Source organism: Histomonas meleagridis, assembly GCF_020186115.1.
Source record: "Histomonas meleagridis strain 2922-C6/04-10x chromosome Unknown scaffold_143, whole genome shotgun sequence".
NCBI lineage: Eukaryota > Parabasalia > Tritrichomonadida > Dientamoebidae > Histomonas > Histomonas meleagridis.
This window is the reverse complement of record NW_027150929.1, coordinates 1-288358: the sequence shown is the minus strand read 5'-3', so window position 1 is coordinate 288358 and position 288358 is coordinate 1. Positions and strand designations below refer to the sequence as shown.

Sequence of the window (288358 nt, the reverse complement as noted above, 5' to 3'; positions counted from 1 at the left end):
GCTTGCTGAATCAAATATACCCCGAGAACCCTGTGTATGTTACGTATTAAATAAACAATGTTTGTACAAACATTATACAACCATGCATGGTTGGTATATTAGAGATCAAATTTTCCAAGTTCGAAAAGAAATTAATTATGTGAACAAAGAATTATTCCCTGGTCGAAGTGGCCACTTTGCCTGGCCACACTCCCGGTTTATTGGGATTAGTACTTCATCTAGATAATACATTTCCATCAGATGCAAAAATGTACCACAAAGACTACGAAGGATGCATGGATTGGTTATATGATAACTTAAACTTTGAAAAAAAAAAAGTTCAAAGATGGAGAATTTGCCAAATAAAGCAAAGATGTTTTTCATCTGATCCGATTTAACTTTAAACAATGAAAAGCCCATTATATAAGTAAAATATTTAAATAAAATAATTTCATTTTTACATGTTATTTCAATTAATAATAGAACCATACTTTAACCAATCATTTACTATACTTCATGAAATAATAAATGACAATTTTTTTTGAAATAAAATCAAATACTTTCTTCTTAAATTTAATATAAAGATTTTGTTTACATATATTAGATGCTTATGTTTAGAAACCAAGTATTAAAAAAAATAATATGAATTTAATTTTTTTTATACATATATTTGATAAGCCCTAAGGAATTTTGTGATTTTCCAAGGTTGGTGAGAATGACATATTAAAGCCAATAGCTTGCTTTTTTTGAATCTTTAGAGTAATCAAACTGAAAACAAACATATTCTGGTGAATTTTTTGATTTTTATTAGATCTTTATCATCACATGAATAAAAGTATGCTTTCAAATTGAGGGGAAAATAATCAGATCAAAATGAAAATTTTTAAATCAATTTTTTCAAAATAAGTATTATTTGAGACCAATCTTAATTATTTTTGATGTATATTTTATTTTTAAAATGGTAATTCTTGAAATTTAAAGGATAATTTTTTTCATTTTTTTCTCACTTTTTTTTGAATTCTATATTAAAAAGTTTTATGAAGGGGCAGTGGCCATTTTTTCTAGCTATAATATAAAAATAAACTAAATTTTTAAAAAAAACATATTATTTTTTATAATTTTAATTCTTTATTGAGATATTTATATTTTTATGGTCAGAAAAGTGCTCAAAAATTGTTCTTTTGATATTATTGTGTGCAAGAAATTTCGTATCAATTAATTTATCAAAAAATAAATACTGCGATTTTTGAATTTCGTCTCTTTTTTGAGGCCTTCAATAATAGCATATAATTTTATTAACCTAAGTTGTAATGATTTATTATTAAGCGGAATGTATATTTTTAATAAATTTGATAAAATTAGGGTAATACTGTAATAACAACCTTTTCTCTACAGAATATTTTCCATAAAAAAAAAGTAGTCTCCTAAATGCCATCCTAAAACACTTCTCTTAATGACATCGAATTTAAAAAATAACGGAGAAGGTTGATCGGCGTACGAAAGTGGAAAATGGTTGAATATTCCAAACTAATTACGAGATAAATTCATATGGTATGATAAACAAATAAAATTATATGTATATTTGACGATTTCATATTTGAAAAGCTTTAAATTATTTTCGACGCATTTATCAAAAACTTCATTAGGTGCTTAATAATCATTGAGAATAAATATTTTTTTGGTGGGCCGGAACTTCGGCACCGCGTACTTCATAAATCACGAAAGCAAAACTTAAAATGTAAATAAAAACATAAAATTATTTATTGTTTATTTCGAGTTAAATATTTATATTGATTCAATAAACAATAAGATCAAAATCATTATCATCCCTTAATGACTCCAATCGGCACTAACCTTGCGACCTTTGAAGACACGCCTACTATTTGGCATGCCTCGACCACCTGCTCTATATCTTTATAATTTTCCGGCGCCTCTTCGATCACTGTCTTATTGTTTGCTGCTCTGACCTCTATTCCCTTTTCCTTGAGCTCTCCCTTTATCTTTTGGGAAGTAATCTCTCGCAATGCCTTCGACCTTGACATCGTCCTTCCAGCGCCATGGCAAGTCGACCCGAATGACTTATTCTTGTCAGCGTCGGTACCCAACAATATGTAAGAAGCTGTGCCGAGTGACCCGCCAACTAGAACTGGCTGTCCAATCGCGCGGTACTTTTCGGGGATTTCTTCTCGGCCCGGGCCGAATGCTCTTGTTGCGCCTTTTCGGTGCACAACAAATTCCTTTTCGACTCCATCGACGACATGTTTCTCGATTTTTGCGATGTTATGTGCAACGTCATAAATCAAATGCATTTCTAAGTCATCCCGTTTCATGACGCGCTTAAATGAATCGCGAACAAAATGCATAATGACTTGGCGATTACACCACGCAAAGTTAGCTGCAGCGCCCATAGAGTGCAAATAACGTTGCCCAAGCTCACTGTTAAGTGGCGCACTACATAATTGGCGATCGGGTAAATCGTCTTTATAGTTCTTTTCCATTTCCTTGATGAACTCATCGGCAACTTGGTAACCCAAGCCGCGAGAACCAGTGTGAATCATTACAACAACTTGCCCTTTGAATAAGCCCATGACATTTGCGGCTTCTTCGTTGAAGATTTCGTCGACAACTTGGACTTCAACATAGTGATTTCCAGAACCTAATGTACCAACTTGGTCCATGCCACGGAGAATGGCTCGTTCGGATATTAAACTTGCATCTGCATATGAAACACATCCCCCTTCTTCGCAATTGGCTAAATCTTCGGGAACACCATAACCATGATCAACAGCCCATTTGGCACCATTTGTAAGAATATCTGGAATGTCTGATTTGGTAATAAACTTCTTGCGCTTTCCTCCAACACCAGTAGGAATGTTACGATTAATGGAATCAATAAGTTGCTTTCGGACAGGCTCAATCTCAGGAAGAGTAAGATTGGTTGTAAGACAACGAACACCACAATTGATATCATAACCAACACCACCAGGTGAGATAATGCTATTGGGATCACTGGTATCAAAGGCAGCAACACCTCCAATTGAAAAGCCATATCCTGAATGCATATCAGGCATACCAATGGAGGCTTGGGAAATGCCTGGAAGTGTAGCAACATAAGCAATTTGAATAATAGATGGAAGGCCAGTATTAGGGTTATCAATCCAATTTTGGAGCTCGCTAAATGCTAATTCTGCCATATCAGGTGTTGCATAGAATTTTCCTGGTACGCGCATGTTTGGAACAAAACCAATTGGTATTTCATAGACGCATGGCTCAACCATGCGAATCAAACTAGGATCAACCTTAGGATGCTTCGACATAATAAATAATGAAATTTCATACCAGAAAAATTCAAAGGGTATTTCGCCACATATAAACCTTTAAAAAAATTGAATTTAAATTATCGTTTACGATTATTTTCCATCGAAACATTCATTATGACAATCGTTTACAACTGTCGGTTTTTTGTGTTTTCAATAAATAACCGTTGTGATGCTAAAATTTTAGCTTCAAAAATACTGTAATCCTTCTAACACTAAATAAGCCAGCACTTTGATGAGAAATTAAAAATATTCATTGGCACATAGTATAATTTATTTAGTTCATTGGTTCATAAGTTTGAGATCCAACAACATATTCTTCTTGCGAAACCGGACTTCCACTATCAATTTTCATTTGCATTGCTAACGTAGAAGCATCATCTAGTGCTTTTCCCATTAATCCTTCTGACTTGTATATCTTTATAAGTTTTATAAACGTATACACCATTCCTGCTGCTTCCGCTATCCCAAGCAAACAAAAAAATAGCCCAAAAATTGCAGCAGCTTTCGTTTTACTTCCGAACAAATTGACCATTTGAATAAATCCGACAGAACCTCCACCATCTAATCCAATTAAATTTATCACCAAAACAGCAAACCATATGAAGTATGTAACCATGAACCAGAAGAATCGAAGCCCTTTACCAGATATGAGAGAATCATATAAGACAAAGTAGGAACACTCGAATGACAAAGGAACAAAGACAAAGAGGTAAATAATGGAAAGAACCAATTTGGTGGCAGGAGATGTTGTGTGTTTTGAAGTATCTGAATCAAAACATGAAATTGCACCAATTAAGTTGATAAGATAAACAACGCCACAGATGCAGTAGATAATAAATATTTGTTTGGCAATTTTTACCTTACTGGATGGAAGATCATCATCTGGATAATATGACCATAATGGGAAAAAAGGTGGAATATTTTTAGGTCGGCTGCTTATGGTACCATCTCGGAGTTGCTGTTCTAATTTTTCAATTTCTTGTTCTCGCCTTGCAAGTTCCGCTTCTCGATTTGAAAGATCTTCTTCTGAAATCGGAATTCCTGTAATTGGATCAACAAATTGTAAGTCATTATTTCGTGCACTAGCATTGCTCAGCTGAGAATTATTTTCGGTTGTTGGCTCTTGGTAAGAATTATCTGATTCAATTGAATGTTGTGAGTTTTCTTGTGTACTTGTTTCAGAAGGTTCATGATTGTCTGGTGGTATAATGTCGTTTTCCATGATTTGTTTTCACACCATGAATTTCAGTTAGAGAGACCGTTAGATGAATCTGGCACTTTTTCGAATTCAACACAATCAAAAAGACGATAGGATCTAATTGCAACATGTTTTTTATGGGAAATGCATTTAAAAAAAAATCATATCATCTTAATCACATATTTCACATAGGGTTTATGTACAATTTTATTTTCTTTATTGTATCAAATCTAACATTATTCCAAGTGGTACAGGGTGCCCCTTCTAACCGGAACTGGATTGAATGGAAATGACGGCTATTTCCTTTTCAGGAAAATCTTGATGAAGAAAATTTATACTAAGTGAATGGGAACTACTTGTATCCATTAAGCACATAGTTTTTAGCTTCGGTAAAGAAAATTTTACTAAATCAAGTATTATATTGAAAAAAAATTCGAAAATTTATCCATTATCTTTTAATACAATTATCAGCCAAATGGCGCACACATTATTTGTTACAAAAATTAATGATTTTGATACGTTTTTTCATTTTTTAAAGGAATTCGATACATTTGATGATAAAAATAAAAGTAAAATAAATTTTTTTGATGTATTTTCTCGTCTTCTTCTTGACATGAAAACACAAGAATCAAATTATCTTCTTGAAAATATGATTAAACACAAAATGCTAGAATCAAAAAAACTTAAAATACGTCATAATTTATATTTTGTGCATTATTTACCTGAAGAAAAAATCAAAAAATTAATTGCAGATGGATATATGATCATACCAGAAGAGAACTATGAAGAACTTTCATCAAACGATTGGGAACTTCATAAGCAATAAATTGAAGAAGGAGTTAATCCTAAATGATGAAATAGAAAAACTTCAAAAAATATCATCACAAAATGATTTTGATTTTAATCAAACAATTGAACCATCACTTTATGAAAGATGTGAATTTATTAATCAAGAAAAAGTTACATTAATTGATTATACAGCATTTTTTGGATCAGTTAAATGCTTTAAATATTTACTTATGAATGGTGCAAAAGTAGAAAACACAGGTAAATATGCAGTTGGAAATATATTTCTTGGAAAACATTTTCTTATAAATTATAAAATCCCAAAAAGTATTTTAGTTTTCTCATCAGAATCGTGAAACATTGTACTTGTTAAATACATAATAGGAAAAGAAGGAATTGATATTAGTGCTAAAGGTATTTGATTGTTTTATATAAAATTTATCTTAATAATTTTATGTTTCAAAATAATATTTGGAAATTATTTAAATTATTTCAAACAGCATTTATGAGTGCATCTGAAAATGGTCATACTGAAATAGTTGAATTGATTCGTGAACGAGAAGAATTAATAGCAAGCAAAGCTAAAGTTTACCAAAATAATTAGATATTTCAAATTAACTTTTGAATAAACTTTTATTATTTAAAATAGAAGCTAAATAGATCATTAAATAAACAAAATTTCAAAATTATATTATTTATCTTCTGTTTCTTACTTGCTAATTTATTACAAATTTATTTTATAGAAACATATGGAAATCGAATCCCAATTTAACGTTATGAATAAACATTTGTTTTATTAAATTTTTATAGAAACATGCAAATGGTTACACAACATTCATGAATAAAATTGATTTGAATATATGGATCTTGGTCTTATTATTATTGTTGTTGGTTGAACCAAATGTATACTTTCATTAAATGAAAGACTCATTAAGTCTTGATATTTAACGAAAATATTCATGTTTTTCTTTTTCCCCTATTTAAAAAACGATTTTCAATTGAAAAAATAAATTTAAATTGGTATTAATCGTCCAAAACGATTAAATTTCTTTCAAAACACAGCATTAAATCTTTTAAAAAAGTGTAAAAATATTCTGTTCAAAGGCTTTGCTGGTGCTTTAATTCATAATTTTTGGGGTCAGAAGCTTCCCCATTTTTAAATCCCTAGTCAAGAATTCTTTGTAAGAAACATAACTTTATTTTTAGTTATAAATTCACATTTTAATTAAGTTCAACGTATACATTTTACGCATCGTTATATTGATCACAATCATTAAGTTCCGGAGACTTTTTAGGTGTTACGAATGCCATCAGTGCATCATACATGTCATCTCTTAAATGTATGAATGACATAGCATCGCCAATATCAATAGAGAACAGCGGTGGCGGATCGATCATTTGCGAACCCAAGAACATCAAAATTTCTCTTTTCTGCTTAATGTAACAAGCAGAAAACGAATGATAACATGGCACCATAAATAGCCCATGACTATTTAAATATCCATCTTGGAACGAAAGTGTTATTCCATCTGGTTCTATATGAAATACAAACCACCATTGCTTCTTGATGTCATAGGTGTAAACAAAAGTGTATTGGGCACCCCGTTTCCCGCCGATGAAAAAAACGTAATTTTCAACAAGAACCATGGCCGCATTCATTGTAGTGATGGGCGGACATGGACCACGAGTTTCAAGCATGTCGCATTTGTTCGTCTCTAGGTCAAGAGAAAAAACTCCTCCAATCTGTGATCCTCCATATGAGAATAACTGACTTTGATAAATAACAGAAGGAGCCGCTGTACGTGCTGAAATGCCGGAATCAATTGTTGTCCATGTGAAAGACAAAAGATCCAGTATGTTGATGTTCCTATCGCATGTATGATAGAAACCACTCAAAACGTAAAGCTTGTTGTTGTAGATCCCCATAATTGGGGTCGAGCGTGGGGGTGGAATGAAGCCTCGACAAACTGGGAATAAAACTTCATTTGTATTTGTATCAATGACATGAAGATCACCATAGTATTCAGGATCTTTAAACCCTCCAAAAATATAAATTTTCCCATCTGAATATACGGCTCGTGACCCACAACGAGGTGTTGCAATGTTTCCAGTGAGATTGAGTTGCGTCCATTCGAAAGTGGATAAATTGAATTTCCATACATCATTAAGTAATTCGCTTTTTGATGAAACTCCATAACCAATATAAACAAAATTATTATCTTCATCAACAGCAGTGAAATGACCAATGCGTGGAAGGGGACAAAGCTTGGATGGAGAATCCTTCATCGACCATATTCCAGCAAAAGCAGATTTAATTAATAACTTACCACCAACAAATAGATTATTATGTTCTGCATCATCTTGAATTTGGTATGGGTTGTCTTCAGAGGAACGCAACCCTAAAATTTGAGGACGAGGGGCTACGTTTGTTGTGCCCCTGCTTTGGTTTGTCCCCATTTTTCTTGGATTTCTTAGATGAGTTTTCAATGAAAACCGTTTATTTTAAATAAAGAAAAAAACTCAAAAAATTTACTTGAAAAGTGAGTTTGTGAAAATGAATGAATATTCATTGGACAAATCATTCATTTTTCATTTCATTTTAAATAATCACTTAATTAACACCAGAAAAATAAACTCTGTTAAAGCACCATCATATGATTTTTGCTGATAAAATAACACCTGTAACACAGCATTTTTGCAATGTCAAAAATATTTTTATCAAAATCCGATTATAAAAATAGCAAAAAATCAATTTAAAATCAATATCTTCTATCATTTGATCTCCATAAAAAATCGTTAACGATTTCTATCTGATTCCATGAAACTGCAATCCTATATGCTGTATAAAATATTTTCAATGATTTCCAAATATTATTTTGAAATATAAAATTATTAATATTTATATAAAGTGCAAATATTTTGGGTGCAAAATTTTTTTGTTTTAATAGAGACTATAACACCCATTCAGTAAAGAAAGGCATTCGTCTTTGTTTATTGGTTTTCATCAAAATTACAAATAATATTACATCAAGGAGGAAACAACATATAGATAACAAATAACAAATTGTTTCAAGAGATCATATATTTTAATCAAGTAAAAAATTACTTCTTAGATGGAATTATAATTTAAGTAAATTCTACCTTAATTCCTTATAAAAACATACAGCAAAAAAACTAGAATAATTTTAATTATAATCTACATAATGCCTTAATGGATTTATTTTTTCTATATTTAGAACTTAATATCGTTTTCTTTCTGTGCTTAATTCAGCGCCTTACTAAGTATTATATTTTAATTCTCCTCATGATAAATATATTATACATTACATATTGTATGTATATAATATTATTTTGTAAAATGACAGGAATACTTGAAGGCACTTCGAGCGTTCACCCCTCATTAAAGCTTCATTCAGGCGGTTGGAACACTTTTGAATGCTTTTGAGTTCAATTTGAAAAAGCAAACGGGGTTTTGAACTGAGTGTACAAAGTTAAGCAAATTGAGCTCAATGTATGCATACATACAAATTGAAAAAGTGCGATACTTGGTCAAGCGGTTTGATATTCATGATGAAAATCAGATTAATATTATCTAAAAATGAATCATTCCACAAAAAGTGTTGTAATTCCATCGTTGTGCATAGAAAAAAAGATGGCTTTTCAATAATTTAACGGCCAACTGTTGTAAAAAAGCCGCACAAGCATGCCCGGTTTGTCCGCAATTTTTTGTATGAGTCACGTCACCTTAGCCATCACTTCATATTTATCCTAATGGCTGAAGACGAAGTTCAAACATTAGTTATCGATAATGGTTCCGGTATGTGCAAGGCTGGGTTCGCTGGTGATGAAGCACCACGCTCAGTTTTCCCATCCATTGTTGGTCGTCCAAAGTATGTCCAAACAATCGCAGGTGGTCAAAACAAGGATACATATGTTGGTGATGAAGCATGCGCTAAGGCAGGTATCCTTATCCTTAAGTACCCAATTGAACACGGTATCGTTACCAACTGGGACGATATGGAAAAGATCTGGCACCACACATTCTACAACGAATTACGTGTTGACCCAGCTGAACACCCAGTTCTTCTTACAGAAGCCCCAATGAACCCAAAGGCCAACCGTGAAAAGATGATCCAACTCCAATTCGAAACATTCAACGTTCCAGCATTCTATGTTGGTATCCAAGCCGTTCTTTCCCTTTACTCATCAGGTCGTACAACCGGTATCGTTTTCGATGCAGGGTGATGGTGTTTCCCACACAGTTCCAATCTACGAAGGCTACTCCCTTCCACACGCCATCATGCGTATCAACCTCGCCGGTCGTGATCTCACAGCCTACCTCCAAAAGATCCTTAACGAACGTGGTTACACCTTCACAACATCCGCCGAAAAGGAAATTGTTCGTGATATCAAGGAGAAGCACGCATATGTTGCACTTGATTTCGACGAAGAAATGAACAAGGCCGCCACAACATCCGAATGCGACATCTCATACACACTTCCAGATGGCAACGTCATCACCATCGCCAACGAGCGCTTCAGGTGCCCAGAACTTCTTTTCAAACCACACTTCAATGGCTTCGAATTCGAAGGTATCGACCAAACCCTCTTCAACTCCATCATGGCATGCGATATCGATGTCCGTAAGGATCTCTACGCTAACATTGTTCTCTCTGGTGGTACCACAATGTTCGAAGGTCTCCCAGAACGTATGGAGAAGGAAATGGTCCGCCTCGCACCACCAACAATGAAGATCAAAGTCGTCGCCCCACCAGAACGTAAGTACGCAGTTTGGATCGGTGGCTCCATCCTTGCCTCCCTTGCCACATTCCCACAAATGGTTATCACACGTGACGAATACAACGAAGCCGGTCCAGGAATTGTCCACCGCAAGTGCTTCTAAATTAAACGTAATCATGATTAAAAGTTGACTCAACTTAATAAGAATTTTTAATTTATCTTATCGAATTTGTGTTGCATTTAATATGCTATTAATTATTTATATATTCATGTAAAAAAATCATTTACTTGTTCTGTGTGTTGTTTGTTTTGTTTGATTAACAGCACTTATGCATCTGATTAAGGATATAGCATTGAGGTTCAATAAGCTAAAATTCTGTTTTTAATTCTTTATGAAGGAGTCCTCAACTGTACTAGGAAACACACTCATTATCAACTCAAAGATCACATAAATCTTTAAATATTATTGATTTTTAGAACAACCCACCCAAAATATTAGTAATATTCATATAAAATTGTTAAGTTGCTTGAAGCCATTGAATGTATATCAACAAAATACAAAAAAAGTCGTAATTTATGTATTGCACGATAATTCGTTCATTCTGTTTAGGGCGGGTGGTTGTAATTTTATCAAAAAAGTCACGCTCAATACAAATTTCAATTCTTACACAATTAGATAAAAAACGATGCATCACGATTCTGAAAAAGTTATATTGTGATGTCAAAACTATTTTTGAATAGTTTAATCTTTCATCGTCCTAGAGCAACAAAATGAACTCTCTCGAAACCCAGGATATGAACATGTCATTAATCTCTGTTGAAAAAGACCTTAAACCAGCTGAAGGTTTTATGTATAATTTCAGGAAATGGCTTGCAGTTGTTATTGCTGCAATTTCATATGTTTTTGTTTATTTTCATCGTTTTACAACAGCCGTTCTTGCAGACGACATGGCAAAAGATCTTGGTGTTCCAAAGACATCACTTGGTATTCTTTCATCAATGTATTTTTGGCCTTATGGTTTAATGCAACCATTTATCGGATCATTTTCTGATATTCTAGAGCCTGGTATGATGATTGGGCTATCAAATATATTATCTGCTGGTGGCTCACTTCTTTGCGGTCTTTCATCAAATCTTGGTCTTGCCTGTGTTGGACGTTTTATTGTAGGTTTTGGGTGTTCCGGTATCTTTGTGCCCACTACTAAAATTGCCTCCAACTGGTTTTCAGCCAAAGCCTTCCGTATATTTTCAGGTTCATTAATTGCAATTGGTGGATGTGGTTCTATTCTCTCTCAAGCCCCACTTTCAATGCTTGGTCATGCCATAGGATGGCGTTGGTGTCTTAATGGCGTTGCGATCATCAGTGTTGTTGTTGGGACGTTATCATTTATTTTTGTCCGAGGACATCCACGTAAGCTTGGTTATTATTCACCTATTCCACTCCAAGAGAAGACTCCATTTAAGACCACAGTTATCCAACTTTTCCGTAATCTCAAAGAAGTTGTTATCAATATTGATTTCTGGATTCTCCAAATCTTTATGTTCCTTGGACCAGGCGTCTTCACAGATGCATCAGCCATGTGGGGCATTCCATATCTTCAAGATGTTCACGGCATTAGCGCAGATGCTGCATCGTTCATCGCTATGACACTTTCCGCGTCAATCATTGTCGGATCTCCGACCCTTCCCATGTTAGGCGAGAAATTTGGCCGCAAACGTGTGATCACAATTGCTGCCATCTTGTCATTAGTGTGTACTCTTGTTCTCACATTTGCAAAGAAATTACACGTTGTCCTTATTATTATCTTATTCTTCTTCTTTGGAGTCGGAGCGACCGCTTCACAAGGAGTTATTTTGGCTATCTTTAAGGAATATTGTGATTTGAGTTTGTCCGGAACATTCGTCGGATGTGGTAACTGCGGCCCTTTCGTTGGCGGCGCTGTCTACCAAATGATAAGCTCCGGAATAATCGGAACTTACGGAAGCTACAAACATTACCCATTCGAGGCTTATCAGGTGGGAATGTGGGGGCTATCCGCAGTATCAATGGTGGTTGGAATATTGGCACTGATATTGTCGAGAGAGCCAACAGCAAATTGAAATTGTTCAAATATTATATTTCATTTGAATAAAAAATAATCTTTTTACTATATTAAAATATTTTTTTTTTGATGATTTAATTGTAAAATTAAAGTATTGATATATATTCAAAATGGATGTTTTTATGAATGATTGGAATGCGTAAACATAAAATATGAAGGAAATATCTATTTTTACTTGTATAAATAAAATATAACTCGAGTAAAAGTTTTTCGTAAAATCAAACAGACATAGTCAATTTTAGCTTTTTTTTAATAAACCCGCCAAAACTCCATGGGGGAAACAGCAGAAAATGAAAGTTTAAATGAGCTTATACAAAGATTACCAAGGTTAAATTTCACACATCAAGATTTATGTAAGTGCTATTCAATTTATATGAAAAATGAATATCAATTAAATAAGAATGAACCGGTAATACACGTGATAGAACAAAAAAACAGACAAATAGTTGACGGTAAAAGGGTTCCAATTCGTTGGTCATCTGTTGAAATCGAAGCACTAAAAGCAGGTGTCGAAAAATATGGAAAAGGAAAATGGGCTCAAATTCTTGGAAGTTTTCATACAGTTTTTGGTCCTACTGGAAGAACAGGAAGAGATTTAAAAAAGAAATGGCTTTCAATAGAAAGTAAAAATTATTCAATCAAAAATTTCGTGAAACAGAACGATATTATGCTATCATTTGTAGATACACAACAACAAGTAACACAACCTGAGGAAACTAAGATTCATGAATAAAAGAAAAATTTAATAATTATCAAAGAGTTACTTAACAATTAAATCATCAAACTACTAAAAAAAATTCGAGCTTAAATACCTTCTAACATTAGTTAAGCCAAGATTTTATTCATTTTGTCCAACTTTTCCTTCAAAAATATAAACAAAAGTGATTTTAGATAAACGGTCGCATTCCAAAATTTAATGAAGCAAAACCAAATTAATATCACTGTTCAAAGGCCTGTTCGAGGACTTCATTTCGGACCTCCAAACACAAACCCAAGGAGTCCACAAGAGCAACCTAAAAATTATTCAATAACAAATCCTCAAAGTCCATCAAATTTAATTACTCCACGTCAACCACTCGTTCATGTTTTTGTATGCGACTTTGGGAACGCAAAAGTGAAAGCACTAACTGACCAATTTATTACAACCCTTTGTAGTAATGGTATTAATGTTTACATAGAAAAATACCTCACTCATCAGCCAGGCTTCCAAGTCCGTGCTGCTTCTATAAGTAGTCAGGCTGATTTCTTTTATCAAATTCATTCAAAAACAGCAGGCTCTGGTGATGTCAGATTATATGTTAATGGACAACCAAAGCGTATGAACATTTCTCAAGCCATCGGAAGCGTTTGGTCATGGTGGCGTTTGAGGTCTGGTTGTTTGACAAAAGAAGAATCGAATGTTCTTTCTAGGGAAAAGATACTTTATTTATTAAGGACATATGGGGACTTAGATCCTGCGAATTTAGACATTGAAGATCTTCAAAAGCAAGCACGTGAAGCTATTGATCAAGGTCTTAACACCATAAGCCTTATTAACAAAATCCGTTCATTTGATATGCAACTTAACGAAGCCAAAAACAACATTCTTCGTTACAAGAACATGTCTACGGAATGGCCAAAAGAGAAAGGAAATGTTATTGCTCGTTTTCCACAAACTGATACAACTCGTGGATTATCGCAGCCACTCAAAGATATTCTCCTTTCCATAATATCGCAGACACTAAAGAAGACCGCATCGATTGCGACGATTCTCGGAAGATACTCTGTTACTGAGCCTCAGGTATCTGAAGATGATCAACAAGAGATACAAATCGAAACGGCAGACAAACCAACTGTCGGAGATGGTAGCTCATGGAAATACATGCTCGAAAGTGTTGATGAGGATCATCCTGGAAGCTCAATGTTTATGCACATTGCATCTTTTGGTGAAGGAACAAGTCAACAACAATCAATAGACCGCTATCAGAACTTCATGCTCGAAGATTTTTAGTCGCGAAAAAATTAAAGAATACAATGTATAAATCTTTTAATCAATTTGGTTGCTTTCAGCAACGGGGCACCCTAGTTTCGGGGTACTCCGTTTACGGGGTGCTCTGTTTATGGGGTGCCTTTGGAGTTGCTCTTGTAATCATAGAAATTCTTTTTGTTTCCCCCGCGGTATCCTTTGTGGTAATTATCGTGGTTGCGCATGTTACTTTGGCTACCTTTTTGTGGAGACATGTTAAAGGCATTAAATGGTTTATTGGGAGTTTGTTTCTCCGAATTTGAGTTTTCTTTTGGAGGTTCTGCTTGCTGATGGGATGGAGAGTGTGATGGTTGTTCATGTTGGGACTTTTGGCCCTGTCTGTTTCTGTTCATTTGATTGTATTGATTATTTCGTCCACGCTGTCCTGATTGTGATGAAGTATTCATTTGTTGTGAACGTTCTGAAGGTAATGACTTTGGCGTTGTGCTTTGGGTTTGTTTATTTGATTGATTGTCTGTGTGATCTTCAAGGAGTTCTGGTTTAAATTCGAACTCAGGAGTAGGATCATGTTTAGGTTGGATTGGTGATGGCATTGAAGTTTGTGATCGATCATCCTTCGCTGGCTCATAATAGAAAGGATTTCTTTTGGAAGGCATATGACCCACAGAATGTGACTTTGGTATGTTCCCTACCCTAGGGCTAGTTGAGCGTTGTCTTCTATTTTGTTTAAATTTATCGTATTCATTTATTAGTCCTTCATCATAAGAACCTCTGCCGCGGCTAGAGTCAAAGTCGGGGAACTGGTTGTCTTGGTACTCTTTTTTATAGTTATTATTTGAATTGTCTTTCCTGTTCATTTCTTGTCCTTGAAAAAAGTGACGAAAACGGTAGGTTAATTTGAGTTCGGGGCACCCCCATTTTCCCCAGAATCTCAAATAAAACGATAAGTGTACAAATTCAAATATGAATGGATAAATGGCCTTAACTTATGCACATCAAAATAATATTTTTGAAAGTGTTACATATCGTTTGGGAAAGAAATCTAATTTGTTAATTATATTAAGTATTTGTGGTGATTTTTTGCCGGAAAAGAATATATAATTTGCAAATTATTTTAATTGGAAAATTATTTTTTGAAATTTATTGATGAATAGAAACATAGATTTATGTTTGATCAAATAACATTCGAAATGATGCATGATAATCATTTGATAAAAAGTCATTTTTGATGAAGTAGTATGTTTGAGTGTTGTTTATTAAATTGTAACATGTACATCAGAAAATGATTTGTGTGATTTATTCTATTACTTGCAGTAAAGTGCATATTCACGTTTGAAACATGCATGTTTTTTGCTTTATGATGTGAATATCTTATCTATGTTAGTAAATAAAATTTTCATCTCATGTAACGAATTCCTTTAATCCCAATGTTAAAGGCTTTTTGCTAAACACTTTCAACAGGCAGGAATTGTTTTAACACCAATGTTGAGATATTAATAAATTTAATTTAATTTGTTTCGAAAACACAACAACAGTGAAAAAACTAAGTTAGATTCTATCGTTTGTTTTTGACTAAGTTTGTTGTCAATTTTGATTGATTAGTTTACAAACATCATATCGTCTGTCCAACATTCAAAAAAAAATATTCTTTTGAAAAAGTAGCTATGACGTTCTGAACGTCCAGTTTTTTGTTCCAAAATAGATTTATATTGCTATATTCAGATTATTTAATCATTGTGATTTATATTTACTTGAAATATATATAAGTGATTAATATTATATGGTTTATAGTTTAAAAAATTCATCATATGTTATACAAATCATATTTGATTATTTGTGTTGGCATGTTTTACAACAGGTTTTTGGATCTTTCAAAAATTGAATAACCGATACGGCTTTTTCTGCAATTATGAAAAGTCGCTGGTAAGTCAACTGATAGCTTCATTAATATTTTATGCTTTCTCTTTTACTTGTACAAGGCATTGCTAATAATGCAGTAAAGATAGACTTGGAAGTCACTGTAAATGCTTCATATGCATCAGGAAAAGGTGGTACATATTTAAGTTGGTCATCAATTACTGGTCAAGACATTTATTATAAGGTTTTCCAAAAAACTAAAAATACTAATGGGGAATGGGATGCATCTTGGAAACAAATAAGTACATATAAAGCTGGCACACGTGTTGATGTTTTAAATATATATCCAAGTCAAATAGATGGAAACAATGGTCAAAGATCTAAATATAATAATCTTAATTATCAAACTAAAGTAGTCGAATTTAAATTTGCAGGTGAAGATGATAATAAACCTTGGCATCGGTTATCTAAGTCAGCAGCCTTAAAAGTTTGGATGGAAGGTGGAAAAATTCGAGAAGGAACCAAAGTAACCAATTTCACAGCTTTTGGTATCGACCAAATTGGAAAACAATTAATTTTTGTTACACCAATCTCAATTAATGATTTTGAATCTAACATAACAGCAAATAGTTCATTCATTTATGATTATCAAGTAATTGTTTTCGGAACTTGGGATGCTAGTTCTCATTATGGAATTAAGACAACCACTGCTGAAAAACATATAAAACCATACATTGATAAAGGTTACGGTTTCTTGGCTGGACATGATTCAATTGCGCATGATTTTTATGTTGGTAATCAAGCAACAAGCTTACTTAAAATTCGAGATTCATTCGGCATTAAATCTTTATACACAGATCAAACATATGAAGGCAAATCAATGACTTATAACTTTATCCAAAAAGACAAAGTTACGATTGTTCGTAAAGGTTTATTAACTAATTATCCATATGAAATTGGAGATGTTGGTACAGTTTTATCCATTCCAACTACACATACAAATTCTCATGCAACACTTGGTGATGTATGGATGACATTAGGTGATACAAATAATGATTTTAATCCTACAAAGAAGGATACAAATGGACTCCAACATAACTTTTACTTATCAACAAAGAACAACACGGCTGTAATTCAAACAGGTCATAGTAATTGTGATTCAACAGTTGATGAAAGGAAAGTCATTGCAAATACAATTTATTATTTAAATCAAAGAACCTATGAAACATTTACTGAAGACCATTCATCACAAGATTATGAAGCACCTAAAGTTAGACTTAATTATTTACCTGATGCTTATGGAGTTGATATTCTTGGTGAGGATCATGGATCATCATACAAATTTAAAGTCGAAGCACATGAAAGATCAAATGATAAACTCTATGCTGAATCTCCAGTAGTTGAAACAGAAGTTACTACTGGAATTGATCATTATAAATATATAATTACTTCAAAACCTGAAGTACGATTAAGTGAATTAGTTAATACCACAAAAGATAATTTCATTCCACTTACATCAGAACAAATAACAAATGGTATGCGTGTATATGTTGCAGCTGTTGATGGTGCTGGTAATGTTGGCACGATGCAAAAAGTATTAATTCCAATTCCTGATCCAACACCTTCTCAATCTCCTTCGCCTTCTCGTTCACCTTCCGAAAGTATTTCTGCGTCACGTTCAATATCAGCATCAGCATCTCCGTCAAAATCAATTTCTGCTTCACAATCACCTTCTGCTTCATTTATTAATGGAATTCCACCTCAGGATGAAGGACAAGGAAGAGGTAATGGCGAAGAAAATAGCAATCTTAAATATTATATAATTGCCGGTTCTGCTGCTGGGGTTGCTGCAATTGTGGCTGCTGCTGTTGCTATTTTCAAGAAATTCGGTTCTTCTGCTGGCGCTTCAGCTATAGGAGAAGCACTGAATGGTAGCATTGAAAAGGATGCCACTATAATTTACGAGAACCCACTTTATAATGCAACAAAAGATGATCCTTTTGATGATGATTTCGAAGATAACTAATGAATGTTCACTTAAATTCGAGATTATTTTATTTTATATTTTCTTTGGGTATTAGGTTCATAATATTTTTCATTTTCTTATTTTTTGTTGAGTTTGCGTAATTGTATGAGTTATTGTGTATTTTATATTATTTCCAAGAATTTTAATACTTTTTGATAATTAATGAAATATAAAATAGTAAAATTCATTAAAATGTAATTGTATATCACAAATATGTTATAATTTTTTAAAATATTCGCTTACGTCTTGCAAGAATAGTAATAAAATATCAATGATCGAAGCATTGTAAAGTGGTTGCAGAAAGGTTTCCCAACGATAGAATCGAATGAATGAAAAATCATCGGATTTATATTCAAAAACTGAAGTGTTTGGGAAACCACTTTATATGTTTCAAAGTTTATCTATGGAACATTTTGAAATGACAATATTAGATAATTAAATGTATTAAAAGAGTAAACTCCATTACATGAGGTAAAATTGAAAGTTTAACATAAGTTCAAATAATACACAACAATAAAAACTTATATAACAATTGAAACCATTTTCATTTTATTTTCTATTAAAATTACTATTTCATAAAACCAAAAATAAACAAGTCAAAAATCCATAATAATATTTCTTTTATTTAAAACGAATCACTTGATACCATTCTAAACCTTTCAAGTGAGAAATCTTTTAATGTGTTGATAGCCGATGTCAGAATCAGCTTTGCGAATGAGAACGGTATTGCCATGTCGATTCCGTACATCGCCGTGAAGAACCATCCGATTCTTAGTGAGTTTGGCGGCGGGTTCACCGCGAAGATTGCCAAGAACAAAGGGAAGAAATCGTCAAACGACATTTCCGATTGAACTTTCGATTTCTTCTTTTTCTCATCATATGTATTATCATGAACAAACATCTCACAACATTTTAAACTACTAAAAACACAATTAAGGATATCCGGGGGATTAACATAAAAATTTAACAATTTTAAGTTTTCAGTCGCTTCCTTCAGGTGTGAATTAGTTTCGGTTAGTTCGATGATCGTTTTGTCAAGCATTTCAATCGAAAATAATCGTTCATTCAGACACAAATCTTTTGGAGTTGATTTGATGACAGTGTTACAACTGTTAGAAAACGAGATAGGGTCAAGATCAAAAAGTAAATTCGGCGATATAATATGAAGTTGTGAAAAACAAATTCGTAATAAGGAATTACGTATGATATAATATTCTTCTTCATTCTTTGGTTGTAACTCATTAATGACTTCTTTAATGAAGATTTCAAGTTTCGTGAAGTTTAATAGTTTGGGTTTTTGTGATTTAAGAATATCATGAAGTATCTCATCAATATCTTCAATACGTGGATATATATATTGGTTAATAAGAACATCAACTTCCGATTCAGGAGAGTAAAGCGTCTTTTGATCAATGAAATGAATACTTTTGGCTAGTTGAATTTGTAATAATTGAAAATCATATTCAGGATAGATGGTTTCGTTTTGTTTAATATAGTCTTCGATCTTTGCGATCTTGGAACGGAGTTTAATTTGTGTTTTATTTTTGGTATATTCTTTTTGAACATATCTTTTAAGACTTTTTATATGACACTTGGCTGGAAGATTACTTTCTTGGCATTGCATCATAAATGTAACTATTTGAGAGACTATAACAGAGTAATATGAAAAAAAGCTTCCTTTAAATTTCTGAAATTTATTCTGAAGATGCTTTAAATATAATTTTGCATTTTCAACATTTCCATTTGGGTCTTTTATTGGAAGTTTATATGTTAATTTTTTTTTCGTGTCAACATGGTAACAAATTTGATCAAAGTATTTTTGTAGTATGTTAATATTTCTTCCCATTGAACCAATAACAGATCCCCCTTCTTTCGAGTCAGGTGGAATTAAGTCTACGAATTCTGAGCTTAGGTTTACATGGGATGGTGGAATGTACATTCCATTAACTTAAACGGTCACCAGAATATTTGAATTCAAAAAGTTAATTTTCAAAGGTTTGGAATAATCAGTCAATTGAAAAAATCAAAAGGGTATCGATTTCATTTGTCAAGTAAACCATTTAAAACAATACACAGACCGTTTAAAAAAAATTACCCAACAATGATTTAATTCTAGGTTTATATAACAATTAAATAGACAAAATGACTATACTTGTGATGAATCATTTGCTTCGGCTTGGAGATTCACAAATTCTTCATAAGAAATACAACCAAACCTCAGAACAGGATCACGCATCACGTTCACTGATCCATAAATAGCAAGTTCTCTTTCATGTAATTCTTCGGTTTTCTCAAGAACTGAGTATATTGAATTAACAGTCCGAATAGAAATTGTTTCATATTGATCATTAAAATTGATCATATTTGCAAGAAGCAAAGCTGTGAAAACATCGCCAGGCCCATCAAAGCTACGTGAAAATGAAGGGGTTTCAACAGCAATTTGATATTCACCCTTATTCCATGAGAAATATGTGAATCTACGGCTCCATTCTGTGCTTGTTATAATAATATTACGAGGGCCTAAGTTGTGAAGGGATGAAACAACTTCAACTAATTCGTGTGGATTATTCATTGACTCATATCCGGTAAGCCACATAGCTTCATATGAATTAGGTGTGACAGTATCTGCCACTGGTATAAGTTCTTTTTTCATAACATCTAATTGTGTTTGAAAATTACGGCCACTATAGAAATGACCATTATCACCAAGAACAGGATCACAAATATATGTAACATTATTCATCATTTTGTGAATTGTATAAACTTGATGAGCAATAGAAGCATCTGCTAAATAGCCTGTTAAAAGATGAGTATAATTTTGAAAAATGTTATTAGCTATAAGTCCATCTATTGTGTCATCTAATTGCCTTGTTGAAAGGACTTGTCCATTGAAACGTGGATATGCTGAATGTGCTGAAAAATGACATGTATTTAATGGATCGACAAAAATTCCATTAACTTCAAGTGGGAATACAGCAGCTCGATTTCCACTTCGACCGTGTACCATATGGCTTTGAATTGAAAGCACGCAAGGAATGTTTTTATTCATAAAATTTTACTTGACCAATGTTCATAAGCGGCCCCGTGAGGTGAATTTTTATCGTCTGGACTAAGGGCCCCCTGAAACGAGGCACCCCAAAATTGTACAAAAGCACGTTTAAAAAATGAGCTAAGGTCGGCCGTTATGAACGATAGGATAAAACCGTTATAACGGTTATGGTCTTCCTTTTGTTCAATGTCTGAAGCTCCAAAGCAGCAAGGCGAACAACGCCGTGGCGGAATGCGTGGCCGCCAACAGCGCGAGCGCCCGCAACGCAATGCTCAAAACAGAGGTGGAAAAGATAAATGGCAACCAAAGACCAAGTTAGGTCGTTTAGTTGCTTCTGGCCGTATCACATCTATCGAACAAATCTATCTTCATGCTATGCCAATTAAAGAACCAGAAATTATTGATGCACTCTTAGGTGATAACTTAAAGGATGAAGTCATGAAGATTATGCCAGTTCAGAAACAAACACGTGCAGGTCAACGTACTCGTTTTAAGGCTGTTGTTGCTGTTGGTGACTATGACGGACATGTTGGTCTTGGTATTAAGACTTCTGCTGAAGTTGCAAATGCCATTAAAGGTGCTTTGATCTATGCAAAGCTTTCAATTCTTCCAGTTCGTCGTGGTTACTGGGGTAACAAGATTGGCCAACCACATACTGTTCCAAATACAGTAACAGGAAAATGCGGATCAGTTCGCGTTAGACTTATTCCAGCACCACGTGGATCAGGCATTGTTGCAGGTTCAGTTGCCAAGAAACTTTTAGCCATGGCTGGCTTCGAAGATCTTTTCACATCATCAATTGGTAATACTAAGACATCAGCTAACTTCCTTGTTGCCACATACAAAGCCATCGAAGCCACCTATTCCTTCTTAACCCCAGATCAATGGGAACAGAAGGAACCTGAAGCACATCCATTTGTGCAATATAGCGATATCCTTGCAAAGGATAATGAATTCAAAGTTACAAAGGTTAACATCAACTTGGAGTAAACCCGAAAAACTTTTATCAAAATGACATATTTTCTTTTGTTTATTTCGATTTACTGAAAAGGATAACGTCCTCCGCCGATAGACAAAACGGTTGTTTGAATTTTTTGATGCATTCCAAAGGAGCGCTTTGAAATTTTCCTGTGTTAATTAGTTGTTTAAGGTATTTTACGTATGGCTCTGTTTCATCGCAAGATGTGTTTTGAATGTTTGTTGTTGTTTCATTGTTTTCTTGTTCTTCTGAATCTTCATTAATTTCCTCAGTATTATTTCCAACAACAACAAAACAATCATCATCATTTTCAAAGAATATGTCATCATACTCATAATCATCTTCCTCTTCTTCTTCATATTCGAGATAATTGCTTTCAAACTTCAGGTTGCCCCGTAAAAGTCCCTCGTTTCGGGTGCCCCATTCCTTCAGCGATGTTTCGTTGAACTCATTCCATTCATCACTTGGGTTAGCTAAATGTTGACCGATTAACGATGATGTTTCAAGGAAATATGCTACACATGCAGCATTTTCTCGCCATTTTTCTTTTCTTCCAACTTCCATTGCAATTGGCAAAAATTTTTCCTCCAAAATATCCAATAACTCTGGTACATCAACAGCAGATCTAACGAAGTCACAAAAAGCTTTTGCATGGAATGTATTATTTTTATCATTTATGAATCTATCAATTATATCTGGAACGATGTTCTCTAATGACTTATCAGCTATTTTACTCAAAAGCTTTAAAGAAAGTACAGAATCTTCATCATAAGGAACAGGTTTTTTGACAAGATCAATAGCAATTTCTTTCATTCCAGGTGCACTTGGAATAAGTGTTGCGAGTTCAATTATTATATTTCGAACTTTTATGCCGTTATGTTGTGTATAAATTCCATTTAAAACATCGTTGAGAGAATTGAGGAAATTTGGTTCTTTACCTGTGTTAAGTGTATGAAGAATAAGAAGCGCCATTTTAGAATAATGTGAATTTGTGAAATTGTATTCGGAAAGTTGATCGAAAACTGAATCGATTTTATTGGAATAACTGCTAAGATAAGATGGTATAGGAATATTTGAGCCTGGTGGGGAAATAAGTTTAAGACAAACAAATGGGAGCCATTTCATATTAGGTTTTATGGAATTATTGTAAGATTCAATGAGACTAAAAATTGAAGATGTATGAATGCATTTGAGGAGACTTACAATAATTGGAACAGAGTTTGAGAATAAGCTTATTATTCCATCAAGACGAAGATCAAACGCATATGAATATATTCGAGATAAATATCCAATACGAACATCATCACCACATTCAATATTTTGGATAAATGACTCTGAGAATGAATGGTGTGTAATTAGGTAGTTTAACAAAGGTGATGAATAAGAAGTTGACATTTGCATGATTTTTTGTGATATCTTGACGTTTTCATTTGAAAATAGCTGCTGAAGGATATACCGAGCATTGGTTTCGTTTTGCAAGAATGAAGTAAAAATTTTATTTCCTGAACTAAATAATGGAATCAAATCTGAATCTTCGAGAATAGCTTCATAATCTGGTGGATTAGTTTGTACTAAGTTCAGAAGTTCGGTATATGATGGTTGTGCTTTTCCCCAATACATTTGTTGTTTTTTTTTTTTCTTATTCCAATAAGAGTACGTTATACCATATTCAAAATTGACAAAAAATTGCTGCAAAAGAAAAACCGAATAAAAAAACGTTAAAACTCAGTGTCATTTAATAATAGAGAATAAGGAGATTCAGAACTGAATAAGGTTTCCACAATAACATGTTATTTGATAAACTAACCAGTTTAGGCTGACTAATTGTGAGTTGCAACTGTATTACTTAATGCGTATTGAAAGAAGTGCCGAAAAAACATCAAAAAATGAAAAATGATGACGACGAAAATGATGAACATCTTTCATAAAGTGATGGTTCAATTGCTTGATTTATATCAAAGTTTTCTTGTGATGATAATTCTTGAAGTCTTTTGATATCATCATTTCGTATTCTTTTCGCAATTTCATTTGGATTAGCCCTTCTTTAATTAATTTTTTATGAAGTTCCCAATTATTATTTGATACTTCATCATAATGTTCTGATATGAAATCCTTAAAACCTTAATACCATAAATCATTTTCATCATTTACATATACAAAATATGGTAAATATTTGAATCTGAGTTTGTCTGTACAAATCATTTTCAACTATTTTCTCAAGAAGATAACTTGATTCTTGAGTTATTTTGTAAATGAGAAGAAGATCTATAAAAATATCAATATCTGATTTATTGTTTGGATCAATGATAATTTCTATTTTTGTTGAACTATTTTTAAAAATACAAAACATAATTTATAATTATCTTTTGATACAAAATATGAATATAAAAATCTGCAAACAGATAATTTAAATGAATAAAAAAATTCTTGTGAAAAAATATTCATCAAAGAATCTATAGATTCATTAATATTTTCTTCATTTAGACCAAAAATAATTTGTTCAATAGACTGTAATGTTTCGGTTTGTTTCTTGTTTTTTATATATTTAAATTATTTATGATCTGAAAAATTATTTATTTTAGAACTTATTATAAAATATAGACAAAATAATATTTTGATTTTTATTTATGGTGATTTTTTTATAAAACAGACTTAGTCAAATCATGCGGTCTTCGAAGAAAATTAGATTATTCCCTCTATATTATTGATCCTATTTGCCAAAATATTGTTTTTTATACTACATTTTGTGCATCACAAATTTATGGATTTGGGAGAAAAAAGAAAAAATTTGAGATTTAAAAACAAACAGATTTTTTTTTAACGTCCTCAAAAATCCTCCTAAAAATGATTTTCTTTTTTCTTTTCATAATTAATATCATTAAAGTTCAAACACATCTACTTGGGAACTGGCCTGATACAAATTTTGATGATGAAAAACAACAATTCACTGATTCCTTATTTATGTTTGATTCCAATTCTAAAAATATTTTAACCCAACTTTTAAATCTATCTCTTGCGTTTAAGGTATTTAACCCAAAGGCATCTATTTTAAAAAATGTATCATCAAAAATTTCATTTCCAAAAATACGAGGATTTTCAGCAACAAAAACTATCAATCCTGAACCGCAACTTACGCCAAACATACAGTGGAAATATATTACATATTTGTATCAAGAAAATCTCTCAAATTTAGATAAATTAAATTTTATGAAAGAAATGGCGCTAAACTTTTCTTCCATCTGCGATTACATCAACAACATTGAAGTTAACGTTTCACTAATTCAATCTTTTATTAATCATAATAAACAATATCAAAAATGTATGGCAGTAATTAATGGAAGAATTGTACCTCCTCTTATACATTCTGTTATAGAAACTTTAATTCAAGAGTACAATAATATACAAATTGCTGAATTTCTGAATTTTACAAATTCACAAATTGATCATCTTCATCATTCCAAAATATTTTCAGATCCACACGTATATATACCGGTTCCAGATTATCATTTTGGGTTGAATATTATGGACATTGAAGCCAATTCCCAGCTTTTTCTTCAAACAACCATTGATCCTAAAGACCCCACATTAAACGTTCGGAAACGATTAATTCGCTTTGATTTTTTTGTAAAATTCAATGATAAACGTTCTCTTCCCCTATTGAAAGCCTTTTATGAAGACATTTCAGTTCCACATTATATTTCTGCAGCTATTTATCCAATTTTTAATAGCGGTAATGAAACCGAACGAAAGATTGCATTTGCTTTTTATCACATTTTATTAAAAGGAACAGATCGGGAAGCATTAAATTTTCTGATTGAAGGTCTTTATCAAGGGTATGAAAAAGCATATCAAAGCTCCAAAATGTATTTAAAGTGGGAACTTCTTGAAATGTTAATGAATCCATCAACATCAGAATTTCAATTTTCAGAATATGTTTCCAAATATGCAACAAAAAATTACATAACTGAAACGACGTTACTTGTTAATGGCCAAATTACTCCATTTAAAGGTATTAATCCCAAAATATTATTTCAAAGGATTGGTGAAATTTGGGCCAAAATATATCATAAAATTATACCGAAGTATAATATATCAATTGATTCAAATCTTGATGAAATATTTCGTAAAAACTTTGTTGTAATGAATCGAATTTACGTTGAAATACCGAATAAATTTACACATTTTCTCGAACTTAATTATAAATCACAAATTGAAATCACAAAAATTTTAAGTAAACTTCCAATTATATTAACAAATGGAAATGAGAATCAAATTCCGGTTTTTGTTACAACAAAAAAAATTATAGAAAAATATAAAAATTTATTTAATGATAACATAAAGTTTAATGTTTCGTTTATATATATTTCACCCGAAAATTTTAATGAATTATTAAAATTCGGTTTTAATTTTAATTATAATCAAACGAAAATGTTAATTGGATGTCATATCATTGAAGACGTTCCTTCTATTGAAGATTTTACCTTTTTACTTCAATATTTATATAAATGTTATGGAAAAGATTTAAAAGATTTCAATCACATGCAAATGATATATATTTACTTATGGAGGACTTCACAATATGCAAATGGAATAAAAAGAATTAAACATTTAAAATATGATAATAACTTTTTAGTAAGTCTTAACAACAATAATTCATTAAAATGTGAATTTGTTGTTGATCCATTTGATGAATCATTTCCTGATTTAATGTCAATTATATATCATTTATACAAACATAATTTTTCGATAAACATATTACATTCAATAAACTATAATAAAATTATGAATTTACCTGATCACCTTAAAAAATATCATTTCTATGCTTTCGATAATGACTTTATTGAAACAGATGAAACTTATGAATTAAAATTTCCTTCGAATTTTGAAGTGATAAAAATTAAAAACGATTTCTACATTCAAAAAGTTGTTATAACAGGAATTATTTCAGATGTTTACACCATCGAAATTGGGAATCAAATAAAAGCCCCAACAAAAGATGAAGGATTTTTTATGATGAAATTACCAATAGGAAAACATAAGACAAAAGGAATTTATGATAAATTAGTAAATGTTGATAAACTTTCACCAATTTTTCTTAGGCTTTTACCGAAAAAAGAAAAAATTCATTTCAAAAAAGATAATTCATTAAATGTTTTAACTTATATCGAAAATTCAACAACCGAATTACAAACAATTAATATGATGAAATCATTCCAAAAAAATAATAAAAATAAAAACATAAAATTTTGGGTTATTGGAACATTTCAACATTTTAAACCTAATTTTAATGTTGAACAACTTCCAATTCTATTTTCGCCGAACATTGATATCCCAAATAATTATAATGATAAACTTCGATTAATAAAACTATTAAATCTTGATATATATTTTCCGCCGACAATTCGAAAGTTATTATTTTGTGATCCAAAAATTATTTGGATTCGAAATGTAACAAATTTATTTTCATTAAATATGAAGAACTCAATTATCGCAATTCCGGAAATATCGAATATTAATAAAAAAAATTGTTATTTTATGTCATTGGAAATGCTCGAAAAAAGACAAAAAAGACCATTCCATAACACTGTTTTGTTTTTTGTTGATTTGAAGAAATGGTTTAAAGAAAATTGTGGTGAATATATAAGAGATTTATATCAAAGGAAAAACGTAAACGAAATATTTAATGAAATAGATAACGAAATTATGAACATAGCGCAGTTGGGAATACAAACATTAACATTACCGCCTGAAACTGCATTTTGTGATCTGTATACAGACAAAAATAAAGTGAAAAATGCACTTTCGGTATTATTGTGTTCGGAAGAATCATATAAATATATCGATGAATATAGAGAAAACGAAAATAATGAATTGTAAATGTTTTGTTGTTTAATAAATATAAATTTCATAATTTAAGTTTTGCAGAAAAAAAATCTTTTAATTTTAATATAATTTTTTCATGTTACAACAAATCAATTTTTTAAATCATTAAATTATAATAAGTAATTAAAATTGATTCAAGATAATATTTACTAAATAACAAAAATGTGCGCACCAAATTCATAAAACAGGAAATTGTGACACTGGAACATTTACCAATGCGGAACAAAGCGGTGTCACTGAGTCTGGTGATATTGCAATCACTTTTACGAAATCAGATTTACCACTTTTCGACTTTGCCTTGACCACAAATTTTGCGGTATATTTATATCCACCGACCAACAGCGGCAAAGTTACGCAGTCGGGTTCAATGGAAAATATTTCTTTATTAAACATAGGAATAATTTTCATCATAGTCAGTGCCTCTTTGCCACTGTTGACGCAGCTCACGTTCATTATGTATTCGGGGCCCATTCCGAAGATTTTTGTGTTGAATGAAACATCTTCAATAGGAGATGCAACTGAATCTTCACAAATTTTAGCATATGTCTTTGCTGCAAGTAACCTTAAATAACGAATGGAGTTGCACCACTCATTGTATTCTTCAGCCGAGTTGTTGCGTTCATTTTCGCAATTGCTTAAAAATAATTTCGATTTCTTAGGAATAGGTATTGGCTGAATTTGTTCTGGTTCATTGGCTTTGGCAGAGCTTGGAGTTTGCATACGTGAAAATGTGCGTAAGTAAAGGCCGCCATGTTTTGACATTGTTAATAAATTATATGGCTCACGCCCAACTTTCCCAAAATACATTGCTGAGATGCCTTCTTCAAACCTTTGCGTCGAAATACGTTCTTCTTTGTTTAAAAATGTGATTTCGCCTGAAGATGTTGAAACACAACAACATGGAAATTGATATGTTTCGATGTCTATTGATGAAAGTGATACTATATGTTCATCAAATGCTACTGTTCCAATATGTTTGCCGATTGAATCAAAAATTTTTACTAGTTTGGACATAAGTGCGACATAAATATAACCTGAGCAGATGGCTATGTCAATAGGAAATGATTCACAACTAATAGATGTAGGATGTTCAGATAAATTTGTGATAAGTCTTAGAATTCTGTCTCGAGAAATTACAGCAACAAGAGAGGTGCCCGTTAAATAACCACTGGTTCTGATAACCGAAGGGGGTGCCCCAAGATCCCATCGTCTTTCAACTTTTCTATCGGTGGAATCCAACATCAAAATAGAACGTGATTCAGTTCCAACTAAAAGACGTGTAGAATTATCATCATTGATAGCATTACATTTGATTGTAGATAATGCAGTTACACAGTCACTTGTTGTAACTTCTTTAAGAGAATTTAGTTGATGTTCTATTGAAGAAGGTGTTGATAAATCTGCTTGAAGAAGAGAAATAGAAGCTCGACATAATTTAGAACCTTTTTCTTTGGCTGTAAGAATTTCTTGTCTCATCTCACCTATTGTAAGATTTCCATCAATAAATTTTTGATAAATTTGCATTTCTTCATCACTTTTAAATGGAGGCGGAAGTGTAAATTTTGAATATTCACGCATATTTAAAAAGAATAAAACACTATTACCACATCCAACCGCAACTAATGGAATTAATGTGTTCGTTGATTTACCACTATGATGAACACATATACTACTAGGTAATTCTGGAAGCGTTTTTTCATGAGTAATTCGTGGACCTTCAAAACATAATATTTTTTGATCGAGTGTAGCAATTAAAATTCTGTTATCACCATCACCAAAAACATTGCCAGCAGTTAAACATTGAGGTATAGCAGCTATACCTGTTGTTTTATCAGAGAAAGCAATTCTCCAAAACAATTCATTCGTTTTCATCCAATACTTTTTCTGCCATTTTATATTGAATAAAATCAAAAATGCCACATTGGGTGTTTCAAGAAAGTTATAAACCTTCATTTAATCATTTTTCTCATAAACATCTGTTTATAAAAATTATTAAGTACCTTGTGCTCTCATTATATTGTAAAAAGTTCAATAAGTCAAATTAAAATATGCAATATAATTTTCTTCGAAGTTGGTAAGTTCTGTTTTTTCCTTAATATTTTCATTCAACAATAGAAAACGCAAAAGTTCCAATGTTTCTGCTGGAAATAACATTAAAAATTTAACATAAGAAAAAACACGTTAAGTTGACACTTTTTACATAATTTTTCACTACACATTTCATGGTAACATCATTTGATCATTTGAAAACAGCACTTCCTCTCTTCATGAAGAAGCTATCGCCTTTCTTCTTTTTTTCTGATATGTTATCTTCTTCTGTCAAGATAGAGAAGTCATTTTTTATAGATTTTTTCGAAGCTTTTGGTAATTTGCTCACATTGTTTTCTGTTTTGTTCTGTTCTTTCATTAGCAAATCATCATCCTGTTGAATTACAGTACTTTCGACCATTAATTCCTCGATGATTGAATTATCGGGTTTTTGTATCAAGTTAAACATATCTCTGATTTTTTCTAATTTATCAATTAAATCATCTTTCGAAATTGTGTTAATTTCCTTAATTAGCTGCTCTGTTTCATTCGAAATCGGATCGTATAGTGCATGTTTTCGTATTTCAGGTTCATTCGAAGGCGCCATTTTTCTTAATGCATCATAAATTATCGCATTCGGATTCGGCGTTTTAAGATGATACACTATGTTTAATATGTCCGTTTCGGACTCTGCGGCCAAAATATCGGATTTTATGCTGAGCAAAACACTTAATGCAATATAATATATCAAATTTAAATCAGGAAAATGTGCAAAAATTATGCTCCAAATAGGGATGCAATCTTGTATGCCAAACATTCGGACAAATAATAAGCGAATCCATGATAGCATTGATGCTGATGGATTGACTGATTGAAGAATTCGAGACTCCTCCTGTGAATAACGCGAAAGCATGACGTTTTGGATCTCAAGGCATTTGCGCATCGAGTAGGAGTCATCAGAACTAATCGATGGAGGACGATATAAAATTTCGAGATTTTGGATAAGACTTGAATAAACCCAAAAGGTATCTGCTTCAACATAATTAGAATCAAACATAAAGTTGAAGAATTTGTCACATGGATCTTTGGTATTTTCTGTGACTCGCATTTCATTTTTGAATACATAATAAATCATACCACATAACTCATGATAACCTTGATAATATTCAAGGGTGGGATTGTTACGAAGATGGAAAAATATGATGTCAAGTATAATATCTTGATTTTCTTTTTCGCAAAAAAAAGGGATTTCTTGGAATAAACGATTAATATCTTTCATAATTAATGCACGAAGATTGTTGTCTTCAAAATATTGATTCCAACCTGAACCAACTGTTGCGCCTAAAGGACCATCTTCATCTTTTTCATTATCAGGTTGAATTGAAAATTTTTCTTTGATTTTGATGTACTCTTCACGCTTTTTTTGAAGGATATTCATCCACTCACCTGGATGTATAGAAACTGAATTAGAAGATGGAAAAATAAGAAGATAGAATTTCCAAACAGCAGAATGAATTTTAATGGTATTGAAACGGCCACTAAGAATTTGGTCATCCAATGTAGGCTTGAAAGCAGTGCCATTCCTGAAAAGAGTGGAAAAAGCTAATTTTTGCTTTTTCATTTGTTTGAACGTTAGCCGAAAACCGTATATTATTCAAAAAGTTGTATCACAAATAACAGGCACTTAATATTAAAAGTGACAAAATATCACTTTTTTTGTAAAGAAATTTTTAGATGACAGAAGAAAAAAAAGATTTATTCGAAAATTTCTTGGGCAGACAGTGGCTATGTTGGTAAAACAAAGAAGGATATAATGCTAGCACATCTTTTCTGAAAAAAAATTTGAAATCTAAGGTAAATATGTTGATACAATGCTTGTGGATGCATGATTCAAAAAGAATAATTTTCCTCTACTATATTACAAATAGAGCGCTCTATTTGAAGAACTTTCATAATGATGATCATTATTATTAGACTAGATGATGAAATTATTATTATACTTATTAGATCAAATGTGATCTTGGTGCCAAACGAGTAGTTTCATCAATTGATGAAAGAGCTGAATTGAGCAAAGTAATTTTCTATGAAGTATCATCACTTAAATATATTGATGTTTATGAACACACATCCAAAATGGAAACCAACATTAGCAACAGCGGTGTTAACACCAAGGAGTAGTAATCATAAGTGTATTTTTTCATGAGTAAGTTATTATTAAAATTTGTGTCATTATAAAGACACTATAAATGAAAACATTTTCGATTTCATAGTTTTTTTGTTTTTAAGTAAATTTTTTTCAGTTGTCACAATTAATTGAATTAATTAAAATCTGATAAATTATACATTGGTGAATTTAATAATAAAAGATGGAAGATACAATTCTTTAATAATTGTATATTTTTCGACATAAAGGATGATTGAGTTATAAAAGTTTTTTATTGAATGACCATTTATTTGTTTTTTATGTTTGTTATTATTAATTATGCTTCTTTTTATTTTGATATTAAAACAAGTTCAATCATTTGAAGTGAATTTTTCTAAAATAGAAATCATCACTTCGCATATTACTCAACGTTATTTACTTGCAGACAAACTAATTTTTTGGAATGATGTAATTATAATTGGGGCAAATTCATTCGATTCAATGAAAGGGTTAAAAGAAGTTTTTATTTGGAAACATACAATGGCAATAGACGATGGAGCTTTTAGAAATTGTGCAAATTTAAAAGTAGTAACATTTGGAGAAAAAATTGCCAAAATTGGAGATCTTGCATTCGCTAATTGTATATCTTTGGAGAATCTTCATTTTCCAAATTCATTAATTGAGATAGGAAAATTTGCTTTTGGTTCATGTAGACAATTAAAAGCAATTATTTTTGGAGATGGGCCATCATTATTTAAAATTGCGGATATGGCATTCTGTTATTGTGAATTAATTGAACAAATTATCATTCCAAATTCAGTAAGAACAATTGGAATATCAGCATTTAAAAAATGTAGAAATTTGAAATTTTTTGTTTTTGGAACAAAAGTATCATCAGTCGAAAATAATACATTTAGTGGATGTATCAATTTGTTAGAAATAGAAATCCCTCATCGTGCTATATCAATTGGATATCATTCATTTTTTAAATGTAGAAATTTAAGTAGGATATCTATTGGGAAATCTGTAAAAAATATTGATCCACTTGCTTTCATTAATTGTTATTCGTTAGAAATAATATTCGTTAATGAAAAAAACATTTATTACTCAAATTACAATGATGATGGCATTTTATATAACAAAAAAACATCAAAAATAATTAGGTTTCCAGAAGGAAAAAGAAGAGAAATATTTATATTCCATCGGAATGTAATATCTGTTGAGAGAAATGCATTTAAAAATTGCGTTCATCTCAATTACATTCAAATGAGTTTAAAAGTTGAAAGAATTAAAGCATATGCATTTCATGGATGTAAAGGTATAAAAGGATTCACTCTTCCTAAATCTGTAATTTTAGTTGACGTCGGTGCTTTCCAAGGGTGCACAAGCATGAACTTATTATTCATTGGAAGCGGAGTTGAAGAAATTCGTGAACATGCTTTTTCTGAATGTATTTCTCTCAAATGTGTTTATTATTTTGGAGATAATGAGCCATTTGTGAATTATAATGCATTTGTTGGAGTTAATATTTTAGTGATTGTAAAAAACGAATATCAAAGTAATAAATTTGGAAATCTTAATGTGTTCAGAGGTTCAGAATATGATGATTGTATTGCAATAATGACATATATATCCATATATAAAAAACCATCACAAAGTGATTGGGAACTAGAGAGCAGTTCAAGAAAATCACAATAAATTTTAAGCTTAATATTGTTTTTGTTTTAGAAATAAGAAAATGAAATCAAATATAAAAGCATTTTTAATATAATTTTAATAAGGCTGAAATCCTAATATTTCCATTGGATAGTTACGTACTGCTCCATACAGAGCTCCAGCAACACCACCAAACAAAGTAGGTTTAATTTTATGATTTCCAAATATATATCCACATGATGCTCCTGCAATTGAAGATGAAGTGATAGATATCAAACGTGTCGGATTAACTTTTCCTGTAAATTTTGTCAACGTGTAATTAACACCAAAGTCAATTCCGCCAAAAGTTGTTAAAATTGGAAGAGCTATCTTAACATCATTATTAGCAATTGATGGCTTACGAAACACAAATAGTGAAGAAGCCCATGTTAATGAACTACCTATTGCTGTTGTTAATCCAATTGATTTAATTGCACGTATGGGAAAATCTTTAGCAACTTCTTTAATTGGTCGAATTTCCATGTTTTTGTCATATAAAAGTTGCATCTTAATTAATTCATCAATGTCTTTTTTGGTTAATCTTTGCTTTGCTTCCATCCAAGTAAACGTTCAATTTATATTGATAATAATTAACTCCATCGTCATTGCCAAAATATTTTCTTTCAATTTATAAATTGTCAATTACTCACATACTAATGGCTGTCTTTTTCCAAGATGTTGCTAATTCATTCAATCAGCATTATTTTGAACTTCTGCTAAAAGACCCAGAGTTAGTTGCACCATTTTATGTATCTTTTTTTTCTAATTCATAGTCTGAAGAATCTATTTTAAAAATTGATTCAGAAATCATCAAAGGCACACAAAATATCATCGCAAAAATTAAAACGTTTGAGTCTATAACACTTCAAACTCGCCAAGATCACCAAAATTTTTATGCTCAGCCATTATCTCAAGGAAATGAGATAATTATTTCTCATGTCTTAGGTACAAAAATTGGAAAATATGTAACAACTTTTGTTCTGAAAAATATAAGTGAAGATAACCAATATTCAATAATCTCGCAACTAATGCACAAAGTAAACGAATAAAATTATTTTAAATATCACTTTTATTAAATATGTTTATGCTATTGTAATACATCGTAAATTTATAAATTTTGTAATTTATATATTTTGTATTCATATTAAAATATTTTCTAAGAATTTAAATAATGTACTTTCATACTTCAACAGATAATGATATTTTATTTATTAATTATCAATTATACAAAAGGTTTTGGAGAAATTCAAAATTCTTCTCAAGTCTGACATGTGACGTGAAACAGATTTTCATTGATTGGGTGCACTCGACCACAAGAAAATGGAAGAGCAAACAAATAAACCCCATCAAGCTCCACACAAAAGACAAAAGACAATAGACCTTCATAACATTCGTGCATTTGGTTATACCAAAGGAGAAAGAGCTCGCAAAGCCATTGCTCATCAACTTAATATTGAACAAATTCGTTTATTTCAGCCTGAAACTAAACAATATAAAGTGGAAGATCCACCAATAGTTATAGCAGTACAAGGTCCACCAGGTTGTGGCAAGTCACTTTTAATTCGATGTCTTGTCAAACGGTATACTGGGCAAAATGTTATGACAGTTCGAGGACCCATCACTGTAATAGCCAACAGAGCTCAACGCATTACGTTTATTGAAGTTCCTAATGATATTAATGCAATGACAGATGCCGCCAAAATTGCCGATATAGTGTTACTTATGGTTAATGCCAGTCATAACTTTGAAATGGAAACGTTCGAGTTTCTTAATCTTCTCTCATCACATGGCTTTCCAAAAATCATCAGCGTAATATCACATCTTGATCTTTGCGATAAAAGTGCTGCCAGTGCCATTAAAGCGCGTTTCCGCAAGGAGTTAAGTACTACAGTCAAAGTATACAAACTTGAAAAACTTATTCATGGAAAATATGAAAAGAAAAGTATTATGGGCCTCTCACGTCTTCTTAACCAATCCAAAATCCGTGTTTTAAGCTTCCGTAAAGGTCGTGGATATCTTATAGCTGATCGAGTTGAATCTGGGAAAAATGGTGAAACACTTCTATTTGGTTATTGTAGAGGTGATGGACTTAATAACAAACAACGGATACATATTCCTGGCGCAGGGGACTACACAATTGATAATATACAAATACTTGATGATCCATGTCCACTTTCTAATCCAAAAGAAACATCACAACGACAAATCCAACAAAAGACACAACGAATTCATGCTCCGATGTCTGATATTGGTGGTCTCAAAATTGATGATGATGCAATCTATGTTGATATCCCACGAAATCAGCTCGATTTCACAAAGCTCACATCACCAAGCGTAAATCTTACAGAAGAAGAAATTAAAGCTCTTGAAAGTGAAGCTGTAGAAACGCGTGGTGTCAAAATGGTACGTGAGTTACAAGAAAAGCCAACTGTTGTTCCAAACGAAAGACAGAAAATCGCATTATTTGATGGTGTTTATGTATCAGATAATGAAGATGAAGAAGAAGCTAACGAACAACCACCAGAGCCAAAAGAAAAAGTGCTCGAGGAGGACGTTAACGAGTACGATGAAGAAGAGAACGTTAACGAGGCAGAAGAAGACGTTAACGAAAATGATGGGGAAGATCCGATTTATGAAGATGGAGAAGAGAGAGTACAACCACAAGGGGAAGTTCCACCAGGAAAATATATTAGAGTTTCTTTCGTAGATATTCCACCAGCATTTGTAGAAAGATTTGATCCAAAGAACCCAGTCGTTATTGGTGGTCTTTTCCCAGAGGAATATGAAAAAGAGTCTGTACAACAATGGGTTAAAATTAAGCGTCATCGTTTTTATGCACGCAAACCTAAATCATCAGATCCTATGATTGTTTCTATTGGTTGGCGTAGATACCAAGCAATTCCAATCTATTTCAACGAGGAAAGAGATGGAAAACTTAAGTTCCTTAAATACATGCCAGATTTCCTTACATGTTATGCAACATTTTTTGGACCTAATTCAGCAATTAATGTTGGTGTCACTGCATTTCAACACATTAAGGAGAAACTTGATTCATTTAGGATATCAGCCACTGGAGTAACAATAAAGGAAATGGGCGACGGTTACGTGGTCAAAAAGTTGCGTGTCAAGGGGCACCCCAAAGAGATTTTTAAACGTACGGCGATGATTGAGAACATGTTCACAAGTGATGTAGAAGCTACGCCGTTTGTTGGTGCATTGATTAGGACAGTTTCTGGTATTAGAGGTGTTATTAAGAAAGTTGAAAAGAATGGAGTTGTTCGATGTACATTTGAAGACAAGATCAAAAAGAGTGATATAGTCTTTTTAAATACGTGGGTCAAAGTACATCCGACAGAGTTCTTCCAACCTGTTAATTCACTTCTTAGTGATAGTTGGGGTTTAGTTCGAACTACAGCGGAACTTCGATCATATCTTAATCTTCGTCCAGAATATAACGAAGATTCAGTATACAGAGATGTTGACCGACCAGAGATAAAGAAGCCGAGTATGCGGATACCGAAGAGTATTAATGAGCAACTTCCATATAAGATCAAAAAACAGAATGAAAAGAAAGAAACTAAGAAAGCGTCGGTTATGAACGAGGACGAAGCGGACCTATTAGCGATGATTAGCAAGACAACAAAGCTATATGAAGCGAAGAAAGCCCAAAGAGAAAAAGCCAAACAAGAAGAAGAGCAATTGTTGAAGAAACAAGCAGAAGCAGAAGAGGCAGAGAAGATGCACAAGCGAACACTCAGGAAGAAGGAGTTCTTTAAGAGGAACCCACGAATGGCACATAGATAAAGATAAAATTCATTGTAATTTTTATAAGAAAATAAAATTTCTACAAATATTTTATGTTTTATAATGCATAAGTGATGATAACACGAGAAGACGGTAACAATTTATATCGACAATTATCACCCCACTCAATTTTTAAATGGAATTTCAATCAAACCGTATCTCAACTATTCAAAATCAAAAAACCGATATATTGGGTCCAACTGAAAAAAATAACCGCCCATTCAAAACATAATTATAACAAAACCTCTTCTCCATTTACTTCACTTTATAATGAACAAAGAACTTCCAAAGACAATGAAAGGCTTCGCCATGCTCAGCATCGGTAAGACAGGTTGGATCACTAAAGAAGTACCCAAATGCGGACCATTAGATGCAATCGTTCGTCCACTTGCATTAGCCCCATGTTCATCAGATGTTCACACAGTTTGGGCTGGCGCACTTGGCGACCGTCATGATATGATTCTTGGTCACGAAGCCGTCGGCCAAGTCGTTAAAGTTGGTGAACTTGTTAAAGATTTCAAACCAGGCGACAAAGTTATTGTTCCAGCAATCACACCAGATTGGGGCAGCAAGGCCGCGCAAGAAGGATTTCCAATGCACTCAGGCTGTATGCTTGGCGGATGGAAGTTCTCGAACTTCAAAGACGGAGTATTCGCCGAATATTTCCATGTTAACGAAGCGGACAGCAATCTCGCATTAATCCCAGAAGGAATCACACCAGTGCAAGCAGTCATGCTTTGCGATATGGTTACAACCGGATTCCATGGCGCGGAACTCGCAGACATCAAATTCGGTGATATTGTATGTGTTATTGGCATTGGCCCTGTTGGCTTAATGTCGGTTGCAGGCGCTAACATGATGGGCGCATCAAGGATTTTTGCTGTCGGATCACGTAAGCACTGCTGCGACGTCGCACTTCAATATGGCGCAACTGATATCATTAACTATAAGAATGGTCCAATCGTTGAACAAGTTCTTAAGCTTACAAATGGTAAAGGAGTTGATAAGGTTATCATTGCTGGCGGTGACTGCGATCAATTCGCTGACGCTGTGAAAATGGTTAAAGCTGGAGGAGTAATTGGATCTGTAAATTACCTTGGTGAAGGTGACAATGTTAAGATTCCACGTATTGAATGGGGCGTCGGAATGAGCCACAAGCACATCCATGGTGGTTTGACTCCTGGTGGTAGAGTGAGAATGGAGAAGTTGGCATCTTTAATTAAGTACGGAAAACTCGACCCAACAAAACTTATCACTCACCGCTTCAAAGGACTCGAAAAGGTCGAAGACGCTTTGATGCTTATGAAGAACAAACCGGCCGAATTAATTAAGCCAGTAGTTGAAATTACTTACGATGACTAGAAATAAAAAAGAGTTAAGTTAACACTGTTTTGGATTTTCAAATCTGAGAACAAATCATATAATGGTCATTGGTTGCAAAATATTAATTTCAAAAAATTAATTTTAATTCACTAAGATATTTGTAATGATAAGTTGAATTATTATTTTAGCTTTGAAGCTGCATCATAAATTTACGTGAATGGCAACCAAACGTTTGGTTCAAAAAAAGAAATTTTTTGCATTTTTGGGTTTTATAAGAGCACGTTAAAAAGAAATGTTAAGTGAATAATCATTTAATGAAAAATACGATTTTTGTATGCGGACTTCCAAACACAATAAATGAAAATGTGGTTACAAACATATTTAAGAAAGTTGGTGAAGTTCAATCAGTTAAATTACAAAAAGCAAATGATAATGATCCAGAATCAACTTTGATTGGCATAGTATCTTTTACAACAGAAAGTAGTGCACAAGAAGCCGTGAAACAATTTGATGGGTGCCAAGTCAATAATATGCCAATTAATGTTTATGTTGTTTCATTAGGTACTTTTCAACAACCACCAGCTCCAGGTATAAATAATCAAAATTATCAGCAGCCAATGCCACCACCACACGAAATGCAGGTGCAAGGTTCGTTTCCAAAGCAAGATTATGGTCAAGCTGTTCCAACATTTCCCACAAATATGCAATATCCAAATTATAACGCCAACCAACCCAACTTAAGGTTTCAAGATTTCATTCAATCTGCACCTCCAGCTTCTCACATTCAATTTCCTGGTGCAACAAACATTCATAATCAAAACATTTCCAATATGCCTATGTCATCTATCCCTCAACCTCCAGTTGTATTCCAATCAAAGCAAGAAACTGTTTCTGATACATCTCCATATGATGAAATTATTCATCTCCTCCGACTATATCGCGAAGATTTAATTTTGAGAGCAAATAGACTCATCAATAACTGATGATGTTCACAACACTTCTGTTTTATTAAATATTAATATTGATTATGTTATTGTTTTTTTAATCCAATGTGACTTTCGAGCCATCGATCATCCAATCATCCAAAAGCTATTTCATGGTATTGAAAATAGACATTATTTGCTCCACTGTGATCTATCTTCACGGTGGTGGCTATGTTCATAATCCTCTAATTTTTCATTAACAAACTTACACAGCGAACGGACAGTAATGTAATTATGCCAATTTATCCTCTTGCTCCATTTGGTACATATTCTTATTGCTATGATAAGTTATTTGAATTATATAAAACATTTCAAAATCCATCAGACCTCATTATCATGGGTGATTCATCTGGTGGTGGTCTTGCCATAGGATTTGCGCTCTTCCTAAAAGAAAATAATCTACCATTACCCAAGAAGCTTGTTCTTTTTGCTCCATGGGTAGATCTTACTATGACAAACCCAGATATTCCCAAATATGAACGAGTTGACCCACGTAATTCTCGAGAGCTTGCTAGAGTATGGGGGTGCTGCGTGGGCTGGTGGAGAGGATCTTAAGAATTAAAAGATAAGTCCAATATATGGTGACTTAAATGGCTTACCACCCATTGTACAATATGTAGGAACACGCGATTTGTTATATCCTGATTGTATATTGTTTCATGAGAAACTCAAAAAACAATGTTGACTCGACGTTAATCACTGGAAATGGACTAAATCATGTTTATCCAGTATATCCAATACCAGAAGCACGTGTGGCACTTGAACAGATTGCAAAGGATATTACAAATTAATGTACGATAATATTATTAAATATCATGAATCTCTTCTTTTGTTCGAAAATAATATCTTGTTGTATTTGATTCCAGATATTTTGTTTATGTGATTTGTGTAGAGGAATTTTGGCAAAAAAATTTCAGTGAACGATAGAGAATTTTTCATAATTATATGACGGTTTGATTTCAAAATAGAATTTTTGTTCTGAATTATTGATTGTAATATCTGTGCGATGATGGCAGACAAATCGAATGATCATTGATTTGTTAAGAAATAAAATCGCTGAAATTTACATTAAAGCGTGATTTGTTATTATTTCAAATAATTATATGAAATCTTGATTTTCTTGAAATTAATTTATTTACTAATTTAATAAGAAAATAAATGATATGAATATTTTCGTGATACCTCAATGATGTACTTATATAACCTGATTAATAATTATTATCAATAAAATAGTTTCTGTGTAAGTACATATAGAAATTATTTATTGTCCTTTATATAATGGAAAAGATATAATATATTTGGCATTGATTTTGATTATTCTTCCTGCAATAAGTAATTTAGCTATGACTGTGACCTATTTCAGAAGTTATCAAATGTTCTGTCATTGCTTATTATGAAAATTTCCAAATATTAAATTTTAAGAATTAATTTAAGTACTATTGTACTCCTGGGATACTTGTTTTGCGATCTATCTTTGTATTTAAATCTTAAAGGAATTAAAAAAAACATTCAACTTTGAAAAATGTATTTTTTAGTGCAAAAAGTATATAAATTTTGATAAATTATAGCTTAGCATTTTTTTTTAATAAGGAGGTAAATGTAATTAAATTAATTATGTCAGTATATTTCTTATTGGTTGCAATTGAGAGTGCTGTTTCAAATAATTTAAATAAACGCCAAATATTACTTTGAATTGCTAAATTATTATTATAAAGATTAAATAAATAAAATAAATACTTTTTACATCGATATCAATTCCTTTTTTATCAAGAAGGAATTTAACTATTTCTTTATAGTTAAGTGAAGATGCCCAAATAAGTGCAGTCCAAAATCATTTGAACAATTTCCAAATATTATTTTGAGATATAAAATTATATAAGTAAAAATAATATAAAACAAATAAACATCTTTAACATTAATCTCAATCCCTTCTTGTTCAAGTAGTAATTTAACGATTTCTTTGCAACCTTTGATAGATGCCCATATAAGTGCTGTTCGAAATAATTTGTATAAGTTCCAAATATTATTTTGAGATACTAATATATTAAAACAATTATTAAAAAACAACAAATAAAAAATCTTTAAGATTAATATCAATTCCATTTTTTGAAAGAAGTAATTTAACTATTCCTAAGTGACCTCCTTGAGATGCAATTATAAGTGCTGTATAATATGTTTAAAATAATTTCCAAATATTACGTTGAAATATCAAATGATTGAAAAATTTGTTCCTTTGAGTATTGATATCAATTCCTTTTTTGTTCAAGGAGTAATTGAACAATTTCTATGTAATTTTGTGTTGATGAAATTATAAGTGCTGTATTAAATAAAACAAATATTTCCCAATTATAATTTTGAATCATCAATTTATTAATATAATTTTCATTTTGTGCATTGATATCAATTCCTTCTTGTTCAAGAATATATTTCACAAGTTCAATGTTCCCTGATTCTGTTGATGATACCAAAATATCGAATGGAAGTGAATTTTCTTTCTGAAAATGTTGAACAAGATATAAATTACCATTTCTTGCTGCTTCATTAATAATATTTTCATCAATTTTCATTCCTTTCCCTTTGTAAATATGTAAAGATGTCATAATTCATATTCTTAACACATAAACATCCCAAATAATTAATATTACAGCTGTTTTTCTTCTAAGTTATTTTCATAAATATATTCAAAAAATCTCATTTTTATGTAATTTAATCGCTGCTTCATATGAACCTTCAAATGATGAATGATATTGTTCACATAAATGAATGATTTCAAGATTTCCACCTGCAACTGCATATTTACCTGTGCATTCGAGATCAGATCCATTCATAAGTAATTATTTAAAACATTGAATTGATCCAAAGAATGCTGCATAATCAATTAATGTAACTTTCTTATGATTAATGAATGAATTTCGTTCATAAAGTGATTTTGGAATTCTTTGATTATAATCAAATCCTTCTTTTGATGATATTTCTTGAAGTTTTTCTATTTCATCTTTTCGAATTATCTTCGCTATTTTGTTTGGATTAATTCCTTCAGTAATTAATTCCTTATGAAGTTCCCATTTATTTTTTGATAATTCTGAATAATTTTCCATGATTTGTTTTAATGAATAATTGTTCTTTTGCTTGTTAATTTCTTCTTGACTCATATAATGAACAAAATATGGATTTACTTTATATATTAATGCGTTAGGTTTAAGAAAGTTTCGTTCAAACATCTTTGAAAGTGGATAATTATTTTCTTGACATTTTGAAAATAAAAGTTGATGTGAAAAAAACATCAAATATTTTGGATTGAATTTGTTTAGTTTCTTCAAATAGTTCAATTTCATTAAGAAAACTTAAATAAATATCAAAATCTTTCATTGGATCAAAAAGAAAGAAATATTTAAATTGAATAATAACTTGATTAAATGAAAATGGTTATTTATAATCAAAAATGGATAGAATTGATTGTGCAGATTGAGAAACATTTTCTTTATTTAAATTAAATATTATTTGTTGGATTAATTTAATCATTTCCATTTTGTTCATTTTTGGATTTTAATTTTTTATTGTTTACATAAAAGTGGCAAATGAATTATAATTTGACATAACAAACATAGTTAAAATATGAAAAATCAAATTATTAAAAAAAATTGTTTTGTTTTGTTTTGATTTTTTTTTTATTTATGAAAATATTAATTTAAATTGAATATATATTTTTTATTCCGAAACATTTATTGTATTATGTATCATATCAATTTTACATTTATATAAATTATTTTCATATACTTGAATTAAAAAAAAATTTAATTCATTTTCATTATTAATCCATTTAATAATTCCTAATATTTTATCGATTTTCATATTGGTTTTAGTGTCATTATGAATTATTGATTGTAATATCGGCGTGATGTAAGACCAAACCTCCAAATCCTTTCAATCAATTTTTAAATAGTAAATTTAGAACAATAGAAAACGATCCCACTTTTTTTAAAAAATTATCATTCTTTCAATTTGATTTTCAATAAAAATATAAATGACATATATTTTGAATGAAAATATAAAACGAACAACGGTTTGGCAGAATACAGTCCGATTAAAAAATATTAAAAAAGTGATGTATGTCACAATAATTTATTGAATACTTTATGAATGTGTAAAAAATTATTTGATCAAAGGATTTCGAAAAAAAAACTGTATTACGTTATTTGAATTATATATGTGTACATATTTTTTAATGCTACCATATGCACTGTTTTACATGTTCAGATATAATTCCAAATGTTTATGTGAAATATCAAATTTTTTATAAATTCTCTAAATAAAACAAAGTAATATTTCTAATATTAATATCGATTTTTTCGCGTTCAAGAAGTAAGCTAACTATTCCTACTAACTTACGTTGTAAGACTCTTCCCTTATTGCGTGAATAATAAGATTCACTAACAGGTCCAATACGATGTGGATCAAACATAAAAATAAAAGTGGGACATAATTTATTATTAATAAGTAACTGCATAATTTAATTGAACACCTAAGAACTTCTGATTAATAACAGTACCTTGTATTGCCAATCGAAGAACCAAAGCAATACTATGACCAGAATTCAAATTACGTGCTAACCTAGTACGAAATACTTGAGTTTGTGCAGCATTAGGGGTAACGTACCCTGACAAGATAACATTTTGATTGGGTTCATATAATGAAACAGGGGCAGCATGGGTACCCAAACTAATGTTTTTTATTACAGTACCATCAGGTACATATACCAAGGCCCAAAGGACTGGAATTGAAATATCTGTAATCATTTTCAAAGTAAAATTCTTCACTTTACGCATACCTTGAGATGCAGCACTAATCAAGGTAGCTGATACTTGATCACCAACTGCTTGCTCACCTTCACCTACATTAAAACTAATAGGACCGGAACTATTATATGTCTCATTGGGGTACTTTACAGTCTTCAGTGGATGTCCACGTGAATAACTACGTCTACGTAACCTACGAGGCATTGCAATAAAAAATTTAATGTTGTGGGAGATTTATTAATTGTGGGTGAATTAGATAGGAGGGAACATCCTTACGGCGACGATCGTATCGTATGGCACCAATAGATACAATGGGAAGTACAATGACTCAATTCTCAATCAAATAGTAAATGATTTCTTCATGTCAACATATGTAACTAATGTTATGACATATGACAAATATCCAGGAACTTCGTTTTATGGAGTTGATGTAGGCAAAGGAGATGAAGCTGCTGAAGGTTGTGAACCATTGCAGACTCCCACACTCTTAAATGCATTTACACCATCGAATATTTTTTCTCAAAATTACACTTTTACGAAAAGTAATGTATTTACAAGAAGTAATACATGTACAAATAGTAATACATTTACAAAGAGTAACACATTTACGAAAAGTATTACATATACGAAAATTATTACATTTACGAAAAGTAATACATTTTCCAAAAGTAACACATTTTCATCAAGTGCGACATTCTAATACATTTACAAGGAGTAAAACATTTTATAAAAGTAGCATATTCACAGAGAGCAATGCATTCTCATCAAGTGATACATTTTCTCATACTTTTACAATGTCTGATTCATTTTCTGCATCAAATGCATTTACTCATTCAAATACTTTTTCTGAATCGTTTATATTTGATGCTACACTCAGTCATTCGATAGTTTTAACTTATTTATTATCAACTTCAAAATCATTTTCTTTATTAAACTCATTCATAACAATCAGTTATACTCCTTCAAATCAACTAATTCAATAGAAAATGTTCCAGAAGATCCATTTGCAAATGATTTCGATGAAGAAATCTCCTATGTTTAAAATGATAAAATATGTATTTGTTATCAAAAATAAAATAAGAAAACACATAAAATTTTTAATACATTTATATTAATTTTCAAACAAAAAACTTCATAGAAAGAGATTCCTCATGGTATTTTAATTAAAATTTATATTTAATTTTTCATTTATAATAAATTTTTAACTTTCCAAAAATTGTTTTATTTTTTCAATGTTTTAATTTAAAATTCCATAGAAGTCATACATAACATTATATTAATAGATAATTGAGAAATAATATGAATAAAAATTATATTTTTTTAAAATTTTTAAATATTTTGTTAGAGATAAATCTTTTATTTCATGCCATAATATTTAGATTTCATTGCCAAAATTGGCTTGACTCTTGAAACTTGTTTTATAGTTCTTCTCGAAATATTCTTTCGAATCTTTTAGGTTTGGGTTTATTGCATCTTTTCCTTCTTCCCATTGTGCTGGACATACCTTTTTATGTTTTTCTGAGAATTGAAAAGCTTTTACAAGTCGTAATACTTCATTGACATTTCTTCCTACATTAGGATGAGTCATTGAAACATGCTTAATAATTCCTTCAGGATCAATGATAACAGTTCCTCTCATATTATGTCCAAGATTCTCATCATAAAAATTATATTTCTTAGAAATCTTAGCTCCAAGATCTCCGATTAATTTGATATTAATTTTCCCAAGACCTCCTTTGTTTTTTGGTTTTTCCATCCATTCAAGATGAGAATAAACAGAATCAGTTGAAATACCAATAACTTCACAATTTATTTTTTTGAATTCTTCATAAACATTACTAAAAGCTATAATCTCAGTTGGGCAAACGTAAGTAAAGTCTAGTGGATATGAAAAAAGAACAACCCATTTCCCTTTAAAATGATCAAGAGAAACTTCTTCAAATTCAAGACTTGTGTTTACTGCAGTACCTACAAACTGAGGTGCTTTGGAACCAATAACAGCAATATCTTTATTTTTAAGTGAAGATGTTTCTTTAATGATATGGAATATTAATGCACAAATCATTAATGATTAAATAAAATTTGTCTAATGTATTATTAGTTTTTCTTTATATTTTTCAAAGCATTTCAATAAGAAAAAAATGTTAATCATCAAATTTAGTAGTGATTTTTATTTTCTATGAATTATATAATGAAAAGTAGAATTTTATGCAAGTATTTTTAAAAAACTAAAACATTTTGCTATAACTTTGTTTCAATGAAAATAATTCAAAAAGAAGTGAAAAATTTTAACTTTAATAATTTTATTCAAACCTCTGGAATCTTCTTTAGAGATAGTTGTTTCATATGCATAAAATAAAGAAAATCGGAATGAATATAAAAAGTAAATGATAGAGTGATTGACACATTAAATGTAATAATATAGTTTATAGTATCTCATGGATGATTAATAGTTTTTCAATGCTTAATTTTGTATCACAAAAAGTTTTAAAACTCATGTGCATTTTTCACATATTAATATAATCAAAATGCACAGACAAATGATTACATGAATATATGTTTTTTGAGAAGATCAAATTTTGAAAATGAAAACAAATAAAATATTTTGGGAATATTTATATGAAAAAAGATTCGCCTAAAAAAATAATACAAATAATTTTTTTACAAAATCGCATGTAAGCATATTAGCAAATTAAATATTTTTGAACAATCCAAAAATAAACCATTGGTGAAAACAGTATAACATGTACCAAAGTGAACACAGTCCAAAATATTCCTATAGTTCGAATGAAAACCAAAAAGATGAAAGATAATAAAATGTCTGAAATTTTTGCATTTTCTTTTGTAACCAAAATTATAGGTGAAAAAACAAAATTTAAAACTTGTGATAAAAAACATGAAATCTGTTGATTTGAAAAATATTGATTTTTTGATTGGTCGATTTCACTTGGAATAAATTTCAAAAAATGAATTCCAAAAAACATCAAAGCGTATACAAAGATAAGCAATAATACTACGCTTGCGAAAAATCCGCATTTTGATTTATAAACAAATCTAAAATAAAGTTCTATCAATAATATTAACAATAACATTAAGAATGGTCTTCTAAATAAAAGGATATCTTGAATATCGAGAACAATGTTTTCATATTCTCTGATAACACCCAACAACGAATCGGGTGTCAAGAAGGAATTCACTTTTATAATGGTGTGCCCCATTTGAGACCGTTATACAAGTCATCATTTTTGATGTGTGACTTCTACAAAGTCATTACTCCTTCTTTCAATAAGGCAAGCTTTTTAGATGAGATAGGTGAAAGGATTGAAATCCCAAAGGAAAAAACAATTGATGATATTTTTGGAGTTCCAAATGTTCTGCAAAATATATTTGAAACATGTAAATCAATTGTGGAAAACATCGGTACTAATCAGTATTTAGTTAGTGAGCAAATTTCTCATTTAACCACTTTTTTTATTCAAAATTCAATGATATTTATTAATCATCAAGCTCCAGTAAATCCTTTTATTAAAATAATGGATAACACCGGCCTAATTACGGCAATAGCTTCTTGCTTAAATTATGAAGAAGATCCTGGAATTTCAGAATTATATTGTAATGCTGTTCGTTTTATTTCAACATTCACATATTGCGACCCACGTTTTGAAGAAGTATTTCGACATGTTAATTGTGTTGAACCAATTATTTATTCCATATCACAACAATGTGATATAAATGGTCTCAAGGATTCATTTAATGCTATTAACAATCTTCTTGAATCTTTTTCGTCAATTGATGAAAAATATAATGTCTTTCTTAACCACTTTTATGATCTTTTCGTTAAATATTGTCAAGCAGATTTACCACCAGCAAAGTTTACAGTTTTTTGTTATGTCATCACGAAGTATGGGAAAGACATTGAGGAATCGTATCCACTATTTCTTGAACTTTACACTGAAAAAATCGCCATAAATTCGTTTTCTTATATCTTATATTCGCTTCAGTTTATGCTTCGGAAATCTGACGTTATAATCCATCAAATTTTCAAAAGCAGCATCATTCAAAAACTCGTTGAATTCTATATAGAAAATCAAGAAGAAGACGATGTCTATCGTTGTCTATCGTTTTTGGTCTTAACGATCGCCGAGGCACTTTCCAAAACAAATAAAGTTGAAGATGAAGAATTAAAAAGCATTATGAGAAGGTCATTTATCACCCCAGTTGACTTTAAAATAATATCAGAGATGATAGAAAGTCCGGACACACAATTATCAAAGGCTGGATTGAAATTTATAATTCAATCACTTCCTGATTCTTTAGAATTGGTTGCCGTTCCATTCTTAACACATGACAAACTCACAGAAACGTTGTTTGATATAATGGATACAGGTTCAATTGAACTTAAGGAAATCGCAATTGAAGCATTATTAAAATTAACAAAATGTTCACATGAGGTCCAAGAAAAGTTCTTGAAGTATAATATAAGCGACGAAATCATAGATTATTGCGAGTCTGATATTCCATGCCTTCAAATGCCAATGCTCGAGTTGATTCTTGTTTTAATTAACGAACTATCCAAAGGTGGAAAAGGAAAGAAGTTAATGCGCAAGCTGGCGTCGTCCGGAATAGTTAAAACAGTATTTTCCGTCGAATCTGAAAATGAAAATGTAAGAGATATGGCAATGTACCTTCAACGAAGGATACAAATGGAGAGCACAGAGCCAATTATTGCTTAGATGTGTCGTAATTTTGATAGTTATCCAGCGAAATAATAATAAAAAATTGTTGCTTTTTTTAACTCGAGAGTAATTCTAACGAACCCTTGAATCACGTGTGCCTGTTGTTTCTATTTGGCTTCAGAGAAAACTTTTGAGATCACCAGAAATGGAATTCGATTAGAAATATTTGATTGTTTTACAAAAAGTGTAAAATGAACTTGTGGCTTTTTTTGGAAAAAGTGCCTGAATTCACATACAATTTTATTAAACTATTCAAAAAACATTTATAATAAATGGAATTAGTTTGTAAACATGAAACCAATTTTCAGAGGGAATATGCTTAATGTTTATTTAAAAAAAGATGTAAGAGTAAAGGTCGAAGCAGTGATCGAATTATCAATAATACAACTTCAATTTACAAATTAGCTATGAATACAGGAATATCTGAATCAAGTCTCAAGTTTTGGAAAAAATGCTTGCTGGTAGATAAAGATTGCCGACCATGGAAAAATAACCATGGAAGTGGTCACCTGATCTTTACTGATGTTGTTTGCAGTGGAAGCTGAAGTGAAATTCATATTTCTGACTTTCTAATTGAATTTATTGATAATTTATAACGTAAAAGATTGAGGCAAAAAAAATGAATTTTTGGCAGAAACTTTTAACATTCAATATCCCAATAAAATTAAAAGCACGAAAATCTAGCTTGTAATCTTGCAGGAAGAATCGTAATTTTCTGCAATTTTTCATTTTTTTTTCTATCTGAACATTCTTATAACACAGCATTATTATTTCTTTATGATTACATTGGAAAGCTAAGTGGGCAATAATAAGGTGAGATATTTCTTCGAATTATGTACTTTCAATTTAACATCACTTTTTGAATTGAGGAATTGTTTTAGTGAAAATTTTGATTGCCCTTTGAATACACTTGTTCATTATTTATCATTGAAAAGTGCTCATCAAGAAAAACAGTTATATTCCGACTTATTTCATTCAAAATGATTTTATGTAGTGTTGGCACTTGGTAACCGGCTACCTTTTTCCCGAGATGGGCAAAATATTATCAGACTGCAAAAGGACATATGATTTAAGCATCAATGATATATTGGATCGAAAATATTCTGGCACCTTATGTTATGACAATACGAAACCGCATTGAAAAAGACAAAATGTGTTATATTATAACGGATGGACGCACAGCTGTGTATCCGATGATAAGCCATTCTTTTCATTTACTCCAAAATAAATAGAATTAGCTTTGCTGAGCGCATTTGGTTTTGAAAAATTAAAATATGAGTTTCTAGTGTGATATTGAAATTATTACATTAATGAAGGAATATGTTTTACATGAATCAGAAAAAATATTTTTGTTAGTCAACCCAAATACCCATAAAAGCCAATTTTGTCTATCAAATAAATTACACTTGATATTTCAATCGATTTAAAAGCCAAAGAATTCAAACAAGCAAATTAGAAACATATTAAAGGAAGGAAGATCACAACTTGGAATTGATAATAACAAATTATTTACAACATTTTTGGGATATAAATTGTCTTTTTTTTATGAGGTTAAAAGTCGATCATTGCATTCAATAAGTCAGATTTATCGAATTACTATTTTGAATCCCATAAAAATGAAGAAAGGTGATCACTCGAATTTGTTGTACAATATTGGGATCAAACTCTTGAAGTAATGGCAAGATATTGTATTTCCGAAACTGAACGTTTTCCGCATATAAAACAAAAACCCCGCGGAAATTAATCGGTAAAAGCTGTAATTAAAATTTTAAGTGTATACATATCAATATCCATTTACTAGTATCTACTATAATTTGAACAATTATACTAATATAACCAATAATACTTCTAATCTAAACAATTCAATAAAAATTAGGATTATAATGTCAGCAATATAATTTTGGTCATTCAAATTAATATTCATATTATTTAATTTAAATTCCTATTGATTGTATTTTATTATGATTATAATTATTTCATAATGTTTTTATTAAAATTTGATAAAATTTAATTCGAAAACTTTTATTGATATACTATAGAGAAGATCTCATTCAGAAAAAGCTATAATTTCTGAATTTAAATGGACATGCTGGAGCATAATGATCTTTTTTATGGCAATTACTACAATGAGATAATCTTCTCCTACAAAAGTGCTGACCAACATTCAGATTGTACTGTTGGTTGTGCGCCAGGTCATTAGTACATCTCTTGCCATCGGGTCTATTGTTTTTTCAATTTTTGTTCATAAATAAAGAACTCTTTGATAAGGTCTCTTGCTGGTTCTGAACATTAAGCAACATCAGATCAATATTTCAATTTTTTCATTGTCGGATTCTAGTACGACATTTCTTTTTTATTATCTTCGATAATATTTATTTCAGGAGGTGTTTCATTTAAATTATTGAAAAATAAATATCTGATATTTCATCTCCATAAATTATAGGGTTAATTCAGATGTCCCCAGGGGACAGTCCCCGGTGACATGTCCCCGGGTGTTCAATTTTTTAACAGTCATTGTGAAAATTTATGGATTTCAGCAGTGGATTTTTTTTCGAAGTTGGAGAAAACCGAATAAATTGAGTTTATCGGTAATACAAAAAGTTAAAAAGACGATTAAACTCATGTCAAAAATGTATATTGTGTGTTTCAATTCAATGTCGTCGTTTTTAATTCAATGTTATTACATTCAAATGTAATTTGGATATATAAAAATTTCCATGGTATCAACAGGTATTGATCGTATAATAATTTTGCATCAAATTTTTTCCCAAAACATTTGGCAAAAAATGACTTTTTTGTTTCAGAATGAATCGCGTTGGAGAAAGCGTTGAAGCAATTGGGAAACACGTATTTGCTTCATGTACTTCATTGATAAATATCACAATCCCGAGTGCGGTCACATCGATTGGGAATTATGCATTTGAATCATGTTCGCATTGGAGACATTTTCTTTTGGAGAAAGAGTGAAAATATATGTGGATTGTGCATTTTATTCATGTTCATCATTTAAAACCTTACAATTCCAAGTATTGCATTATTTTTGGGACGAAACATCGCCAACAGTGCCTTTTCTAAAGTACCAATATCATTTATTAGACGTTGGTAACATATCAAAGCGAGACATTTGGAGATTTGAAAGCATCCAAAGGAACGACAATTGAAGGATGACTCCTGATGCCAACGCTCACATTCACAGAATCAAACGCATTCACAATTAGAGGCAGTGACCATTGTGTGGTGCTAATAAACATTTTTAGACGATTTTTCAATAAATAAAACATTAGAATTGTCTTTTGTTCAACCTCATGGGTAGGGTATCAGTGCGTTTTTTTTAAAAGCAATTTAATCGTCTTTTTAACTTCTTGTATTACCGATAAACTCAATTTATTCGGTTTTCTCCAACTTCGAAAAAAAATCCACTGCTGAAATCCATAAATTTTCACAATGACTGTTAAAAAATTGAACACCCGGGGACATGTCACCGGGGACTGTCCCCTGGGGACATCTGAATTAACCCTAAATTATATTTCCGAATTCAGATTCATATGAAGAATTAATTAATCTATCAAAAATTATATGGATGCAAGTTAAATCAATTTTGACATAATTACAATAATTTAATTTATTTATTGCATTTGAGATTCCTTAATTTTTATGTTCATATGCAACAATTAAATCTTTACATTTTCGAATTTTTTTTTGAATTTTTTTTACAGCATACATACCAAGTTTTCTACCATTGTATATATGCTCACGAATTGTTTCCCAAAATTGGACCAAAGATTAAACAAACTGAAGAACTACAAAATAGGGTGATTTTAGAAGTATAGATTTGATTGGACAAAAAATTCCCAATTTTATTTGGCAACAGGATGGAGCAGGTTCTCATCAGCCATGTCATGAAATTCTTGAACAAATTTTGCATGGAAGAATTGTTAAGTGGCCATCTTTTTCGCCAGATTTATCACCCATAAAGCAATTATGGGCAAAAATCAAAGAAAAACTTCGAGGTAGGAGTTTTCGAAACAAAGATGAATTATACTTAGCAATTAAATAAGAATGGGAGTGAATTCCACAAGAAACTATCATTAATTTGTATGATTCAGCATATTACAGGTGTATTGCATGCAAACAACTTAATGGTGTATGCCTAAATCAATACTGGAATCAAGTTTTTATTATTTTCCCACGATTTCGTCACTTTTATGTGAATTTTGAATTGTTTTACCGGTTGCCGAACATTATTTGACAAAGGTTATATACATATTAATAAACTATTTATTCACTATAAAGTAGTAAAAGAAAACAAAAAATTTCATTAAAAGGCTTAATTGATGAAATTTTTTATAAAAATTATTTAGAGCTATCAGAATGATTGGGAACTTCATAAGAAACATGTTAAAGATGTAGTTAATCCAAATGAAATATTAAAAATAATTCGAAATGATGAAATAGAAAAATTTTAAGAAACATCATCACAACAAAATTTTGTTTTGACTAAAAAATCAAATCACTTTCTGTCAGATACTCATTTATTAATAAAGAAAATGTATGCATCAAAAAGTTACATAAAAATATCTAAATTATTATTACTTCTTTAATATTAAAGATATTTGTCTGTTTAATTTAGAATCAATTTTATTAATTTCATGTTTCAAATTAATGATTGGGAAATGATTAAATTAATTAATATACTGCATCTTCAAGAAATAACAACAAAATAGTTCAATCTTGGTTTTCTTTCATGCTTAATGAGTACTTTTGTAAAACTTTCATATAAACATTAAAAGATGAATATTATATCTTTAAATTTCATAAAAATCTACAATATTTTTTATGTTTTTAAATAAATAAAAAAATAAAAACACATTTATTTTTATAAATTTCTATTATCACCTTGAGTCAAGTTTTTTCCGATTTTGTTCAGAATGTCTTTGAATAATTTCTTGTATTTCGGTCATTCCTTCATTAAGTGACATAGGTGTTTCACCTGCGTCATCTATCACATCTGGATTTGCATGATTATCAAGTAACAACTTAATAACATCTTTTGCAATAGCACGAGCAGCATAATGCATTGGTGTTCTTTAAGACATAAACAAATCATATATTTATCTTGTGCATTTACATTTGCCCCTTTTTCAAGTAATAATTGACAAATATTAATATTACCTGAAAAGCAAGCAAGATGAAAAGGAGTCACACCATAAACATTAAAAAAAACTTCGAAATTATTAAATAAACATCCAAAAATTCAAATTAATATCTACTATATCTGAAATATTATCATTCATCTTACGTAATAATTTATGTATAACTTTTTCATGTCCATAATAGCATGCCCAATGAAGTGGTGTTCTAAATAATTTGAAAAATTTCCAGATAAATCACTAATTAAAGGATTTGCACCATATTTAAGTAGAATCGAAACAGTAGAAATACGTCCGACTTGTTTTGACTCTTCATCAGTTGCACAACATGCTTCAAACAAAGGTGTTCTACCATCCATTGTTTGTGCATTAATATTAGCACCAAGTGAAACTAAATAATCAATGATTTGATTATTACCCATTCGTGCTGCACAATGAATTGGTTCACGAAATATTAAAAATGATACAAGAAAAATTAAAAGAAAACACATTAAAAAAGAAAAGAAACAAAATATATTATAAATAAATATTATGTGCTGTTGGATTAGCCCCGTTTTGTATTAGAAGTTCTAAACATGGTCTTTGATTATGTAATGCTGCTAAATGAATTGGCGCAAAATAAAAATGATTTAAATTCCATTGTAATCATTAAGAAAAATATCAGCTCCTGCATCAATAAGAATTTTAAGAATTTGTTTAAACCCATTTATACATGCTAAACAAGCAGCTGTTTGAAAAAAATATAAAAAACACCAAAAATTTTTATGGATCATTTCGAAATGAAAAATATTAATGTCACGTAAATTTAAGTTAATTCCGAGATCAATTAGAAGTTGAACCATTTTTGCTTTTTGGTGCATAGTTGCAGCATGTAAAAATGATGGATATTCAAGATTTATGTGGTTAATTTCAATCAGTAAAAAAGATATAAACATTTTGTATTTGACAATTTATTGGAACTTGTGATGGTACAATTGGATTAAATAATTCTTCATTCCCTTGGCAGCATAACTTAAAAGCTTTCTTTTCGATGGAAGACATCAGGAAAAAACGTTAGTTGGTGACCGTTTAATAAGACCGTTTATCAAATTTCGGTTTTATCGGTTTGTCTGTGGTCATACCATTTTTGGAGAATGTCCAAATTTGCACAACGTAACTATACATTCCGTGGTAAAACACTCGATGACCTCAAGGCCATGGAACTTCCAGAATTTGTCAAACTTCTTTCAGCACCACGCAGGCGTTATATCTCACGTTGTTTCGGAGTTAAACATCTTCACCTTATCACTAAACTTAAAAAGGCTCGTGAAGCTGTTAAGGGCCCAGGAGAAAAGCCACCTGTTGTCAAAACACACTTAAGATCAATGGTTGTTCTTCCAGAATTTGTTGATAACATAATCGGTATCTATAACGGCAAAGAATTTGTCGAAGTTCAAATCAAACCAGAAATGATTGGCCATGTTCTTGCTGATTTCGCAATGAGCAAGAAGATTGTTAAACACAGCAAAGCTGGTGTTGGTGCAACTCGTAGCTCATCTGCAACATCTTTGAAGTAAAAGCCAATTTGATTTAGTTACGTGATATAATTTTCCAAATTAAATCAAAATAATTAATATGTTCAAAATTGATTTCAAATCTTTTTCTTAATTTTCTGTTTACAACTCGAAATAATGATAATAAATATTTGTAAATATTTGTAAATTAAAATTTAAACAAAGAATTCAATTTTATAGTAACATTCCTGATAACACATTTTTTTACTCTAAAATAAACAATTTTTTGTTGACGAATTTGATTTTTCTCTGATAAATTTTTAATAAGGTATTATCACAGATAAAAGCAGTACGATTCAAGGCGAACATATTCCACTTATTTTAAATTAAATATCTTTTGATTTTTGAAAAAAAATGCATTTTTACCATAATAACTCAAAATATAAAATGTTACTTATAAAATCTATATATCTTAAGAGATCCAAATTTGATGATAATTGACTTAAAGAGAAGCATGAATTTTTAAAAAAAAATAATTCATACATGTTAAAATATAAAATTTTGTAATGTTTATATATACTCAGTCTACAGATTCTTAAAGAAATATTGTCAAATGATATAACTTTACATAAATAATGTTTATATAAGTTATGACTTTTTAATTTGATGTAAGGAATTGGAATAAATTTTGGAATATTAAAAAAAAAATTTGGTATAATGTAATAGAACTTAAGTTAAGTCATAAAATTGAGTCAATGATTGAAAGCAACTACAATTCTGACAAAGAAGCAAAATGATTGAAGAGTCAATTTTTTTATAATAAATCTCAGAAAAACAAAAAGTTCAAAATGGAGGTTTTTACGTATAAAAAAACGTTATATAAATATTCTGACATTTTTCTATGAATATTCTGAATGGAAGAAAAATTTGAATCAATAACCGCTTACGTTAGGATTTTTTGGTGAGGGCTTTTGACGGTAGCTGAAAAAGATGCTCCAAATGTGGCATTTATTCCTGAAAAAACAAGATGTATCTCATCTTTTATGTCCTCCAAGAACTTGCTTCCAATAATTTTAATATCTATTTAAATTTTTTACAAAGTTTTTTTTAAAGTTTTTATAAAAAAATCATTTTTTGATATCACTTTCCAAGTGGTTCGGCATTTTTTATACAAAATGAAAAGGACACAAAACCCAAATAACCAAAATCAAACAACAGGAAGTCAGCACTCTCAAAGAGTGCCCGGAGGGTATCGCTTAGTTATGAATGCAGAAAATTTAAAAAGATCAGAAATTCCAGAAATACTATTCAATCAAATTTCATTTAAAACTATTGAACCTTTACCTAAAATAGAAGTACCACCAGATTTACCACTTGCGCAAAAAATATTTTTTAAAGAAGATGATTTTCAGCAAACAATCGGGAAAATGAAGCAATGTAATAGCAAAGGCTTGTGTATGAAATGCAAAAAGGAAGAAGCAACGAACATATGCGTGCCTTGTGGACATAGAATATTTTGTGCAAAATGTTCCGAGAAAATTCCAAAAAACAGATCAGAAACTTGCCCACTTTGTAATGTTCACATCTCTGCAGCCGTACGTGTGTTCCCTGAATCAAAGTGTGTCGTTTGTTGTGAAAATGATTGTTCGGCCATATTTATTCCTTGCGGTCATCAATGTTGTTGTTACAGTTGTGCAAGTGAAATATGGAAAGAAAAAAACCCTTGTCCAATTTGTCGTAAACAACTGATCAGAATTTCAATGGAATTTCCGATTTTTGATGATGATGATAATTACAATGATATAACATCATAAGATATCATTGTTAAAAATTTTACAGAAGTTATTGACCTTATAAGCTTAACAGCTTCATTGGGCTCACGGTTTTAACAACAGAAAGCATAAAGAGAAAAGTGAACTCATTCAACAGAAAAAGTGGTGGTATTTCATTGAATATTCTAATCGGTTAAATTTGTAAACTGCGGAGAAAAATTTTGATTTTTTTTTTTTTAAGCAATTGTTCATTGTGAATAAATGTTTTGTTAAATACCTTTTTGTCTTTGCAAGGTTTTTAATATAAAATTACAATTTTTGAATCAACACTATACGAAAATGTTAATGTAAAATTAACAATTTGGATGTAAACTAAATTATTTTATTACATTACTGTAATTAACTATTGCATCATTCTTTGGCTATTTTCTTTTTCTTTTATAGAGAGGTTATTTTATATTCAATTTTCAAAGTGTTTCTGAAATATTTTAACATTTACCTTTTTTCATTTCGAAGTTCAACAATTTCTGGATGACTATAACGAGTTGCAAAAATAAGTGCTGACCAAAACACTGTGAATAAATTCCAAAATTTTTTTTTAAATGAAAAATAATTATAATCAAAATTAATTAACCTAAAAAATCATCTTTCGCATCAAAATCAATTCCTTTCTGTTTAAGAAGTAATTTGACGATTTCTAAATTCCCTTTTTCAGCAGCACCCATAAGCGCTGTTCTAAAACACATAAATAAATTCCGAAAAATTATTTGAAATGTTAAATAAATTGTATAAATATTATATCAATCAAAAAATCATCTTTAGCATTAAAATCAATTCCTTTCTGTTCAAGAAGTAATTTAACTATTTCTAAATAACCTCCAACAGATGCTTTCATAAGTGTTGTCCTAAATATTTAATGTTAACTCCACAAATTATATTGAAACATCAAATTATCATAATCAATTTTATCTTTCGCATTAAAATCGATTCCTTCTTGTTCAAGAAGCATTTTGACAATTCCAATATAACCATTTGCAGCTGCTCTCATAAGAGCAGTTTGAAACTTTATAAATATATTCCAAAAATCATTAAAAAACAAAAAATAATTAAAATAATTATTAATCAACAAAAATAAACATCATCTCTAGCATTAACATCAATTCCTTTTAGTTTAAGAAGTGCTTTGACTACTTTTGTGTGTCCTTTTAAAGATGCTATTATAAGAGCTGTCAAAAAAAATCGGGATTAATACCAAATAATCACTTGAAATATAAAATTGCTGATATAAAGTTCATGAAAACTTTTAAAATATTTTTTTCATTGATATCAATTTCTTCATGTTTAAGAAGTAATTTAATAATTTTTGGAAGGCCTTGTCTAGTTGCACTTAAAAACAATGACATAAATAAATTAAATTAATATTAAATATTATTTAGAAACAAAAAATTGCCAAAATAATTTGTATCTTTGACTTTGATGTCAATTCCTTTTTGATTAAGAAGCATTTTAAATATTTGTGAGTTTCCATTTCTAATTGCAAAAATAATAGCTGTTTCAAATTTCTCAAATAAATATTAAATTCTCTAAATAATTATCAAAAATCGTTCAAAAATATTAAATAAAACAAATAAAATTATTAAAATAAATTTTAAATAAAGCAAATAAATATCTTTAGCATTAACATCAATTCCTTTATGTTCAAGAAGTAATCTAACTATTTCTGTGGAACCACTTTGAGAGGCCTTCATAAGTGCTGTTAAAAATATTTTAAATAATTTCCAAATATTATTTTGAAATATCAAATTATTTATATAAATTCTGTCTTTCATATTTATATCAATTTCTTCATTTTTAAGAAGTAATTTAACAATTTCTACATTACCTTTAATAGTTTCTAACATAAGCGCAGTTCTAAATACTTCAATTAAAATCCAAAAAAATCAATCGCATTAATATAAAATCCTTTTTGATTAATCAGAATATATTTCGACAATTCTATGTTTCCTGATTCTATAGCAAAAAGAAGTATATTTATAGGAATATTGTTGTCTTTTAATATATATTGAATGAGATATAAATTCCCATCTGCTGCAATTTCGTTTGCAATAATATTATAAGTTTCATTAAAAGTCATTTCGTTTTCTTCAAGGAGAAATTTGAAGATTTCATAGTTGTTATATAAAACACATTCTATCCATAAATTTTTTAGCTGATATTTTAAATTTTCAATTTTTTCTAATTTATTTTCATATATATATTTAAAGATATCATTTCGATGAAATTCAATTGCTGCTTTATATGCACCTTCAAATGATGAATGATTTTGTTCACACAAATGAATGATTTCTTCATTTCCACTTGCAACTGCATATTTACCTGTATATTTGATATTTGCACCATTTACAAGCAAATATTTAAAACATTTAACTGAAGAAAAAAATGCTGCATAATCAATTAATTTAACATTTCTTTCATTAATAAATGAACATCTTTCATAAAGTGATGGTTTAATTGTTTGATTAAAATCAAAATTTGCTTGTGATGATATTTCTTGAAGTTTTTCTATATCATCATTTCGAATTATTTTCGATATTTCACTTGGATTAACTCCTTCTTTCATTAATTTCTTATGAAGTTCAAAATCATTCTTAGATAGTTCTTCATAATTTATTTTAGCTTCATAACGAAATGTATTCTCTATTTCCCATGAACTAACAAATTCGTCAGGTATATATGTTGGATAAAACAATATATTATTATAATGCATAAAATATATCGAACGTTTTCTTTTAAGAAATTTATAAGAAATCATTTTTCGTTCATCCATTTGTTCATAAACAAAATTAGCACCATTTTTGATGTAAAAATGATTTAAAGTTGTTACAAAAATTTTGTTAACATTTATATTAAATTTCTTATAAAATTTTTTATGAAGCGTACTTAAAAATTGTAATAATAAATTTATATTATAGCCATGGGAGCAATAAAAAGAAAATAAAATTTTACAAGTTATTAAACAAAAGGAATATGAATAATTTTGGTCAAAACATTCCAAGACTTTTTGAACTGTTAAAGTAACATTATCTTCTTTTAATTCAAATATGATATTTTTTAGAGATAAGAGAAAATCCATTAGATGAAGAAGAGGAACTTTTGTATGATTTTTGAGGTCAAAAAGTGACTTTTCGATAGGACTGCGGCCATTTAAATATTTAAATATATTATTAATTCCGAACTTTAAATTAATATTTGAAATTATTTCGAATATCTAAAACAACATTAGTGTTAGCATCTCCTAAGAAGATGATAAAATATTTTGCATATTTATTTTATATATATTTCAAACTTCAAAATAATATTTGGAAATTATTGCAAATATTTAAAACAACGCTTATGTTAGTATCTGAAGGAAAACAGAAACAGTAAAATTTATTAAACAATAAGAATTTCAAAACAATTTTTAATCATAACAACTCTTAAAAAATCAAACAAAATATGAAAAAATAAAACATGTTAAATAAATGCTATGATCACATATCAGCAACATTGCCCATGTCTGATCAGCTACGCTTTTCATATCTTTGGCAACTTTAGTGAAGTTTTCATTACAATTTTGGTAAATTATGATTTATCATTGAAGAAAATTATTCCAAAAATAAAACAACGCCAAAAAATTTTATTATTGCTACAATTCAAACAAAATATTTCTGTCGACAATTTCATTCAATTGAATTGTATTTCTGATTTCTTTCCAATTACTATTTCCTTCTTCGCTATAATAAAACACCAAAATCGACCGACAATCTTTGGTTGTATTAACTACTTGCGTCTGTGTCCTTCCCACAGATACGTTACCATTTACATCATATTTGTTCACAAAAACAGTGCCACTGAACTGCCACCACTTGCGTAGCCTATTTGTGGCAGTTACGCCGCCTCTAAACCGCGTATCCATTTTCATTGTGATTAAATAATTTTTTGGATATTCCATATCTATGAAGGGAACTATTCTGTTTTTGACTTCCTCATCAATGTCACACTTGTACTTGGTCTCATTGTCGTATAAAAAGACAGGAACGCAAACATTATCACTTCGAAATTCTAAATATCCATTGTAGTCATCAGAATTTGGATAAATTGTTTCGTTCTGTGTCTTATAGTACCCAGCGTATAGTGTAATGTCTTCATCTAAGACGATCATATGATCAAATTCTTTTGTAATATCTTTGTCATAAAAATAGTTGGCAAAAACATAGCCTCTATGCGATGGTGGATCGATTTGTTGAATTGGTTCTTCGTTATCTTGTGTAACTTTCCCGATTAATTTTCCATCAATATCAATAAATGTGACAGAAAATGATTGTCTCCACTTTGCATAAAGCTTAATACTGTTTGTTATATGAGTATTTTCGAAATCAAAAGGTTCACTTAGTTCTTCATCTTTGTACCACCCCAAAAATACGAAACCGTTTTTGGTCGGCGTTATCGGCCTCAGAAATCTTCGGTTTGCGATGAAATCCGATTGAATTTCCTCACCGCCATTTGTAACGTATACAATTTTATGGTATGTCACTTTTTCATTCAGACCGTTTGGGTCATATGGGGGCGAAAGTTTGTAAAAACCATAACAAGAACTCCCTAACAATACTTCACCGTTGGTGTAATTAATTCTAATGGTGTATACTTGATGTCCATAGGAACCTAATAAATTTTGATCGTTTTCAGAATTGGTATTTATAACTTCCCATGTTTTGCCTCTATCTAAGCTTCTTAAAACGCTTTTATCATTTAGGAAGTAATCTCCTGAGCCACCGATATAAATTAGATCAGTATAATGTGGATCTACTACACATGTATCAATTCTTCTTGATCCTCTATAATCAGTTGGGATATTATCGGTCAAAAATGTAACATTGCCACTATCAACGTCGATACAAACCATATCTTTTGAATCATATTTACCCTTTGTATAATATATGACATAAAGTAATCTATTAACTTGATCAAAACTCATATCAAATACTTTAAAAGTACACTCAGACCCCCATTTATCAGGGAAAGGATTGTTTTCGTTAACTTTTTTCCAAGTAATTCCTTCGTCATAAGATACAATAACATAAGGATCACCAATTTTCTGTCCATAAATTTCATGAGGCTCTATTAAGTTCATACAAAACACTTGATCACATTCATTCATTATTTCGAACGTTTTTCCATTATCAATAGATTTATATTGTCCCACGAAAATTGTCTCAGGGTTTTTAAATGATTGAATCGTTTGTATGCTTCTTCTTTCTTGTGCGCTTTTCACATATTTTCCTGTTAAATTTGAAGTTTTTCCAGCATCAAATGATAATGTTAATTCTGGTATAGACCCATCACTCCACGACTTTAGAGATGTGCCGATGACTGTCTTCTCATCGGGCATGAATAGCCCGTACTGGTTACCCGGCATGTTAAAGAATGGAATCCAATATAATCCTCCGTTCAATGTATAAGCGCCGTGATAATCTTGCGCGCCAAACGATAACAGCGTCGTGTCATAGTAATTAAACGTTAATTTCGCACCTAACATTATGTTTGAGATTTGTCCGGGCGAATGCCATCGAATTCCTCCGTCAGTTGACATCAACAAATTGTCAACGCCAAACGTGAGGAGCTTGTCTTGGTTAATCGGATTCCATATGATAACTTTCTCGCGAGCATCGCAATTGGAATCACCAAAATGAAAAAATGATGTTCGGTCATAAGTCCATTTGTTCCATGTTTTGCCGGAATCATGTGAGTAATATAAAAAGGTTTGATAGTAAACAGTTTCAACATTTCGTGCTGTGATGGCCATGCGCGATATGTTGATAGGACAAACTTTTAGTGCTTGCGCCATTTTGGATGTTGGGTAGTTACTACCTAATGTGATTTCAGTAAATGTGCTGCCATAATCTGTGGAAAGCCATATTCCATTAAAGGTTTGGACATATAAGTTGTTATCAACTAAGTCAATTCCTGAAATCTCATCATCTTGGAAATGCGATAATTTTTGAAGGCTTTTGCCATGGTCATTTGAATAATATACACCTTTTTGAGTTCCGATAAATAAATAATTACCATCTTTGCTAACCCGGATAATACCATCAGGGGCTAAAGTAGTCTGTTGAACAAATGTTTCACCACCATCAGTGCTGATATAAAAGCCTGAAGTTGTTTCATTGAACAAATTATTGGCACTTTTTACAGGATTTAAGTTTTCGCCATTGCGAATGTCACAATCTAATTGATATGGCGTAGAAAAATAAACACGCATGCAAATGCCTTTTTCAGAATCATATGATGATGGATCAAATGCTAAGCTGTCACGAAGATAACGTGATCCATAAATTCCTGAAAATTTTTGCTTACGATTCCATGTTTGTCCTTGGTCATACGAGTACTCAATTCCAGATTCAAACTTACCCCCATTGCCAACTGTAACTACATGATTCTTATTCTTGGGATCAATGGCTATACTACCTACTCCGCAACTTTTGTGCCCATTGTTGGATTGAAACCAGGTAATTCCCCCATCAAGAGATTTCCAAAACCCTGAAACATCGGTTCCATATAGAATAAAATTTCCGTCATCAGAATCACAGGCAAGACTTGTTGGCCACTGACATCCCTCTCCACCAGCATTACCATTTTCATATTGTTCCTGGTTGACTAGACGCATCTTTGTCCATTTTTGAAGATTTGTATTAATCTTTGAAGCTGGTAACTGCTCAAATGTAGATGGCTTAAAAGAGGTATCTTCAGTATCATCAACATCACCAATATCTGATTGCTTTTTAACAACAACAGCAATAACAATAATAATGATCAATATTAAAACAATTACGACACTTCCAATAATGATTAACTTCATGTGCTTTTTAATAAAATTTTTACTTTTGGAATCATTATTTGAATTATCGCTTGAATTGCTCATGAGCCAAAAAAATCGTTTTTTAGTGCAATTTCACTTTTTGAAGTGACTGTAAATTTTGAACACTTGATATTGCCACTTTTAACTGAATTAGATTCCTATCGTAGTTTACACGGATAATCGAAAAGTTTTTTTGGTTTCCAACTCTAGAATTCTACACGAGTACAGATTTCTTAGTATCATCTTCTAAAGAAAGCATACTTTTTACATTACTGATACAAAATAAAATTATTTAATTGATACCATTGAGATCAAAGTACTGTTTAAATGATTAGCATGTTACAGAAAGCCATGTATTTAAATCTAATTCTTTTTAATTCATTAAAAATATTATGCATAATGGATGACTTCACTTTATAACATTTTTGAACTTTAAAGATTTATTGAGGCAAAGGATTAAAAAAAACTATTCACATTTTTAAGAAAATTTATCGGAGCACCCCAAAGACACTTTTGTTGATAAAAACGGTTTGGTTAACCTATAAACATATGTCGTCCGGGTTTTTATTTGACATCTCTCCTTACAATTTTGCCGGAGAAGGCATTGGCCTATGCGTTGGCCTAGCAGCCATCGGGGCAGCATGGGGTATTTGGACATGTGGCACAGCAATGTCTGGAACAGCAGTTGTATCAGGAACAATTTCAATGAGAGATATTATGAACTTAATTCTTTGCGAAGTTATCGCCATTTACGGGTTAATTATGGCACTTGTTTTAAATGGCAGAATTGAATACCATGGGTTACCATTTGATAGACAACATTATCATGCCGGTTATGCCATTTTCTTTAGTGGTATTGTACAAGGAGCTTGTAGCTTATCTGCAGGTTTAGCCATTGGTCTTGTTGGTTCCTCAATATCACTTGTTTGTCATCGAGATGCAGAAATGTTCTTCAAATTACTTATTGTCCAAATTTTCTCAGAACTTATTGGTATCATGGGTCTTTTAGTTTGTCTCTTGACGTCAATGCGTGCCAGATTCCAAACATCATAAAATATTTAACATTAACATAAATCTCTTTTTATTCCGACACTCTAAACTCTCACTCGTCATCGATGTAAAACGGATAGACGGGACAGCCAAACAAAAACTGTAACTGTTTGCAGATTTCTTTGACAATCTTTTGATTTGTATATTTGTGACCAAAATGAAATGCGGCTCTGTGGTTAAAAGATACTGTCTCGAGAAACACTACCCGACGCTCAATGTTCATCCGTTCGATGATTAAATTCAGCAAAATTAACGCTTTCTTATCTCGATCAATCAAATTAGGTACAAGGATTCGATCTTCATCAATGAACCGAACAATAGATCGATCTGATGACATGTATGGAAGACGCTTTTCGTCTTTTTCGTTTTTATTAACATCTGAATGAACTGCAACACCATAACGAAGAATAGGTCCGTCACTATATATTATGCAATCCTTTGGCACTAGTTGTCTGTGGACACCAGTATGAACTGGTGTTAGTCCATGGGGACTCGAAACTAAAAAATTAAATCTGATTAAAGAGGAACTTTTTTGTCTTGATTTCGGAAATTCAATTGAAATGGGCGGAGTAAGCGTGGATCTGGTACGAACTTTCTCACTATAATAATTATTATTTATAGGTTGAAGATCTTTTTGGGCCTGAGCAGGTCTTTTTGCTTGAAAACCAATATCCTCAAGAAGCTCAGCTGGAAGCATTTGGAGGTCTTGGCTCGAAAATTCCCCCTGTGCTTCCTCGCCAGACATCATTGTGTTCATTTGGTTTCCTGTTTTTCAAGCCTTATTACGGCTAAAAATGACAAACAAAGTGAATATTGAACTCATTTTAATCGTCCTAAAATTTTGTAAATTTCTCTATATAGAAAATATTGGGAAATTTAATGCTTTTTATTTGGGAATATCATCTTATTTTTTATGCCTTTAAGAGTGGCATTCATACTTCATGAAAAGATAAAAAAAAATAAATTATTTCATGTTTGGAATTTAATCAAATTTATTCAGATGCAAAAAGGAAGTCTGTATTTCGCTTTCCATTACCAAGATAAACTGTTCCCCAATGAGGGCCCTTCGAAATGAAGCACAATCCTGGCCATAACTTTGATGTGATTTTTGTCACATTGCTGTATTTCTCTGATGAAATTGACCATCCGCGTGAAGGAAGGTCATCTGAGAGCAAAGGCATCGATTCCACTATAGCATTTGGTCGAATGCCTTCTCTTGAGGCCGATTTTTGTAGTCTGCAAAAATCATCAAGCGTTGCATCTGATGAAACACCTTTGAAAAGAGGATTAAAAGCGACAGAATTTGCAGATTTCCATATCAAAGAGTCTTGTGGGAAAATGAGACCATTTTTGTCAATGAGGTGAACAAGACAAGCAATTCTTTGATCTTCACTTATTTGTATTTCCTCGAATTCAAGAAGATCTTCTTCTTCTTGATCCTCCTCTTCTTCTGTGGCTTTCTCTTCAACTTGTTCTTCTTCCTCTTCTTCTTCATTTCGAGGTTTGGGCGGAATTAATGGAGTTATATCCTTGAATGGAATAGGACGTCTTGGATGATAAACAAGTTCTTTGCTTAGTGGGTTTCCTGTAATTGGCTTTCTTATGTGTGATGTGTGAAATAATAATTCTTTTGTGACTAATGGAAGACCAAACCAGGAAACAGCATCGAGCGATGCATAATATGTTTTTTCACCTAGAAGACCTCCTGTGTAACAAACAATAATTAAATAACTTCGAGATGTACCTGTGATTTTTCCCCAAAAATGATACAAATCATGATTTTGTTTTTCTGCTAAAATAGGAACAGAAGATTTCATTGCGATAATTTCTTGTGGTAAAGGAGCTCTCCCAATTCCGAAGAATTCCTTTGATAAATCATTAATCCAAGAAAACTCCATCTAGTTCCAACGAATAAAACCGCCAATTAAGGCACCCCAAAAATAGTAAAAGATTTTTTAAATAATCATTATTTATTGTATTAATATAATTAATCCTATGTTTTTTATTATAAAGTTTTTTTTTGCAAAAAATTCTTTCCAATTTTTATCAAAAAAACCAATAAAAAAATAGTAAGCAGTTTTTGTGAAAACATTTATCCACAATTTAGGAGATACTAACTTTTAAATGTTTAAATATAATAGCATGCAAATGAAAAAATTATGTTAAAAATCAAAAGGAATTTGCCATATAATATTTATAGATTTTACAACCAAAAATAATCAATTAAATCTACGAAAATTTCCAAATATTATAAATGATGAAAGCACCTTATTAAAAAAATTCTCAACAATATTTACTCTGTGGAAGAAGGTGTGAAACCTAGAAAATGTTCGCCAATTTTCTTGAATTACTTAAGTAAAAAATTTCGTATTGTATGTTTCTCTAACTTGCAAATAAATTTCTAGAACGATTTGTTTGCCGACAATTTAGCATTTTGCAGTTTTAAAAATATAGAGAGATCGAAAATCAAATCATTTTATAATGGAAAACATTAGACATAAAAATATTCATAAAAACAGAAGAAAAGTTAAAGCTGCTGTAGCTTGAAAAGATTAAATGCAATTTCAATAAATTGATGAGTAATGATACCAAGAACAAATAGAAACCACAACAAGAATATTGCTCGGGCCTCTTTTATTAAAAAATAAGGATGAGTAAAAATGATTCAGTTGTTTTTGCAAAAATTTTTTCTGAGGGAAAAAAGCAACAACTTTGTTCTTAAATAACCGTCTGAACACACAACCAGATATCATTTTGTGTTGTTTACATTTTAAGTGACTCAAACGGTTGGTAATTTCAATAGACAGAAAATTATGACAGTTGTTGTTGGGTTTTGTTCTCAATCACAGTGCCTTTGTTGATTAAAATACACTATATCAAAGAATTGATTCCCGGACATGAAATTAATCAATCACAACATAACTTTTAATTTGTGAAATATTTTTATTATTGCGTGAAATTGTTGAATCTTTTAAGGAACTCAAAAACCCCAGAAATTACAACGTTAAAAACTTGTCTTCAATGTGACATTGTTAACCTCGAATTTGAGAATGATAATTTCAACGAACAGAAAATCGAAAGGGTCAATAGGTTATTTTTTGGATTTGATATTGTTTGGGTTCAACAGCCAGCAATTTCTCACAATTATTTCACAGTGACATGTTCGACTATGTAAGAATTGAATTTATGTGTTTATACGTATCACTTTACATAAATGATGTATAATGATTTTATCCAATTTCAATTAATTGAATACAAATAAATTTGTAATAAAAAATCGTCACATAAATTCACGCCAGATGAATACAAGAAATTACTTGAATAGGTTGGAATGAGAAATACCCAAATTGGCATGAAATTTCAAAATTAATGCCTGGTAAAAGTAACCGCCAATGCAGAGAGTGATATCATCATTATTTAGCTCCCGGCTTATCTCGTGGACCTTGGACAGAAGAAGAAGATCAATCTATTATTTCATTGTATAAAAAATATGGGCCAAATTGGGCACTCATAGCTGAACATTTCCAATGTAAAAGAACTAATAACTCTATAAAAAACAGGTTTAACAACCATTTCAAAAAGAAAATTAACGCATGCCCAATTGTTTACAATGATACAGAACTTCAAGATCCATTGGCCATCTACACCTTATTTGATTGTAGAAAAATCCTTGATGAGTTATACGATTTTTGAAGAAGTTTCTTATTATATATAAAAGCGGAGTTTAATCTAAATATCAAAAAAGTTTTTTTCTTGTTTAATAACATTAAAAATATATATTAAAAAAAGTTTACTTTATTTCTATTATATTTTCTGTATTACAATTTTATTTTTAATCTAATTCTATATTTTTTCTGTCAGCTTTAAAAACATTTCTGCATCTTCTTTTATGTCAGAATCGATTTCCAAATGTTTTTGTGCAATTGGAATCAAACAATTAAATTCTTCCAGATATTTGAATTTTGCGATTTTTCCAATTATTTCATAAGCGAACTTATAATACTTCATCTTATTCAATTTAATCACTTCTTCTAAATAAAATTTTATAAATTCGGAATCTTTAATTTCATTAATTAGAATTTCATCAATTTCAATTCTCTGTAAAATTTCGTTAATTATTTTCAATGGCTTCCGATCGTTCGTAACGTTTTCCTTTATATAATTCAGTAAAACCGCAAAAGTACATTTAATTTTTGTGAATTCCTTTCGAAAACTGGAATTTGAGAGCAGCAAAATCAAAATTTGAATTTTAAAATTTACGTTGAATTCGTGTGATAAAACTTCGTTAAAATGTTCGACGAAATTTTCATCGAATTTGCATTTTTCGCATAATTTCAAGTATGCCAATTCTGACCATTTTGTATCATCATATTTAAAAAGTATTTTTTCCATTAATTCTACATTAATATCATTTATCACATCTGTAATCGCAATGTACTTCAACGCCAAAATTGCGTTTTTTTCATCGCTCAAATGTCTCGACAACAATTTCGAACATAATTCGATCGACATTGAGTTCTTATAAAGAGTGAATATTATCGAATAAGTATAATCAATGATATTATTATCATCTGAGCTTAAGCAAAGTTCGAATATTCGTTTGCATTCATTAATTTTATCTTCGAAGAAGTCGAAGTTATTCAGAATTAATCTAAATATCGTTTGCAAAACAATTTTCTCGGCTCCGTTCATTATGAACTTTTCCGATTCATTCAATAACAATTCGGTTACAAATTTTTTCATTTCGTTATTAACATTCGAATCATTATTAATTATTATCGAAAACAAACGACAAATTTTAATTGAGTTAAATTGTATTAAACTCTTTAAAGTGTATATAAGTTCAAGTGATATCGAATTCGGATATTTCTCGAATATCGGAATGAGTATTGATAACGATATCTCTTTAAGCTCATTCCGATTAAACGGAAGCTTAATAAAGTCATCGATTTCGACGTATTGTAAAAGACATTTCTCATTTTCAGTAATAATATATAAAAGTCCATATAACGCAGGCAACAAAATCGTTGTCGCTTCTTCGCTTTCGATCATTTCTAAAATGACCGAATAAAAAGTGCGACAATTGTTTTCGTTTAACCCTTCGATGTATTGAAGGATCTCTTTCGAGTCTTGCTTAAGAAAGATTTGCTTGACATGTTCAACGGAATTGTTTCGCGTTTCTTTTAACGTGATGTCAATTGTTCGTTTCCAGTTTTCAAGTTTCTCTTGTATGAAATGTATCGATGAGTCTGTGGCCCCTTCGAAATATACCTTTTTGTGAAGGAACTTGTCTAAAATGGCCGAAAATGTGGGACGCTTGTCTGGATTAGGATGCCAGCAAAGGCGAATAAGCTTCTTGAGGCTAATTGGAGCGGTGGTAGGGATTGGAGGTCGTTCTTGATTGACGACCATCTCTGGGATTTGTTCGCTTTTGACGCCTTTAAAAGGAACTTGACAGGTCTCTAGCTCCCATAGAAGCACTGCAAATGAATAAACATCAACTTTGTTGGAAAATGTGCTGTTCGTAAATAACTCTGGAGCCATCCATGCAAGTGTACCAACACGATTGGTTGGGGATGTGGGCTCATCTGAATCAATGTCTAAAAGTTTTGATGCACCAAAATCACAAATTACTGGTAAATAATCATTATCTAATAGAACATTAAGAGATTTTAGATCTCGATGAATAATGTTTTGATCATGTAAAGCTGCCATGCCAGCAGCAATTCCGATGGCAATTTTGTTTTTTTGATCACCTGTTAATGGTTCAATGGAATAGTGAAGTGCATTCCAAAGTGATCCATTAGGAATATGTTCGGTGATGATTGTGTATGGAAATCGATTAGTAAATCCGATAAATTTTAATAAGAAAGGATGATTATAACATTTGGATAAAACTTGTATTTCATTGCAATATAATGTTAATTGTCGTTCGTTTAATGCTTGGTACTTGCTTTCTTTGATTGCTACTAATTGATTTGTTTTACTTGAAGTTGCAAGATAAACAATACCAGTTGCCCCTTTTCCAATTTCTTCTTTAATCACAAAGTCGCTAAGGTTAACTAGCTTGTCATGAAGTTCCTCTTGGAGTTTTTCGAATAGCTCAACAATTTCTTCCATCGAAGATTCTCTTTGCTTCAAGAGCAAGCTCCAACTGACGCTTACTTTTTGAATTGAATTCTATGTTTTATATCCATCCTCCACCCTCTGAAATTTGAATATAGTTCAAAATTTTCCAATATAATAATCGGTTATTTTCAAAGAAATTTCTTTTACTTTTCAATGTTATTCTTGTATTTTTTGGACTGAACTAAGAGTCTTTCGGCACATTGGGCAGAACTTTAATTTATCCTTATTATCTTGATAACACTTTGAACAAAGAGAAACATGTTGACAAGGCAAAAATACATATTCTGCATTTTCACTTTGACAAAATACACAAATTCCTGCATTTGATGAACTTATTTCAATCCCACGCGATTTGTTCATCAAATTGTTTATGACGAAATCTGTTAATTCTTTACGTAATGTTGGAGGTGCTGCATCAACACCAGTAATTCCTTCGTTATTTGTAATCGTATGATCACAACCAGAACTAATTAAGTATTGACATATTTCGCCGTAATTATTTGCAGCTGCCAAATGAAGTGGAGTTCGTTAAAAAATTAATTAACACCAAAACGAATAATCAAATTTGTTGGTCTTGTGCATCAATAAAAGCACCTTTTGAAAGAAGATATTCGATCATTTCAAACCTTCCGTATTGAGCTGCAAGATGTAAAGGCGTTGTATTGTAAACGTGATAGAAAAATTAAAAAAATGATTTAAACCCAATTTTGCGCATTAACATCGCACCCTTTATCAATAAGAGCAGTAGCAATTTCTATGTTTCCGCGTTCAGCTGCATCATGAAGAGGTGTTCGTTATAAATTAAATAAATTTTGTCATTACATGTAACATTTGCTTCACTACCATTTTCAAGTAGGAAATGAACTAATTCTTTATTATTGTTATCAACAGCATAAAAAATTGGTGTCTTTGGTTAAACATAAAGAAATTTGAATAATAGAAAAGAAACATGAAATTAAATTAATTAATACTATCTCTAAGATTACAGTCACCGCCTTTTTCGAAAAGCAACTTAAATAATTCTGTGTTTTCTGTAGCTAAGTGTAATGGTGCAATACCAATTAAAACAAAAAAACATTTGCATAATTAATTAAAGAACATTTAATTGATTAGGATTAGGATTTTTTTCAAGAATGATTTTAACAATTGGTATTGATTTTTTTTCTGTGGCAAGATAAAGGAGTGATTTCGATTCAAAAAAAAGAAATATTCAATAAAACAAATATACTCCAAAAAACAAAGAAAAACTGCATTAATATCATTAATCTGTTCTAGTGCATTTTTGAATGCATCTTCATCTTCGTCATTAATTGCTTTTATAGCAGCTTTCATTCGGAAATACGTTAAAATACGTTATTCCCAAATTAAATTACTCTGTCAAAGATAGATCAAAAAACAAAGAATTCATCAAAGTATAGACAACTTTTAGGATATTATAATGCTATTAATGAATGTTATCACTTCAATTAATAAAATTCATAATAAAAAAACCAAAAGATGTATATGAATAATTAATTTTCGGTGAAAACAAAATCAGTAATAGTCATTGACCAGTTATAGAACCGTTAGGTGATTCAAATTTGTGTTGAGCTCATTTCAAAAATTACGACTTTTTGATAAAGTGACACAAAAAGTTTTCAGTGATTTGCCAAAAGAGACAAACCACGTTGAAAGTAGCACAATGAGTAGTTCTATAAAATCCCGCAAAAAAATACGAATACAAAGGTGCTCAAATTTTGAGTCACCTCAAGAAGCACCAAATTATGATACCTATATTGATGCATTTTTTAATAAATCAAATTTCTCACTTAGATCTTTTGCAATGGGATTACCATATTTTGAAACATCATCTCAATACAATTCAAGCTCACAAGCAATAGTTAACGATATTATAGCTGGAAGGTTAACACCATTAGTTCTTCAATTATTTGAAGGTGTTGATCCGAATACGATTGGAGATTCTATTCCGTGCTTTGTAACTGACAGTAGACAGAGTATATTAATCAAGTACAGTATAACTCTTGACAAAGATCAAGTTCCAGAAAGAAAATCTCAAAATGAGTCGTCAATCAAATCTTTCCATGCATATAAATTATCCGATAGCAATTTTAATATATTTCCAGACGAAAAAGAAATAGATACACAAAGGCCTATATCCGAAGATTCATGAAATGTATAATAAATTATAAACATTTTATAAATTTTTATTTATCAGAACGCATCAAATTCGTTTTAATTTTGACATATTTCATCAAACAAAAATATATTGTTCGAAAACAAATAATATATTTTTAGATAGAAATTAGTATTGTGAACACACAAATTAGAAATCGGTTTCATCTGAGGATGAGTCTGTATCAAAGGTAGTCATAGGAAGCTTAACAATCGAATTTCGTGATCTTTCTGATTTCCGAGATTTCGGTTTAACCGAAGGAGTACGAGACCGTACAACTCGACGTACCTCTGTCTCCAACGATTTGGATGATACAATTAAGCTTAGAAGTTGATCACTTTCATCTTGAGAAAATTTATTATCTTCTTTATCCCAAACTCGTGGAGGCCAAAACGTTGGTACCTTTTGAGGATATACCTTACATTCATAATTTTGATATTTTTCGATTTCAAATGGTAATAAATTTAAATCTTCTGATTCGTCAGCAGCATCAATACAATAAGCAGGATGTCCATATTTCTTATCAATGCCATTAATTATTCTGTATTCGCAAACTTCTAACCGATGATGTTCTTTCACAATATCAAAATGAAAATCTGATCTTGGAGATGGAATTTCAGGATGATCGTCATGTTCGTAAACAGTCCAATCTGGTGTCTGAATTCTTCTTATTTCTGAAGGATTAATGATAATTCTTTGTCTTTTTTCGTATATTGATTTTTTTGGAGGTTCTTTAATTTTTAAAGGTTTTTGAACTTTCGTTTTTGCGCGCTGCTGTTCATTATTTGATTTTTTTTGTTTTGTTCTTTGTTTGTTTTGTTTTGATTTTTTTTGAGTATTTGATGAAGTTGGTGAAGCATTATTTTGTTGTCCTATCGCAGATATTGATCTAGCCAATGTTGATAACGCTTTTGGGTTTTTAAAGTTTTTCAAAAATGTCGATAAAATGTTTTGCCAAGCTTCATCACCCTCCTTTCCACTCACAGATGATGAGTAATGGGCTGCCACGGCATCAGTATCGCAGGTAGGGGGCGTTGGCTGAAGATTGATTTTCTCTGACGCCTGCATTTGCATTTGACGAATCCTCTGAAATTTTCTGATTATTCGATAAAAGCCTTTGAAAAAGCTGTAATCCAACCAAACAAGTTGGACGGATTTCTGCCCATAATTTTATCCTGACCAAAACCATTGGTATTTGTTTCCTACCATCAATTTGTTTTTCTTTTTTGGTAAAAATGTAACATGATTAATTTATTTGATCAATGATAATCATTATCTCCTTAAAATCTAAGTGTTTTTAGCTTATTAATTGTTCCTCAAACTTATATTTCGAGTGTATCATTCATCAATTTGTGGAAATTGATATAAATTTCAAATTGATGAAATTGAATAAAAATAGCCAAAGTATTCGTCGTATCTATAGCTCCCGTCAACCCTACGGCCGAATGGCATTTGTTCCCCTCTATAGCTCAGGAAAAAACGCAATTTCAAATCGAAAAATAATAATATTTCGGTTTTATTGAAAAAATGCCGGCTAAAAGTGACGCACATCAAAGATGAATAAAACTTTTGATTTATTAATTGGCTTTTAGACAGCACTGTCACCAAACATTGCACTTGCGCGTGCAATCGATGGGCCAACCTCATCGTATTGTTGTTTGGTATGACATTTCCTTAAGAATGCTTCGCCTGTTTGTGCAAGCATAGCACCACCATACCAAACTGCATATTGTTGACGTCGATGTTCAACAATCCTAACGGGGACTTTACCGGCCTCAATCTTACGATTAATTCTCTTGGATTCACGCTCTGCATTCTCTCTAAGTCTTTCATCAACAAGAACTTGAACATCGGCTTGAAGTCGACCGGCCAATCCTTTGAATGTTGTCGAACCACCGGAAAGAACAATGTTATTATACAATTGCATACGGTTGGTGATTGGTGATAATTGGATCGCGCGGTCAATAAGAACGGAAATTGGTGTTGTGTATTCATTACTGACAAGTTCTGGTGAGAACCAAACTTCTGGTGCAAGGAATCGTTCGTAACCAACTTCACATTCGAATGGTTTGCCTGTCTTTGAAGATACTCCTTGATACTTTGTGATGTATTTGGATCTATTCTTATCGAACATGGCAAATGTTGGACTTGGATGCTTGGCGACCTTGCAGAAACGCTCCTTAATCTCACGAGCTGCTGTGAAACGATCTTCTGGAGGAACTTGAGGTTCACGATCTTTCAAGAGATCGGCGATGAAAAGAGTCATTTCACGACCTGCGACAGGTACGTGTTGAATTGCGTTAGAGATTGGGTAACCTTCGACAACAGGGATAACATGAGTAACACCATCACCAGAATCAACAACACAACCAGTTAATGATTTTTGACCTTCTTTGGACCATGAAGCAGCAATTGCAAGCATAGCTTGCATACCGATGTAAAGGTAAGGAACGTTGAAAGTTTCGAACATAATTTCGGCTGTGAATTCACGGTTATCTGGGGAGTTTAATGGTGGCTCAGTTAAAAGAACTGGGTGATCTTCTGGCTCACAACGGAGGTATTTGAAGAGACATTGTTCCCACATTTGTTCGATTTTATCCCAATCTTCGATTTGACCGTGCTTCATTATGTTGTGGTTTGGGTAAAGGGTTTGATTTTGGATCGCTTCGTAACCGATGTAAAAATCAAGATCCTCTGTTCCTGTCATTTGAGCCTGGGAGACATTTTTAAGATCTCTGTTTCCAATTAATGTAGGAATGATGTAATCGGGGCGATTGTTCGTGGAATAGCCCAATTTGGTATAACCGGTACCAACATCAATGATAACTGGGGTATTGATGTTCGCCATGAATGTGAAATACCGTTTTATTCAAAATTTCTGAAAAACCGCTCATTGGTGGACAAATCAAAATGGCAGGTGCACCCCAAAAATAGTCTATCGTAAAAAGTGACTTTCTCTTTTTTCTTGGACCAAATCGTTAACCGAATTTTAATTTAATGTCGGAAGTTCAATCCCAACAAGCAAATCAACAAAAGAAAACTCAAAGGAGACAAACAAAGGATAACAATGTGCAGCGTAAACAGCAAAATCAAAAACAACAAAGAAATCAACAACAAAATCAACAGCAAAGAAATCAAGCTCAACAAAAACAACAAGCTCAAAATAATCAATCCCAACAAAATGGTGATGCCCCTGAAAAACAAATTTCCGAAATTTCCGTACTATTCCCTCATATTCCAGTGATTCACCGTTGGACTACAGAGGAATTATTATCTCGTATGAAGCCTGCAGACAGAGATCTTGTTCACCCTGCCCTTCTTGAATTTGCTCTTCAAACTGCACAAGACGTTTCAATTGATGAAGACGAACGTACAAAAATCTTTCTAAAAATGATGATGGCTCAAATCAGAGATGAGCCTGTTGATGATCGTGGTCAAATTATTCAAAATCTCTTTTCTTTAATCAAGCGTACAATGAATTTAATTTCAATAATTCGTCTCACACCAACTACTATAGGTATTGGTAATGCTGTACGTTACATAAAGAACCAAATCATCACTGAAAATCCTCCACCTCCAGAAGTTCAACGATCTGATCTTCTTGATGCTATTCAAAGTTTTATTGATGATAAAATTAACGAAGTCAGTAACTTCCTTTCTAAGACTACAGCCGATACCATTGTTGATGATGATGTCATTCTTACTTATGGTTGGTCACCATTAATATGTAAAGCATTTCGTATTGCTGCATCACAAGGTAAAAAGTTCCGTGTAATTGTTGTTGACTCACGTCCTAATTTCCAATCACGACGTCTTGTTGAAGAGATCTCTGATCTTGATGTCAAATATGTTTTAATTAGCGGACTTAGCTATGTTATGCCTGAAGTTAAGAAAGTTCTCATTGAACCCTGTGGTATATTATCAAATAATGCTGCACAAACTCCAGCTGGAACAGCAATGATTTCAATGGTTGCGTCTGATTGTAATGTCCCAGTCTTCTTCGTTTGTGGCTCCTATAGGTTCGTCAGCGATGTTCGAATCGACGCATTAGCAAAGAACGAAATCATTGGAAAAGAGTTTATCGAAAAAGTGCCAAGCGATGAAACAAAAACCGATCAAGAGTACTTAGCGTTAAATTATGATATAACGCCCGGAGAATACGTGGATTTGGTGATTTGCGAGTTGGGCAACATACCATTGAATTCAATCTCAACAAATATTAAATATATCCAGGAATCATATACAATGTTCTCAAGAACAAAAGCTAAAACAAAGAGTCAAACAAAGTAAATCATCATGTGAATAATGAAAACCATTTTTTAATAGAGTCCAAACATTAATAAACATTTATTTCTCAATGTTGAAGATTTTATTACACAAATACAAACGTTTTATGAAAATAGTTTTCAAAGCGGAACTATTGGAACAATTTATTTACAAGAAGCAACAGCTATAAATGGCGATATAGACTTCGTACCAGTGAAAAGTTTGAAGATATGACGAACGTTTAAAATATTTACTCAAAAACGTAAACTGTAAAATAAAGTACTCAAAATCAGAAAGTAAATTCACGTTGAAGGATTACAATAAATTGGTTTTAAAAAAACTTTGGCGATTTTTAATCACAAATTCGATTTGCTATAATATATGTTATTTTGTGATATGATAATCATTTGATTTTTTTTGATTTATAAATTAAAAAACGATTTTATTATAACTCAGAAACTTTTTTCATGTAAAGTACAGCGTGTACTGTTGGCTGCTTTTGGTTTATGGTGAGTTAAATATGTAACCAATGATTACTTATTTTTTGAAAATATTTGAGGAATTTTTTGTTAATTACCATTAATTTATTGTAAAAACTAATTCAGTTGTATGATAAATTAATGGTCTTTTTGAATTTTTTAGTAATGATAATTTTAAAAATTAGAAATTATAACATTGTATGAAAATAAATTGCATACAATTGCTATGTTTGACTGAGGAAGAGCATATATTGCTTCCAAATTGTTTAATTAGCTGTATTTTTTGTTATTTTTGAAGATTTATCATGATGATCATCAGCACATTCAATTCCAAAAGATTTCAATAGTCGTTGGATTAATTCGTTCAATTTTCTTGTTTTTGAATACCTAAAAATCGAGCTTTTTAAGTACTCTGAATTTGCATATTACACTTTGAAATTTGAAATAAAAGTGTACACAAATCTTTCAATCCAATTCAGATGGGTTGAAGGCGCCCCTATTGCTTTGATCGTTTTGTATTGATGTACTTTATTTTCTTCTACTTTTTGATAAAAGAAACAGAGTGTTTATTTGTTTACAAATTAAGAAGAAGGGGGATTAAATTTCGCGTTTAATGCCAAAAGAAGCAGAAATTCAAAAAGATCAAAATATCTTTATATCTATATTAAAGCTTTTCCCGATGTTTTTTCTCATTTTATACGTATATTACAAAACTTATTCTTTTCACGAATTATCGGGCATTCATACCGTTTTTAGAATTGTCTCACATAAATGTTTTGATCTTCAATACAAACTTTGGGAAGATTTCATCAAAAATAATCTGACCAAAGATGAAATCGAAAATATTTTGTCCTCATATTATCCTTATGACACAATGCATCAAAAAGTCTTTTTCTTCGACCCCAAACGTGACAAGCCATTAAAGCATGATGAGCACGGATTATATGGCACAGATGAAATACAAAAAATAATTTATGAAAACCAATTCCCGAAGGACTGCAGCGAAAGGGATTTCCTTTTAATTCCCGGCGGCTGGTATACTGGAATTGGTGCTTATGTTCATGTCATTGGTAGTTATATTGCGCGCGGCATTGAACTTAATCGTACAGTTGTTTATGACACCAAAGATAATCACAGGTTTTTAAATTGTCCACAATGTTCAGGTAGTAATGGTTTTGATTGTTATTTCCAACCCGTATCATCGTGTAAATTTACGAAAGAAGAAATCAATTATTCTGATCCTAAGTTCATGCGAATCATCGAACATCCTCAAGCAGCGTTACCTGAATCAGTCCGATCTGTAATGCAACGAATAGCCATTCCACCAGAATTACATTCTTTTTATTGGCGGGTACAATCAGCGTATTTCATAACGCGTTTTAGTGACAACTTAACAAAATGGGTCAAAGAGTTTCGAAACAAAGCGTTAGTTAATCCTAAAGATCATTATGATGTCTCAATGCACATTCGTAAAGGCGACAAATATCTCGAGATGAAACTCATTGATACATCGAAATATTTATATCCATTGGAAGTGTTAAACAAATTGATTCGAAAGGATAAAATTTCGGTGTTCATAAGTAGCGATGACCAACAGCCGATCGATTACTTCTTGAAGTTTAGGGACCGATTCGATATATCATATTACAACTTCAGTAGAAGAAAAGGAGGATTCGACCTTTGGAAAATTAATGACTTCTTCGATATGTCGTTGAGCTCCTTCGCGAATTTGGAAGAAGCGGTAAACGCCGATTACGTAATAGGAACGTTGAGTAGTAATTGGAACAGACTCATATTGGAGCTGAACATGCAGTATTACCCAAACGCAACAAAATTCCCGTACCTTGAAGTGGGCGATGTACAGTGTCTAACGCCTTATCAATGCGAAGTCTGTAATAAAACTTTGAACTTTGGATGGTGATATATAAATAAAATATAAATTTCTTTCGAAAAAATTTTGTTTTAAAATAAATAATATAAAGTAAATAATTTGAAGAAGTAATAATGTGAAGAAGTAAATAATTTGATGAAGTAAATTATTTGAAGAAGTAAATAATTTAAAAGTAAATAATTTGAAGAAGTAAATAATTTAAAAGTAAATAATTTGAAGAAGTAAATAATTTGAAAGTAAATAATTTGAAGAAGTAAATAATTTGAAGAAGTAAATAATTTAAAAGTAAATAATTTGAAGAAGTAAATAATTTGAAGAAGTAAATAATTTGATGAAGTAAATTATTTGAAGAAGTAAATAATTTGAAGAAGTAAATAATTTGAAGAAGTAAATAATTTGATGAAGTAAATTATTTGAAGAATATAAAATTCGATTACGTAAAAAAAAATAAAAGTATTTATGATGTGAAGAAAAGAATTCATGCGTATCGAGACAATAACAAAAGATAGTTAAGAGTTTGGTGCTGTAAATTTTTTATTTATCTTCGAATACGGTTTTTTGATAATTATGTGATTTTTGGAAATTAATAGTATGTCGCAATTTTTACATTTATTGAATCAACTATACTTCCTTATATAATAATTTTGTGTATTTCGTTATTTGCTTTTTAGTATTCCTTAAATTTGAAAATGTTTTGAATACCTTGTCACTTTTCAAGTTTCTTTTGCTTCATAAGAGAATGAAGAAATGAGTAACTTTAATGCTTTTCTTATAGCGCGTCAAACAAAAAAAGGATAAAAGTGTATGGAATACAACATTTTTTTCCTACATAATATCAATTTTAAAACATAAGAAAAACAAAAGAAATATATTTCCGACTAATAAATTAATAAATTTATCCAATACATAAACCATAAAAAAGCATATAAACATAGACGAATTTTTTTAGAAAATTTGCTCCTTGATTTAAAATTTGAATAAACGGCTTCTTGATGGTCGTTCGCAAAATCTCAAATGCGTCCATTACGGAATGAAGAGGCAAGAATTTTCTTCGAAAAACTAAACCAATTCATTGGAAACAACGCAGAACTTTTGCTTAAACGTGATGGTCAAGATTGGACTTTTAGGGTTCATAAAGATCGTGTATATTATTTACGAAAACAATTAGCTGATTTATGCCCACCATTTCAATCTAAACTCCTTCTTTCAGCAGGGATTTGCATGGGAAAGTTTACTCACAAAGGCAGATTTTTCCTTCATGTTACATCACTTTCAGTTATTGCACCAATTGCTCAAGCTAAAGTTTGGATCAAGCCATCCGCTGAAATTGGTTTTCTTTATGGTCAACATATTTTAGCAGAAGGTGTTCAAAATATTGATGAAGGTGTAAAAAGAAATGATGGTGTTGTTGTTTACAATGCAAACAATCTTCCCATTGGCCTTGGCGTTGCTCTTCAATCTAGTGTTGCGTTACGTAAGGCCTTACCTACGATTCATGCTGTTGCACGTATTGGTGATCTTGGAGAATACCTTCGTGACGAAAGCACAATCACATAATTGGTTATAAAAATATAATTTTAGAGTTTTTTAACTTATTCTTTTTTCTAATAGCCGATCTTCTCTTCAATGAAGAATGTCTCTTTTTATATTTATGTTTTAAAGAATTTTTTACACGATCACCAATTTATGGTAATTATAATTTAAAAGAAAAATAGATCGATCTATCATTAATGATACCCAAATTGAAACATCTTAGATTAAAAATGAAATACTTTGAAAAATTTACTTCTTGCGTTCAACACCAACTGCAACACCACGACGACCAGTTGACTTTGTGCATTGGCCACGAACCTTAAGACCAAGGCTATGACGGATACCACGCTTCATTCTCATCTTCTTCATACGTTCGATTTCGTTACGGTGGTTAGATGAAAGGTCAGTTGAGGCCCATTGAAGGTTCTTGCCGGATGCACGGTCATTTCTACGGTTGAGCATCCAAACTGGAATTCCATTTTCAACTGGATTTTGGATAATAGCAACAATACGTTCTTCTTCTTGTGATGTAAGTGTACCAGCACGTTTGAGTGGATCAAGACCAGCACGACGAGCAACAGCATGGGCAAATCTGCGTCCGAGACCAGCGATAGCAGTAAGTGCTAAGTAGAGTGGCTTACGTCCATCTACGTTTGTTGAAAGCATACGAACCATATCGCGGAATGCTGAAGGGTCAGTAACTTCTAGGGGCATTCTATTGAAAGGAGAAACCAAGTTGCCATAATTATTTATTCAGAAAAAAACGTGACAAAATAATTCTCCAGATAGACCCTACTGAAAACAAGTTTTGTCTGGTTTATTGGCTATTCAATAGTTTATTCGCGTGCAAAATCTGTTTTTCAAAAAGCAATCGATTGCTTTTAAATGAAAAATAAAAATGTCTGAAAAATTTTGAGCGTATTAAAATCTCTATTAAGAAATTTGTGTAAATTATTGATTTAACTTTTTCACTATATAACCGGTGACGTTAAATGGTTTTCTAATAATTCAATTTTTTGCCACATAATAAACCGTTCACGCAAAATTTCCACAAAAGAAAAAAATGTTCGCATAAGATCTAATTTATAAATTCTCAAATTCATTTCTTTCCTACACTTGCATGGGTGGGATATGGTCAATATTAATTTTCAAATTAATTTTTGATTTCCGTGATTTCGTTGAATTTTTCTCTCCTACGGATAAATATTTCTTCATTCCTCATCTGGATTGGATGATTTAACAATAGTTCCAACCCTGTTAATGGGACTGGTGAAATATTAATTTTGATTAATGCTGGCTGTAAAGTTTTTTCTATTAGTCCTATCACTTCCAATGAGTTCGAAATAGTGTAAAGTTTCCTTAACATTGTTTTCCTTTTCACGGTTCCATCAATGAACAAAACAGATACCCTTCTTATATCCAATGCTTCTGTTCCTAAATAATAAAACAGTTCTAAAAGCTTAACTGTAACGTTTTTAAGTTTATCATTATCATTGCAATTAAACATTTTAAAGTCAATATGAGAAAATGTTGATATTTCATCTTTGATGTTTTTTATAAAAACAGGATAAACTTTGATTCCTTTCCAAATAAAATTTTCATTTGATATTTTTTCAACAACTTTAATAGCAGTCATAACAGTAATAAAATCGTATAAGACTCTTCTTGTAATCAAATATGAATTACATAATTCTGATATTTCATATACTTTGTCTTTTGATACTTCGAACTTATGTAAGATATCTTTAATTTTTGAACATTCGTTATTGTATTCTTTTGTTGATGGAGAATTACGTGTTATTGGTGTACGTTCTAATGCCATTGTTTTTTCATCTGATGTGCTATCATTTTCACTTGAATTTTTGGGTTGAGCGGGCTCCATTGTACACCAAACTAATTCCCGAACAAAATATATAAGTTTTCTGTAGGTTATTGAATTTTTCTGTCAAGTAATTTTGATCTCTTAGAATTATTTTTAAAAATTCAATCGCATATTCAGAATAACCGCCTGAATTAAAATCTTCAACAGAAACAAAATCCACAAATTTCTCGATGCATTTTCCTTGGCGTTACGAAGAAATAAGCACCAAAATAAGCCTATATATTTAAAGGCGATCATTTCAACTGATTTGCCTCAATATTTAACAAGAGTAACAAATAATTTAAAATTATTTGATGATATTCGATAATACATTATATATATACATATGATAATAAAGAAAATCCAGTGGCTTAAAACTTTTCTGGGTGATAAATTAATATATATTGAAAGATTTAATGTAAATCAATTATATTCTTATTTTCACCCATTTATTTTGAATGTAATTGGTCGCTTTACCTCGAAGATTCATCAATCAATATAAAATATTATTAAATGTTGATATTATTTTCCATATAGAACACTTCCATCAAAGAATTTACATTGTTTTCCATATTAAATGCATTCACTATTCAATAAATAGTTTTCGTATTAATTTTTTACCATAATATTGTTTAAATGAATGTTTCTTGGTTTACACATCATTTTTATACAAAATGAAAATTGTTTTTACGTGTAAATAATGTTTTTTTTAAATCATTTATAGTAACATTTTTAATTGTCAAACCTTTTTGTGGAAAAAATCATATTTTTCTTCATGAAAGATCAATTCTTTTTTATTCATAATATGCAAAGAATCGAATTGGAAATATTATTATTATGCAAAAACTTATTAAATGTATTAAATATCTGATTAAAATGATTATGCATAAACATTCCCAAAATTCATTATTATATGTAGTATAAGATGACAATAATATTCTAACAAAATCTCTTTATGTAGAATTATTAAACAACATTAACATCATGATGTATAAGATGAATATTTAATGAAAACATATATAAAACATATCCTTAACACAGGCAATACGACTCAAATAAATTTTTCTTCATTCGTCATAAGACTTTTTTAAAGAAAAACTTCATCTCAAATTGATCCAATGCATCACTTACATTATACGCCCTCTTGTCAAGATATATCTTGACAAAGATATATGTAAAAGGAAACAAATAAAAATATATAAGAAAATTTAAATTACTTTCGCCACGAATTCTTTGTGCAAGTTGACTATTAACAAGTGGTGTTCAACTTGCAAAGGTTTGTATCTTCAAAGAGACCAAGGCAAGCTTCTGAGGCTTATTGAAGAGCTGCAATTGCTGATGATTGGAAATGAAGATCACAACCATGATGCAATTTCGTGAACATGATGTTGGAATGGAAGCTTACGAATTAAAAGATCTGTACTCTTTTGATATTTACGAATTTCACGAAGAGCAACTATAGGTGTTGGGTCTGAAACGATGTTGTTTCTTTGTTCCTTGTGAATCAACAAAAGGTGTTTACTTACGAACTGTTTGTTTTGTGTGCCTTGATGAAAAAAAAAATTTCCGCCTTTTCCACAAACAGTGTATATTAAAAATGCAAAATTTACCAACTAAAGTCGGACATTATCATATACAAAGTACTATTGGCGAAGATGAACGTTCAATAATAAAAGAATGTGTTCATCAGGAAAGTAATCAAAAATATATCTGCAAAATTATGCCAAAAAAAAAATTGATTAAAAAGACTATGAGAAACGTATCGAACTACAAAAAGAGGTCAATCAGCAACTTCACCATCCAGGCATTGTGGAAATGATTGATTTTCTTTCTGATGAAAATTATTGTTACTTTATTTTTTCATATTGTTCGAATTTTTAATGAATAAAGACCATCTTGATGAAAGTGAAGCAAAACCAATTTTCAGACAGATTCTCGAAGCTGTCCAATACATTCATTTCAATAGAATTACACATCGTGACCTCAGACTAGAAAATATTTTAAAATCACAGATTTTGAACTTGCTAATTTTGACGATAGAAATAACTTAGTTAAGACACCATGTGGAGCTCCATGCTATTCATCTCCCGAATGTATTAGTGGGCAGCCTTACAATGGGTTCACCAGTGATGTATGGAGTTGTGGTGTCATATTATACGTCATGTTAACTGAAAATAGGTTCAGGTTAATGATCCATGGCTATCATCGTGCTAAAATTAAATAATAATAATAAAATTTATAAAGTTAATTGAAGATTTCGCAGTCTTCAAAACAATAGTAATATCATTTAGGGTTGTGTATTCATGCTAAAATTACATAATATTGTTTTATATATAATGAAGTGAGTAAAGTGCAAAACAAAGAACATGCGATTTTTCTATTGCTTCTTATATAGTCCCAGTAAAAACCCTTGGTACACCAATTTTTTTCATTTAAACAATATATAAGGTGTCCCACTATGGAACATCAATGAATAAAGAAAGTTTTTATAACCGGGTAAAAAGAAAATTTTCTTTCGTTTGCAAAACTTTGAATCACTTTTTGCAAGAAGATCTTCTTATTGAAAAAAAAAATGATTTTTCATTAAGTAACTTGGGTTATTAAGCATTTTTTTTCGTGAAACGTTTAATCAATTATTTAAAGTTAATAAAAAAAGAAGAAGAAATATGTACACACAAAAAACTCATTAATAATTATCATATGATTCACATCAAATCTATTATTTATTACAACACTTATGAAAGCATCTGAATTCTGTCGACAGAATGTGGGAGTAGTCAAAATACTTTTGGTTGTGCTAAAGAGAATGTAATCATGATTAAGGTCCGTATAACTGAAAATGATTCATGTATGTCTTTTTATTATCTCCCCAGTTCTGCACTACATCAAGATGCATAGAATTGAAGAGAATGTCTGTTTCAAAATCAAATGCAATTGGTTCTGAATATTCTTTTGGAAGATCATAAGTATGCGTCGTGAAAGCCAACTCATTTCCTAAGTAAAAGGAAATCCTAAATTGGCGAATTGTTGATGATACATGAACAGAAATTGGAGAAAAAATTATATGTCGGGCTAAGCATAAAGTAATGGATCTAAATTTGAAAACTGGTGAGCCCTGCTTGGCTATAAAAGATGGAGCAATATTTGATGGAAGTTTTTCTTTTTTTCTAAATATTTGAAATGGCATTAGAAAATTAGAATATTGTTTCGTCCTTGATGAATTAATACCAACAAGAGATAATGGTATAATGCTTTCTTCTCTTGTTTTTAAAGTCTTTGAACTTGATTGATTTATTAATTCATTTAATTTTTCACGAGCTAATGTTAAATTTGACAATTCCCAAAACACCTTCACTATCTCTGGTGTTTCTTCTTTTATCGTGTTTTCTATTTCTTTAAATAAAGAAGATGTACATAATAAGATGAAGATCATTTCAAAATAGAAATGTGTATCCTAAAGTCATCATCCTCAAAAAGCTTAACTCTCTTTTACAGGCAAATCCTAAAAATATTATAATTTTACAAAAATTTTTTGAAATTATTCAATAAAAGATTTTACAGATATTTTATTATATAATCTATAAATTTAGTACCATTCTTGCTACGGCGTCTTCAGTTGTTTGGTTATAAGGTACTCCTATCATTTCTCTTATTGCTTTATCAGCTTTTTCATATTTATTCATTTGTTCTTTTACCGCATTTACAATTTCTTTAAATGTTTTATCATCTATTTGTTGATTTGGGTCAAACAAATCACTAAAAGTATTAATTATGAATGTATAAATTTTCTTTTTCTGTTCTGTTAATTTCATTTCATATTCTCTAATTTTTTCATTACATTTACTTTCTGTTGTAACTTTCTGTATATGAAACGATGTTTCCATTAATTTTGTTTTTCTTTCGATGTTTTCTTTTTCGTTTTTTAATTCATTTTCCAATTTATTTTTTTCTTTTCTTAATTTATATATTGTTTCTTTCGAAGAAGTTTTTGTGCTCATTAATTCACTTTGTAATTTTTCTTGTAATTTTCGTGACTTTTCACATTGTTCTTTTAAGTTAGAAATTACATTTTCATAATTATTTGTTAAGTTTTCTGTTTTATTCCTCAAGTTTTCTTCCGCTCTTTTCTTTTCTTCTTGATTTTGTTTAAGTAATTCATTATATTCATTATCTATTTTTTCTTTAGATGTTGTTAATGTATGAATATAATTCGAAAGTTGAGAAATTTCTTTTTCATATTTATTACATTTATTTTGTAATTCTTTATATCTCTCTTTTTCTTGTTGTAATGTTTTTTCATAATTTTTGGTATCACGTGTTAATGTTGCTAAATCATTTTCGAATTTTTGTGTTTCATTATTTGCATTTTCTTTTTCTGTTTTTAATTTCTGTGAAATTTTTTGCGTTTCTTCTTGTTGCTTTTGAAGTTCTTTTAATAGTTTTTCGATTTTTTTATTTAATGAATTATTTTCGTTTTTAAGATTTAATATAACTTTATCATTTTCTTGATTACTTTCTTCAAATTTTTCTTTTTGACTAATTTGAATTTTATTAATTTTATTTCGTAATTCTTTAATTTTGTTTTTAAGGAAAATAATTTTTTTCTTTTGTTCATCAAATAATGATTTAATATCATCTGAAAAGTTATTTTCTTTTTGAGGTATATTAAATAATTTCTTTAAATGTTCAATTACTTCTAATTGTTTTCCATTTGAATATTTAAGTTGATCGTTTTCTTGTCGTATTTTTTGTATATAATTAATAATTTCTTCTTCTTTTGAGTCATTAATAAATTCATTTAAAGTAATTGCACGATCAAAAAGAATAATTGTTATATTAATCAAAAATTCATTAAATTTATTTTGTAATGTTTTATTCCTTTCATTTATATCATCAAAACTTTTGTTTCGTTTCGATATTTCTTTTTCATAATAATTTTGTACTGCTTTAAGACATGTTTGAATCTTTGAAAACATTTGAAGTGATTTATTTTTTGCGATGCCTTCCAAAACATTTTTAAGTTTTAGATCAGAATTTGGTAGAGAAAATGCATCTAATGGAATCTCATTAAATTTATTTTTGTTTTCATTTTGAGCTTTTTCCATCATTTGTTTCGTTAAATCAAGTTCTATTTCAATACTTTGAATTTCTTCTTTAAGTTTCTCAATTTCTTCTTTTTGTGATATAATTTGTTTGTTTTGTTTTTCGATGAATTCGTTTTGTTGCTTTTCTTTTTGCTGAAGAGAATTAATGATATGTTTATCATCATTCATTAATTTTATCTTTTGCCGAAGATTATTAATAACTTCTTTTAACTCATCTGTTTCTTTCTTGTCGTCATTTTTTTCTTGTAATTTTAACATATTTCGAAGACTTTCAACTTGTGCTTCTGTTTCATTATATATTACTTTAAGTGATGAAAGTTCATTTTCATATTTATTATTATCAATTTCAAGTTTATGATTTAAAACTTCGAAAGATTGAAGTTTTTCATTCAGAATGGACAACTTTTTTTGTAAATCATTGTTTTGTTGGGAAAGTTCGGTTATTCTCTGAAAAAGTTTGCGGTGAAGTGATTTTTGATATGTATCGTTTGTTGTTTCTTTTGTGGTGTTTGTTTCCTTTGAAGGAAGAGTTTGATCTGATTTTAATTGTTGGATAGATTGTTCAAGTTCTCGATTTTTTTCTTGTAGCAACTTTAAAGAAGATGTAGATTCAGATAGTTGGTCTTTAAGTTTTTGATTCTTTTCTTTTAAAGAGGAAATAATTCGAACATTTTCTTTGTGTTTAGTTTCTGAATCACTAAGTATTTCGTTTTTATCTTCTTCAGATTTTTGTTGTAATGATAAAATTTCAGAGTTCTTTTGCTTTAAATTTTGTACTTCATCAAATAGTTGTGAATTCTTGATGCATAAAAGTTTGAATTTCTTTTTAAGTCGTTTGAAAGCTATAGCTTTTTGTCTTAAATCAATTAATTCGTTATTATTTTTGTCTTCTTCAATTTTAGGTTGTTCTTTATTTTTGTTGGGTTTGTCAAAAGATTTCATAAGATCATCAAATGAGTTAATCGGCTTATCAAAATATCTTTGAGCTAAATCAAATAATTTGTCGAGCTTAGAATTAATAAGCTTTCGATCAATTTCCATTTGTTGGCTTTCTTTTTGCAATTCTTCGATTTTTGATAAAAGTTTATCAATTTGTACTTGATGAAGATTCTGTAATTCATTGATTTTGGCATTCATTTTCATTTTGGATTTTTCATGCTGTTGTGTTTGACTTTCTTTTTCTTTATTGATTTTTTCGGATAATTCATTATTTAATTTTAAAGAACGTTCTAAACGATTAGAAAGATCGTTGTTTTGTGACTTCAAGTTTCCACACTCTTTAGAAAGATTTAATATTTGTTGGTGAAGTTTTTCAATATTATTAGTTACTTTAAGCGCATCATCTAATTGTGATTTCAAGACATCATTTTCATACTCCAGATTTTTACACCTTTCTGTAAGATTTTCAGAAAGAGAATCTTCTGATATTTCCTGGATTTCTTCTTTTTCCATTTTTATTGTAAACGGCCTACCTAATTTGAATTAGAAATTAGTTTCAAGTTTTTTTTGTCTTTGTATTAGTTAATCTTAATTAAAATATAACTATGATTAAGAAACGTTTTGTGTTTAAGTTTGTGACGTATTTAAATTTAAACATGTCATAAATTTAAAATTGTTAGAACATTGATTAATACTGATTAAGAAACATATTTAAAACCTTGCAACTATCTCAATATGTGATAGTGATAGCAACATCTTAAAGGTGATTTATGAATTACATTCTTAATCAGAGTTTTCATTTTGATTTTTTTTAAACGTACATTCAAATGAGGAAAATTCCCAAAGTCAGCACAATCAAAAGGTATACAGAAATCAATTTATTAGATTCTATTAATGAAGAAATAGAAATGGTTTCAATGAATTTTGAGCAATCTAAGGCCATAATATTAAACAATGATATACAAAATTTTGGGCAAGCTCTTCCATTTTTCTATGGAAATATTGGTTTATATGATCACATGACTGATAATTTAATAATCCGAAACATAGCGCCTGTTATTTTGAATGTTGAAAATCAATTTAATATCTTTCTTGTAATAACAGCAATCAAGATAGCTTTGATTCTTTGTTGGGGTTCCCCTGGGAATGAAATGCTTATTAGTAATAACATTAATTATGATTATATTATATCGTTAATTCATCAACCTTTTGATGATGACAAAATAGTTGTGCTACTTGTTGGATATCTCACATTTTCTAATCAAGCAATGTGTATCGCTGGGTCTAAGGGTATTTTACAACTTCTTTTAGACAAACCTTTTAATCCGAATGAACCACATCAAGTAGATTTACATATTCGTTTACTTTCCGCCATTGCCAGACGTTACAAGCAAACGACATTATTTAACGAAACCGATACATATCTCTATAAGTTATTCCTTAAAGTTGAGGGAACATTACAATTTCTTCATCCACTCTTTTATGAGCAAGCAGTGAATTTTTTCATCAGCATTACCACACTATGCGATAGCGTCAACCCAAATAATGTTGCTTCTCAATTTGTCCAAAAAGATTTTTATTTGATATTTGAATTTCTTGTTAAAAATAATCTTCCTTATATTGGATGTTTTTTAGATTTACTAAAAACGCTTTCATCATTAAATAATGTTCATATAACTGATTTCCTTGGAAATAAAGAATTTGTAACATTCCTTTTATCTCTTTTTGAACAAGAGAACGAAGGAATTTTCTCTTATCTTTGGCCATTTGTTTATAACATTGCATTTAAATCAAAAGAAGATGCAATAAAATTGTTCTCACTTGGAATTGCAGAAAAAGCTTTGTTCTATTCAGAAGAAGGTAAGTTCACAACTAAATGTCATGCATTAGTTTTCCTTTCTGCTTTGTTGGACTACGCTTATTTTGATCAAAATATTTTTGAGTTTTTATATAGATATAACGTTATAGAAAGATTGATATATTCACTTTGTACTCTCGATGTGGATACTGTTTATACAGTCATAAAGAATATTTTCGATTTCTTGGCTGACTTGGAAAACTTTAAAATGGAAGAATTATATGATCAGATATCGGATCCTTTGCTATTCCAAGAATTCACTGACTTAGCTGAAGATCTCGACAGTAAATGCTCTGAGTTGGAAAACGATGAAAGTGCAAAAAAACAATATAAGAAGGCTAAGAAAGCACTTGGAATAACATGCGAAATTATGAAAAAACTCGATGATGGGGTAACAGATGAACAGGATTTTCATCCAGAAATTGAACAAGAAAATATGCAGGAATTAGATTTATAATGTTAAACAAATAAAGGAAACAATAAAAAATAATTTTAATATATACTTTATTACATTTTACTTACAAAGTTATTGGAAGAAAATTATGTTTTCTTTACTTATTATATTTTAAACAAGAATTTTGTGAGATTTACTTAGTTAGAGAGTCATTTAATTCAAATCGTTAAATAAAACAAAATAATATTCTTTTTAACAACATCAATTCCTTCTTGCTTAAGAAGTAGTTTAACTATATCTTCATTACCTTCATCAATAGCTATCATCAATGCTGTCCAAAATGTGTTAAATAATTTCCAAATATTATTTTTAAACATCAAATTATTAAAATAAATTTCAAATAAAACATATAAATATTTTTAGCATTAATATCAATTCTTTTTTGTGTAAGAAGTGACTGAACTATTTCAATATGATTTCTCCCAACTGAAATAATAAGTGATGTATTCTAAGTTTTGAATAAATCCCAAGTATGATTGTGAAAAATTAATTGATTAAAATAAATATTAAATAAAACAAATAAATATCTTTAGCATTAATATCAATTCCTTCTTGTTCAAGAAGTAATTTAACTATTTCTGTACGACCTTTCCAAGATGCTAAAATAAGTGCTGTTCTAAATAGTTTAAATAATTTCCAAATATTATTTTGAAACATGAAATTATTAAAATAAATATTAAATAAAACAAATAAATATCTTTAGCATTAATATCAATTCCTTTTTGTTCAAGAAGTAATTTGACTATTTCTGTATTACCATTTTTAGATGCCCATATAAGTGCTGTATTAAATAATTTAAATAATTTCCAAATATTATTTTGAAATATAAAATTATAAAAATAAATTATAAATAAAACAAATAAATATCTTTAGCATTAATATCAATTCCTTCTTGTTCAAGAAGTAATTTAACTATTTCAGTGTGACCTTTTTCAGATGTACATATAAGTGCTGTTTTGAATATTTGAAATAATTTCCAAACATTGTTTTAAAATATTAAATTATTAAAAATAATATCAAATAAAACATATGAATATCTTTAGCATTGATATCAATTCCTTTTTGATCAAGAAGTAATTTAACTATTTCTGAATAACCATTTAAAGATGCCTTCATAAGTGCTGTTTTAAACAAATTAAATAATTTCCAAATATTATTTTGAAACATGAAATTATTAAATTTAATATCAAATAAAACATATAAATATCTTTAGAATTAATTTCAATTCCTTCTTGTTCAAGAAGTAATTTAACGATTTCTGAATAACCATTTAAAGATGACCATATAAGTGCTGTTCTAAATAGTTTAAATAATTTCCAAATATTATTTTGAAACATGAAATTATTAAAATAAATATTAAATAAAACAAATAAATATCTTTAGCATTAATATCAATTCCTTCTTGTTCAAGAAGTAATTTGACTATTTCTGTATGACCATTTTGAGATGCTAAAATAAGTGCTGTATCAAATAATTTAAATAATTTCCAAATATTATTTTGAAATATAAAATTATTAAATTTAATATCAAATAAAACATATAGATATCTTTATCATTAATTTCAATTCCTTTTTGATCAAGAAGTAATTTAACTATTTTTTTATGATTACAAAGAGATGCTCCTCTAAGTGCTGCTGTAAATAATTGAAATAATTTCCAAATTCTATTTTGAAATATAAAATTATCAAAATTAATATCATCTTTAGCATTAATATCAATTCCCTTTTGTTCAAGAAGTAATTTCACAATTTTTGTATAACCAAATTCAGAAGCAAGTACAAGTGCTGTGCTAAATATCTTAAATAATTTCCAAATATAAAATATGTATTTCAAATTAATGGAATCAATATCATTTTTAGTGTTAATATCATTTATTTTTTGTTCTAAAATATATTTTACAAGTTCAATGTTTCCTGACTCTGCTGAGTAAACTAAAATATCTTTTGGAAGTTGGCAACTTTCATGAAAATGTTTAATGAGAAATATATTTCCATCAATTGCTGCTTCATTTATAATATCATCATTTATTTTCATACCTTCTTGAAGTAAAAAAAAAAAATTTCATAATTATCACATATAATACATACCTTTCCTAATTGTTCTAAGTTATTAATTTCTTCAATTTTATTTTCATAAAGATATTTAAAGATATTATTTAAATGAAACATAATTGCAGTTTCATATGCATTTTCAAATGTTGAATGATTTTGTTCGCATAAATGAATAATTTCTTTGTTTTCACCTGCAACTGCATATTTACCTGTGTTATTTACATTTGCACCATTCATAAGCAAAAATTTAAAACATTTGATTGATCCAAAAAATGCTGCATAATCAATTAATGTGACATTATATTGATTAATGAATGAACATCTTTCATAAACTGATGGATCAATTGTTTGATTAAAATTAAAATTTGTTTGTGACGATATTTCTTGAAGTTTTTCTATTTCATCATTTCGAATTATTTTCGCAATTTCATTCGGATTATGTCCTTCTCTAATTAATTTTTTGTGAATCGCAAAATTGTTCTTTGAAAGCTCTTCAGTATTGGCGAAGATACTGGTAATGTCTTCAAGAAAACCATATTTTTTTATATCTTCTTTTTTCATATAATGTACAAAATATGGATTTCTAATGTTTTGAACAATTTTAGGATTAAACAAATTATGTTCAATCATATTATTGATTATATAATCTGCTTCTTGTGATTTTATAGTTAAAATATAATTAAGCAAAATTTTAAAGATTTTCGATGAACTTTCATTTATTTCCGCTTCTTTTGATTGAATCAATTTTAAATATTCTTCATAGATATCAAATTTATTTCTTTGAGAAAAAAATGATGAATAAACTATATGACAAATGATAAAGTTTAATAAACATGATGGAGTTGTGTCAAATAATTGAGTTGTTTGTTGAACTGATGATTCAAGATTTTCTTGTTTTAAATGATAAATAATTTGCTGAATAGAATTTAGTATTTTCAATATTTGTTTGAGAGATGAAGGTTCGCTGCTCCCACTGATACATTCATTCATTTACAGTGAGCACAATAGCCTTATATAAAATTTGACAGAGTGATTAATTGTGTTTTTAACGGTCTTAGGAATTGGTACGGTTGTATGGAAATATCTCTTTCAGAATTCAATGCACTTTATTCAGAATTCAATGCACTTTGTTAATTGTGTTGGAACAAACTTTTTGTACGTTCATCATTCAAAAATCTGTTCTTTGATGCTAAACGATATCATCTTCTTTCTTTCATTTTTGTGGCTGTTTCCATGATTGAAACAAGGTGATTTTCTGTCACTTTTCATAAAATCATTGTGTTGTAGCTTTATAAACATCTTCCGATTGCAAAAACAATAAAACGCATATTCGTTAAAGTTGAGCCAACGAAACTACGAAAAGGCGAAGCGGTTGAAGCTCTCTGTATCGTTTTTGGCTGATTTATTAACAAGTTCCCAAGTTTTCTCACAAATGTGTTTTTTCTTCTTGGCTTTCCCCATGTATTTCTTTTGCTTATTACAAGCCTCTCCACAAAATTCAGGTTCAAAGATTTTTCGTGATCAATTATCTATTTTCCAAACTCTCAAACAATCGTCTTGTCTTACTTTAGAATCCAAAATGGATATCCACTTTATTTTCTCATGCCATAACAAAGAAAATGTGTCCAACAAAGTCACAAACTTTGTTATGCTAAAAGATAATGAACCGAATCCATTTAACAGCACAAGAAAACATCAGTTTCATTTCTCTTTATTAGGATTACCGATCTCATATGTTAAACATTATTTCAGATTCTTTTCTTTAGTATTTAATCATTTTTCATTAAATGCTCATATACCAATTTCACTGAATAATTGTTTCATGAAGAAAATGTTCAAATTCAGTGAAACTGTTCAAGTTCTGATGTATAACTTTTTTATTTTGGGATTTTTTTTACTTTATGAAGTTAAATATTTAATTAACAAATTGAAAACAAGCGAAAAGAAAAAACATAAAAATGTTTTAATTTTTGTTATGTTTTTCATGAAATCTTTTCAATTATTTTATGATAATTCAACATTAACAATACTAAATTCAAATGATTTTAATGTAATTAATCAATATAAAAACGATACAAAATTTATAATTATTAGTGAAGGAATTTATTCAATTCCAAGCAGTTCATTTTCAGGATGGTCATCAGTTGTTTCAGTTGATTTTGGGAAATCAGTATCAGATATTGGAGGTTCTGTTTTTTCGTCATGCTTAAGTTTCGAAATAATTATTTTTGGAGAAAATGTCACAACAATTGGTGATTCAGCATTTTCATTATGTTCATCAATCAAAAACATTACAATTCCAAATTCAGTCACAGCAATTGGTAGTTCATCATTTTCAACATGTACTAATTTAAGAATATTAACACTTGGATATGGAATTAAAGAAATTGGAAATTCAGCATTTGGTAATTGTTACAATCTTCAATGCATTTATTATTATGGAGCAACTGAACCAAATATTGGAGAATCTGCATTTTATAATGTTGCAGCAACAGTTATAACATATCCAACATATGCAAATGAAAAATTTGGGAGTTTAGAAGTTGTTCAAAGTGTAGAAGGAAATTGCAATGCAATTTCAACGATTTCATTTTCAGCATCACACGCATTCAGTCGAAGTGATACATATTCTGTTTCAAACACATTTTCTCTTTCTAATACATTTACTGGATCATTTCAAAACGATATAACATTTTCATATTCATATACATTAACATATACATTGACAATTGCGTATTCAATTTCTTATTTTGAAACGCAAACAAAATCATTTTCATTATCCTTATATAATTCAACATTTTCTTATTTAGAAACCGAATTTGTTTATTATGATTACACAGTTATTATGTATTCGACACATTTTAATTATTTTTCAAACTTCATTACAATGTTTCGCACAAACATTTCACAATCAAATGGACTTACAACTAATGCTTTAATTGGAATTATTTGCGGATCAATTGCATTTGTATTAATAATTGTTGGAATTGTTATATTCTTAATAAAAAGTAGTAATCAAAAAGAAAAATCGACTTCAAAATTACAATTTAAGAATTCGACGACATCAAGTACAAAACAAATGGAGGACGTAAATACTTTAGTTGAAGATATTGTTAAAGAAGATGAAGACAATTGGCTATGATTTAATTGTAAAATAAAAATATATTTTTAATTGATATATTTTTATATATTTAAAAAGTATGAAATGATTCGCAATGAGAAATATTAATCGATTTTCAATTTGTTATGATTAGCAATGAAAACATTATATATTATCGATAATATACAATGAACATCGTTTCGACGTAACATTCTAAAGAACAAATAGAAGAAAAAAATTTTTAATTAACAAAAAAGTTTATAATGATAAATTCTTACCTTTCTAAGTTATTGAATGATAATTGTTAAGTTACATTTCTGTAGAAAATCATTACAACAGAAATAAATCATTGAAATTAAAACATTGGAATCTTGTAACATTATATTTAAAGTTAATTAAACTTACTTTATAAAATCAAACTATTTAGATGAATCATCATTGATGTTGGATATCCATTGAGATATATTTATATTTAAGGAAATGTTTAATTCAAAGAATTTATATCAAAATTACACAGATCTCTTAAAAATCATAAAATTGAATACTTTAAAAAACGTTTACCAACAACAAAGGATATCATTTTAATCAACAGATTCAACTCTATCACATTCGTTCATTAAATTATTTAAAAGTGTCTTTAAAATCATTTAATTCATTATCTTTTGTAGATGTATTTAAATATTGAAGCAAAAAAATTTAGGTTAAATTGAAAAACTTCAATTCAACAACAAATTTTTTGCATGTTAACCGTATGATTTTTAACTTTTGTATTGGCCGATGTGTATTTGGTTAAGGCCTTCAACTATATTAGATCTGGAAAGATGAAAACCCTGCAAATGCTGTTCATTTCGAACATAATAAAGCAATATATAACCGATACAAGACCAGGAATTCCATTTTTTACCACTATAAAAATATCAAATATGAAAACGAACCAAAACAAAGAAAGGCTAACGCATATACACAACGCAGAAGTTCCAATCTCTGCAATTAAGGATGAAAATTTTGATATATTTAACAATAATTCTAATTTCTTTAAAACCAGTTTATTTTCAAATTTCATGACTGGCAGTATGTGTACATCAATAATACGTCAATTCTTTTGTGACAAAATAAAATTCCCAGATTCATATTTTATAATTAATCAAAATAAATCTTTTGCAATCAGTATTCTTATTGATAACAATCTACCAAAACAAACTTTGAATCGATATCATGGGAATATATCTTTGATCCAGCGTAAATTTCTTTTTTTTCCATTGATGCAAAACGATAAAGCAGACCGACCATTTAAATTCAATGCCATTGTTCGTTTAACCGCCGTTTTTTCAATGATATCGGCAGTTTATGTCAATTTTTATCAGAAAAAATCTGTAACCGCACAGAAATTGTTTTTGACCAAATATGCATTGAAAACAAGCGAAAAGAAAAAACATAAAAATGTTTTAATTTTTGTTATGTTTTTCATGAAATCTTTTCAATTATTTTATGATAATTCAACATTAACAATACTAAATTCAAATGATTTTAATGTAATTAATCAATATAAAAACGATACAAAATTTATAATTATTAGTGAAGGAATTTATTCAATTCCAAGCAGTTCATTTTCAGGATGGTCATCAGTTGTTTCAGTTGATTTTGGGAAATCAGTATCAGATATTGGAGGTTCTGTTTTTTCGTCATGCTTAAGTTTCGAAATAATTATTTTTGGAGAAAATGTCACAACAATTGGTGATTCAGCATTTTCATTATGTTCATCAATCAAAAACATTACAATTCCAAATTCAGTCACAGCAATTGGTAGTTCATCATTTTCAACATGTACTAATTTAAGAATATTAACACTTGGATATGGAATTAAAGAAATTGGAAATTCAGCATTTGGTAATTGTTACAATCTTCAATGCATTTATTATTATGGAGCAACTGAACCAAATATTGGAGAATCTGCATTTTATAATGTTGCAGCAACAGTTATAACATATCCAACATATGCAAATGAAAAATTTGGGAGTTTAGAAGTTGTTCAAAGTGTAGAAGGAAATTGCAATGCAATTTCAACGATTTCATTTTCAGCATCACACACATTCAGTCGAAGTGATACATATTCTGTTTCAAACACATTTTCTAAATCAAATACATATTCAGCACCACATACATTTATCCAAAGTAATACATTTTCAAAGTCATTTGCATTTACTGAATCACTTCAAAATGATTTAACGAAAACTTTTTCATATTTATTAACTTTTACTTTATCAATTACGCATTCGTTTACTTATTATGAAATACAAACAAAAACAATTTCGTTAATTACGATTAATTCGTCATATATTTATATCGAAACGGAATTTATTTATTATGATTACACAGTTATTATTTATTCGACATATTACAATTACTATTCGAATTTCTTTACATTTACTTATAGAAATGAAATTCAGACAAATGATAACAAAACAAAAATTATCGTAATAATCGTTTGCGTTATTATTGTTGTGATTATTATAATTTCATTACTTATTGTGTTATTGATTCGAATTAAAAATAAAAAAGAAGAAATTGATGAAAATGAAATATCAGAACAACAAAGTGACAACCAAACTGCAAACACATTCACAACAGGAATATCTATATCAAATATTGAAGAAGATCCTTTTGCAGATGATTTTAAAGAAGAGAAATTCATTGAACAAATGTAATTGAGATAAATATTTAATAAAATATAGTATATACTAAATGAAATCTTTTTTTTAAGTATAATATTTTTAAATTATTAAAAAATTAATTATGTTGTTTCAGTTTGTTTAAGTAATTGTTGGCGATTCTTGTAACATATAATATGAATTTGTTTGTGATATCACACGTATTTACATAAGAAAATGTTTTTTAAAACGTTTATCATTCATAGATCCACATAATAATTATTATTCATGTCTTAATACCACACATTTTTTATGTCAAAATTTTTCTTAGAAATTAATTATGTCAAAGTGAATGAAACCGTTAAAAGCCGATGACACATCAAAGTTTGATGCAATAATTAAATGCAGTACAAAAGGTAAGCACAAGCAAAAAGGAAAAGTAAAATCCTGATGTGGCTTCCTTCATATGCTAGGAGTGATGACAGTAATCAAAACAATTTTGATCAAGCAATTGAAATGCTTTTTTCGGAAAATGAAAGAATAATTTGTGAAGCTATAGCTTATATATCTAATAAGTTGTGGGAAGAAGGCACGCTATTAATAAAAAAGGCTGAAAAAGGTATTGAACAAGTTCGAAGTTCCCAAATTCAGTTGCATATATTAATATGTTTTTAGGTGTTTCATTATTTTGAAGAAAATGCTTAACAAGGTATATATTACCTGTTCTTGCTGCTTCATTAATAATATTATTACCAACTGTGTTTAAGCTTCCTCAAGAAATGAAAGAATTTCATAGTTCCCATGTTTAACACATAAAATTGCTAAACTATAAATATTATTTGGTGAATTACGTCGATAATTATTTTCTAATGTATCTAAATAATTATCAAATATATAACGAAAGATATCATTTTTATGAAATTTAATTGCTGCTTCAAATGCGCCATTAAATGATGAATGATTTTGTTCGCATAAATGAATAATTTCAATGTTACCACCTGCAATTGCATAAGTAGTTGATTTATTTATATTACAACCTTTCATCATAAGGTATTTAAAGCATTTAATTGATCCAAAAAATGCTGCATAATCAATCATTCTTATATTACCTTGATTAATATATGAACATCTTTCATAAAGTGATGATTCAATTCTTTGATTAAAATCAAAATTTGTTTGTGACATTATTTCTTTAAGTCTTTCTATTTCATCATTTCGTATTATTTTTGCGATTTCATTTGGATTATGTCCTTCTTTAATATATTTCTTATGAAGTTCCCAATCATTCTTTGAAAGTTCTTCATAGTTCCTTAAAAAAGCCATTTCATATGGTCCACCATTATTTCTCTTTTTGTTTTGCATTTCTGTTTTATAATGTGCGAAATATTTCGAATTATTATTCTCAATTACATTTTGATTCATTAAATTATGTTCAATCATTTCGTTAATCAAATAATATGCTGCATTCTCTTTAATATCAGATATATAATTACCAAACATTTCGATGATATTATCATCGCATTTTAATTCTTTTTCTTTCTCTTCAATATTTTGTAAGTATTTAAAATATAAATTAATTTCATTCCTTTGAGAAGAAAATGCCGAATAAACTAAAAAGCATATCACAAAATTAAATGAATAACTGTAATTGATATCAAATAAATTTATCATTTTTTGAACAGATAATTCGAGATTTTCTTCATTTAAATCATATATTATTTGTTCTAGTGAATGTGGTATTTGCAAGTCGTCAAATTGACCATCAGATGAATACATTAAATCATGGCCAGTTTCATCCATCCAAAATGAAGTCAAAAAGCTAAAAAGAAAAGCTTATTGAACCCATGAAATGGCAAACTAATAAAACAATTTTAATTATATAAATATTATTAAACGAAAAAAATTGCCAACATATGATTATTTCTCTTATTTGATTGTTTAAATATAATGATTATTCTGTTTTACTTGATTTAATTTAATTATTAAAATATAATCTTATCTTATTATTATAAAATAAATTATGAAACTATATTATTTCATTATATTTACAATATTGATGATAATTGATATAAATGTTTTTAATATTGACAATATATCGAATAGCTTTATGCTTGCACAAACACAGATCGCAACAGGGTACCCCGAGGACGTTAATTTATGAAATAAAAATGTTTAAATTTCGCTCAATTGAAGAGAGACAATGTTTAATTGAAGAAATTTATAATGACTTAGAAGCACTATTAGGCATTTCAGATAAAATAAAAAACATTGAAGAAAAATCTCGTTCATCAATCCCAGATGAAAAAATAGATCATTCAGAAGAATCAGCAGATGGAAAACTCACACTTACCAAATTAAGCAAAGTTCAAGAAATGAATGACAACGAAAAGAATATTTTCATTCAAAAGTTGATTTCTGAATTGGAAGAAAAAAAACAGATTTTGGAAAATTCTAGAATTACTCTGGGAGACCTTATTTCTGCGAATTCAAAATAGTTTGACTTTTATTTTAATTGTTAATTTTTTCAAATTCATTTAAATGAAATAAGATTCTAATGATTTCAAGCAATATATATTTCATATTCTTTAAATCGATGTTCGAATTTAAATTTGCAATTGTTTAATTAAGCCACAATCAATCCTTTCTTTTAAGCCTAAGAAACAAAAGATCTTGTGGTAAAATATATTAATTGATAGAAACAAGAAGAACTTCAACCGAAAGTGTTTGAACACATCTTCAAAATGCTCTGGGAAAAAAATTCAAGAAAAATAACACCGATATGTTCAATTCAACTTTTCGGATAATATGTTCTCAATAAAAATATTCCATGATACAAGTTATTTCTTTAAAGAAAATTATTTCATTTAAATTTATCTGCTTATCTCATTGCTTTCATAAATTTTAATTACATAATTTTGATGATTCCTAATTTTCATGTAAAAGATACATCTAATGCAAAAAAAAATTCTTAGAAAATTTTATGTATTATAGTATACTGATTCATTTGTGTGGTCATAATGAGGAAACATCACGTTCGTCGATATCTAAATATTTTCTTTAGAACCTTTCTCGTAAAGTAATTTAACTATTTCTATATAACCATATTCAGATGCTTTCATAAGTGCTGTCCAAAATAATTTAAATAATTTCCAAATGTTATTTTATGATATCAAACTATCAACACAAATATTAAATAAAACAAAAAAATATCTTCGGCGTCAACATCAATTCCTTCTTGTTCAAGAAGTAATTTAACGATTTCTGTGTTACCACTTTCAGATTCAGAGATAAGTGCTGTATTGAATAATTTAAATAATTTTCAAATATTATTTTGAAATATCAAATCATGAAAATAAAAAACAAATAAAACAAATAAATATCTTTTGCATTAATATCAATTCCTTCTTGTTCAAGAAGTAATTGAACTATTCCTTTATTACCTTTTGAAGATGCAAGTATAAGTGCTGTATAAAATAATTTAAATAATTTTCAAATATTACTTTGAAATATTGAGAAAAAATTGTAATAAATATTAAATAAAACAAATAAATATCTTTTGCATTAATATCAATTCCTTCTTGTTCAAGAAGTAATCTAACTATTTCTATATAAACATATTCAGATGCTTTCATAAGTGCTGTATAAAATAATTTAAATAATTTCCAAAAATTATTTTGAATTATTAAATTATTAAAATTTATATTAAATAAAAAAAAATGAATATTTTTTGCATTAATATCAATTCCTTTTTGTTGAAGAAGCAATTTGATAATATCATAAAAATACAAATGCTTGCTTTCTTTTATTGTTTGGTAATGTGCAAAATATTTGGTTTTTATTTTTAATGGAATACTTGTATCAATTAAATTTTGTTCAATCATTTTCTCAAGAAGATAAAATGATTCTTCTGTGGGATTATATGAAAGAAGTTGACTAAAAAGTTCAAAATTTTTTGGTTTAATGTTTATACCAATTTCATCTTCTTTTTCTTGTATTAATTTTAAGTATTCTATATAAGTGTCTGCATCTCCTCTTAAAGAATAAAATGCTAAACGAATAAGATAACAATTAGAAACACTAAAAGAATATGGAAAATTATGATCAAATATTTTCATTGTTTGTTTAGCTGATAACTTAACATTTTCTTTATTTATGGCAAAAACTATATTCTCCAGTTCTCGGATTCCACCCCATGATATGTCACTTTTGGCTTTACAGAGCAGACCTTAAATCATCAAAAACATTATCATTAGTTTCACAAAAAAAATTTTATAATCATGAAATATATCTAAAATATACATTATTTAAGATATTTATTTCAATAATTGTTTAATTTTAGTTGAGATATTTTTATTCAAAAATCGATCTTATTTGGTCGGACCTACCATAGGCGCATTCAATTCTCAAAGTTGTTACACTTTTCAATACATAAAGTTCAATGACGATATAAAAAAGTCTTTCAAAAGTTTATCGTTATATTGAATTTCTTTTATCGGGATGACAAAGTATTTTGTCTCAAAATTAATTGCCAAAAAATTACGTTGAAATTTCCCAATGCTTGGAGGCAATTTCCAGTACCAAATCCAACCACAATTTCCTCCATCATATAATAACGAAAACAGAAAAAGCATAACTTGGGGAAATAATAATTTAATTGCGTATGCAACAGGTTCATGTATTCATATATCCAACTTTCAAGAAAACAAACTTATTCATACAGGATCAATCGAGGTTCCACCAAACCCAATCACTTGCCTAAGTTTTCACCCTTATTTGCGATCGCTGATTGCAATAGGGGATGATCATTGTCGACTTTTTATTTTAGATATAGAGAAAAAATGCTTTAATGCATCAGCAAAGCCATTACGAAACAAACATGAAAAAGTAATTTCTATTCAATGGATTAATGAAATATTACTTGTTCTTTTAAATTCCAAAAGATTGATTGCTGTTAAATACTCGAATGGAGCGAAAAATGATAACTTGACAAATTTCATAATGCTTTGGGAAACAGATCTTCGCTTTGATGCTGTTAATTTTTCAATTGATCCCTTATACAAAAATAGAATTTTATTTTTCGATAATGATAAAACATTTACCATCAGCTTTCTCGAAGACGAGGGAAAGTCGCCTCCAAACCCAATATTAGATAAAGTAATGATTGATACTGATTCAACAATTATTGATGCACAATGGTCTCTCCACATGCCAAACTACATTTTTGTTATGCTTGAAAAAGAATTATGTTATTTTAATGTTGAATTAGAGCTTTTAATCCCTTTAATCGATAGTGGTATCGTTCCATCAATCTTTGATTTACTTCTTCAATTCCCTAACGATGCCACAAAACTAATGATTACACATAGAAATGGAATGATTTCTTGCTACGAAATGAATGAGGATTATAATTTCTTTCCATCAAAAGATGTTCAGCCAATAACATCAACCGGATGTATAACTGGTATAGCAACTTGTCCAAAGGATAATGAATATGTTGCGTTTATACATTCTACAATTGGAATTGCTTTAATTTCGACCAAGACATTTAAAATAACATCAATTGATCCTATATTTCCATCTGACATCACTGCATATGATAGCGATGGCACCAAGTATTCAACAGGATCTCGAGATGGTTATGTTATGATTGGAAATCTTTATGATACAACAGACACAAAACGTTACAAGGTGTCATCAGAGACCGTTAAATTCGTATCGTTCGATTTAACGTCCTCCAAAATCTATTGGCAAACAGAATCAAATATAGGATTTGTTGATTCTTCATCTCAATGTGTATTCACATATAAATCATATGGAAAGACTACAAAACATTTTGGTTCACATAAAGGTGCATTAATTGTTCAACGAGATAAGCAAGTTCTTGGAGTTTTTATTGATGGCAAAGAACATGTTCTTATCCTTTCTCATCCTGTCATTGATGTGGCTGTTGATGAAAAGACATCAACTCAATCTAATGGCAAATTTTATGTTCTATTGAAAAACCATATTATAAAACTTTATACCTATTCCAACAAGAGTGACATTACACCAGGGTATAGTATCAAGCCACGAACTTATGATGGCGATTCATTGTGTTTGGCATATTCAGATTCCAAATTTGCCACCGGTTATTCCAATGGCATACTTAGTCTTTATGATGAATCCATTCCTTCATCACGCCGTATTCAAACTGCTGGTCGTAATTTACGCTCTTTACAATTTGATCATAATTCCACTACAGTATTTGGTCTTTGTAATGATAGCACATTATTCCGCACTGATTTCACACGGATTGTTTTTTGTCCTTGTAATGTCCTTAATTATCGAGTAATTAATGAGTCATTATTATTAATCATGTCAAACAACGGCGTCATTAAATTCATAAATATTAATGACTGGACGCCACTTGGGTATGTAACCAATCATTTACCACCTCCTACCGAAGATGAAAATTTGCGCCAATTTATTGAACATCGTCAAACCTCCGAATTTTACGATTCCTTTTTTCATTCTTTTTATCCGTTTGACTTCCAACGAAATTTACGCTTAAACTCCATCTATGGTATTGGGGATATTTTAAATTTTGATGAAATCGAATTACGATATATTTCACGAACTAAAATCAAAAGCGAAAACTCGAAACATAAGAAATTACTTTCTTTAATATTCTTAAATGAGTTTGATAAAGCGTCAGAGCTTTTGATTAATGAAGATTCGACCACCAAAAGTTATTTTAGTGATTCCATTTTATCGACTTTTATATTATTATCTTCATCGAACGACAAATTAAATGATAAAACGCAAAAACTGATAAAGAATTTAGCATTAGAATTATTTGGTAATGGGAAATATAACAAAGCCGCATTGTTATTTAAGATAGCAAAAATGGATATCGACGGATTTAAATACTTTTTGGAATGCGAACAATTCGAAATAGCTGTGAAATTCATTCGAAATATTAATGATAATGAATTAAAGAAAAAGTTTTTGTTTGAGTTGGGATGTAAGTTGTTTGAGTTGAATAAGTTACAAGACTGTGTATGTGTGTTCGCTGCCGCAAATGAGTTTCATCCTGTGCTGTATATCCTGTTTTCAATGGGGTTAATCACAGACGCATACTTCTTGATGAGGGATTTGTTGCAATGTAATATGCTGAAGCAATTGGAGAGAAAGAATTCGAGTTTAAGTGACATCGCTTGTTTGGATGATGTCTGTAATATGATAAAGAATCAGTTCGAAAAGAATTTGATAAGATTAGAATTGAAGTAAATGTTAGAGTAAAAAAAAATTGTCTAAAATCTTCTTTATATAAAATGGAAAAACCATTTTTATTAAAGATTTCTCATTTATTACAATAAATGTAAAGTAACATAACGTTTTGCAAAATTATAATTTTCTATGGTTTATATGGAAATTTGAATTGTATCGGTTTTAATTTTTGAATACGAAAGATGTTCGAACATCTTTTGTAATGCATTTTGCTTTTTTTGTTTTTTCACTCTTATTTTCTCGAATTCTAAATTTATTTCAGAAAATATATTATTATAATATTATTTAATAGAATTTAGCATATTAATTTCAAAATAGAATTTTTGCTTTTATGATGATTTGTTCATCATTTTTCCTAATTTTCTTCAATTTTTTTTCTCGAAACCATATATAAGGAAAATTTATTAAAATGTAATAGAACGATTTTTTCATCTTATTTTAATATAAAATTTTATTATCTGTCATATTTTATCAAAAATCTTAATATGTCAATAAATAATAATAAGTACATCATTAGGTAGAAATATTGTATATTTTTAATCGTTAGTATTACATTCAAACACCGAGATTTCTTGAAAGATAATAATTTATATAAATGTAAAATTGATATGATATATAATACAATAAATGTTTTGGAATAAATAATATATTTTTAATTTTAATTAATATTTTCATAAATAAAAAAAATCAAAACAAAACAAAACAATTTTTTTTAATAATTTGATTTTTCATATTTTAACTATGTTTGTTATGTCAAATTATAATTCATTTGCCACTTTTATGTAAACAATAAAAAATTAAAATCCAAAAATGAACAAAATGGAAATGATTAAATTAATCCAACAAATAATATTTAATTTAAATAAAGAAAATGTTTCTCAATCTGCACAATCAATTCTATCCATTTTTGATTATAAATAACCATTTTCATTTAATCAAGTTATTATTCAATTTAAATATTTCTTTCTTTTTGATCCAATGAAAGATTTTGATATTTATTTAAGTTTTCTTAATGAAATTGAACTATTTGAAGAAACTAAACAAATTCAATCCAAAATATTTGATGTTTTTTCACATCAACTTTTATTTTCAAAATGTCAAGAAAATAATTATCCACTTTCAAAGATGTTTGAACGAAACTTTCTTAAACCTAACGCATTAATATATAAAGTAAATCCATATTTTGTTCATTATATGAGTCAAGAAGAAATTAACAAGCAAAAGAACAATTATTCATTAAAACAAATCATGGAAAATTATTCAGAATTATCAAAAAATAAATGGGAACTTCATAAGGAATTAATTACTGAAGGAATTAATCCAAACAAAATAGCGAAGATAATTCGAAAAGATGAAATAGAAAAACTTCAAGAAATATCATCAAAAGAAGGATTTGATTATAATCAAAGAATTCCAAAATCACTTTATGAACGAAATTCATTCATTAATCATAAGAAAGTTACATTAATTGATTATGCAGCATTCTTTGGATCAATTCAATGTTTTAAATAATTACTTATGAATGGATCTGATCTCGAATGCACAGGTAAATATGCAGTTGCAGGTGGAAATCTTGAAATCATTCATTTATGTGAACAATATCATTCATCATTTGAAGGTTCATATGAAGCAGCGATTAAATTACATAAAAATGAGATTTTTGAATATATTTATGAAAATAACTTAGAAGAAAACAGCTGTAATATTAATTATTTGGGATGTTTATGTGTTAAGAATATGAATTATGACATCTTTACATATTTACAAGGGAAAGGAATGAAAATTGATGAAAATATTATTAATGAAGCAGCAAGAAATGGTAATTTATATCTTGTTCAACATTTTCAGAAAGAAAATTCACTTCCATTCGATATTTTGGTATCATCAACAGAATCAGGGAACATTGAACTTGTGAAATATATTCTTGAACAAGAAGGAATTGATATCAATGCACAAAATGAAAATTATATTAATAAATTGATGATTCAAAATTATAATTGGGAAATATTTGTTTTATTTAATACAGCACTTATAATTTCATCAACACAAAATTACATAGAAATTGTTCAATTACTCCTTGAACAAAAAGGAATTGATATCAATACTCAAAGGAACAAATTTTTCAATCATTTGATATTTCAACGTAATATTTGGAAATTATTTTAAACATATTATACAGCACTTATAATTGCATCTCAAGGAGGTCACTTAGGAATAGTTAAATTACTTCTTTCAAAAAATGGAATTGATATTAATCTTAAAGATTTTTATTTGTTGTTTTTAATAATTGTTTTAATATATTAGTATCTCAAAATAATATTTGGAACTTATACAAATTATTTCGAACAGCACTTATATGGGCATCTATCAAAGGTTGCAAAGAAATCGTTAAATTACTACTTGAACAAGAAGGGATTGAGATTAATGTTAAAGATGTTTATTTGTTTTATATTATTTTTACTTATATAATTTTATATCTCAAAATAATATTTGGAAATTGTTCAAATGATTTTGGACTGCACTTATTTGGGCATCTTCACTTAACTATAAAGAAATAGTTAAATTCCTTCTTGATAAAAAAGGAATTGATATCGATGTAAAAAGTATTTATTTTATTTATTTAATCTTTATAATAATAATTTAGCAATTCAAAGTAATATTTGGCGTTTATTTAAATTATTTGAAACAGCACTCTCAATTGCAACCAATAAGAAATATACTGACATAATTAATTTAATTACATTTACCTCCTTATTAAAAAAAAATGCTAAGCTATAATTTATCAAAATTTATATACTTTTTGCACTAAAAAATACATTTTTCAAAGTTGAATGTTTTTTTTTAATTCCTTTAAGATTTAAATACAAAGATAGATCGCAAAACAAGTATCCCAGGAGTACAATAGTACTTAAATTAATTCTTAAAATTTAATATTTGGAAATTTTCATAATAAGCAATGACAGAACATTTGATAACTTCTGAAATAGGTCACAGTCATAGCTAAATTACTTATTGCAGGAAGAATAATCAAAATCAATGCCAAATATATTATATCTTTTCCATTATATAAAGGACAATAAATAATTTCTATATGTACTTACACAGAAACTATTTTATTGATAATAATTATTAATCAGGTTATATAAGTACATCATTGAGGTATCACGAAAATATTCATATCATTTATTTTCTTATTAAATTAGTAAATAAATTAATTTCAAGAAAATCAAGATTTCATATAATTATTTGAAATAATAACAAATCACGCTTTAATGTAAATTTCAGCGATTTTATTTCTTAACAAATCAATAATCATTCGATTTGTCTGCCATCATCGCACAGATATTACAATCAATAATTCATAACAAAAATTCTATTTTGAAATCAAACCGTCATATAATTATGAAAAATTCTCTATCGTTCACTGAAATTTTTTTGCCAAAATTCCTCTACACAAATCACATAAACAAAATATCTGGAATCAAATACAACAAGATATTATTTTCGAACAAAAGAAGAGATTCATGATATTTAATAATATTATCGTACATTAATTTGTAATATCCTTTGCAATCTGTTCAAGTGCCACACGTGCTTCTGGTATTGGATATACTGGATAAACATGATTTAGTCCATTTCCAGTGATTAACGTCGAGTCAACATTGTTTTTGAGTTTCTCATGAAACAATACACAATCAGGATATAACAAATCGCGTGTTCCTACATATTGTACAATGGGTGGTAAGCCATTTAAGTCACCATATATTGGACTTATCTTTTAATTCTTAAGATCCTCTCCACCAGCCCACGCAGCACCCCATACTCTAGCAAGCTCTCGAGAATTACGTGGGTCAACTCGTTCATATTTGGGAATATCTGGGTTTGTCATAGTAAGATCTACCCATGGAGCAAAAAGAACAAGCTTCTTGGGTAATGGTAGATTATTTTCTTTTAGGAAGAGCGCAAATCCTATGGCAAGACCACCACCAGATGAATCACCCATGATAATGAGGTCTGATGGATTTTGAAATGTTTTATATAATTCAAATAACTTATCATAGCAATAATAATATGTACCAAATGGAGCAAGAGGATAAATTGGCATAATTACATTACTGTCCGTTCGCTGTGTAAGTTTGTTAATGAAAAATTAGAGGATTATGAACATAGCCACCACCGTGAAGATAGATCACAGTGGGACATTTTCCTTTGGGATTGAAACTAAAAATTTGTAGACCACAACTTTCATATTCAATTGATCCTTTTTTCAGTTTAATCAATGAAGGTAGAGCGTAAGGTTTTTTGCCTTGCTTTTTGATTTTTTCAAGCTCTTCTCTTGCTTCTTTTTCTCCATAATGTTTGCGCACGATCTTCATGTAAAATTCAGCTAAAGAAGCCATGAAAGATCTTCCATAAATAAGGTGGGGTACAGCAACAATAATAGATATTATTATGACTGCAGTGACTGTAATTCCCAGAATCTCCACTGAAATCATTGTTCGTGATGTGATGTTTTCTGTGTTGATCGCATGTTCAGAATATTTAAGGTTGTGTAATTGATCCCCACGTTTTTGATATTTAGCTTTCATGTATTTTTTTATTATCCTTTTATTTCTCCTTGAGTTATTATAAACAACCTCAAGTACTATTGTGGAAAAATGAACAATTTCAATTCTTAACGTTTTTTAGGGAAAAGAACCGAGTTATGTTCCGTCACTTTTTTTCAAGTCTTGGTCAAATTACAGAAAAAATGCTAAAAGTGTGATAAAACGGTAATTTTACCAATTTGCATTTCACCAATTTGCATGAAGGCTTTTATTTATTAATTTAAATTTAAAGTTTATCGAGGTAGTGGTCGAGTGATGGGATGCTTTCAGAGAGACCCTTCCTCTTACGGACAGCCTTAATCGTGGCGCTGAGTTGGTTTTCATCTTCGAATGCGTCACCTTGGAGATTCTCCCAGTGGTCGAAGATCGTTTGTGAATGCCTGACCTGATGTGGCTGATCTGAGATCTTTATCGAAGCCGAATGATTCCATAACAGGAAGATAAGCCTTGATAACCATCAATGGTGTACCCTCACGTTGTTGTTGATCGAATGCCTTTCCACTACGCTTGGACAAAACGTCGTGAACACCACCGCATACGGTCAATGGTGCTGTGATTTCTGCTAAGTAGACTGACTCGATCAATGTTGGCTTGGCTGTGTACTCTGTGATGCATCAGAGTGTATATATATACTTCGTAGAAGTTGAAGCGGACACCATATAATGGCTCTTTGCAAAGGACACCGATTCTTGTAGCGTTTTGGAAGGCTGAGACAAGGTGCTCCTTAATTTCATGTAAGTATTCGGGGTATTTGGTGGTATCGACGAGCATGTTTGGACCTGTTGTGCCTGGGGCGAATGACCAAACACGACCTGCGCCTATTTGCTTCCATCCGTACTTGTTGACGAGTTCCTTGGCGCGTGTCTTGTATTCTAAAAAATTACAATATTCTAAAATCTATTACTGAACTGATTTCAATATCGGAGAATTATGAATGAAATTAGTTAAAAGCGGATATACAATAATAAAATTTGTCGGGCTGTTTCTGAATAGTGTTGAAAATTGCTATTTCAATTACAATATATGTAAAATATATGATTTTGTGAGTGGTAAAATCTTTTATCCGAAATCTATTTTTATAATGAATACTCAACAAATATGATTAGACAAATTTATTTCCATATATTAAAATAACTACTTATATATAAATAAGTGTGATTTTAATATCATAAGTAATAGATTTGAGGGTATAGTATTTTCATTTTGTCAAAAATGCGAAAAGATAAACGTACTTGTCGTCGAATAATGTGTTATTAATAATTGTTTCGACCTTGCCAGAATGACATTATAATGTATGACATTATAGTCACAGATTTCATATCGACTTGCAGACATCTTAGTTAATGCTAACAGTAATTTTGATTCGAAAAAATCGATCTGAATTAATATTAGTCGTTCAAGACGATTAACAAAGGGGTTAAGCCCATCTCAAAGTGACAGAAAAATTTTGAATGAAACTGTACGTTTTTTGCGGTTATTTCAGTCATTTTTCAAAACCTCGTAAATTTTTATTGAGTGCCAGAACAATACGTTCGATATTCAAAAAGTCGTGATAAAACACTGTGCACCATAAGCATTGATGCGTGTCCGAAAGATACGCCATATCGCTTTTTTATTGATTGGCGGATATACCTTGATTCGAGGAATAATTCGTTCGATATGTATAAACATAAACAATGCTAAAAACAATGATTATTTTGAATACAATAACGAGATCAAATCGAAAATTCGAAATAAATTGACCCCTCATATAATATGTAATTTCGATAACGAAGAAATGAAACAGTCTGGTATTGTAGATTTTAATCGACTGATATATTTGACATTTTCATATAATTTATTCAATATACATAACATCTGGGATATAAATTCATATCCTGTTTTATTTATTTTATCATTATTAATTATGTTCAACATCATCATTAGTAATTTATCATTCAAAAATAGTTCTAAAGATTCAAAACGATATATTAAACAACTTTCTATATTTACCGTAATATTTCTTTCACATTCATTTCAACTGGAATATGATTCTACAACATCAACACTAACTATTTCAGCATCCACTGATTTTGAAGATGCATCTTATAAGGAATATAAATCTACTACAAAGAGTGTTATTATAGATAGCGGAATAACCGAAATTCCAGGATACGCTTTTCAGAATTGGTATTCATTAGTTAGTGCAAGTATTGGTGATACAGTTGAAACAATCGCACAATATTCATTTTATGGGACTTCATTACAAGAAATTACAATTCCAAGTTCAGTTACATCAATATTAATACAGGCATTTACGAACTGTAAATATTTACAATCCATTAAAGTAAGTGAAGAAAATTTATATTATTCCGATGTCGATGGAGTCCTTTGTGATAAAGACGTAACTAATATCATATGTTGTCCAGGAGGATACAAAAGTACAACATATGAAACTCCAGAAACAGTAACATCAATTACAAGTTCTGGATTTTATTCATGCAATTATATAGTCACTATTATCATTAGTGAAGGTGTAACTGAAATTCAATCAGCAGCATTTTATCAATGCATGTCATTAAAATCATTCACATTTCCGAGTACTATAACTACAATTGGAAGTTCTTTATTTGATCAATGTTATTATTTAGAAACAGTTACTATTGATATAAATGCTCCTCTTCAGACTATTAGTTCATCAGCATTTCAACAATGCGCATTAAAAAGTTTCACAATCCCAAATTCAGTGACAACTATTTCTTCATCTGCATTTCAATCTTGCGGTGATTTAGAAGTAATAATAATCGGTGAAAAAGTTGAAGTTATTAAAAGTAAAGCATTTTATTACTGTGATTCATTAAAATGTATATATTTTTATGGTAACACAATGCCAGAAATAGATGATACTGCTTTCGATCAAGTGTCAGTTGAAGCTGTGATGACATTGGACTCATATCAAAGCACTACCTTTGGTGATTTTAGTGTGTTAAGAACTTCAGTACTTGATGGATGTCCGGCGTGGCCAACTGCGACGACAAATACATTCACTAAATCAAATGCATTCACACAATCTAATACATTCACCAAATCAAATGCATTCACACAATCGAATACGTATACTAAATCAAATGCATTCACACAGTCGAATACGTATACGAAATCGAATACATTTACACAATCGAATACGTATACTAAATCAAATACATTTACTGCACCACACATAGATATAAGTATAACTTCCGATTCGACTCCATTTACAGAGCAAAGCTTGTTTACAAAATCGCAAATTCATACTGACACAAACACATTTATTCATTCACATAATAACGATGCAACATTAACGAATACTATCATAATGACATATTCATTAACATTCACTCAAACGATTTCTGTTCTAGATATAATTCGATCGAAATATAGTACAGTTTCGATTTCTGGTGATATGAGTACTTATGTACAGAAAGAAATCATACGTTACGAATATACAGTCGTTGTGTATTCGTTTATTGTTTCGAGTTACACAAACTTCTTTTATATATATGATATGAATGAAGCACCAACAAATGATAGTAACAATACAACAACTGTAGTCATTGTGTGCGTAATTGTTGCTGTTGTCGTTGTTGCTGTAGTTATAGGTTTAGTGATTTTCATTAGGATTAGAAATAGGAAACAAATTAGCGAAGAAGATAAAAGCAGTTTCGAACAAAGTAATTTCGGTACAACAGATACATTCGATGTCGGTCTGGCGAATCCAAACATCGAAGAAGATCCATTTGCAAACGACTTCAAAGAAGAGAAATTTAACCAAATTTGAATTTCATTATAAATAAACATTTTCATGTATCAATAGATTACGTTTATTATATTGGAATAAAAATAGTTTTATATAATCTGAGAACAAATTTTATTTTCATAAGGTTAACTGTCCTTCAAATTAAATTGATACATCATTTAGATCAAATGAAAATTACAAAATGAATCCTTGAATTGATGTATAATTCATTATTATATCATTATAAAGAAACACATAATGGATAATGAAAATTAAGTTGAAATGAAGTGTAATTAATTTATTGATGTAATATTAATATTATTTATATGTGAAACACAAGAAAAATGAAATTAACTCTGTAAATGACACTCAACAAAAATATAATATAACAAGTTTTAACAATAATTATATTACAGAAATGTATTTATTTTTACAATAAAGAATCGATATTTAAAATATATATATATATATATATATATATATATTTCATTTTTATTCTAATAATTTTACATTAAACAAAACACAATTTTCATTCTATATTTCTGTATAATTTTATCAGTTTCTGCTGGTTTGTCGTTAGTTCTTTTACATATTTTTCAATTTTGTTTTTATGTTTCACATAAAGATCCACGTAACAGTACACAGCACTTCTTCTAATATCAGGATTTTCATTATTAATCAATTTCTTTAACAACTTTGCAATATCGTCAATTTCTGCTTCAACATCTTCACTTTCATCATTTTTCAGCAAAATTCCGATTGCAAACAATGAATTCCGAATTAATTCCGGATCATTACCATTTGCAACGCATAAAATACTTTTTATTAATGAAGAAATTTGAATATTTTCCTTTAAATATTCAAACAACAACTTCACATTTGTTGATTTCCTTTCTTTTATATGTACCAACATCGGAGGAATTATCATTTCATATAAATCTGTTCCTTTAAATTTCATTATATCTAAAGTTAATCCAAATATTATATTATATTCATTAGTTTCTTCAAGTGCTTCAGTAATTTCTTCATAAACAAAAAGATTATAATAATTCCATTGATTATTTTTAATGTTTTTGATATAATTCATAATATCATTACACCATTTTAATACATTTCGTGGATTAAATTTAGGAATATCATTATTTCGATCTTCGATATCCGAAAGTATCGAAATTAATATTTCTTTATTATAAACATTTCGAATTATTTCTTTCCTAATAATTAATGGGTTCTGATGTCCAATACAATATAAAATTTTTCGTATTTTCGATGTATCTTCTTGATATTGAAATACAATATCAATAATAAATGAACATAAATTGGAATCTGTTAAATTCGTATCTTTTTGCATGCAAAGACTTGATACAAATCTCATTAAAGGTTTCGAATATGCTTGTTTCGATGCAATAGAAAGTAATATATTCGGATCATATATAGATTCGATTTCTTTTAAAATTGACGGTATTAAATATTCTGATTCACTTGTTTCACATGTTAATTGATTAAATAATATCTCTAAAAGTGAAACTAATGAAGACTCGAATTCGTTTCTAAATATTGGTATTGAGTCAAGTATTAAACGTAATGATTGCGATGATATTTTAGTGTTTTCATGAACTGAACATACGATTAATCCAGGAATTATTTGTTTGATGGAATTATTTAAATCTTTTTGTCGCCCACTGTTAATGTAATTACTAATTTGATTAAGAAATGTGATTTCTTCGCCTTCTTCAAGTTTAATTCGAAATGATGACTTAGTATCAAGAGAAGAGCGAATTTTGGTTTTATATGGAGATGAGTCATCATATTTCTTGTTTGTATACGCATTACTTAAACTACGATTAAATTTGGGCGGAGGAATAAAATTAGTTTTATGTGAATGACTTCGAATTTCGGGAATTTGTGAACGATGCGGTGACTTGGAGCGCTTAAGATTTGTAACTCGATGTTCTACTTCATTCTCTTTAATGTTATGTTTTTCGTTATTATTATCTTTAATTTTTTGTTTGCTATTTAATTTAGATTTTTGCGTTTTTTCCATTTTAATATTTTGTTGTTCATCTTTAATTTCGGGTATGCTTTGTTTTTGCTTTATTTCGGATTTTTGCGATTTTTCGATATTAATATTTTGTTGTTCATCTTTAATTTCAGGTATGCTTTGTTTTTGCTTTATTTCAGATTTTTGCGATTTTTCAAATTTAATATTTTGCTGTTCTTCTTCATTTTCAGCTACGTTTTGCTTTTGCTTTATTTCAATGCTTTGCTGCTCTTCTTCATTTTTATGCATATTTTGTTTTATTTCAGGTTTTTGCGTTTTAGTGATTTCAATATTTTGATTTTCGATTTCATCTTCTTTAATATTTAGTGTTCCGTTAGTTTCAGATTCATATTTATTTTCAATTTCATTATTATTTTGTTCTTCATTATTTTCATTAGCACTTTTGACTTGTTTTTGCTCTTCGCCCTCTTCTTTCGATTTTATGATTTCGACTGTTTGAAAATCTTTTTGCTCTTCATTTTGTGATTCAACTTCTTGATCTGAAATAATTAATATTTTTGGTTCTTCTTCTTCTTGATTTTCACTTATATTATTTTCGTCTTTTGTTTCGTTATTTTCTTCGAGCTTCTCTTCTTTTACATTTTCTTCTATTTCTAATTTGCTTAAATCTTCTTTGGACTTACTTTGCAATTCATTATCAATATTGTTTTCTTCTTTTGAATCCAATTCTTCAATAATATTTTCATTCACTTTTTCATCGTCATTAGTTATTTCTATTTTTTCATTACTTGTATCATCAATTATATTTTCTTTGCTTTGTTTCTCTTCATCCTTATTTTGTTCTTCTGTAATGTCAACTTCAATTTCTTCGATTTTCTCTTCTTTTGAATATATTTCTTTATTTTTATCTGTTTTTTGCTCTTTCACTTCTTTTTCATCTAAATTTGAATCACTTTCGATTTCATTATTATCTGATTTTGTATTTTCCTCATTTTGGTTTATCACTTCAACAGTCGTAAAATCATTTTCTTTCTCATTACTATCTTCTTCATCAATTGGAGTTTCATTTTCGTCTTCTTCTTCATGTTCTATTCGTATTGAGGAAGATTCACTTTCACTATTGTTATGCGTTTCACTTTCATCTTCTTCTTGATTTAAAGAAGATTCAGATTTGTCACTAATTTGAGATTCATCTGAATTTTCTTGTGAAGTTGTTTCAGTACTTTCGTTATTTGATTTTACTTCTTGTTCTTTATCACTTGTTTCAGTTTCATCACTTTTATCACTATCAACTTCTTTTTGTTTCAGAGAAAATTCTTCATCGGATTTAATTTGATTATTATTATCTTCAAATAACATTTGAAATTCGTCATCAAACGAAAGTATATTTTCATCATTGAAATTCTTCTGTACATTTATATCATTTGGTGTGAAAACTTCAATTTCAGGTGTTTTCATAATTGTTTTACTTATTTGTTTATTTGCATTTTTTGGTGTTCTCTTTTGGTTTGGTTTTAATGTAACTGAAATTTTTGGCGATTCGATTATATTCTCTTTATTTTGGTTTGATTTCCCTTTTTTATTTGATAAACTTTTTGCTTTTAATACAATTTGTTGTTGTTTAGATTTTGGCGTTTTACGTTTCTGATTTTGTGATTTTGAAGATTGCGGAGATTCAAACTTTGCATTTTTATTGTTTATTTTCGGTGTTTCATATCTTTCAATCTGTACACTTTGTGATTTACTTGTTGAACTTGGAGTTTCTTCAATTTTCTTCTTTTTATTTTCGTTTGTTGTTTTGTATTTTGGTGTTTCAGTGTTTTTGTTTTCATTTTCCTTTTGACAAAGTGCTTCGATTTGTTTGATATTTCGGGAATCAATCCCATCCAAATATTCGTCTTTCTTTTGAGGAAATGCTTTAATGATAAGTGATGATGCTTTTCTTGCAAAATTTCTTGTTTCTGGATTTGAATCAGTTATTAATTTTTTCGTTACTTCACATATTCTAGCGTAATTATTTTCAATAATGTTCTTATTCCAATTATTTAAGACATTGCAAATGCATTCCGCTGATATACATCGATTATTAACTGATTTTGACTTTGATAATTCAAGAATTGATCCGAGAGTTCGCTTTGTTTGGCAATACATTCCGATACTTAAAATTGCATATTTACAACTTTCAGCAATTATTTGAGTTCCATGAGAAGTTTGAGATGATAATGGAAAAATCATTTCTCCCATTATTTCAAACTTGTTTTTCAATTCACGACTTAGTTGTGCAATTAAAAGGCATGACTTTTTTACCAATGTGCTTCTTAAATTATTGGATGCATCAATTAATCCAGTATTAATTTTAACAAGTTCTTTAACAAATTGCTCGTTTTTTAGAGCACCTGCATTTATTAACCCCATTAACTTGTTTATTGCATTTGTTTGATCAGACCAGTCTTTTCTTTCATCAATATTTGCAGCAATTGTATCAAATTCTTGAAGGAGTTGTGCTTGATTTTTAAAAGGAATCGGAGGTATATCGCTACCAGCATTTTGAAATAATTCGCGTGTTTGTGCTGATAAATCAGATGATGTGGGGATGGTTTTGCTGCTTTTCATTTGTGCCGAACGTTTATAATTTCAGGAAATTCAAAAAAATAAAATCTTAACAGCCAAAAAAGCTTATTACTTTCAACACAGTGATATCCACGCTTTCTCGCTTAACCCATTATCATTAATTCTAGACGAAAGGAATCAATCATCAAAAAACATATTTATCATATAATTAAACTATTTTGGGTGTTATTAACTTGCTTAAAGACAACAGTTCAAGATTTTAATTTTTTAATTACATTCCAAAACACAAACCACCTTTTTTATTTTATAAAAAAATGTTGAAATATTTTTTAGTTATCCAATTGGATTTTAATTTCATTTAAGAAGCCGTTCGGTGTAACTCCTGGAGCAAATCCATGGAAAATGGTATGACTCATTTCTGATTCGAATGCACTTCTTCCCAGTAATTCCATTGCTTTGTATCTCAACAATGGAACCTGTAAAATCTCATTAATTGTTGGCCTTTTTTCAGGCTGTTTCTGTAACATTAAAGTAACAAGTTGACGCAATTCGTTTGAGTAAATATGCGGAATGCTTGCTGGCGCACATCTCAAAATCGATCGCACAATATCAGGAAAAGTGTTTCCATAAAAAGGGAATTTTAATGTGCACATAATAAAAAGAACACATCCAAGCCCCCAAATATCGGATGGCGCTGAGTATGGAATCCCGGAACATACTTCAGGAGAAAGATAATAAGGTGATCCAACTGTTGACTTAGTTTTATCGATTGTGGATCGAAGGCATTTTGCAAATCCAAAGTCTCCAAGTTTAATTAAACCATTCTTAAACATGAAAATGTTATCAAGTTTAATGTCACGATGAATTATCTTCCGATCATGTAGATATTTGACGGCAAGACAGATTTGTGTGAATATTTCTACGACTTCGGATTCGGGAAGTGGTGTTGTACGTTTGGAAACATAATCAAACAGATCATTATTGTCTGCATACTCCATAAGAATTTCGATCTTCCCATTACATTTGGTAAGGCTAAATATTTTGATGATATTATCATGATTGCATAACCGAATAATTTCAATTTCTTGAATGATTCTTTCTTTTTCTTGAATCTCCAGTGAATCATATTCCATTTCTTTAATAGCACAAAGGTTCCCATTTCCTAATGATTTTACAAGATAAACAATACCTGAACTGCCACTACCAAGTTTCTTGATAACTTTAAAGTTATCCATTCACAAATTTGATTTATCCGAGTTCAAAAAGTCGATTTTCAATACTTAATTCACTTCACAAAATTTTATAAAAATATCAAACTTAGAACTCCAAACGAATTTTAATGAAACAGCATTTGGAAATCAACTTTAAGGCAACAATAAATAAAATCTTTTTATTGATAATTTGATGAAAATTTTATTAATTTGATTTCAATTTGATCACTTTTTTTTATTAATATTACTTTTTTGTTGAAGCATTGAGACTATTATAATTTAAAATATATAATATTTAATTTATATTTAATTCTAAATGAATTTACTGTTATTTATTAAATGAAATTTTTAAGATAAATTATTACGGCGGTTAATTGATTTATTAAGTATTCAATTTGATGAAATGTTATTTAAAACTATACGTTTAAAAAAGCAGCTGGTCACTTATGTTATCGCTTCGTCCTGAAGTTGCCAAGCGACTTATGACTGAGATGAAGAAACTCAGTAAGGCCGAGTTAGGTGGCATTAATGTTCGTATAAATAATGATTGTCTCACAGAATTCCAAGCAGTTATTCAAGGTCCAGAAAACACACCATTTGAAGGAGGAGAGTTCTTAATCAAACTTGAAATTGGAGAAGACTTTCCACAGAAGCCACCAAAAGGTTATTTTCTGACAAAAATATTTCATCCTAATGTTCATCCTGAAACAGGTGCGATATGTTTAAGCACGCTAAGCAGTGATTGGACTGAAGATATGGGTCTTGACCATTTACTACTCACTATTAGATGCTTATTAATAGAACCAAATGCTGAAAGTGCGCTTAATGAAGAAGCAGGTCGCCTCCTTCTTGAGAACTATGAAGACTACTGTGCACGAGCTAAGCTTATGACTCAAGTTCATGCAATGAAATCTTCTAGTGGTGCCACATCTCAAAAAACAGCGGCAAATAAAGCAAGGAAACGGCTCAAGCGATTATAAAACAAAAAAATTTAAAGGGTAATTCAGGAATTTCTCGAATAATAAACATTTTTCGACAATAATGAAATTAATGATTCCTATCAAACATCTTGTTAAGTTACATTATGGACATTAAATTTGAGTCATATTTTCTTTTTCTTATTTTTGAGCTAAAAAAGACTTAATTTCCTTTTTATAAAATTTATAGAATGGCGGCAAAAGGGATAAATAACCGCCATTTTTCCCACTTTATTTGTTTGGAATTGACAGCATCACAATCTAACCGCAAAATGAATTGAATTGGATTTCACCAAAAAGATGGAATTAGCTTCTTGCCACACAAGTGAACCATCATCATCTAAAATATCAGCAGCTCTCTCCCCTCAATGCAACACACAAAGAAGAGTTTGTAATGGTTGCTTAAATTCAGAACCATCCGAAATTGCAAATCGAATAAAAAGACCAAAGGCACCTTTCATAAAAAGAAAATTTAACTGGGTCATACACAACAAACAAATCCAAGGTAATCGAAATTATAATGACAAATCATTGCAAAATAATTATTTTCCACCGGATTTGATTCAAAAATAGGCACATATGTGCTTTAAACATGTTTCTAAACTTACACTATTCATTATCATTAGTTCGCTTTGCTTGTTCTTTTTTCTGATTGTAAATTTTAGATTTCCATTGTTTTCGTTTTTTTAATTTTTGAAAAACGCAAACAGAAGCTTAGTGTAACCATGAAATACATATACGCATTTTAATTTATCTTTCATATAATTATTTTCTTTAATTATTTTTTTTTAATTTCATTAAATTTTGATCAAAATTTTAATTTTTCTCCTTGAAAATCAACTTTTATATCTAAGTGTTATTGACAAAAGAAATTGGAATAGATATTTATTTAAAGATGGTAGTGATGCAAATTTTATCATTTGTTTTGAATAGTTTATTCATGATGGGGTACCCCATGTGACAATGCCTCCAAAGAAAAAATCTCAAAACTCCAAGGAGAGAAAAAATAGGGTGGAAAACTCTTCTCCCCCTTCAACTGACTTTGAGTTTCTCCGAAATTTAGAACACATTATTTCTGAGTTACATATTGATAATATCGATGAAAAAGCTGCATTAGTAATGAAACGTTATGAAGATGAAATTCAATATTCTTTTAATATTATTCTTTGTCATTTAGTTTACTCATATTTTGTAGCGAATTCCAAAGAAACTGATACGTATATTCAATTTCTTCAAGCTGTTGAATCTAAAGAACAATCAATCAAACAAAACAAAAGTAATATTTTCAAGGCATTTACACAAATTCTTCTTCAACGTGAATCACAAGAATCAAATTATCTTCTAGAAAAGTTACTTGAGCTAAACATTATTGATAAGAATGATGTAATATCCAAAAACACATATTATTTTGGACATTTACGAACGCAAGAAGCAAATGGATTAATACGATATTTATGTGATTTTGGAAAATTCTTTTATGATGAACAAGATAAAATCTCGAAAAATGATTGGGAATTTCATAAGAAATGTGTTAAAGAAGGAGTTAATCCGAATGAACTTTTCCGAATAATACGAAATGATGAAATCGAGAAACTTCAAGATATAGCATCACAAAACGATTTTGATTTCAACCAAACAATTCAGCGATCACTTTATGAAAGATGTTCATTTATTAACAAAAAGCAATTGGATAATTCTAATAAGAAAGATATGGGAAATTCATTAATTAATATTGCTGCATATTTCGGATCAATTAAATGTTTTAAATTTTTATTAATGAATAATGCTTGTATTAAAACTACGGGAGAATTTGCTGTTGCTGGAGGAAATTTAGAAATTATTCATTTATGTGAACAAAATCATTCCGTCTTTTCGAATAAATCTCTTGAAGTTGCAATTGAATTTCATCGAAATGAAGTTTTCCAATATTTATATGAGAAATTTACAAGTTCGAAACATCAAAAATATAATTTTCCAGATTCTACTCTATTAAATTATTGTATAACTTATTATAATTTTGAAATTTTGAATTTTTTCTTGGAAAACGGAAAAATGATTTGTGATCGGAATGTGAAAATTAATGATATTATAAATCAAATAGCAAAAGATGGGAATTTGTTTCTTATTAGATATTTAAATAGTATGAAAACAGATTTCCCTTCTGATGTTTTAATAAATTCAATTGATTTAAAGAATATTGAACTTGTTAAATATATAATTGATAATATTAAAATTGATGTTAATTATGAAAATATTTTTTTGTTTTCTTTGAAGTTTATTTCATGAATATAAAATTTTAATAATATTTTTGGCGTTTTTTTTATGTATTTTATACTGCATTATTATATGCTTGTGCAAAAGGTTCTGAAGATATTATTAAATTATTTCTTCAACAAAAAGATTTTGATTTTTCACGAAAAAATATTTTTTCATTTTGCTTAAAGTATAATTTAATATATTTTCTGTTTTAATGAATAATTCGGAGTTAATTTTCATATATATTTAACACCTCTTTATTTAGCATGTGCTTATAATAACTTCGAAGTCGCTCGATTTTTCATTGAAGAAAAAGGAGTTGATATATCTGTTCAAACTGTTTTTTAAAATGATTTAATGAATCAAAAGTTTTTTTGTTTTTTAAGAAACTGTTATTGCTATTCCATGTAAAAATGGTTATCTTGATATTATTAAGTTACTTGTTGAACATGGTTTTGATTTAAGTACTAAAAATGCTATTTATTTTTATATATTTTATGTTCCAAAATAAAATTTGGTATTTATTTGAATGATAAGATTCAGCAATATTTCATGCATATTATTTTGGGCAAATGGATATTATAAAATACATTCTTGATCAAAATATTGATGTAAATATTCAAGATATTTAATCATTTTTCTTTCTGTTTATTTTAATGATTTTTAGGAATTTATTTAAAATGTTTTGTACATTACTAATGTTAGCTTCATTAAATAATAATTTAGAACTTGTTAAATTGTTACTTGAAAAAAATAAAATTAATGTAAATGCGAATATTATTTATTTGTATTGTTTAGTATTTGTTTTATTATTATAATATTTGATAATAAAATTTGGAAATTATTTATATTGTTTTGGACATCACTTCTATGGGCTTCTGAAAAAGGGAATACAAAAATAGTTAAATTACTTCTTGAACAAAAAGGAATTAATATAAATGCAAAACATTTTTATTTGTTTTATATGAAATTTATTTTAATGATTTTCTATTTCTAAATAATATTTGGAAATAATTTAATTTATTTAAAACAGCTCTTATTTTTGCAGCTGAAAATGGTCATACAGAAATAGTTAAATTACTTCTTAAACAAAAGAAAATCGATTTTAAAGCTAAAGATAATTTTTCTTATAATAACTTGAAATTTCATCAAAATTTTTGGTAATTATTTAAATTATTTGGAACAGCGCTTTATTATGCATCACTAAACGGTTATAAAAAAATTATTAATTTATTAAAAAATAAGAGATAAATAATTTACTAAGGATCTCCTCCCCAAAGAAATTTAAAAATCGGTCAGGAAACTATCATGAAACCCAAAAAAACATGTGATTTTGGAAACTATCATGAAACACGAAGTATTAAGCTTAAAGCGTTTGGGACACTTTTGAATGCTTTGAGGAAATCAATCAAACATGGGAATGCCGATCAAATTACATAGAATTAATCCAAACGTGCGCTCTCAAATTTTTTTTGCTTTTTAACGTGTTGCTAGTAAAATCTTTAAATTTTTTTTATTCATTTTAAAATTCCCGGGAAGAAAAATTAAAGTTCGGAGGGAAATTTGGCTATTAGTTATTTTCGGGAAGAGATCCCTATAATTTACATATTTATATATTATTAAGTAAACGAAGTAATTTATTTATATTTTTAATCAAACATTTAATCTGAATCATAATCTGATTCTGATTGATAATTAATTTTTGGAATATTTCCATCGACAAATGGCCAACTTTTTTGCAAGTTATTTTGATCATTTCGATTCGGTAACCAATATAAAAATTCGGACAACAAAAACATCGGCTTCATTTTCCACATTTCGACCAAAGCTCTTTTTGATGAAATATGTTCTCTTCTTAAAGAAGAAACAATTTGTAATAATCGCGGCGGCAAATTTCTTCCAACAATTAATAATTCTTCAGCTCGCGCCGTCAATTTATTACTATAATATTTTAGTTCGGGAATTACTTCTCCTTCTAATAACGCGACAGCAAATGCTCGATAAGGATCAGAATACGGTACAGAAGTTTCTGGTAATTTCCAATTCGAATTACCGAAAGTACTTTCGACACGAATAACTACAACATCATCTTCCTTTCGGTAATAAGGTTCACCGACTTCTTTTTGTGTTAGATAAAGTTTAGAACCTATTAATGGTATCCATGACGAACTTATTTTCGTAGGATTTAATAACTTATTTCGATCATTTGTATTATCGAAATCAGTATAACAAATATATAATGGCTTCTTCTTAAATAATGATGAAGAGCCTAAGAGATCTGCTTGCTTACCATCAGCAGTCGTATATAGTTTAGTTTTAGGATCAAGTTTAGCAACATGATCACAAAACGCAGAGAATATACATTGACATAAAATCGATTCTTGTGTAGCGTCAATTGGTTCTAAACGATTTCGTATGAGAAGTTTCTCATTACTTTTACGTATAATTTTCATTAATTGGTCACGAATTGTTTCGATTTCTTCCATAGCACGAATTCGTATTCCATTTTCTTTACAGAACTTTTCTTTGTCCGTTTCATACGTATAAGCGCCATAATAATTTAATAATCGAATGATGTCACCACGTTCTGATTCTTTTAAGTTATTCAAATTATTAAATGGCTCACGAACTGTTAAACCAGCAGAAATAGCAATTGCATATTCAAGGACATTAGTTTGACGTGCACAAACTAATAATTTACCTAAGCGTGGCTCTAATGGGTATTGTGAAATCGATTTCCCCATTTCTGTTACTGGATAAGGAGGTTCTGTTTCAATTGCACCTAAATGCATTAAAGTAGTTTCTGCTTGTCTAAGTGCTTCATCTGATATTAATGTTGGAAATGGGAACTTTGATATATCCGCAAATAACATTGTCTTAAGTAATAATACAACTTCATCAACTGGACGACGTTGTATTTCTGGTGCTGTAAATTCTTCGAAATAATTCGCATAAAAAGCACTCGAATATAAACGAAAACAATGCCCTGGTCCTGTACGCCCTGCTCTACCTTTTCGTTGTTCTGCTGATGCACGTGAAATAACTTCAATTGTAGTAGCAACAATACCACGTGAGAAATCAAATGTTCGTTTCTTTTCGAGGCCACAATCAACAACATAACGAATGTTTGGAATTGTTATAGAAGTTTCGGCTACATTTGTTGAGAAAACTACTAAACGTGAACCTTCTGGTGGTGGCTGAAATACTTTATCTTGTTCACTTTGATCAAGTAATGAATATAAAGGTAAAACATGCATTGGACTATTATATAATGGACGTAATTTTTTTGTTTCTTTTGTTGGCGTTAATATTGATTCGACATCTTCAATTTCTTCCGGTTGTTCATTTTTTACTTCTTCAGTATTTTCAGTGTTTTCAGTGTTTTCAGTGTTTTTATTGGTTTTCATTTTGGTTAACGCTGCGGGATTAGAATAAAGATGCTTAAAATATTTGACGCATTCAATGATGTCTTGTTTTCCAGGTAAAAACACAAGTATTCCGCCGCCTTTCATTCTTTCATGTATTTGTGCAACTGTATGTTTAACTCTATCAAGCATTTCTTCTTTACTTGGAGTATCTGCCGAAAAATGTACCGATACTTCAAATTGTCTCGCGCTTATATTTAACACTGGCGGAGGTATTGGGAAAAGTCTTTCGTTCTTTACAAAGTCATCAATTCGTAATGTCGCTGACATAATAATTAACTTTAATGGTTCAATGTTTTCTCCATTTTCAAACATTTTACGTCGCTTAACAACCATTCTCGATAATATTCCAATTAATACATCAGTGTTAATAGTTCGTTCATGTGCTTCATCAATTATAATAACAGAATAATTGGAAAACAATGCATCGCTTTCACCTTCCTTAAGTAAAACACCATCAGTACAAAACTTAATGACAGTGGAACTCGTGAAACATGTTGTACCTCGAATATGATAACCAACGTTTTGCCCAAATGTTAAACCCATTTCATATGAAACACGTTTCGCCATATTAATGGCAGCAACTCGGCGTGGTTCAGTAATAGCAATTTTACCTTTGGTGCGTAACGTACCATAGCCTGCTTCGTATAAAAATTGAGGAATTTGTGTGGTTTTACCTGAACCAGTTTCACCGCATATGATAGTGACATCGTTTTCATTGATGGTTTCCATGATTTGTTGTTCTTCCCCAATGATGGGAAGTTTTTCACGTTGTTCTTGAACGCCTTCAGGACGATTTAATTGAACATTGATCGCTGGTCGTGGTTCGAATTGAACTTCTTCGGGAATTGGTTCTGGTTCTGGATCAGGTTCTGGGCGTTTTACTGGTGCAATTGGTATAATGGGCTTGGGCGGAAGCAATGGCTGTGTATCTTCAATGCTGTATGGAAGTTCCTTGACTGGAAGATCTATCATCTCTTCATTCTCAAGCCTATGCACATTGGCCGCGGCAATTTTCCTTTCCGTTTCATCAATGATGGATTGATCAAAAGGTAATCCCATTTCTCTTAAATGAATGGCTTTTGCATATTGTTGTTTCTTTGTTAGCTTTTGGCCAATAGAACTCGATTTGTTGATGAGGTAGACTTCGCTATTGTCAAGTTTGGATTGTTGAATGTCCTTGATGATTTCATCTCGACGCTTATACTTTTCAATTGTTTTGCGTCTGGCAGCTGTAGTTTTATCTTTCTTTTCTTGAGATTTTGTTTTATAAATTTGTTCAAGATTTTTCTTTCGAAGTTGTCTTTGTTGATGCTTATTAAGTTTTTGTTGTGGAGTTGATGAAATTGCTTCATTTTTATCATACACAACATTACCTTGTTCAGCATGTAATTCTTTTTCTAATTTTGGATCAAGGATTCCTGATGATGACATCCAAAATCTGTGGTCGCATGGTAAAAAGTGACAGGAGTTCGTTTATTTTAAAAATTTTTTTTTTATTCATGCGCAACACGAGATTTGGGAATTTTAATCCGATATGGAGACCTGAACAATTCTTTTGGTATCCCTTGTGAATTCAGTTCTGATGGAACAAGTTGGATTTTTGAATTATTACTCAAACTTCTTGATTTTGTTTCCTGTTTTCTTTCTTTACGTGGTGCCTTTTCTTTCTTTGGTGTTTTAACTTTTCTTTTATGCGGTTTAGTTGCTTCTTCTTGAATCTCTATTTGTATTGTTACAAAACTTTCTGCAGGATCATTTTCGCTTATATCTTTGGAGCTACTGCTATCACTAAATTCAATTTGACTTGTATCAAAATCTTCTGAAAAATCTGTTGTTTCTGTTTTATTATCTTCATCAAATTTTTCATCTGTTGATTCTTCCTTACAGCATCCTGCAGGTAAAGTAGAAGTTTTACTTTCGTTATTATTGTTTTCATGAATTTCTGAAATTTTGTTACAATTTTGTTGTTTGTTATCACCTACAATTGCATCAAAAATTACATTTTCTTCATTTTGCGCATTCATTCGAACATTGTATTCGTTATTTAAGTTGGTTTGTTTCTGGACTTCTTGGAATAAGGATTGTTGATTATTAACGAGTTCATCTTTTTGTGCTGTTAAATCAGTTTTAATCTTTGAGAGTTTGTTTACTTCTGATTGAAGTGCTTCATTTTCTTTTTTTAAAATTTGAGATTTTTCCATTTCTTTTTGAATTAATTGTTGAATTTTGTATAGTTTTTCTAATTCTTCAGGGGTTTTCGAGGATTGCTTCATAAACATATTAAATTTGTTGATAAAAACATTTTCATATTTTGATGTAAAATCAAAAAGTATATCATATTTTTTGGATTGAATTTCATTCAGTGTTTCTATACACTTTTCTCTGTATTGACTCCTTGCTTTGATTTCAGTTTTGAAATCTATTTCTTTTAATGAAGATTTTGATATTCTTCTATTTTGAAAAGCTACAGTCTTTACTTTTTCCCTTGCTGTTGTATTTTGTGGTGTGTTTTCTTTTTTAACTGTGTTTTTCCTTTTTGTTTTCATCCCAAATAAAACCTTAAACGTACAGTTTTCAGAAAAATTAAAGTATACAACGATCAAAAATGATTCAATTACAATGTAAAGATTTCGAAAAACTTGTTTCGGGATGAAATCAACATACAAAAAGTTCTAATTTTGTGAAAGAAAAATAATTATTTGGTTAAAATGAGTTTTAAAGCTTGATAAAAAGTAATGTCCAGACATTTATCTAGTAGAAATGTAAGATAATTTCTAACTTTTTCCTATATAATTTTGTCACATGTATTACTTCTTCTTCATAATCATTTAAATCACATTTTAAAAAATATAATAAAAACTAGTTGTTTATTAAAAACATTATCGCATAAATTTTATATAATTTTCATGATTTAATAAATTGACGTCCATAATTCTTATTTTCACACAAATATAATAAATTTTGATTCATAAACAAAAGATACTTGGATTAGATCCATTTGTCTTTTTCAGTGAGTGCAAGTTTTTTGATTTCATTATCAACAACTCCAATTTCACCCATATCTGATAGTTCTGCTGTTGAACTATCCGATTTTGAAATATGAGCTTTATTATGTTTAGTTAGAAAGATAACTAATCCAATAAGCAATAAAACAAGTGCAACTGATGCACATATAATGCCAATGAAAATTTCTGTCGAGATACCTGTTTCTTGAACGATTTGTGAAAGCAAAATAGTATAAAAATCAGAATAATATTGATAATAATATGAATAATGAACAATAGTGTAGTCATAATAAATAATATTTGTGATAATATAAGTTAATGTTGAATATATCACAGAAGGAATATATGAATATGTTATTAATGAAATACTTATTGAAATAGTTTCCTTAAATGAAAAAGAAGTTAACAAGACAAAAGAATGTGATAGAGTGATATCAAATAAATTCGGATCAATTAATGTATTCGATTGAGTAAATGTATTTGATTGTGAAAATGTATTTGATTGAGTAAATGTATTTGATTGACTAAATGTATTAGATTGTGTAAATGTATTTGATTGAGTAAATGTATTTGAAAATGTATTTGATTGTGAGAATGTATTAGATTGAGTAAATGTATTTGAAAATGTATTTGATTGTGAGAATGTATTAGATTGTGTAAATGTATTTGATTGTGTAAATGCATTTGATTGAGTAAATGTATTTGATTGACTAAATGTATTTGATTGTGTAAATGTATTTGATTGTGTAAATGTATTTGATTGTGTAAATGTATTAGATTGAGTAAATGTATTTGATTGTGTGAATATTTTTGTTGGCATTGGAAGGCAATCAATAAGTGTTTCATTAGATACATTTAAATCATTAAAAGTTTTGTTTTTATATTCACTTGTTACCATAACTTTTTGGGCATATACTTCACAAAATGCATCTCTCCCAATCTCTGGTTCCATTTCTCCATTAAAATAAATACATTTTAATCCTGAACAGTAAGAAAAAGCATATGATTTAATTTTTGTAATTGTACATGGGATCAGAACATTATTTAACATAATACAATGAGAAAATGTAAAATCTTGAATTGTTGTAATTGAATATGGTATCATAATGGTTTCTAATTTCGAGCAATAATAAAACGCATGATGTTGAATTTCTGTAATTGAAGAAGGAATTGTGATTTTTGTTAAGTTAGAACAATAAGCAAATGTATAATATTCAATTGTTGTAACTAAATTCGGAATTAAAATTTGACTCAAATTTAAGCAACTGTAGAATGCATAGTATCCAATTCTTGTAACTGAATTTGGTATTATAATCTTATTTAATTTAGCACAATAAGCAAATGAATAAACCTGAATTAATGTTAGAGAATTTGACATCTCAATATTCCTTAAATTTGTGCAACTATAAAATGCATAATCTTCGATTGATTTAACTGTATTTGGAATAATTATATCATTAATATTTTCACAGTTATAAAACGCATTATATCTAATTGTTATAACTGTATTTGAAATTTTAAATGTATTATCTAATTTTGCTGGCGGATAAAATATAATAACAGTGAAATTTTTATCATAAAGAACTCCATCATTTTTATAATTTGAATAATTTAAATTTTCATCAGAAATATTAACAAAATGAAGATTTTTACATCTATAAAATGCGTAATCTCCAATCCATGTAACAGAGCTTGGAATTGTGATATTATCTAATTTTAGGCAATTATAAAATGCATAAATTCCTATAGTTGTAGCATTAGAAATTATAATATTCTCTAAATTTATACAAGTGGAAAATGCATAATCTCCAATTACACTAACTGAATTTGAGTTTCCAACAAAAATTAAATTTGTGCAGCTATAAAATGCATTGTTTCCAATGGTTTGAACAGAGTCTGGAATTGAGACATAATTTAAATTATCGCAATAAGAAAATGCTTCAACTTCAATTGTTTTAACTGTGTTTGGGATATCAAAACTTTGTCCTGATTTTGCAGGGGGATAAAATATAATTGCAGAAATGTTTTTATTATAAAGAACCCCATCATTTTCTAAATTAGAATAATGCAAATTATTATTGGAAATATTAATAAAACTGAGTTTTTGGCATGCGTAAAATGCCCTATTTCCAATAGTTGTAACTGAACTAGGAAGTGTAATTTCTATAAAATTATTACAACTTGAAAATGCATAGTCACCAATTGTTTCAACTGAGCTTGGAATTGCAATATTAGTCAAATTACGACAATATGAAAATGCATAATCTCCAATAATCTTAACATAGCTTGGAATTGTAATATTATATAATTTTTCGCAATAAGAAAATACATGATCCCTAATTGTTGTAATATTTGGAATTTCAATATAATACAAATTACTGCAACAATAAAATGCATAACTTCCAATAGATTGAATTGTGTTTGGGATTGACGTTTCACTTAATTCAATGCAATTATAAAATGCAAAATCTTCAATTCTACAAACAGTTTCCTTTATGTCTACTTTTTGTAATAAATTACAATTACGAAAAGCATAATCTGGGATTTCTTTAACATTATTAATTTTAACATATAATGCATCATATTTATTTTCATTGTTAAAATCCTCATTACTATCGATAATTAAAATTTTATCAACTTCATCAAATTTTTGAAATGCGTGTATAAAAAATATATTACATAAAAATGGAATAAATTTATAATTTTGATTTAGTTGTACTAAAAATTCATTATCTAATAATGAATTTTTACATAAATATAAAATAGTTTCAGTAAAAATAGAGAAAATAAAATAAAAAAATGTAAAATAAAACCAGATTTCATCATAAAAATTTGTATTAAATTGAACTAATAAATGAAAATTATGGTTTAAATGATTTTCAATAATTATCAATGAAGATCCAGTGAATTTGTTATAATCTTCTATAATTGATTGTGATTTATGACAATGAAAATATAATTCATTCATGTTGGCGACTTTCCCATCCAATTGTGTTTCACCACGTCTAAGTATTTGAAAAATTTCGTGTTTGAAATTACATTTGAAAAAATGTTGAATACAAAAATTGAAAATTGTTTGCTTTGACTTTTCAGTGAAAGATGAGCATGAATGAATAGTAAAAATGAATATGAGAAAATATTTAGTCATAAAAAACGACAAATAACAAAACAGATAATTATCTTATGTTGGAAAGGCAGGCTATTCATTTCAAAAAGTCAAAATTATGAGAAGATTTGAATTAATTAATTGTTCTCATTTGTCATCAATTTTTGTGGGTTAACCACATTTTACCTTTCAAAAAGTACCTGCAGGCGGTTTTGACTTGGAAACCCAACTTATCGGAATTCCGATAATCTGTCAATTTTTGAAAGCAACAGTTCACTTTTCAGTTCGTTATTCATGTCACTTTTCTATGACGATAATTTAACGTTCGTTTCTATTTTTTATTTTCTTATCATTGGGTGCAAGGGCGTACCTTGCGTTTGGTTTGCTCTTTCGTTTCTTGTCATAGGCATAAAGCTTCTTGCTCCGCCTCTCATTTGCGAATGGTTAATAACAGGTGCTTGCTGCTGTCTATCATCGATTCCTTTCATTAGCTTATGCAATTCTTCTTTCTCTTTTTCTCTTTTCATCATTCTATAAATAGAAATCATTTCGTCATATTCGCCATTATTTAAAGCCGCGCACAAACTCGATGTATTAAATCCAAGCTTGTTTAATTCCTCGACAATGTTCAAGTCAAGATCTTCTTCAGTTATGATCATGTCGCCACTGAATCCTTGTGTGAATCTTTTGTCGATTGAGAACTTGTACTTAAAAAGCTCTTTATATTCGCTCTCCTCAATCCACGGATGCTCTTTTATCATCGAAAGTTTAATCCGATCTTGTGGTAATTTTAATAACATTTGTCGTATCAGTTGCTGACAGTTAAAGGATATGGTCTCTGGGAAGGTAGGCTGCTCAGAAATGATTTTGCGCAACATAACTTTCATGTCTTTGTCATAAAATGGTAATTTACCTGTAACCATTGTGAAAAGTAAAACACCGGCACTCCATATGTCGGCTGCTTTGGTATATTTGTTACGCTTAAGCATCTCTGGAGCCGCGTAAGCTGGAGATCCACATGCTGTTTGAAGAAGTGGAGATTGAACTGTAAAGAAATTACTTAAACCAAAATCTATTAAACGAATATTATTGTTGGAATCTAACATAATGTTTTCAGGCTTGAGATCTCGATGACAAATATGCCGTTCATTATGAAGGTAATCTAAAACAGAAATTAATTGAGAGAAATAACGACGTGCTAGTGATTCGTTAAGATGGTTCTTGGAGCGAATAAGATCAAGCATAGTGCCATTATCAACATATTCCATGACTAGATTATATGCTGTATCTGTTTCATATATATCATACAATTTGGTAATAAATGGATGGTCCATTTGCTTCATCATAGTGATCTCTCGAACAAAACGATTCTGGGCTTGCTCTGTTTTAAGTGAGGATTTATCAACAATTTTTACTGCAACTTTTTTTCCACTTCTATTGTGTATTGCAGAACAAACAGTTGCAAAGGAACCTTTTCCAACTTCTTCTTGGATAGCAAAATTTTCAAGAAAGGCTGTTTGCTTTGGTAAATCCCTGTCCATTAAGAAGGTTGCTAAAAAGACATTTGTATCGATAATAATCGTTCATATTCAAATTTTAATTGATCGTTTTCTTTTACTAAAAAAACTCTCAACATCTTCAAATATAAATTCATACTAAAATGGTATTTTTATACTTAAGTGAGGAATGACTACAAACCTAATTATTTTGGAAAATTAAAAAACAATTTTTTTTTAAATTTATGAATCATTCATATATGAAACATTGAAAATAATAAAAGAAAAATAATTATGGGCATTTGCTTTCTTTACTTCAAAGATGTTGCAGATGAGCTACGAGTTGCACCAACACCAGCTTTGCTGTGTTTAACAATCTTCTTGCTCATTGCGAAATCAGCAAGAACATGGCCAATCATTTCTGGTTTGATTTGAACTTCGACAAATTCTTTGCCGTTGTAGATACCGATTATGTTATCAACAAATTCTGGAAGAACAACCATTGATCTTAAGTGTGTCTTAACAACAGGTGGCTTTTCTCCTGGGCCCTTAACAGCTTCACGAGCCTTTTTAAGTTTAGTGATAAGGTGAAGATGTTTAACTCCGAAACAGCGTGAGATATAACGCCTGCGTGGTGCTGAAAGAAGCTTGACAAATTCTGGAAGTTCCATGGCCTTGAGGTCGTCGAGTGTTTTGCCACGGAATGTATAGTTACGCTGGGCGAACTTGGACATTCGAAAAGGCCAAGCCAAACCGTTTAAACCGTTTTCTATACACCGACATGTTAAGTGAAAATGTGAAATTGACACTTTTTACAAAAATGTCTGCATCTTATCAAGAGACAAATCGATCTTTTTCCGTTAAGATTATCTCTGGTCACAACTTACCTATTGCAAACACAATACCTTCTCCCAGAATTGATGCTTACGTTAAGGTATATCAATTAGGACCTATCAGAAGTTTTATGGGACAAACAAAAGTTATTACAGATTTCAATCCAGTCTGGAACTCAAGCGAAATGCGTTTTAATGGTGTTAGAGGAACACGTCTTGAACTTGAACTTTTTGATGAACAAGATGGACTTTTACAAGATCAAAAAATGGGTGTCTGTACTTTTGACCCCAACTTTTCAGAATTACGTCTCAATCGTCCTATTGAGATTCCTGTACTTATTCTTAAGAGCGAAGCCAAAGATAAAACCAAACCAAGTACACTTACAATATCTGTTTCTATTACTGTCAAACCTATTCCACCCATGCCACTTCCAAACAAAGAATTCCAAAATCCTGTTTATGTTACATTTGATCCAGATCCAGCACTTCGAATTCGTGCTCCTTATGATCATTATGGCAATTCAGTCAAAGGTATTGTTCCATATCGTTTTGGCTATGATCTTTCAGCGGTTGTAATGTTTGATGCAGCAGGTCAATATGAATTTGTATGTTCATCAAATCGATTTATTGATGGATGTTGGCATTCTGGCAAAAATGTATGTTGCTCAACATCATCCATGTCTCAATGTATCCGTATTGATCCCAAATATCTTAATGCATTAGGCTGCAAGTCGTTGATGTTTCTTATTTCCACGAACACTTTTACTCCTCTCAAAAAGTTCTTCAACAAGGGCACCCTAACGATATGGTATTCAAATGAGGAACCAGGGAAATTTAAACGGAACAACAAATATTCACTTAATACAGCGCAACTTCAAGACTTACGTCCAGCAGGACAAATCTCGTTTGAAGTTGATGAAGTTTCTAACATCTATGTTGTATGTGAAGCTACAATCAAAGGTAATCAAATTGGTTTTTCACCATTATCATATAACTTACCACGACGCGATACCCAAATTACAGCGCAAAATCCTTCCTCTCTTATACCGATGATTTATCAAAACTTACGGAAGAAATCTGATATCAAAGAACCTAAATATCAATTTCCATTATATGTACCACATTCATTATCGTCAATAGTTCCAGGCGGAGATATTAATATTTTAACAGTTGCGGCGCCAAACTTGAAGAAGCATGCATTAAGCGCGCATTTATTTGACTCTAATTTCAAGCTGATCAAAGTTTGCGATCAAAATAATCCAAAGCCTTTAAATCATTCAAGAATGGAACACGTCGGAAGTGGTATCAATTTGACGTCACTAAATGAAATGGATTGGGACATAACGCACATCCTGTTTTTGGTGTACGGAGAAAAGCCTTTCGATAATGAATTGGAAGCAAAGGCAACAAAGGCAACAAAAGAAAACCAAATGATGCACGTGTTCTTGAATGGATCGTGCGAATTCATTAGGTGCCCTTACAAGTACAGCAGACAAGCAAACGCAATGATGTGGTTCTCGTTGTCAAAGGACCAGTTCAGTGGTTGGACTCTCATAAACTTAAGAAGAGGAATAATGGCAAAGTCGCAAGCAGAATGCGCTAAAACAATGATGGAAACAGTGAAGACGTTATTGCAGGTGAAGTAAACACTTGAATTTTTTCTTTGTTCGTTTATACACAAACCAAATCGCTGATGAGAAATGAATTTTGGCGTCTTCATGTTGTTATATCGGATGTCACTGCAATTGTTTCTGGTGTACGATTAATAGAAATCTTATTACCGCTTTATAGCTTCTTGTCTAATCATAAATAAACCAAAATATTCAAATTTATCACAAATATATCAATATTTTGAGAATTTCAAAAAAACCAATAAATTTTCCTTTTTAAAACACGCAAAATCATATTAAGGTACCTCTGTAACATTAAAAAAATTTAGCTTGATTTTATGAAGGAAGGGTTCATTTTTTGGAAGATTTCGCTTACGACTGAAAACAAAATCAAAATCCCATATTTGTTGTATATTCCTTTTTATGAATACTAATGGTGAATCAAATTATTTTTTAAATTGTTTTCACATAATATTATTCTAAAAAAAATTATAGCTGGGTGTATTAGCTGTGAAAAAAATGGATGTGTGGGGGATCGAACCCCAGGCCTCTACAATGCAAATGTAGCGCTCTACCACTGAGCTACACACCCATCTGATATTGTTCAGAATGTATATCATATATTGATCAAAATCAGAAACAATCATGGATCTTTCATCATAATATTTTGCATAAGTACTTATCAACAGTTAACTGTTCAAAATAATGAGAATATCAATATTAAATTTAATTATTTATTAACCTTCAAGTGGTTAATTTATAATTTGAATAGGATTTCGTTTAAATACATTAGGGTGCCCCATGGCCGCACAAAACCTCTCTCAAAAACAACGGTTTTGTCAATTTGGTAATGTACACCACGAACAACTGCACCGTGTAGAAGTTCAAAATCTTTTTACCAAATATCCATGTGGTCTAAGAACCATGGTGATCGTTCTTCCTTGGGCCGACAGCCACAAACATCTTTTTATTTATCATATTTTTTCAATTCATTAATGAATGAAAACATTAATATTTGATATCAAACGTTTGTTTTTATTTCTTGTGCTTGGCTGCTTCTTTAGCCTTGATTGAAGCTCTCCATGCTTTATGTGCATCTTGCTTAGTCTTAAATAATTGTGCTTTCTTTTCTTCATCCTTGATAACTCTCCATGTGACCTTCTGTTCAGCCTTTGGAAGAGCGAAAAGAGATGGAATGGATTCACCAGCTGGTAATTTCTCGGTCTTTGTATGAACGCGAACCATCTTAGCTTTATAAGCCTTAAGACGTTCAATGTTTGCTTGTTTGATTTCATCCTTTGTGTGAACACGGAATTTGTCCATTGCAATGCCCATGAATCTGGCACGTGATGGTTCAAATCCGGCAGCTTTGACTTCTTCAACTGTGAAACCACGACCAAGCCTTACTTTGCGGTTGTAACGTACTGTTGGGCAATGAACAAGTGGGCGAAGTGGACCTTCTACTGGACGTGGAGCAATCTTCTTAGCACGAATTGCTCTAGCAATTTGACGCCTCTTCTTTCTGGCTGGATCATCGAAATAGAACTTAATGCGACGGAACCAGTCTTTACGAAGGTGATCATTTGGAACTCTATTGTTCTTGCAAACCATTCCAAAAAAGGACAGCCAAACCGTCATAACCGTTTCATGATTTTCTTTTTTTCTTTTCTTATAAAATGCTATCTTCAAAATAGATTTTTGTTGCTGTTAACTTTTTATAAAGAGAAAACAAAGCTATTGAGTAAATTAAATTTAAAAAATGTTTTAAGTGGATTGAGTCATACAAATAGAAAATTTTTGCTTTTGAAGATATTCATTATATTCAATGAAAAATTTTGTAGGTTAATGATATCAATCAAAAATAGTATATAATTTTTATATTTTACAGATTAATGCCAAATTTTTTAGCGGACAGAAATAAAGCTTAATTCAAGGATTTTTAAGGCAATATTTGGTACATATATATGATAAAGATTTAAGTACAAAGGTGCATGCTTTGTTTTAATTTTGTAAAAAGTTCGACCGTTGGGATTGCTTTCATTGTACTTTGATCGGTTAAATTTATTCTCACAAAAAGTATCACTTTTTCAATTACTGGGTTAATTTTCCAAAATATAAATATTTCGGTGTCTAATAACGTTATGAAGTATTTCATGAGGTTGTTATTTAGAATTTTTTTAGTATATATAAATTTTTATTTAAATGAAATTTTATAAGAAGGATCGTTGACTGACAGTTTGAAGATATAGAGATTAAATTTTGAATTTAGATAAAGAGAGAAGAGTTGACTTTCTCTTTTCATAGTTTCCTCATTAAATACACTTGTATAGAATGATGACTCATAAAAATTCGGCATTTTCATTTTTTCCGATATTAACGGTCTCTTCTTTAAATTTCATTCAAAAATATGAATTACAAACCGCCAAAAACAAGATGGAAGGCAATGAAACACAAGAAGTGACTTTAGAAGAAAAAAGCAAATGGTTTAACCAACTCATTTCCGAAAACCCACAAATTCTTGACCTTCGCGAGAGAGTTTTACCTTGGACAGGTGGTTATTCGTTTTCTGATGTTATTTTTACAGATTCTGTAACAGTCCTCGAACATGTCAATCGTTTCAACATTCTCGAACTCATATATCAACATCTGATTGCGATTGGAATGCATCGAACAGCCAATGTTCTTCGGAACGAATCTGGTCATAATTTCCAAATCATAGATCAACCATGGGATAAAACTGATCTTTCCATTCTCGTTTCCCTTGGAGTTCTTCCACGTGAAGATCCATGGGGAATTCCACCAGAAACACATCTTCAATTTATTGAAGAAAATCTCGAAGAAGATTTCTTTGCTTCTTCTTATAAAGAAGACCCATCACAAATTTGGGTAGAGCTTCTTGATCCCACTATTAATTCCACTTTTTCATCTGAGCCTTATATTTTCAAAAATCTCAAAACTGCCACACTTCGTCGAATTGTTGTTCTCTTAGTGACTTCTGATGTTCTTGATGTTAGTGATGATGAGCTTCACAGATTTTTCCTCTCAATTCATTCAATCACATCTTCAAGTCACTTTCTCGAACATCTCATAGCTCTATTTGACTGTCACCTTCTCAAACCCACTGACAAAGAACAGAAGGAAAAGATTCTCATTATGCAATCGTCAGTTCGTGTTCGAGTTGTAAATCTTATCAGGAAATGGACCAACTTCCACGGGCTTTTCATTGGAAATAAAACGCTAAAAGCAATTGGCGAGCTCATGAAGCGTATTGTAGACAATCCATCTAAGTATTCGTCGGTCGAAAGATTTGCAAAAACTGTTCTTGCATCTCTTCCAACACTCCATTACGGCACCAAACAAGGGCTATTAGGTCCTCCGACGTGTGAACCTCGAATTCAAAACTCACAAGTTATTTTCAAACCAACATTGAAAATGATTGATTTAGATCCCCTCGAAGTTGCACGTCAAATCTCTATATTGTTCCACAACGCATTTAAGGCCATTCACTCACGTGAGTTCTTTGTCGCGCTTAGTGAGAAAAAGGCCTCCCATCAAACTCCAACACTTGTTGAGTTTCTTGATTTTGGAAAACGTTTAATTGATCTTACGATGGAAACCGTTTTAACCGCCAACGATACGACTTCAGCGGTTAACATCATCACTGATATTGCAAACCATTTAAATGACTTAGGTAACTTTGATGCAACTAATTGTATAATAACTGCAATCACACATCCACAGTTGTCACATTTAGCTGTTTTACAATCGCCACAAATTATTAAAAAAATTAATAAATTAACAAAATCTTGTGGAGCAGGTGGCGAATATAAAGAATACATTCAAATCGTTTCGACAAGGTTTGAGCAATGGCTCCCTTGCGTACCAAATATGCAGGCCGAACTTAACTTAATGCCTGTTGATGACTCACCTTCGATGATCGATGGACTGATTAACTGGGAGAAAAGAATTCCCATTTCGAATAGAGTTTCAATTCTGTACAGATTTCAAAATACTGCTTATAACTTTTGGACAATTCCACAAATACAAACAATGCTATTAAAGGGATCAAAAGTTAGTAACGCGCAGAATTAATCAATTTATAATTTTAAATAAATTTGGTTTGTATATAAATGTAATATTAAAGTTGAGCTGAGTCTATTTTAACAATTTAAATCATTATAAGAATTATTAAAAAATTGGCAAAATAAAACAAAAAAAGCCACCGGCGGGACTCGAACCCGCAACCCCAAGATTAAGAGTCTTATGCTCTAGCCGATTGAGCTACGATGGCGTTCGTTTTAGTTTAATTATGTAATTACATCTGCTATAAAATTTGGAAGTTCGAAGAAATTGAAAGATCTTTTTTTTTCATTTTCAAGCTTATTTTTTAATGAAAACAAAAAATTGATGTTAACTCACAAATGCACTAAAAAGAAAAAAATTGATAAAACTAGGTTTAGTTTGATAAAACTGCAATTACTTCCATTTCGACCTTGAATGGATCACAGAGTTTTGCAGCTTGAACAGTGCACCTGCATGGCTTGTAGTCGCCGAAGTATTCAATGTAAGCATTATCGAATGCCTTGAAATCATCCATGTTTGCAATATAAACATCGCAACGAACAATATCATGCTTTGTGAAATTAGCAGCCTTTAAAATAGCATCGAGGTTTTGAAGAGCAATCTTTGTTTGTCCGGCAACATCTTCTGGTGTTGGTCCTCCCTTTGGATCTTGACCAACAATTCCGGATGTGTAAAGAGTATCCTTGACTACACGAGCTTGAACATAGTGTCCAATTGCTGGTGGGGCATCATCTGTATGGATTTCTCTTGACATAAAAATAAGTGAAGTGATAATTGATAATAACCGTCGAAAAATACAAAAACGATGAAAGATGATTTGAAAAGAAAATAATCGTTTATATCATTTCAAAACCGTCATCATATAATTTCATAAAGTCAATTATTATGAACTTTATTTGTAATAAATGATATTTCATAGTTCATGAACTATGTGTTTAAACTGAAATTTTTTTTTAAATAAAAAAATGAAAACATATTTTTACAAATGTTTTTATTTTTAAGTTTTTTCTATCAAATCTATTTTGATGATGAACATTGCGTTTTGAATCTTCTTTAATTTTTATTGAGTAAGCAACTTAATTATTTCTGTATTTTCATTTTTGGTTGCAATCATAAGTGCTGTTTCAAATAATTTAAACATTTTCCAAATATTATTTTTCTATTTTAAATTATTTAAACAAATATTAAATCGAATGTACAAAAATTTTTTATATTTGCATCAATTCCGTTTTGCTCTAAAAGTATTTTAACCATATTTGTTCGACCCTTTTTTGATGCTAACATAAGAGCTGTCCAATATACTCTTAAAAAAATTCCAAATAATATTTTGAAATTCTATATTATTTTAATAAATATTATAAAAAATATATTAAAATTCTGTACATTGATATCAATTCCTTTTTGTTCTAATAGAAATTTAACCATTTCTGGATAACCATTTTTAGATGCTTCCATAAGTGCGTATTAAATATTTTGAACATTTTCCAAATATTATTTTAAAATAATAAATTATTTAATTAAATAATATCTTTTGCATTTATATCAGTTTCTTTTTGCTCAAGAAGTAACTTAGCTATTTCAATATGTTTTCCTTTAGCTACATTCATAAAAGCTGTTCTAAATATGCAAATTAATTATTGAATATTATATTAAAATATTAAAAAACTCAAATAAACATGCATGTAACAAAATAAATGAATCTTTAGAATTAATTTTAACTCCTTTATGTTTAAGAAGTAATTTAACAATTTCTATATGACCTTCAACAGCTGCAATTGTCAGTGGTGTTTGAAATGCTGTGAATAATCATCAAGTATTAATTTTGTATATTAAATTATAGGAAAAAATCCACAAAAAAAGATATAAAAATCTTTTACATTAACATTAATACCATTTTTTTCAAGAAGTAATTTCACTATTTCTGTATGACCTTTTATGGATGCTATTATAAGTGCAGTTTTAAATAATTTGAGTAATTTCCAAATATTATTTTGTAATATTAAAATTATATAATCAACATCAAGTAAAACAAAAAAATATTTTTTGCGTTGATATTAATTCCTTTTTGTTTAATAAGTAATTTCACTATTTCAATGTTACCTCTTTTAACTGCATCCATCAGCGCAGTTTTAAATAATTTGAATGATCTTAAAATAATATTTTGAATCTTGAAATCATTAAATTGAACAAAGATTGAAACAAATTAATATCTTTGTTGTTTATACTAATTTCTTTTTGTTCAAGAAGTAATTTTGCTATTTCTTGATGATTATTATCTGATGCTACCTTCAAAGCTGTATTAAATATTTGAAATAATTTCCAAATATTATTTTAAAATCCAAAGTTTTTCTAATAAATTTCAAACAAAAAAAAATTAATATCTTCAGCATTAATATCGATTCCATTTTGTTTAAGAAGCAATTTAACAATTTCTGCATGACCTTTTTCAGCTGCCTTGATAAGTGCTGTTTGAAATGTATAAAACAAATTTTAAATAATGTTATGAAACAAAAATCTCATAAAGCAAATGCTATTTTAAAAAAATAAAATCCTTTAGCATTAATATCGATTCCTTTTTGTTCAAGCAATAATTTAACAATTTCTATGTAACCTTTTTCAGCTGCAACACTAAGTGCTGTATCATCAAATGAATTGAAAAATTAGCAAATATTATTTTGAAATATGAAATAAAATATGGAAATATCTTTAATATTAATCTCAATTTTTTCTTGACTTGATTCTAAAATATATTTTATTAGTTCAATATTTCCTGATTCTGAAGATGCAACAAAAATATTTTCTAAATTTTGATGTTTTTGATTAAAATGTTTTACAAGATATAAATTTCCAATTTTTGCAGCTTCTTTGATAAGAAATTCACCAATGTTTATGAACTTTTCTTCTAAAACCGATAAAATATCATAAATCCCACTGCGAATACATAAGCATCCCAAATCATAGATATTTTTTGGTATGTATTTGCATTTCTCGTATTTATCTGATATTTTCATCCAATTCTTCTAATTTATTTTCATAAATATATTTAAAGATATCATTTCGATGAAATTCAATTGCTGTTTCATATGCACCTTTAAATGATGAATGATTTTGTTCACATAAATGAACAATTTCAATGTTTCCACCTGCAATTGCATATTTACATGTTTTATCTGTATTTGCGCCATTCATAAGTAAATATTTAAAGCAATTAATTGATCCATAAAATGCTGCATAATCAATTAATGTTACATCTTTATTATTAACGAACGAATATTTTGTTTGAGTTCATGCTCTTTTGTGTGAATAGCTTTTAAATAATTTAAATATGTATCAATTTTATTCTTTGAGAACAAAATGCAAAGAAACTCAAATTACATATAATAAGATTATATGTATAAGGATAATTTGAATCAAATAATTTCATTGTTTGATCAATTGTTAATTCTATGTTTTTTTCAGTTAAATTAAACATTGTTTCTTCAAGTGTCATAAGAAATTTCATGTTTGTTTCTTTGTTTTGAAGGTTTTTAATTTTTCTTTCTTCGTGCATAATGAATCACAATTTTCTGTGGTTTATATCAAAAGAGTGCGGTGGAAAAACTTAAAACTTTATAATTTTTAATAAATATAAATTTTATATTTTTACATAATTCATTAGCAAATTACTAAGATTTTGAAATTCTTTTGTTTTCAAGAATTTATTTTAATTGTATTTGCTGAAATGATAAATCCTGAATTTTTAACGTTCTCCTTATTTATGTGAATGGAAGACAGAATTATTCAAAAATTGATTTAAGTACTTAAATCATTTATATTTTTATCACATATACATTACTCGTTATTTTCTCTTTAAAAGCATCATAATATTTTATAAAATATGTTTTTCAAGTGAAAGATCTTATATTGGTTTCAAATATGTTTGTAAAACATTTCCATTAAACATAATATTTATTAATAACATGCACAAATTTATTTGAATTCTATATTAGAAACTATTTCGATTGACTTAGTATCATCAGACAATGCATAAACAGTTAAACTTCCTGATTGTGTTACCACATAAACATTATCTTGTAGAATCATACAGCAAATAGGTGTTGATGAACAACTCACGTTAAAATGTTGGTTATCAGCAGTATATATGTGTATTGTTGACAATGAGCAAACACAACAAAGTTTTCCATTTTGTGCCATCTCGACAATTTCGTTATTTATGAAACCTCTTCGATATTCTGTTATAGTTTCTCCAGTTTCACAACTTGCCGCTCTTACTAAAGTACCTTTTTTACTAGCTGAAAGAAGAATTGGTTGATCATTGGAAATTGATAATTTTGTAATTTCATTGTTGTGGACTTTGATATGATGTTTTACTTGGAAATCAGAAGTAGCTATAATGTTAACAAATCCTATATTGGATTCGTCGGGATAAACTATGTAGTTCTGCGATGCTGCAAATATACCTTTTGAACTTGCATTTTCTAATGTCGTGATTTTTTGCAATGTTTTGATATCATAGCATATAATCGTTCCTTTAAGTGCTACAAAAAAATGTGTTTGAGTTGATGAAATCATAAGAATTCGAGTTGGAAATTCAATTGAACGTAGAAATGCCCCATTGCTAAGATTATATAAAAGAAGATACATAGGAGTATGTGGAACATTGTTGGTCATAGCAACTGTTGCAATAAAATTTTGAAATGCAGTACTGAATAAAAAAGGTCCTCCAGGAATTGAAAGTATTGGTTCATACAAAGGAGGTTTTAAAATAACTAAATTTGTGCTAGTACATATTATAAGTGTTTCATCATGTAGAAAATTAGCGTTTCTAAGTTTCATCTGTTTTAAATTGAAAAGACGTTTAAAAATTTTATTATAAAGTTTTCCATTTCCCAAATTAATGGAAAAAGACACGAATAAGAATGATACCATAAAATACAGCACTATAGTGTTTATTTTAATTTTTGATTTTTACTTTCCTATTAGTGTTTTCAATACAAATAATATAAAAATATGAAAATACCCATGCTATACAAATAGCCATGAGATCTCTTGTTGTATTAAAACAAAAGAATCCGCCTATAATTGTTAGAAGAGATCCTTTATATTGTGGATCACCCATTGAAAAAGGAAATCCAGGCAACCTTCTTGGCTTAAGTACCTTCATCTCAACACCATAATAAACACCTACATCACCTAAAGCTGTGTAAACAAGTTCATTTAGATATTGACCAACAAAAATTAATGGTATTCCAAAGAAAATTCCTTGGTAATTAATTCCAGCTTTTCTTAGTGTGGGGAAAGAGCACAAAACTTCAATTATTTTTAAAGTTTGAGAAATTTTGATGAATTTAGCCTGTGTAAGCCACTTTGGCAATGAATCTGTAAACATGTATATCCAGGAATAAAATAGGTAAGGGAATATTGTTGAAATAATTGCGCAAATCAGAATGATATCCATTTTGGAGGAGGACGTTAATCAAAATTAACGTCCTTTTTATTTCACACCCAATGTTAAAAATTTCAATGCATTTTTTTTAAAAAGTGCTATTTCCGTTGTGAATACAGGATTGAAATGAAGCACAAAGGAATCCGTTATCTTAATGTTGGTGAAGATGGAATTGCTATTTTAAAGCCAGAAATGTGTAAGAAGCCAAATGCAGACCTTGTTTCATTAATTAATGATATTGGTATAGCTTCATCAAAAGCGCAAGGGCTATCTCACATAATAACAACATTTAGTACTTTTACAGGAGGTGACAATACTCTTTATATTTTAGTAAACCAAGAACTAGGTGAAGTTCTTGGATTTGTGAAAGTTGGATATCGACATCTTTTTCTTTGGGATAGAGTTGGCCAACAACATGAAACAGAAACGCTTTGCCTTCTTGATTTTTTCACTTATCCATCGCAACAGAGGAAAGGTTTTGGCCGAAAATTAATTGATAGAATGCTTTCAGATCAAGGCCTTGAAATGTCACAAATTCCGATTGATAGACCATCTGCACTATGTTTTTCGTTCATGAAAAAGCATTTTGGATTATCAGAATACCTTCCACAAGCAAACAAATTTGTTGTATTTGATCAATATTGGGAAACAAAACACCAGTTTATTGAGCCTCATTCGCTTCGCGTACAACAGCCTATGACACCACAAAGAAAGCAGCCTCAAAATCGCCTTCTTGAGCCACCATTACATGCACGAACACCTCAAAGGAAAACTGGTTATAACCCTATAACATGGGAACCATATGACTAAAGGATTTGTACTGTTATCATATTCTGTTATTAAATGATAATATAATCAGGAAATGTGTAAATTTCAAAGTTAAAGAATAATATGAATAACTGCAGGGAAATCAATGAATAGCCTAAAAGAAAACATGTAAGGAAAAACAAAATGAAATATATGCGAAATTTGAGAAATTTCTCCACTCAAACATTTTTTGGCTTTACTTTTTAAGAGAACATGGATTTCCAATCCCAGATTTTCATAGCTTTTATGATGAAAAGACTTTACAGGTAAAAAATTTTATCTTTACATGTATATATATGAGTGATAATCTTTTTAAAAACTTGGAAACGATTTTCTAAGGAAACATTGTATCAGGAAAGGTACAAAAATATTTGTTAAAAATATTTGGTTTGACGAAGCGAAAGGAAAATTATGAAATCAGATATTTTTTTTCAATGACCTCTATCGAGAATTTTTTGAACGATATCGGAATCGACCTCACAATTTTCACAAACTTTTTAAGCACGTTTTTCAATGCGTTCAATTAACTGCTATTAGCATTCGGATGGAAAACAACCTTGAAATAGAGCTTGTGGATGACCCATCTGATTCAACAGCTTCTGCAGAAGAGGGAATAGATTGCTTTGGGGTAAGTCTTATTTTCATAATCATTTTTATTGGGATTTTTATTTTTATTACATTTGGTACAGAAATTTGTTTTTTTGCAAAAGTAGACAGAATTTTTCTTGATGCAGTTGGGTCAGGCGAACGGAATTTTGTCATTTATGAACTTTGTTCAAATTCATGTATTATTTTATTTTTTATTTTAATTATGATTGGGTTTTATGTTGGTGAACACAAACCCAAAAGTAAAATTGGGTTATGTTGCAAATCAGCTGTAAGTCTACTTTTGATAATAACATTGATTTTTCATGTACTCAGTTGTAATTTTTCTTATGAGGCGCTAAAATATGTTGTTCCATCTAAGTACGACTCCTACCACAAGAATGCTTTGGAAATTATCAAAAATGTTACTAAAGATATCAAAGCCTACAATTGGTTTTTCAATCAATTTGGCTTCTCTGATAAAGAAGCGAATGAAAGCGTAATTAATGAAACGCTTAGCGCATTGATCAAATCGAATTGTGAACAATGTTATCGTTATCAATTAAGAATAACAGTCATTGTGTTTATAGCACTCTCACCTATCACATTTTTCTTTTCTTGTTGTTTTAATATTATTCGTGATGCAATCAAAGAGGAAAAAGAAAAACAAGAAGAACGCAAATATTTACCAAGAAGGGGCCCCTTAGTCACTATTGTGAAAAGTGACAATATCGAAAAAAGTGATGATAGCGAAAAAAGTGACAATAACGATAAAAGTAAAAAAACGAAAAATAATTCCATTGAAGAGGAGGATTCAAGTGATGATTAAAACATTTTTTTGTAAATTTCAAACCACTTATATGTAAAAAATACTTTTCGTTTAAAATATTGTTGGGTTTAGTATTTTTAAATTGTTTTTCTTTAAATTTATAATTTACATGAAATGTGAATGTCAAATTTTTAATGAGCATTAAAGTAATTTAAATTTAATATTCAAGAAAAAGTATAATTTTATTAAATTAGTTGACTATATGATAAATTGAGCAGACATTTATTAATCAAAATCTCAAATATGTGGTTCAAAAAAAAGGTCTCAATATAAGCGGTTATGCCATAATTTAATTATTAAGTTTCCATATGGGGATAGTTTCAAGCCAAGAAATGGAAACGTATTTAAAACAGAATTTTGATTTAGAGATAAACCAGGATTTAGTTACATATAGAGAATATATTAATAAATTACTGTTACTTGAGAAGATTATTTTCTCAATAGATAAATACAATGTTCAGAAGGCAATTGAATCAACAATGAAGTTATTTATTAAAAGTTTCCCATTTTCATGGCACTTTATTATGTGTCGATTGATTTTTGCATCTTTCATTTCTCAAAATAAAGATACTTTCTTAATTTTTAATTATTTAATGCTTATTGAAAAAAAAGAAGAAGAAATGTTTGATCAAAGTACTGATAGAATTCTTCATGTATTCACGCAATTTGTTCTTTCGTCTAATACGCGCGAATCTGATTACATTCTACAGAAGATGAATGAACAAAATTTGATTGATCAAACTATAATTAAAAGAAAAAAATCACTTTATTTTGCACAACATCTATCTGACAAAACAATAAATAAAATAAAACACAATGGAAATAATTATATTTATCAGGACCTTATCCAAGAAGTTAAAAAAGATGATTGGGAACTTCATAAGAAACATATAAAAGAAGGTCATAATCCAAATGAAATTGCAAAAATAATTCGAAATGATGAAATCGAAAAACTTCAAGAAATATCAACACAAAATGATTTTAATTTTAATCAAAGAATTGCGCCATCACTTTATGAAAGATGTTCATTTATTAATCAAAGAAATATTACGTTAATTGATTATGCGGCATTTTTTTCTGCAGTTAAATGTTTTAAATATTTACTTATGAATGGCGCAAATATAGATAACACAGGTAAATATGCAATTGCCGGGGGGAATTTAGAGATCATTCATTTATGTGAACAAAATCATGCATTAATGGAAGATTCATATGAAACAGCGATTGAATTTCATCGAAATGATATTTTTTATTATCTTTATGAAAATAAAATAAAAGAAGTTAAGAATTTAACTTACTTAGTAATTAATTGTATAAAATATGATAATTATGAAATCTTTTCATTTTTGGAAAATGAAGGAATTGAAGTAGATATCTTTATTATTAATGAAGCTGCAAGAAATGGAAATATATTCTTTGTAAATTATTTTCTTGCTGGTAAGACATATCCGAAAAATTTGTTTTTTTTATCTTTAGAATCAGGAAATATTGAATTTATTAGATATTTACTTGAGAAAAAGGGTCTTAATGTTAATGAAAAAAATTATTATTTGTTTTATATAATGCTTTTTCAAGTAATTTGTTGGAATATAAATATTTAGAATTTATATTTAATTTTTATAACTCCACTTATGTTGTGTTCACATAATAATCACATTGAAATCGTTAAGTTACTTCTTGAACAAGAAGGAATTGATATTAATGCTAAAGATGTTTGTATTTTTTCATTAAAAATTGTTTTAATATCTTTATATTACGAAAAAATATTTGGAAATTATTTAAATTATTTGAAACAGCATTAATGTATGCAGCTTCAAATGGTAATGTAAAAATAGCAAAACTACTTCTTGAGAAAAAAGGAATTGATATCAATGCTAAAGATATATATTCGTTTTATTTGATATTTTTAATAACAATTTATAGTTTGAAAATTTTATATGGAGATTGTCTATTTTAATTAGGAACATATTGTTTTATACCGCAAAAAATATTAAAATGATGAAATTAATCCTTAAACAAAAAGGAATTAATATTAATGAAAAAGATATATATTTATTTTAATCCGTATTTATATTAATAATTTGATGAATATAAATACAATTTGGATTTTTTTTGAAGTATTTGAATCAATTTTTATTAAGGCAATTAAAAATGGGGAAATAGATATGGTTAAATTCCTTCTCGAACAAAGAGATATTGATATAAGTGTTAAAGATATTGATATGTTTTATGTTGGATTTATTTTAATAATTTTGGATTTTTAAATAATATTTAGAAATTATTTATAATATTTAAAACAACACTTATTTTGGCATCTGAAAATGGTTCTGTAGAAATCGTCAAATTAATTCTTGAACAAAAAAGAATTGATATTAATGCCAAAGATATTTATCTGTTTTATTTAAAATTTATTTTAATAATTCGATATTTTAAAATAATATTTGGAAATTATTTAAATTATTTGAAACAGCACTTATGAGAGCATCTGAAAATGGTCATATAGAAATAGTTAAATTACTTCTTGAACAAGAAGGAATTGATATTGATGCTAAGAATATTTATTTTTTTTATTTGATATTTATTTTAATAATTTTATATATTAAAAAAAGATTTGGAAATTATTTTAAATGTTTCATACAGCACTTATATTTGCATCTGATAAAGGTCATACAGAAATAGTTAAATTACTTCTTGAACAAGAAGGAATTGATATTAATGCTAAGAATATTTATCTGTTTTATTTAATATTTATTTTAATAATTCGATATTTTAAAATAATATTTGGAAATTATGTAAAATATTTTATAAGGCCCTTGCTTGTGCAGATAAAAAAGGATATGCAGATATTGTGAAATTATTTTTAAAACCAAAAGATTTTGTTTCAATATTTCTTCATTCTTAAAAGTTCGTAATGAACTTTAAAATTTCATTTTTATAAGCTCGATTTGATCCTTTCCATGTGGAATAAGTTAATTTAATAATATGTATTACTCATATTTTATTTATTTTTAACCTTTTTAAAAATATTTATGAAATGTTAAAAAGTTTTTACTCTTTTTTAAACGTCACTTTTAATCGATTCGAAAATTTAAACCAAAAAATTAATATCCAAAAGTTACACCACTTTTAATCGGGCGTACATAATAATTCTTCTAAAAACTCTATTTTCTTATAAAAATATGAACAACAACAAAACATTGTGATGTGAAGTGTAAACTTGTTTAATTTGATAGCAAAGGATAATGATTGAAACAATAAATTTCTTAAAAGTCTAGATTTTATGAGACTCATTTTTTACATATAAAATTGAAACCTATTTGAAAATTGAAAACTTGAATGGTCATTTAAAAAAATTAAACACCTTCCACTTCAAACATATGGAAAATAATTCCTTAAAAATAATTTTTACTGTTGTTATTTTAGTGGCTACAATTATAGGAAATGCAGGTCCATTATTATTTGTCACAGTAAAATGGGTTGTAAGACTTGAATCAATGGCATGTGGAGTGTTTTTAGGAGCGGGTCTTACTCATTTATTAAATGATGCGTTTGAAGAATTTGGTAAGCTTAATTATATTCGATATCCTGTTGCACCAGCTGTTACAATAATATCATTTTTTCTTCTTACAATTGTAGAATTTTTCTCATTTTCTGAGCATGATGCCAGAGCATTAAGAAATAAAGCATTAAATATGAACCAGAAAAAAAATTTATTTAGCGAAGACAATTGTGAAGAAGATGAATCTGATGAAGATTCAAACATATCGAAAGAGTTAAAAAAGACATTCAAGAAAATGGCAGGCGCAACAATTTCGTTATATGTTATAATGGCTATACATTCTATAGTCGAAGGAATTGCTTTAGGTATTATGACAAAGCGTTCATCATTGATTGCAATTTTTTGTGCAATTGTTGGCCATAAGCCTGTAGAAGCATTTTCTCTTTCACTCATATTACTTAAGGATAATCCATCAAAAATTATATTTTGGGTATTAGTTTGTTTATATTCTCTTTGTTCTCCAATTGGAATCATTGCTGCACATTTTCTTGGGAGTCATAGTGGATATCTTGCGCTAGGGCTCATTGCTTCCTTTTCAGCAGGGACTTTCTTGTTTGTTGCTTGCCATGAATGGACAGAGATGCTTTCTCAAAAATCAATAATTAATTGTTGTGAAAAGATATGGCACTTATTTTTCTTTGGGTTGGGTGTCCTTTGGATGTTACTTATAGCTATCTTGGAAATGTATATAGAAGATTAAATAAATGAGTATTTCTTATAAGTTTATTAAATTGTTAATTTTAAGTATTCAAAAAGTTCAGGACGATCAAAACCGCTTTTGTATACATTCTTTCCTTAGCAGCATCCACCTTTCTCTTCTGGAGGCTGCTGTATGTCTTGTACCACTGTTTCTGTTTCAGACTCTTGTTTGCGGAATTCAATTGCACGTCTGATTAATTCCATGAATGCTTCCTCAACATGAGTACCTGTGGAAGCACTTGTTGCAAAAAATGTATATCCCATCTCATTTAATTTTTGGCATGTTTCAATTAATTTTGTTTCATCTTCAAGTAAATCTACCTTATTCCCGCAAATTACAATTGGTATATTTCCGCCTGTATTATCAAGACATGACACCCATGAATTTATACTGTCAAATGATTCTTTAACAAGAAAATCAAAAACAATCATAGCTCCAAAAGCGCCTTGGCAATAAATTGGGGCCATTGACCTATATTTTTCTTCTCCTGCAGTATCCCATACTTGAATTTTGTAGCTTTCATTGTTAATATTTACAATATTTTGTGTATAAGCTGCACCAATTGTTGGTAGTTGATCTCCTTTATATGTGTTATTAATCCACCTTTTAACAAGTGATGTTTTTCCAACACCACTATCACCAAGCATTACAATTTTGTTCTTTTTGGATGACATCCAAAATTTTTACTTCGATACCACTTTTTTACTTGGAAAACTTCCCCACACAATACAAATTTTTGTTTTGAAAGAATTTGGCTGGTCTTTTCAAATAAACGTTTTCATTTCTAATATCGGTCGTTTTCACCAGACGGTTAGTGAAGAGAACGTTAATATTATCGGGTTTAAACGTTCTTACATATAAACGGTTATGGCCTTTCTTTAGTAAATGTCTTCACAGAAGACTCTTCTTCAACCAGGACGTTTTGTTATCCTTCTTAATGGTCGCCATGCTGGAAAAAAGGCTATTGTTTTACAAGCATATCCAGAACCAACAGAAACACGTAAATATCCACATGCTGTTGTTTTAGGTATTGAAAAATCACCAAAGAAACTTACAAAAGATATGCCACAAAAGACTCTTGTAAAACGCACACAAATTAAAACATTTGTCAAGACAGTTAACTTCAATCATCTCCTTCTTACACGTCATACAATGAAAGACGATGACTTCTGGAACAAGGTTAAAGCGGATCAAGTTATTAAATCCATGGAAGACGCACAACAAAAGAAGGCTGAACTTCAAGCTGCATCCAAGGTTCTCCGTCAGAAATATCTTAATGGCAAAATGTCATGGCTCTTCAAGCCCCTCAAATTCTAAATAAAAATAATAATTTTATCATAATTTGATCATTTTTCTATCTAATTATGTAAATTGTTAATGAACATTCATTTATTATTTTACTATTACAATTTCATTTTAAAAAGATTCAGCTCAGATATGAATATAATATTTAAATTTTTACCTTTATTAAATAGAATTTTTAATTATTTATGCATCCATTGCTTCTTCATCGCCTTCGCCTTCTTCCTCTTCTTCTCCTACTTCATCAATACCAACTGTTTCGTACATTTCGTATTCTTGGATTAAGTCGGTCATGTTCGATCTTGCTTCATCGAATTCGACTGTTTCGAGCCCTTCGTTGACGTACCAATGGATGAAAGCCCTTCGTGCGTACATCTTTTGGAACTGTGAGTCGACGCGTGTGAACAATTCTCTGAATGCTGTTGTGTTGCCGATGAATGTTGCTGCCATCTTAAGACCGCGTGGTGGGATATCGCAGATGGAGCTCTTCACATTGTTTGGAATCCATTCGACGAAGTACGACGTGTTACGCGCTTGGATGTTAAGCATTTGCTCATCGACTTCTTTGGATGACATTCTTCCACGGAAATGTGCGGAAACAGTTAAGTAGACACCACGGCGTGGGTCGCAGGCAGCCATCATGTTCTTGTTGTCGAATAATTGTGATGTAAGTTCGGGTACTGTTAATGCGCGATATTGTTGTGAGCCACGGGAGGTGAGTGGAGCGAAGCCTACGATGAAGAAGTGAAGACGTGGGAATGGAACAAGGTTAACTGCAAGCTTACGAAGATCAGAGTTAAGTTGACCTGGGAATCTTAATGAGCATGTTGTACCGGACATAACCATTGATACAAGATGGTTAAGATCACCATATGTGGGGGTGGTGAGCTTTAAGGTACGGAAGCAAATGTCATAAAGTGCTTCGTTATCAATGCAGAAAACTTCATCAGCAGATTCGACAAGTTGGTGAACAGAAAGTGTGCAGTTATATGGTTCGACAACAGTGTCAGAAACCTTTGGTGATGGAACAATGGAATATGTGGAAAGAATACGATCAGGATATTCTTCACGGAGCTTGTTAAGAAGAAGTGTACCAAGACCTGAGCCGGTACCACCTCCAAGAGAGTGAACAAGCTGGAAACCTTGGAGGGCATCACAAGATTCAGCTTCTTTACGAACAACATCAAGAATTGATTCAGCAAGTTCTTGACCTTCAGTGTAATAACCTTTAGCCCAGTTGTTACCAGCACCGGATTGACCGAAAACGAAGTTATCTGGGCGGAATAATTGACCATATTGACCAGCACGTACGGCATCCATAGTACCTGGTTCAAGATCAACAAGGACAGCACGTGGGACATATTTACCACCAGTGGCTTCGTTATAGTATACATTGATTCTTTCTAATTGAAGATCACTATCTCCGTGGAAGGAACCTGTTGGATCGATACCGTGTTCGTCTGAGATAACTTCCCAAAACTTAGCACCAATTTGGTTTCCACATTGACCTGCTTGAAGGTGAACAATTTCACGAACCATTCGAATAAAATGAGGTGAGAAATAATTATAAACGGATGAACTCAAATAATTGACAGAATAATGTTTGAAAATCGTACGTTTAAAATAAAAAATTAAAACGCAAGAAAAATTAACGTTCGTTTTAAACAAAGAACAAATGAATCAGATGTTCATTTAATCAGTATACTGTATCTGTTCAATAAGATCTTTGTTCTTATTCTAAAAATTAACATCAAAAACAAAACCTCATGAAAATTACTTAAAAATGTAGATCCTTTATAATAAATCTAATCAACTTTTTTCGCATTTATTGCAAAAAAGATCGAGTTGGTTAAATGGTAGGCACACTTTTATTTACTCATCACGAAAAAGAGAAAACTCATTAAAAAAAAATGTTAACAATTAAAATGAATATTAAATGTTGGACTTCACCTCCCTTTTGGTAAAAACCGAAGACTTCAGATCAGACCATGTATCCCTAGCTTCTGCACGAGTGTTGGTACGAACGAAACTCAACGGAATAAGCTAGGTTATGGCCGTGCTTCATTCAAAAAGTTTACCTTACAGCTACACAAAATTCCTATCGTACAAAAGAAAGGCTTTTTGAGCTCCAACAATATTATTCCCCTTTAAAATCAAAGTTGATCCCATAATAAAATCATCAAATGTTATCTACATTATATTTGCTATGTAATCACAAAAAAGGAATCACAAAAATTATAAAAAAGATAAGAGTATAAAAGAAAAATATTGGGATTGAGAAAACTTGTTATTGTGTTAATTTTAAACAAACGTTTGATCATATATAGTTTTATAGACTTTGATCAACATATGTATGATTTTGCTATAGAAAATAATAGATTTCATAAAAAAAAAAAAGGTGTAAAAATTATAATTTTCAAAAATAGAAGAAAAGATCAAAAACATGAGGTGAGCGGGTCGTTATTAAATACTTCCCCAAATGGGAATCGGCTAGCTGTTTATGAATATATATGTTTTAAATATATAATTTAATTGATCGGTCGAGTACTGCACCAAATTTTTTCACACCTAATTGCTGAACTGTTATGAACCTCTCCAAGATGATCAAAACCAGCTGAAATAACTGTTTTATGACTTTTTAAATAACTGCCCTTCACAAAAAAATCAACTTTTTGTATTGGGAGTTACAGTTCGATAAGGAACAGAAACCAAGTTCCAACATGAATATAAAAGTTGATGAAGCTCTTGCTCTCGAGCTCGAAGAAGAAGACAAAATGCAAGATGCAATTTATCAGTTTAATGTAAAGCCAACAAAAGGAATCGCTAATTTGTGTAATGTTTTAAATTATGATCAATCACCAAGAAGTATTGCACATATTTTGCACAAAACATCTGGCCTTCTCGGAGATAAAATTGGTGATTATTTATCAAGACCTGAAAACAAAGAAATTGCAAAAGCTTATTTTAATGAATTAGAATTATCAGGCTCTTTTTTATCTGCTATGCGAAAAGCTCTCTCTGGTTCAATGCGTCTTCCAGGTGAAGCAGAGCAAATTGATCGGATTATCATGAGCTTTTCAGAGGTATATATGGAACAAAATCCAGATTCTTTCCCATCAGCAGACGCTGCTTATATTTTAGCTTTTGCGATTGTTATGCTCAATAGTGACCTCCACAACCCCAATGTTAAGAACAGAATGTCATCCACCGATTTTGTCAATAATATCAAAGGTGCGTTGCCACCAGATACTATATCGGATGAAACATTACAGAGTATATACAATGACATAAAGAACACGCCGTTTGCCTTCACAACCAAGGGCAAAGAAATCATGGCATATTCATGTCCAAGACTCGTCGAAAATTTGCAAAAGAAAACAGACCAATGGAAGTCTTCCTGGACGAAGCACTGCTTTGTGCTTGCAAATTCTTGTATTTACTACTTCAAAGATTCATCTCCCGAAAGCCGAGACCAACCGCTCGGAATGTTCCAATTGACAGATACAAAGGTCAGCTTTGATGATGCAGACGAGATTATATTGGCAGTGCGGCCGATCCAAGCAGGAACCGAACTTCAATATGTTAAATTCAAAAAAGATAAGCCTATTGTCATACACGGAGTCCACACGCTATATTTAAAGGCACCAGATAAAAGATCGGCGAAGAAATGGTACTATAGAATATTTCAATCATCTGAATCAAACGAACAAGCTCTTCCAATTTTGTCAACTGATGTCAAAGAAGAGTCTTCATGAGCCATGTAATGACTACCTTTTTTATATACAATCTTTATAAATATTATATAGATTCATTTAATTTGTTGTTCACTTATTGAAATTACATCATAGTTTTCTGCGGTGTGGTGCACATTAGACACTGATAAAAATGCTTTTGAGATAAGAGCTCTTCGGAATTAATAGAATCGAAATATTCATGAAAATATTAAAGAATGTATCAATACATCGCATAACAAACTCTGAACTTTTTCAAACCTTCCCTTCTTTAGTTAAGCTTTTTTCGGGAATTTTTCTCTACGACAAAATAAGTTTATTTGTTAAATTCAAACAAACTTTCTTAAATCACTGATGAACGTTAAAAGCGATTCTTTATGAAAACTGTTATTGTACATTATCCCACAGATTATGGATTAAAATCTATAAAGTTGCGAATGGAAAGTTGTACCGCAATTTCCGAGCTAAAGAAGAAAATTTCATCAAATATTCCTCAATTTCCTGAAGAATCATTTTATCTTTCACTTGAATATCCAGATGGTTTTTTTACGTCTGTTGACTCCGTAGCAACTCTTGATAATTTTCCCAAAAAGCTTACATTTTTACTTAGTCCTCTTTTTTCAGATGTTGTTGTCAATTTTGTTGATGCTACGAGTAAAACATATAAATTTAATTTAAAAGATGATGTTGGTGAAAACATCAAATCCATAATTCAAGGACCAATTGAAAAGTATGTTTTATGTTTTCGTTTAAGAAATGATCAATCATTTGTTCAATCCACTACGCATAGCCTTCCACTTCCATTTCAACAATGGACATGTGAACCACTTTATTTACTTCGTCGTATTACACATAATGATCTTTCTCTTCTTTCAGACCCCATCAACACCAAAGAATTCTATGCACAATGTCGGTTTGCCACTTCACTTCAGCTTTCGGTGCACCCCGCCGATACGAATCTGCGTCTTGCTGTTCTTCGTTACATTATCGAAGGCGGTGATCCTCTATCTGCCAAGCAAAAATTAATCCCATACATTCCAGTCTATCTTCGTTCAGAAGAGCTTGTGGAAATAACATTTAAATATCTTGAAACATATAAAAATCTTACTCCACCCAGTGCAGCACGTGAATATGTTGAACTATCAGTGCGAAGTGGATCATTATGTAATTACATTGAACGGGTTAAGTTTTTGGTTCTTGGAAAAAAATGGTCAATATTATCCCATCGATTCTTATATATATCCACTTCAAGTATTTGTATATCCAAAGAATATGGCTCAGGGTTCTACTTGGTATATCCCATCTCATCTATCGAGAAGATCACCATTGTCGATTCAATATATGTCATAATCAATTTTAAAGATGAACAATGGAAAATCAAATCGGAAAGGTGTCAAACACTCACAAGTGCAATCCAAGAGATCCAAGCTCTTGTAAGTAATGAAAGCGAAAATGAATATACAAATATCCATACGCCAGAACAAAGCACGCCAATTCTACCAACGACAGAAATACACGAAGAACTGCAAATGATGTCATCGAGTGACGCCACCGATGAGTATCTTTCGACTGATTTAATGAAACTTTTTACAAAAAAAGAATCGTTAGGAATTGGATATGTCCAAGTTCAGCCAGGGATATCACAGCTGATATGTCCGAAAGAAGAAGAATGCGGCAAGAAATACGTTTCTGATGAGCATATGATTAATGAGTTAAGTTTTACTAAACCTTTAAATGTTCCACCACTTCAAACAGTTGATTCTTCAAAAATTGAAGATATCGATTGGTATATTAATGACACGCATATACAGTCATTAATTTCGGCGCATCCTCGTATATTTTATGCCATTTTCATTTTGCTTTTGGCATACGTTTTGTTTAAATAATTGTTTTTAACTAAAAAATATATTTTAGCTTTTCTGTAGTTATTGAAATTGGGAGGATGAAAGTTTATTTCAATATGAATGTTCCTATGATTACTGGAATTTACGATTTTAAGAAAAAGATAAAGAAATCACAAAGAATCGGAAAGAGAATTTTGTTTTGGATTGATAATGCTATCATTTTCGCTTCCCCTTTTAATAATAGCGATATTCTAAATAGAATCTTTTGTTATAAATTTGAAAATAAGTTTCCAATTTTAAATGTATCTCAAGTATTATTGCCCATCTCATATGCTTCATTGTTGGTTATTGAAGGTTTTGATGTATCAAATGATATTGATGATTTTTTATTAATATATGATTCTTCAAATATTTTTTCATTAGTTTCTTTTTCTCTTGGATTTGTGGTACAAACATTTAAATTAAATATAGAAGAGAATATAGAAAACATTAAAGGATCAAATAATATGAAAGAATTTGTGGTAAAATGCAAAACTTTTGTTTGTATATGCAGTGTTGATACGGAACCAAAAGTATTAAATAAAATCCAGATTGAAGTAGATGATATAGAACCTTATCATGATGGATACTTGGTATTAATGCATGGAGAAATTTATTTTATCAAAAATGAAATTGAAAAGTTTTATCATGCAAAAAGTTTAATACATTCTTTTATGATAAGTAATAATGATATATTGTTTTGCACTATTAATAGGTCAAACTTAATATTTCAAACTTTATACAGTGAACCATTTGGTGTACACAACAAGTGTTTAAAATATGATTTTACCCAAAAATATTTTGTTGGTTTCTTTAATGGACAAATATTGGCTGTTAGAAATATAGAAACGAAAAAAGACATAAAAGTTACAATTTCAACAAAAAAGAAGAAGAAAATCTCAGAACTTTATGCAAATGTTTCGAATGATAAGAAAATGCTAATAGTGTTTCTGCATTTTTCTAAAAAATTTTATCGCGTTTTAATTCCTCTTCAATTACTTGAATAAATAAATTATAAGGAAATATATAAATATATATTTATTTAGAAACGAGTTTGATTATCAATATCATCAAAGTCTGAAATATAAGAATACCAATTAGAAGGTACTCTTTGATGTGATGAACTTTAGGAACAATTTTTCCCATAAGGAGTGTATATCTGTCTGAAATTTTGATCGCCATTTCGATGGTTGATGACTTGATTTCACGGAACTGATAAAGTTCTTTGATCTCGGATACTTTAGTGATGTTACTTGTCGAAATTAAATTATCGATTTCATTAACAATTTTTGGAGCAAGAGATTCTTCAGATTCATTGTGAAAACAGACACCATTCAACTCAAAAATAAATGGTGATTCAATGCATTTCTTTTTACCACCCTGACAAATAGCATTTAGTGGACACTTAAAACAATCTATTTCGAAAGAATCTGAATCGCAGTAATATTTGGGATGCAAGTATCCAATAGCAACAAAAATTGTAAATATAAGAATTATTAAATTTATGTAAAAATTAGTTTTCGAAGTAAAAAATCGAAATAAAAAAGAATGATTTGGATTTGGCAACACTGGTATTTTCCCTGGAATTGGTGTTGCATTAACTGTTAAAGATGGAGTGGGTGAAGGGCTAAAAAGATGTTTTGGCGTTTTTTTGTTCATTGGCTATGTAAAGTATTGAATGCACTTTTCGTTACGTTTGTTTTTACATCCTATCATTGAAGGCACCGATACAGTTATCACAGTATTTAAAATGATAAAGGAAATTTATAGTTCAAACATTAAAAATAATAATAACAAAATGTTACTCATTACATTGCGACAGGTTTTAATGTTCCTCTTTTCTTTTATTACATATATTCCTTTTTTCAAAGTAAAAAAGTAAATATCATTAATGAAAATATCAAAAATTTTCGAACACACTTAGTCAAAAATACATAAATTTAAACCTCATGAATGAATTCATTACAAAAACCATATGAGTTATTTATAATGATAAATTTTTTCCAAAATTTATATCTCTACACAAAGCACAATTTATTTATAACACATGTCGAAATTTAAAAAATCAAGCACTGAGTCAAACCACTGAGAGCAGCGATTAAATTTTTTTGAAATAAATTTGTTTCAAATGGAATTTTGAGCAGAAATCATGTAAATAATAACAAAAACCAGATTAAATTGTAAAAATATAATAGAATAAACATTTGAATTCAAATGTTATTAATGTTATTAACATATCATTTCATCAACACAGAATATTTTTATTTTTTATTGGTCCTAAACCACTTATTTTAATTCAAAAAGCTCCAACCGATAACATAACATTGCACGGCCAAAAACTATTGAAAAAATTGAATATTTGTGTGGTCGTGTCAAGAAATTCACTTTAAATAATGCAAAAGAGCGCTCTCCAAATTGCTCGTGCATCTTACAAGCCAAAGGTCCCAGAAGCAATCACTGCTGGTGTCAAGGTTGTTGAAGGAAAGGCTACAGAATCTGTTGCTGATCAAAACGAAATCAAAGCACTTTTCCCACAAACTTATGGTGCTCCACTCATCACATTCGAAAAGGACGGTGAAAAGAAGCAAATAGAAGCTATCAACGTTGGTGTTATCCTTTCTGGTGGTCAAGCTCCAGGTGGTCATAATGTTATCTGTGGTCTTTTCGATGGTATCAAGGCCCTTAACCCAGCCTGCCGTCTTTATGGCTTCCTTCTTGGTCCTGGTGGTCTTATCGATCATAAATACATCGAACTTACAGCAGAGATCATCGAAGAATATCGTAACACTGGTGGTTTCGATATCATTGGTTCAGGTCGTACAAAGCTTGAAAAGAAGGACCAATTCGACAAAGGTCTTGAAATCCTCAAGCAACTTAACATCAAGGCACTCGTTATCATTGGTGGTGATGATTCTAACACAAATGCTGCAGTTCTTGCCGAATACTACAAGTCCATCAATGCTGGCGTTCAAGTCATTGGTTGTCCAAAGACAATTGATGGAGATCTTAAGAACGAAATGATCGAAACCTCCTTTGGCTTTGATACAGCTTGCAAGGTCTATTCCGAAGTCATTGGTAACATTGAACGTGATTGCAACTCAGCCCAAAAGTATTGGCATTTCATCAAATTAATGGGACGTTCAGCCACTCACATTGGTCTTGAATGCGCTCTTCAAACCCAACCAAACATTGCACTCATTTCCGAAGAAATCGAGAAGAAGAATATGACACTTGATGATGTCGTCAACTACATTGCCGACATTGTTGTCAAGCGCTCAGAACAAGGCAATAACTTTGGTGTTGTTCTTATCCCAGAAGGTCTTATTGAATTCATTCCAGCCATGAAGTTATTAATATCCGAACTTAATGACTTACTTTCCTCCAAAGGCGACGAATATTCCAAAGTTGAGCGTTCACAACAAATCAAGTACATATGCGATCACTTATCTGCCGAGAATGCAAAGATCTATGCCTCATTACCCGAAGGCGTCGCAAGACAGCTCACATTAGACCGCGATCCACACGGCAATGTCCAAGTTTCCCTCATCGAAACCGAGAAATTATTAGGCGAAATGGTTGGCCGCAAACTCAGCGAGCTTAAGCGCGAGGGCAAGTACAAGGGCTCATTCTCCACCCAATACCACTTCTTCGGCTACGAAGGAAGGTGCGCAGCGCCATCCAACTTCGATGCCGACTACTGCTACAGCTTGGGCTACACCGCTTCGTGCTTGATTGCATCCGGCAAGACCGGCTACATGGCGTCAGTCAGGCAGCTCACGAAGCCAGCAAGCCAATGGACAGCTGGAGGCGTCCCAATCACTATGATGATGAACATGGAAAAGAGGAGCGGAGAGATGAAGCCAGTCATCCAAAAGGCACTCGTCGAGTTGGAAGGAAAGCCATTCAAGAAGTTCGCCGAAAATAGAGAGAAATGGGCAATGAACACCTGCTACGTATACCCAGGACCAATACAATACTTCGGCCCAACTGAAGTATGTGATCAAACAACAATCACATTGAAGTTGGAACAAGAATAAATAAAATAGCATTTGAGATAAACCTTTCATAATTTTAATTGCGCAAGTGCAAAAAGAAAAACATGTTTAGAAAATCAGTGGCCAAACAAAAGCAGTTAACGTTGCATTCTATACTGAAATGTGCGCACATAACGGAAACTTACAGCTGTGTACAAAACAATGAACATATCGAACTCGCAATTATCCTTAAACTTTGAACGTGTTCGAAAAGATATCAAAATTCCATCGGCTGGTGTACGTTTATAACGGCTAAAAGAGGAATGGCATATTTTAATCCCAATCATTAAAATGAGTTACAACCAAGATTATCTTACGCGGTCATTTTATTTATCAAATGCTGTTTATAACGACACAATTGACTTAGATGGTTACTGGGACGAAAATACTCGAACGTATCTAAAATTTAATGAAAAATTAATTCAAATTATAAAACAAAACACAACATCTGCTGTTTTTAGACCAGTGTATTATGTTGGTACACAAATGGACATGCATAGTGGTAAACATGTATATGTTGCAATCAGAGGAAGTAAAGATTTTGTTGATTTTGCAACAGATAGGGACGTTCAAAGGGTAATGGCACAAGGCAGCTTTCATATGGGTTTTTTGCTCTCTGCGACAAATGTTTGGAATGATATCAAATATGTTATTAAAAGACATTTAGACGATGGTTTCAATATTATTTTTACAGGGCACAGTTATGGCGGAGCTGTAGCACAAATATTGCACTTATTTGCACAAAGAGATTACCCAAACAAAATATCCGAATTCACATCATATGTCTTTGGAGCACCAGCTTCAATGAGTACAGGGACAGCGAGTCCAATCAAAAGCAGTTCTCACGCATTTATTTATGAGAATGACATAGTACCTCGCTTAATGAATTATGTTACCGCATTATCTTCTTCACTAATATTTCCCCAAATACAATTAAATATATGTAATATTCCAAAATACCAACATAGTGTTGTTTATAAGCCTTCGGGAACCGAGAAAATAACTGAACCAGTTGGAACGATATATCATATTCCTTATCATAATACGAATAAGTCGACATGGGGAAGTATAAAGAGCACAGTTAAGACAATTGATTTTAAGTTTTATGTGTACGAACCATGTAAAATACAATTTGCTATCTCCGATCATAGTTTGAGTATGTATTTCCAATACCTGCAATATATTGATGGGCTTAAACTCCCTGGAACGTTTTAAATAAGTTCAATAAAAAAACTTCATCAATTTTGCTTTTAATAGCATGAATCTTTTAGTAGAAAGAAGATACAATTATTCATTAGATCTTGACAAAGTAAAGATTTACGAAATAATATTCATAATTTTTATATTGCAATACAAATTTCCGAATCTTTTCTATATGAATTTTAATTTATATTCAGTTGACTTTCAAACAAAAAACAAAACACACACACACACACACACACACACACACACACACACAATGAGATGGAAAATGCATTTTTTAAACTTCGATATGATTTATATTTTGATTTTACAAAGAAAGCTCAAAAATTATATTAAAAATTCAACCATCAATCAAAGGCGTTATTCGTCTTTCGAATTCCCTTTTCTTCTCTTCGATTACGTTTTCATCTACTCCAAAGTTATCATCGGTCCAATTTCTCATTTGTTGAATTATATTTCGTGCTTCCGCAACCTTTTGGGAATCATTTTGTCCCATTCTTCTCACTCTGTAATTAATTCCATTAATGAAAGATTGGAAGTTATTCATTGCTTCGATATTTCTTCTTATCATTTCGTCTTGTCTTCGATTCTTTTCTGCCTCTTCGATGATTTTCTGGATTTGTTCATCGGTCAGTCTTCCCTTCACGTTAATCACTGGATGCCTTACGATGTTATCCGTTGATTGTTCTTGTGCAGTGACAACTAATGTTCCATTTTCATCAATATTAAATGTGACATCGACTTTAGTTTTACCCGCTGGCGCAGGCGTCAAATTCGATATCCTGAATTGGCCAAGTTCGTTGTTATCTTGAACCTTCAAACGCTCTCCTTCCAACACTTTAATGTTAGCAACTGTTTGGTAATCGGTGGATGTACAAAACGTTTCCATTTTATTACATGGCAATGGTGTATTACGTGGAACTACAATAGCAGTTCGATCATGTGTTATGTCGATTCCTAAAGATAACGATGTTACATCTAAAAGTATAATTCCATTATCATCTTCTTCATCTTCTTCATGAGTATTATCATCATTATTATTGTTATTGTTAGTTGCGCTTATCATTCCTTTGCGTAATATTTCGGCTTGGATAGCTGCGCCATATGCAACAGATTCATCGGGATCAACACATCGCTTCGGCTCTTTACCAAATAATTCAGTTAAAAGTTCTTTGACATGTGGAATACGTGATGAACCTCCGACTAAAACAACGTCATCGATTTGATTTTTTCGAAGTCCGGCATCATGAATAACTGTTTTAACTGTCTGAATTGTCTCTTGTAAAAGATTTTCAATCAAATCATTAAAGAATGCACGTGTAGCAGTATAACTAAAATCAATTCCTTGATAAAGAGTAGGACATCGAATTGTATAAGAAGGATTACTTGACAAATTTATCTTCAATTTTTCACACTCATTACGCAAGAGACAGCATGACCGCTGGTTGTTTCGGAGATCACAGCCTTTCTCTTTTTGGAAGATGTCGGCCAATTTTTCAAAAAGACAATTATCAAAATCTCGACCACCAAGATGTGTATTACCTCCTTTGGCTACAACGGTGTATTCTTTGTCTTGAATCTTAACTATAGATGCATCAAATGTACCACCGCCTAAATCATATACGAGAATATGTCGGGTTCCTTCAAACTTATTTTTTAATCCGTATGTAATAGCAGCTGCTGTGGGTTCATTAATAATACGTAGAACTTCTAATCCGGCTGCTTTGGCTGCTGTGATGGTGGATCTTCTTTGACTATCAGTAAAATACGCAGGAACAGTAACAACAGCATACTCGACTTTTGTTCCGAGGCTTTTCTCGGCAATCCTTTTGACTTCGCCAAGAACCATGGCAGAAATTTCTTCTGGATAAAATTGTCTGGTTTGATTCATCCACTGAACTTCAATCATTGGGTGATCATCTTCACCTTTTACAACTTTAAATGGCCATTTTTTCATATCATTTTGAACAGTTTCATCACTGAATTTGCGGCCAATTAAACGTTTAACATCAAAAACAGCATTGCCAAGGTTGTATACTTCTTGATCCTTTGCTTGTTCCCCTACAAATCTTTCAGTATTTGTAAAAGTAACAAATGATGGAACAGTACGACGGCCATTATCGTTTTGAAAAACTTCAACATTTCCGTTCGTCGAAATAGCAGCACAACTATAAGTTGTACCAAGGTCAATACCAATGGCTGCCATAAAAAAAAATGATTAAAAATGGAATTTGGAAATCTTTGGCAAAAATTGTTTCAATGCAAAATAAACCATTGAATACTTTTAACGGTTCTTAGTCTTTCTGCAGAAAAAATGGAACAAAGTTTAACTATTTTCGTATCTAACTTATCACTAAATGTGAATGAAAATCATATTAAAGAGATATTTGGAAAATGGGGAACAATTAAATCAATAAAAATGGAAAAAAATCCAGAAAATTTTACACAAAATTCATATATTACATATGAAACTTACGAAAATGCACTAAAAGCTATAAAGTCAATGGATCTTGGACAGATTGATGGACTCACAATCAATGTTCAAATTCATTCAAATGACCAATAATTTAAATTTGGATGAAATAATGGTATAAATAGCAAGCTGGTTGGGCTAAGTGAAACATTTCCTAAAAATGCCATACCAAACTCAATTGGATTGAGTGATGAAAAAATCTTTCCACAGTTTCTTAACGAAAAACGAATTTGGGATTTCATTCTAAATACTAAAGAGATGAAAAATCCAAAAGATCATCAAGCTCTCATGAAACTTATTGCAATTCAGTAACCAGAACTTTACAAAAACGAAGAGATATAGTCTTTAATGTGTGGAATCTATTGTTTTCTATCTGAAATGTAAACTAAATTTTGGAACTAATGGCTGAGGATTAACATTTTTCTTTATAACATTTAGATTTTAAAGCGTTGCGATGGCAGTTTTGACATAACCGCTGCTTTTAATTTAATTTTCTTGGAAAAAGATGAATGAATTCAACTATTAACCCATGGAAAGATGTCTCCGTAATTGCTTGGTCAAAGGCTGTAACTACAAATTTCTCAAATGTTGCGATGTTTAATGCAATGATCGAATGTGAAAATAAAAATTATTTTTTGGAAATAAAAATTAGGAATTATTGTTCTTATGTTTTAGTGAATAAAAACTTATGTTTCAATTAGAACCCACGAATCAAATTAACTATTTCTGTGTCTCCATTTTCAGATGCTAATACAAGTGCTGTTTTAAATAATTTAAATAATTTCCAAATATTATTTTGAAAAAATTATAAAAATGAATTTTCAATAAAACAAATTAATATTTTTTGCTTTAATATCAATCCCTCTTTGTTCAAGAAGCAATTCAACTATTACTGTGTTAGTGATATAAATGTTTTTGATATTGACAATATATCGAATAGCTTTATGCTTGCTCAAACACAGATCGCAACAGGGTGCCCCGAGGACGTTAATTTATGCAATAAAAATGTTTAAATTTCGCTCAATTGAAGAGAGACAATGTTTAATTGAAGAAATTTATAATGAATTAGAAGCACTATTAGGCATTTCAGATAAAATAAAAAACATTGAAGAAAAATCTCGTTCATCAATCCCAGATGAAAAAATTGATCATTCAGAAGAATTAGCAGATGGAAAACTCACACTTACCAAATTAAGCAAAGTTCAAGAAATGAATGACAACGAAAAGAATATTTTCATTCAAAAGTTGATTTCTGAATTGGAAGAAAAAAAACAGATTTTGGAAAATTCTAGAATTACACTGGGAGACCTTATTTCTGCGAATTCAAAATAGTCTGACTTTTATTTTAATTGTTAATTTTTTCAAATTCATTTAAATGAAATAAGATTCTAATGTTTTTAAGCAATATATATTTCATATTCTTTAAATCGATGTTCGAATTTAAATTTGCAATTGTTTAATTAAGTCACAATCAATCCTTTCTTTTAAGTCGAAGAAACAAAAGTTCTTGTGGTAAAGTGTATTAATTGATAGAAACAAGAAGAACTTCAACCGAAAGTGTTTGATCACATCTTCAAAATGTTCTGGGGAAAAATTCAAGAAAAATAACTCCGATATGTTCAAACCAACTTTTTGGATAATATGTTCTCAATAAAAATATTCCATGATACAAGTTATTTCTTTTAAAAAAAAATTATTTCATTTAAATTTATCTGCTTGTCTCATTACTTTCGTAAATTTTAATTACATAATTTTGATGATTCCTAATTTTTAAAAGATACATCTAATGCAAAAAAAATTTTTGTCTCTTCCAGGAAAATTGTTCAAAAAACAGGTTCTTAAGATAGAGATGGTAACAAAACCAACTATTTATGAATTTATAAATTGAAAATTCTTTTGGAATAATTTGTTCTATTTACATAAAAACGAAAAGTATTCATTACAACATTTAACTTCAAAAAAAGATGTTACAACAGCATTTTAGCAATATCGACAAAGACATGGTGTTAAAAGATTCATCTATTTTTAAAATTATAAATTAAAATAATAACCACCTAACTTATAAGACCACTTTGTCAATTTGGAGTTTATAACCACACAAATGAAAAAAAAAATAGGAACTATTAAACAAGGTGTGAATAAAAAACGCATGCTATGTTTAATGTTGTTTTATTTCATCATATAAAAAATATTCTTGTAATGATTGTGGATTAAAATTAAGCTTTTAACAGCACTTTTCATCGATTTCAATAGGATTACGTTCAAAAAGTGGAGACTGCTGCAGATTTTTTTCTTTGAGTTAATTCAAAAAATTCCTTACGTTCATGTTTAACACGCATTCAATTCTAGCCGATAAAATAGCCGTCATTTTTGTATGCTTAACATGGTTATTCTTTCAAAAAGCTTTTTGTAGTATAGTCAAATATCTGACCAACTTTACGCTTTGAACACAAATATCGCTATCGTTCTCAGTTCACTTAGATTTTGGAAAAAATGCAAACAATACCATACGACGTTCTTGCAACCAACAGCACAATTGCACGCTTTGAAGGTATAATTCACAGACCTTGCATGTTTAGAACTGCACTATGCCCAGATAGATGCGGTCATGCAAAAGATCTTGCGAAATTTACAATTCTTAAATACCTTAATTACGAAAAGAAAGGACAATATGGAGATGAAGAAGCTACTGAATTCTATGCAAACATAAATCCAAACGCCGAGGAAGATAGACAGCAGGCTGACATCATCAACATCATAAAAGATCTTAAGGTTGGTGATCAAGTTAGACTTGATTGGGAACATATTTATGTTAATAACAATGGATGCAGATATCCAGAACGGCCTATCAGATTACTTGAAAGACAATAAATTACTCAGTCTAAATTTAATATTTTTTGTTACAAACTTTGTTTTATAATAAAAATCATTTAAGGTATGTTTTGCTTGTTACTTCTTTAAGAATTTTTTTTTTTTGGTGCTATTTATCCAAAATTCTAAACGTTCATTATATAAAAATCGAATTCATATGAATGTTACAACAATTATTTCACTTGTACTTACAAGCAGTGTTTCAACATCGCCAATGTTTTCTTTTGGACAGTTTCAAATTCATACAAAATTTAATTTAAAAAATCTCAGATTAAGAAATTTTATAGGAAGTACTTTTTTTTCTAATAGTATATCTACTCTTAGTGTAGTGTCATCAGAGTTTACAAATTTTTTGTCCACACCATTTATAATTCATACAAATTGTGATCAAATTAGTGGAAAAACATACTTAGGGCAAAGAACTCATATAACCACTGGGGTTTGTAGTAGTTTTTATCAGTGTCTTTTTCAAAGTTGTTCTACTGGTGTAGAACTCAATCAAAGTGGTGGCGCACTAATCACAAATGGACAACTAATTGCCAATGAGTGTACATTTACAAACTGCTTTTCTCACTATCATGGAGGTGCAGTTTTTGTCAATAATTCAGCTTCAGAAGTTACAATAATTTCTTGTCATTTTATTTCTTGCACTACTGGGTATGGAATATCACTGGGAAATAAATATCCTATTTTTTCAATGGGTGGTGGGCTCTATGCCAATACACAAGGAATTGTTAATTTATCAAATACCATTTTTGAAGGATGCGTTTGCATAGGAAACACATCATATGGTGGTGCTGTTTATTCGGAGTCTAGTCAACTGATTTTATTTAATACAACTTTTACTGGATGCGGATGTCAAACTCCATATCCCACACAATCAACTGGTGGCGGCTTATATGCCAAGCAAAACATTGTTTCTGATGCAAGCATTCTTAATTTCACGTTTACTGTTTTTAGTGATTGCTCAGCATATGATGGATCTTTTTTTTATGCCGAAAATTATAACCGTATGATTCTTAATTATACGAACATAACAACTTCATCATCCACAAGTATACCTTTAAGTTTTATTTCTTTGAATTATAATGATTTATTAATCACTAATCCACTTTTGTACATCTATGCACTTCTTCTTTCAGCAAAGAACACAAATACAAAATATATTTCTGCGCAAAGTTCAACTTCAACTTTAGCGCAGACGTTTTATGAAAATAGTTTTCAAAGCGGAACTATTGGAACAATTTATTTACAAGAAGCAACAACTATAAATGGGGATATAGACTTCTTACCACCTCTTAAAACTTCAGATGGAAGCATCAACTTTGACTTTGCGAGCAATTATCCACCTCTTCCAATTTCAGGTGGAGGAAGTGGTGAAGAAGCTACAACTTCATATGAGGTTACTACATCAGAAATCATTACTTTGAATGAATCAACTTTCGAAGAATCATTAAATGAATCAACAAGTAATGAGGATAATGGTGGCGGATTAAGCACAGCTGCAATCGTATGTATCGTTTTGGCATGCGCGTTGTTCATAGGTATAATTATCGCTGTCGTAATTGTGACATTAAGAAATGGTTCTTGTGCTAGAGAAAGGTCAAATGATCCATTCGATGTTGGCATTGAAAGAAGAACCAATAAGCAATCGACATATTTTTAATATAAACTGTTTAATAATGTATTATATATTTTTCACAATGCGAAATGTTTTCAACTTTAAATTACTTTATATTTACTAAGTGTGAAATAAAAACATGCAAAAATTCATTACATTTGTCATCTCAAATTCTATATATGATATGAATTTTTTTATTTGTTTATGAATAAATGGGAAAAAAAACTTTCTTTAAATAAAGTTTTATAGACAGAATGATCAAAAAATAATTTTATGTAAATTGATCAAAAAAAGAATTGTTGTTTAGGAAATTAACTTCAGAAAACTCAACAACAAACCACATAAGGACAAACCATACTTAAAAACTCATTCAAAAATTTGGAGTTTAGAAAAACCTATAGTGTTGTAAAAAAATAAAGTACTCGATTCATTATAATCAAACTTCGATAATTTTACTTTGATAAAATCATCAAACCTATTACCACCAATGATTACTTTAATTCGTGCATTTCTTGTAATTGGTTTTTATACATCATTTATCTCAATGAAAAATGAAATTAATTTCAAAAATATTATTATAGCAAATGAATATTTTATTTATATCTCATTATTAATGGTTTTGATTCAAAATTTGATTATTTTGAAAAAATATTTTCTCTTCAATATTGTCAATAATTCTAATAAATGTAAATATGGAATCTATTTGTTTATATTCGTTTTATTTTTCAAACAAACATTTGAAACATTTAATAAAACGACAAAAACGCTCACAATTACAAATTATGATGAATTTAAATCTGATTATAAAGATTTAGCAGAACATGTTATTATTGAAGGTGAAATTATTAAAATTTTACAATCATCATTTTCATATTATTCTTCATTAATTTCGGTCAATATTACAAGTAAAGTTGAATCAATTTATAAGGAAGCATTTTTTAATTGTATGCTGTTAAAGTCAATCGTTTTTAATTTCATAAATAGTTTAGAAAGCATTGGACTTTATGCATTTTACAATTGTAATTCATTAGAATCATTTATTTTTGGTGAAAATGTTAAAACGATTGGAAAATCAGCATTTGAAAGATGTTTATCTTTAGTTAATATTACGATTCCATCATCAGTTACAAATATTGGAACAAGTGCATTTAGTTTATGTATAAGTTTAGAAATTATTAATGTTTCCAAAAGGAATTTATATTATTGTAATTCAAATCAGTGTCAAGTTTTATATGATATAAATCTTACAGAAATTTATTGGTATTCACCAAAAGCAACGAATGAAACATTTGATATTCCAAATAGCGTTAAAACGATTAAATCTTATTCATTTTCTTTTTGTTTAATTCATTATATTAAAATTCCAAATTCTATTTTATTTATTGAATTGAATTCATTTTTATCAAGTCCTAATCTTGAAACTGTTATAATTGGAGAAAATGTTCTAACGATTGGCCAATATGCATTTCAAAATTGTACTATTTTAAAGAATGTTACTATATCTAAATCAGTTTCATTGATGATTAATCCATTTATGTTATGTACCAATCTTCAAATTATTAAAGTTTCAACAGAAAATGCATTTTATTCAAACTATGATGATGATGGTATTCTTTATAACAAAAAAATCACAGAAATTATTTGTTATCCATCAGGGAAACAAGATATTACATATACAATTCCATCAAGTGTAAATATTCTTAATAATTATTCATTTTATTCATGTTCATCATTGTTAAAGATCACAATTCCATCATCTGTTATGATAATTGAAAATTCAGTTTTTGTAAATAGTAAACTTGAAACTGTTATTATTGAAGGAAATGTTAAAAGTATTGGTAATTCAACATTTCGATCTTGTACAAATTTGGTATGTTTTTATTATTATGGTACAATAGAACCATCATTTGGGACAAGTGTTTTCACTGATACTAAAGTTACCACCGTTATGACATTGGAAACATATTTAAATGATACATTTGCTTCATTTCCAATTTCGCGCGGAAATTCCATTGAAGGATGTTCACCATTTCCGAATATGTCATTTTCACAATCAAATACACACACAAAATCAAATTCACATACAAAGTCAAATATATTTACTAATTCTAATACATTCACTAATTCAAATTCACATACAAAGTCAAATATATTTACTAATTCTAATACATTCACTAATTCAAATTCACATACAAAGTCAAATATATTTACTAATTCTAATACATTCACTAATTCAAATTCACATACAAAGTCAAATATATTTACTAATTCTAATACATTCACTAATTCAAATTCACATACAAAGTCGAATATATTTACTAATTCTAATACATTCACTAATTCAAATACATTTTCAGGTTCTATTCCATTTGATGGAATTTTATCTCAAACTCTTATATTAACAAAATCTTTACTTATTACTCAAACAATCAGTATACATAATTCACTTTTAACAAAGTCATATTCATTATCTTTGAGTGGTTCTTTTTATACATTATTTTTTACGGATTTAGTGATATATGAATATACAGTTTTTCGATATTCGACTTATTTTGTTATATCAAAAGTTTATTTCACAATTATTGATTCTAATAAAACATCACAAACATTTTTATCGAATGGAGTTTTAATTGGAATTATTTGTTGCTCTGTTGCAATTGTTTTTATAATCATCGGAATTGTTATATATCTGGTGAAACATAATAAAAAAGAACTCGTCAAAGCAGAAAAAATCGGAGATGAATTTGATGAATTAGTGAAAATAAATGTCATTGATCAAGAAATCAAGGAAAATGTACTTAGCGAAAAAGATAAATGGATTTAAATAATTAAATTTTAACTGAAGAAAAATTTCGTTATTAGGGAAATCTGCGGAAATAAACTCAATGTGTAATTAGATTTTGTGTTTTTCATATATTAAAAGTTTGCGTTTCGGATAATGGAATTGGTTTGGTTGTGTATAATTTTAACTAATTTGTTATATAATGCTTTATTTAGTTGCTGTATTTTTTTCTCTCATTTGGTTTAAAAACAAGGTTGACCAGCAAATAATTTTACTTTCTCATTTGAATTGTTTACAATATGTAAAAAACAAGTTTTCTGTAAAAATAAACTTCACATTAATTTCTGTTGATTCACTTTTCCGTTCTGGAATTATTTGCCACTTTTTGTAAACGGTGATATTATAAAATCCAGAATCAAAGGAAGCAATGGATCCATTGGATGACTTTTATCAAGTAAAACGATTTCCAAAATATTTCTACTTCATTTCATATTTAAACAAATTAAAGAATCCACTCCATTGGATATCTATTATTACAGTAATTTTCAATCGTGCACAATTATTATTATTATCGTACTCACCATTTGTTTTTGAAGACTCTGAAAATTTTTTAAGCGAACTTTATCATTTAATACTTGGTTGCGATATGAAAGCCAATGAATTTTCGATGAATCGACCAGAACCCGTCTTTTTAATTGAATTATTTATTACGATAGTCTCAATAATTTCATTGTCAGCTCTTTATCTCTTTTTTATTCGAGGTTTAAAGATACCAGAAATATTTTTTAAGATACGAGGTGTTTTATTTATTAATCCATTTCTATTTATATACCCAACAGTCATTTCCATTGGCTTTTTTATTGTCCGTTATAATAGTTCTGAGGAAGACAGAGGATATTTAATTTTTCATTTAATCATTTTATTTCTTGACATTACCACAAACATTATATACATCTTTTTAGTGTTACCATTAGTATTTAATTCGCCATTTCATCAAAACAATTATTTACCATCACCTTTAATACCATCATCCAAACCGATTAAAATGCATTTTTTTTATTTATTAATGACATCATTATGTTTAGGCATGAATTCACAAGTAAAGATCACTGAGTTCTTTTTTTGTATTATATCTCTTTTTGTTGGAATAATTCTTATATATATTACTGTCACAAACCCACACACGAATACATTTTTCTCATGTTTAGATTGTAGTGTTTATTTATCCATCATAATTAATCCTATTTTAGCTACATTACAATTACGTATTAGTAATTATCAATTAGTATATTTTTATCTTTCATCATTTTTCTTGTTTGTTATTGCGTTCATTATATTCTTTTCTGTATTTTCACGTAGTCCGAATCAACTATCGAAAATTATACATTTTTCAATATCGAATGGAATATATCCAAAAGAAATCGAAGAGAAAATTAATCAAATTGATTTTTCGGATTATGATCCTGATTTATATTATTTATGTTTATCATATTTAATATTAAGTGGAAGTAATTCTGATTTATTAAAACATGTTAAAAAGAAAGTTAATTCGACAATATTAAATGAATATATATATTTCGAGTTATATATTCATTATCGTAAAGCTGATAATGAAAATGATATATTTGATGAAAACGAAATTAAAAAACTTTCGAATTTAATCATCAAATTTAAGAATTTAACTGACGAATTTTGGACGTCAACAATTAATGGATATTTATCATCTGCGATTTATTTCCATAAAAGTCTTAATAAAATACTTCAAACATTACTATTTAAATATCATGAATTATCTAAAACTTCACCAAACTCTGAAGAGTTCATACAATTAGAGAATGAATTCTTTAATAAATTACCTCCTTCTTTATTATTAGAGAAACCAAAAATGAGCTTATTACAATCAAATCAAATTTCAAGATTACAATCAGGTTCAGATAATTCATCTTTATCACCTTCTTCAGATGCGTCAAGTACTTCACGATCATTAAATATTCGAATTAAAGATTTATTAAATAACAAAAATCATTTAAGTCCTGTTATATGGTTTTTAATTATATTAATATTTTTGATATTTATAGTTTTTATGTTTGTTTGTAATTATTCATTTTTTTCAATATATTCGAAATATTCTGATTTTCAATTTTATCCGAAAACTTTTAATCAATCAATGTTAATTGTTTCATATTTTAGTAAATTTTATTTGTTTTTAACGATATCGACAAATTGTACTGATCCTGTTTTCACACATAATTTTTCATTATCTGATTTTTTAAATATTACATATGAACCGAAAATACAAATACATCCGAATTTTTCCACTTTCATTAATACTTTGGATGATATTACTAAGCAATTTTATTCGATAATTCAAGATATAAATTATCAAGAAATTGATTCTAATTTAAACTTGAATTTTCATGACTTTTTAACTTTAGATATTATACCTCTTTTCGAAATATTTAATAACACAATTTATTCGAAAACTATTTCAATTATTACATATCATTTAATACGTATTGGTAAATATTATTCTGATTTCGAAGAAGGTTATTGTAATTCAACAATTTCAAGAATATATCAAAATGAATTAAGTTCATTTATTAATACAAGTGATTCGATATTAGAGAATTTAAATAATTTCATAATTTTACAAGAAGAAGAAACGACTTTAATAAATTATTTCGATAGATCGAAACCTATACATTATTTATTAATTGTCTTTTTTGTACTTTATTGTATATTTGATTATTTATTACATTTTGTTATTAAACATATTATATATTCGAAAATTAATAAATATTTTCGACCTAAAACACATCCGAACTTAACTAAAAACATTGAATTTTCTGAAACAATTACTAAGTTTAAATTGAGATTTATTCATTTAGCGGATTCTATATTTATTATGTTAATTGGTATAATATTTCTTATTCAAGCAATAATTATGCATAATAGTATATGTAACTTTTATAATCATGTTGTATATTCGAATAATTTAATTGTAAAAATCGAATCAATAATATGTCAATGTACTAAATTAATGACTGAATTCTTTAGGAATGATAAAACTTTTGGCGATTCACAAAAATTCATTAATCAATTTAAGATATTATGCGAAACTATTATTAATTTAATAACTTTTATACCTGATGGAGTGAAAGTACCAAATCTTTTAAAAACTGTAGAATATAATGAAACTGTTTCGACGATTCATGATTTATTTAGTCGTTTACAAATAGTTCATCAATTTTCAACTATAACATTTTATTATACGAGTTATTATGAACAATATACAATTGATCAATATTCATTATATTGTAAATATTTATTCCATTTTTATTGCACACATTTTATATATGAAATTGACAACATTTTAAACTTATATTTAGATATGATGAATATTATAGTTCCAAGTATTTATGATTTATTTGTAATTGAGATTTTAATTATAATATTTTTTGTTATAATAATTATAATCTATTTAACAAAGATTGGAATGAATTATAAAATTAATATTTATACATTAAATTCAATATACTCTTTGACAGATCCTGTGTTCATAGCAAGTGATCAATCATTATTATCATATATAGTAGAAGAGAAGACACAATATATCGAATCACCATTAATTAAAATGTGTAATGAATTAAATTGTACATTTTTAATAGTAAGTACAAAATTATCTATTATTAACTTCACTAAAAACATTGGAATTTTATTTAATTATCGTGAAGAACAATTAATTGGACAACAATTAAATATATTAATACCAAACATAAAAAAGAACATTCGATTTTATGAATATTTAGATTTAGTCTTAAAAGATAAAGCAGAGCCACGTTTTACACAATTAATATATGGACAAACAAGTGACTTAGAAATAATAAACTTTGAAATCGACGTCAATAAAATCGAATATCAAAACATATTATTCATATTAATACAATTCAAATCAATTCAAGAACAATTAAAGTATGAAGATTCAGTCCAAATTCATGAACAAATATTCTTGGAAATGTTAGCTTCAAGTATCCCGAATTTCTTATTGGATGGAAGCTTCTTGAAAGAAAAGACTATACATCATTATGAGCGATTTGCTTTAGTATATGTTTGTTATGAACTAAATGATAATTTCCATGTGAACATCGACGTGAAAGAGTTCAAAAATGGTATTATCATATCAAGTTCATATTATAATGGTAAAAATGGTTCAATTGTAATCGATGATACTTCAAATAGTTGTTTGATTATGTTCGTCGATTTATCAAATGGTTCAAATGATGATTATTTAAATTACGCGTTCCAATTCTTTGAAGATTATAAAGTCGAAATCGAAAATGAAAATGTGATTTCTTCTAAATCCGGATTTTTAATTGATCAAATTGACGTGGATATAATTTATACACCGCCACCTGAAATAGCTTATGACGACTTATGTAGCGACAATGCAAATAGACCAAATTTAATACCTTCGCCACTTTACGAAGTGTACACACAAGTATTGGCGAATTTGAAGTATTACTTGATGAACTTGAGGAAAAACGAGGTGCTGACGGACGCGAAGTTTATGCGTTTCTTCCAGGAAGAGGAAAATGAAGTAATGCTCGAATCAGTGGAAGAAATAGAAGGAGAAGAGGAAAATATGTGGTACTTCCCAATTATGATGAATAAGGATAATGTAGATGTTAATGTTTAATAAATGTTTTGTTTTGAATAATATAAATGATTCGATTTGGAAATTGATTTTTAAAATTTAAAAATTTTTAATTATGTTTTGATTTTATATAATAAAGCATTTCTTCTGAATAGAATTTTCTAAATGTTTTCATGCAACATGTCAAAAAGATTTTTTGACAAGTTTGTAATATTCGTTTATCAATTTTTTCGGATGAACGTTCATCACAAATATTGAAAGGGTTAATAAACTTCGAACGGTTTTGTATTGTTTTCATTAGTTGAGGTGACATCATTAACCGTTAAAATTTAAATTTTAAACAATGTGTCTCTCCGCCTCCAGACGTGATTTTTATGTTGTTCGTGATGAAGATAAAAATAAAAATTCTACAGCTAGTAGCACAACAAGCCAACAAAAAACAACTCAACCAAATTCACCACGCCATTATCTCGTTGATTCTCTTATTCAAGCGGGAAAATGGGAAGAACTTATTCAAGCTATTTTGGAATTAAATGGTTCTATTCCTAGTGAATTATTCTCTTTTACATGCGAACAATTATCAAAAATACCAAAATCTGTATTAATTACTGTTCTTGATATTACTCAAATACAATCAGATATATTAGTAAAACTTAGAAAGCATCCATCAGAGGAAGAAATTTCGGCAATTCATGAATGTTTCAATAATGTTCAAGAACATTCCTGGGTTTTAAGTCAATTTTCGAATGTTGTTCCATTGTTACCTGTTTCTGTTTTGAAGCCAATATTTGAATCATTACTTGATTTCGATAAAACTACTGTGAAACTTCCAGTTGTTAAAATTCCACCATTTGCAACTGAATATAATATTAATTCATTTCCATTTTCTACTTTCAAAAAACGCGATGATGTTTTACCTGTTTTTTTATCAGTTCTTGAAAAAAGTTTGAAAAGAGATTCTCATCCAACTAAGTTAAACATTATTAAAGATTTAAATCAAAAGAAAATCAATGAAATTCGCCAAATGCTAATTAAAGTACCATTTCATGAACAACATCCTGATAATGTTTTATCAATAATAACTTCGAATCCAAAAGGCGTTTTTTATACATTAAATAAATATCTAAAGAAAGAAGAATTGGTTAATAATTATTTCTTACCTGCATGTGAACTTGAGTTAAATGGCGATTCTAAACAACATGCACTCAAAGATCTTTCCATCCAAATGATGACTGATAATAATTTAGCATTTGAAGTACATAAAATGCGTCAACTTGGAGGTCGTTATGAACCATTTTGGCCATATTTACTTAAGAAATTAAATGAAAACGTAATACATTATTTCATTGATTTAGAACAAGCAACTTTATTCCAAAAAGTTATTGATACATTAAAACCTAATCCAAAACAAACATTTTCATTACTTTCATTTGATGAAGCAATTTCAATCATAACTAATACAATTAATGCTGTTTTCGATGCACGTGAAAGTATTGTTCAAGTTGATGTACGTAAATATAGTGATCTTCTTCTTCGTTTAATACCAAATTTATGGGCAACATATCGAACATTTTCTGTTAGTTCTTTATCAGCATTTGAAGGAACACGTGATGGTTATCGAAGTGTATTAAATTTCATTGATCAAGATTTAAGGGATAAATTAATTGCTGCTTCAGTTAGAGATCCATTAAGTGATGATTTTGCTGATTGGGTTAAAGTTGCAGGCGTTACAGCATTATCAGCACCTATTCTTCAACTTTCATCACCAAGAAAAACACAATTAATTATAAAAGATAATGATGTAACAGTTGATGAACATTGTTTTGTTACCAATTCTGAAGGAGAAAAAATACATTTATCTGAATATAAAATATTAACATGTAAATTTTGGGAATCTAAAACAAGTTTACTTGATGATGGATATGAATTCTTATTAAGAATTACAATGGAATTATTAATTGATTCACTATTTTCTAATGATAAAGAATATATGAAAAAAGCAATTGATTCACATATTCGTATGTGTGAACTTTTGTTAAAAGTTTATCATTCTGAAAAAGAATCATTCCAAATGACATTACTCTCTGAAGTTGTTTGTACTCCGATATCGATGGAAGTTGGTTCACTTGCTTATGGTTCTAAAGAATATGCAACTTTATTATATAACAAAATTCTTCAAAGAATGAAATTTGTACCAATACATAAAGTAATTCTTACTTTAATATGCACAAGTTATTGTGAAGAATTACCACATTTAGATGAAACTGCATCATATGTTTTGGAATTAGTTTTACCTTATGCACAATCAATTGCTACAATTGCAGGAATACAAAAGAATGTTCCTCCATATTTTATTAGAGTTTATCCTCTTAATAGAACTGATTATAAAGCATATGTTAAAACATTAGTTAATGCATTATCAAAAACAAAAGTTTCACATATTAAAATTGGAGAAACTTCTCAATATCAACAAATAGAAGTTATCGATCCAAAAATATTATTAAATTATGAAGAAATAATGAAAATACCCAAAGTTAAAATTGGTGGTTTATCATATGTAAAATGTTTAGAATTCTTTTATAAGGAAATACAAACAGTACAAAAACCAGCAAATGATGAAAAGCCATCGATTGCTTTTCTAATACAATTCCAAACATTTTTAAAGAAATCATTAAATGATGTTATTAATATTGAGTTAAAACAGCCAATGTTTGATGATTTAGATGTTAAATTTGAAGAAATAAATTTGAATCCTAAAATTGAACTTTCTCAAACAAATTATGGATTCTTTAAATCAATTTCAAATGATTATAAATTATTTTCATCATCAAATTTATTCGAGTTAATTAAGAATCTTCAATTATATGATTTTAATCGTGGAAATGATAATTCCGTTTTGTTTGATCCACCATTAATTACATTTAATTTAAATATTAAGACACCAATTGCATTTGAACTTAGAGATAAATCAAGAAAACTTTTACAAACTGAAATAGAAAATGAAGCAAAATTAATCCAAAATAAAAATCAGAAAACTTTAGATTTACATAATGCCGAAAATAATTTACGTGATTTTTATTCAGAAAATGAATTAATAAAACCACAAAAAATATCAAAACCAAAATATATTGAAACTGTATTAAAACCACAAAATGAACAATTAATATATAGTCCATATCTTAAAATTGCTAAAGCATTAGAATCAATTCCAATTGATCAAATATTCAAAAACTTAAATTTGACTAATTTTGTTACATTAATAACACCTGTTTTAAGTGATGAATTCATTATTAAATTACTCGAAATATTTATTATACAAACAAAATCACGTCAATCAATTTACATAAAATCAACAAAAATATTCCAAGAATTATGTCATAAACGTCGTAATTCTATTTGGCCGAAGATTTCTGAACAATTTTCATTACTTTGTCCATTAACAGAATATGATATATATTTTTCTGCTTCTACATTTGATATTTTCATTCGAAGAGCATTACTTAATAATGACGTTGAGTTAATATCAAAGATATTATCAAGTCCTCTTTTCTCTAATTTGATTTATACAATTGTACCACAAGTTATATATTCTGTTAAAGACAGAATTTTGTTTATAAAGAATTTACTTGATATTGCACAATCATCGAATTGTAAAATCAATGAAAATGGTTTATCTTCATTAGTTAAATTATGTCTTGATAATAAGATCATTGGATTAATTGAAGCGCCACAATATTGTATTGATTTCATTACATTTGCAGCAAATAATTCGAATTCTTTAATTGTTTCTCAATCAATTTTCTCATCAGTTGCACAATATCATATTAATTTATATAACATTGGTTCAACACCAACAAATTCATCAAAACAATTATGTGATGCATTAGAGATTTGTTACTCTAAATATCCAAATGAGTTAACTGTAATTTCGGGAATATTAATAAATAGACAAATCGCACATAGAGCAATTGGAATGAATCAAATTATATCAGATATGAAAGTTGATATTAACATTGACGGATTTTCTAATATTAAAAATGGCTCAAATGAATGGAAATCATTATATGAATATTTCATCACTAAATTCATTTGTCAAGCATTAAATTCAAGTGATAGTTTCATGGTGGAATATGCAATCGAAATATTACCATCAATTAATATCGAAGCTTCAACACTTCAAGAAACAATTATTCCATTCATAATTAACAAATTAAATGGTAATTCATTACTTGAACTTAGTGAACAACTGTTTAAGTTTTGTGTTACATTATGTGCAAGTTCAGATAATTCATCTTTGATTGATTCATTTGTTTATTCATTTAAATCTCTTCAAAATGAATTTAATGCAATTGCTAAAGAACAATTAATGACAATTCTTGGTAATAATAATCCAATTACTAATGTATCATTAGAATGGAGTCGTCGTTCAACAAAACCATATAAAATCATTGGCGACACATTAAATGAAGAAGTTGTACATAAGTTTAAAGAAAACAAATCAAATGACTTACAAAGGCTTTCTTCATTATGTAAGAAGATTAATGAAACAATTCAACCATTACTTGTGTTAACTGATAACTTTGTATATTTCAAAGATACAATTAATGTTATAGGTAATGAACATTTTATGAATTTCGCTAAGGCATTAGATAATAAGTCAGAAGCATTAAAACATTTCTTAGTTTTGTTAGGAAATGAAACTAAAATCGAATTCGGTAATGAAATTTATAACTCATTGAAGTCCAACTTTACTATAGAACATCTTTGTAGTATATCCAAATGGAAGAACGTAAGAACCGAAGTGAAACAAATGGTAACAAACGAAGTGAAGAAGTGTCTTTCTGAGTCTTCAGCTGATTCCGTTCTCGAAATGTTCACTGAAATTTCGCCAATTTTATTCGGTAGTGATAACCAGCAACAAACAAGAGGAAAAGTTATTCAGGTTAAAACGACAACTGGAAGAATTATCGACGTCGAACTTGAGCCGGGAATGTCAAACGCACAGCTGGTTGCGAAAATTGCGCAAGTTCAGGGAATACCAGAATCAGAAGTAAGAGTCCTTGATCAGGGAAAACAAATGAATAAATAGTTAACTGAAATTTAAGTGATATAAATTGAAAGAGTTTCAAATCCAAAACTTTATTGAATATATTTATAAATACATTTAATAAAGTAATTTTTTGATTTAATATCTTATTAATGTGTTTATCATTTTTGTACGAATAATTTAAAATGTGTTTAATGATTTATTATTATGATTATTCATACATTGTATATTAATAGATATTTTATAATTTCCCTGTATCAATATTTCCAATCCTTGTTGCATAAGATTTTGTCGCGGAAAATACGCAAAGGTCGAGAGCTTGAAGTTGATCTGAAGAGTGAGGGGGAGGACAATGTATTTCAATTCCATGTGAGAAATTAGTTTAGATTCATCTTGAGCTTGTTTAATCTGCTTATCATATTCATTTCTTTGATTAATATAACTTTTTTGTCTATTTTTTGATATCATTTAATTCTCGTTGTTTAAATTCATTAGTATTTCTTAATCTATTAACTTTATCCCAATTAACGTTTTGGTGGAACAACTCCCCTTAATCCAATTTTTTCATTTCTAACTGAGTTAGATTTATTTAGAGTTCTTAAACTTCTTTTAGTTATTTGATTAAGATTACGTTTTCTACGGACTTTTCTTAATGATCTTTTGATTCGTTTAGACATTTAATAAAAAATAAAATATAGTTGTTTATAAATAGTTATAGGATCTAATACATAATCTCCAGCCTCTTGGTTGTTTAATATATCTTTCATAAGATTGATTTGGCGCAGCGGAGCAGCTTGTCTGCGACTCATTGGTTTCGTTTTCAGTGATATTTTCTTTAGTAGTATTATTTTTAGTAGTTTCATTTTCATTAATAATAACACTATCATCATCTTCATCATAAATATCATATCTCATTTTATTATATTTTCGTTTTAATTTCTTTTGTTTACTTTTTAATTTAGATACTCTATTTTCAAGTCTGAATAAATGTTCTATCATATACTGATCATTAGTTGAGTTAGTAATAGTTTTACTTTCTTTATCTTTATTAACTTTATTATTATTCTTATTACTTTCTTTACCTGATTTCTTTAAAACTATTCTTGAATTACCATTCTTATAAAATACTACATCATAATACTTATTATCAATACCTTTTATAGCATTATTTAATACAATGTTATTTTTTTTATTAGTTAAGTTTTTAATAGGTTTCTTTCCTATTTCATTATTGATCACTTATTTTTCATTATTAGTAGTTTCATTCTCATTAATACCAGAATCAATCTCTATCTCAGTCATTTAACACATATTATAATAATAAAAATGTAATTAGTTAATGATAATATTATTTTATTAACAGCATCTTTATATTGCAGAGAATTAACTATTTTTTTAATATCTTCTTTATTTTTAGGTATTTGAATTAAATTTTTATAATTTATTATAAATATTTCTACCAGCTGTTATATAAGGTTGTGCTTTATCAGAGACTTTTTGGACTCTATCTACTATTTGCCATTATCAACAGCACCTCTAATCTTATTTTCAAATTTTGAATCTGGTACCATATTCACTATATTATCAATACCACGTTCTACTTTATCTTTCTTGCCTCTAAATGCTTGCATAGCACCTGGTATTTTACTGATTATTTCACTCCTTTTTTAACAAGTAACAAGTATTATAGATAAGACACATTTTAAATTCTATTATCATGTAAAAAAACATATTATGAAAGTTATTTCTAGTGCAACTAATAAGAAAATAAAAAATGTTATTAAACGTCGTATTAAAGATAAATTTATTAATAAGAAAACTTTGAAAACATATTATATAAAGATATTTTCTAACAGTCCTAATACTTGGTTTTTTGAGTTATATAATAATACCAAGATGAAAACAATATATAATGTAATGTATATTAACATGCTTCAAAGCATCTTAAGATTTTTTATACATATACGTTCAAAAATTTTTATTAAAAAATTGAATGAATTGATAGATATTGAAACAATTGAATATTCGATAAATTTAAATCCAATATTTGTCAGGTTTACTTTTAATGAGCTTCAGCATTGATAAGTTCAAGTACGATATCTGTGCCAAAGGCGTAAAGGCAGTGATGAAGAAATACCACATCGGAAGAGATAGGGTACATGAGATTTGTGAAATGTTCGAAATCCAAATTCGAAATTGTGGTCGTCCATCTCCTCCTGTAACTCAAGAAGAACTCGCCTATATAATGGCATATAAGCAGGAAGCTAATGTTGGTTACCAAGCAATGGCAAATGTAGCCAAGAGAGATCCATTTGCACCAAAGTCTCTTACAATATGGAAATGCAAATCCATATATAAACAATTTACCTTGTTCCAATTTAATCGTCCAGAAAAAAAGAAAGGGCACCTCAACTTCGTTTTAAATGCACGCCGATCAAAACTCATCACCCCCAAAAACGAACCCTACTTTCACTATTGTTGTTGCATAAACCAATCAAAAAGTGCGCTTTTTTTTACCACCAGACTTCGTGACGTAACTTGTTTGGTTACAACTTCATTATACTTTTTTCTTTATAATAGTTATATTTAACATTACGTTACGTTACAAGTTACATATTAATAGTATGTTATTTAATAATTAATTGTTTATTAAACGGCTGCTACGAGGCTAATTAAAAGACTATATCATATGTAATTTGATATGTATCATTTAAAATTTCGGACGGAAAAAATCTTTGATCGGTGCATCGGTTTATTAAAATTATTTTAAGCCACATAATGAATGTTATTTAAAGCATATCCCTACGTTGTCATTTAAATATCAAATACTATATAAATTTTAAATTATTGGAAATTTTGATTCTTTTGACAATTATCGATTATTTCGAAAAAATTAGATCAATTTATAATGATTTTTATTCAATATGCCATGCATCATAGATGTCCCATGAATTCAAAACCGAAGATTCCTTCTTTATAAGATCCCAGGCTTGAATCATTTCACACACGCTCCACTTTTTGTGATGTTGCCAATTACCTTTTTTACGCGTTTCCGATGAAATTTTTTTGCATGTTCCTTCACGATGCCAAAGATCTTCCTATCGAGTGGCTGAAATTCATCATTCCTGGAGAAATAAAGTGATATGAAATGTTGAGATTTTCTGCCAAATTCCTGATCAGTTTACTTTTGTGGGTTTTGTAGCAGTCCAAAACCAGGTGAATCGTCTTGTTATCACCAAAATGCTCTCGCAATTTTCTCAGGTATATTCGGAAAGCTTCGTTTGTCATCCATCCACTTTCCGAGTGGGTTTTCCAATGCGGACCAATATCACCAATTTGTGAATTTTCGGCTCTCTCGGTTTTGCCCTTCGCTATATACATAAGAGGGAATTTCTTGCCTTCTGCTGTTATACTAGCTATAACCGTCATGTTGTCCTTCTCGTTCCTTCGGATCAATGTCTTCACATTATCTTGTCCGACAACATCACATGTAAGCAAACCTTTTGGGTATAGGCAGTATGAAGTCTCATCACAATTTATGATTTTCGTATGAGGTACTTTTGCCAAAAGCTTGCACATTTGTTCCAGCCAATGTTGCCTTTGTTCCGATGTAACGTTTCATCCTGCATTTGAAATGGAACCTTTTGGATGAGAACTTGTGTCTTCTTTTGAAATGCGCAATTGACCCCTCCGAACAATTGAACATTTTAATGTCATCACCTGGGTGAATACTCAAGTAGTATTCAATTGCGATTTCTTTGAAGTCTTTATTTGTGGAGTAAAACTTTCCTTGATCAATAATATGATGCAAGGTTATTTTCTTTTTCTCCTTTAAAAATTCTATTTCTTCTTCCCCAGTTGTTATCTCTTGGGGACCATTTTTGATCTTCCCGGTAGCATATCCTCCATGTATGAAGAGTTGATGGAGGAATACCAGTTCTATTGCTTATGGATGGTATGGCCTTTTCGTCCTGAAATTCTGCACATATTAGCATCCATATGTCGTAATTTATGTATTCTTTGTGATCTTTGTGGAATCTTGGATTGTCATTATAGACACGGTTCAAACGATTCATGAAAAAAATACGTCAAAGTTAAATTAAAATAAAAAAAGCAATTTTTATTAAGAAAAATTCACATATTGTGAAGAAAAAGAAAAATTTATCAATAACAAAAGTCAAAAAACATTTTCAATATTTATTATTTTTTTTGTTCATTTGAGATGTTCATTGATGTTTTGTTGAGATGCAATGCTGAGATCTCCTTCTGACATGTTCACTATTGTTTTACTGTATTAATTTGTTATTGTTGACCTACCTGACGCTGTAGCGTGAATGTGCAGGCGATCCATTCTCAACCCTGCCACACTGATCCCCCGGTGGTCCAGGAGTTGCGTAAAGATAGGTCAACATGAGGATAATAAACTGATTTTGTATCAACAACGGTTATCACATGAATTTGATATAATCATTAGCAGTTTCAGGGAATTTTTCGCTACCATCGATCCCGCCAATACTGGCGCCAAAAATTATAACTCAATCCAATTTTCAATAATATCTTAATGCTATCAATTTTTCTGATATAAAATTACAAATTTGGGCGAGACAAAAGTATATATACTTGGTAACCATGACTTTACAGTTTGTTTATACTAATTAATACTCAATCTGGAAATATCCGTGAATATGACAATTCCATGTTGTAGGAGCATATTCTTTTTCTGCGATTAGAGATTCGATGTTATTAATCATTAGTTCTTAATCGTTTTCTTGCCAGTTTTCTGGGGGATTGTTCCAAGTTATAATCCATCTTTTACAAATAAATATAGGGGGTGGAAAAAGTCCGTTCGTCATATTTTATTTCGATTAATATTAGATTTTTATAAAATCAAGTTATATAATATAATTTATAATAAATATATTATAATACTGTTTTTCAAATAAATATGATGCATGAAGTAAAACGACTTTTTTTCAGGATACCCTCTGAAAAAGAACGTTTAATCATTCTTATGTCAGTTCCAATTGAGGAATTACGTTCTGTTGTCAATTTTCTTTGGTTAGTTCATATGATCACAGACTGAGGCACATATTGACGCAAAATGAAACCTGGATTTATTTTGTTAACGGGAGAAACTTCATGTAAATTGAATCTGGAGTGCAAAAACCAAACAAACCCAAACAAACTATTGCCTCCAAAAAAGTGATGATATTTGTTATATGGTTGATAAATGGTATCAAATCAATAACAATGCTCCCAATAGGTCAAAAATTCGATCGAAATTTTTTTCTGAAGTTGTACTTGGAGATTCGGCAAAAAGAATTTCAACTGAGGGGTATTTTTTTCATATGAATAACGCCCGACCTCATATGGTTCATGAAAAATTGAATGAAGTGAGCATTCAGAAACTTCTGCAACCCCCGTTTTCGCCAGATCTCGCACCGTCTGACTTTTTTCTGTTCGGATATCGAAAAAAAATGCTCAAAGGTGAGATGTTTGAAAATAAAGATCAACTTTTCAAAAGGTTTAGGCGTTACTGTATAGTATTTTTAAAGACACCTACGAAGCCCTATATAGGGTGTCCGGTAAAAGTGTTAGCATTTCAACATATAAAGATAATAAATGAAAACATAAAATATTATTTTTATATTTAGTGAATGTATTCACCTTTGGTCTCAATAACTATTTGAAATCTCTCTTCCCAGTTCAGAGAAGCACGGTTCAATTCATCTTCTGAAATGTCATTTAAAATTCGATGAACCTGATGTCTTAACTCTTCAGGGGTCTCAAATGAATAACCCTTGAGCTTTTCTTTGACATTATTTAAAAGACAAAAATCTAATGGTGCTACATCATGTGGATATGGGGGATTCGGAGCTCTTATCATCTGGTTCGAGTCAATAAAATTTGTGGTGATACGAGCAGTATGCGGTTTTGCATTGTCAACGTGCAAAATTAAATATTTATCAAAACCATCATTGAATCTTTGAACAAGTTTAGATAGAATATTATTCACGTAGTAGTGTGCATTAAACTTTTGACCTCTAGGAAGACAGTCAACGATAACAAAACCATTTGCATTGAAATATATTGACAACATGAATTTTTGAGAAGAAATTTTATTTGATACAATTTCTTCTGGGTTATCCCCTATTTGTCCCCATCTTTCTCGATAATCATAGTTGAAATAAAACCATTTTTCATCTTCTGTAACAAAATGCCTCTAGGAATCTTTTTTTGCAGTTCTAATGACCTATGATAGTTTGATACATAATCGAACCCGCACTTTTTTTGCTATGGTGTAAGAGAATGGGGTACCCAATGAAGGTGTATGCAAACGAACTTAATTTTGATTAGGTGATCGTAAACACTTGATCTTGGGATATATGTTTTATGGGCTATTTGCCTAACTGAAGAGAAAGGGAATTCATCAAACATATCCACATATTTTCATCAGTGTTTGATGGTTCAGTGAAATTAATTGATTCATTAGACTCATTACTATTTGTTCCAATTGTTCCTAATCTAATCGCTCTAGCAATACTCTGATATGATTTCCAGGAAGTACCTAAAGTCTCCTTCATAAATTTTAATATAAATTTTAACAGCTGTCCATCCTTTTAGGCTGAGATATCTTGCGACACTATCTTGGTCAATCATTTTCTGTGTGTTTGCATTGTGACAAAAATAAATCCTTCAAATTTTTTCGAAGAAAAATCCAAAATTTACCAAATTGTCTGAAATATTAAATAAATATTATATATATATATTTATATTGTATCCAAAGTGCTCTATTATAATATAATAATATTAATTATATTAATTGTCTATATATAGATATGCTAACATTTCTCCCGGACATCCTATATAATGAATGGATGAACAGACTTATAATTACAATTGAAACTCAAGGTGAATACATTGCATAATAAGTAAACAAATTTTCTTTTACTTATTTATTCATCGAAAAAAAGGCTGACGGACGCACTTTTCCCACTGTCTATATATTTAAAGAGGTACTCCTGTAGCACCAGCATCATTATATGAACCTAATCAAAATGTTATTATGTCAAAATATATCACACCAGGATTTGATCAAATGCAAGTATTTCGTACTAGGTCTGCACGTAATTTGAATGCAGGTAATTCAATAATATTATTAATCACTACTGCAGAATCTGATGATGAAAGTGATTTGGGACATAAAGAGGATTACAATTAAATCATGCAATTATATTTGAATAAATATTTCACCACCTATTTATTTTTATGTTTGATCCTTATCGTATTGGTACACGTAATGAATCATATTATTCACTAAATAAAGAACGAGTTTTACATCGTAAATTAACCAGTTCTTCTAATTCTCCCATAACTGATCATGATTTAGAAAGAGCGTATGGAGTTTTGCAAAATAATGGAAGAATTCCTAATTATACTGAGCAAGATCTCACTATATATTATCCATATTACTTCACGATTAGCATTAGAGACAGGTTCTACATTATCTGTTCGTATTCCAATTTATGAAATTGTTATTGGAAATAACATTGTTAATGTACCAACTAATACATTTTGAATACCATTCAAACATGCCCACTGCAACCCACCAAACTGTGGTTTTTTCAGAGTGTATCGTTGGTGTAAAGTTCACACTTCATTCAAACTTGCCCAAGGCTCCCCATGGGCAATTCATTTTGCAAAATTGAAAAGAATAAGTACTTTATGAAGGGTACCCTTCGCTAGAAAAGCAAATTTTTATCTGGTTGAACCACCTAAACATATCCATTATAACGGTCATGACTGGAAAACGTTTAAAGACGTTAAATCACTTGACCTTGACTGCCAGGTTAACGGAATTAATTCAATGTTTTTGAACAAATAATTTGGTATAATTCAATTTTTGAATTTCGAAAACGAAAAATTGCTTGCATTATAACGGTTATTAATTGTAGCGCCAAAAAGGTTTTTACACGTTAGCATTTTCCAAGCTTAGACTTGTGTTTCTTTGACTTTTTGCCATCTATTTTGACTGTTTGTTGTGAATTTTGTTCGCTGTTTGATTGACCTTCGTAAGCTTCTGGAATTTCAGCAAAAAGATCATCTACACCTTGACCTGTTTTTGCACTAACCTCATAAAATGTTGCACCAATCTTTTCTGCTAGTTCCTGACCTTCATCCGATTCTACAACTTTGTACGCTATGTTATCGATTTTATTTGCCACCAAAAAAATTCGAACGTCTTTGTCTGCCGATTCTCTTAGACGCGTTAGCCATTTTTCGACTGCATGAAAACTATCGATATTATCAATCGCGTAAACAATTAGTGCAACATTTGCACCTCGAAAATAAAGAGGTGTTAAACCACGAAACTTTTCTTGTCCTGCTGTGTCCCATATTTGAAGCTTGTATTCTTTATCGTTGAATGTAACTACTTTTGAAATATAAGAAGCCCCAAGTGTTGCCTCCATTTCTTCGTTAAAAACGCCTGTAACTGCTCGGTTTGCAATACAACTTTTGCCAACAGCAGGATCGCCAATCAATACAACTTTTATCCCACGATCTTCAGCCATTATTTTGTTTTGAATGTGTCGGAATTCGTGTAAAGTACACATTATTTGAACACACTTTGAATTTTGACAAATTTATCGGGAAAAAATGGGTAAAGCCGTTAAGCCAGAAGCAAAACGGTTGCCGCATCCGTACGTTTAACAAATTTAAAAATGATATCCAAAGCAACCAAAGACAAACAAAACAAGCAATCAACTCATACTAAAAACTTAGAGAAAACAAAACCCACACGACATGTTAAGATAATAAAACCTTCATCTAAATCAGACAATAAAATCAAAACTTATCTCAGAATAAAACCTATTCTCCAACAAACTATTGAGAGCAATTATCAAATTAAAGACAATGATTTACTTTTAGAATCATCTGAAGGAAAAATTTGTTTTAAATTTCCACAAAAAATTGAAATCAACCAAACTCAAAGCTCTTTATTTGAAACGATCGTTTTACCAATGATTTCTGATTTCTTGGAGCAAAAAAATGCATTCTTTTTTTGTTTTGGACCTCAAAACTCAGGTAAAACATATACATTGTTTGGCAATGATGAAAATTCTGGTATAATTCAAATGACATTAAATCACATATTCAATAAAATATCCAACGAAAAGCGCAAACCTCGACTTTCTATCTCATTAATGGAAATCAATAATGAAACAATTTTTGATCTTCTATGCACAAAACAAAAATCCTCTTCAATAAGGATTGGAATTGACAAGGATGGCGAAATTGAGATCAAAAACTTGGTTGAATTACCACTTAATACAATCAATGATATCAACAATTTCACTTCTAAGTACAAAGGTGATAAACAAAGGAAATCTTCTAGCACTGTTATTCGTCTCAAGCTTTCCATTCGGAACAAGTTATCATATTTCGTTTTCGTTGATCTTCCTGCAACTGAAAAAAGCGTAAGAAAGACATCAAATGTAAACACATTGATCAGAGATAGCGATAAACCAAATACTTCACTTCAAATGTTCTTAAAATGCGTGAAATTTTTCCAAGAGTTTGATCAAAGGAAAGCCACAATTCCATATAAAGATTCAAAATTAACTCACTTGCTCAAACAACTTTTTGAACCCGGGAAGAAGTCATCAAAATCTTCTTTAATTTTAAACATTTCATTAGATGATTCACAAATTCAAGAATCATTATATTCACTTCAATTGGCATCTGAAACATCATTAATAACTCATCAGTTACATCAAGAAACCAAGGAAGACATAGAGAATCGTGTTCAAAATAATATACAAAAAGAAATGAATGAATTTATGAACAAGAGCAAAAAATTATTCGAACAACAAATTCAATCAATTAATGAAACAATTAAAAATTTAAACATAAATAATTATGAACTAATAAATGATAATAAAAATTGTGATTTATCTATTGACGAATTAAATGAAATTTTGGAAAAACATAATAAAGAAAATTGTGAAATTGAAAATGAAAACAAAAAACTCAAAGAAAAAATTGATTTACTTAATAATAAAATCAATTCAACAGAAGAAGAAAATAAAAGACTAGAAGAAGAAAATGAAAAGCTTCAAAATAGAATTAAGGAATTAAAGAAAACAAATGAAAACCTTAAGAAATCTTTAAACAATACAAAAAATATCGAAATCCCACTTGATGTTCAATGTATGAAAACAGAAACTCCTAAAAGAACAATAAAAAATAATGAAAATGATTCAAATAATTTTCCGGCCCCAATGAGAATTAATGTACATTAAAAATATAAAAAACTCATTCTAAATAAACAAAATTATATCATTTTTTTTATTAATAAAACATATTTTTTTTTTCAAATTTGTTGGAGGAGGAAACCTAACACCAATGATTTATTTCAGGTATTATTGTTGTTGTCTTCAGTTATATTTTCATTTAAATAATATATTGAATAAAAATTGGAATAATATTCATAATATGTTGATAACACTTAAATCTCCGAACGTATCATTTGCGTATGATGCCATTGTCATTACTTTCGGTGTGATATCATAAAACGCGTCATTTGATATCGTTGGTGATGTTTCACCATAAAAATAAATACATTTAAGTGATGAACAGCATGAAAACGAACAAAACCCAATTGATTTAACATTATCACCAAAATAAATTGTTGTAATATTAGTACAATATTAAAATGAATGAGCGCGAATAGAAGTGACTAAGCTTGGAATACGAAATGTTTGCGATAAATTTCCTATTGGATAAACCATTAGTTGTGAAATATCTTTATTATATAAAACTCCATCGTTGTTATAATTACTAAAATATAAATTTCTTTTGAAACGTCGAAAATTTGAAGACCTTTGCAACCAAGAAATGGATTTGCTCCTATTGAAAAAATGGAACTTGGAATGTTAATATATTTTAGATTATAACACAAAGATTTATATTGTGCTCTTATATAAAAGAATAAATTTACTGAGATAAAGAAACCAATTTTGTCTTTTATGGATAAATATTTAATTGTGCACCTATTTATTAATTTTTCGAAAAATTGAAGATGATCAAGAGATTTTAGTTTGACCATTAATTGTTTATTCAAAACTACTTGGTGGGCAATCTTGTTTATACCAATTACAATTATCACAAAAATTGAGTCCATTTTTAGTTATTCCTAACATATGCATTATCAATTGTTCTTGAATAATAAGTTATTACAGAAAAAGGAAAACATACAGGGAAAATGTTTCAGTTTTGAGTGAAAATCTAAATTTATTGATTGAATAAAGCATTAATGGGGTCCCATTAGAATCTGAGAAAATTCTCATGTATATATATACAAAGAATCTTATCAAAAAATGCATAAATTTATTAGAACAACTATTAATATTTGCTATCAAATAAAACTTTATTTAATTTCTTTTCTTTTGCTGCTGTGATGCCAACACAGTTCTTGCCGCCATTGCCTTCACCGCGTTTCTATCCAACACTCTTGACGCCGTATCATTTTTTGTTTCCTTCGACTGTCTCTTGTGGTTATCAGCTCTCTTTCCGTTTCTTCTTGGCGAATCTATTTGCTCTATGTTAAATGGGACTTCAGTTCTTTCGACGTAATCCTTAAATGCGTTTCTATTTACCATTTCCACGAAGTCAGTGTCCTCATTCTCGAGTGCCTCCGTAACTTCTTCGCATTTATTTCTGCACCAATTTAATACTTCCGCTGGATCTGAAGTATCGATTTCGACTTTGCAAACTAGTTGCATTATCTCGAAGATGTGCATAATCGCAGAGATGACTGTCCGTTGATGTGTTTCGATAGCGGAAATTTCATTTTGTTCATTCTCTACTTCATGTACTTTCGTCTCATATATAACTTTCCCTTCGTTTATAAGTCGCTTTCCTCCGACTCCTCGCGATGACGCAAACTCTGCTTCTTCAATAGATGATTTAAGTTGCGATGCTTTAGCCTCTAAATGAGAACATTTGTCTTTGAGTTCTTCGATTTGTTTTTGTAAGTTTTTACTCGTCTCGCGACGCTCTTCGAAAAATCGTTGGATCTTTTCCGAGTCATTCGTACCAAAGTGTTCGCGTATGTCATCATATGTTTGTGAAACTTGTCGAAAACGCTCTTCGCGCTTCTCGCGGACGGCTTTGTTCATCCGGTTGCGCAAAACAGACGATTGGGAGTTGAGCGAATGCAATGCGCGAGATGGTTTACTGGATTCTTTGGATTGGAAAATTTGCTGCGATTGTAATGTGGCTGCTTGCGCTTTCTTGGCTTCAAGAATCTTCCGGCGACGTTGCTCAGATGCATTGATTTGTGCTTCGGTCGTGAGAAATTCATCACGTGCAATGTTTTGAGAATGTCGTGAATCACGAGCAATTAATGTAAGATCACCAATGTCTCGATGTGCTTGATCAATCTGTTGTTGAGTAGCACGAAGAATTGGTGCGTAATGCATCTTTTGTTTGTCAAATTGACGGATTATTTGTTGATAGATTTTCATGAGATGAGATGTTTCGTCATTCTTGATGTTGGTTTTGTCAAGCTTGTTCTTCATGGAGTGGATGCGTGCTTCTTCAGGATGAACGGTCTCAGAAGCATTTTGTAAATTGGAATAAATTGCTTCAAGTTCTTTTTGTCGTGCAATTGATTTTTCTTTGTTGTGAACTGCTTTGTCGATTTGACGCTTTAAAAAGTTTACTTCATGATTTAAACGTTTGATATCTTCTTGAAGATTTGATTCCTCTGAAAGACTGTTCATTGTTTTGACAAGTGAGCCTAAATTATTCCTAAGCGCTTTATGTTCTTCTCTTAAATCAGATAATACTTTAACATTATTTTCTAATCTTTGTACGATTGAAGCATAGAATTCTCTTTGTTCTCCTTTCAAATCTTTTCCCTTTTCTTTGATTGAAGATATTTCGGCTTCAAAAGTTTCTGTTACAGGCTGCGAATTTGTTGCAGCGGGTTTTGTTTTGCTCATCTGCGAATAACGAGAAAACCGCTTATATTCAATATTGATTACTTTATTTTCTCTGAAATATTAATTTAACGTCTTCTTAATAAAAATATTAAACGTTCAAAAATAAACGGTTTTCGTCAAACTATAACATTTAATATTGACTTCCTTTGTGAAATGCTAGTACTACAGAATTCGGTTTAGATACGAATGTTTTGATAAATGGTATACGTATCAAAATGAGCACATTTTTTTCTTACCAGTTCATATTCAAAACACATTTACAATTGTTTCCATTGTTTCTAATTATTTATTTAAGAGCAAACACCTTAACGGTTCCCTCAGCTCCGCTTGATGCGAAAAATTGATGTGGGTTCGAAGCAGGTGTTGAAGCTACGCATAAGCCTCCTTCGCCATATTTATCTCTATGATGAGCCTCGGCGTATACTATTTCAAATGTTTGTGATCTCCACGCTCTTACAGTTTTATCAGCGCTTGTTGTTGCGAAGAAGCATCCATTATTTAACATAGTAATACTTGAAACGAAATCTTCATGACCAACGAAACTTTTCTTTTCTTCCTTAGTCATTACATCCATTAGTTTCACATTTTTATCTTCACAAGCAACAAGAATATTCGAAGGTGTATTAAATGTGCACATCGAAATAATACGTGAGCCACAATTAAATGTCGATTGTAGCTCAAGCTTAGAGTTATACACAAGGATTGTACCATCAATACAACCAACAACAAATAATTGGCCATCATTAATAAAAACGACACTACATGGTATAGATGGCGTGGAAATAGATGTCGATTCATATGTGTTACAATCGTATGTTCGAACGCTTTGATCAGAAGAAGCAGTAACAAAGAAAGAACTTTTCTCATGCGCGGCAATCGACCAGATCGCATCATTATGTAAATGTGAATGGAATATTTGGTGATGATCTACACGGCCATGGGTTTCGTATAGCGTGGATTTCATCTCGCCAAACTCCCATACGGAGATTCCGCCATCAACATCTCCACTAATTAACACATTTCCTCGTACGGCTAATGACAAAATAGGAGATGAATGCCCTCGTAACGAAAGAAACTGAATGGGGTTACGTCGACCTTTGACACGTTTGGTCTCGAGATTTGTGATTCGAATTGTTCCATCATCTGACCCTGAGGCAAGATATGGAAGCGTTGGATGAAAAGCAAGGCATCTAATTGAGTCAAGATGGAAACTGAGTGTAAATTTGGGAGCATAATCAAATGTAACTGTGGAATCAATTGCAGTCGTTGTGCTCTCCGCGGGTGGTGGAGGAGCCGCAGCTGCTTTGTGCACGGGTTTCTTACGCTTTTTGGTGGTTTTCGACTTTTTGGCAGTTGGTTTGGATGGAGTTGAAGGAGTTGATGAAGGTGCGGATACTGGACTTGCTTGTGGGGCAGTAACAGAAAGTGGCTGTCTATGACTGGGTGATGTAGGTGATGAAGCTAATGCTGATGAAGATGGTGAATCTGTTGATTTCTCGTTGGAACTGTTTAACATTAGCAGGGCAAGCTTATCTGCTTCAGCGGCTTGAGCTTGAAGGCTATGAAGTTTGGCCAATAAATTTGCTTTAACTTCGGGCCATTCTTCTTGACCTTGTTTTAACGCTGATATCTTTGTTAGGAGTTCCGTCCGTTCGGTCATCCATTGTTCTTCAAGACGATCCAATTCTGTTAGTTTTGCTTCAATTGTCGAAACCCCAATCATTTTATTTAAAACCGTCATCTGTCGTTCATTTTTCTTCAGAATTCGTTATCAAAAGTGCACATTAAAAAATCAAACTGAGAAAAAGAACCAATTCAAAGAATTGGATATCATATTAATCTTTAAAAACAATTCTTTTTGGGTCACATCTAATTTTCGTTTTTCCTTTGAAGAATGAATTTATTCATTAATTAATGAATCTTTAAAAAAAATAAAATCTGATGAAAAAACTTACAAACCTGTCATACACAAGCGTAGTTGAATTTGAAAATTTGAGTATGTTTATACATGTGTAAAAGAGAACAAACGAATGACCAAAAGCTAGTTAACGGTTTTGAACCACCCTATACCGATAAACGAATGTTTAATGAAGCTCTTTTTGAATCAGCCAAAGATGTAATGAAAAGGTTAATGATGCATCCGATTTCAATCCCGTTTCGGGATCCTATTGGTGATGATGCTCCTGATTATTATAAAATAATCAAAAATCCACAATATTTACTATTAATCGTAAAAAACCTAGAAGATATGAAATACAAAAAAATACAAGAATGGTATGATGATGTAGAAACGGTATGGAAAAATGCAGAAATATACCATGGAGAAAAGTCTCATTTCGCAATTGCTGCTGCAGAAAATCGAAAGATTTTCAAAAAGGAAAGAGCAAGCTTCGAAGCCAATAATTTAAGTTCATGGTGTAATTTAGTTTATGAAACAAGAACTTATATTACTGACTTAATGAACCAACTACCAGCAAAAATCAAGCAACTCACAGACTCAATAGGAACTGCACGACCAATGAGAAAATTTCTAGCTACTCCTAGCGAACAAGACGTTAATAATTTTTTAAATGCAACTTCAATGATTTCATCTGATGAAGACCATCTTGAAATGATAAAAATTATCAAAGAGATGCAACCAGAGCTAGATAATGGTTTAGCTGTTATTAACATTGATGTGTCAAGGCTAAATGAGAAAACATTTTCAGCTTTGCGAAATTTTGTCAAGTCATCTTTATCCAAACAGGGTGCAAAATACCCAGAATGATGTTCTTTTAAAATGGATTCGACATGGATTTGCACACTTTAAAGAAATTTGTTGTGTGTAAAGGCGTTTTTAATAAACAAAATATTGTATGAAATATATCAAAAAGTTCTGTAACAACAATAACTCTTTCAATTCCTTGTAACGTTACGATCAATATCGTTCTTAAGAATATTAATATTTCAATTGAAAGTTTGATAAATATTTTTTTGTTAATTAATGACACTATTGTGTTAGTTCACTGTCATATTGATCATTTATATATGTTTTGTTTTCTTTTATTCTTGTTTTCATTCGTAAAGAATTTACCTGACTATTATAACACAACAGATGGCCTATTTGAATATTGTTATGATGAATCCACAAGTTCAATAAATCTTACCAAAATTCTCAAAGATACAAATAATTTAGTAATACCATCTACCATTCAACACCAAAACAATAATTATCCTGTAGCGCATTTAGTTCTACATGGGGGCCATACCGGTATTATAAGTGGTTCGCTCACGATTCCAAGCAGCATAATTTCCATAGGAGCCAATTATTTTCATTCACAACAGATCGCTTTATAAAATTTCGAAGAAGGCTCACAACTTCAAATGTTTGGATCTACGGTATTTTATCATGCAAATCTCACTGGACATATTCAATTATCTTCATCTCTGCAAATAATTGGCAACGGGTGTTTTTATTACACAAAAATTTCATCAATCTCATTTGAAGATTCATCATCAGAAAACGCAAGTTTAATTTTAGGTGAAAGTGTTTTTGAAGGATGTATTTTATTAACGTGTGATGTATTATTTCCTTTTCAGCTAACTGAAATTGGTACTCGTTGTTTTATTTTCACAAAAATTTCTTCAATTTCATTTCCTAGTAATTCAAAACTTACAAGAATATGTTCTTATGCTTTTTTTTTATCATACATTTACTAAACCACTTGGTAATATGTTTCCATATTCATTAAGAGAAATTGAAATCATTAATTGAAACAACAATTTGCTGATGATTCTAAATTAAAAACAATTGGCGATTCAGCATTTGTTGATACATAATTAACAGGAGAAATTATCTTTCCTGGAAGTCTTCAAACAATTGGTGAAAAATGTTTTCAAGGATTAAATATTTCATCGATATCATTCAAACAATCATATGATGAGAGAATATTAGAAATAGGTTCGTATGCATTTGAAAATTCTGCTTTAAGTTGTGATATTTCATTTAATAATTATTTTATTAAGAACATAACATTTGGTTCTAGTTGTTTTGCATATACAAATATTAATGACCTTTCTTTTGATCACAATTCTTATATATATTTTGATGATGGTTGTTTTTCCCATTGTAAAAACCTTGATATTTCAGAACCTCAACAACTAAAAGCTGTAATGGTTTTATCGAATGCATTTTATGAATGTACAAATTTAAAAAGATTAGGTATTCTCGAGAATACATTCGTTGGAAATGATGCATTTTATGGATGTTCTTCATTAAAATATCTAGAAATTTTTTCAGAAGATATTTCTTATGGTGCAATTTCGAGCTGTGATAATCTTGAACAAATTGTCATTGGTACTAAAGGAAATTTAAGTGATTTTGTGACTGATTGTAAAAATTTGGAATCACTTAGTATTGTTGGATTGGGTACCATAAAATTTTCAACGAAAAATTGTCCCAAAATTACAACTATATCTTTTTCTAATGGTAATTTCATATTAAGTAATTCATTTACAGATTGTACATCACTTCAAGCAATATATTTTATTTATTCAAATGTAACATTTGGTCACAATGCTTTTTGTAATTGTCCATCATTAAAAAGTGTTTTGCTAGATGAAAATTCAATAATTATTAAAATAGAATCACAAGCATTAATTAAATGTTCATCATTAGAATTTGATTGTACTAGTGTTTTAGAGATGGAATCATATTCATTTGAAGATTCATGCGATCAAAGTTTTCTATTTTCTTCATCAATAATTCCGTCATATTGTATTAAAAAAGTCGTCAACATTAAAATACATAAAAATTGCTTCAACTGTTACTAGGATTAGTTCACATTTCATTGAGCAATGTCCTAATTTTATATCATTCAAATGGAAAAGATTTAATTATTGATGATGAAGCATTTTGGAAATTAGATTCATTTGACTTAGCTTCAAGATTACCTAAAAGACTTATTAGTATTGAACGAGAATCATTTTCAGGATGTAAAAGTATTACAAGATCATTATTTTTACCTAAACGCCTTGTTTCAATTGGGCAAAGTGCATTTGCTAATTGTAATGGATTTAATGGTATTTTAGATTTCACTAATAATACAAAATTACAAATAATTTCATCATATGCATTCTTAGGTTGTACTTCATTTGGTGGATCATTAGTATTACCTGATTCACTTATAGAAATTGGTGCATATGCATTTTCTAATTTTAAATTTGCTGGACCTTTAATTATACCTAATAATGTAAAAATAATTAATCAATATGCATTTACATTATGTTCTTCATTCACTGGTTCATTAATAATTGGTGATAATGTTGAATATATTGGCGCTTATGCATTCTCTGAATGTAAAGGTTTTAATGGACAACTTGAAATCCACACCAAAATCCTTAAAGAAATTGGTAATAATGAATTCTTTAGTTGTACTTCATTAAAAGGTACATTAGATTTACCAAACACTTTAGTTTATATTGGTAATTTTGCATTCTTCGATTGTCATGGATTAGAAAACCAATTAATTTTACCCCAATCTTTAATATATATTGGTGATTCAGCATTTGCTTATTGTACAGGTTTTACACAAGTATTACAATTTCCTAAAAATGTTTCATATATTGGACGAAATGCATTTCTTCAATGTAAAGGATTAACACGAATTTATTTTGATAAAGAACTTAGTAAAAACAATTCGATTGTAATTGGTGATAAAGCATTTGGTAACTTAGCAATAAAATGTTTATCAAATGTACCGAAAACTTGTCAAGGTAATTCTACAGATGATAATCGATGTTATGATTCAACAGGTTTTAATACATTCCAAGATAAAAGTTCAACACTTGCGGAAAGTTGTGAACTTAATGATGCCGTTGAGATTATTGTTGCTTTAGCTTCAGCAATAGCAGCGAGTGGTGTCATCGGAATTGGTTATTCATTCATTCATGATTGGTTCACGAATATTTATACAGTGAAGAAACGAATTTTATCGATTTTCGAAACAATATTGAAATGGGCAAAAGATAAGTATGAAAAAGAAGATAACGAAGTCGATATTACAAATGCAATAATCGCAAAAATCCAAAAATATATTCGAAAAGAAACTAAAAACCCAAAGTTTAACTTCGAAAAGAAGAAATTATGCGACTTGTTGGAGGACACTTTCCAAAATGTGTGGCCGTCTGTGCCATTCGATGTGATGGAAAATGTGTTGGAAAATGGTTTTAATGATATTAACTTCGAAGAAATAATTAGAAACCATAAGTTGACCAAAAAGGAAAAAATGTGTTCTTGCTTAAAACGAATTTTCGCAAAGAAAAATAACCAAAAAAAGCCGAACGCTCCTGCCGAAAGTGAAAGTGAAATAAGCTTATCACTCATTTAGTGTTTTATATTTCTGGTTATATATAAATATATGTAATTGAATATTTATGTGTTGTTAGAAATATGTATAGTTTTATTTGAATAAAAAGAAGGAGCTTTCATATGTTTGTTAGAACAGAAGGTAATTTAACGATTTATGTATAATACATTTGAAGATGATGTCAAAAATAATTTGAATATTTTCCATATGTTATTTTGATTAGAAACTTCAAATTTTTAGATGTTGTTAAAAAATTTTTAGGAATTGTTTCCCTTTTTAAAATGCTAAATAAGATATATATTAACATATTGAGCTAATACATTAATAATACTATTAATGATTTCCATTCCTTCTTCAATCAAATTTAAATATATATATATATGTTAGATAAAATGCAAGATGCTCAAAAAACTTTCTAAGGTTCTAATTTGGTATATTTTATTTTCGTGAGGATATTATTTAGATAAAATTCATTTACTGTTTCATATGAATAGAATTCTTCAAATGATGAATGATTTCTTCATTTCCACCTGTAACTGCATATTTACCTGTTTTTTGTATATTTACACTATTCTAATCAAAATATTTAAAACATTAAACTGATCCAAAAAATTTCTATTTCAGCATTTCATATTATTTTGAAAGAGCATTATGAATAATTCCTTCTTTAATATATTGCATATGTAGTGTACAATCATTCTTTGAAAGTGTTTCAAAATTTTCATTAATATAATCATCTATGTCATACACATACCTTTGATGAATTTCTGAATTGGACATCTAATGAATAAAGCATGAAACTTTTGGTCTAATCTTTTATTGCCAAAGATGCAGAAGATTTTAGTTTTCACAAGTGCATCAAAATGAAAATCCCTTAAACGATAGATTCCACAAAAAACCATTATGAGTGAACTACAATGATATTATTTAACATTAATCAACATGCTGTAAAACTTCTTCTCTGAATGACAATCTTTCAAAGTAAACATTTTTTCATGGCGCCTTTATAAAGTGCATATTTGCCTGCATTATTTACATTAGCATTATTCATAAATAAATATTTTAAACATTTAATTTATCCAAAGAAATTCAATTAATGTAACATTTTTATGATTAATAAAAAATAAAATGAAAACATTTTTCAAACTCTATAAATATTTATTGATTTTCTTCTGTTTCTGTTTCATCATCTTCCGTATCGGCTTTGACCTCTTTAGTCTTTCCGATAACTTTTGACTTATGTTTTTCTATTCTTTTTGTTATATCGAAGTATTCCTTACTTATGAACCTATCGAAGTTGCACGTCGCTTCTCTTGGCGCTGATCCGTCGATTTTCTCTATTACTCCTTTAAAAAATTCCAATTCCTTTTCCACAACAAAAGTTATACATTTTCCTTGCGCTCCTCCTCGTGCAGTTCTTCCCATTCTGTGGACATAAGTTCTTGATGAACTTGGGACGTCATAATTAACAACTGCATCCAAAAACGGCAAATCGATTCCTCTTGCTAATGAATCTGTTGCTATAATAAGTCTCGTTTGTCCTTCTTCGATATTTTCAAGTGCTCTTTTTTTCTGTTGATTTGTTGCTGCTGCTGCAAATTCAACAATCGACAGATCTGGCTTTAATTTCTTCATAGCTGACGCTAATGAAATACAGCGCTTTGTGGTGGAGACAAAACATAAAACATATTTAAGTTTCTCACAAATTGCCATCAAAGCGGCGGTTTTACGACCGCGTGGAATTACTATAAACTCTTCGGTGATGCCTTGCGGAACAACATAGCGCGATTTATCAGAAGAAACAAGGAAAATTGGAGAAACCATGCCAAAATCTTCGGACTGTTTGGAATTACGTGATAACGTGGCTGAACATAAAATCTTTCGAATCTTCCGTTGTTTGGGTGGACAACAGACTATTGGAGACTCAAAATATGCTGGATATTGACCACTATAAAGCGATTTGGTAACATGTTCAAGCCAATTTTCAAGTGGTTGTTCAAGAATAACATCACCTTCATCTAGAACAATGAACTCAACAGTTGATAAAATGGTTGGATCAACTTCAATGAGATATGTAGAAAGCCCATGTGCTGTAGTAATTACTATATCCGTATTCGTTGGTGTAGATTTTGGTCCTGCATAACTGTTTGTATTTAAAATGGTTAGAGAAAGATTGGAATTTTTAATGAGAGAAGAAGCAACAAAAAATACTTGTCTTGCTAACTCTCGATTTGGGACAACAATTAGAGCACGAAGACGTGGAACAATTCGACTATGTAAACAAGAAATAATTGGAATGAGATATGACAATGTTTTTCCACTACCTGTAGGATAACCAATTGCAAGATCTGATGTAGTCGAAAAAAATGTTGAAATAACAGCAGATTGAACTAAAAAAGGAAAATCAAACCCTCCATCTATAAGATTATGATATAAGAATTCTGGTATCATTTGAAAATCGGTCCAAGAAACATTTTCTTCTGTTTCTTCCATTTTTCTTGTTTACGACCAAAAAAACATTCAATTTCAAATAAACGGTTTTGAAAAGTGCCTTTTGGTCATTCCTTTTCTATGAAGAGTGTTCAAGTCTTTGGACGCAAGAAGACAGCTACAGCAGTCGCCTATTGCAAGGAAGGCTCAGGCCTCATCAAATTAAATGGTGTTCCACTTGGTCTTGTTGGAACTGAAACCCTTAAGGCCAAGCTCATGGAACCACTTCTCCTTATCGGTGAAGACAAATACAAGAACCTCGATATCCGCCTCCGTTGCCATGGTGGTGGTAGCGTTGCCCAAATTTATGCCATTCGTCAAGCTATCGCTAAGGCCGTTGTTGCATATTACCAAAAGTATGTAGACGAACAAGCTAAAGATGAAATCAAGAAGGTCCTCCTTGACTACGATCGTACACTCCTTGTTGCTGATCCACGTCGTATGGAGCCAAAGAAGTTCGGTGGTCAAGGTGCCCGTGTCCGCAGACAAATGTCATACCGTTAAACAAACTTCATTGCACATAATTTTCTTTTAACAGATTTTTTTGTCTTAATTCTGGTTTTATATGAGAAATCTTAATTTGTTAAATTAATTTTTTTTTTTTTTTCAAATCAAAATCTCGTGCTCATTCCTTGTGTGGAGAGTTTCTCAATCAGAAAATTGTTTTAAAGTTCAAATTTGAACTTGAAGAAAAATTAAATTAATATCAGGTCATCTTTTGAATGTTAAAAACATCTGAAGGGATGAATTCGCCAACAGAATTAATATACAAAAGAACTTTATAAGGTAAAAATTATGAATAAATATTAATGCATTAATAATTAAAATTTGTCATTTTAATTATAAAGTAACACTCTCAAGGTGGAGTGTGCTTGAAAATTATTGTGTACAGATGTGAAATTAAAATGACATGGAAAATGTTAAGAACAAATTGTTTTTAATATGAATTTTTTAAAATTGAAAAAATAAAAAATAACAATTAGTAAATTCAATTTATTAGTTTTACTTGAGGAGTGTTCCTTGGAATTTTTGGATATACCATTCTTTAGCTTCTTCTTTTGTAACTCTTTGCTTTGGGCCAATCCTTGAGCGGCAGTGCTTTCTCTTGGCAACACGTGCTCCTGGGCGTTCAAGAACAACATAAAGATCCATACCATGAATACCAATATCACGGTCGTATTTAAGACCAAGATCGATATGTTCCTTGATACCGAATCCGAAGTTACCTGTGCTTGAGAAGCAGTGTGAGCTGATTTCAAAATCGTGAACTTGAAGAGCATCATTTAAGATCTTGAGTGCATTTTGTCCACGGACGGTAACATAAGCGGCGATCTTATCATTACGACGAACACCGAACTTTGGAATTGTACGGTGTGAACGGGCAAGCATAGCCTTTTGCTTTGTTAATTGTTCAATAACGCGGGAAGCACGTGTAACTTGATCACCAACAGAACCTGGGTTGATGTTGATGCAAAGCTTTGAAACACGAATTTCGTTGAGCTTGTTTTGCTTAGTAGCCATAGGAAACAAAGGTCGAACAAAACGGTTATTTTGAAAAGTATTCAATTACATTGAGTACGTTTGTGAAATAACGTTTTCTTATCGTTGAAAAAAATGCAAAAAATTGATGAAAACAAAGCACAAGATGAACCGAATACAAATGAAAATTCTACATCTGCAGATGTGGAATTAGCTACGAAAGAATTAATGACACAATTTAAAATGCGTCTTGATTCAGCAAAATTATCTATAGATAATGGAAACAACATACAACAAGCACGGATAAAATTTTTGACGATGTCACTCAACAATATTCATGCAGAAAAAGAACGGTTATCAAATCAGCTTCGACGCATAGAAAATGAAATTGAAATGCAAAATGAAAAACATAATCAACTGGTTGAATCTCTTCAACACCAAGCACGAGAAAAAGAAACAAGTCTACAAAATAAAATTCAATCATCATTACAACAACTCCAAGATCTTCGAGACTTTAAAGACAAAAGGCAACAACTTGAACAAGCCATTTCTAACACAAACAATCAAATTTCCAAAGAAAGAAAAGATCGAACAAATGAGTTAAATTTGATTCATAATAAACTCATTGCCCAACGTGAATATTATGAACAAGTTCTTGAGAATTTTCCCAATGAAGTTGACGAGTATTCCACAAAGTTCGAGGAGCTAAATCTTCAGCAGGCCACAAACAAAGTACTTAAAGACATTGAACTTAAACGCGAACAATTCAAAACTGAAAATTCACAAATTTCAGAAATTATCAAACGAAATGATCAACTTCGTCAACAAATACAAGAGCTCGAAAAGCAAAAACACATTTTACAAGAAAGCGAAAAAAATCTTACAAATCAATCAGTTGATTTACAAAACAAGCTTAAAGAAATGAAAAAGAAATATGAAGCGTCAAATGAATTATATGAACAAAAGATAAAAGAAATTAAAGAAAAAACAAATAAAAGAATCTCTGAGTTAAAAAATGTTTTAGAAAATTCGAAAAAAGAAAATTTTGAATTAAAAAATACGTTAAAGCAATTGAAGGAAGACGTTAAAACCGCCGAAGCTCAAAGTATTGAACGAAATAAGAAAGAAATGAATTTAATTTCGGTACTTAATGAATCTGCTTTGTTCATTTTAACTTCATTGGAATTTCAAGAAAAAGATCCAACAAAAGAAGAATTAGAAAATCATTCTTCTGCATTAAATGCTGTAATAAGGAAAATTGGTCACGTTTCACAAGAAATATCGGGAATGAAAAATAGAAATGAAACAGAAACAAAAGGAAAAACAATACAAAATAAAAGTAATGTAAAGAATAATGGTAAAAAGGATATACAAGCATGGACCAATTATACAAATGCATCATTAAAGAAGAAAGTGCCACGCAACAAATAGAACAAAACATTGTTAAATATTGTTTGTAATTTTAATTTTTTTTTATAAAAAATAATATATTAAATACATTTAAAGATCATATTTAAATAGTTTGAATAATGTAAAATTTGATTATTTACTATTATTATCTCAAATATGAAATTATTTATAATATGTTTATATCACTAAATTTTTAAATTTTTAAACTTTCTTTCTTCTTTTTTCATAATTTTTATTATTAAATTTATTAATAATTAAGTTTAATAAATTATAAAAATCAATTTTTGTCATTTTAATGGCATTAAAAATAAGGAAAAAATTATTCAAAATTTTACATTAAAAATTTCAAAAACGCATATTAAAAAAGTTATCATGATATTCCCCAAAATTTTCCATCAATTCACTTCATTATTATAATGTCTTTTCCACTTCCATTATTAACAAATCCTATATATCAAATGTTACATTGTAACCTCAATCCTTCTGGAGTTAGTTTATCACCCGGGTTTTCTTCATTTGATACACCATCAGTTCGATATGAAAAAGCAGTTAATAATGAACATAGGGTTTACAATCTTATGAAAGAAGGAAAAGCTACACAAGGTGATTATCTCGCTGCATGTCAAATTCGTAATCAAGAAAACTTAAATTATTATGGTCGGAAGTAATAAACAAAACCAAGAAAAAAATGAAACTTTTTTTTTTTCTTTTTTATTCTTCTTCTTATTTTTTTAAAAAAATTTATTAATGATTTTTGTAAAGTTTATGTCAAAAGTAAAATCTAAAATTTTAAATTTTGGATGATTCAAAACAATTACCTTAATTTTGTATTTAAAGATCATATTTAAATAGTTTGAATAATATAAAATGTGATTATTTACTATTATTATCTCAAATATGAAATTATTTATAATATGTTTATATCACTATTATTATTATTATCTAAAAGACATTATTTAATGTAGTTGATTATTCATTACTCCAACATAAGTAGATTTAATAATCCATTATTTTGATTATCTTTATCTAAAAAATTTCATGTAGTATTACCATAACATGCAGGCTCTCAAGCATTACACCATATCTAACAGCAATAGTTTCGAATTATTCAATTTCTTTTTGTATATTTGGATTTGGATACTGTGGGAGGTATTAATTTCAATGGATTTCTTTGATGCATTATTTCATAAATCATAATTTAAATGGAATGACTTTTATTAAATCACCATAAAAATACTAATTCCTATGAGAATCCATCCCAAAATAGGAATGCCGCCAATTTTCATTGCTCCATTATAAGTCATTGTGTAATAGTCCTGCTTAAGATCCAACAGGTGAATTTGTTTTTTATCCTCAATGTTTTTCTTTGCATTTTCACCTTTATAGTAAGTATCCTTTACAATGATTTTTCCTTCTTCATCAATAATGAAATCATTAGATTTTGAAATTTCTTCTTTAGTTTTTGATAATGTAATTCCAATTTCCTCCAAATATGTTTTTAATTCTTCATCATTTGCACTTGAATACACATAATGAGAAAATGGTATAATATTTTCCCCACTTTTCAGTGTAATTGTCGTATTTCCATTTTCAGATGCTGTTGTGAACTGTATGCTAATATGATTTGTATCAATATTTGTTATAGCTGCTATCACAGGACCTTCCCAATTCTTTATGCCATAAATGGTTCCTTTTCTACCGTCTATTATTTGATATTTACATCCGATTGATAATCTATTTGATTTAACTTCTTCATTATTCCAATTAAAGTATTCATTAACTCCAATATCAGCTTTTTTGTCATCTACAGATTTATCATATCTTAACAAAAATGTTCCAAAATTTTCAACATTTAATGCAAAAATGCAATTAATTGATGTATTTTCATTACAGTATGGTAAAACTGTAAATCCTTTTGTATAACTTTTGGTATAGATTATGAACTCATCATTTGATTTTTGAATTCTTGTATCCTCTGATATGTCATCAATATATATTGAGTCACATCTTTCACATTTGATCTTAAATGATTTCTGTGCATCAAAATAACTGTTGATGTTTTCAATTGTGGAATTATCAATTGTTAATTGTGTCATTTCTTTATTTAAGTCAATATATTCTTGTTTCAAAATTACATTTAAATTTGTGCTTGATGAATCTGTTGTTGGATTCATTCTAATTAAATTACTATGTGAATCATCTTTAGAATCTTTTGGCATTACATTCTGGTAAAAAGAAACGTCAGCAGTTGTGAAATATTGCATTTTATTATTTTCAAATTCAGCTTTGTTTGCATAAGATTTAATGCAACCGAAATAAACTTGCTTCATTTGTGGAACTTTAAATAATGGGAATTCTGAACAATCAGGTTTATTCTCATTATTAACAGGACTTTGGAAAATTGAATAAAAAATAATTTCTGTTGTTTCTTTTGCTTTTGGCTTAGATCTTTTTCTAAATGGAATGACAATATCATATTGCTTATCATTTGGGTCATCAATCTTTGTCTTATATAAAGAAATTCCCAATTGAAGTTTAATTAAATAGATGTTATCTTGTAGTACTTTATCTTCTTTTATTAATGGTTGAATGCCTGGTAACTTAACTAATATATATAAATGTGTAAAGTCATAACCATCACCATTAAATAAAAATCTTAATACGCCATATACTTCATTGATATCAAATGAAATTTGTAACGTAATTTCATTTCCATTATATGGGCTTCTTTGATAGGAATATGTACTTTGTAATGGCTCATATAATTTACAAAAGATTCCAGACAATTTTTCATACTCTTTAAGGGTATTTTTATATGAATCACTTAATTCAGTTAAATATTCAATATTTTGGAATGATTCTATTTTGAATGATATACTATATGTTTCATCAATTTGTTTTGTTAATGTTGATTTTTGAAGATCTGAATTTGTTATACCTATTTCTTTTGTAGCACCATCAACTTCAAAATTAAGTTTAAGAGAAACTTCATCTCCATTTCCAGGATTTATTATTGGAACTTCATATGCTACATCAATAAAACTAATTTTGTTTGTTCCTGATATACAACCACTTGTTTCAACCATACGATATATTTGATCTTTATATATTTGTGTTAAACGATACTTAGAATTACATTTTTTTTCATCTTCAGTTGTTACTTCTGTTACTGTTACTTTCATCCATGTCTTAATATTGTATACATTATCTTGTTCATCATCATAATATTCATCCATCATATAATAATTATTATATGAAGAAGTATATCCTGTTACATTAGAATGAATGATTAAAGCCATTGTTTTATATTTTCCTTGTAGACCATCTGTTTTATAATTATAATATCCATTTATATTAGAAATTGGAAACTCTGTACCAATCTTAGATATAGGCGTTGTTTCATTTAAAATAAGGTCAAATTCGATATTATCATCACTATATTTATAAGTATTCATAATATCTACGTTTGTTATAACAACTTCCTTATTTAAATCAAACGATTTTATTGTAAATTCGTCATATGTATTGGTCTCATTCATATAAAAATAACAGTCTGTATAATATCCTTTAAGATTCTTACTAAATTTATAATATTTTATTTGTGATTTTTGTGTGCCTTTATTTTTAGCAATAATTTGAATTTGATAATCTTGATTTTCATCTTTCTTAAACACTGGATTTGATACTTTAACCACATATCTTTTCCTTTCATTCTTAGATATTAAATCATCTTCCAATTCATTAGATGATAATGAATCAAATAAACAACTGCCATCTTCATCTCCTATTTGCTTTTCCCAAATAGTTGAGAGATGATTCAATTCACCATTTAATACTGTAATTCCAAATACTGAAAGAGATCCACCACCTTTAATATAAGAACTGACACTAGGTCTAACTGTACCATAAAAAGCTGGTGATGGACATTTTGTAGTATTTATACCATATTTAAATTCGACTCCTGCTTTGGCACCTCCCTCAATATATATATTACTTTTAACAACTTTATCAAAGTTAACTTCCACTCTAATGCCAATAGAAAAGCTAAAATTCCCTTCAATCTTCATGTTTACATCTGGCTTTTCATCTAATATATTATTGTTTTGATCCACAAAATCATCTGTAAATTCTTTTGTCATATCTGGTGAATTAAAACCATTCAAGGATAAAGTGCATCCTTTTTTCAGCATAAGTTTATATTTTTTGATATATGTGATATCATTAGGAACATTAATCCCAAGATTTTCAAGTTGAACTCCTCCAACTAGTAAAACATTAACATTTATTGGAACTTCAAAAATTGTAATTGTAATTTCTCCTATTTTTTGGTTCAATTTATCGCCAATATCAATCGGATCAGTAGAATGATAGTCTATTTTTTCCACATAAAATCCAACACCTAGTGAAACAGCAAGTGATGCATCAAGTTCAAGCTGAGCATTAAATGCTCCAGTTTTCCTTAGAAGAAATGATGCTTCTGCATTTGCAGAGATACCACCAAATAATTTTATCTTATTTTGTATTTCTTTAACAGGTATTTCTATTTCTGACGGCATATCTGCATTGTTATCCCAATTAAATGATTCTGTTTTATAACATCTTCTGCCAAATGGTTTCCCATAACTTTCGCATTTAATATTTTCATTGCTAGAAGACGGTAACCTCATTTCAAATAGATCAAAAACAGCCATAAATTCTATTTTTGATACAGAAAAAATAGTTACTTCGCCATCATCTGCTACTCTTTGTGAAAGAGAAAAGAATCCATTTTTAGTATCTGATACAAATGTTGCATTTTCTGTAAGTATTCTTTGGCCAATAGATGTTGATCTGTCTGTAATTAATGCAACATGTTTTTCATCATCACTCATTGCAGAACCTTTAAGTTCTTTTACAGTGACACCAAATACAGGATGACGTACAGAACCATTAAAAGTATCAGAAATATATGGTCTCTCAGGTGTAATAGCATCTTCATAAGTTCGAGAGGAAAGAATTTGCATTACTTTGTTTTTCCTGGCCATTCTTGCAAGGTCTTTAAATTGAGATGGTATATAGTTCAGGGGCTCACATAAAGAAAAAGAAAATAAAAGAAAAAATGAAAGAACCATAAAAAAATTGTGACATATTGTTTGAATGGATGGATAGATTAGAAATTTTTGCCATAGGTGGCATTTATGAAATTTTTGCCATAGGTGGCATTTATGAAATTTTTGCCACAGGTGGCATTTATGAAATTTTTGCCATAGGTGGCATTTATGAAATTTTTGCCATAAATGGCATTTTTGAAAGATATTTCGCTTGACAAATGACAAAAAAGTGTAAAACCATTGAAAAAACTCCGTTTGTGTCTTCGTTTTTCAGATAGTGGTCGCTCAAACCTTTTTCGAAAATGGCAAAGAAAATCGACTTCATGGCTTTTGGAACAAATTTGAAACATTTGAAATGTTTTCCCATTATAATGACGGACGTATTTTTTCCTAGTTACCATTGTAACTATGAATCAAAGCAAATTATAAAAATGAGTGTATGTGACAATTTATATAAATGTTAATATAGTTTTTATTATTTAATTTCGTTTGAAGAAGTGCATGATAATAGGTGTGTGCATATTTAAGATATATGTTATCAAGCCATGTCTTAATTATGTTGGCGTTTTAGAAATGGGAATTTTCGAGGAATTTTTTCGAGGTTAAAAGTTGGACTATCACAAGTTATAACGAATTTGAAGAAAATTGATATCATTGACATATGAGGTTAAACCAGTTATGATTTTTTTCAGTTCATGCTTTTTCATTTTAATATTTATACAAATTAAACTATATTTATAAAATTTGGTCTATCATTGCGTATATTTGTTATTCTTTCAATGTTCTATAAAAATTCATTTCTTGTTATTAAAATTAATGATATACATATCTAAAAGAAATTCAATGTTTAATCTAAAAAAAGAAAATGGTTTTAATATCGAATATATTTCTTTTATTGCTTATTTAATATTTCAACAAAATTACATTTGCACAATAAATTTATCTTCTTTGAAATCATCAGCGAAAGGATCTTCTTCAATTGTTGACATAGAAATTCCTGTTGCAAATGTATTTGTGGCTTCTTTTTTGTTTTCATTTTCTTCCGAACTTTCGTTTTTAATATTTTCTGATTTTTTGTTTCGAATTCGAATCAATAATACGACAAGAATTGTTATAATAATTATAATTATAATAACAACACAAACAATGATAATAATTGTTGTTATATTATTATCGTTACTTTGGAAATCATTTATTAATATATGTATAGAAATTTGAATAATAATTATAATATGTCGTATAAATAACAATTGTGTAATCATAATAAATAAATTTAGTTTCGATATATGAAAACATTGAATTACTTAAAAATAATGAAAATGATTTTATTTGCGTTTCATAAATCGTTAATGAATGGGTAATAGATACTGATATGGTTATTATATAAGAAAATGATAAAGATAAATAACTTTGAAATGATTTCATAAATGTATCCGACCTAGTGAATGCACTTGATTGCGTATATGTATTCGATTTACTGAACGTGTTTGTCTTAGTGAATGTACTTGAACTTGAAAATGAATGTGTAAACAATGGTATGCAAACTCCTCCTTCATAATCATTCACTGTAAATGGAACAAATTTTGCATTTTCATATGTTGAATATGTAAGAACTGTTGCATCAACTAAATGAAATGCACTTTCTCCAAACTCTGGTTGTGTAATACCGTAATAATAAATACATTGAAAATTATAACATTGCGAAAATGCACCACTTGCAATCACTGATAATCCTGTGCCAAGTGTCAAAATTGTCAAATTATAACAATTTGAAAATGCTGATAATTAAATGCTTTCTACTGAATTACTAAAATTGACACAAACAACAAATGTCCATTCAATAAATGTGCGACTTGGAATTATAGTAATGTTTTCACCAATGATAATATTTTCGGTTATATTTGTATACATTTTCATATCATTAAAATCATTCGGATTTTCAATTAAAAGCGTTGAATTTCTCTCAATGAATTTTATTTGATAAGAGTTCATGAAAAAAAGAACAAAAACAAAAACATTTTCAATTCATCATCTTTTTGAAAAACTTTTTTGTGATGAATTGAATTTTTCTGAAGAAATTTAATATAAACCGCTATCAACAGTATTGAAAAAATTGTATTAATGTGAAGTAAACAATTGAATATTCAAAATTGTTGCCGTTGTGCACCAAAGAAGAAAAATTTCCAATGTAATAAAAGATATATAATCATAATATTGATCCAGTGTTTGTAGAGGAAGGATAGCTTGATCAAATGTAATGATTTCATTTGATTGTTTATGAGAAATTGTAAAATCTGATTTTAAAAGTTTTTGCTGGGGAACTAAAACATGACTAATTGGCATCGCACATATAATGTTTAAGATGAGTTTTGCATCTAAATGACATTTGGCAAACTCTGTAGAAATATTGCAAAAAATCATTTTTTTTTTTTGTAATGGTTTCAAAGATTGGAACATCCACGTTGTGAGCATGAGAAAGTTCTTCTTTGTTCCTGCTTTTTGGTATATGTAAATTTTTTATATGTTTGAAAAATGGGCATTTTAGCGTCAAATGAGTTCTAAGTTGCTTTGAGACCTGCAAAATGAGTAGGAATTGAAGGATTTTCATTTTTCAAGATGAAATAATTTGAAGCACTACCAAATACACATCGGCCAATACAAAAGTTAAAATTCACACGGTTATAAAATAAAAGGCCTATTGTTTTCTTAAATTTTTTCAATTTAACTATCGAGACTTTCAATCAATATTTAAGGGGTACAAGCAAACCACAAGAACAAAATGCTTTTAAAAGCACTTTTAAATAATATAATGAAAGCTCAGTTGAAGACTGAAAAGATTTGGTGTTAAAAAAATTATTTTTCACTCGAAATTCAATGAATTTATGTGTATAATTGTGTAAAATATTTTCTAATTTCTCTTTTTCACTATAAAAGAATATAAATGCTCAAAGTGTTCTTTTGCGTGGATAGGAATATATAATTAATACAATATTTTGATTCATTGTACTGTATCAACATCAACAGCATATATTATTAACTTTACTCCTTACTTAGAATTCTTTAATTATAAATGTTACAGCTCCTGAACTCAGGAGTTTCTGATGAATCAAATCAATTTCCTTTTGTTGTTGATCTACTAAATTGAAATTCTATTTGTTTTTTTTTTAAAAGGTTAAATTAATTAGATGAAAATCTTCAAAATGATAGCTTGAAAAAAAGCTAACCATTATAATCCTTTGTGAATAAAAAATGGTTTTCTTTTGAAACAGCAATTTAAATTTAAAACATAATTTAAAATATGGTTTTATAAATTATTATTCTAATAAGTTTCAACATTTACAACTGTTTTAGGAAGTGCTTCTGAAAGTAATTGCGAAAAATTTCTTTATCTGTACAGATCAAATAAATTTTTTTATAAGAAGTTTAGGAAGCAAAAAATTGAAATACAATTTTGATCGGATTTAATAGAATTGAATTCAAAAAGTGGATACGATACATATGGTTGCAAATAATTCCCTTTTATTTATTGCTCTGGAACAAAAATTGTATCTGGAACTTTTTCTGGTTTTCCACCTGATTTCTCGCAGACCCACATCATTTCTATTTCCCATTTCTTGTTTTGCGATTCATGGAGTCCTTTGATGATGCCAGCAACAATTGGTACGGCTTCTTCCACAGTTACAGCTGCCCATTCAGTCCTCTGAAGCTCAGCGCGTGCAAGACTACTTCCTTTTCCGAAACATGCAGCATAATATCCAAAGTATTGGCCATTTGGTTCGAGTGCATATAACGATGGACCTTCTAACGAACCAAACAACAATGCGCAACCGAAAGGTCGAATTGATGCAAAAGCATGTGATTGATGAAATGTTGATGCAACTCTAGAAACAAGTTCTGGTACTGTTATTTGACAGCCAAAATTGTCGAAATATGTAGCAGCTTCCTTTCGTGCTTGTAAAATGGCAGCATAACAATCTGGTCTATATCCAACAGTTGCACAAGCAATTTTGGTATCTACCCAGAAAATCCTTGGGTTAGCTCGTTGAGCTAATAAAGGGGATGCAAGATTCTTTTCGACTGCGAAAAGTACACCATCAGAACACCTAACACCAATAGCAAGAGTTTCTTTGTCAACTGCTTTTGTTGCATATTCTACTTGAAAAAGACGACCATCAGGAGAAAATGTAAATGAGTTAAAATCATATCCACTTCCAGCACCAGACATTTTGATCTAAGTGAAAAACAGCAAATTTGTCACTTTCTTTTTCGGCCAATTATAAACCGTTATAATTCGGCCAAATAAACACTGAATTACAGGACTCGACAAACAACTCATTTAATCACCAATTTGCCTTATTCTTTTTTAATATTCCCAGATTGTATGTTTAGGATAGCGTAAGTAATTTTCGGTTTTAAGATATTAATAATATTACAAATAACTTTCATTGAAATTAATTAAAGTAGAAAAGAATATTTGTAAATGTAAAACTCGTAATTTATTGACCTTCAAGAGCTTCCTTACGTTGTTGACGGCGAACCTTATGACGTTGTGCACGAACACCAGATCCCCAAACCTTTACCTTTTGTTTACGAGTGTTCTTACGCATACGACGTGTAACCTTGCTCTTTTCAGCAAGACCAGCTTTGATAAGACGATGCTTTGGTTCGATTGTTTTGAGAGCATCTAAATTATCATAGATAAGACCAAAACCTGTTGTACGGCCACCTCCGAACTTTGTTTCAAGGGAGAAGATAACGATAAGATCCTTGTTAGCCTTTAATTGTTTAGCAACTAAATCTTTGATTTCATCTCTTGTTGGTGCTCTATTACCTGGGTGCTTTAAATCAACAACAAATTGCTTACGATCAAGCAATTTGTTGACAATGTACTTACGAATGCGCATTGTCACCTTCGACATGAACAAAAAGGAAGACCAAACGGCTGTCAAACCGCCAATAACTTAAAATGTCACAAAAAATTGTGAACTTTTATTTTTGCTGTTTAAGAATCAAAATAATGTTCGAGGTTGTTCTTTGTAAAGAAGAACTCCCCCTTCCATATCATCATATGACATTCGATGAAAATGGAAGAATGACTGTAAATCCACAAGTTTTATGTGATATTATTACACATCGTTATAATGATCGAATTCAACCAAACATTGGTCTTTTAATAGAACTATATGACATAGTAAAAGCCTATGAATGTAAATCAATTCCAGACTTACCAGTATCATATGTTACTGTTATTTTTCGATATGTTGTTTTTAATCCACCAATAGGAAGTGTTTGGGAAGGCCTTATCTCGAAATCAACAGAAGAAGGTATTTCAATTAGTCTTTCATTCTTTGAAGATATTTTTATTCCATATCAAAATCTACCAGAAGGTTCAGAATTTGATAATGCACAAGAATTATGGACGTGGTCATCAATTGATGAAGAAAGTGGTGAATCAATTCCATTTAGCTTTGATCAAGGGGAAACTGTTCGTTTTCGTGTATGTGATGTCAAATATACACAAGGCACAAACAATTCACCACTAATGATTATCATTGGCTCAATGGACAGTAAAACTGCTGGGCTTGGTCCTAAAAGTTGGTGGATAAACTCAGAATAAAACAATATGTATAACTTTTATTCTATATTTAACGTCTCACTACCGATCAAATTTTTCAGTTTCGCTAACGTCTCCTCCTCAATTAATTCGGGGTGCTCCTTCATCACTATATCGATTAATCTTTTTAAACATTCTTTTTCTATTTCTGTTTTTTGTTTTGTTAACAAAGCTAATTCGATCAATTGATTATAATGCATTAAAGCAAATTGTTCAGTAATTATCGAATAAACCCAAAAAATTAAACCATCGATTTTGATTTGTTTTGATGCGTTAATGAAAATTTCGAGAACGTTACTTCGAGTTGTACTATCAGATAAAGAAGAAGAAAAGAAACTACAAAGTCGTTCAATTATTCGACCTTTCTTCATCAGTAAGACGTCTGAAGATTCATTAATACCATTCCGTAAGAATTTTAATATCCACATTCGACCAACTCTATAATCTAAAGTTGACTGACCAAATAACTCGTTAAACATTGGAACAGAAGACCGTTTCAATGATGGGTTACTAGCGATGAATTTCACCACTGGCATAAACAAAGGATGATTTGGCTTCATAATAATTGTCGTAGCTGCAGATAAGAAATGAGTAATAATTGATGTGAATCTCTTATTAGGTTCAGTTACAGCATTTAGAACAGATTCTAACAAAATAGCAATTTGATTTTCGAATTTCCAACCTTTTTTCTTATGATTATAATCATATAATTGTGACAATGAATGATAAGATATTGCACGAGTATGATCATCTTTCGAAGAAAGTGCATGGAAAAGAACAGATAGAACACCACGTTCAAGCATTATTTCGATAGGTATTTCAGCATTTGTTAATAAGAAATGAGCGAATTGTAACAAGAATCGAAAGAATGGAGTATCGATCTCTATGTGTTGTTGAGCCTCATGAAATGGCGCAAGATAAGAAGCGTTACGACATAATCCGACAATATTAACATTTTGTTTTGAATCTAATATTTGTATGACAACTTTCGAGACATCTCCAGTAACAAAATAAATTCCGGAAGGTGGGAAATGAATTGTTTCCAAGAACTTAAAGAAAGATGAAGAAGAAGTTGTAACACAAGTTGATAAGTATAATATTAATCTAATTGTTATATTAATATTAGCTCCAAACAATATATTAATTACACCTTCGATTTGTTCATTTGTATATTCTATTAGTTGTGAAGGTTCAATAATTTGTTGTGCGACATTAGTCAAAAATTCGGATTTTATTTGTATTGGTATTATTACTTTTTCGGGATGTTTTATTAAGTATTTAGTTAACAATCGATTGAAAACAATTTCTAAATTATTTGAAGGATTTCGGATATAGAAATCTACAAGTGCATTTAATTTGTCTTTAGAAACTCTTGTTATTTCATCTGAAACTTGATGACTATTTCGAATTTGTTGAAGAAGGAATTCATAACACCATTTTTTATGTGTCTTTTTAAACATATGCAAAGGATCATTAACATTTCGTTTTAAATAATAACATAATGCTAACGAAGAAGATATTTCGATATTATTATTAAATCTTCCGGGTATTATTTCAGTTGCGAAAATAAATAATCGCGAATTAGTTACAGATTGTATGTTCAAATAAGGCAATAATGTAATGTCTTTAGTTAACCAAATAGTTCGTAATATATCTAATAACAAAAGTTCGTCATCAATTTTCGGCGTAATTTCTTCATCTAATAATGTTAAATCAATTGGTATAAAACCTTTAAAAGCCCATTTCCAAAATTCATTTAATGTTTCTAAGTCATATTCCTTATTATTATCAATGATAACATTTCTAATACTATGATTTATATTTAATAATTTGTGTATTAATTGTTTCGTATAAATCTTAGGTATAAATGGTGTAATAATATCAATGACATTTTCATTAATAATATTTTCTTCAATAAAACATCGGGAAATGATATCATTACATCCATTATTCCATTGGATGAATTTAGCAATAGTTTCATCAAACAAATTATTACCTTTAAATAAGTTATCTTTGATAAATACATTCTCAAGTACATAAGGTAAAGTTCTTTCAGGTGAACTACATGTAACAATTGTCAAACAATTTATACCAATTTGTAAATTATTATGTAATGAAGCACATAATAATATAGTAATAGCTTCAAGTGAATACCATTTAATATTCTTCATTATCTCTGATGGCTCAAGTATTATATCATTTGGTACATTACCATTCATTACGTCAATGATTAACTTCGAATTATATAATGGATTCTCTGGTTGTAATGCATTGTACATTGGTGAAAACCCGACATGTTGTGAATACTTAAGTAATGATCCTTTAGTTAAATTAATTAACTCAAATAGGTTATTCGAAGCATTATTCTGTAACGCTTCTGATACAAAAATAGGTATTTCTGACTCAAAGCCATTCATTATCTCTGTGTTCCGGATAATTAACTTAACGATCTCTAACGACTCCCGTTGAATAGGCTTCGAAAATCTGTCATCGGTTACAATGGAACATAATAACGGTATCTTCGGTATCGGCTTGGACAAAAGTGGTATGAATTGAAGTATCAAATGTTGAATGTATGGAGGGAACGATTGAATCTCATTCAAAAACGGAGGGTCCTTTGAAAAAGTGTCCGAGACAAAGAATGGGAAAACTTGATTCATTGAGATGAAGAACTTCAACGCAAAAGGAAACAGTGACTCGAACTTTGACGTGTTGATGATGTTTTGTGAAATGGTTGTGGTAAGTCGACCTCCAAACTTTGTATACAATGAAGATCGCTTAAGTGCTTCTGGAAGTTTTAGGAATTTGTTGACTGCTTTGTTGAGGAGAAGAAGCATTCCACGACGAACAATTAGTGATTCATGTTTAAGAAATTGGATGATGACTGAAGTCTGGATCATGGATGGAAGAATTGACTCGAAAAGAAGATCGAGTGAATGTCCATCATCAAAGAAATTAGTTTCATTCGAAAGAAAAGCGGGCCAGTCGAGTTCAATAATCTTACCCAAAAATCTAATTGATGATAATGTTGTCAAGTTGACATCTGGTTGTAATTTCTTGCCACATGTCGAAAGATATGTTCCGATTAAATCGGGTGAATCTTCGAATATTGATATGACTAATTCACAATGACTCATAAGACGCCATGGGTTTAACTCCCTGATGAAAAACAATATGAAGTTGTTCTTCGGTGGAGGCTCAATGCTTTGATAGTTCCTGCAGTATACCCTCTGCGGTTCTTCTGTGTTGATTGAGTTTTCGCCCGTTAAAACCGATTTGAGGAGTTGGAAAGCCGAAAAGTGCGGACTCACTGATGACTTTCGATGGTCGAGTGGGTAACTCGAGAGCGTTTTGAGTGTCATATCGTTGAAGACCCACCTCTTTGTTGAATAGTTAAGTTTTGCTGTTGCTACGATCATTGAGTCCAAAAATAGTCGCGCGACATCGTTTGGATCTTTGATGAGATCCTTCCAGATGCCGGAAACGCTGTACTTAGTGGAAAGAAGTGATGGCGATATCTCTGGCGTTTGAAGGAATAATGAGATTAATTGGATGAGTTGTGGACGCGCATCTGTTTTCGCTTGTTCTTTGATAATGTAATTACTAAAGTCAATGGCAGTGAATAAGTCACGACAATGAGCTGTGTTGACTTTAGCCGCTTGGTATAATAAGTGAAGAGCGTCTTTTCCTTTTTTATTTTTCATAAGAATTAACATCGACGCCATGTGTCTTCTGATTATTGTGTCCGAGAGGTAATTGAGCGATCGGAAGTAAATTTGATAATTCGGAGTTAGGATGTCGAAGAGAACACTGATAATTCGGTAGTACCTTACGGCGATTCGTGTTTGGACATTACCTTGCTGAAGATGACTGAATATTTCGACAAATTTCGGTGACTTATCCGCAAACATCGTCGCAATTTTCGGCTCTTCTTGGATTAGTGTTAATGCTTGGTCAAGTTCTTCTTCGTTGGCTGATTCAAGATGTCGAACAAACGCTAAAAATTTATCTTGTGTCGTGAACATTTGAATGACCAGCACAAACGTAAACGGTCTCGCTTAATATGTAAACTTTATCAAATATAAACATCTTTTATTACATATAAATTAATAAGCGCGTGGCTTGGAACCATATTTACGCTGTTGCACTCTTCCAATTCTTGGTATTACTGTCGTTGGCTTCTTTTTAACGTGTATTAATCTTAATAAGTATGACGATATTGATACAGTATTTTTGGCCAATTTATACAATGGATATGAAGCAGAAATAACTAAATACAATATTTTCATTATCGTTCTCACATAACCATTATACCAATCATATCTCTGACGCATTGCACTATCGCCAAAATAAAATATTGCCGTAAGCATCAGAAGTGGAATTAGAATTTCAGGAAGGAAAATCCCAATGAAAACACTGATGATCGCCATTAAAAAGAATATCTTGACTTGCTCAATGTGTTCCAATGGTTTCATAATGATCTCTGTCATGGCTTTTAGACTAACATTAAACTTTAGAATTTGTGTGCCAATGTTTGTGAGAAATTCTTTTCCACTTTCAAGCTTCTTGGTGATGTTGTGGACGGAAACATTAAGTGATCGAGCAGATTCATTCATTGCATCGTTCATATCTTTGATTGCATTTGAAGAATCAACAACTGATTTGAATAAACTAATAAGTTGTTTAGCTGTTTCTTCATTAAATATGGACTGTTTGGCAAAGTGACAAAGATTACTCCAATGTGTTTTCATTGTGACATATGTTCCATATACATGACTTTGCATATGTTGAATTTTTTCTTCATCTGGATATGATGTTGGAAATTCATCTAATCTACCAGTGATATTATAATAACACTGTGTGAAGTAAACTGATAATAATTTTTGTTGATCTTCATTGGCATTATTACAGTCAATGTTCAAACGAACAAGTACTTCAGAATAACATGAATATTCAGGAAATTGTACTTCATCAATTGCATCTAATAGATTTTTAAATGATGGGTGTTCTTTAATTATTTCTTTAACGTTTACAACATCTGAAAATTTCTTTCCTTTTCTAATTTGCATGATAACAGATTGGAGAGATCCGTCATCAACTTCTGTAGATGTTTCTGATGTTATAAAACAAAAGAAAAACACAAAAAACATGAAGAATTAATGTACGTTTATAATTAGTTAACATTAACCGAAACAGACCAATTGAAAAAAGTAATTCTATCAATCTTGCAATTGAGAGTTGTCACGGCAATCGTTATCAATTCAATAAGTTTCGGTTATCATTAGTTCCTAAAATTCAATCGAAAACAGGCTCAAATAAAAGTGCCACTTCCGATCCCAAAATTTTGATGTCTCTCGTTATCAAAGATACACATGACAACGTCTATAACTTTCCAGTACAATCGACCATAACAGTAGGTGACGTTATTAGTTATTTGAAGACTCAAGTTTCATACAGTTTTTATAAATTATTTTATAAAGGAATTGAATTAAGCGAAAATAAATTAATAAGTGACCTTAACATGAAGGAAAATGAGTACCTTGAATTAAATCTTAGAAATTCATCGGCAAAAGGAGCATCTACATTACCACCGAGAGAAGACGGAAATAGTGAATTGCAACTCCATGATCCAGATGACTTTGAGGATAGGGTTCAATCGCTGTTGGAGCTAGGTGAATACTCAAGAAGTGACTGCGAAAAAGCATTAAGAGCCTCATTTTACGACATTAATAGGGCAGGTTCATATTTGATTGATGGAAGAATTCCAGATGGTCTTCACGCTGAGACATCTGCTGCCGAAGAAAACAAAATCAAAGTCGATAATTCTTCATATGCTATACTTCAAAAAGAATTCCCACATTTAGACAAGTTTACAATCATGCAAGTTATGGCTCTCTATGATAGTGACGTTAACCAAGCACGTGTTCTCCTTTCTGATATGTCATAGCATTAAAAAATCTTTAACGAATTTGATAGTTTTACACATTCAAAAATTGAATATTCAAATCCGCGGCAAAAATAGTCAGCGGTTGCCGATGGCATGATAACATTCAAATTTAAATTTTCGCTCACTTTCGATAAAGGTTGAAAAGGCATTAAACGGTCTTCACGAAATTTGCTGAATATCTTTGAGTTTCATACATAGGAAAATAATTTCAAAAAAATTAAGTTTGCTAGTAAGATCATAAAATAAGACAAAGGGAAATTATGAATTTAATTTTGGTTGACATAAAAACATTCGTTATTTGTTTAAATTCAAAAAAAGAATGAATATTATCCTGTTAGAAATCATTATCTTTTTATTATTTTGTATATTACGTAATATCTTGTTTAAATAAATAAAAACTCTTTCATAATTCTTTTTAAAATAGTTTATAATTGGACAGAGATTTCTACCAAGCAAACTAGATAAAATTTCATTGATGTTGTTCTCTAAAACTAAAATTTATGTAATACACTAATAATTCATTTTTTATTATCATGGCTGAAGATGATATTGAAATATTAGTTATTGATAATGGATCCGGTATGTGTAAAGCAGGATTTGCAGGTGAAGAAGCACCTCGTTCAGTATTTCCTTCTGTGGTTGGACGTCCAAAATATAAGTTAACTATTGCTGGAGGTCAAAATAAAGATGCATATGTTGGAGATGAAGCATGTTCAAAAGCAGGAATATTAATTCTTAAATATCCAATTGAACATGGTATTGTTACGAACTGGGATGATATGGAAAAAATATGGCATCATACATTTTATAATGAATTAAGAGTTGATCCATCAGAACATCCTGTTTTACTCACTGAAGCGCCATTGAATCCAAAAGCTAATCGTGAAAAGATGATTCAACTTCAATTTGAACTATTTAATGTACCTGCATTTTATGTAGGTATTCAAGCAGTTCTTTCACTTTATGCTTCAGGACGTACTACAGGTATTGTATTTGATGCAGGTGATGGTGTTTCGCATACAGTGCCAATATATGAAGGCTATTCACTTCCTCATGCTATTATGCGTATGAATCTTGCTGGTCGTGATCTTACAACTTATCTTCAAAAGATTCTTAATGAACGTGGTTATACATTTACAACTACAGCAGAAAAAGAAATTGTTCGTGATATTAAAGAAAAACATGCTTATGTAGCATATGATTTTGATGAAGAAATGAATAAAGCTGCTACATCTTCTGAATGTGATATTTCATATACACTCCCAGATGGCAATGTGCTTACAATTGCTAATGAACGATTTCGTTGCCCAGAACTTTTATTTAAACCTTATTTTAATGGATTTGAATTAGAAGGTATTGATCAAGTTTTATTTAATTCTATTATGACATGTGATATTGATGTTCGAAAAGATCTTTATGGAAATATTGTACTTTCAGGCGGCACTACACTGTTTCCTGGTCTTCCAGAGCGTATGGAGAAAGAAATGGTTAATCATGCACCGCCATCAATAAAAATTAAAGTTATTGCACCTCCAGAACGTAAATATGCAGTTTGGATTGGTGGATCAATTCTTGCTTCTCTTACATCATTTCCACAAATGATAATCACTCGAGATGAATACAACGAAACTGGGCCAGAAATAGTTCACCGTAAATGCTTCTAAACCATTTTATTAAAACTTTCTTATTTACATTTTATGTATATTCAAAATCCCTTTTATGTTATTTTAAATTTTGAAAAGGACAAAAAGAAATAATTATTATATTTGATATTCATAATTTTGTTAATTGATTGATTACTATTATTAATACAAAATTTATTCATTGAATAAGAAATAATGAATTTTAATTGTTAAAGTTTTAACATATTTAATGACTTTGTTATCAACTGATGTTTATTCAATTCAATTTCCCGAAATTCGAAAGTTAATTTTACATTTCTTTCCGCTTTTCCATAAAATATAATTATAATTATTTTCTAGAGTCTTCAATATTTTGGTTGAACTTCTGTGCTAGTAACAATGTCCTGTTGACTCTTGGCTGCATTTGCTCCTTCACAACATTTGTTGAACTCTCATTATTTTCTCCTCTCTGATACGCCTGCGCGAGCAATTGCGTTCTTGTCAATTGTTTCCCATCCTTTTGCGCTGGCTGTGGCTGTGGCTTTGGCTGCATTTGTTGTGGCTGCGGAGGCTGTTGTGTCTGTGGTAGTGGCTTTGGTCTGTTGTCTTTGTGTATGATGTTGCCCCAATGCTGTACGCCCGCTCGAGGAAACAGCGGCTTATCGACTTGCTGCGGCGCGGCTTCGGTTTTCTCTGTGCGCTTTGTTTCCGCAGTGACTTCTTCTTCTTTGGTAACTTTTGGCTGTTCGATTTCATCATCGTCTGAAGAAGAAGACGATGATGACGACGAAGACGACGAAGATGAAGATGAGTGCGGCGCTTCTGCGGCATTGTCATTTGCTTCAACATTATTTTCATCTTCTGTGTGTTCGTATTCTTCTGTTTGCGCTGTCTCTGTTTCCTGCGGCTGCTCAACTTCATGATAATATTCGACGTTATCATCCTGCGGTGGCAATGGCGATGTCTCTGGCGGCGGCATTTCAACTTCATTATCATTTTCATAATATGCAGGCTGTGCCTCTTCATAGATATTTTCGCCATATTCTTCTGGCGGCGGCGGCACTGCTTCTGGCGGTGGCGGCATTTCAACATATGCGTTATATTCATATTCATTTTCGTTGTCATCTATTTGCGGCTGTGTTTCATCCTCGTTATAATATTCCACATTTTCATTATATTCTTCTGGCGGCGGTGGCACTGCCTCTGGTGGAGGCGGCATTTCAACTTCTTCATTATATTCTTCAGGCGGTGGTGGAACAGCTTCAGGCGGCGCAGGCATATAATACTCTTCATTACCTTCTTCAGGCGGAGGCGGAACTGCCTCTGGCGGCTCTGGGAAGTAAACTTCTTCGTTAGCATTTTGTTGCGCTTCCTCGTAATAATTTTCGTTCTCTTCTTCATCTGGTGGAGGCGGCACTGATTCAGGCGGCGCAGGCATATAATATTCGTTATTACCTTCTTCAGGCGGAGGCGGAACTGCTTCAGGTGGCGCAGGCATATAATACTCTTCATTACCTTCTTCTTCTGGCGGCGGAGGCACTGCTTCAGGTGGCTCTGGGAAGTAAACTTCTTCGTTAGCATTTTGTTGCGCTTCCTCGTAATAATTTTCGTTCTCTTCTTCTTCTGGTGGAGGCGGCGCTGCTTCAGGCGGCGCAGGCATATCATACTCATTCACGTTCTTTTCAGAAGAAGAAGATGATGAAGATGAAGAAGAAGTACTTTCTTCGTCATCTTGTGGAGGCGATGGAGCTATGAAAGGCGGCGGCGGCATTCCGTACACCGACTCTGGCTCTTCTGCTGGCGGTGGCGGAGTTGATGACGGAGGTGGGGGCATTCCGTACACTGACTCTGGCTCTTCGACAGGTGGTGGAGGAGTAGACGTAGGCGGTGGCGGCATTCCATACACTGATTCGGGCTCCTCTACAGGCGGCGGCGGAGTGTGTGATGGTGGAGGAGGAATATCTGTAGATGTGTCGTGAGATTGTGGCTGTGGAGGGAGTTGTACTGGCGGTGGAGAGGGGCGCTGCACTGGGGGTGGACGTGAGGGGGTTGAAAGTGGTACTTCTACTGGTGATTGATCAGTTTCTATTGATGGACATTGATTGGAAATATCAACAATATGCTTAATTGTGCTCATTTCTGTGTCTGTTTCATTGGCACTGTTAAGAGAAAGACCGAGTTCATTCAAACGTGGACGAAGTTGAGGATTACATTTGAGAGAGATTTTTTCATTTTGATCACGAACAATTGAAAACATTTGTTGAGATTCAATTGGATCTGTGATAGCAAATCTTGGTTCATTTTTATGGAAACGCCGTTGTTTTTTAGGAGAAATAATCTTGATTTGTTGAACAAATTCACCAGCTTCTATTGCATTGGAAAAATTCATTCCAATAATACATGAATCTGAAGTGAATGAATAGAAATTTTTTGTTACTTTTTTAAGACTTTTGATAAAATCATAATAAAGTTCATGTTGAAAAATTAATTTATTTTCGTCAAATGAATAAACATTGATAAATACATTAATTTGTGCATCAACACAAAGGTCTATATAACCTTCACAATATTTTGTCCATTCTTTGAGATTTGGAAGATTTGTATAAATTTGAGCTGCGCATGTAAATATTGAATGATAATTTGGGTATAGTTTAGCTATGTTTTGTCTAATATTATTTCCAACTTGTGCAGCCGAAATCATTTGTCCGATGTTAAATCCTTAATTCAATGAAAGACGTTTACATTCAAAATCTTGTTTGAGCGCATAACCAAAAAGTCAACATTCACATCACCAAATTCTTTTCTTCTTTGTTCAACCAATCGTTAAAGCAAAACTTCATTATCCATTACTCAAAAGATCATTTTTTTTTGATTTTTACGAAGCCAAAAAAAACTTTAAACTTCTTTCACCAAAATAATATTAAAAAGTAGGTAATGTTTTAGTCTCAGATCAAACTAATAAGTCATCAACTTCATTGTTTGGTTCATCACCTTTTCCATTACCTTCTTTTTCTTCAATTTCTTCAAGTTGTGGCTCATCTTCGAAAACATTTTGCGCATCGTTTGCCATTTTTTGTTTTCTTCTTCTAATTATGAAGAAAGCACCTACAGCAGCACCAATTACAACCACAACAACCACTACGACCACAGCAGCTATAGTTCCTGTTGAATCTGTGTCAGATCCTTGATTACCATCACTATTACTCATATATTGCGAATTTGTATTATAATCAGAAGACAATGATTGTGATATACTCGTTGTTGGGATATATGAAACACATTCATCGAGATATTCGCCTTTGATTACATTCCATTCACCGAACAAACCGTCATCATAAGATTCAGGCACCATAACATAGAAAAACTTAGAGAATGCACTTCTATCTACGTATGAAGGTTGTTTATCACCTAAGTAAAATACACAATCCAATTCAGTATAATAAAATGCTCCATATTCAATCACTGAAATTTTATCTTTAAGAACTATACTCTTTAAGAAAAAACAACGATTGAATGCTTCTCTTCCAATATAAGTTAATTCATCTGGAAAAGTAATATTTTCGAAATTGCAATTATAAAATGCTCCATCCATTATTTTTGTTATTGTATTTGGGAAATTAATATATGTTAATGGACACATTTGGAATGAATACTTTTCAATAATCGTAAGAGAATTTGGTATTGTAATAGCTTTAAGTGATTCACAAAAAGCAAATGCAGAAGACCCAATTGATTTGATTGAATTAGGAAATTGAATGTTCTTTAATCTTTGACAAAAGAAAAATGCATTATCTCCAATTGAAATAAGTGAATTTGGAAGTGTTACATTTTCTAAATACTTGAAATCATGAAATGTTTCATTTTCTATTTTTGTTATCTTATCACCAAATATAACATTTGTTAAATTTTCTCTTGAATTAGCTAAAATATCATTAAGAGATACAAGTGTTGAAGTTGTTAAACTTTTAACGATACAAGATCCAAATGCTTTTTCACCAATTGTTTGGCAGCCTCCAATTATTAATGTATTTAAATTAGATAAATTATAAAATGCATATTTTCCTATTGTTGTTACTGAGTTTGGTATTATACATTCTTTAATTAGGTGACAATTATAAAATGAATAATCACCAATGAAAGTAATTTTATCATTTAAATTAATTGTTTCTAATTTAATACAATTATAAAATGTATAATTCTCAATTTGGTGAATTTTATCACTCAGTAATGACAGTAACTCCTTCTTCAAGAGCGCTCTTTAAATATGAAGTAAAACATAATACGATTAATCGTATTGATATTTTATCGCTTTTAACATATAACATTTCAACTTGACTTGATTCAAAAACTCCAGATCCAATTGTTTTTAAATTCTCATTTATTTCAAGACATGAAATTTTCCAGCCTGAAAATGCATAATTTCCAATTGATTCAACTGTAGTAGGAATCTCAAAATAATATATTTCATAATAAAAATTAAATGCGTAGGCTCCAATTGAAGTAATTGATTTGCTATAGAATTTTATCGTTTGAATTGTATTGCCAACTTGAAAAGCATAATCTCCAATAGTAGTAATTTTACCATCAATCTCTATATCATTACTTTAGTGGGTATTTTAAAGGTAAGGGTGCGAAATCACATGAGACCGTTTAGATTATTCAATTAAATTTGTCATAATTTCATATAGCACTTTTTCACAAAGGCAATGAGTGAAAGGCAAAGGCTCATCACAACATACACAGCACGTCTTAGTAACCTTGCAACAGTTTGCTACTCCCTTCACTTTTTAAGGGGTGAAACAGATTCAGCAGCAAAAGCAATGATTATTGAAAATCTTCGAAATTTGGAAAATGAACGATCAAATCGTAGACTTTGTGAAAATGCTGTGGCAGCAGAAAGGGGAGAATCCAGAATAATTTTCGGAAAGAAAGAAAAGAAAGGTGGCAAACAATCAATGGACTCTGAAATTCGAAAAGATCAAGGCAAAAAGACTCCACTACTCAAAGCTATAGAAAGCTACCATAACCTTTATGTAGAAGATGCTCTCAAATACTTTTCCAAGGCTTTTGCCCTAGAGAAGTCTAAATCTGCTTCTGTTGGTGATAAGTATTATAAAGCCAGAGCTGAATGCAACCTTGCACTTAGGCGCTTCAAGGAAGCTGTAATTCTTGCTGAAAAAGCAAAAACAGTTGACATTTTATTCGCATGTTCAATAGCTGATAACCAATTTGAATTAGCAGCTTCATTGATTCCAAAGGTTATTAATATCTTAGTTACAATTCGTAGCGGTCAAAAACTTGAACTTTTCATATCTCCATATGAAATAGTCATTTTGATTATTATTGTCACATTTGCTACACGTACAACTAGCGAAGCCCAAGATATTCTTGCACAAGCCTTTGAATACACCAACTATGAATATCCAGTTTTGGTATCACTTGGTAGCGATTTCACCGGACGTAACTTCAAGAGCTTTGTTTCAGGTCTTAGCGATCTTTGTCGCATTCTCGGCAACTCATATTATACCCATCATAACGTCAAAGAAATTATCTCTGCCATCAGATCAAATGTCATTTCCAACTTTGTCCGTCTTTACTCAGAAGTACCACTCAAAACAATCCAAGAAGAAACAGGAATACCATTGAACGAAGCACTTTCCCATATTCGATCAAAGATTCGATTAGGTGAAATCAACGGAAAAATTGACTTCCAAAATAACAACTACATTGGCGGCGTACAAGATCTTCAAGCTCGTGAGAACTATGAATTCTTGAACAGAACTGTGATTTTGAGGGAACAATTCCAGAACAATCAATGGAAGGCCGAATATAACTACAAGAGAAAGAGGAATCCTAAAATCTGAATGATTTGATTTTTTTGGCTTGCATTTTTATTATGCTATAACTGGCACAAAATGCTGTGAATGAGAAAGATTTTACATAAATATTTTCATTGAAATTATGATGACAAAATATTATTTATGTTCAAAAAGAAAATAATTTTTGTGGAGAAAACGATCATGAACCTCAAATCGTACTGTTGAGTTAAACATAAATAAATTATTCATGTTATGAATTAAAACAGGATTTATTACAAATGTAATATGTTGAGTATATACCTGGGCTTACACGAATGTGTGTTAGTGGATCTCATATGGGACAATATAACTATTTTTGTGTGACCAATTTTGGGTGATGTTTCAAATTATGCAAATAATAATCATATATTATTTTAATATATTAAATTATTAAAGTAAATAATAAATAAAACAAATATTAATAGCTTTAACATCAATTCCTTCATGTTTAAGATATAATTTGACTATTTTTATGTAATCATATTCTGCTGCTTTAACAAAATTTTATAAGTTTATTGTTTCCTGATTCGGTCAAATATATTAAAAGTTTTCGGATTATTACATCACACTATTACTTGTAATTATGCATCGATTTCCTACTTTTATTGAGTTTATATCTGTCTATGATTTATCTAATGATTATATTTCATCTATTTTGTTTTGAAATCAAATATGAAGAGCAAAACATTTCATTTTTCCATACATGAATTTTTTTATTCATTTTAAGTAAAATTACATCAAATTATTCGGCACTAATTAAACTGAATACTCCGTTTATTGGAGTTTTTAATACTTATTAAATAAAACCTCATCATGGAACAGTATAGGATTTGATAATAGAAGTAATAACAAACCCTTTCAGTAATGAAAACTTCGATGCAAATATTTCGATTGTTCCTTTCATCATTGGAATAATTACGAACGACAAACGTCTGCAAAAACCGCTAACCTGTCGTATTTTTCTGCCAATAGAATTTTTATGTTTGCATTGAATGATTTGATACGCACTTTCAAATTTGTTGTAAATTATTGGTAGCATAATTCAAAGAAAATGAAAAATGTCATTTTGTTATTGTACAATTATTTAAACACAATAATGATATTATATTTATATTAATAGTTCGATAAACACATCTGAATTAATAATTGAATTTGATTTCGAAAATGTATTTGATTTAGAAAACTTATTCGATTTACTAAATAAATATGATTGTGTTAATGTATGTGTTGGGTAAATATATTGGGAACTTCCTTTATTTATAATCACCTGCCATTTTAATTAATTCATCTCCGATATCACCTAATAAATTAACATTCATAAGTTTTTTAAGTGCAAGATAAATTATTTGTACATTTATACTTTGTAATAACCCACATGAAAGATTCTCTTAAAATCCGAAATTAAGATCATATGGGAAAACTTCATTTCCGATCAATTTATTATCAGATCGGATAAGTGAAACAATCGCATTGTAAAAATGAAAATTTGATATTTAAAGATAATTCTTTATCATGTAATTTATTTAATGCCATTAAAACGCTTATCAAATGATTAATCTTATCTTTTTCAAGATTAATTTGCATGTTAAATGATTCAAACGTTTTGTGTTTCTCTTTCATGTTGTGTTATGTTGATTAACATTTCTTGATTATCATCGAAACGAATGTTGTTATTATATGAAACAAATGAATCGCCATAAATATATGGAATACAATCATATTCGACATCAGAAACAATAATGTTACTTTTATAAGTAATAAATTCTGTTATTGTATCACTATCTGCATAAAAAATATTACCATTAAAATTAAAATTTTTTTCTTCTATTTCAAATGTAATATTAATATTATTTTCAATATCATTTATTATTTTTTGAGTTCCAAACAATTTCCCTGATGGTATTTCTATATTAATATTATTTTTATAGAAATGTTTTTGATTTTTATTGTACTATATATAATGATAATGATTCCAATCACCTTGTTGAATTTTACTTAAAATTTAGTTCTCTTAAAGAAAACTACTTTGATTAAATATTTTATTTTTTAATTTAATATTATTAAAACAATCCATATAATAATTAGTAAAAGGTCTTGCTGTTTTTACTATTTCATCGATTGGAAAATCAACATTTTGTTCAGAAATATAACGAATTAAGGTTTAAATATATAACATAATTAAAAATATATTATTAGGTTCCATACAAAGTGGATGACATCTTCGAATTTTATTGATTCCTCAAAATTAAGTTCTACTTCCTGAATTGTTTAATAAATTTTTGGTTTATGGAAACGATAAAGTTTACAATGTGGAGTTAATGGTGCTTTTAGATATGCATTGCCAATGAATTCATTAAAACTTAAATATTTTCATATTTAAAAATATTTAAAAAATATTTTTTATGACATATTCAATCTTTCCATTATAACCCAGCTTACTCTTTCAATTCCTGTGATTTCAGAATTTTCCACTGTTTATTTGTGAACTTCCAAGCACTTTTCGAATAATTATGTGAATTTTCATTCTGTCGACTGAAACAAGGAATCACGACGAAATAAATTCAAAATGGAATTGCTTTTAGAATTAGAGAAAATTATATTTAATTTAAAAGAAGAAAATTTTGATTTTACAGTCGATCAAACAATGAAATTATTCGATACAAATCATCCATATTCATTTAATTCTATCTTAAGTAATTTGATTTATTTTGTATTTTTTTCACATAAGGATGTGAACAATATATATTTTAAATATTTAGAAATAATTCAAACAAAAGAAGAAGAAATAAATAAAAATATTCAAAAAATTATTGAAATTTTTACTAACAATTTAGTTGATAATAATTCACAAGAATCATTTTACATAATTGAAAAAATGCTTGAAATAAATTTAATTGATAAAGATGTAACAAAAAAAATCGATTTTCCATATTTTGCACATTATCAAACAGAGGAAGAAAATAAAAGCAAATATCACAAGAATCAATTCGTAGATACATTCAGAGAAAATTATAAAAAACTTTCGAAGAATAATTGGGAACTTCATAAGCAATTAATTGAAGAAGGACATAATCCAAATGAACTTGCAAAAATAATTCGAAATGATGAAATCGAAAAACTTCAAGAAATATCATCACAACATAATTTTGATTTTAATCAAACAATCAAACCATCACTTTATGAAAGATGTTCATTTATTAATCAAGAAAATGTTACATTAATTTATTATGCAGCATTTTTTTCTTCTGTAAAATGTTTTAAATATTTACTTATGAATGGTTCTAATGTAAAAAATACAGGTAAATATGCAGTTGCAGGTGGAAATGAAGAAATCATTCATTTATGTGAACAAAATCATTCATCATTTAAAGAATCATATGAAACAGCAATTGAATTTCATCGAAATGATATCTTTAAATATCTTTATGAAAATAAAATTGAAGAATTAAGCACAAATTTGGAATGTTTTTGTATAGAAAAAGGAAATTATAAAATTCTTTTATTATTGGAAGAAAATATTGTTGAAAACAAAAATCCTATAATTAATGAATCAGCAAGAAACGGAAATTTATATCTAGTTGAATATTATGCTCAAAAGAATCAAATTCCAAAAAATATTTTAGTATTTTCAGCAAAATCAAAAAATTATGAACTCATTAAATTACTTCTTGGGCAAAAATGTTTTGATATAAATGCTAAAGATATTTATATGCTTTATTTGATATTTATTTTAATCATTTGATATTTCAAAATAATATTTGGAAATTGTTTTAATTAGATGATACAGCACTTATTAGAGCATCTGAAAATGGTCATATAGAAATTGTTAAATTACTTCTTGGGCAAAAATGTTTTGATATAAATGCTAAAGATATTTATTTGTTTTATTTGAAATTTATTTTAATAATTTAATATTTCAAAATAATATTTGGAAATTATTTAGAATATTTATAACAGCACTTATGTTTGCATCTAGAAATGGTTATACAGAAATAGTTAAATTACTTCTTGAAGAAGAAGGAATTGATGTTGATGCTAAAAATATTTATTTGTTTTATTTAATATTTAGTTTAATAATTTTATATTTAACAATAATATTTGGAAATTGTTTAAATTGTTTTGGACAGCACTTATGTATGCATCTTATAATGGTCATGTAGAAATAGTTAAATTACTTCTTGAACAAGAAGGAATCGATATTAATGCTAAGGATATTTATATGTTTTATTTAAAATTTATTTTAATAATTTGATATTTCAAAATAATATTTGGAAATTATTTAAATTATTTTATACAGCGCTTATTTGATCTTCTCGAAATGGTTATACAGAAAACATTAAACTATTTCATGGACAAGAAAGAATTAATATTAATGATAAAGATAAAATTTAATAAAAAAATATATGTTTAATGTTGAGTAGCTCTAATTAGCTAACGAGCAGTATATATACTCAATATTGAGATCAAAAACATGTGTTTTGCTCCATATTTTTCATACGTATGTAAATTTCTTGATTTTCGTCAAAAATTTTATCTAATTGATTCACAGGACAAGGTGCTAAGAAAAGTTTCAGACAAAGACTTTACTGCTCATGGTGAAATGAGTTAAATATCAATTACGCATAGATTTTCTAGCCAATTAGTTTCCATTTCAATGTATTATTTTGAAAATTGTATTTGAATTTTGGTGATTTTCGTTTCAATCTTTTAAAAATGCAAACCTTTGCAATTCATACAAATATTGCAATAAAAAGCCAATAAAGCAAACATGGTAGGCGTTATAAGTCATTTTTTTGATGAAAAACAAAATAATCTTGATCTAATGTTGATAGAGATTTTCATAAAATATATCACAAAAAATACATAACCAATAATTGCTGTATAAATAAAATTACTATCACACTTTATTCATATTTCCAGGTTGAATTTCTGATTTTTCAATTCTGAATGAATATTCGTTTTTTTAAAAATGAACTTTTAATCTATATTAAAATTTTTGTTTGTAGCATCATATTTTAATCATTTTGTCACTTAATAAATATAAATCCTGAATTCAATGGTTAATAAAATAAGACACAGAAAAAAAATTTGTAAGATGCAAAGAAGGGATTGCAAATGCATAAATCTATATCAGTAGGAATTAAAAATGTAACCGATAGCATTATTAATAATATATATTTGAGTCTCATATTTTTATATTCTTTGTGAAAATTATGTAAAAAAATTTCTTCACAATAATTTTTAAAATTATTTGTAAGTCATAACTACAACATCATTTATATATAGAAAAGTCAATTGAAAGTTACCTAATTTATATAAAAAATGTGTGTGTCCGTTGTAAAAGCGTTTAAATGCGTTTTGGCGTTTATCAAAGAATATCTTCAATATACACCACACATTTCCATGGTTCAAAAAGTAACTCTCTGCATTCAAAATTGTTTCTTACCCAAATCCAGACGCTGATGTCTCAAATTTGATAAGTGAATATATGCACTTTCTGAAAGATATTCATCAGATGAATATTGAGGGAAATTTGGGTTGCTTTCAACGCATTGAATTTTTGTTGTTGTATCGTTTTGACTCATGAGAAAAAATTGAGTTTTTTGCAAGATCAACATGATAAAATAATCCAGAAATTGATGTATATATTAAAATCGACATCATGTTTATAAAATTATTTCCAATAAATTATAAAGCCAGTATTTGGTTTGATTATAAAAATGATATTTCTCTTTTTCACTATAAATTATATAAACATCACTAGAAATTCATACCTGTAATTTTATGGACCAAAGCCATTAAAAAAAAACATAAGTTATTTAATAGACAAATAATAATTTTTTTGATTGATGATATTGTTAAAATCTATATTATCAATTCAAATATAAAACTAATGATATATAACCTATTTATAGTTATTCTTTTCAATACATGAATTGACATCGAAATTTTACTGTTTGTGGAGATAATTTAATTTTGATTTCTGAATTTTTCACATTTTGTGAAAATTTTGAATAAAAAGCCGCCATTTCAAATGAACACAATAGATGCAATTCCAGAGATGACTCTTCCAACCCAATTTTGGAATGCTCTCTCCAGAGATGATCAGGAAGAGTTTATCCGCCTTAGAACCAATTTTCATAACGGACAAAAAATATCTTCCAAAGATAGAAGAATTGTAACTTTCAGCAAAGAACTTAATATTGTTCTCAGATTCCTTGAAAGGTCAAATCAAAATCAAGAAGCTCGTTGTATTTTAACAGGTGTTTGTTTCGTCGGACCAATAATATGTGTAAATAACCGACAATTAAAAGCATTCCTAAGTCGATGCAAGTCATCAATTAATGGGAGTTTTCAACAGCTTGGTTATGTAGCTCTTAAAACCAAATCAAAAGCAAGAAATTGTGTTATCTCTGCTTTGCCAACTCTTCAAAGTCATCCTAATATCTTAAAACAATGGACTGTTCGATGTGCATCTGATAAAACAAAATTTTGCTTTGTATCATCTTTTACTAATGTTCAAATGCCAGAAATTTTAGATGAAGATCTTTACGATGAAAAACAGAGCAACCATCAAAAGATGCAAAATAAACAATTTCCAGTCACTACCCAACCATATCAATATAATTATCAAATTAATCAGCCAATACGCCAGCCATTTATGACACGTCAGCCACTACAAATCCATCAACTTGATGATGACCTTCCAACGCTTGATGACTTTTCTCCTGAAAATGATTTTAATGAATTAACAGGATTGCCATCTTCCATTTCAATGGAAAACTTCACTGAAATTGATTCGCTTTGGAGCGACATGCCGAACATAAATGATGACCCATTCCAGAGAGCGGCTACCGGACTTGCTCGTTCTGAATCTGCATTCATTCAGATCAGCCAGTGGGACCCGTTCTCGGATAACCCATTCTAAATGTTTTAAATAAATGATATATCAAGCTGAAAATAAATTGTTAAGCTATTAACAATATTTTTAAAAAAATATTTGATATTCTAATGCGACAACAGATCAGCAAATTTTTTTTGAAGAACATTTTTTGTAGCACTAATGCATTTTAACAACAGTTGTAATGGCAGAAAATATCTTAGGAGAAGAATTTAATCATTAAGATAAGAAAAAATGAATTGTTCACAACAGATGAACAAAAATTGCAGGAAAAAATTATTTGTCGAGTAGAGTGTAAGATATTAATCTATATTGGAAATAACAATTGTTTTAATTAACACACAAATGCAGATGCGTTTGTCAGCAAATTGGGATATTTCTTCAAAGAGATTTTCAATTGATATTTGATCGTATTTCGAGTTCAATTTTTTATCACATTATTTTCTATAAGTTTTATCAATTCCAGATTTTGGCAGGCTAAATCACGCTGACAATTTTTACAATAGTTTACGTAATTTTTTATATTGAAAACTTATTTTCGAACGTATCGGTGGCTGAAATAACGCGGTTAATTCCGATTCTAACCGTTTAGTTTCGGTGGTTTTTGGGTGAAAATTTGAATGAAAATTCGGTTGATCATTTTTCATGATGCAGCTCCACTTAAGAGTACTTGAAGCAACCGATATTGCTAAGATGGATCTTTTCTCTAAGAGTGATCCATATGTTATTGTCAGGATTTCAGGATCAAGGCAAGAAAGACGCACAAATTATATCAATAATACATCTCATCCTCGTTGGAACGCAGAATTCCATTTTTCGGTTAATCCTTCTGTTGACTACCTTAACCTTTTAATGAGAGACAAAGATGCTATTTCTGATGATGACATGGCGACATTAAACATTCCATTATCATCTTTCCCTCCTGGTCAAGTTATTGACCAATGGTATGACATGATTCCATGCCGTAGAGTCAAGAAGGGTGGAAGAATTCACCTTGTAGTTCATGTTGCTCCAAATGGTGCACAACCATTCACATCGCAACCAATGTTCCAACAAAGCATGATGGCAATGCAAAACACAATGTTCGGTATGGGCGCCTTAATGCAAGGATATGCACCAGCTTATCAAAATCCAATGTATAATGCTCGTCCTCAACCTATGACATATCAACAACCACAGCCGATGTATCAACAGCCAATGGTGTATCCTCAGGCACAGCCAATGTATCCACAACCACAACCAATGTATCCTAATACAAATCCATATTATCCAAGATATTAATTTGACAAATTTTTATTTCATGAACACCATTTGATTATTAAAAACGAAACAAATAGTTAATTTTTTTTAATTTTGAATTTGTTGTATTGCCGATGTCACTTTTTAAACTTAAAAAAGTGTCGAAGGTATAAAAGTGACACTTTCGTAATTTAATGGAAAAGAAAACTCCGCAAAATGAGTTAGAGTTTCTTCAAACACTTCAGGATGTAATTTTTGATTTGAATGAAACCAAAACCTCTCAGTCAGTGCAAACAATAAGTGATATATTTGATGGTGATTATCCTCTTTCAATGAACATAATAATTTGCCAAATGTTATATTTGTCATTTGTCATAAATCGTTTTGAATTCTCTGTATGTTTAGATTTTTTAAAGGAAATTTCTTCATTTGAAGAAACCAATAAAATTAAATCCAATATATTTGATGTATTTACTTTTATTCTTCTTGAAAAGAATTCGCAGGAATCATTTTATCTTCTTGATAATTTGATTAAGCAAAACATAATTGAACAAAATATTATTAAATATAAAAAAGATTTATATTTTCTACATTACAAATCAGATAACGACATGAATGAATTAAAAACATTTAAATATTATAGTGATATCAGTAATGGTCTTGACAAGCTTAAAAAAGATGATTGGAAACTTCATCAAGAATTAATTCAAGAAGGAGTTAATCCTTTAAATGTTACACGAGCAATTCGATATGATGAAATAGAAAAACTTCAAGAAATAACATCGCAATCGAATTTTGATTTTAACCAAATAATTAAAGGATCATTTTATGAAAGATGTTCCTTTATTAATTGGGGTAATATCACATTAATTGATTATGCAGCTTATTACGGCTCAGTTAAATGTTTTAAATATTTACTTATGCATGGTGCAAATATCGAAAACACCGGAAAATATGCAATTGCTGGTGGAAACATTGAAATCATTCATTTGTGTATACAAAATCATTCAACATTCGAAGAAGCATATGCAATAGCAATTGCGTTCCATCGTAATGATATCTTTAAATATTTTTATGAAAATAAAATTATTGAAATAGCTAATTTAGATAAATTAGGTCAACAATGTATTTTATATCAAAACTATGAAATTTTTGCTTATTTAATAAAAGAAAATTTAATAATAAATAATGATATCATTTATACATCAACACAAAATGGAAATATATTTCTTATTAAGTATTTCCATGGTTATCAAATTCCAAATGATATTTTGGTGTATTCTGCTGTATCAGGAAATATTGAACTTGTTAAATATTTTTTAGAAAAGGGATTTGATGTTAATATGAAAGATAAATTTTATTTGAAAAATAAAATATTCCAAAATAATATTTGGAAATTATTATGAATATTTTGGACAGCACTTATGATGGCATCTTTTCATGGTCACACAGAATTAGTTAAATTACTTCTTGAACAAAAAGGAATTGATATTAATGCTAAAGATATTTATTTGTTTCATTTAGTTTTTATTTTTATAATTTTGGAATATTTTAAATTAATATTTGGAAATTATTTAAATTATTTAATACAGCACTTATGTTTGCTACTATACGAGAGAAAAATGATGTTGTTAAACTTCTTTTAAACCAAAAAGGAGTTAATATTAATGATAAAAATAATATTTCTTTCTATAGTTTGATATTTTATATGCGTATTTGGAAATTATTTAAATTATTTACTTCATTGTTAATTTTTGCATCAGATGGTAATTTGAATTTAGTAAAATTACTTCTTGATCAAAAAGGAATTGATATTAATGCTAAAAACATTTATTTTCATAATTTAAAATTTGTTTTAATAATTTGTTGTTCCATAATAATATTTGGAATATATTTAAATTTTTTTATACAGCACTTCATGTGGCAGCCTCTAGAGGGAATTTAAAAATAGTACAATTACTTCTTGAGCAAAAAGGCATAAGCATTAATGATAAAGGTATTTTTTACAATAATACATAATTTATGTAAATGATTTGATATTTTTATATAATGTTTGGATTCTACTTGAATTATATGAAACGCCACTTATTTGTGCAGCTAAAATGGGACATGTGGAAATAGTTAAATTGCTTCTTGAACAAGAAGGTATTGATATTAATGCTAAAAATGTTTTTTTATTTCGTTTTCTATTTATCTTATTAATTTAGGATTTCAAAATAATATTTGGAAATTCTTATAATTATTTCAAACAGCACTTACAAGAGCATCTTCAAGAGGACTTACTGAAGTAGTCGATTTAATTCGTAAGAAAACTGATGAAGCAAAGTGAATAAAAATCGCTTTTTTTCTCCTTTTGCATTCATTTAAATCCTAAAATTAATTAAAAAATATTTTGATATGTAACCCAACATTTTTAATTAAAAGTTAATAATCTTTTTTTTAATACATCGATGAAATTTAAAAAATTTTCAGCTATTCTTTAAAAATCAATTTATTTTTGGCTAGTATTCTTTCGTCATATCTTTAAAATTGTTGTTTTGGAAACAACAACAAAATGAATTTTGTTTTAAATCGGGTTTATTATATTGATTAATATAAAACAAATAAGTAACATCAGCAATTTTATTTAATATTTAATTAAATACTTTCTATAATTCTGTCTTCTACAATTGACATTGCAAATGGATAAACTACAAATGCAACAACAGGTGCAATGGTCCATGCTTTATCAGCTGCATATGAACCCACCTTTTTTAGTATAGAAGATACTCCTCTAATTCGCTTCTGTATCCAGTTTGGTTCTTGTGGCTCTTCCATAAGTAATCGGCAAAACCGCTTAAACCGCCAATGGAAGATTCGACTGATGAAACCCCTCCAAAACCAAAACTCATAGACACAATTGAACCTATTATAATCGGACCCTTTAGATTTATAAAACCATACAAATTTACTTTTAGGTGCGTAGCTAAAGGTAGATGGGAAAATCGTATTTTACTTGATGTATTTTCACAAGAATTTAAACATTGGTCAAGACAACAATTAGAAGAACGAATACTTACTGGTGATATAGTTGTTAATGGAAAACATATTACAAAAGATTATAAAATCAAAGAACATGATATCATAGAACATACAATAACAAGAAAGGAATCTCCTGTTTACAATATACCAATTAAAAAGTTAGACGAAACAGACAAATTTATTGCTTTTTTAAAACCACCATCAGTTCCAATACATGCAACTGGTGGATATTTTTATAATTCTATGATAAAACGCATTGATAATCGATATTTTCCTGTCCATCGCCTCGATAGAGTTACCTCAGGTATCATTGTTATGGCAAAGACAGAAGAATCAGCTCGCGAATTTACACAGCTTCTTAAGAACAACAAAATCCATAAAACATATTTAGCTCGTGTTCTTGGTGAATTCCCAGAAGGCGAGATCAAAATTGATCAACCAATCAGAGAATCAAAGAAAGATCGATCTTTCCGTGAATGTGGTGAAGGTGGTAAAGAAAGTCTTACAATATTCAAGCGCCTTTCTACTAATGGTAAAGAAAGTATTGTCGAGTGTCACCCAATCACAGGAAGAACCCATCAAATCAGAGTTCATCTATCGTATTTGGGGCACCCCATTTCAAACGATCCTTTTTATGGAGGAAACGAACCAACGTTAACCAAAGAAGAAAGTGATGCGTTAAAGGAGGCTGAAAAAAGGGGATTGTGGCCTTCAAATACGGTTATAAAAGGTGATAATCCTGCTTCTCTTTTCAAGATTTATCTTCATTCAATACATTACCAATCAGACCTTTTTGATTTCCATTCACCAGAGCCAGATTGGTGTAATTTGGGCAGTAGTGATAGCGGTGGATTACTACAAAAATGTAATATTAATTAAATATACATATTCTAGAAAGTGCTTTGCTTTCTTTTTGGACTTGCTTCTCTTTTTTTCCTCAAAAATCCTTGTAATGGATCACCAGTTCCTCGTTCTGCATGAAGATATCTATCTTCATACATTCTGATTTTTTTACCTCGAATAGTTCGAGCAATGTTCTGTTGCTCTATCTCTTTTTCTTGCTTAATCATTGATGGAACCATTAATATGCTTGCTGGCTGAAAATAGTCGTCATCATCGGGCGGTTTGGGAGGCTGTGTAAAGTTTCGAAATTTTTTCGTTGCAGAGTCTGCTTGCGCGCCATCAATATCGGATGTTTCCATGAAATTTGGAACCTTCAGCTCGTGCTTGGGGAACGCACGTCCAAAGTCATCAGCAGTAAGATCTTTTCCATCAAAATGATATACTGGATTTAATGGATCAACTCTACGCCTTGTTTTAAATATTCCATCATTGTTAATATCTTTGACGTCAAATGGGTTGTGTGAATTTTGGTTTATACTTATTCTTCTTTTTGGAGTTGCTCCTTCAATATCATCAAGTTTCATAAGATCACGAGGTGGTTTATCTGTCTTATAACTCATAGGATGTGCACCTTCAACATCATCGTTTTTCATTGTGTCACGAATAAATTTTGGTGGTGGTTCATCTGGAACTTTGTATTTTGGAAGATCATATTGAGGATCAACTGGATTAACCATGCGATGTGAACGTGGAAGTTGCCTAATTATTCTTGGATGTGACCCATCAATATCATCTAATTTCATAAGATCAACAGGTGGTTTTGAAGAATCATACATAGGTTTTGATTTTGTCCCTTCAATATCATTAACATTGAAACTATCACGTTGATGAATAGTTTTTGGTACATAATGTGATCCATCAATATCATCAGTTCTTAAAGAAAAAGATTCATTTGGGTTTCTAACTAATCGTTTTTTATTTGGAATTGTTGCTAAATTCATTGTTGTGAGTTTTTCTTCACCACCATGAATGTCGAAAACAATTTGGCTGATGTTGTTTTCTCTTCTCGACATTCTCTTTTAAATAACGTATCGCATTTCAAACAGAGTTTGTCAATATGCCCTCAATGGCAACAAAAACATTAAGTAAAAGGGAAAAAAGTAAAATTGAATTAATACTTGAGGAAGCAGAAAAAGATCTCCTAGGGATTACAGAAGATAAATTTAGCTTAGAAGAATTAGATCAACAATGTAAAGATATTTGGTCTGATTGGGATACTTCTGTAATGGCTTCAAGAAGTATTAGTACATCTTCGAGCACAATTAAGCCAAGCAGTCAAGATGAAAACACAGAAATTAAAAATGAAGATTCATCAGTTTTATCTGAACTTATGATTTCAACTTCTCAAACAAAGCAACCAAATGATGACCATCATTCATATAGCCAAAATGATTCATTTACGTCATCAGGATCTGAGAGAAAACCAATAACAAAATCATCTAAAAAATCCAACACATCACATCACAGAACTAATAACACACGTCCAAAAACAACCAGACATCAATCATATGAGAATACACAGTCAATGACCAGAACAGATGCTGCAAGACTTCGCCAAGAAAATATTGAACTTAAATCGCAACTCACGAAACTACAAACAGCTTTTGATAAAATAAACATCGAACTCAGCAGAACAAAAGAAGAGCTTGCAAAAACAAAAGTACTTTGCTCTAAGCAAAAAAAGACAATTGCTTTCTTAAAAGAAGAAAAGTTTTACGGAAAATGAATAATTAGTTTGTTTTGTTAAACATTTTTGTGATTATTTATTATTAGAATTCAATCGTTTTTTCCCATTTAGCAAAACATTGAATAACATCTTTTTCTAATTTAATTGATTTTATTATTATTTATTTTATTTTATTTATTTGAGTTTTTCTGGAATAATCAAATTGTTATAGTTTATTAGGAGAAAGGATCTTTTGAGCAAATATATTGAATTATTGTTCAATTGTTTTTTAAAAAACATCATTTTTTCATATAAACCTTCTTGTAATCCAACAAGTAACATCCATAAACAAGAAGAATAAAATTAAGCAGTTGCAAGATACTATATGGTGAGATGCAACATCACAATAATTTTTTAATTGAAAAATTTCACCAAACGAAGCAGAAAAACTGATATTAAGTGATTAATATACACTAATCTACAAGTGAAAAAACGTAAAATTTGAAAAATCTTCAAGAATTTGTATCATAAATTTTTTATTTATAAATTTATATAAAAACAGTTTTAGACAACATTTCCTAATTTCCAAACTCGCCTGATGGACCGTCTGGGTCTTCGTAGTCAAAGAGAAATGATGGCGTCAGACAAAAGTCATCATAAACGTCATCCTCAAACCCTGCTTTATCTGCGTTAACAGAAGGCTCTGACTCGCTACAGTCAGCCTCAGTTTTTGGACTGGAATTAGATGAATTACAAGGGTTTGGTGCTGGCGAGGAAAATGAATGTATTGTATTTGTATTATAAGTTGGAAGATTGGGTTGCGGAGTAACAGCAGCAAAGGTTCGCACAGTCCATTCTCGTAATTCGGCATAGTTATTTGTAAGAAAAGGAATAACTTTAAGCACAATTGAAGTCGAATTTTCATGATTTTGTATAGCACTAAAACCCATTTTTTGTAGAGATCCATTAATAGAAGATTTACACCTATCTATAAAAATGCCTAGTTGACGCGTATTGATTGCAATTCCATTTGGAATCCAAAAAATACCACAAACTAAACACCGTTTCCAGTCATCTTCTTTACCACGGACGCAAAAATTCCGGATGGCATTGAGCGATTCAACAAATGTTTCTAATCTTTTACCTCTTCTATTTCTACAATAACGCGAAGTAAGAGCTTCCTTAAGTTTGGTATAATCGGCCTGATCTTGAGGATCTAAAAGTTGAAAGAATTTTGGTTGATATGATGAATTTGCTTCGTGTTTAACCATATTTAGAAAATTGATGATAAGGAAAAAATTGAATTAAATCGTTAACAATTTAAGCAATTTAAACAATATCTAAATTATAATAATGGATTCCGATATCGTTCATCGGTTAGGATATGTGGTTTTCATCCACGGGAGCGGGGTTCGACTCCCCGTATCGGAATTAATTTTTTAATTTTTTCATATTGTCACTTTTTATTTTCACAGAACATGCAAGAAAAGAACAAAGCAAAATCAAAAAAGAAAACTCCACAATCAAGTATTGAATCTTCAAATCCCAATGAAGGAATTTATTTTACGTATGCTGATGTTGGCCTTATTAAATATCAACAATTGATGACTCAACAATTTGAACATATTAAAAATGTTATAGAAGGAATGCAACGTAAACTTGTAAACACAAATGAACAAGTGTTAGAACTAGAACAGGCAACCTAGCATCAAAAATTTTCTTGTGATTCTTTTTTCCTTATCTGATCTAAATAACAAAATAAAAATAAATTTTTATTAATCAATATTTGGATAAATTATTTGACAGGCTTTTAAGAAGTATAACCATACCTTCTTTCCACCATTTGCGTTATTATGTTCCAAAACAGAAATGAGACTATTACTAAGCGATATATAATCTCTATCATTGGCGAACTTATACATTGTGAGAAGCAAAAGGATCTCAATCAAAACAATAACTCTTGAGAAATTGAAGAGAGAAGTTATCAATAAAACAAGAAGAAAACAAAGTTCAGAAAATACTATAATAAAGCTGAAAACTTCATCAACCTTGGAACTAACTTTGATTATTCGAGATGCAGTAAGAGCATATTTGAGTAGATGGAGTGAATAACCAATAACAAATAAGATTGAGTTAACACCGCTAAAAGCAATAATTACTATGCATAATAAGTAGTGAAAATCACTATCAAACCATAGAGATATTATAAATTTTGGAATTGTTGTGAAATTAAATGATTTAAAGTAATTAAAAATATGGAATAAAAAGCCAAAAACTATGAGGGTATTATAAAAAATATAATAATAACTGCTTGTGCTTAAAAGGAATGAGAGAAATCCAGAAATAAAGCCTATTATTGAACATGTATATGAGAGCATTGAATCCCAGTAATTTACTTTTGACTTAGAATATTTCCCAAGCGGTCCAAAGTTAACTTTTGGTGTGGAAGATGGTGACCGTGAGTAAGATGATGAAGTGCCTGATTGTGGTCGCATTTGCAACTGATTTTAACGTCTTTTTGTTACATAGCACTTTTGCAGTGGTCTAAAAAAATTAAAAAATGGAAAAAAACTAAGCCTTTCAAACATTTTTATTGATTATTCTGCAAGGAATTCTTAAAACATTTTTTTTTTAATTAGTTTTACATGTTTATCATTCAATATGTAAAATATAACTTAAATTAAACTTTTTTTTTTGAATGCATTGTAAAAATGATATATCATGAAATATGAATACACATTATTTCTAACTCTCCATTGTTATTCCTTCATAATTTTCATATTTAAAAAAAAGTATATATTATAATAAAATTTTCAAATTTATTGTTTGAATAAACATTTGATTTCCTGCTTTTCGTTGAACAAAGAAAATTTAAAGGGCTCAAGTAAAGTTCATTTGCAGGCAAATCATTGATTTTTCTTTTTTGGAAATGGCGGTTTTTTTTATTGGTCAATGATTGAAGAACTTATTCTTCTCTCTTTCTGCATTGCCTGTATCTCGCTTATATGGATATGGGTAAATCGAAAGGGAGAAAATAGTTTTACTTCAAGTTTACCAAACCATAGAGAGTTCTTCTTTATCAAGGATATCAATAATTTAGGAAAATCACCTACTTTAACCACATCAGACCAAAATGTAGACTTTAATATCAGGAGCCTTCCAACAGTTCGTGCCAAGACAGATCAAAATATTCGAAATAGAAAACATTATTTACCTTCAACGTTATTACCATTTGCTTCTAAAAATGTCCGAGCTAGTGAAATTAAGCCTTCTTATTACGAAGAACAGATTCAAGAGAAACAAACAACACCATCTTCAAATTATCAATCTCAGCGATCTAATCTTTTAATAAGCATTCAAAAAGAAGGCGAAGAGAACTATGAAAAACAGAAAAACGAAGAGAAAGAAAAGAAGAAACAAGAAAGAGAAAAGAAGGAAAAAGAAAGAGAAGAAAGAGAAGAGAAAGCAAAGGCCAAAATACAGCAAAGCAAAGCACAAAGCTCTTCATCAAGTTCTTCCAGCCCATTTAAATTTGATTTCGGCAGTTCATCAATTTTCAATTTCAGCAACTCATCAACAACTTCAAACGCAACTACAAGCTCTTCATCGAGTTCTACAACAGGTGAAAATAAATCTGCAACTGATATAAAATCTGCAACTGATACAAAATCTTCAACTGATACAAAATCCACAGAACTAAAATTTGATTTTGGCATTGGAAGTAAGCCATCATCAACAACAACAGCATTCAATTTCAAATTTTAATTAAAAATTTAAATAGAGATCCTATTAAAATTGTTATCATTTAATTTTTTGTTTAAAATCTTACCTACATTCTTAACCCTTTTTGGTGGGTTTTTCGTGTGTTTTTTGGCTCTTAAAGTTGCTTTGGAATATTTTTCTTAATTTTTGGTTGACTAAAATAGAAATTATGTTTACACATGATATTGAGCACAGAGTTTAGATGTTTATTTTGTTTATGAGAATATGTCAGTGAACTTCATGAATATATATTATGGGGCTTCAAAGAATTTGATGAAGTCTCGAACCTGACATTATATTATTCTTGTTTCATCATTATCATTGGTGTGGTAAAAAATTTAGAATTGAGCACTAAATTGAAAAACAATTTTTAGTTCCAAGTAACGCTCAGAATTTAATTCAATCTTTGAACAACATAATTAACCGAAATGTTCAAAAATCAGGAATTCCTGATGTAACATTTATATTCATTTAAATTTCATACTTATTTATCAATTCATTTGATGCTTAATTCTCATTATAAAAGATATATCTTCATATTATAATTTCATATGAAGATATTTAAATTCATAATAAAGAGGAATTAAGTCAAACGACAGAATTCACAGCTTTACAAATTTTCATCTCTATGTTTACCTTATTATTCGGATTTGCACTTTCTTGGGGCGCTAAGTCACATAGGTCCCTTGCCACACACGCACTCGCAATCCTTAAGAAAGATAAGTCATCTGTTTATAACTTCTATCACGTTGATGCTTGGAGTCAATTATATACTGGCTGCGTTGACCCAGACAAAGTTGAAGCTGCTTCAGGAACACACTACTATGTTTATGATGGAAAAGAGAACACTGGTCAATACTATTCAAATGCAAAGAGACATGCTTCTGATGAATCTGCTAGAACACTTTTAGATAAGCACTATGCCAACGCTGTTAAGTCATACAAGGCTGGTGATGTAAATAATGCATTCCTTGAAATTGGACGTGCTTGTCATTATGTTGGTGATATCAGCTGCCCACCACACGCTGCCGGAATTCAATATCCAGTTCTTTCTATCTTCACAAACTACCACAAGTTATTCGAAACATATGCAAATTCTGTGATGCCAACAGATGAATCTAAATACCACGCAACAACAGCTAAGAGCTACTACGGAACATTCGACGGAAACAAGATGGGTGTAACTCTTAATGATCTTGCAAAGAGGGCTGCTAATCAAAAGGATAATGTCAAGACAAAGACAGAGAGTAAATGGGATCAAGGTATTGTAGCAACATCAAAGTACGGTGAAATTTACACTGCTGTTCTTCTCGAGAAATTCTACAGAGAAGTTGGTGGAAAGTAAAAAGTTTTAACTCTTAATTTCCAGTTTACAAAACCGTTTTGTATTCAATTAAAAGGACAATATTTTATTGAAAAGTGTCACCGTGAAAAGTTTTAACGTTTTATTGATACCAACTTCGTATCAACTACTTGAATTCACAATTGCTTTGGGATCATAAAACAAACTGTAAGTGTAGCACATCATAAAATGACTTTATTCCATAATGCGTAAATCTGAATTTATATTTACACAAGTTTAAACGATAAATAAGGAATTTATTTATTAATGTATATATATATATATATATATATATATATATATATATATATATAAACACATTATCCAAAATCGCTTATCACACTCGATGACAGCACTGCCTGTTCCATTATTTCCATTTGTAACAAATGATTCTTATGACGATTTCTTATGAATAATATCGCGATGACAATAACCACAATGAGTAACACGCCCCCGCCAACTGACAAACCGATGATCATTTTCAAGTTTAGATTTTTATTATTTTCATCTTCGTCATCTTTTGAATCTTTCGTATAATTGCAAACGTCGAAATAATTATTTGGTTCCGTTGCAAGAATTTGATTCCATTCGTATGTATTATTATAGTTATAATTATCATAATTTTTAACATACGGCAAACATAAAGTAATATTATACACGTCATGATTACTTATATTTATTTTACTTTGATTTAAATAATCGAAAATTTTCGGGTTAAAGTTTGGTGGTTTCTCTGGTAATGATATAATTGATAATGAAGAACAATCATCGAAAATATGTTCAGCGTTAATCGAAACAGTATATAACAAAGGAATATGTATTAATGTTAATGAAGAACAACCTTTAAAGAAAGAATCACCATCAAAGATTGTTAAATGTTCGAAAATTACTGATGTCAAAGCTTTACAATTTTCGAATGTGTTACTTTTAATCGAAATCAATTGTTTTAATTCTAATGTTTCAATTGATACACAATTAGAAAAAGCAAATGAATCGATTGTCGAAACATTATCGATTAAAATATTTTTCAAATTTATACAATTCGAAAAACTTTTTATTCCAATAGTATATAAATTCGGGAAAATGATTGTTGTTAAATTAATACAATTCTCAAATGAAGAAGTATAAATATTTTCGACATTATTAAATGTTACATTTCTAAGCGAATTACAATTTTTAAATAAATTATTATTAATGTTTTTGATTAATGGTAAATCAATTGTTAAAAGATTTATACAGTTTTCAAATGCGGATGAACCAATATCAATAACATTTTGGAAATTAAATGTTTGAATTAAATAGCAATTACGAAATACATTTTCGGATATATTTTTAATTTTTGGTATATTCAAATATTTTAATTTTGTACAATTCATAAATGCATTTAAATTAATATAAATTAAATTTGTTAATGAAATTGATTGAAGATTAACACAACCAAAAAATGTATTTTCTTTTAATTCTTTTATATTAGTATTATTAAAACTAATTAAATAAATACAATATGAAAAACAATTAGAACCAATTTCTTTTAAGTTATGGAAATTAGCATTTACAATTGTAAAAGAATAAAAGAAACTATGATCAGATAATATTTCAACATTAGGAACTCTAATGTTGATAAATATATTTGTCCTTCAAAACAACTATAACCAACTTTAGTTAAATTCGGTGCAATAAAACTTGTTAAAATTGTATTCTTGAAAACATTATTACCAATTTGTTCTAACTTTGGTAAATTTAATGATATTTGTCCACAATTTTGAAACCCTTCATTTTCAATGAATTTTAATGAAGGTAAATTAATATCTTTAATTATTGTATAAGAAAAAGAATTATCACCAGCAATTTCTAAACACGGCAAATCAACATTAAAGTAATAACAATTATAAAAACATCTTTCACCAATAGATATAACATTTAATTGAACCTTGTGAGGTTCGAGCCTCTAGAGAGACTGAAGCGTTAGGATTGAATGTTGAAGCTTGAGTAATTAATCGATGCCTTAATCCGCGTTTGACATTTTTCTTTGTTTTTCTAATCCTTCGTTTAATTGCTTTCTTTGCCATTTAATTAAAAATAAAAATATTAATTTATAAGTATTGAACTCTTGCTCTCCATCCGCGTTGTACCGGCACATTATAAACTTGTTCTTGACGTTCTGACGAAACTATTTCTTCCTTTTGCTCCGAACCTTGCTCGTCATTTCTTGTTTGTTCGACCGAAGGAATTTCCTCAGCATCAATATAAATATCATTCTTTAAACTTCTGTATTTCTTCTTAAGCTTTTTATGCTTACCTGTTAATTTATCTAATCGTGAATTTAATTCAATTATATGTTCTATCAATAACTGGTCATTTGATTAATAAACTTTACCGTCGTTGTTGTTTTTAATTACTTTTTGACTAACCGTTGGAGTTTTTGATTTCTTTGCTGTAACTCTAGCGTTACCGTTCTTGAAAAATTTGACGTCGAAGAATTCATTTTCAATTCCTTTTTTAGCATTAGCAATTATAATTTCTTTTTCTTCTTGTGTTAAATCTTTTACCGCTTTCTTTGTTATCTTAACATCAGATGTTTTTTCTTCATCAACATTTTCGTTTTCCTCTCCTAATACAATTTCTGTTTCTGTCTCGTGTGAAATTCGAGCCTATAGCGAGATAGTTTCGTGTGAACTCAAAACTTCATTATCTGTCATTTATTAAATATAAAAAAATAAAAAATCATTTATTGAATTACATTATTCTATGCAAATTTAGTATCTCCCGAGGTGTATGGCTGAACTGCTGATCTCATTTGACCTGCTTTGTATTTTCTTCCGCCGAGTATTACGTCGCCAATAAATTTTGGTCTTGTTAATTGACCGTAAATTTTGTCTCCTGCTTGAATCCACGGTTAAGTTTTATCCGAAATCTTTTGATCTGTATCTAAAACACGTTCGGCTACTTCTTTTCCTTTATCTACGGCTCGTTTAATTTTGTCTTTAATCTTACCGTCAGGCACTGCATCAACTATTTTATATATTTTATCCTTTATATCTCCTTTACGCCTTTTTACTGTATCAATTATTCCAGGAGTCATTTTGCCAAATTCAATTCCACGACTGATTATTGGCGAGACTTTACCGTAAATTTTCTTTCCTTTATCAATAATGTTTCTTACAAGTCTTCCTGCACCTTGAATAAATTTATTATTCCACCGAATATACGACCTATTCTCATTTAATATAATTAAAAAAACGTTTTAATAATACTTAAATGAGTCTAAACGTTAATAGAGAGATTGACAAAACACATTTTAAAACTTACAGTCACGTTAAAAAACACGTGCAAAATAAATTTCCAAATGTGAGTGAAAAGAAAATTAAAATAGTAATTTCAAAAAGATTGAAGGATAAATTCATTAAAACAAAAGATATAAAACTTTATATGATAAAAATATTTTCATATATTCCGAATTGTTGGTTTCATGATTTATACGATAATACAGATAAATAAAACTCCAAGATATTGGCATGTATATATCGGAACAAATAATAGATATGTTTATTGTCTGCCGTTGATGTCAAAATCAGCGTCTGCGGTTCATGATACATTAAAACAATTTATCGAAAAATTCCATCCAGTAAAAGTGACGTCAGATGAAAAACCAGCATTTATCGAAAAGAATGATTTAAAACTTTTTTCTAATAATAAAGTCGCCGTTCACACAATATCAGATAAAAACCATTCGTCTTTAGGCATTATTGATAGATTCATGCGAACAATATGAGATATGAACACTACATCGGAGAAGTCAAAACATCAATCACATGATGAAAAATACACATTCATTAGTCCAGAAAGAATGAAAAAGTTTTTAAATACTTACAATAATACTTACCACTCCGCGATCGGATGCTCACCGAAGGAAATGTTTGATAATAATGATTTAGAAAAAGAATATATATTTAAATGTTTAGAATCTTCTGAAAAACAAAAACGCATTAAAATTTTAATTCTTTATGTCGGTTCATTTGTACGTTATATATTACCGCGTCGTGAAGCGCCATACAGCGCCGGAGCTCGGAGAGCTCTTGGAATAACTAAGAAAAGATTTCAAATCAGCCTAAAATGTTATAAAATTGATGAACGGAAAGGCAACATGTACGTTTTAATTGTTCAAGACGGAACGGTCATTACTAAACCAAGATTTATATCAATACCGATTGGTAATAATAAGCCTGATAATATTATATATGCGTCAACTATTCCTGGTAAATGGAACGGTACCGTTGAGTCAATTTTATCATTTAATCCTAGAACGAATAAGTATAAAGTACTTTTTACCGTTCCTGGGGGACGTTCGTATAAAAATGGAATTCCTGCTTCATTTCTCCGCGGTAATACTTATCATAAACAGTCAGAAATCGAAGAATATTTTTTGTTGATGCCTCAAATTCGATTCCCAGACGTAGCGTTTTTCGTTAATGCCTTACGTTCAATTTCCGAACCTATTGAATTTTATTTTTAAACTTTTTTTTATTCTTCCTTAACGTTCACGTCATCCTTTGTCATTAACACCGTTATAAACTTCGTCATTCAATATTTTTTACGTTTAACATGAAATTCAATGACAATTCGAAAAATTTTACGTTTGAACTAATTGATAACACCATTTTCAATACTCATTCAAACATCATCACTGCCTTCCAATTTTTCGTCTCTAACGTTCATTCATCATGAAAATTTTTTTCAATGTAAAATAATTCAATGGTTAACTTTGTACGTCAATTCAATGCTCCTGTCGAGAAAAACGCGATTTATAATTTTAATACTTAATAAAAACTTTCTCAAAACTCATTCAAATCATTTCGCTCGCCAATTCTTCACTACTTATCCGATTATTAATCGTTTTGCCACTGAATTAAATGATGATTCATAGAAATTTACATTTGCCATTTATCGTAGATATTATTATTTATATATTCGGATAATTTTTACAACAAATTTTACAACAATTACTCAACCGTTAAAATTCATCAACCGTCATTTTCGACGTACGTTAATTTATTCCAATAATTAAATGGGAAATCGTTAAAAAAAAAATTTTTGGAATCCGTTAAAAAAAGTTTATTTTTTACAATCCACTTTTTCGGCGGTCGTTCAAATTCATTAAACGTCATTTTTTCCGATATATCCAGTCAATTTATCATAAACGGATTATATTACGAACGTTAATTTTTTTCAGAGGTTGACTTCAATTTTTTATTCAACCCATTTTATAACCTATGAGGAAATGGTGTGAACGTGCGATTTTTGGCATCCGTTAAATGATGATATGTGATATGAAAAGTAATGACATGTTAAATGAAATATACAGACATGTTGGTACTCTACAACCTAATACGAGAATTTGAATACCTTGTTCTCAAAAAGTGAAAATGCCTTTCAATCATGCGTGATTTTTTGAATAGCATTGAAAAAATCGCATTCAAAATATTTTTGTGAGAAAATATTCCTTCTCAAAATTGATTTCTAGGTTTTCCTTTTTTTGCCATAAAAATTTCTAAAGATTTATAAAATGCCATCCAACGGATATTACATTCATTCTTTACCATTATTGCTAATACCCATTATAAAAAATAATAAAAACTTGTGAAAATTGCTTTACTCGTGATTAAAACGAAATGCTTTAAATCGTAAATTTTCTCCATTAGAATCTTTAACACTTGAATTGAAATAAATTAATTTTAGATAATCATTGGAATTAGTTAGATTAAAATATAAATTATTTGTACAATAAATTTCACTTATAGAATCAATAGAATTATTAATATCATTTTCATATTCAGTTGGTATATATTTCATAACAACCCCTCATATCATAACTTTAAGTTAATAAAAAATATTATTTTTTATATAAGTTGTATGTACTAATTCAACCGATTAAAGTAAACTAAATTCTTTTTGGTGAAGAAAAAAAAATAAATTTAAATTTTGTTACTATAGTATATATAGGGTGTGCAAAAAGGCCTGATCCCACCCTTTTTTTTGATGAATAAAAAAATATATATTAACTATTTACTTTTATTTAAAGAAGTGGTCTTCTTGATTCCTAGTCACTTATTAAAGTATTTTTTTCTTTAGTACCAATCTAGTTAAAGCTCTTAAAAAGTAGCAATTCCAAACATAAAAGCAATTTCATTTTTTTTTTCATATTATGAATTTTTCTCCATACTCTTTCAATTTTCCTTAAATATTCCAAAGAATAAAATATTATACTAACTTTAATCTAATGAATAATATAAGTAAAAATTTCTTTTAATGTTTTTATATTTAGATTTTTGAATTATATATTTTCAATATGAATGATACAGTTAAATCTATATCCCTTTATTTATTTCATATGGATCCATTTTTGATAATTAATATTTTTAAAAAAATTATAATTTATTTTGATTAATTAAGTATTATAGATTAAATTTGTATTTATGATTTAATCTGTATATCCATATCATTTTTGTCTATTTTATAAAATAATTAGACATTATTTTTTACATTGAAATTTCTAATATATTATCATTTTGATTTTAATACTTTGTTTCATAAATATATTAATAAAATTATATGTAGAAAATATTTTTTACCCCCTATTATTATTAAAAATTTATATTTATACTAGAAAATAATTAATGAATTATAAAAATTGTAAATTACAATATAAATTAAAGATTAAGAATCACAAAAAAGACATCTAAGAGTTACCTTTAAAATGTATTAATGTTGAACTATACTTTTTCTTAATCAATAAACAGATTTTAATAATGAAATTTTTACTGAATATTGTTTATCATCAAAATTATTCATTAGTTTTTCATTGACATTTTTCTATTTAATTATATATATATATATTGACCAATTTTAAATGATTTATCAAATAATTTATCAAATATTGAGTAATGCATATTTTTTGATAAATCTCTGGAATATATATAAAGAAGGAAAACATTAGAACTTATGTTTGGTGAACATATATCAAGGAAGTCTAGAAACAAATCATTAATAAAAAGGCAATAATTATTAATTTTTTCTATGGCTTTTTTAACTTTTTTCTTATTATACTTTCATAAATGACTAAGCACATTTATATAGATCATTAAAAATTAAATGAATATTTTCGATTACCTTAAGGAATGGGAAAAATTCATACTTTCCCCCTATTTATTATTTTAATCTTTATCTACTATTCTACTATATATATTATATATTATAATATATATTTCATGAAATGTGATATGAAATTGGAATTAAAAATGTCAAAATCACAAAAAGCAATTAAAATGCACATGAAAAATGGTAATCAAATTAAAGAACAAAGGGAAAGGTATTGTAGGGTATTTCAAAATCCCGTATAACCTCATGAAAAAAAAATTACAAATTATCAAAAATAAACAAAATCATTTGTAAATTTATAGAATTTTATGGATATTTAAATATGCATAGAAAAATATTGGAAAAAATAAAAATTTAAAGAAATTGCATAATTTATTGATTTTCACACATTTCCGAAAATTAGTAATAATATTAATCTTTATATATACATGAATATATTTTATATGTTTAAAATGATTTTATTATTTTATATTTTGAAAAAAATGAAAATTTTATTTTCCCTTATGAGTACAACTTTTCTGTCTATGTTTGTTTGCATATTTTCTCTCAAAATATCTATCGTCATTGAATTTTTTGGAAATAAAATAAAAATATATTTATTTTCTATGTTTTTTTCGATAAATTCCCTCATTATTATGCTTCACTTATTATGTATTTATTATTTTCAGAGAATGAAAAGAATTGGCTCCTAATTTTTTTCGTTTACACTACTCTATTACGCCCTTATTTATGCCAAATTACAAATTCACTTTTTGAATCAAATGATGATTCTATTAAAACCCATCAAAAGTTCAGCCATAATTTAGTATGTCAGGCTGGAGTAAGTTGTTATCTGTTGGAAAAGTTGATGAATTAGCTTCTCTTCTAGGATGTGATATAGATGGATTAAAAAATTACATTAATTCTTCATCAACATCAATATCTCAACCAAAAGGGAATGACCTATGGATTACATCTTTGGATGGTACTTGGGGAACATGGGATGGAAAAGTCATATCAATATATTATCATTCATACAATAGACACTCTGCAACAACAGTGGGTAAACTCGGTTTCAAGAGGAGTGTTGCAGAAGCTGGTCATTGGGCAGTCAGTATTCAAACAAGAGCCTTAGGTGGCAATAAAGCTTATTACAACAATGACTTTAAATAAAACCTTCAATTCCTTTTTATTTTGGAACTTTATAATTATTTGCCAAAAAAATTGTGAGAATTTTTTTCCGCCAGAAATAAAATGCCGATTTCCGTTTAAAATAATACACACCTCTAAATATAACTAGGGTGGATTTCCATGGGCAAAAATTCGCAATATGGGAATTTCATTATATGAAAACACGATTGAATAAAAACTTCGTTTATGAAAGTATAGAAAAATAATTATAATTATATGTATTATTTATATCACTTTCGTTTATTGACATATGGTGAAGCTTTAGATATTAAACGTACAAAAAATTTTTAATCGCCCTATAATGATAATCTTATCCGAAGTGATCGAGAAACCTACATTTTTTATCAATTTTTTTATATTTTTACTAAATTATATAGAACTATTTTAATATAATCTCATGAGATTTATGTCCCAATAATTATTATAACATTAATTCATAATGGAAGAGTGTTTATCACTATTCTTTGCATACAAAATGCATTTCCAACAATATAGAAACTTTTTGAATCAAATGATGTTTAGAATTAACAGCTTTTGACGCTGAATTTTCTGTATAAATATTGAATTATCATTCAATAATTGAATGGACATCATTTTTTGAATAATTATTACATTTTTTTTCGAGATTACGAGATATTTGCTTGGAAAAAATTCTGGAATATATTCGTCTTTCGCTATAGACCTGAGAAATGTGGCTGAAATCCCAAATTACAATATTTTTTTAAATTGCATTATCTTAATAAAATTTCATTTATAATGACTTTAATAATATTTTATTAATGGTTTCAACTCACATCACGTTTATTAATGAATCATATTAATGAATTTCTTTGATTTTTAAAAATATATATGATAATCTTCACATCAAATATATGTAAAAAATTAATGGAACTAAAGTACATATAGAATATTAAGGTATAACATGTCATATGATTGATTCATGATAATTTTTTTCAAAAATTAAATTTTCGAAATTTCGAAATTTACAACAAAAAATTTAAACAAATCAAAATTTAAATAATATAATAATACAGCTTTTCTATTTTATACCCAAATTTTCGAAAAATAAAAAATTGATCATAACAATAATAGAAATGGATTTTTACTTATTCTGATTCTTCTTCTTCTTCATTGCAATCAATTACTTTCGTGAACTTTGTGTCTGCAATTAATTGAACTGCTGCCCTAAACATTTGATTCTGATTGTGAATTACATTCCATCTCCACATGAATTCTGATATATGTTCATTGACTTTGTTTTCTGGGATTCCTTCATATCTTTTATTGATTTTTTTAAGTTCCCTTCAAAGTCTTTCTATAATTTGAGTGTGCGCCTTAGTTTCAGGATCAACAAAATTACATGAATGATTCACAGTTTCATGCTCATAATCATCGTAATCATCAAGAAAATCATATGCTTTCCAGCAATCAGAAATTATTTTTGTTTCAGGTAATATATGAATACGAATCTCTTCTTCTAATGTTTCTCTTGTTCGATCTGGCACAACAAGACAAAAGAATTGTCTATCTTCAATACAAATTCCCCCAAAGATCCATACTTGATTTAAACCCCGTCCAACATTATACTTTCTTCGACACATTAAAGTTTCATCTATTTGAACAGTTTTACCTGGACCACCGACAATAAAACCTTCTAAAGATAAAACATATGCATCACATGCATTTCGAAATAATGTAAAATAATATGTTACGGTGTTTCTACTAACTCCTACTTCTCTCGCAGTATCTTTACATGAATATTTATATGCCCAACAATATAATAAATGAAAAATTTTTGAAAGAAATATTTTTGCTGAATAAAAAATACTTCCATATAAAATGCTTTTGGATTTATGGCAATTAGGACACATCCATTTATACCCAAATCCTTTTGAGGAATCTCTGTAAACCTGCATATCGAATTCACAGTTTTCACATTTCATTTGATTGTAAATAACACCATTTTGTAATGCAAATTGAATTGCTGCGTCTTCATTGGTAAAAAGCCAAAAATAAGCAAGAGTACTGTCAATAAATGGAAATGAAGATTGCTGAGGCTGATTGTAATTCATAATAGAAAATAAATATTAAACGCATAATATGTAAAATATTGAATTATAATGCATATAAAGGAAAAGCAAAATTGCATGTATAATAGGAATATTTGTTTATAAGTTTGAATTAGTTATTAGTAATTATTATAATTTTGTACAGTCAATAAATCAATATATCATATATTAAAATACTAATATATTAAAATACTAATATATTAAAATACTAATATATTAAAATACTAATATATGAAAAATTTCTATTTATAAAATAGACAAAAATGATATGGATATACAGATTAAATCATAAATACAAATTTAATCTATAATACTTAATTAATCAAAATAAATTATAATTTTTTGAAAATATTAATTATCAAAAAAAAAAAAAAAAAAAATGGATCCATATGAAATAAATAAAGGGATATAGATTTAACTGTATCATTCATATTGAAAATATATAATTCAAAAATCTAAATATAAAAACATTAAAAGAAATTTTTACTTATATTATTCATTAGATTAAAGTTAGTATAATATTTTATTCTTTGGAATATTTAAGGAAAATTGAAAGAGTATGGAGAAAAATTCATAATATGATTTAAAAAATGAAATTGCTTTTATGTTTGGAATTGCTACTTTTTAAGAGCTTTAACTAGATTGGTACTAAAGAAAAAAATACTTTAATAAGTGACTAGGAATCAAGAAGACCACTTCTTTAAATAAAAGTAAATAGTTAATATATATTTTTTTATTCTTCAAAAAAAAGGGTGGGATCAGGCCTTTTGCCCACCCCTATACTTATAAATATTTAACCATTTATCCTCTATTATTATTTAATTGCATTTATGGGATCTACCTTATTTAATATCTTTTAATTCAAATTCATTAAGTAAAATTACTTTTATTACATTTCAAAATACTTTTGTTTATTATGTATAATATTTAATCAATAAAAAGTTTTATTAATTATATTAAATATATGCCTATTGTTTATTAATAGATTGAGATAACTTTTGATATTTAAATAAAATTTACATCTCATTTTATAAGTTATAAAAGAGAGCATAAAATAATGTAAAAAACATTGCTTATATTTCTATAAACTAATTAATTTAATATTTCTCTTAAAAATATAATATTTACTCATATTTTTTGATTTTATTCATGCTACATCATATTTGTTCATGAATATATATATAAATATATATATTCTGATTATGCTTTTATAAATTGGGGCTTTATAGATATTTGTTGACATATTAACAATATTACAAAAGATCAAATTAATATATTAATTAAATGATAATTTAAGATGTTACTCTAATTGATAAAACTTATTTTTATGCGCGCAATAACATAATAGATGTTGAATTACCTTATTCTCTTTATTACAATGGAACAACTAGCTAAGACATTATTACATGAAATTATAATACTTAAATCAACAATGTCAAAATCTCGAATATGCTTTTGATAAATACATAAAATTATCTTTAATAATTTTTTTAATAAAAAAAATATTCAGATTATATACAATTGTATATAATAAAAAAAAAATAACTAAATTATTATATTAACTTTCTAGGATATCAAGAGATAACATAATTTCAAATACTATCACTTTAATCAATAAATATGCATTTGAAGATTATTCTTTAATTACTAATGTTCATATTCTCAATTACGTTTCAAAATTTGAATTCGGTGAGTTTATTAATAAATTCATGAGAGAATATTGATATAATAGACTATGCATTTAAGTTATGTATAAAATATTTTATCAAATATTAAATTTAACATTTAAAATCCATATAAATAACATATGAATATTCATTCACATTAATTATTATTAAAAAATTGAATGCAATAAGTAATATATGCCAAATAAGCCTTAGTAATGATTTAAAATCTAATTTAAATGTAATTACAGAATCAATATTGAATTCATTTCATTGATATTAATCTTAAATAAAATTATATCTTGAATTAGCAAACTGTATGAATGATGAATTAATGAATAAAGGAATTGTTATATATTATGGCATACTCACAACATTTTTATCACATATTTTATGTTCTTATATGTTAAATCACGGGAATTATTGTGTTGTATTTCACTCAAATAATAGGAAGAAATTCCAAATATTCTTTTGATTTACAATAAAAAGAACAATTATTCATATTTTTCCATGATAATCCAAATTTATTTGTATATGACTTTATATTTATAAATTTTATAGTTAATTCAAGTTTCTTCTTCATATTTTCTCAGCATATTCTCATTTTTTCAGTATTTTTTATACTTAGATGTTGTCATTTGTTATTTTATGCATTTTTATATAATTTCTCTTATTATTCTTTATGATGTCTTATCATTATTAATGGTGGCATTTTATAAATCTTTAGAAATTTTTATGGCAAAAAATGTAAAACATAGAAATCAAATTTGAGAAGGAATATTTTCTCACAAAAATATTAATAACAATATAGATAACATCAATGAATAACATTATGAATAACATTATGAATAACAATATAGATAACATCAATGAATAACATTATTAATAACATTAATGAATAATATTATTAATAACATCAATGAATAACATTATTAATAACATCAATGAATAACATCAATGAATAACATTATGAATAACAATATAGATAACATCAATGAATAATATTATTAATAACATCAATGAACAATAATATGAATAACATTATACAATACATTAATGAACAATAATATGAATAACATTATGAATAACATTAATGAACAATAATATGAATAACATTATGAATAACATTAATGAACAATAATATGAATAACATTATGAATAACATCAATAAACAATAATATGAATAACATTATGAATAACATTAATGAACAATAATATGAATAACATTATACAATACATTAATAAACAATAATATGAATAACATTATGAATAACATTAATGAACAATAATATGAATAACATTATGAATAACATCAATAAACAATAATATGAATAATATTATGAATAACATTAATGAACAATAATATGAATAACATTATGAATAACATTAATAAACAATAATATGAATAACATTATACAATACATTAATAAACAATAATATGAATAACATTATGAATAACATTAATGAACAATAATATGAATAACATTATGAATAACATCAATAAACAATAATATGAATAACATTATTAATAACATCAATAAACAATAATATGAATAACATTAATGAACAATAATATGAATAACATTATTAATAACATTAATAAACAATAATATGAATAACATAATGAATAGCATTAATGAATAATTTTTAAACTCATTAATACAAATTACATGTTTTTTGTGATTAAAAATGTTAATATTTATTAACACATATTATAATAATATTATTCTGCAGAATCCACATTTGTCATCTTTCTCATTTAGCTCTCTATATTGCATTATAAAAATAATGTAGATATTTTTAATCAAGTTGATGAGCAATGCAATTTTCACCACAAGTTTTTATTTAATGAATTTTAGGAATAAGCTTAATAAAAAATAATTCAGGATTGACAATTTATGAATTTACAGAAATTTTTTTGTCGAAAAATGTAAATCATACAAATCAATTTTGGATAGGAATATTTTTTCACAAAAATATTTTGAATGTAAATTTTTTGATGCTATTCAAAAAATCACGCATAATTGAAAGGCATTTTCACTTTTTGAAAACAAGGTATTCAAATTCTCCCTTTTGCTTGGAGAGTACCGACATGTTATATGATATGATATCGAAATATTTCGGAAATGTTACGTGAAATGAAAGACGACAATGTTACCTGAAATTATAAAAAAGTGGTTCCACAAAAAAACCCAATGGCTCTGTATCTCGAACCAACGACTCTTACACAAAAAGTGACACAAAAATCAGAAAAACATATATAAAAAATTAAAGGTTAAAGTTAACCTAAAAGTTAACCTTTTTTTTAACCTCACAGTAGCTCCTGTAAACATGCAATTTCAGCGTTAAATCATTCAAAAAATGCTCATTTACTCCGTTTCTCAAAGTTTTAAAAAAAACAGGGTACTATCTTACAACCACGGGAAATTTGAATACTATTTATTCAAAAAGTGGAAGCCCATTCAATCATAATGGAAAATTTGAATGAGGTGTAATTTGCATTCAAAAATTGCCTCTCAATTCGTTTTCCGAAGAAATATCATAATTCAATTTCATTTTGAATAATTTACAATTTTCGCCATGTTTTTTGAATAAAAATAAAATTTGGCGAAGATGGTGTGGAATGAACGTTGTAATATATCATTTCCTGCCTATTAATTTTACGTGTCTAATGTTAATTCTCACTTATATGTACTAATTCTCATTCGTTCTTATTTATTTTCACTTATATGTGCTTGTTCTATTATATATCTGCTTATTCTCACTTATATGTGTTAATTCTCACCTATATGTGTTTCTTTTCATTATTTTATGTACCAACATTTGCTCAAATCATTCAAATATAATTTGGCAAATATATAATTTGAACGACTTTCATTTGATATAGATAATACATAGTGAACATGGGGTTTAGTTAAAGATGAATTCAAACTTATTCTAATTTCAGAAATGGAGCTCATATGATTAATTAGATTCAAAAAGTTTACAAATCAATGTTTACATTATTATTTCAATGAGCAATTGATCTAATTATTTCCATTTAATCTCCACATAACATTGTATATTTCTTTCTTTTTATTTTAATTGCTCTGATCGTCGTAAAGATTAAATTTTATAAAATTTTAAACTAATAAAACATAATTAATATGTAGAACATGACAATTAATAAAAATTTATATGCAAAGCAATTGATATTATTTATCAATCTATAAAATATTAATGAAATCAAGAATGAATTTTAATGTAACATTGATATAAAATTTGTGTTGTAATACAGAGACGATTAAATATTTCACAATATCCTAATTCTTGATCGTAGTTTAGTTTAATATATAATAATTGTTTCTTTTGATTCATTTTAATTAATGCAATGTATAATGTATGCAATGTCGATAACTTGCTATTTAATAATATCTGTTTCAGCATTTTTGCCAAATTTTATTTTTATTCAAAAAACATGGCGAAAATTGTAAATTATTCAAAATGACATTGAATTAAATTATTTTTCCAGAAAACGAATTGAGAGTCAATTTTTGAATGCAAATTACGCCTCATTCAAATTCTCCATTATGATTGAATGGGCTTCCACTTTTCGAATACTACCCATTCAAATTTCCCACGGTTGTAGGACAGTATTAAAAAAAGTTAAAGTTAACCCTCAAAATTTTAATGGTATTTTTTACATTCAAAACCTCAGTTAATAACAACTTTAAGCTCCAAACACTAAAATCTACATAGGATTAACATCAAAACACTAAAATCTACATAGGATTAACAACAACTCAGCCGTATTCATGCCTCACACATTCAAAAAATAAATGCCATCATGAATTTAAATATATTTTATTACTTTCAATCAAAACCAACCGATTTATGAGAATCAACCGCGTTTACTCCGTTCATCCTTTAGTTTATGTACAGCGTGTTTGAGCGAGTGCGCAGCACGTAGCTCAAATAGCTGTGTGTGTGTGTGTGTGTAAACAATGAGAAACCTGATCGAAACTAAACCAGCTGATCGAATCATAAACGGTGATGAAACACCATGGCATATACTGCTATATACCATAAAGACATGGGCAGATATTTAATCAGATGCTGTTAATATCATTGTTCTTAATTCAGAAAAAACTATGATCTCTGTGATGGCCTCAGTTATATAGTAGTGTATATTAAACACCCGGACTCCAGCTATATAAATGTAATATGTGAATAAAACATATATAAATATATATTTCAGTTATGAGGAATTTTAAATATAAAATATAAATTTAAAATTACAAGGATTCATTGAAATAAGAAGAATTTAAATCATCAAAAACTGAAAAGTGTCATTTTTTTAAATGCTTGAACAAAGATATGTTATATTTTTTTTGATGAAAAAAGGATTTAATGGAAAGCAAATTATTAATGAATAAGAAAATGTTTATGGGGAGAATGCATACAAACGAACGCAGGTATATTTCTGGATATCAGAAATAAAGAGCGGTCGGGAAGATCTAAACAATTTAGATATACCTGGAAGACCCATATTCGAAGGAATTGATGACAAAATTCTATATTGGCTCAATAAAGAACCTTTTGCCACAGTTAAAAGATTAGCATTTCTATGCAGTCATACTCCGATCACAATTAAAAAAGTTTTAACTCAAACATTAGGTTTCAAAAATCATCATCTTCAATATGTACCACACATGTTAACGTCTGCCCTGAAAAAGAAACGGGTACAATATGCAAAATCAATTTTGCAACAACTTAGAATTTTTAACATAAAAGGATATCATCATGTAATAACTGGTGATGAGTTCTGGATTTATTTACGGTATTATCACAAAATAATGTATTCACAAGAACGAGAAAATGTACCAAAGTAACCAAGACGGTTAATTGGGGAGCCAAAATATATGTTTACAATATTTTGGGATCCTTGGTATTTTTATATTATCGATGTTTTATTAAAACATGATAAATTTAATTATGATCACTTCATTAATAATATACTTCAACCACTTGGGATTAAATTATATCCTGAAAAAAGGAATCCACATTCAAAAAAGTATACAGTCCACTTTGACAATGCATAACCTCACACTACATTAAAAACAAGATCCTTAATATCTAATTCCGAACTGGCTCAACTTGAACATCCACCATACTCACCTGATATTTTCCCAAGGGACTTCTATTTATTTGGGAAATCAAAAAATAGTATGAATGGTTATATGTTCGAAAACGAACAGGATTTGTATGACTATATCACTAATTATTTGAAGAATATTGATCATGACGAATTAATGTCTGTATTTGATGAATGGATTCACAGATTAGAAACAATAATCAGCAGTAATGGGGAATACTATTCCAAGTAAAAAAAAACATTTGAAATTGCTTATGTATTTGTAGTCCGGGTATTTATTATATTCTACTATATTTGCAAGCACTAAGCTTCCATTGTTTTGTATAGCTAAAGCAACGACTAACTTGGTCCAAAGAACACAGATTGGTGACATTTCATACCACATGTCATCCCATAACTCATCAGGATGGATGAAACAAAACAATTACGAAACATATGAAAATTCTTCTCAATGCAATGCTTGAGAACACAATAGCCCTGATACAATAAGTAAATCTTGGTCAATTTACCATATTTGACTTCAATAAACATTTTTGATTTTATTTTCATCCATGAATGTGTTGAAAACAATATGCTGTGAAAGAGGGTCTTTTTATTAATGAATTTGGCTTTTTCAAGTTTTTATATATCTGATATCTGATAATATAATTTTGAAAAAAAAAATTATTCTAAATTTGTCAATAAAACATATTTTCGATTTGCTTTGAAAGCGCATGGAGACTGGCCACTAATTATATATGTAGCGAGAGATATATGAGAAAATTATACATTTTTATTGTTTTGCCGCGTCCTATATAATATCCGTTAATACTATTTGTTACAAGACTACCATTAATAGTTAAATCATTATTAATAATATTATGAGTATGATTTTTCAAAGCATAATCATCAATAGAATAACCATTAATAGTATCTACTAACAAACGATTTATATTAACATTATTCTTTTTTTGGTCTATTTTTACAAATTCTTTTTTACAAATCCATTACATTGCTAATTTTGCTAAACATTTGATTTAAATAATATATATTGGAAATAAATAATATATAAAACACAAAAAATTTGTTTATAAACCAATTTTATAGGAAGATATATTTTTTTTAATTTTAAGTGTCAAATCTCTATATAAGAGTTTTTGTTATATAAAGATTTAAAAATATCCTTTGCTATTATTCTTAATCTCTGTCAAATACTTATATCGAATTATGAGCATAAGAATAAGAGATAAATTTGTTTGATCTAATTTCAAACGACCGTTTAGAGAATAGGACACATTATATATAAAATGATAATAACTTTTTTTCGATTGGGTTGTGTAAAAGTGGCTTTTGTTTGCATATGTGCAAAAAGGTCTTCAAAAACTAATATTTAGACAATGTCTTGTAATATTTAATTTAGTTTTGTGTCTCGTTTTTTTCATATACAAGTAATGACCATTATTATTTTATTTTCATACTAATGAGAATGATTTCTTTTATGTTTTATATTTTTACAATTCAAGCATTTGAAATATTTGATAATAAAACAAAAACACTTACATTAAAAACACAAGGAGATTTTGCAAATGTAAAAAAATATGAAAAAGAAACATTATTTTTAATTATAGAGGGTGAAATTACGAAAATACCAAATTCTGCATTTAAAGATTGGAGTAATCTAGCATCTGTTAAAATTGGTAACTCAGTAACTTTAATTGACAGGCTAGCATTTGATAGTTGCAAAAATTTATCAAATGTTACTTTTGGTGAAAATGTTACCACAATTTCAGATGGTGGATTTTATCGATGTACTAAATTATCCATAGTTATTTTTAATGAAAATTTAATTGAAATCAGTTCGAACTCATTTCATCAATGTTCATCACTAAAAAGTATTAATTTATCAAATTCTGTAACTACTATTGGCATGTTTGCATTTTCTTTTTGTTATAAACTTTCACGCATTATTTTGGGAAAAAATTTAACTATAATTGAAAATCAAGCATTTCATACTTGCAAAGATTTATCAGAGGTTGTTTTTAATGAAAAATTGACCGAAATTCGACACCTTTCATTTGCTTATTGTTTTTCGCTTGAAAGAATTAAATTACCAAATTCACTTTCTATAATTGAAGATTTTTCTTTCAATTCTTGCACTAAATTATCAAATGTAATTTTTGGAAATAAATTAACGAAAATTGGTCATCAAGCATTTTGCAAATGTATATCTCTAAATTGTGTTTATTATTATGGCCACTCAGAACCTAAAGTTATTGCATGATGCATTTATTAATTGTCCTGTCAAATGTGTAATGACATTGGATTCATATAATTCAACAAAATTTGGGAAATTTAATGTATCAAAAGGAACAACAATCGAAAATTGTAATCCATGGCCAACACATACATTTACGCAATCAAACTCTTTTACACAATCGAATACATTTACACAATCAAATTCATTTACACAATCGAATGTGTTTACAACAGCAAATACATCTTCTGTAACATATACAAATTCTAATATATATTCTAATTCAATCACGAATTCAAATATTACATCAAATTCATTTCCATTAAGATCTACTTCAAAAACTGTTACACTTGCTTTTGGTGCAAGTATTATTTCTTTATTATTCTTAATTTTATTTTAATAATCATTCATAATATTTTTAGATATCGAAGAAGAAAAAGACAACAACAGTAAATAATATCATCAAATTGATGTAATGCAACCATTAAAATAAAATGAAGAGTTCGTTTTCCAAAAAAAGTTGTATTTTCGAAACAAGAATTATTAAGTCTTATACAATTTGGTAAATTCATTTTTTGAATTTTTTGATTTGAAAATAAATAATCTGGCGCAACTATTAAACTTGGTAAATCAAATTCAATAATATTACTTTGACCTTGAAACATATAACTATCAAATAAATACAAATTAGGCGCTTTAAATACTCGAAGAGAATCACATTTTTCGAATATATAACTTGAAGCATATTGAAGATTTGGGAATGAACAATCTGTTAAATAAACACATCGTTCAAATACTCGTGTACCAAGAGCTAAAAGATTCGGGAAATTAACAGAAACTAATGATAAACAACATGAAAATGCTGAACTACCAATGACTTGTACATAATTAAAAGTAATTGTTTCTAAATTAGAACAATATGAAAAAGAAGCGATTCTAATAATTTGTAGTATAGGTAAATTAATTTTTTCTAAATGAACACAATCTGCAAAACATGCTTTTGAAGTGTTACGAAGATTTGGAAATGAAATTTCTCTTAAATGTTTACAATGATAAAATGCACTTTCGCCAAGGTTTACAACGTTTTTACAATAAACAGTTTCCAAATTACATGAATAAAACGCTAGATTTAAGATAGAAATAACATTCTCTCCAATTGTAGATAAATTAGAACAATTAAAAAATGTATATGCATTAATTTTAGTAATTAGGTTTGGAATTATAACGTTTCTTAATGAAATACAATTAACAAATACATGAGTACCAATTGCTCTTAAGTTATTATTAAATGTTATTGATTCTAAGCCAATACAATCAAAAAATGCTCCTTCACCAAGAGAAATCAAATAATTTGGTAATATTACATTCGTTAATGAAGTACAATTACTAAATGCATATATTGATAAATGAATGAAACTTTGGTTCCAAATGTAACAGATGTTGATTTATGACAATCAAAAAATGCATAATCAGCAATCACTAAAACTGAATTTGGAATTGTGATATTGAGTAAAGAACTATCATACTGAAATGTTTGTACATTAATTATATTCAAACTTTCGCTGATTTTAACTGTTTCTAATTTGTAACAAAAGCCAAATACAAGTGTTCCTATCGATGTAACAGAATCAGAGATTGTTACGTTCTTTAATGAAATCCCTTGACAAAATGCTTCGCTATCAATTGTTTTCACGTTTTTCCCAATTACTAATGTTTCTATATTAGTTGCATAAAATGCTTTGTTTCCAATTAATGAAACAGAATCAGAAAATTTTATGTGCGAAAGTTGCATACACCCCCCTCGAAGAACGCAGCAATGCATTTAAGTGAATTGCAATATTCAAAAGCATAATCGATATAACTGATCTTAGTATAGTAATGTTTCTTAATCCATTAATAGAAAATACATATCATTTTTAGAATAATTATTGTACTTATTGGACATGTACCATAACATTGAAAAACATGTATCGCATATAAGCCATATGTATTGTTGCAACATACGCATTTTTTTTAATGTTTTAAAAATCAACTCTCGCTACTATTGCAGAACTGAAATTTGTTTTTTCAGAAGGAGTTTGTAAATCATAAATTGAACACATTTGTAATTATAATGTATTTTCGAATATTAATAATAAATCACAATTTCATGAGATCATCATAAAAAAATATCATTACAAGGACACTAAAATATAGCTCGTAGTTCATATTATTACATGTTTTTATTTTGAAACATAATTCTTGAAGTCGGCTTCACATATGTTTACAGAATACAAAGGAATGACTCTTCTTGTATCAAAAACTATTATTGATTCAACTCCTTTTAACTGAAAACGAAGTGAATCATACGATTCCTCAAATTTCTTTAAATTTTGTTTGTTTGGAAGGTCAGTGTGTTCACAGTGATTAATTGCTTGTTTTCCATCATCAAACACGCAAATCAAAAATTGTGATTTTCCTTTTTCATTTAGTTCTTTTTCAACATATTTAAAGTGATCAGCAATAACAACCTGATTTTCAAATCCATTTTGTAGGTATAGTGCAGGATTCTCTGATATTAAAACTGTTAAATGCATATTTTTCATAGTTTTTTCATTTTCAATTATTTTTTTGTGAAATTTACTTTTCTGTAAACTATTCATTTTGATTTGTTTTTTCAATGATTTACAAATATATGATTCGACTAACAAAAATTCATCTGATTTCGGTAATATTGTAGTTGAATCAGGAGGATATAAAGGCACTCTTGAAAGCATAAGAATATGTTTTTCGCTTTTACTATATTCAGGTTTAGTAAAAGTTTTAATAGGGATGGGTAATTTTTGTTTTTCTTGTTTCTTTTTTGTTTGCGAAATCCAAAAACGACATCCTCGAGAATTCTCACTTAAATCCTCAATAGAAATAATTTCTTCATTTTCTTCATTTTCTCTTTTTTCTGCAATAAATTGTTTTTCTGTTATAAGTCTTTGTAAGGATTGATTTTCTTCAATTAATTCATTAATTAAATTATCAATGATTTCATTATCAAATTCACCAATTAAAGGAAATGTTGAATGACCCATTGAAAGGAAAGTTCGTAAATATTCATTTTCATCAAGTAAGTGATTATAAATATTTTCTTTTTGATAATTAACATAATTAACATCTATTTTATTAGATTCAACTTTTGGCATTTCAAATTCTTCATTTATTTTATTAACGTTATTTTGTTGTTGAATTTTATTTAATCTTTTTTCTAAAATAGAAATGTTTTTAATAAGTTTTTCTTGAAGTTGTTCAACTCCTTCGATTGGAATTCGATTAATTTCTGGAATTTTTACAAGTTTCATACCTAACATAGTTCTTAATAAATTTTGTTTTTCAAATAATTCATAAACATTTTGAATTAAATTGTTTTCAATTTCTTTTTTCTCTGCTCTTAATTTGATATTTTGTTTTTCTAGTTGTTCAATCATTTTATCTGTTTCACTTGTTGGTTCAATTTGTCTTTTTTCTTTGACTTCAAATCCATCAAGAAATTTTAAATAAGAAGAAGCTGTTGAAACTAATGTTTGCCTATAAGCATTTCTTTCATTTTTTGTTTCATGATATTTTTTATTATATAAATCGATATCCATATTTTTCATTTTATTTTTCCCTTTTTCAATAATAAAATCAGGATAAAAATTCTTCGTAATTGGATTACCTCTTAAATCAAGTGATTTTAATCGTTGTAGTGTTCGAACAATAGAAATCGCATACTGAAGTTCTTGAATACGACAATTACGAAGATAAAAAGTATCAATGTTTTGCGGAAGTGATGAAATAAATGAAACTTTAATGAGCTGAGTTGAACTTACATTTAAAATACGAAGTTTTTTTAGATTTTGCCAATTTACATTGAAACCTTCATCATTAATAGGATTAAAAGAAACATTTAGTTCTATAAGTGATGGAAGCCTTTGTATAGATATAAGGTTTGTCATGTTATTGTTGGAAATATCTAAATATTCAAGATTTGGTAAATCTAAAAATTGTGAATCATTAATCTTATTATGTGATAGTGTTAAAACTTGAAGTGACTTAAGCTGACTAAGTCCTGCAAATGATGTTAGATAGCAATAATCAAGATGTAATTCTTGTAATGAGGTAAAAAAATGTAAAAATATAGAATCAGAAAAAACATTGTGACTTAAATCGAGATAAAGAAGAGACCTGATTTGCCTCTTCAAGAAAATTGAATTAATTCTGTTGTTTGATAAATCTAATTTTTGGAGTTTTGAATTTTGTTCAATATTTTCAATGGTGGTAATTCGATTATAAGACAAATCTAAAAACTCTAAATTTGATAATGATTGCATATTTGGAATTTTGGAAATTAAATTGCTCGATAAATCCAATAATGTAATATTTGGAGAATTAACAAAAATATACGGATCTATATATTCAATTCTATTGTCGCTTGCCTTAAGGGAAACCAAAGATGGAAGATTGGGAAAATTTAATAAAGATTCAAATTGATTATTGTTTAAATTTAAGACTTGACAATTCGGTACATTAACACCAGAAAAACTAGATATGTTTCGTGAGCTGCAATCAAATTCGGTTAAAGTTTTACTTTGCGAAATCATTTAATATTAAAATTAAACGGTATTTTAACGTACGAAATAGAAAAAAAAAACATCAAAATAGATGAAAGAGGTATGTATTTAAGGGCAAAACAAACATTATGTAACAGCAACGAGAAGGCTTGGCACAATAGTTACCAACATCTTGCAAGATGTTTAATTAAAATAGGGTAAATTTTAAAACATTAGATAAAAAAAATTATATAAAGAAGCTATATGGCTTTTATATTTAAAAATTTAATATAATTCCAATTAAAAAAAAGAATTTACAATTTTGAAAATTTATCGTATGTTAATTAATTTTTTTCGGAATGTACCTATTAAAATTTGCTATGCTCATTATCCATAAAAATACTTGTATGTTTTGGGAGAACATGCAAGAATGCTATAAATAAACAAGCGACCAAATAAGTTTATAAAATGTGATTCATTGATCCCATACGATTTTTTACAACTTTATTTTTTTAATCTGTTCCAATTTTCTGAGCCTGGTGATTTTCTTAATCTGGTTTTTCTTGCAAATAACCGTATAATTGTTCCAAAAACAAAAATAATGATATCCAAAAAATTAAAATATATATTTATAACTTAATATGATTATATAATATCTCATTAAAATGCATTTTTTTTTCCTCAATATATTATCAAGAAATATTAGAATTTGAGCTCGAAACAGAATGTTGGAGTATAAAAAGTGACTACTAAATGCGGTTATTTTGAATTCACTCCGGTGACCAAATACACTCACAAACCAAAAACGAAGAAAAGAAACCGTCATCAAATTGATGACTACAAGTCTTGCCTTTATGCTTTCAGGCCGTGAATCAAAAATTGAAATGCCTGATGTTGACAATAACAAAGATTTTTCAGCTGTGAAAGATAGCCTCATGGAAATTCTTGATAAAGAAAATATAGCGCCAAAATCAAAAGATCAAATTCGTCTAATTTACTCTGGACGAATAATTAAAGATAACGATAAAGTAGCATCCATTGTGAATCCAGATATTCAACCTCCATATACACTTCAATTAATGATTCGACCAAGTTCATCTTCACCATCTAGTGAAAACAATGGCGGAAACACAGAACGAGAATCAAAGTGCAATTGCACCATATTTTAAATTTCTCTTCAATTTAAATAAAATTAATTTTCAAAATTTTATCATTCAAAAGCATATTTCACACCAAAAAATTAAAAAAGAACGGTATTTACTCAGGCATGTGTTCAAAGTCATGTAAATCTAATACATCAGTTTGTGATACGTATTCTTTTCCAGCTGCAGTAATATGAACAACTGTAACACGTCCACCACTTCCTGAGTCCCTATATGTTGCATGATAGATAGCTTTTCGTCCAAGTGCAAGCTTCTTCTTTTGTCATATTTGATTTCCAGTCTGTATCTAAAACACCTAACGCGTAAGTTGAACCTGAACCAACAGAAAATCTGCTTCCTGCAATACGAGATCCATCATTGTCAACATAAAATATATGAGGACCTGTATTGTCATATCCACATATCATTGAACCAATTGATAAGTCATAGCCTTTGTATTGATAAAGGTTATTAACAAGTATTTTTGAAGCAGCGGCAACTGTTAATGGTTGTTGATAGCGGAATTTGTGCAAACGATATATACGGCTAAGGTTACGAAGCCAATATTGACAATCAGCTGCACCACCTGCCATTGTACCAACCATGTTTGGTGCAATATCAAGAATCTTCATAACAGTTCCAGAGAAAATAAAGGATCCACCTGTTGCACGAGAATCAACAGCAACAACAATACCACCATCATAAATGAAAGAGAGGCAAGTCGTACCGTGATAAGCTGCCATTCTTGTAGATCCAGCTGGATCATTAACATAATTGAAGTGAAGATGGTTCTTGATGAAAGCACATGGATCTGGTACATCAGCTGGTTGAAGTGGTGGGTCATTTTCATTTTTAATTTCATATGATGTTGATGGTAAATTAAGTGAGAACATTGACCAACTTTAGGATATAAGAAATGAATTTTCACATTACTCTGTTTGAACTATTATAAGAGACCGTTTTCGGACGAACCATTTGTTGAATTCCAGTCAAGAAGCAAAATAAACACCACATGCAAATATCTTTCATCCTTGCAAAAATCACTAGTTAAAATTTTATATTCTTTGTTAACAATAAATTAACAGATTAATCTTAAATTTAAATATTTAAACTTTACTCTTCTTAAATATGATGTTAATGAACTTACCGAACGGTAACAACAAATGATGAGAACCAAATTTCAGAAAGCGTTGTTGCAGGAGCTTTGTGCTCAAAAGATTATTCGAAAAATAATAATTCAAAAACTCCACTAATAATCATTTCTGCACTTAGCTTTACTTCAGAATGCGCCGGAAATAATGAGTACTTGGTCCATTTGGAAAATCCTTTGTTTTTGGATAAAAATGGTATTTCGTAAAGATAATGTTTTTTCTATACGCGAAAACATTTAACATTTTGATATGGCATGAAATATAATGTTAAATCCATTTATCCTCATCTTCGTGAATTAGATTTTCAATTTCGATCGAAAAGTTAACTTTTTCTATTCGTTCTTCTCCTATTACTATGTCATTATCAAATGATTCTATTTCCGTGGTTGATTTATCATGCTGTTTCGGCGAAATAAATATGTAATAATTCCATTAATGGTATAACAATAATTTTTTCAAACCCTTCTAACATTCACAAACAATAAAGCGAGTTCATTTGAAAAATAATGTTTTTTTTTTAATTGTCAATGCAAAAGTAACATTGATTAAAAAAAGTAATTGAATTTCTACACACACAAGTAAATTTAAAAACTCTGTATGTGTAAAGAGATATTGAATATATCTTTGTGTCATCCCAATTTTGGTTCAATTTTTTCTTTAGAAGCAGGTGGTCTTAGATTACCTTGTCACTAAAAGTTAATTTTGGCCTTTCTCGTATTCCATACATATCGGATCTTTTTTTACAGGTTCTTATTCTATCGTAGTCAGATTCAATGTCTAATCTGCATAATATAGGGTGGTCCAAAAGTCTTTACATCCCACTTTTCCTCGATAACTAAAAGATATTTTAATAAAACTTCTATATTATATAATAGTCTTAAATGTGTAGAATATTTTATCTATATAAATATTTTTTCTTATGTGAATGTATAATGAGTTATGTACGTTTGAAATTTTATACGTCATTTTTTTCCTAGGATGAAAACAGAAATTCGAACGGTATTTCATTATTGCTTTCTTCGTGGATTATCGGTTGAAGATACATATAATGAAATGATCATAGCTTATGGCCATAAGGTTCCTCAACCCAGAACAATTAAGAAATGGTTCGAGAGATTTGAAGAGAAATCAGAAATCATCGCAGATTTACCCCGTACGGGAAGACCCAAAAAAGAGAAGTTAGATATTAAAATTATCGATATTCTTAACAATGAACCATTTTCTTCAGCCAGGCACATAGCAGATATATTAGACGAACCAAAAACAACAATATTACGTGTTTTACATGAACAATTATAATTCAAAAAATTTAAATGTAAATAGATCCTTCATCAGCTAACGAATTCAAACAAACTTAGTCGAGTTGAGATGGGGAAAGAAATGTTATCAATTTTACTCGGCAACAAATATTCATGGAGCAACATATTTACTGGTGATGAATCTTGGTTTTATTGAGTATCTAATTATACCTCTCAATGGCTTCCTCTCTATTCACAGCGTCCAGAAAATCCGAAACAATTAATTAATAGTCAAAAAACGATGGTCAGTATTTTTTTTCTACGGAGGGGTTCATTTTGATACAGACTTTACCTAAAGGAAAAAAATTTAATTCCACATTTATGAATGAGGTTGTTCCTAAAAACATTCATAAGAAGGTAAGAGAAAGGAGACCTGTAACTGGTACAAAAGGCTGCATGATTCATATGGACAATGCACCATGTCATAACTCCGATAGTGTATCAAATGGTATCGAAAAATATGGACTTGCACGCATGCCACACCCACCCTACTCCTCAGATATTGCCCCTTGTGACTTCTGGCTATTTGGGTTTTTATAAGTAAAGTTAAAAGGCTACCAGTTCAATGGGGAGGAGGCCTTGATTCAAAAACTCGTCGAAATTTTGAGCACGATAAAGAAGTCAATTTCACAACGAATATACCGCGAATGGTGTCTCCGTCTTGAACAAGTAATTAACAACGGAGGGGAGCACTATAAGAATATCTAAATAAAAAAAATTCTAATCATTATTTATTCAGAAAAAGGCATGTTGCACGAACTTTTGGACCATTCTATAAGTCTTGATCACCTTTTTGTTATCAGACATTAATAAATATGAAAAAATATAACAGGTATGAATATAATGGATCATAAGTCTTTGAACCAATTTGATCAAATTAATGAAATATATTCATTTATTTAGCTTGATCTCTATACCGTCAATAACATATGAAAATATATGAGCTATTTTAATTCTTTTTGCAATAACACCTGCATATCCAGGATAATTTTCGATACCAGATATTTTACAAACGATGTTTACTATGGGTTTAGCTACTTTTTTACAAACTTTACCAATAAATCTATCAATAAGTTTAATTATTTTATCTCTAATCCATATACTTATTTCTTATTAAATTTACATAATGGTTTAGAATATTATTCTAATTAAACATGAAATGGTTATTACAGTACCGGACAAGAAAATCTGTCCATCGGCCTGATATTTCTTTCCGGAAAATAACCGTTGTTCAGAGTAAATGGCCGCGAGCCGGAAGAAATGTCCATTTGCCGGAAATTTCTGTCCAAAGCTTCTTTCGGCTCCAACGGTTTTGACGGGGGCCGGAAAAAACGTACATCGGCCGGAAATTTCTGTCCATACCAATTATAGGGTGTTCGGTTATTTCGCGCAATTTTTATGAATATGAGATTTTAATCAAAATTAGTGATTTTTTATTAATCACTGATGAAATAGGATCCATCATGTTCGAAAACCCATTTGCAACGATTTGCCCATTCATCAAAAACTTTCACTTTCATTTCGTGTGGAATCGCTTGAACAATTTCATTGATTGCTTCATAAAGTTCAAATCTTGTCTTAAATCTTTGACCTCTGAGTTTTTTTTTCACGTAGCCAAAAAGAAAGAAATCAGATGGTGCAACATCAGCTGAAAACGGGATGAGGTGCTCTCTTGAATCTTTTGGATTTTTTCTTTGGTCATGTTTGAGTTGTGCACACTTGCATTGTCAATATGCAACCATATTCTTTTGCGGCCGGAATTAGGCCAAATATTGTTTTTTTGTTCATGCAATGGAATTATAATATTATTAATAAAATAATTACTATCCATTGTTGTGTTTTTTGGGAGTTCATCTATTATATATATTCCCCAAACTCCCCAAACAATTGTACTCATCATTTTTTCACGACAAATGAGTCCGGACTCAATAAGTGGATGAGTTTCACTATCTATTGTCCATGCTCCCCTTGGTGCATAATTATAAAGGAATTATGACTCATCCCCAGTTATCAAATCACGATAAGAATTCTTTATACTCTTGATGATAACTTGATAAAGCTCTTGGCATAAACGGATCCTTTTCACTTTCTGATCGTCAGATAAAATGTGCGGAACCCACCTTGTATAACGAAATACTAAACCAAGGTAATCTGTCATATAATGATAGACAGTAGAAATTGGAGCATTTAGAGTGTGCGCAATGCTTCGGACCGAAGAAAATTGATTTTTTTGGTGTTCTGCTTGAATACGGAACATAAGTTGTTCATCTATAGGTCTACCAGGTCTATAGATTTTCTCATCAACTCTAAAATTTAATTTGACCATTCTGATCCATTTATACATTGCTGAGTCCTTTGACGCACTCTCACCGAACTTCTTGTTTAATTTTTTTCTTATTTTCTTCGTCGGGAGCCCTTTTTTAACGAGTTCTTCAATGAAGAGAAGCTGTTCCATATGCTTAACGTACAATTTTTAACGTACAAAAAAATATTGTAATGGTTAAATTTCAATTTCTTAATGGATAATTTCAACATTAACCATATCAGTTAAAAGCTATTTAAAAATACTTTTAAATTTTATATAGTGTTTAGTGATTTAATATTTATATATTTTTTTTGCACGAATTAACCGAACACCCTATAGGAAATAAAAAATCTTAATTTTACCCTATTTATTTTTATAAATATAATAATTACAACTAATTTTGTCAAATATACATATACATATACATTTACATTTAAATAGTGTGAAGTAAGTTATTGTATTTGAAAAATGATAAGATAACTTCAATCATTATTTTTGATGAATTTTCTAATCGAAATTCTCAGATATTTGAAACGCATTATTCAAACCGAATATGATGATATATTTATTTTTTCTTCAGAAATAATGCAAATTAAGGCAATTACTGTTTTATCATATCTTGAATGCAAGCCGTTTAATGTATTCAACCTTTTTTTAACGAGTATATTAGATATGATGTTCACCTAGATAATACAAGCAAACTCTTATACCGGTATAACCCAGTCACTTCAGTCAGCTAAAACGAAAAATACGTTTATTAAACTTTCAGATTTCCATGTTGCTGTTAAAAATTTATTCATGATTAATATTAATAAGGTCGTTGCGAGTAGTACAGGATCAATTGAAATTTAACAGGAAAATTTATCAATGATGTTTTACAAAATAAAAATAATTCAATAGAAGTATTTATTATACAGTATTTAAAGATGGAAATACAAAACTGATAATAATCCAATAATAACAACGAATGTTGTTATTTTTCCAATAATCTTATGTTATATACATAAGATTAAATTTCCTAGTGAAAGTGATATCATTTTCGTCTGATAAACGGTCGTTCGATAGTCTGAATTGAATACTTTATTTCCTAAATCCAATTCGTTTTGATCGATAACCGTAAAAATTTTTTTGTCTTGCTAACAAACCTTGTCAATTGTATTTAATTTTTGGTACTATAAACAAGATTTGAATTAAAATTGTCAAATGAATTAATTTTTACTGATCAAGTATCGAATGATGCATTTGAGTCATTAGTAAAATATCTTTTTCTGATATAATATGTATTTACGCAAATTTTCTTATGATTGCATCTTGAACCTGTGTTGTAGGGAAACATTCTTCAATTGAATAATTAGACGTAATTATTATAAATAACTTACCTATATCAATAGTCATAGCACTACTTATAATTTCGCCTGTGGATAGGAATCTGTCCCCCCAATCCTTTATTTGATCCGCCAATACATGTTTTGACCGGTTCATTTCATCAAGAACCACCACCTCCACTTTCTCAGGTCGGAATCCATCCCACCATTTGTTTAAATTTTCTATGTACATTTTTGACAGATCAGAAGCTCGTTTCCTAGCCCAAGTACTTTTCCCTGTACCTGGCGGTATTTTCCCCGTATTTATAAATTTTTATCTTCTAACCTGCCGTTCCAAGCGATTGTCTTCTATCTGTTCCTTAGTATGTATTATTGTAATTTATTTTAATGGTGAAAAGCTTCATATTGATATATAATTTCGGATTCAACCCAAGGCAAATTCAGAGCATATTTCTTCATCAATCTAATTTTTCTTTCCTTCTCTATTATATTTACTACTGTTGTGTAACGGTTACCGATTTTAAGTACTTCATTATTAGTTTTAGTACAATACTTATAATTTCGTAATTCAGTACCAACTGCTATATCAATGTAACTGTTTGGGATCCATCTTTTTACTTTATTTCTGTAAACTATATTATTGAATCTAATGTAGCCTTGTATATGAACAGTACTTGTGGATGGTGCGAATTCCTTCTCTGCGACAAGATATACTGTTTTCTCCATCATTTCAACATTATTTTGAAGTGATTGTTGCCAATTATCCGGAGGGTTATTCCATGTGAATACCCATCTCCTTTCTTGGAGATTTGGTGTTTTTGTTAAATCAATTTCGTGTTTTTTTCGATATTTTCTTAAACCAATCTTAGCTCCCATTTATTAATGTCAATTGTATGATTAATAGTAGTAAATCGAATCCTAAAATAGTGTTTTTATAACTGAAAAATTTGAATTTAAATAAGAAAATTTACGATCATGTTTTATACAAAATTTTATTGCAGATCAGTTTCTGGTTAAGTCACATTTTTTAGCAGCTATTCATTCTTACAAAAAGTTTTTTTTGATCTGATTGTTCAAAAAGCTTTAATCGTTCATATCACTAATATGTACAACGACGTCTCTAATGATGAATGGAAAATACGATTGGAGAAGTATGATTAACTTTAAGAACAAGGGCTCATTTTATCTTCTACGAAATATTGAACCCTTTACATTTTCTATTAATGAAGTTATAAAAGGTATCATAATTCATCATTGAAATATTTTTTTTAGAATCGCACCTTGGAACTGTGGACATTATGAATGAATCATAAATCCGTATAACTTCAGTGGGGGTGAGCTGTGAGATCAGCATAAGATAAATGTTCGCCATTCGTCCTTTTTGATTTCAAAAGACCCCGATATCGAGAAACTGTAGCTGATCACTAGGATGATATGTAAAATATCTGAGATGAACATTCCGTTCAATTAAGTAGCCTCCAATCCCTTCTGTATCATTAAATGAACAACAATCAATAAGAATCGAAATTGCTGGACCATCTCAATTCATTTGATTCCTTTTGATCTCTGAATCATTTAACTAGCATTCATTTAACCACTTCTTGAATATTTGTGCATTTATTTACCCTGTCTTGCTATTAGCAAACACACTTTTCTTTTTTGTACAACCAAGTTGAAACAATTTCAGATCAATACACACACACACACAGCGCTATTTGAGCTTGCGCTACGCGCTACGCTCAATCACGCAGTACATATAAGAAAGCATTAACGATATAGGATGATTGAGAATTAGGATTAACGGTCAATTTTACGGTAACATGTGCGGTAAATATTTAATTTCTTTTCTATCTTTATTATTATTTGATTTATAAAGTAAAAGGGAAAAAGTAAATATAATATAATAAACGGGATAAGAGCAATGCTTATTATTTGATTTATGAAGTGAAAGGTAAAAAGGGCAGGGGGGACGACTGATTTTTAATTGCTGAAGATTTGATTTATATGAATAAGTTTTGATTTCCCTCTTACCCTTTCGCCCTTTTGATAAAAATATATTCAAATTCATGATGACATTTATATTTTAAATGTGTGAGGCATGAATCCGGCTGAGTTGTTGTTAATCCTATGTGGATTTTAGTGTTTTGTTGTTAATCCTATGTAGATTTTAGTGTTTTGTTGTTAATCCTATGTAGATTTTAGTGTTTTGTTGTTAATTCTATGTAGATTTTAGTGTTTTGTTGTTAATGACAAACTAACTAACTAACTAACCTAACAAAAAAAATTCGAGAAAGCCTTATCGTAAAAGTCTATATATTTTTGAGGTTGAATTCTAACTTGATGATTTGACGTGAATTTTGCAAGTTTACGGGAGCTGCTGATGATTAATTGACGGAAAAGACTCATTTCTATGTGGAATGTTGCATTTTATGCTGTTTATTAATGTTGTAGTTCAGGAAACGCTTGTTTGCTCAGAAAAAATAAAGTTAGTTTTTTTTTAAATTTAATTTTTTTATTTGTATATAAATGAGTGATAAGTTAGTTTCACTTACTGCAACAACAACTCTTGGAAATTACGTTTACAATTACGGCAAAAGTTTAATGAAATGCTCGGTGAATGATTGTCCGATTGAAGTTTTTAAACCACAATCAAATTATTATAATTCTCTTTTATGGAACATAGAGCATTTCGAAAGCGTCATTAAACACAGTGAAGAGAAATTAAAACTCTTTGATAAAGAAGCAATTGATACTTACGTTAATGAAAATTTTGATGAACAGTACGATACTTTAGACCATAAAATCGAAAAGAAATTAAAACAGTACGAAGCTATCATCGGAAAATATGAATTGGATAAAGATGATTTAGAAGATATTGAAAATTTGAAGAACATGCAAAAGAACCTTCCGGAAATAATTGAAGATAGATTAATAAATAAATATTATCGCGAAAATCACATTTACAAAGAAATGGAACAAGAACTTCAAGAACAAATTGTCGTTTACGATCGCTTAGTTCATGAACAAAAATTTACATTGGTTGAATGGAAAGAAAAATGTTTACAGAGAGAGCAAGAAGAAGAAAGAAAAAGATTGATTGAGTTTTTGTCGATTTCTCATTCAAATAAAGATGTCATAAGAAATCTTAATGAATTCGTACATGAATGTGTCAATAAGAATTATACGGAATTGTTGGACGAGTATTACGATATGTATAAAAATGCTTTTGATGAAATAAGTCGAAATAAATATGAAAAAACTATAAGAAACGTATTTGATACTAAGTCATCACAAAAAGTAATTAAAGCGTTTACCGAACACAATCAAACTTTGATTAATAGATTACAATTTCTGATCGCAAAAATACAATTTAATGAAACGGAAGAGTATCTAACAATTGAACAGTATTTAAAGAAATCATCTGAAAAATTCATTTGCGATCATTTTATGACAATTTATAATTTCATGAAAAAC

The 288358-nt window shown here is 29.5% G+C and overlaps 90 protein-coding genes across 90 annotated transcripts in view; 44 read left to right on the top strand and 46 right to left on the bottom strand.

The window, feature by feature from the left end:
- GO595_009959 (uncharacterized protein) overlaps window positions 1-50 on the top strand; it is a gene marked incomplete at both ends in the record, with an annotated part of 1326 nt that extends 1276 nt beyond the window's left edge. The window contains one exon of the mRNA XM_067923702.1: window positions 1-50. This exon is cut by the window's left edge and continues 1276 nt beyond it. Within this exon, the coding sequence (XP_067769908.1) occupies window positions 1-50 (50 nt within the window).
- Window positions 51-1802: 1752 nt separating this feature from the next.
- Window positions 1803-3296, bottom strand: GO595_009958 (RtcB family protein; the record flags this gene model as incomplete). The annotated part of the gene is made up of 1 exon (XM_067923701.1): window positions 1803-3296. One exon carries the CDS (start codon window positions 3294-3296, stop codon window positions 1803-1805), a length of 1494 nt encoding a protein of 497 aa, XP_067769907.1.
- Window positions 3297-3573: 277 nt separating this feature from the next.
- GO595_009957 (secretory carrier-associated membrane protein 1) lies at window positions 3574-4521 on the bottom strand (the record flags this gene model as incomplete). Its single annotated transcript, XM_067923700.1, has 1 exon — window positions 3574-4521. One exon carries the CDS (start codon window positions 4519-4521, stop codon window positions 3574-3576), a length of 948 nt encoding a protein of 315 aa, XP_067769906.1.
- A 2007-nt stretch (window positions 4522-6528) lies between these two features.
- On the bottom strand, window positions 6529-7740 carry GO595_009956 (Kelch motif family protein; the record flags this gene model as incomplete). Its single annotated transcript, XM_067923698.1, has 1 exon — window positions 6529-7740. One exon carries the CDS (start codon window positions 7738-7740, stop codon window positions 6529-6531), a length of 1212 nt encoding a protein of 403 aa, XP_067769905.1.
- Window positions 7741-9054: 1314 nt separating this feature from the next.
- Window positions 9055-9528, top strand: GO595_009955 (actin; the record flags this gene model as incomplete). The annotated part of the gene is made up of 1 exon (XM_067923697.1): window positions 9055-9528. The coding sequence occupies one exon, from the start codon at window positions 9055-9057 to the stop codon at window positions 9526-9528; it is 474 nt and encodes a 157-aa protein (XP_067769904.1).
- A 55-nt stretch (window positions 9529-9583) lies between these two features.
- On the top strand, window positions 9584-10186 carry GO595_009954 (actin; the record flags this gene model as incomplete). The annotated part of the gene is made up of 1 exon (XM_067923696.1): window positions 9584-10186. One exon carries the CDS (start codon window positions 9584-9586, stop codon window positions 10184-10186), a length of 603 nt encoding a protein of 200 aa, XP_067769903.1.
- A 608-nt stretch (window positions 10187-10794) lies between these two features.
- Window positions 10795-12123, top strand: GO595_009953 (major facilitator superfamily transporter; the record flags this gene model as incomplete). The annotated part of the gene is made up of 1 exon (XM_067923695.1): window positions 10795-12123. One exon carries the CDS (start codon window positions 10795-10797, stop codon window positions 12121-12123), a length of 1329 nt encoding a protein of 442 aa, XP_067769902.1.
- Window positions 12124-13041: 918 nt separating this feature from the next.
- GO595_009952 (uncharacterized protein) lies at window positions 13042-14115 on the top strand (the record flags this gene model as incomplete). The annotated part of the gene is made up of 1 exon (XM_067923694.1): window positions 13042-14115. One exon carries the CDS (start codon window positions 13042-13044, stop codon window positions 14113-14115), a length of 1074 nt encoding a protein of 357 aa, XP_067769901.1.
- A 107-nt stretch (window positions 14116-14222) lies between these two features.
- GO595_009951 (uncharacterized protein) lies at window positions 14223-14948 on the bottom strand (the record flags this gene model as incomplete). Its single annotated transcript, XM_067923693.1, has 1 exon — window positions 14223-14948. One exon carries the CDS (start codon window positions 14946-14948, stop codon window positions 14223-14225), a length of 726 nt encoding a protein of 241 aa, XP_067769900.1.
- Window positions 14949-16045: 1097 nt separating this feature from the next.
- GO595_009950 (DUF5057 domain-containing protein) lies at window positions 16046-17974 on the top strand (the record flags this gene model as incomplete). The annotated part of the gene is made up of 1 exon (XM_067923692.1): window positions 16046-17974. One exon carries the CDS (start codon window positions 16046-16048, stop codon window positions 17972-17974), a length of 1929 nt encoding a protein of 642 aa, XP_067769899.1.
- A 625-nt stretch (window positions 17975-18599) lies between these two features.
- Window positions 18600-19601, bottom strand: GO595_009949 (uncharacterized protein; the record flags this gene model as incomplete). Its single annotated transcript, XM_067923691.1, has 1 exon — window positions 18600-19601. One exon carries the CDS (start codon window positions 19599-19601, stop codon window positions 18600-18602), a length of 1002 nt encoding a protein of 333 aa, XP_067769898.1.
- A 519-nt stretch (window positions 19602-20120) lies between these two features.
- Window positions 20121-20981, bottom strand: GO595_009948 (pyridoxal kinase; the record flags this gene model as incomplete). The annotated part of the gene is made up of 1 exon (XM_067923690.1): window positions 20121-20981. One exon carries the CDS (start codon window positions 20979-20981, stop codon window positions 20121-20123), a length of 861 nt encoding a protein of 286 aa, XP_067769897.1.
- A 228-nt stretch (window positions 20982-21209) lies between these two features.
- On the top strand, window positions 21210-22013 carry GO595_009947 (40S ribosomal protein S2-1; the record flags this gene model as incomplete). Its single annotated transcript, XM_067923689.1, has 1 exon — window positions 21210-22013. One exon carries the CDS (start codon window positions 21210-21212, stop codon window positions 22011-22013), a length of 804 nt encoding a protein of 267 aa, XP_067769896.1.
- Window positions 22014-22053: 40 nt separating this feature from the next.
- On the bottom strand, window positions 22054-23622 carry GO595_009946 (uncharacterized protein; the record flags this gene model as incomplete). The annotated part of the gene is made up of 1 exon (XM_067923687.1): window positions 22054-23622. The coding sequence occupies one exon, from the start codon at window positions 23620-23622 to the stop codon at window positions 22054-22056; it is 1569 nt and encodes a 522-aa protein (XP_067769895.1).
- A 4440-nt stretch (window positions 23623-28062) lies between these two features.
- GO595_009945 (Bardet-Biedl syndrome 1 protein) lies at window positions 28063-29757 on the bottom strand (the record flags this gene model as incomplete). The annotated part of the gene is made up of 1 exon (XM_067923686.1): window positions 28063-29757. The coding sequence occupies one exon, from the start codon at window positions 29755-29757 to the stop codon at window positions 28063-28065; it is 1695 nt and encodes a 564-aa protein (XP_067769894.1).
- Window positions 29758-30124: 367 nt separating this feature from the next.
- GO595_009944 (TBC1 domain family member 5) lies at window positions 30125-31534 on the bottom strand (the record flags this gene model as incomplete). The annotated part of the gene is made up of 1 exon (XM_067923685.1): window positions 30125-31534. The coding sequence occupies one exon, from the start codon at window positions 31532-31534 to the stop codon at window positions 30125-30127; it is 1410 nt and encodes a 469-aa protein (XP_067769893.1).
- A 2295-nt stretch (window positions 31535-33829) lies between these two features.
- On the bottom strand, window positions 33830-34309 carry GO595_009943 (uncharacterized protein; the record flags this gene model as incomplete). Its single annotated transcript, XM_067923684.1, has 1 exon — window positions 33830-34309. One exon carries the CDS (start codon window positions 34307-34309, stop codon window positions 33830-33832), a length of 480 nt encoding a protein of 159 aa, XP_067769892.1.
- A 762-nt stretch (window positions 34310-35071) lies between these two features.
- GO595_009942 (ribosome biogenesis protein Bms1) lies at window positions 35072-37555 on the top strand (the record flags this gene model as incomplete). Its single annotated transcript, XM_067923683.1, has 1 exon — window positions 35072-37555. One exon carries the CDS (start codon window positions 35072-35074, stop codon window positions 37553-37555), a length of 2484 nt encoding a protein of 827 aa, XP_067769891.1.
- A 270-nt stretch (window positions 37556-37825) lies between these two features.
- Window positions 37826-38917, top strand: GO595_009941 (NADP-dependent alcohol dehydrogenase; the record flags this gene model as incomplete). The annotated part of the gene is made up of 1 exon (XM_067923682.1): window positions 37826-38917. One exon carries the CDS (start codon window positions 37826-37828, stop codon window positions 38915-38917), a length of 1092 nt encoding a protein of 363 aa, XP_067769890.1.
- A 275-nt stretch (window positions 38918-39192) lies between these two features.
- Window positions 39193-39861, top strand: GO595_009940 (RNA-binding protein; the record flags this gene model as incomplete). Its single annotated transcript, XM_067923681.1, has 1 exon — window positions 39193-39861. One exon carries the CDS (start codon window positions 39193-39195, stop codon window positions 39859-39861), a length of 669 nt encoding a protein of 222 aa, XP_067769889.1.
- A 234-nt stretch (window positions 39862-40095) lies between these two features.
- GO595_009939 (alpha/beta hydrolase) lies at window positions 40096-40416 on the top strand (the record flags this gene model as incomplete). Its single annotated transcript, XM_067923680.1, has 1 exon — window positions 40096-40416. The coding sequence occupies one exon, from the start codon at window positions 40096-40098 to the stop codon at window positions 40414-40416; it is 321 nt and encodes a 106-aa protein (XP_067769888.1).
- Window positions 40417-44351: 3935 nt separating this feature from the next.
- Window positions 44352-44861, bottom strand: GO595_009938 (Cap protein; the record flags this gene model as incomplete). The annotated part of the gene is made up of 1 exon (XM_067923679.1): window positions 44352-44861. One exon carries the CDS (start codon window positions 44859-44861, stop codon window positions 44352-44354), a length of 510 nt encoding a protein of 169 aa, XP_067769887.1.
- Window positions 44862-46032: 1171 nt separating this feature from the next.
- Window positions 46033-46413, bottom strand: GO595_009937 (thioredoxin peroxidase; the record flags this gene model as incomplete). Its single annotated transcript, XM_067923678.1, has 1 exon — window positions 46033-46413. One exon carries the CDS (start codon window positions 46411-46413, stop codon window positions 46033-46035), a length of 381 nt encoding a protein of 126 aa, XP_067769886.1.
- Window positions 46414-48190: 1777 nt separating this feature from the next.
- Window positions 48191-49390, top strand: GO595_009936 (uncharacterized protein; the record flags this gene model as incomplete). Its single annotated transcript, XM_067923676.1, has 1 exon — window positions 48191-49390. One exon carries the CDS (start codon window positions 48191-48193, stop codon window positions 49388-49390), a length of 1200 nt encoding a protein of 399 aa, XP_067769885.1.
- Window positions 49391-55676: 6286 nt separating this feature from the next.
- GO595_009935 (ribosomal protein S19) lies at window positions 55677-56099 on the top strand (the record flags this gene model as incomplete). The annotated part of the gene is made up of 1 exon (XM_067923675.1): window positions 55677-56099. One exon carries the CDS (start codon window positions 55677-55679, stop codon window positions 56097-56099), a length of 423 nt encoding a protein of 140 aa, XP_067769884.1.
- Window positions 56100-61493: 5394 nt separating this feature from the next.
- On the bottom strand, window positions 61494-64706 carry GO595_009934 (pA14 domain protein; the record flags this gene model as incomplete). The annotated part of the gene is made up of 1 exon (XM_067923674.1): window positions 61494-64706. The coding sequence occupies one exon, from the start codon at window positions 64704-64706 to the stop codon at window positions 61494-61496; it is 3213 nt and encodes a 1070-aa protein (XP_067769883.1).
- A 549-nt stretch (window positions 64707-65255) lies between these two features.
- On the top strand, window positions 65256-65759 carry GO595_009933 (putative V-type proton ATPase 20 kDa proteolipid subunit; the record flags this gene model as incomplete). Its single annotated transcript, XM_067923673.1, has 1 exon — window positions 65256-65759. One exon carries the CDS (start codon window positions 65256-65258, stop codon window positions 65757-65759), a length of 504 nt encoding a protein of 167 aa, XP_067769882.1.
- Window positions 65760-65808: 49 nt separating this feature from the next.
- GO595_009932 (uncharacterized protein) lies at window positions 65809-66453 on the bottom strand (the record flags this gene model as incomplete). Its single annotated transcript, XM_067923672.1, has 1 exon — window positions 65809-66453. The coding sequence occupies one exon, from the start codon at window positions 66451-66453 to the stop codon at window positions 65809-65811; it is 645 nt and encodes a 214-aa protein (XP_067769881.1).
- Window positions 66454-66748: 295 nt separating this feature from the next.
- GO595_009931 (radial spoke head protein 9-like) lies at window positions 66749-67654 on the bottom strand (the record flags this gene model as incomplete). Its single annotated transcript, XM_067923671.1, has 1 exon — window positions 66749-67654. The coding sequence occupies one exon, from the start codon at window positions 67652-67654 to the stop codon at window positions 66749-66751; it is 906 nt and encodes a 301-aa protein (XP_067769880.1).
- A 1515-nt stretch (window positions 67655-69169) lies between these two features.
- On the bottom strand, window positions 69170-71876 carry GO595_009930 (TKL family protein kinase; the record flags this gene model as incomplete). The annotated part of the gene is made up of 2 exons (XM_067923670.1): window positions 69170-69198; window positions 70580-71876. 2 exons carry the CDS (start codon window positions 71874-71876, stop codon window positions 69170-69172), a joined length of 1326 nt encoding a protein of 441 aa, XP_067769879.1.
- Window positions 71877-74208: 2332 nt separating this feature from the next.
- Window positions 74209-75126, bottom strand: GO595_009929 (uncharacterized protein; the record flags this gene model as incomplete). Its single annotated transcript, XM_067923669.1, has 1 exon — window positions 74209-75126. The coding sequence occupies one exon, from the start codon at window positions 75124-75126 to the stop codon at window positions 74209-74211; it is 918 nt and encodes a 305-aa protein (XP_067769878.1).
- Window positions 75127-75646: 520 nt separating this feature from the next.
- Window positions 75647-76906, bottom strand: GO595_009928 (Actin-like protein 3; the record flags this gene model as incomplete). The annotated part of the gene is made up of 1 exon (XM_067923668.1): window positions 75647-76906. One exon carries the CDS (start codon window positions 76904-76906, stop codon window positions 75647-75649), a length of 1260 nt encoding a protein of 419 aa, XP_067769877.1.
- Window positions 76907-77055: 149 nt separating this feature from the next.
- GO595_009927 (translation initiation factor eIF-2B subunit delta) lies at window positions 77056-78348 on the top strand (the record flags this gene model as incomplete). The annotated part of the gene is made up of 1 exon (XM_067923667.1): window positions 77056-78348. The coding sequence occupies one exon, from the start codon at window positions 77056-77058 to the stop codon at window positions 78346-78348; it is 1293 nt and encodes a 430-aa protein (XP_067769876.1).
- Window positions 78349-79677: 1329 nt separating this feature from the next.
- On the top strand, window positions 79678-80724 carry GO595_009926 (mitochondrial inner membrane protein required for protein import; the record flags this gene model as incomplete). Its single annotated transcript, XM_067923665.1, has 1 exon — window positions 79678-80724. The coding sequence occupies one exon, from the start codon at window positions 79678-79680 to the stop codon at window positions 80722-80724; it is 1047 nt and encodes a 348-aa protein (XP_067769875.1).
- Window positions 80725-81708: 984 nt separating this feature from the next.
- GO595_009925 (60S ribosome subunit biogenesis protein NIP7-like) lies at window positions 81709-82251 on the top strand (the record flags this gene model as incomplete). The annotated part of the gene is made up of 1 exon (XM_067923664.1): window positions 81709-82251. The coding sequence occupies one exon, from the start codon at window positions 81709-81711 to the stop codon at window positions 82249-82251; it is 543 nt and encodes a 180-aa protein (XP_067769874.1).
- Window positions 82252-82476: 225 nt separating this feature from the next.
- On the bottom strand, window positions 82477-82941 carry GO595_009924 (40S ribosomal protein S18; the record flags this gene model as incomplete). The annotated part of the gene is made up of 1 exon (XM_067923663.1): window positions 82477-82941. One exon carries the CDS (start codon window positions 82939-82941, stop codon window positions 82477-82479), a length of 465 nt encoding a protein of 154 aa, XP_067769873.1.
- An 8342-nt stretch (window positions 82942-91283) lies between these two features.
- GO595_009923 (uncharacterized protein) lies at window positions 91284-92447 on the top strand (the record flags this gene model as incomplete). The annotated part of the gene is made up of 1 exon (XM_067923662.1): window positions 91284-92447. The coding sequence occupies one exon, from the start codon at window positions 91284-91286 to the stop codon at window positions 92445-92447; it is 1164 nt and encodes a 387-aa protein (XP_067769872.1).
- A 12794-nt stretch (window positions 92448-105241) lies between these two features.
- GO595_009922 (uncharacterized protein) lies at window positions 105242-107512 on the top strand (the record flags this gene model as incomplete). Its single annotated transcript, XM_067923661.1, has 1 exon — window positions 105242-107512. The coding sequence occupies one exon, from the start codon at window positions 105242-105244 to the stop codon at window positions 107510-107512; it is 2271 nt and encodes a 756-aa protein (XP_067769871.1).
- Window positions 107513-111290: 3778 nt separating this feature from the next.
- On the bottom strand, window positions 111291-111617 carry GO595_009921 (alpha/beta hydrolase; the record flags this gene model as incomplete). Its single annotated transcript, XM_067923660.1, has 1 exon — window positions 111291-111617. The coding sequence occupies one exon, from the start codon at window positions 111615-111617 to the stop codon at window positions 111291-111293; it is 327 nt and encodes a 108-aa protein (XP_067769870.1).
- An 837-nt stretch (window positions 111618-112454) lies between these two features.
- On the bottom strand, window positions 112455-112890 carry GO595_009920 (Elongation factor 2; the record flags this gene model as incomplete). Its single annotated transcript, XM_067923659.1, has 2 exons — window positions 112455-112723; window positions 112803-112890. The coding sequence occupies 2 exons, from the start codon at window positions 112888-112890 to the stop codon at window positions 112455-112457; spliced, it is 357 nt and encodes a 118-aa protein (XP_067769869.1).
- Window positions 112891-120775: 7885 nt separating this feature from the next.
- On the bottom strand, window positions 120776-121681 carry GO595_009919 (AGC family protein kinase; the record flags this gene model as incomplete). The annotated part of the gene is made up of 1 exon (XM_067923658.1): window positions 120776-121681. One exon carries the CDS (start codon window positions 121679-121681, stop codon window positions 120776-120778), a length of 906 nt encoding a protein of 301 aa, XP_067769868.1.
- Window positions 121682-122103: 422 nt separating this feature from the next.
- On the top strand, window positions 122104-122637 carry GO595_009918 (Ubiquitin-conjugating enzyme E2 S; the record flags this gene model as incomplete). Its single annotated transcript, XM_067923657.1, has 1 exon — window positions 122104-122637. The coding sequence occupies one exon, from the start codon at window positions 122104-122106 to the stop codon at window positions 122635-122637; it is 534 nt and encodes a 177-aa protein (XP_067769867.1).
- A 3914-nt stretch (window positions 122638-126551) lies between these two features.
- On the bottom strand, window positions 126552-129749 carry GO595_009917 (putative ATP-dependent RNA helicase DHX37; the record flags this gene model as incomplete). The annotated part of the gene is made up of 1 exon (XM_067923656.1): window positions 126552-129749. One exon carries the CDS (start codon window positions 129747-129749, stop codon window positions 126552-126554), a length of 3198 nt encoding a protein of 1065 aa, XP_067769866.1.
- Window positions 129750-129811: 62 nt separating this feature from the next.
- Window positions 129812-130597, bottom strand: GO595_009916 (uncharacterized protein; the record flags this gene model as incomplete). The annotated part of the gene is made up of 1 exon (XM_067923654.1): window positions 129812-130597. One exon carries the CDS (start codon window positions 130595-130597, stop codon window positions 129812-129814), a length of 786 nt encoding a protein of 261 aa, XP_067769865.1.
- A 4170-nt stretch (window positions 130598-134767) lies between these two features.
- GO595_009915 (CAMK family protein kinase) lies at window positions 134768-135970 on the bottom strand (the record flags this gene model as incomplete). Its single annotated transcript, XM_067923653.1, has 1 exon — window positions 134768-135970. One exon carries the CDS (start codon window positions 135968-135970, stop codon window positions 134768-134770), a length of 1203 nt encoding a protein of 400 aa, XP_067769864.1.
- A 266-nt stretch (window positions 135971-136236) lies between these two features.
- Window positions 136237-136659, bottom strand: GO595_009914 (ribosomal protein S19; the record flags this gene model as incomplete). Its single annotated transcript, XM_067923652.1, has 1 exon — window positions 136237-136659. One exon carries the CDS (start codon window positions 136657-136659, stop codon window positions 136237-136239), a length of 423 nt encoding a protein of 140 aa, XP_067769863.1.
- An 86-nt stretch (window positions 136660-136745) lies between these two features.
- GO595_009913 (C2 domain containing protein) lies at window positions 136746-138404 on the top strand (the record flags this gene model as incomplete). The annotated part of the gene is made up of 1 exon (XM_067923651.1): window positions 136746-138404. The coding sequence occupies one exon, from the start codon at window positions 136746-136748 to the stop codon at window positions 138402-138404; it is 1659 nt and encodes a 552-aa protein (XP_067769862.1).
- Window positions 138405-139403: 999 nt separating this feature from the next.
- GO595_009912 (ribosomal protein L13e) lies at window positions 139404-139979 on the bottom strand (the record flags this gene model as incomplete). Its single annotated transcript, XM_067923650.1, has 1 exon — window positions 139404-139979. The coding sequence occupies one exon, from the start codon at window positions 139977-139979 to the stop codon at window positions 139404-139406; it is 576 nt and encodes a 191-aa protein (XP_067769861.1).
- Window positions 139980-140801: 822 nt separating this feature from the next.
- GO595_009911 (RasGEF domain containing protein) lies at window positions 140802-142460 on the top strand (the record flags this gene model as incomplete). Its single annotated transcript, XM_067923649.1, has 1 exon — window positions 140802-142460. The coding sequence occupies one exon, from the start codon at window positions 140802-140804 to the stop codon at window positions 142458-142460; it is 1659 nt and encodes a 552-aa protein (XP_067769860.1).
- A 364-nt stretch (window positions 142461-142824) lies between these two features.
- GO595_009910 (RidA family protein) lies at window positions 142825-143205 on the bottom strand (the record flags this gene model as incomplete). Its single annotated transcript, XM_067923648.1, has 1 exon — window positions 142825-143205. The coding sequence occupies one exon, from the start codon at window positions 143203-143205 to the stop codon at window positions 142825-142827; it is 381 nt and encodes a 126-aa protein (XP_067769859.1).
- A 4818-nt stretch (window positions 143206-148023) lies between these two features.
- On the top strand, window positions 148024-148707 carry GO595_009909 (alpha-tubulin N-acetyltransferase-like; the record flags this gene model as incomplete). Its single annotated transcript, XM_067923647.1, has 1 exon — window positions 148024-148707. The coding sequence occupies one exon, from the start codon at window positions 148024-148026 to the stop codon at window positions 148705-148707; it is 684 nt and encodes a 227-aa protein (XP_067769858.1).
- Window positions 148708-153495: 4788 nt separating this feature from the next.
- GO595_009908 (ZIP Zinc transporter family protein) lies at window positions 153496-154377 on the top strand (the record flags this gene model as incomplete). The annotated part of the gene is made up of 1 exon (XM_067923646.1): window positions 153496-154377. The coding sequence occupies one exon, from the start codon at window positions 153496-153498 to the stop codon at window positions 154375-154377; it is 882 nt and encodes a 293-aa protein (XP_067769857.1).
- Window positions 154378-154472: 95 nt separating this feature from the next.
- On the bottom strand, window positions 154473-155051 carry GO595_009907 (Ras-related protein Rab-22A; the record flags this gene model as incomplete). Its single annotated transcript, XM_067923645.1, has 1 exon — window positions 154473-155051. One exon carries the CDS (start codon window positions 155049-155051, stop codon window positions 154473-154475), a length of 579 nt encoding a protein of 192 aa, XP_067769856.1.
- A 211-nt stretch (window positions 155052-155262) lies between these two features.
- GO595_009906 (ribosomal protein L27e) lies at window positions 155263-155694 on the top strand (the record flags this gene model as incomplete). Its single annotated transcript, XM_067923643.1, has 1 exon — window positions 155263-155694. One exon carries the CDS (start codon window positions 155263-155265, stop codon window positions 155692-155694), a length of 432 nt encoding a protein of 143 aa, XP_067769855.1.
- Window positions 155695-155865: 171 nt separating this feature from the next.
- On the bottom strand, window positions 155866-157218 carry GO595_009905 (beta-tubulin; the record flags this gene model as incomplete). The annotated part of the gene is made up of 1 exon (XM_067923642.1): window positions 155866-157218. One exon carries the CDS (start codon window positions 157216-157218, stop codon window positions 155866-155868), a length of 1353 nt encoding a protein of 450 aa, XP_067769854.1.
- Window positions 157219-158399: 1181 nt separating this feature from the next.
- On the top strand, window positions 158400-159434 carry GO595_009904 (Sec7 domain containing protein; the record flags this gene model as incomplete). The annotated part of the gene is made up of 1 exon (XM_067923641.1): window positions 158400-159434. One exon carries the CDS (start codon window positions 158400-158402, stop codon window positions 159432-159434), a length of 1035 nt encoding a protein of 344 aa, XP_067769853.1.
- Window positions 159435-159847: 413 nt separating this feature from the next.
- Window positions 159848-161296, top strand: GO595_009903 (uncharacterized protein; the record flags this gene model as incomplete). The annotated part of the gene is made up of 1 exon (XM_067923640.1): window positions 159848-161296. The coding sequence occupies one exon, from the start codon at window positions 159848-159850 to the stop codon at window positions 161294-161296; it is 1449 nt and encodes a 482-aa protein (XP_067769852.1).
- Window positions 161297-163686: 2390 nt separating this feature from the next.
- GO595_009902 (diphosphate--fructose-6-phosphate 1-phosphotransferase) lies at window positions 163687-165330 on the top strand (the record flags this gene model as incomplete). Its single annotated transcript, XM_067923639.1, has 1 exon — window positions 163687-165330. One exon carries the CDS (start codon window positions 163687-163689, stop codon window positions 165328-165330), a length of 1644 nt encoding a protein of 547 aa, XP_067769851.1.
- A 1540-nt stretch (window positions 165331-166870) lies between these two features.
- GO595_009901 (cytoplasmic heat shock protein 70) lies at window positions 166871-168736 on the bottom strand (the record flags this gene model as incomplete). The annotated part of the gene is made up of 1 exon (XM_067923638.1): window positions 166871-168736. The coding sequence occupies one exon, from the start codon at window positions 168734-168736 to the stop codon at window positions 166871-166873; it is 1866 nt and encodes a 621-aa protein (XP_067769850.1).
- A 2760-nt stretch (window positions 168737-171496) lies between these two features.
- GO595_009900 (flp) lies at window positions 171497-171874 on the top strand (the record flags this gene model as incomplete). The annotated part of the gene is made up of 1 exon (XM_067923637.1): window positions 171497-171874. The coding sequence occupies one exon, from the start codon at window positions 171497-171499 to the stop codon at window positions 171872-171874; it is 378 nt and encodes a 125-aa protein (XP_067769849.1).
- Window positions 171875-172571: 697 nt separating this feature from the next.
- Window positions 172572-173540, top strand: GO595_009899 (uncharacterized protein; the record flags this gene model as incomplete). Its single annotated transcript, XM_067923636.1, has 1 exon — window positions 172572-173540. One exon carries the CDS (start codon window positions 172572-172574, stop codon window positions 173538-173540), a length of 969 nt encoding a protein of 322 aa, XP_067769848.1.
- A 6752-nt stretch (window positions 173541-180292) lies between these two features.
- On the top strand, window positions 180293-180973 carry GO595_009898 (uncharacterized protein; the record flags this gene model as incomplete). Its single annotated transcript, XM_067923635.1, has 1 exon — window positions 180293-180973. One exon carries the CDS (start codon window positions 180293-180295, stop codon window positions 180971-180973), a length of 681 nt encoding a protein of 226 aa, XP_067769847.1.
- A 301-nt stretch (window positions 180974-181274) lies between these two features.
- Window positions 181275-186020, top strand: GO595_009897 (uncharacterized protein; the record flags this gene model as incomplete). The annotated part of the gene is made up of 2 exons (XM_067923634.1): window positions 181275-183474; window positions 184426-186020. The coding sequence occupies 2 exons, from the start codon at window positions 181275-181277 to the stop codon at window positions 186018-186020; spliced, it is 3795 nt and encodes a 1264-aa protein (XP_067769846.1).
- A 7934-nt stretch (window positions 186021-193954) lies between these two features.
- Window positions 193955-194551, bottom strand: GO595_009896 (small GTP-binding protein; the record flags this gene model as incomplete). Its single annotated transcript, XM_067923632.1, has 1 exon — window positions 193955-194551. One exon carries the CDS (start codon window positions 194549-194551, stop codon window positions 193955-193957), a length of 597 nt encoding a protein of 198 aa, XP_067769845.1.
- Window positions 194552-197413: 2862 nt separating this feature from the next.
- On the bottom strand, window positions 197414-198988 carry GO595_009895 (uncharacterized protein; the record flags this gene model as incomplete). The annotated part of the gene is made up of 1 exon (XM_067923631.1): window positions 197414-198988. The coding sequence occupies one exon, from the start codon at window positions 198986-198988 to the stop codon at window positions 197414-197416; it is 1575 nt and encodes a 524-aa protein (XP_067769844.1).
- A 286-nt stretch (window positions 198989-199274) lies between these two features.
- GO595_009894 (striatin-4) lies at window positions 199275-200711 on the bottom strand (the record flags this gene model as incomplete). The annotated part of the gene is made up of 1 exon (XM_067923630.1): window positions 199275-200711. The coding sequence occupies one exon, from the start codon at window positions 200709-200711 to the stop codon at window positions 199275-199277; it is 1437 nt and encodes a 478-aa protein (XP_067769843.1).
- A 5782-nt stretch (window positions 200712-206493) lies between these two features.
- On the bottom strand, window positions 206494-207786 carry GO595_009893 (ATP-dependent RNA helicase DDX51; the record flags this gene model as incomplete). Its single annotated transcript, XM_067923629.1, has 1 exon — window positions 206494-207786. The coding sequence occupies one exon, from the start codon at window positions 207784-207786 to the stop codon at window positions 206494-206496; it is 1293 nt and encodes a 430-aa protein (XP_067769842.1).
- Window positions 207787-207906: 120 nt separating this feature from the next.
- Window positions 207907-208329, top strand: GO595_009892 (40S ribosomal protein S16; the record flags this gene model as incomplete). Its single annotated transcript, XM_067923628.1, has 1 exon — window positions 207907-208329. The coding sequence occupies one exon, from the start codon at window positions 207907-207909 to the stop codon at window positions 208327-208329; it is 423 nt and encodes a 140-aa protein (XP_067769841.1).
- A 498-nt stretch (window positions 208330-208827) lies between these two features.
- GO595_009891 (60S ribosomal protein L11) lies at window positions 208828-209346 on the bottom strand (the record flags this gene model as incomplete). The annotated part of the gene is made up of 1 exon (XM_067923627.1): window positions 208828-209346. One exon carries the CDS (start codon window positions 209344-209346, stop codon window positions 208828-208830), a length of 519 nt encoding a protein of 172 aa, XP_067769840.1.
- A 2585-nt stretch (window positions 209347-211931) lies between these two features.
- Window positions 211932-215717, bottom strand: GO595_009890 (uncharacterized protein; the record flags this gene model as incomplete). The annotated part of the gene is made up of 1 exon (XM_067923626.1): window positions 211932-215717. One exon carries the CDS (start codon window positions 215715-215717, stop codon window positions 211932-211934), a length of 3786 nt encoding a protein of 1261 aa, XP_067769839.1.
- Window positions 215718-219327: 3610 nt separating this feature from the next.
- On the bottom strand, window positions 219328-220029 carry GO595_009889 (proteasome subunit alpha type-3; the record flags this gene model as incomplete). The annotated part of the gene is made up of 1 exon (XM_067923625.1): window positions 219328-220029. One exon carries the CDS (start codon window positions 220027-220029, stop codon window positions 219328-219330), a length of 702 nt encoding a protein of 233 aa, XP_067769838.1.
- Window positions 220030-220300: 271 nt separating this feature from the next.
- Window positions 220301-220723, bottom strand: GO595_009888 (ribosomal protein S24e; the record flags this gene model as incomplete). The annotated part of the gene is made up of 1 exon (XM_067923624.1): window positions 220301-220723. The coding sequence occupies one exon, from the start codon at window positions 220721-220723 to the stop codon at window positions 220301-220303; it is 423 nt and encodes a 140-aa protein (XP_067769837.1).
- Window positions 220724-220821: 98 nt separating this feature from the next.
- On the top strand, window positions 220822-221421 carry GO595_009887 (DNA-directed rna polymerase III 25 kD polypeptide; the record flags this gene model as incomplete). Its single annotated transcript, XM_067923623.1, has 1 exon — window positions 220822-221421. One exon carries the CDS (start codon window positions 220822-220824, stop codon window positions 221419-221421), a length of 600 nt encoding a protein of 199 aa, XP_067769836.1.
- Window positions 221422-221438: 17 nt separating this feature from the next.
- On the bottom strand, window positions 221439-225443 carry GO595_009886 (nucleolar pre-ribosomal-associated protein 1-like; the record flags this gene model as incomplete). Its single annotated transcript, XM_067923620.1, has 2 exons — window positions 221439-222317; window positions 223455-225443. 2 exons carry the CDS (start codon window positions 225441-225443, stop codon window positions 221439-221441), a joined length of 2868 nt encoding a protein of 955 aa, XP_067769835.1.
- Window positions 225444-225524: 81 nt separating this feature from the next.
- Window positions 225525-226487, bottom strand: GO595_009885 (uncharacterized protein; the record flags this gene model as incomplete). The annotated part of the gene is made up of 1 exon (XM_067923619.1): window positions 225525-226487. The coding sequence occupies one exon, from the start codon at window positions 226485-226487 to the stop codon at window positions 225525-225527; it is 963 nt and encodes a 320-aa protein (XP_067769834.1).
- Window positions 226488-226765: 278 nt separating this feature from the next.
- On the top strand, window positions 226766-227365 carry GO595_009884 (UBA/TS-N domain containing protein; the record flags this gene model as incomplete). The annotated part of the gene is made up of 1 exon (XM_067923618.1): window positions 226766-227365. One exon carries the CDS (start codon window positions 226766-226768, stop codon window positions 227363-227365), a length of 600 nt encoding a protein of 199 aa, XP_067769833.1.
- A 533-nt stretch (window positions 227366-227898) lies between these two features.
- GO595_009883 (actin) lies at window positions 227899-229029 on the top strand (the record flags this gene model as incomplete). The annotated part of the gene is made up of 1 exon (XM_067923617.1): window positions 227899-229029. One exon carries the CDS (start codon window positions 227899-227901, stop codon window positions 229027-229029), a length of 1131 nt encoding a protein of 376 aa, XP_067769832.1.
- Window positions 229030-229336: 307 nt separating this feature from the next.
- On the bottom strand, window positions 229337-231376 carry GO595_009882 (uncharacterized protein; the record flags this gene model as incomplete). Its single annotated transcript, XM_067923616.1, has 1 exon — window positions 229337-231376. The coding sequence occupies one exon, from the start codon at window positions 231374-231376 to the stop codon at window positions 229337-229339; it is 2040 nt and encodes a 679-aa protein (XP_067769831.1).
- Window positions 231377-231937: 561 nt separating this feature from the next.
- On the bottom strand, window positions 231938-232339 carry GO595_009881 (uncharacterized protein; the record flags this gene model as incomplete). Its single annotated transcript, XM_067923615.1, has 1 exon — window positions 231938-232339. One exon carries the CDS (start codon window positions 232337-232339, stop codon window positions 231938-231940), a length of 402 nt encoding a protein of 133 aa, XP_067769830.1.
- Window positions 232340-233693: 1354 nt separating this feature from the next.
- GO595_009880 (uncharacterized protein) lies at window positions 233694-234851 on the top strand (the record flags this gene model as incomplete). The annotated part of the gene is made up of 1 exon (XM_067923614.1): window positions 233694-234851. One exon carries the CDS (start codon window positions 233694-233696, stop codon window positions 234849-234851), a length of 1158 nt encoding a protein of 385 aa, XP_067769829.1.
- A 6655-nt stretch (window positions 234852-241506) lies between these two features.
- On the top strand, window positions 241507-241773 carry GO595_009879 (uncharacterized protein; the record flags this gene model as incomplete). The annotated part of the gene is made up of 1 exon (XM_067923613.1): window positions 241507-241773. The coding sequence occupies one exon, from the start codon at window positions 241507-241509 to the stop codon at window positions 241771-241773; it is 267 nt and encodes an 88-aa protein (XP_067769828.1).
- A 618-nt stretch (window positions 241774-242391) lies between these two features.
- Window positions 242392-243027, top strand: GO595_009878 (C2 domain containing protein; the record flags this gene model as incomplete). The annotated part of the gene is made up of 1 exon (XM_067923612.1): window positions 242392-243027. One exon carries the CDS (start codon window positions 242392-242394, stop codon window positions 243025-243027), a length of 636 nt encoding a protein of 211 aa, XP_067769827.1.
- Window positions 243028-245832: 2805 nt separating this feature from the next.
- On the top strand, window positions 245833-246885 carry GO595_009877 (pseudouridine synthase; the record flags this gene model as incomplete). Its single annotated transcript, XM_067923611.1, has 1 exon — window positions 245833-246885. The coding sequence occupies one exon, from the start codon at window positions 245833-245835 to the stop codon at window positions 246883-246885; it is 1053 nt and encodes a 350-aa protein (XP_067769826.1).
- An 11-nt stretch (window positions 246886-246896) lies between these two features.
- On the bottom strand, window positions 246897-247922 carry GO595_009876 (uncharacterized protein; the record flags this gene model as incomplete). The annotated part of the gene is made up of 1 exon (XM_067923609.1): window positions 246897-247922. The coding sequence occupies one exon, from the start codon at window positions 247920-247922 to the stop codon at window positions 246897-246899; it is 1026 nt and encodes a 341-aa protein (XP_067769825.1).
- A 212-nt stretch (window positions 247923-248134) lies between these two features.
- GO595_009875 (uncharacterized protein) lies at window positions 248135-248635 on the top strand (the record flags this gene model as incomplete). The annotated part of the gene is made up of 1 exon (XM_067923608.1): window positions 248135-248635. One exon carries the CDS (start codon window positions 248135-248137, stop codon window positions 248633-248635), a length of 501 nt encoding a protein of 166 aa, XP_067769824.1.
- Window positions 248636-249153: 518 nt separating this feature from the next.
- Window positions 249154-249846, bottom strand: GO595_009874 (potassium/sodium hyperpolarization-activated cyclic nucleotide-gated channel 1; the record flags this gene model as incomplete). The annotated part of the gene is made up of 1 exon (XM_067923607.1): window positions 249154-249846. The coding sequence occupies one exon, from the start codon at window positions 249844-249846 to the stop codon at window positions 249154-249156; it is 693 nt and encodes a 230-aa protein (XP_067769823.1).
- Window positions 249847-251527: 1681 nt separating this feature from the next.
- Window positions 251528-252340, top strand: GO595_009873 (uncharacterized protein; the record flags this gene model as incomplete). The annotated part of the gene is made up of 1 exon (XM_067923606.1): window positions 251528-252340. The coding sequence occupies one exon, from the start codon at window positions 251528-251530 to the stop codon at window positions 252338-252340; it is 813 nt and encodes a 270-aa protein (XP_067769822.1).
- Window positions 252341-252965: 625 nt separating this feature from the next.
- Window positions 252966-253682, top strand: GO595_009872 (phospholipase; the record flags this gene model as incomplete). The annotated part of the gene is made up of 1 exon (XM_067923605.1): window positions 252966-253682. One exon carries the CDS (start codon window positions 252966-252968, stop codon window positions 253680-253682), a length of 717 nt encoding a protein of 238 aa, XP_067769821.1.
- A 7959-nt stretch (window positions 253683-261641) lies between these two features.
- GO595_009871 (uncharacterized protein) lies at window positions 261642-261986 on the top strand (the record flags this gene model as incomplete). The annotated part of the gene is made up of 1 exon (XM_067923604.1): window positions 261642-261986. One exon carries the CDS (start codon window positions 261642-261644, stop codon window positions 261984-261986), a length of 345 nt encoding a protein of 114 aa, XP_067769820.1.
- A 17049-nt stretch (window positions 261987-279035) lies between these two features.
- Window positions 279036-279698, bottom strand: GO595_009870 (Proteasome subunit beta type-5; the record flags this gene model as incomplete). The annotated part of the gene is made up of 1 exon (XM_067923603.1): window positions 279036-279698. One exon carries the CDS (start codon window positions 279696-279698, stop codon window positions 279036-279038), a length of 663 nt encoding a protein of 220 aa, XP_067769819.1.
- Between the last annotated feature and the right edge of the window lie 8660 nt (window positions 279699-288358).